Below are 288,358 nucleotides of genomic sequence, written 5' to 3'. Positions count from 1 at the left end.
GCGATATACAGTCACAAACTTTTACTCTCATCTGGCATCGTACAAAAAATAAATAATCGAAAAAAAAAAAGGTCGGGGATAGTACAATTAGGTATTTCACCTCTGAACCGATTCCCGAACAGGTAACCGTATCATTTTTTTTTTCGGTTCACTTCCGGTTCGGTTCAGGAGAAGCAAAAAAAATTGTTCGGGTTCGGTTCGGTTTGGGTTCGATGGAAAATAACGGTTTTTCCGGTTTTCGGTTCGGGTTCAGTTCCGGTTCCGATCCCTGCTAGAATGGCATGTCTAGACTGACCGAATATTTGCGAATCTATGTTGTACTCAGTGTCATTTTTATGTATGTACATGCACTTTGTCTTTTCAGGAGACACGTGGAAGATACCCCTTTGCATCAGGTACTGAAGAGGAGCTCCTCCTTGTTGCACTCAGTGGAGCCAAATGTAGTATAAATAAAAAGCTTGTTCCTCATATGCTTGTTTTATGTACTTGCATGAAACATTGATGGCGCCAAAAGCACACGACAAACCTCTAAAAGAATTCTGAAGAAAAGCGATAGAAGCTCTCTCATTAGGAGCTCGTTAGAGTTTCTATAGAATTACGGTGGCCAATATTTCATAAAGAACCGGTATGAACACATCAGGATCTCATAAGAATTTCTATAGACTCTCTATGGGACTATTTAATTTATTGATTTATTTTACCCCAAGAACCCTTACGGGCATTATATGGGGTTGAAAAAAAAACAGTTGCAATTGCAGTACAGTTACATGCATTAAACATACAGTTACAGTGGAACAGTGAACATACAGTGAAAAAACAGTAAATACAGTTTATACAACACAAAAAAATACAGTGACTATTTTGCAATGAGGAGAGAAAAAAAGAAAGAAAGAAAACAGGACATAATACAAAAGAGTTAGGATAACACGAACACACTTAATACACTTTGCAAGTAATCTAAAAGAGCAAAAACAAAAACCAACAAAAATCAGTTTAGCGGGCGTATGATGTTCAGAAATGATTGGTGGTCGTGACTAGTGACTATGTGTTCTGGGAGGTCATTCCAAATGACTATGGTGGAACAAAAGAATGACTTCGAGAATACGTTTGTGTTACAGTGAAGACGCGTGATTTTATTGGTATGGTCTAGGCGGGGGAATATGATATCGGCACGAACGATTGGCGATTGATCTGTGGAAATGGTATGGAAGAATCGGTGAAAGAGAGACAACTTTGAAATGGTACGACGATGTGCTAACGTTGAGAGGTTAAGCTCAGCTTTCAGTGCAGTTACTGACGTTGTGGCGCAGTAATTGTTGAATATGAAATGTGTTGCCCTGTTTTGGATGTGTTCAAGATTATCAATGGGGGTTGTTTGAGAGAGATCCCATATTGCGGAGGCGCATTCCAGTTTTGGGCGAGTGAGAGTGAGATATGTTAAGTGTTTTAAGTGAGGAAGTGCCTGCTTCAATGTTCGACGTATAAAGCCAAGTGAACGATTAGCGTTAGAGATTATGTACTTAATGTGTGTATTCCATGTCATATTTGCTGAGAGATGAACGCCAAGGTACTTGTAAGAATCTGCTCGTGGCAGAATGACGTTGTCGATTGTGTAAGAAAATGTGGGAAGGGTGCAGAGTCGTTGTCATGAGAAAGAGACAATGTTACATTTGTTTATGTTCAATGGCATTTACCATACTGTGCACCATTCCTGTATTAGTGTTAAGTCATTTTGTAATGTTGAGTGGTCCAGAGGGGAAGCGATTGTACGATAAATGACGCAATCGTCTGCGAACAGTCGGACTGTTGATGTCAGGCCACTAAGTCAGTCATTGATATAGTAGATGAGGAACAGCAGAGGTCCGAGAACAGAGCGCTGCGGTATGCCAGATGTTACTGGCAGGGGCGGTGGAACGGGGGGAGGGGCAAGGGTACATTGTCCCCCCTGATATTCCTAGGAGGACGCAAAGTCGTCATTACCACCAGGTGGAAAAGGGCTCAAGTGGGCTAATTCAAAATATCTCAGGGGCAAACAATCCTGTGGTCATGCACCTTGTGAAATCCGTAGTCAAACTGAAAAAGTATTCGTGTGCAATAGCCGCACTTTTCTTTGCGTTTCAGTTCCCTGAATCGAATGACGCTATACGCAGCTCGTAGCTGCACAGGGAGCTGCGCGTCCATATCCGCGCGTCGCATGAAGTGCGTGGCGCCGCGAAGTCTGCGCGTAGACGCAGCGTCTTGCATCAGAGAAACGGCGGTTCGTGCGTGCTGCTGTGGGAGAAATAGCATGTTGTAGTGTATACACTACAGCAATGGGCCCCAGAGCAATTCGCAGTGTTATTACAGCTGGGTGACCACAGCCAGGAAAAAAAGCGCAAGCTTTCTGGCTCAGAAAGCAGAAGGCTGAGGAAAAAGGCAGAGGAAGAGCGAGCGTTGCAGTCCAAAGCATTTACGCAGTTCTTCGAAAAGCAAACCAAAGAGAACACCTTCGCCGGCGCGTCTACAAAGCTGCATTGAATATGGAGTTTTTGGGCACTTTGAGTCAACATTGATATTTTTTTGCAGACAAACAAAAACCGGCACAGCACTGCCAACGAAGGATCCTATTGTGCCCTAAGTGGTCTAAAGCCAGATCAAGAAATTACTATAATGCGACAAGAAATGGCCTTGTAGCGAACGCTCAAACCCGCTCGCGACGACGTCCTCTTATGAGAGACAGTTTTTTCCTCCTCTCCTATTTCCCGAACCGCGCAGCGCAGAGAATTCGGAAAGCATTTATTTCTCCTAACTCACCGGTGGCTTCAACATATATTTTTTCCCGTTTATTCGAGACATCAAGTGTGCCGGATTGTTCGATTTGAGATGGAACTAGCCGTATGTCAGCTGCAGTGTCTCTAACAAATCTACCGGATTGAGCCCCGATCCAGCTAGTTTTGCGCTCGGCATAGCTTTGAAAGTTTCTACAAATTGCGACTTTTGAGTCTACTTGTCTCATTGCCACGATTAGGATTTAGCATGTGTGTTCCTCTCGTTCTATAGGGCAGGTCAGTAGTACTGCCTCGACTAGTGGGTGCCCTCAGGGAGAAATCAGAAGCGCCTGTCATTCCGTAGAAAGCGGAGGGGCCACGAAGTCCAGCGCCGAAAGTGAAGACATACAGCATGATCTGCTTGGGCAACATGCTGAAGACCTGCAAGGAAAGGTAGTTGCTATGGAGACCGTAGCAAATCAGCCAGCTCAAGTAGCTGCCTACAACAACGCGCGCAGGAATTGCAACTTCAACGTGGCATGGTACACAGCTCATCCATGGCTACATTTCGTTGAGAGCTGTCAAGGTTTTGTATGCCTCACTTGTTCCCGTGCAATAGAAAGACGCTTATTACCGAGCGAGTTTCGTTTGGAATCGAACCTGGTGAATGGAGAAGGTCTCAAGAAGTGAAAAAAAGCTGCAGAAAAATTAAAGGCACACAGCTTTCCGCTTTGCATAGCACGTCTCTAAGCAGACTCGCTGCACAAGAAGGTATCCATGTTACAAACCAGCTATGTGAACAGTCCGAGCAACAAAAGGAACAGAATAGCACTGAGGGCACTCATCACCTCCCTAAAGCTCCTCTCTCGCCAGGGCATACCTTTACGCGGCCACGGTGACCACGAGGGGAATTTGTACCATGAACAAGCTGAGAAGTGGTGATACCCCTGAGCTCGCACAATTTCTGGAAAGGAAAAATCACTTTTCTAGCTAGGACATCCAGAATGAAATTCTTGAAAATATGGCCCTGAGCCTGCTGCGTGATATCAGCCTAGAAGTGCGGCAGTGCCCGGTGTTCAGCTTGATGGTTGACGAAACTTTCGACATAATCAATAAGGGGCAAGTGTCAATATGCCTTAGAGACCTTCTCCCTGTGGAGTACTTCCTGGGATTCTATCAGACCTCCGACACCACTGGGGAGGCGCTGTTTCATTTAATTATTGATGCGTTGAAGAGGTTCAACATTTCTCTTGAATGTCTTCGAGGACAGTGCTACGGCGGGGCGAGCAACATGAGAGGCATAAAGAAAGGAGTCGCTGCACGGATCTTGGAAGTGCAGCCGCTCACGCTGTTTGTTCACTACACCGCTCACGCTCAGCTTACAAGACGCTATCCGTGGTATGTCTTTACTGACAGACTGCCTTGCACTTGTAAATGACCTCGGTGTCTTCCTAAAGGACTCTCCTAAAAGGGAGGCTGCCTTTCTACAGCTCTCCCAGGAACTGACTGTCCCGGATCCAGTGTCTTCACCTCGTCCCCTTTGTCCAACAAGGTGGGCAGTCCTAATGCGAGCTGTGTCCACCATGTTATCAAGCTACCGTACTTTGCTGCTGTTTCTCGAAGATGTCGAAGAATCCCGAAGTTCAGCCGCATCAAAAGCTAGTGGGCTCCGGCGTCAGCTAGAACGTGCATCAGTGTATTTTGGACTCCTAGTCTGTAGAGAATTATTCAGTCTCACTGATAAGCTTAGTATCGTGCTTCAGAAAGAGTGCCAGACCGTGACCGGCGCCCAGGGTGCAGTAAGCACTGTCCTCAATGACCTCACACACCGTCGCTGTGATACCTTCTTTTCGAGCTTGAGGACAGAAATGGAAGGAGGCATCAGATCATACGACCTCTTACCAATAGAGGTTGAAATCACAAGGCGGCGTAGAAGGGACGCAGAATAGGGAAGTCAGCAATCTACTGAGGAATTCTATCGGTGCTTATATTACGAGGCTGTCGACCACGTTACGACGTACATCAAAGAAAGGTTTGAACAGCCTGGTTTCCGGACAGTTGCAACGCTCGAAAGCGTGCTTTTGACGCCGTCTGAGAAGTGGACGGACCGTTTCTGCATACGGACTGAGCTTGGACGTCCTAAAGTCCGCGCGCTCCAAAATATGCAGTCAGTTCTCTCTGCTGCACAAGTTGTGGAACGGTTGCAAAATATGTCTCACGAAAACAGGTGCATACTTAAAGAAGTCGAGAAGCTTCTCAGTGTTTTGTCGGTCATACCAGCTACTTCAGCGACACTCGAGCGATCGTTTTCACTGTTGCGCAGAGTGAAGACATTTCTGAGATCCTCCATGGGACAGAAACGTCTTAATCACCTCAGCGTCTTGCACGCCTACCCAGTTTGGACGATAATTCTGTCATCAAGGAATTCATCCTGGCAAAGAGCTTCAGGGTAGCAGTGTCCGGGGAGCCGTGAAGTATCTACATTGAGTGCCGGATCGTTGACTTGTGTGTTTTTTCTCAGTGTGTGTGCGTGTGTGCTCACATGTATGCCAACGCCAGCAAGAGACTAAAACGATGCTGCTCCCCTTGTAACGCCAAGAATTTCTAACCACAGATACCGCAGTACATCTGGGTTAGGACATTGGAGGGGGGGGGGGGCGTCAACACACCTACACGACACACCTACAAAAACGACCTACAAGCACTACGCATGCAATTTGCCAGGTTGTTCATGAGGGTAGTATTCACGGGTTAGGAAATGTTAAACAAGTCCTTGTTTGGGAAACAAGCGAACAGTCACAAAGAGAGAGCCCGCTCTGGACAGCAGCCGTGTGAACGCAATCCTCGGTATGTTCGCTTTCTTTTTGGGCTTGTGACGGCGAACAATTATATTGTTGTACTGCTGCTGTCCTACTTGATCCTGATTAATACACGACAGGTTTTTCATTAGAGTTTGCTGTTTCATTACTTAGAAAGTGTGTATGAACATATCACATGGTTTGGACATGTTCTTGAAAATTCAGTAGGTTGCTCATGAAGACATTTGGGTGGGTGTGGGGGAAAAGACTGTGTGTCCAGCTTTGTCCCATGACCAAGTCGTACCTCTCAGTTACACGTTTAAGCATTGACACATTCAACCCTTTTCATGATCTTTTACCGAACGCACATGCACTACTTTTAAGTGCTCCGATGCACCAATCAAACGAAGCCTGTGCTCCATGCTCAGAAGAATGTAAGAACAGCTGAATGAACATCTTTTTTTAACTATCCATGCTTGTGTTGTCATATTGAAGCTGGATTCACACATGCGATTTTTTTAACGCGTTTAGCGTTCGCGGCGACGCGAAACGCGAGCCGCGGAACGTTTCCCGCCACTTTTCGGGAACCGCTCCGTGCTGCACCTTCGGAGGCCAGAAACGCGAACGGTTTTCATCCGACCAATCGGAGCGCTCGCGGAGGGGCTCGTTTGGTGCCGGAGGGCCTCCCAGCACAACAGCTATGCCACGCGGGGAACTGGGGCCGTTTGCATAAAGCGGTTTGAGATCGATCTCACACCTAAGTTCGATCTCAAGCGCGTACGCAGCGTCTGAGCCGGTTGCATATGAGGTATGCAAGATGAGATCGCGCCTGAGCACGTTCTCGTGTAGAGTTCTCAGATTTTGAGACAGGTAACTACCACGCTCAAATGGGTTCTCAATTTGAGAATGGCTGCTCTGCTTTCAATACAGGCTGTACAGCTTCTTGATCTCCCACTCGCATGGTGCTATAGTTGCTTTGTAATGGACTGGTACGTTGTGTTTCGCTGCGTTTGTTGTCAAATTGAAAATTATTGACCTAATGACATCCATTCGTTTTTCGACTTCACGTACCAGTTGTAACCTTCCGTCTATCTAATTTGGGTTCCGTTTCACCGCCGTTCAACCACTGAGACACAGCGACGAGGTACAGACGACATGTATTCGTCTCCATAATGCAAAACAACAGAGCACACGAAACTTGATGTCCATTTTATTGAACAGAAGTGCTATATAATCTGTGAAGTTACTGAAATATCTGTGTGCAAACCTTCACGCAGTTCTATCAACTTGCGCAGTGAATAAAACGCAGACGATAGAATATGTCACCACTTTGAAAGCCGTATGCTTGCATGGCTTCCGCAGATCAAATGATGCTACGCAAACATATTGCACTGCACAGATTCGCGACACAGTAATATTTGGCACTACCTCCTCTAGTGTGACGGGACTGACAAGAGGCAAAAGACGACGACCACGAGAAGTAAACAATCTCCGAGTGTCGTAGAAGTAGCATGCTCCGACATCCGAGTTGTACGGAGCACCTCTATCCTTCATGATATTGGACGGTTTGAGCGCATGACGTAGTTTCCGCTCGTCAGTTGCCGTGCTGCCCATCTCAAGTTCGGTCTCACTTGAGTATGAGACGAGAACGGTCTCAAAATGGTTTATACAATCGTTTCTGACTCAAGTTGGAGACTTTACTCATCTGAGCACGAAGTCACCGTGAGATCGTTCCCATCTCCGTTTTGTTTTATGCAAACGGCCCCTGTTGTCGTTTTGTGTATGTGTTTGATGCGACCGTGTAAGTGAATTCATTCTCACGAAAAAATTTTTGTTGTCAACGACGAGCTGGGCATTTACACAAACCACAGGATCAACGAAAATAAATGTGATTTTGAGTGTGACCATGTTTGTTCGTCGCCGGCAGGTAAACATTTGTCTCACTACTGCTGCAGCTCCTTTTCTCCATCTGTATATCCACTTTAGTATATGGAGTTCCGAAAACATAAGTAGCCAATCGCCGTGTTTCGTTGAAGCGGGTGACATCTTATTGTCAAGCTTGGATTTGCTACCTTTCTTTATCGTATTGTTATCGTACAGTTCTGCTGACGTACTAAATGTCGCTGTTATATTGTGTCATATCTGTCGTTCCGACGATTAATGATGCAAGCAGAAATGGTTCAAATTGTAAATTTGAACGGAGAGCGCAAGAAGTGCAGTTACAATCTTGGCATAGCAACAACAGGGAAGCGCGTTTGCACGCTGGCGGCAAACGCATGTGTGACGTACCGGCTTAGCTCGGGGACGCTGAACGGCTTGGGGACCAGAAACGCTGAGGCAGCGCCGCTTTTTGAAACGCATATGTGAATAAGCCTTAAGTGCTCTGGCGATCCTGCACTAGGTACCGTTTAGTGCATATAGCTCAAGAATTGCTGCAGACTTTCTGCATACACTGATACTCCGGTCACCGCAAGGGTGACAGGCAGTTTGCACATTTTCTGCCTACTTTCTGTTCACGGGACGTCAGCAGAATTTCTGCAGGGGACATGTTGCCCTTTGCCCTTAGAGACGTGACATAGGTGACAGAAAATCTGTTGAACATCTGCAGACTTTCTGTGGTACAGGTTACTTAAGTTCTGCAGACTTTCTGTCAGAAAAACGTAATTTCTTTAATAAGGGTTGGTACAGCTCCTGTCAACCTTAATAATAACACTGAAAAAAAAAATACATGGTCTCGTTCCCGAGCGCGATTACAGCAACCTTTGGGGCCATGAGGATATCTTACTTAATTGAACAAAATTATTTTTGTTCACATAACGTTCCCCCCGTGCCTCCAGGGCGGCTGTTATCGCACCCGGAAATGAAAGCGATTTTTTTCCAACATTATTATTAAGGTCGACGGGAGCTGTACTTTTGGTAAGTCCTTGTTCAGCCATAAAACATTTCAGGAGTAACATGTACTCATTTTCTAATTGACACCTGTTCAAGGAATCAAGGAACGTTGACAGGCTAGTTCCTGCTTCGTTATTTCCAGATGGATGAAGAAAATTGTTTGGTGTGTTGTGAAGACATCGTTGACAGCTAAACACATGTGGCCACGTGTATTTGATGCGACACCTGAACTCTTTCTGCAAAAAGGTGCATTTTATCCAGTGAAACACAAAGCGTTAAGTAAAGGTAAGGAACAGTGTTTATGACGCGGGTAGTTCTTTTAGCCTGTGTAATCAGTACCTGAATTTACTCTTTCAAAGTATCTTGCACAATGCAAAAGTAGTTGGTGATTGCAAAACGATATCATGTCTACACAGTGCATGTAAATGCTACTTAACTACGATTACCCGTAGCGTTCTGGATCGCGTTGCTGGCATCGCCTGAAGATCGCTATATCGTAACGCCGCTCATTGCACGAATACGGACGGCGTTACAATGCTGAGTGTGCGTGTTACGTGTGCGTGCGTGTGTGCATGCCTCGTCTTTTTCATATATATTATTCCACATGCACTGAGGTATGGTTCCGCAATTGTTGAGGTGAAACACCTCATCTCATCGTCATTCATGTATAGTTGTTGTTGTTGGAGTCTCTACATTCTTAGCAGCTCTTCTTCGCGTCGTCGAAGTGGGTACCACATTGCGCTTCTTCGCGTGTCCTCTTTGTTGTTGGATGTCTGCTACTCAGAATGTATGCAATCATTTCCTATGCTTTCCGTTTTGCCACTTTTGTTATTCCGTTACAAAATCCGCACCTAATGACCTTCCTTTTCTGAATGAATGAATCCTTTCCTTTATCGACCTCTCGCATGCAACGTTTCTTCTTCAGACCAATTTTGACCGCGCATAGCCATAATGAACCTGTAGCAAACGCAGACGTAAGAGCAGAAGACATGCAGTATTGTGTAGAAAGAGGCACAACACAACACACGTAGCCTGTCGCTAATTTTATTAGAAAGATTTAGCTCACACACTGCGAAACAGTCAGCACCATTGTCCAGTTTCACAAACTAACAACAACAACTTTATTTTGAGATGATGAATGGGGAGTTTCATCGCCAGGGGCGATACACTACTCCATTGTTGGTGGTGATGCGGGGAATTAAATAATGAGCCCCTTGACAATAAGGATCTCGGTCATAGGGTGTCCAAAAATGTCATAACAGCTTTGAGAGCAGAGCGTTGGTGTGTTGGATTCGGCCAGGCACCAAGCAGTTTTGAGAGGGAGAATGGGCGAGAGTCCAGCTGACTAACAGACCCGGAGATTGCGATTCGGGAAGGCTGGTAGGTGGGCAATGAAGAAGAATGTGGTCCAGATGCTCTAGAGCACCGCAGTCAAAGCGTCGGGGAGAGTCAACCTATTTCAAGCGGTAACGCCACTGAGCTGTAAAAGCCACATCGAGTCGCATTCGATGAATTAATGCAGCATCTTGACTAAAACTCGCATGCAACAATTCACACTTGTTCTGCTTGTTCTCCTAGCTTTAAGCGAAGCAGACGATGGAAGTTATCCTCATTGAAAGCATGTTAGTTATCGGTGCAGGCGCTATCCACAGATGAGAGCTCTGTTACGTAAAGACACTGGACTGTACATATATCTATGAAGGGAATTGCCTCGGGATGAGAGGCGCCGATGTTTCGAACGGAGACTGTTTTTGTTCTGACTGACGGGTAGAAATCCAGTGAACCGGTAAGGAAGCATGAAGGGAATTGCCTTAAGACGAGAGCCGCCGATATTTCGAACACAGGCTGTTCAGAGAACAGAGAAGCACAGTCTCTGACATAACGACATATCGGCGACTCTCGTCCTGAGGCAATTCCCTTCGTACTTCCCTAGCAGATCGCTGTATTTCTACATCGTCTATGTACATATAGGTAGTTTTGCCTTACCTCCTGTACGTACAAGACGTACTGCAGAGACTACGCCGATTTGTCTGATGCGAGAATATCCGGTAAGGAGGATTTAAGGGTCATGGGCGGCCATGAGCTACTCAAAATATTTCGTGCATGAAACTTCCTACGGACAGTTTCATGCACGAGAGTTTTGTGAGCTAACAGGTAATCCTGAATACGCACTTTTTTTCGGACTCAATCCCAAGCAGCACACAATATTGGGCCCATATTGGCTGGTCATGGGCGATACGGGTCCAATATGGAGCCCGTTTCGCCAAGATTTCCCCATATTGGCTGAAACTGGGCAATATGGGCCCCTTATTGACTGAAAATACAGAAAATGGTACGTATCCGTGTTGCACAAATGCCCAAGTAGCACGGCAAGATTGGACGTTGAAGCATGTGAAATGCCCAATTCAGTACGTCGTTACATCCAACAACTTCCCGCAGATGATACACATTGTACGAAACGGTCAACATACGTGGCATTCCCATTGTAACGTTCACTAGTGCTCGACAACTCAACTTCCCACGTTCTGGAAGCAGCAGCCATCTTGCTTCGCGGTGCCAATGCCAATCAGTCGAGCCGACTGAGAGCGAGCGTGGTCGTTTGAGCGAAATCACGCGTCCTACAACTAATGCGCATGCGCGACAGTCGGATCGGACGTTTCATACGTGCTAAAATGTCGCTGGTTCCTGTAATGATAACGGAATTTCGGCAGGTCAAGTAAACAACACAATGTTTGATAGGAAGAGGTGGCTCTTATGTAAAGCTCTGGCGTATGTCCGTCACCGTCACGAAAGTGTTTCGCTCCTTTGTACTCTCCGAGCGGGTTGGAAATTTTTGGTTCATAGACTATTGCGATCCAAATGAAGGCTTGTGAAGGATATTGCTCTCTTGCTTGATGACAATACAGGGATGTTTGTCATTGGCAGTTCCGTGAGACCGTTTGTGTCCTGAAGGACAAGCAAGACGGGCGTAGCACCCGTTCTTCGTTTTTAAGGCGATGCAGCGGGTTTTTTTTTTATTGCATGCAACGTGGATCAATGAGATCTGCAGAAATGAAAAAGCAAAAAGAAGAGACAAGTAATATCAGCGGTGGATATTAAACCGGATAATGCTTTGTTATTACACGGACTCCCCGTTGGCGTTATCACAGAAATATTGGCAATATTGGCGCAAAATGGGCTTGCCGACATGGGCAGCCCATATTGGTCCAATATGGAGCCTGGTTGCATTCCCCATATTGGTCCAATATTGGCAATCTTGGCAGCAAATATGGGTCCAATATTGGACCAATATTGGCGTGCTTCTTGGGGTAGGTCTCTCGTAGTTATACACATACTGCGTACAACAGCAGCACTCGATCGTTAGACGTCACTCCCACTCGCTATGCGGTAAACCAACACGGGACGCTTGCTGGAGTGTAGAGGCAGCCTGCTCCGCCGTTTTGTTGTATGCAGGACCTCAATCATTCACCGCATTGGACGAGAGAGACTGCGAAGCAACCTCCGCTTGCCTGCTCACGCGCTGCCCATCTGAAGCTCGTTCTCAAGTGAGACTGGCCCGAGAACGATATCAAAGTGCTTTATGCAAACGCCTCGGTCTCAAACAAATTTGAGTTTTTACTCATTTGAGCGCTCTCTTAGAGCACTGCACGGGCCTGAATTTGCCAGCCCGACCTGGCCCGTATACCCGAAGCAACGGAGGCTTACCCGACCCGAGCCCGACCCGGGTGCCGAAAGCCCGGCCGTGGCCAGGCTCGCAGTTGCAATGTGGTGGACACCGTACACAGCAAACAGCGTAAACCGCACATGATTGGAACACGAAAGCGCAACTACCTTTTGATGCGGTTTGTTTTTGTATCAACACGTGGGCGTAGAGTCTAGCGCGCCTGTCCACGGTGCACGCCGCAGCGAGGGCGAGATACACAACATGGCCAAGTGGAGAGTAACTCGACGCCTATGTTTGTAGCGTTTTAGCAGAAAAATGCAGGAAGCACCCACGCACATGGTTGCTTTGTTTTCAGTCAACAACAACCTTATTTTGAGATGATTAATGGGGAGTTTCATCGCCAGGAGCGGTACTCTACGCCATTGCTGGTGACGGTTTGGGGAATTAAATAGAGATGTAGCAAACATCTCGTGAATCTTAAATTCGCAGTCGAAACCCGCTGGTTCGCGAGGTTCGACGACCTTTTGGAATTGAAGCCAGATTTTTCCAAGGTTCGCAAAGGTTCGCAGACATGGCCTTTTTCTTGAAAAGTTGAAAATGTTACCTCTATGGGTTAGGCGGTACAAGCTTATCCTTACTAGCATCTTATCTTGGAAATCGGTTGCAGTGTGTCGTGGTAGATAGCTTTGAATCATCTTTAAAACCGATCAGGTGCGGTGTACCTCAGGGAAGTATGTTGGGCCCCTTATTCTTCAATATCTATGTAAGCGATATCATTAATTTATGTCCAGATACGAATTTTGTTTTATACGCAGACGACACAAGCATCTTTATCAGTGGACGTCACACTTTCGAAGTTACTGAAAAGGCAAACATCGTGCTACGTAAACTTGTAGAATGGTCTAATGCGAATTGTATTAAGTTAAATCCTAATAAAACTAAAGCAGTAATGTTTAAACCCGAAAATCGCATGGTGACTATAACAAATATCATACAACTGCATGACGTTGTTATTGACGTCCTTGGCACAGTAAAACTATTGGGCGTCTAGTACTTTATTATGAGAGATCCATATTATCATGTTCGCGCAAAAGTATGCTCTGCCATCGGTGCGATTAATAGATGTAAACAAACGTTCTCTGCCGCCTGCCATTTTAAAAATGCTGTACCATACGTGTATTAGCACACACTTCACGTATTGCTTGCTGGTTTGGGGTACCTCTGCAAAATCATCTCTGTCAAGACTATTAGTACTTCAAAAGAAGTTTTTACGCATCTTGGAAAATACACATTATACGCATCCAACCAAAGTTTTTTTGAAAAGCATAATATAGTCAAAATTAATAATCTGCATAGTTATCGACTAGCTGCAGCTTATAAAGCAGCAGTTAGAAATAATGTAACAGGTTTCCTGAACATGATAGATTTACATTACAAAAACCACAGTTACAATTACCGTAACCCATTGCAATATGTAATTCCGCAGTGCAGGACATCTTATGGCCATCAGACATTGCAGTATAACGTAGTCAAACTGCTAAGTAGCGCCAGCGAACCTTTCTCTGCATCAAAGACTCAACTACTGAATTATTTCCTTCATCTTGAGTAACTCTACGTTTTTGGTTTGTTTTTTCTGCTTTTGGTACACGACCTATGCATGCAATGTGTGTTTCCGCATTGTACTACACCCACAATTTGCCTACATGTTGTAAAATTGCCGAAATCTCCTCTGTCAGGAGTCTCTATACTCACGACTTCCGGAGTGGATTTATATTTATTTTTGATGTCAAGGGCCTCTGTCAAGTCCTCTGGACATTTTGTCTCCCACTGACAAAAGTGAGAAATAAACTATTATTATTATTATAAAGCTGTGGCTGATATAGCTCTTAAAATTTATATGTCTGTTTGTCAAACATGACAAACATTGTATGAATAGAATTGCATCAAGACGAGATCTTTACCGGTTCGCTGGAATTCTACCCATCTATGACAAAACATTGCTTTGGCTAGTCAGTACAAGTTCACGATGAAACGAGCGCAGCATGGAGAGGGACCGTGAAAGAACGACACCACGCAGGCGCTCACTAGCAACTACGAAAAGTTTCTAACCGCTACCACAGCAAGCGCAATCGAGATTGCAATAATGCACCCACATCTGTCAAACTTACCCTTTATGTTGTCTGTCTGCGTCTGCGTCGGAATAGTTTGAAATCGCATGTTATCACGACAACCGATGCGCAAGAAAACACGGCTGTTGTACGGCCTCAGTCCAGCGACGCCTCAGTTCCACCAGCAGGTGGTTTTTCAGGTTTCCTTTTCAGGTTTCCGATCCACCTTGCTAATGTAATAAATATATAGCGCATTGAGCCCTTCGCAATAAGGATCGAAGTTCTATAGTGTTTAAAAAGGTCAAGTAATACTCAAAATCCTCAATATCAGTAATCCTCAAAACTATGTTAAGGATTAAATACTGCGAAAGAATGGGTCACAAAACGTCGGCAAGACTGAGGCCCGAGAACTCAGGGACTGAATCCGAGCCCGCCACGAGCAGGTAGTCAAAACAGCTTTGAAGCCCGATTTCGGCTCGAGCGCCGGGCTCGGAGTTTCGTGAAAACCTGGCGCTTTGCAGTGCTCTAATCTGTCTCGCACTGAGCACGACCTTAAGTTCGTTTTGTTTCATGGAAACGGCTCCTGATAAAGTTTCTTAAACATCCGTTTACGAGCCTTCTTACTACTTCGCGCACTGAATAAAATGCAGACGATGGAATCTGCCATCATTTGAAAAGCGGAGCTGTGCATGCTTTCAGCAGATGAAACGATGCTACACGAATACATGGCACAGCACAGATTCGGGATGCAGTGATACTGGACCTTACCTCCTATTCTTTGATGCCACTGACAGTGAAAGGCAAACGATAACGAATGCGACAAGTAAACTAAGTTCGACGGTTGTAGAAGCAGCCCGCTTCGACATCCGAGCTGTATGGAGCACTTCTATGCTCTATGGCGTTGGACGGTTGAGCGCATGACGCAATTTCCGCTCGCCAGTTGCCGTGCTGCCGATCTCAAGTTCAGTGAGCATGAGACGAGAACGGTCTCAGATTGGTTTATATAATGGTCTCTATCTCATGTCCGAGAGTTTACTCATTTGAGTACGAACTCACCGTAAGGTCGTTCTGATATCCTTTTGTTGTATGGACGGCACCTGGTTTTAAGCTTCTTCACTATAACTGCTTTGTTACCGACGCCTCCATGCAGGAGGTCCCCTACGCCGGCAACATTTAATTGTATCGGGCGCCAGTCTGGTTACAAACAAAGCCTTCGTGGCAGCAGAACCAGGAACAGATTTTAGTTTGCTGGTTTCGTTCTTGCCCACACCCGGCAGAGGGCATTCTGATACGCTTACCTAGCCCGATGGGCGCATGAAGTGGCTGCTCCTAGGTGCGAGTGTTTTGACCTCCTACCGTTAAGTGGTTACGCTCGTACTCCAGCAGTTTCATACGCGAGCGCGCTCTTCACGGCCCAGCTTTTGGAGGGTGCACGAAAAAAGGGTATCGTGCTCCGTCACGTGACCTCTCCCTTCCTCTCCACGAGAGCAAAGAAAGAGAACGCAGGATGTGGGGCGGCAGCAGAGCAGAAAGAGTATAACAAAGAGAAAGGGAGAATCGGCAGCATAGTCAACGCAACCTAGATGCAGAAGGGATGCTTATTGCCTCCCCTCCCTCCATCGCTACGTGGACGTATCAAGTCAGAATTCGTCCGCTACCGCGAATCGCCGTTCTGACAATTCACGAACTCGCAAATGATTGCAGGTAACTTGGAACCTGCAGACCTAAATCTGTAGACAAAAAGGGCAACACCCTTTCCAGAAAATCAGTCTTAAGGAAGATATATGACCAGTTTGCGCTTTAGTTAAAGTTTTCCCATTTAACACACGGGGACGTTCAGTCACTACACGCAGAGAACGGCAGTTCGTCTCCATGGCTACGTCCACTGAAAGCACGTTCGTGAATGCTACCGCCGCTCAAAATACGATCCTGGTTGGCTGACTAAATTGTTACGTCACGTCAACGAGTAAGCAGGCTTTCTCTATGAGGTGGTGTTGGCACAGCGAGCGTGTTCAAGCGTCCAAGCGCCATTTAATAGCTGCACCAGGAGCACGAAACTTGGAGCATCCGAAAAGGAGTAAGTGTGCACTACATAATGCGCCCATTGCTTCGGTATCACTGCTCATCCAAGGCAGGGGGGAGTGGCTACCGATACTTGATGATGCATGAACTTCCGACTTGTTTACTGCTCCTGTTTAGAGAATAATCATAGTTGTGTTGCTGCGAGTTACCGATTTGTTTGTCACACCGGAGCCACGTTGATAATAGCAAGTTGTTCCTTATTCAAATCATGTATTTTATCTCCCAGTTTCTTCTGTCCCAACAGCAGTTCGTAGACCTTTACCAGCAGTCTACCAAATACCGCATGAGGTATGACACATTTCACCTGTTATGGTTCCACGTGTATCAGTATCGAAAGGACTAATAGGCTTGGTTGCACCTTCAAAATCCGGTTTTGCTCTAGTCAGCAGCGGCAGCATATCACTCTTTCGGGGAACACACTGTGCATAGTTAAAATTTTTCATCATCAGTGGAACACCCGCAGCAGCAGCAAGTGATTTACGAAGTACAAATGAATAACGCCGGCCGCAGGAGTCAGAACATATGATTCACTTTCCTCGTGCGAAAGGCTGAGCGCAAACCGTACACGCCCGCCGTCATCGGCGCAATCGTAAATAAATAAATCAATACATCTGGGACGGCCTCAGTCGTGTCAGAGTCGTAGTGTTTTACATGAAAACATCACCATCTCCGATTCATTTGCTCCTTTGTGAGATTTTACCGAATGAAATACAAGTTTTTATTCGTTTATACATTCCATTCATTACTCACTTATTAATACCATGTTAATACCTTACAATACCATATTAATACTTATTAATAGTCATTTATTAATACCATGGTACGACGCAGCTAAGGCGGAGCGCGCGCCGCCTCCCATCGCCGCTGCGCCTGGGGATCTCTGGCGGGCTCTGGCTCCTCCACGGCGCTGAACCCCTCTCTGTATGCACTCCATCGTCTTTGTAAGTCACTTTCACTCTCGCACAAGTTGAAGTTGCCCCGCTGGTAGAGGGTGAAGTAGCTGGTAGAGGGTGAAGTTGCCTCGCTGTGCACGCCGGCAGTCCTATTTGCCTCCGCCGCTGATCTTCAGCGCTCCTGTAGCTCTCTCGATCGCTCGGTGCTGGTCCTTGGGGACTTTTTCGGTTCCCCTACCGGCCTCGGTGGCTCAGTCGGTAACGTGTTCGCCTTCTGATCCAGAGATCGCGGGTTTGAACTTGGCCGAGGACGTCAGCAACATGGTGGCAGGGTACAAGTTGCTTAGACACGCCGTCTTCCGCGAGGGACGTTAAATGCGGGGTGCCCTGTGATGAGCTTTCATCGCACGTTAAAGAACCCTCAGGTGGACAAAAGCAATTCACAGACCGACCGCTGTAGCGTCGCTCATGATCTCAGTTGTCTCGCGACGTAAACATCCAATTATTATTATTGGGTTCCCCTCGGGTCGCCCTTTTTTCTGATCATATTTTAGTTTCATACATGCTGACATTCTTGCAAAATTTTGGCATTTGAGCTTTGCGAATTTATAAAGATGTTGCTATTCTTGTTGAGTCCCATATCGCGTAAGGTCCATGTAGAACCTCTCAAGCACTTTCCAACAACACCTGAACGCGTTCGCTAGATAGACTTTCGCAAAGTACGCGTGCCCCTAAATTTCCATCCTTCTCGCACGGGCACGCCACATCCAGAGAATGCGTCAGTCGCCGCAATGACCTTGTTAGCTAGTGTTACACGAGTAAGCTATCTGGATTTAGCCGGTTGGGTGCTATACGTTTCTTACTCATCGAGTTATCGCGTCATGAAATTCGGCTTATTTTCGTTGGATCGTAAATTTTGACCTGAGTACCAAACCTAACTTACAGACATTTTCACGTAAAAAAACTATCAAAAACATATACATAACAAAATATAGTCGTGGTATACGCGACCAGAAGACAACGTATTAAGCCCAAGTTTTTAAAGTAAATGTTAATAGTAGCCTCCATTAAAATCACTTGTCACTCGTCCAAATCACTAGCTGTGGTTAAATAAAACTTATTTACCCGTATTCACCAACTTCCTTAAAGGGACTGTCGCATCCGGAACCGTGGTTACGAATCCAATACCAATGTGTTCGGTACACTACCACGAGCTATTTGCCAAATTTTCTCCTTCCAAAACGGACCGGGTGATGAGGAATCGAATTTAAAAGATCCGGTTTCGTTTTGATCCTCGAAAGCGCCAGCGCCAACAACATCGCGTGACGCAAGGTCGAATCTGGCTAATCCGCTGTGAAGGACGCTGTCGTCTGCCGCCAAGTCTGGGGCTGCTTTGTTTTTTTCCGGCACGTCGCCCGTATTCACATGTGACACTTTCTATATAGTGACTCGGATACTATCGCTACGCTTGCATCCTTCGCGTGGGATGTCGTTTGGAAACCGACGCAGCGTTCCCGACTCCAAGAAAACTTCCTTCGAAAACCTCGATGTTTGATTTCGCACGCCAAGGATACAGCTACAGCCAGACCCCAGACGAAGCGAAAGTTGGAAGCAGCTACATCACTAGCGGGTATCCAGATGAAGCAAGGAGTGTTCATGCTGTCCGAGTATGCTCCTCGCATTTCACCGATAATGTGTACCTGGATGAGAACATCATGGAAGTGCAACTTGGATTGACACAAAAAAGGAACGAATGGAAACTTGACGCCGTTCCGACAGTGTTCCACGAACAAAGCGAGCCAGCAACTTCGACAGTAAGTCACAATGTCTATGTAGTTTCCCAATCGGGTCTGTCACTCTTGCGCGTGAGTAACTTAGCAGCAAAAGACGAAATCGGTACAACGTAAGGTATCCCCTAACCTATATGATTAATAACTAGATAAATAAAATACAGTAAACAAGTTCAAGTGATGTTATTCATATGAACGTGATTGACTTTTCTCGTTGTCGGACGCGTTATCATGAAACTTTCACTGTTACTGAACCTGTGACTTTTGTGGAATGTGGTAGACATGATTGGTTTTCATGCGTATTACAGCTGTAGGCAGTTCGACAGGGTCAAGCGCAAGTGGTACGTATATTACTTAAATACATATAATGTGTTTACAATTTTTGGACACAGAACAATTCGCAAACTATGAACCCCGATCACTAAAAGGAAGAACTGACGCTGTTTGTGTGCTGGTGTTAGAAACAGGCAAACAATAACAAACAGTACCTCTGTCCGTAACATAAGCGCCATAACCCACTTCCCAGTTACCTTTTATCTCTCTGTTTGTGAACTGTTTGTGTGCTGTAGGGCGGCGGTTTTTGCGGTTGTCGTAGCCAACTTGCGGTGCACTTTTGACGTTCTGTGTTATAGAAGGACCAGGTGCTGCTGATCAAGTCCCATCCATCCATGAAACGGCATCAAACAATGTACGTGTGTGCACGGCAATTTTGCTGAGAGACATGGTTTTTACACTAATGCCTTTACGACGCCTCTGACAAATTAGGATCTTCCAGAACAGTGCTTTCTTCATCCAAGTTCAAGAAGTAAAGAGAATGACTTCATGGCTTCTACTGACATCTCACAGCTACATGCCAAGACAAAATAACTTGACAGCAGGAAATGAAAAGAAAAAAAAAAGGTCCGTTTCAGGTCCACCCAAATCTTTGTGCAGAGGCTGACAACAACAACGCTATTGTGAGATGATGAATGATGCTGATGCAGCGTTGAGATTAAGCCCTTGTTTCCTTTTTTGCAATGCTATACATTACTGCTGGTTAAATGTAAAATGATGCACCTACCTCCAGACATTAAAGGGGCTACCAGAGATGCAGTGTCAATTCAACAGAAAACCTGCATGTTCTACGAGGCACTGTCACATAAGCATTGGCCAAATTTGCTGTCCTGTGAGCTTTGATAGGATATGCCGTAGATAGTAAGAGGCCTCTTACTGTAAAGGGGAGGTGCATTAATCGAGTAGTGGGGTCTGAGGCATGAGGGCCATTTCAGGATGTACTAACCCTTCTAAAATTTTACACTTGGTTATGCCCAGAGATCGATCCAGATCCCCCCCCAACACCCGGGTTTTTTTCCTGTGTACCACTGTTATAATGAAACCGTCCAATTTACTGTCCAATCGTCCCGTTTTCATTGCAATTGAAGTACTTACAAAACTGTTTATTTTATTTTTTATTTTTGTGAGTCCCCGCTTCAGATCCAAAGGGACATTGCCAGTGTGGTGCACGCTGATAACTGTCTGTGCATAGCAAATAATAAATATCTGTGCGTGAAGAGTTGTATGTGGACTTGTGCAATGGCTCTTGAATGGACAACACTCAGTCAACACAAAGATTTATTCACATTTGCGTAACTTATTGCCTGTCATTATAATAATTATTATAATGCATAGACAAAAGGTAATGCTCTGCCAAGGATCTCTGAAGTTACAGTCTTGAAAGCTGTTTTCAAGACAGTGGTGCTAAAAAATTGGATCAATGGCAGGTATCAGAATTTGTTTTGCTGTATTAAGGTAGAACAATCTTCCGTGGGAATGACAAATTTTGGACATTCCCAGACAGATGTATCACTTACTATGATAATGATGTGTAACTGTACCATTAGTGAGTTATGAAACGTTACCTGAAATTATTTGACGTGTTATATCCCTCACATGCTATAATACTGCCAACGATAAGAAGCATTACACTATCATTAAAAGTATAACTGTCACTTATGGCCAGGTAGTTTATTGCTCCTGCCTATTCCTTTGCACTTCTCGGGATTACTGTGGTAACACGGATTCTGTTTCACACTTCTCAATTAAAAACTACGCAAGTCTATTATGGTGTAGGTGTGAACAGGAAATGAGGCACACTAAAGATGATAGTCCTGATAGGACCAGGATGGAAAAACGTTGGCGAATCATGCGGACGACACACCCAGGTATCTGTCGTCTGTTTTTCGGTCCAAGGAATCTCCAAACTCAGCTTGTAAACACAGAATAAGCAGTGAACCTGACGTAGCTGTAAAAAGAAAGGACACTTTCCGAAACACGTAGCATAGTAATTTCCTGACAATCATTCTAATTCTAACCCGGCCCTTGAGTTCCACAGTTGGTTAGAGCCTTCGTAACTTTCATGGGGCATTCGTCGTGTGTGCAAACAACGACGACAACTACGAAAATAAGGATTGCTCGACGTGCCTATCTATCGTGGGCACAGTAGGCGAAGACTGTGATCGTCGCTGCAATACTGCGGTAGATACACCACTAGAAGTTCTGGCCGATGACAGGGAGCTGGGAACAAAGTGTGATGCGTGCGTGTGGTGCGTGCCGTCATTGCACAACTCTACCACTTCACCAGCACTGCAGCATATAGGTACTCATCCAGTTCCTGAGGAACACAGACGCCGCACAAACACTTGGATTGTTTCCTGCGTCGTAGTGTGAATGTCACGGGATTAAGTATTGAGCACTCCGATCATGAACGCACCTAAAGCAGTGGTCCTGAGGCTCGTTCTGTTGCGCTATAACGCAGCTGCGGCACGTACATCACCAGCGACTTGCAGAATAAGCGGATCCGTCGAATATGGCCCGTCATCAAACATGTATATTCGTCACGGGAGCTATTACTAAAGGCATTTGAACAGCACGATTCGCCACTTCCGCGTTCCGAGTCCGCCATCTCCGTATGTGCCTTCGCCTTCGTCTCCCTGACCTTGCTCATGCAAGGTGCAAGCCGCGGGGACTCCTCTGGCTCGCCGCGTTCTTATTGGTCAGATTCCATGTGACGTTGCTAAAGATTCTCAGCAGGGAGTTCCGCTTGACGCCCGCTTCCGTCGTCTGCTGTAGCGCCGCTTACACACGAATTATGCAAAAAGTATTCCGTCGATCGGAACGGGACTTTCGGAGTCATGGTCAGTGAAGGACGGGGAATCTCATTTCACTGTGGTTTCGGAATCGATCTGTGGTCGATGCGACTGTCCCTTTAAAGGGACTCTGACCAGAAGTTCGACAAATCTTTCGTTTGCATCTATTACGAAGGTATAATATGCCTCCAAGTCACACGCGAAATATTTTGGCTGTGCGCTGCGGCAAAGTTTGCCAAACGGGGAACTGAAAACCCGGTTGGCTTTTCCTCGTCAACTCGCGCAATCGGCGCCGAAGTGTAGCCTCTTTGTAGTGGACATAAGCCAATTTCCGTGTGCGTGACGAAAGCACGAGGTCCATGTTTCATTGGGCGCCCGAACGGGAAGTTCTGTTAGTGAGTTTGTGAGAGCGGCGCGCGGTGCCATCCGGAAAGTGATCTTCAATATGCACGTCGAAGCAAGAAATGCGGAGACTCCGAGCCCGGAACTTTTTCAAACTTCATTGTTCTGCGATGGAGAAGGAAATTCTGCGTGCTGAACAGTTCGGTGGCCTTGCTTTCGAAACGTCGCCGATGCCGCGAATGCGAGACGAAGTTAGAGCTCTACGAACATCGCTCACAGATGAACCAAACAGCATCAGTCGCCTGTCATCGACAGACTGGTAAGCGATGAGCTTTTTAACGCACACTCTGTGATCGAATATTTCGTGTGAGGAACACGTTTACACGTTCTCTGAAATTTAGTGTCCTGATATTTAATGCGCACTTGCTGTTTGTGGTGCCGGTGCAGCTGGTGTGTCGTAATGCCGAAGCAGATCGAATGCTTGTGCTGCAAGGAGCTGGAAAACACTGCCGAATGACAGCAGTATGAGTGCATTACAACCCACGAAGTTTTCCAACTTCTATGCTTCAATACGACTGTCCTGATGGTGGCATATTTTGAACTCCGTGGGCGGCGCGAACCTATGAGCGACTATATTCACAAGTAAGTCACATGTGTCCTTGTCGAACGATGTTAAAATTTGGGCGCTCAAAATTGGTTTGGTCCTGCATTAAAGTCGCTAAAAGCTTCAGTACATGCGCAGCACATAAAAAGAATATGCAATACACAACTCTGAACTGGAGAAAAGCAATATAGGCAATTTTGCAATTGTCAGTGTGCTGTGTCTTGAGTCCCCTTTTTATGTATTGCCCTGTTCTTAGGTTTTTAGCGATATTGAGTGTTCTTAATTGTCGATTCAGTGAAAAGTAAAACAATGTTGGTTTTTAAAAGAATACAGCATGTGTAGTAATATACAGGGTGTGGGCAGGTAAGCTGCAGTTGCTCTCAGGTACATGTGGAAATGACACCGCACACACGCTGTACTGTAACCGGTTACCTATTTGCCTAAACTATTTGCCTAAACTATATTTTATTTACATCTGTGTAGACGATACATATACACTGCGTATTGCCAGTTTGCAAGGTGATTATGGCACAAGCTTGGGAAAAACAAGAGCATGGTCATCCCAGTCTGTGCAGTGAAGAGGGTCTGGCAAGCCTTCCCCACAGAAACTGCCACAGGCTTCAAGTGCCCAAGATCCTAACTGGAGGTAACTCTTCGCACAGCTCGTCTATCGCATTTAAAATAAATCAGCATCCGTATTTAGGATGATTTATAGCTCTCAGGATGATGCATGGGTCATGAGCTCAATATGTTGTGTTGAAACACAGCGCTAGTCCCTTTTAACGAGTCTTGTGGAACGATAGATGAGCACTCCTTTCGTGACATTGTGCACCGTTGTTACAATGAACAATTTCTTGAGCAAGACTGATGAACAAACGAAAAGCAGAGTCTGTCTTCCAAATACTCGTATGTATGTTCCTTGTAACTTCCGTATTTGTAACTGACCCATGTTGATGTCCCTCCTCATGTAATGCCCGCAAGGGCCTCTGAGGTATATTCATAAATAAATAATCAAAACCTGATAAAGATGTAACTTCTTTTGTAATACCTATCCTCTCTTTGTGTGAATGGTACATAAACATTCTCAGAAGATATGTAGTCACATTGCCTCATTGTGCCTAAAGCCTAGTTCCACCTCTTACATCACCTCCACACTTCAATCTCCAAAGCAGTACAAGGCTAAAGTAATCAGCTACTACATAAAAAAAAGGAGGGGAAGGAAAATAAAAGCTGGCACATCTAAAATTCGAAGAAACCCTGGTGTTTCCACAGGGCCACTCATGGCTCATTCCTGGATCAGATCCCGATGGAAAACAGCTTTTCTGAGCCTCAGTGATAGATTCCCTTGATTGCCCTGACTGTGAGCACAACTCATTGGCTTGGTGGCAAGTGGGCTTGCGTCTGATAGTGCAGTTTGGAATAAATGGAGCAAGGAACATCCCTCTACGGTCTTAAGAAGGATATCAACATTACCTGTCGAGGCACAGCATTTCATATTGCTTTCAGTAAGTACAACACTGCTCATAGAAGTTGCCACCATTCGTGTTGGGAAAGCATGCTGAAGTTAGCTCTGGCAGTGCATCCAGCACTGTGAGTAGGGTTCATAGAAAGCAGCTGGTGGGAGGGACAGCAACAGTGTCCAATGAAGACTCTCCAGGAATTTTGCGCAGGTTTGGGGGTCACACCTTTTAATAGTTTTGATGGAGAGCAGGGTGTGTGAAACACTGACCTCTGGTAGATGAATTCTTGTTATTTATAACCAGGTACCCATGTTCTAGTAACGTGGAAAAGCCTTAGCTCTCTTGCAGGAAATTGCTAATGAATCTGAGTGTCTTTTGTGGAAACAGGTTCTAACTGCCTTTCTATCCACACTTCTTAGTTGCCCTAGCAAAAGCAAATATGTAATGATGTATACCATATCTGATGCTAGCACACTAATTGCTTTGAGTGTTCTCAGGCTTCTGAAATGGTGCTACCTCGCGCATACGCTGTGCCATGTCGGCAAGAACATAAATCAGATTGCCTTTATTTTTTAAATTGGCCCTTCAGTGCTTCATGTGACTGCAACAGTGGTATCCCCTAAACAATAGGCAGACATGTACAAGATACTCAAAAATCTATTTAAGATAACATAGTAAATACTAACGTTAGAATGTAATTAAGATAGAGTACAAATATATGAAAATTAAAGTAATTAAGATAGAGAACAAAATACTTCAAAAAGTATTTGAAATACAATTAAGATATTATTTATCCTTGAACGCAAAAAGTCATCGGTCACTGGTCAATACGGCAAGTCGCCGATATGTCACATGAATCACCTAAACCCCGCGTACTCTCTGTGTGATAGGCGTCATCTAAACACAAGTCCTAAAAAGATGACAATGATATACCACATAACTCCACTAAGTACTAAGTAAGTAAGTAGGTAATGTGACCCAGAACAAAGCAAACTTCTAGCAGGTCCCTAGCAGCGAGGTCAGAATTCGGCGTCACCGCGTCAAGGCGCACATAACAGAACCCTTACTCGCCAAGAATTAGTGCACACGAGGCAAGATCTCTAAATGGAGACTTCCAAGAAGGGCCAATGTCCGGGTCTAGAGTCACTATCCGAGTCAAGTCCGAGGAACTCAGGAAATTTCCACAGAAAGTTTGAGAGGGAGATCCAAAATATGTGGTTAGAGTATATTGAGTAGAAAATACCATAAAATGTACTTGAAATAGAGTACAAATACACAAAACAAAAAGAATTGAGTAGAGCACCAAAATATCGCAAATTGTATTTAAAATACAGTATTTTAAGTACAGTACTCCAAATACGTACAAGTCTGATAATAGGCAATAAGAATGATTTCTGCAATGTATTGAGCTTTGTAAAACAACAACTTTATTTGAAAATATATTCCAAAAGCAGGGGGACGACCTCATAATGTAATGTCGTTTACTGCAAACACCGCTTAACACAACGATTAAAAACAGAGCGAAACTTTTTGCCGCCTATTCGAGTGTCGTCATCAGTACAACAGAGGCCAGAGACGAGCACATCAGCCTAGCTAAGAGGGCATCATACACATCCGATAGGGGGCCACGGTTTGTATTACAGGCTGAAGCATCACACTGAAAAGGTTAGCCAGCTGTATAGGACTGGAACCCACATCTTCTGGATTGCCGGTCCAGGGCTGTACCAATTGAGCTAAGCTAACACGCCTTCTCAGCGACTTCCAGGGTGCGTCATCTCAAGGGACAAACCACTCACTCTCACTCACACACCCTCCTTTCACTCTCACATTTTGCTCACTCACACACACATTCATACGATGGGATCGACGCAGGCGGCAACTGATGAACATGAAAGAACTGATGTTCTTTCAGGACTCTAATAACTTTCTGGGGCCCCATCGCTAGTCATGTGCAAAGGCTACTGCACCATCAAAATTAAATATATGTCCCTTAGGCCAACAACGGTAGACTAATTCGGTCCTGGTTCGAGTAGCATTCATAGCCCTGGCAACATCCCTTGTGTGTTCTTTTAGTCTTGTCCCACATCTTTTGTCTATCTCGCCAATGTTGCAAGAGCAGCATTCAGGGACACCCCCTCTGAAACCCGGCTTGACCTGATAGCAGAGGACTACGCAAGGAAGCTAAGTTTACAGGGTGGTGCGTGAGTACGTGAGGAGGAACAGATCTGGGCAGGGAGAGGAGGACATATCTGAGGCGAACAATTCCCGTTTCGCGCCCAGACCTGATAACAACACCGATAACACGCCCGGGAGCATTCGCGTAAGATAAAGAATAAGACGTGATGTATAACTCTGGGAACGAGCATGAGACTTTCCAGATATCGGGAGATTGCCGGATGAAATTGGCAGGTTGGCGCCTGTGATAGCCTTCTGGACAACAAATTCACTAAATGCGAGTTCTAAGAGTGCAGCAAGGACAGCAGCTACGGTCCGCAGACGATACACAGACTACGTAATTTTATGATACCGTCAGTATCAAATTGGTATCAAGAGTTATTACGAGCTAAAATAGAGGAAACTGACAAATTGGTGCCAGTGAGTGCCACTTGGGCGACGATTTGGCAAAATGTCTGAAGTATATAGATTGGGCTGGTTGGTGTAAATCCACAAGCGACCAAAGAACAAACACGAAACAACAACAGAGCGACTTGTGTCTGATCTTGTCTCCTGTTTGTTCTTTGGTCGCTTGAAAATGAATGATTTGACCAAACGCTACTTCGCCGGCTCTGGCATGGGAACCAGGTATGGGCCGCGGACTCATAGCTATTGAGCATGGATACACAGACTACGTAATTAAGTGATGACATCTTCGATATCACGTTTATATCCAGATTTATTACTAAATGAAATGGAAGATACGGACAGTTTGGCGTCTGCGAGTGCTGTGGCGATGTGAGTGGCAATAATTTGATCAAACGCGACTTCTTTGGACCAGATATTTTGGAGCAGAACTAAATACCAGATTTGGAGATAACGCTAAACAAGTGCTACGCGCCCTCGAGTACATTATTTATTTCTCACTTAAGATGAAGTAATGCTTAGATCAGGGCAATCAGGGCTCTCACACACGCGGGCCGCATGTGCATGGCTTGCAGTCAGCGATTCTGTGTCCCGAGGGCTCTTGACCACTAAATAGAATAAAGCTGCCCCCCCCCCCCACACACACACCACACGCGCACACCAATAATGAAGAATTCGGAATGAGACCAGGTTTTCAGGCATTGTTTTTACCCTTGCTCGATGTAGTGCTGCTCCTGTCGACGTTAGGAAGGACATTCACATTCGAGCAGTTGTTGTGACTCATGAATGTCAGCTAGTAGTCATAGCGATTAGCGATCTCTTCTGAACGTGCATTTTGATAAACTACACTGTAAGTAATATGATAATTGAGAAGTTATAGTGGAGACAAGTGCAGAGAATGACGTCATCTTAATTATTACACTAAGTTTATGGGCTTCCAGCATAGCAGCAGCCTCTCCGGATATCATGCACCAAAAACTATATACTGAGCACAGAGAGGCGCAGTGAAAAAAAAAAAAAGCAAAAAATACATGGAGTAGTTATGTTCGAGGGTCATTGTGTGAATATTTTTAATTATTTCTCTTTCCATGATTTCCTTTTTCTTTTTCACTTTGAAAATGCAAGCAAAATCAGCAATACAGTGTGTAAACCGACACTTTCAGTGCTCCTGAACGTTGGGATAATCGTTCGTGAAGAACTATGTACGAAGAACTTGCAACGCCTTTCAAATTTTCAATGTCTAATTTGGAAAAGAAGCTCATTTGTCTCTGCTGGTGTGTCAAGTGAAGTTTCTCATTGACGAATTGTATATGCGAATGCCTAATAACTATACCGCTCAGCTGTTTACGCTAAGGTACTTTGCTATAATTGCGGTCCTTTCCAGGGTGATTACCCCCACCCCCCAGGGAGGTGTACACTTCCCCTGAATTTTTCCAACCACTCCCCTGTAATTCATGAGATTTCCCGATACACCTTGGCCACCAATGCATATACGCATAGATATGTATCCATATAGATATACCACCCTATGGTTCTCTCCACTCGAAATCACGCAGACATCTTATCACGCCGGGTACCGCATCTTGGCTTCTATGCGCATTGATAATAGTGCCAGCCGCAACAACAATGACAAAGAAGAAATTGTCGTTCTTCTTCGCTGCTGATACGAGTTGCGCAACGGACCAAAGGCTGATACCTTCCGTTTGAATTCAGCGTGAGAGAGCCGCGACGGCAAGGAAAAAAACTTGCCAAGATACGGGGCACAAAAGTGAACTTGCACAGCAAATCGCCGGCAGTCCGAACATTTACACGGCAACAGACACCTACGAGCACTGGTGCTAAAGTCTGAGGAAAAGACATCATAGATGAAAATACATATCCGTTACAACAACAACAAATAGTTCATGACTATGGCCTGGGGTGGTTCACCGCTTGAGAGCATATCCGTTACGAAGCCGTTTGAATTTCACTGTTCATGGTAATCAACCAATTTTTCTCGAAGTGCAGCACGAATAAACAAGTCCATGGTTTGCTTACACCTCGACCTGCAAGAAATGACCCACAGTGACCCTAGAAGTCTGCCCAGGACGCACATTTCCCCAGGGCGTCAGTCGTGACGCTGCCCATATACGTGAGGCCGACAACGGCAAGCCCTTTCACCATCACCACCACCACCACAGTATCCTTCTGAAACATTGCATCACTTGCCAACTTCTTTGAGAAAAGTAACCTTTCTGCAACCCCGATGATGGCAGGGGCATCCAAAGAATACACAACAAAGAGTCACTGGTGTATTCTGCATAGCGAAGCCATTATCAACGACTTATACTAGGCCCTTGTACTGGGATTTTGACAGTGGTGACCGCAAAATTTGGAAGAGGCGCCGGCAGAGCCCTCTAAAACGGGCAAAACCCTTTGTATCATGCTGTCAAAGGCATATTCGAGACGGCTTATGCTATTGCCCTTCCCACTGGGATTGTAACGGAGGCGACCGCAAAATCCGTAAAAGACCGCAGCAGAGCCTTTTAGAACGGGCAAAACCTCTTTAATCATGGTTCCAAACAGATATTATCAACGGCTTATGATGCTCTTCTACAGGGATCGCAACAGAAGCGACCACCAAATGCGGAAAAGGCAGCAACAGAGTCCTTTAAAACATACGAAACCCCTTGTATCATGGTACCAAAGGCATATTAATGACGGCTTACCCTGTGCCTTTCTACCGGAATTGCGCAAGAGGAGACTGCATAATTTGGATACGGCGGCAGCAAGGCCTTATAAAACGGGCGAAACTCCCTGTACCATGGAGCGAAAAGAAAGTTACCAGTGTCTTGTGCAATCCTATTCTGCTGGAGTTATAACACAGGCGATCGCCAAATTCGGCAAACGTGGCAGCAGAGCCCTCTTAAACGAGCGAAACCCCTTGTGTCATGCTGTCACAGTCATATTATCAACAACTTATACTATGTCATTCTACCGAGATCATAACACAGGCGACCGCAAATATCGGGAAAAGGATGCAGCATAGCCCTTCAGAATGGGAGAGACCCCTTGTATCATGCTGCCGATGACATGTCATCAATGGCTTGTGCAATGCCGTTCTACTGGGATTATAACAGAGACTACCACAAAATACGGAAAATGCGGCAGCAGAGCCCTTTAAAACGGTCGATACCCCTTGTATCATAGTTCCAAAGTCATATAAGTATACGCAACGGGTTATGCATGCTATTGCCGTTCTACTGGAATTATAACGGATGCGGCCGCAAACTCCATAAAAGGCTACAGCAGAGCCCTTTAAAACGGACAAAAACCCCTTTAATCATGGTGGCAGACATTTTACACACCTATAAAGACGCGACGGCTCATGTTATGCCCCTCTCCTGTGATTGCATCGGAAACCACCGCAAAATTTGGAAAAGGCGGCAGCAGGGCCCTTTACAATGACTCAAATGACTTGTATCATTGTGCCAAAAAGATACTATGAACGGCTTGTACTGGGATTGTAACAGAGGATACCGCAACGTTCGCCAGCAGATCGAGCCCTTTAAAACGTGCGAAGCCCCTTTAATCCTGGTGCCAGGCCGTACATGAAGTGGTCGCGTTTGAAGAAACTGCTTCCGAAACGACACTCCCTAAGCAAAAAGCGTCCTAAGCTAATTTTGTAATATGTATATGTCAAAGAAAGATCACGGGGTTTGAACCCCGTACCTTGTTCCCCTGTTGCACCCTGAGAGGTCGGGTTTGACAAAATCGCTTCCAAAACGGCACTCGAAATGGCCAAGTGGCGAATTTCGTCAACTTCGGGGCTTAATATCATTTGATATAAAAATAATATTAAAGATGTCCTAAGCTAATTTCGTAATATGTATATGTGAAAGTAAGATCACGGGGTTTGAACCCCGTATCTTGTTCCCCTGTTGCACCCTGAGAGGTCGGGTTTGACAAAATCGCTTCCAAAACGGCACTCGAAATGGCCAAGTGGCGAATTTCGTCAAATTCGGGGTTTAATATCATTTGATATAAAAGTAATATTAAAGATGTCCTAAGCTAATTTTGTAATATGTATATGTGAAAGTAAGATCATGGGGTGTGAACCCCGTATCTTGTTCCCCTGTTGCACCCTGAGAGGTCGGGTTTGACAAAATCGCTTCCAAAACGGCACTCGAAATGGCCAAATGGCCAATTTCGTCAACTTCGGGGCTTAATATCATTTGACATAAAAATAATATTAAAGATGTCCCAAGCTAATTTCGTAATATGTATATGTGAAAGTAAGATCACGGGGTTTGAACCCCGTATCTTGTTCCCCTGTTGCACCCTGAGAGGTCGGGTTTGACAAAATCGCTTCCAAAACGGCACTCGAAATGGCCAAGTGGCGAATTTCGTCAACTTCGGGGCTTAATATCATTTGATATAAAAATAATATTAAAGATGTCCTAAGCTAATTTCGTAATATGTATATGTGAAAGTAAGATCACAGGGTTTGAACCCCGTATCTTGTTCCCCTGTTGCACCCTGAGAGGTCGGGTTTGACAAAATCGCTTCCAAAACGGCACTCGAAATGGCCAAGTGGCGAATTTCGTCAACTTCGGGGCTTAATATCATTTGATATAAAAATAATATTAAAGATGTCCTAAGCTAATTTTGTAATATGTATATGTGAAAGTAAGATCATGGGGTTTGAACCCCGTATCTTGTTCCCCTGTTGCACCCTGAGAGGTCGGGTTTGACAAAATCGCTTCCAAAACGGCACTCGAAATGGCCAAATGGCCAATTTCGTCAACTTCGGGGCTTAATATCATTTGACATAAAAATAATATTAAAGATGTCCCAAGCTAATTTCGTAATATGTATATGTGAAAGTAAGATCACGGGGTTTGAACCCCGTATCTTGTTCCCCTGTTGCACCCTGAGAGGTCGGGTTTGACAAAATCGCTTCCAAAACGGCACTCGAAATGGCCAAGTGGCGAATTTCGTCAACTTCGGGGCTTAATATCATTTGATATAAAAATAATATTAAAGATGTCCTAAGCTACTTTTGTAATATGTATATGTGAAAGTAAGATCATGGGGTTTGAACCCCGTATCTTGTTCCCCTGTTGCACCCTGAGAGGTCGGGTTTGACAAAATCGCTTCCAAAACGGCACTCGAAATGGCCAAATGGCCAATTTCGTCAACTTCAGGGCTTAATATCATTTGATATAAAAATAATATTAAAGATGTCCTAAGCTAATTTCGTAATATGTATATGTGAAAGTAAGATCACGGGGTTTGAACCCCGTATCTTGTTCCCCTGTTGCACCCTGAGAGGTCGGGTTTGACAAAATCGCTTCCAAAACGGCACTCGAAATGGCCAAGTGGCCAATTTCGTCAACTTTTGGGCTTAATCTCATTTGATATAAAAATAATATTAAAGATGTCCTAAGCTAATTTCGTAATATGTATATGTGAAAGTAAGATCACGGGGTTTGAACCCCGTATCTTGTTCCCCTGTTGCACCCTGAGAGGTCGGGTTTGACAAAATCGCTTCCAAAACGGCACTCGAAATGGCCAAGTGGCGAATTTCGTCAAATTCGGGGCTTAATATCATTTGATATAAAAATAATATTAAAGATGTCCTAAGCCACTTTTGTAATATGTATATGTGAAAGTAAGATCATGGGGTTTGAACCCCGTATCTTGTTCCCCTGTTGCACCCTGAGAGGTCGGGTTTGACAAAATCGCTTCCAAAACGGCACTCGAAATGGCCAAATGGCCAATTTCGTCAACTTCGGGGCTTAATATCATTTGATATAAAAATAATATTAAAGATGTCCTAAGCTAATTTCGTAATATGTATATGTGAAAGTAAGATCACGGGGTTTGAACCCCGTATCTTGTTCCCCTGTTGCACCCTGAGAGGTCGGGTTTGACAAAATCGCTTCCAAAACGGCACTCGAAATGGCCAAGTGGCCAATTTCGTCAACTTTTGGGCTTAATCTCATTTGATATAAAAATAATATTAAAGATGTCCTAAGCTAATTTCGTAATATGTATATGTGAAAGTAAGATCACGGGGTTTGAACCCCGTATCTTGTTCCCCTGTTGCACCCTGAGAGGTCGGGTTTGACAAAATCGCTTCCAAAACGGCACTCGAAATGGCCAAATGGCCATTTTCGTCAACTTCGGGGCTTAATATCATTTGACATAAAAATAATATTAAAGATGTCCCAAGCTAATTTCGTAATATGTATATGTGAAAGTAAGATCACGGGGTTTGAACCCCGTATCTTGTTCCCCTGTTGCACCCTGAGAGGTCGGGTTTGACAAAATCGCTTCCAAAACGGCACTCGAAATGGCCAAGTGGCGAATTTCGTCAAATTCGGGGCTTAATATCATTTGATATAAAAATAATATTAAAGATGTCCTAAGCTAATTTTGTAATATGTATATGTGAAAGCAAGATCATGGGGTGTGAACCCCGTATCTTGTTCCCCTGTTGCACCCTGAGAGGTCGGGTTTGACAAAATCGCTTCCAAAACGGCACTCGAAATGGCCAAGTGGCGAATTTCGTCAACTTCGGGGCTTAATATCATTTGATATAAAAATAATATTAAAGATGTCCTAAGCTAATTTCGTAATATGTATATGTGAAAGTAAGATCACAGGGTTTGAACCCCGTATCTTGTTCCCCTGTTGCACCCTGAGAGGTCGGGTTTGACAAAATCGCTTCCAAAACGGCACTCGAAATGGCCAAGTGGCGAATTTCGTCAACTTCGGGGCTTAATATCATTTGATATAAAAATAATATTAAAGATGTCCTAAGCTAATTTTGTAATATGTATATGTGAAAGTAAGATCATGGGGTTTGAACCCCGTATCTTGTTCCCCTGTTGCACCCTGAGAGGTCGGGTTTGACAAAATCGCTTCCAAAACGGCACTCGAAATGGCCAAATGGCCAATTTCGTCAACTTCGGGGCTTAATATCATTTGACATAAAAATAATATTAAAGATGTCCCAAGCTAATTTCGTAATATGTATATGTGAAAGTAAGATCACGGGGTTTGAACCCCGTATCTTGTTCCCCTGTTGCACCCTGAGAGGTCGGGTTTGACAAAATCGCTTCCAAAACGGCACTCGAAATGGCCAAGTGGCGAATTTCGTCAACTTCGGGGCTTAATATCATTTGATATAAAAATAATATTAAAGATGTCCTAAGCTACTTTTGTAATATGTATATGTGAAAGTAAGATCATGGGGTTTGAACCCCGTATCTTGTTCCCCTGTTGCACCCTGAGAGGTCGGGTTTGACAAAATCGCTTCCAAAACGGCACTCGAAATGGCCAAATGGCCAATTTCGTCAACTTCAGGGCTTAATATCATTTGATATAAAAATAATATTAAAGATGTCCTAAGCTAATTTCGTAATATGTATATGTGAAAGTAAGATCACGGGGTTTGAACCCCGTATCTTGTTCCCCTGTTGCACCCTGAGAGGTCGGGTTTGACAAAATCACTTCCAAAACGGCACTCGAAATGGCCAAGTGGCCAATTTCGTCAACTTTTGGGCTTAATCTCATTTGATATAAAAATAATATTAAAGATGTCCTAAGCTAATTTCGTAATATGTATATGTGAAAGTAAGATCACGGGGTTTGAACCCCGTATCTTGTTCCCCTGTTGCACCCTGAGAGGTCGGGTTTGACAAAATCGCTTCCAAAACGGCACTCGAAATGGCCAAGTGGCGAATTTCGTCAAATTCGGGGCTTAATATCATTTGATATAAAAATAATATTAAAGATGTCCTAAGCTACTTTTGTAATATGTATATGTGAAAGTAAGATCATGGGGTTTGAACCCCGTATCTTGTTCCCCTGTTGCACCCTGAGAGGTCGGGTTTGACAAAATCGCTTCCAAAACGGCACTCGAAATGGCCAAATGGCCAATTTCGTCAACTTCGGGGCTTAATATCATTTGATATAAAAATAATATTAAAGATGTCCTAAGCTAATTTCGTAATATGTATATGTGAAAGTAAGATCACGGGGTTTGAACCCCGTATCTTGTTCCCCTGTTGCACCCTGAGAGGTCGGGTTTGACAAAATCGCTTCCAAAACGGCACTCGAAATGGCCAAGTGGCCAATTTCGTCAACTTTTGGGCTTAATCTCATTTGATATAAAAATAATATTAAAGATGTCCTAAGCTAATTTCGTAATATGTATATGTGAAAGTAAGATCACGGGGTTTGAACCCCGTATCTTGTTCCCCTGTTGCACCCTGAGAGGTCGGGTTTGACAAAATCGCTTCCAAAACGGCACTCGAAATGGCCAAATGGCCATTTTCGTCAACTTCGGGGCTTAATATCATTTGACATAAAAATAATATTAAAGATGTCCCAAGCTAATTTCGTAATATGTATATGTGAAAGTAAGATCACGGGGTTTGAACCCCGTATCTTGTTCCCCTGTTGCACCCTGAGAGGTCGGGTTTGACAAAATCGCTTCCAAAACGGCACTCGAAATGGCCAAGTGGCGAATTTCGTCAAATTCGGGGCTTAATATCATTTGATATAAAAATAATATTAAAGATGTCCTAAGCTAATTTTGTAATATGTATATGTGAAAGCAAGATCATGGGGTGTGAACCCCGTATCTTGTTCCCCTGTTGCACCCTGAGAGGTCGGGTTTGACAAAATCGCTTCCAAAACGGCACTCGAAATGGCCAAGTGGCGAATTTCGTCAACTTCGGGGCTTAATATCATTTGATATAAAAATAATATTAAAGATGTCCTAAGCTAATTTCGTAATATGTATATGTGAAAGTAAGATCACAGGGTTTGAACCCCGTATCTTGTTCCCCTGTTGCACCCTGAGAGGTCGGGTTTGACAAAATCGCTTCCAAAACGGCACTCGAAATGGCCAAGTGGCGAATTTCGTCAACTTCGGGGCTTAATATCATTTGATATAAAAATAATATTAAAGATGTCCTAAGCTAATTTTGTAATATGTATATGTGAAAGTAAGATCATGGGGTTTGAACCCCGTATCTTGTTCCCCTGTTGCACCCTGAGAGGTCGGGTTTGACAAAATCGCTTCCAAAACGGCACTCGAAATGGCCAAATGGCCAATTTCGTCAACTTCGGGGCTTAATATCATTTGACATAAAAATAATATTAAAGATGTCCCAAGCTAATTTCGTAATATGTATATGTGAAAGTAAGATCACGGGGTTTGAACCCCGTATCTTGTTCCCCTGTTGCACCCTGAGAGGTCGGGTTTGACAAAATCGCTTCCAAAACGGCACTCGAAATGGCCAAGTGGCGAATTTCGTCAACTTCGGGGCTTAATATCATTTGATATAAAAATAATATTAAAGATGTCCTAAGCTACTTTTGTAATATGTATATGTGAAAGTAAGATCATGGGGTTTGAACCCCGTATCTTGTTCCCCTGTTGCACCCTGAGAGGTCGGGTTTGACAAAATCGCTTCCAAAACGGCACTCGAAATGGCCAAGTGGCGAATTTCGTCAACTTCGGGGCTTAATATCATTTGATATAAAAATAATATTAAAGATGTCCTAAGCTAATTTTGTAATATGTATATGTGAAAGTAAGATCATGGGGTTTGAACCCCGTATCTTGTTCCCCTGTTGCACCCTGAGAGGTCGGGTTTGACAAAATCGCTTCCAAAACGGCACTCGAAATGGCCAAATGGCCAATTTCGTCAACTTCGGGGCTTAATATCATTTGACATAAAAATAATATTAAAGATGTCCCAAGCTAATTTCGTAATATGTATATGTGAAAGTAAGATCACGGGGTTTGAACCCCGTATCTTGTTCCCCTGTTGCACCCTGAGAGGTCGGGTTTGACAAAATCGCTTCCAAAACGGCACTCGAAATGGCCAAGTGGCGAATTTCGTCAACTTCGGGGCTTAATATCATTTGATATAAAAATAATATTAAAGATGTCCTAAGCTACTTTTGTAATATGTATATGTGAAAGTAAGATCATGGGGTTTGAACCCCGTATCTTGTTCCCCTGTTGCACCCTGAGAGGTCGGGTTTGACAAAATCGCTTCCAAAACGGCACTCGAAATGGCCAAGTGGCGAATTTCGTCAAATTCGGGGCTTAATATCATTTGATATAAAAATAATATTAAAGATGTCCTAAGCTACTTTTGTAATATGTATATGTGAAAGTAAGATCATGGGGTTTGAACCCCGTATCTTGTTCCCCTGTTGCACCCTGAGAGGTCGGGTTTGACAAAATCGCTTCCAAAACGGCACTCGAAATGGCCAAATGGCCAATTTCGTCAACTTCGGGGCTTAATATCATTTGATATAAAAATAATATTAAAGATGTCCTAAGCTAATTTCGTAATATGTATATGTGAAAGTAAGATCACGGGGTTTGAACCCCGTATCTTGTTCCCCTGTTGCACCCTGAGAGGTCGGGTTTGACAAAATCGCTTCCAAAACGGCACTCGAAATGGCCAAGTGGCCAATTTCGTCAACTTTTGGGCTTAATCTCATTTGATATAAAAATAATATTAAAGATGTCCTAAGCTAATTTCGTAATATGTATATGTGAAAGTAAGATCACGGGGTTTGAACCCCGTATCTTGTTCCCCTGTTGCACCCTGAAAGGTCGCGTTTGACAAAATCACTTCCAAAACGGCACTCGAAATGGACAGTTTTATCAAGTTGTATAGTTTAATATAAAAGCGATATAAAATACAAAACGGTATCATTTGTATATTACTCACTGAAAATAAAGTTGTCTGTTCTGTCAGCCACTTCGAGTTCTGGAAAAGATGACCGTTCTCGTTTCGAACTCCTTCAGACCGGCCGTACAGTCTCAGCGCATCCGTATTACGATAATACTGGGACTTAGTCCGTCGAGCGCCTAGGAGGGGAACCCTGTCTGAGTCGCTACTTTGAAGGCCCTGGGTGCATCAGGATGAACACTCACACATCGTGCCGTGGTTGGTATGTGGCCTGGAGGACGTACTGAACCAAAATAGGCGATGACATTTGCAGAATTTGACTGCCTTTGTCGAAAAATCGTAGTCTAAACATGGGCGATGTGCAAAAATCGACGGAATCCCCATAGGCGCAATGCATTAAAATTCATTTGGCCAGGGTGCACTAGGCTTACATTCTGCTGGTGCCTTTCATGTCTCCAGGGGTTCCTTACATGGTGTTCTTCTCTACTAGGCGATGACATCTTTAAAAATTTATTCTGTTTTGCTGTTAATTGGCATAAACGCTGTCTCCCATTGAATTAACATCCTGTAAGGCAGCTTCCCGCATAGCGGCTGAGTATAGTGACGGAGTGCGCCGGCGGGGGGGGGGGGGGTGACCGCGAATTTTGGGATTGGTTGCGTCACATTCTATGCGCTCAGCTTGATATGCGCAGTCTTAATGCCTGATGGGCACAGTGCCGTCCAAATGGGGTATGAAACACCTTGGATGGAAGGAATGCACACCACAGATTTGACTCCTTTGATGTTGTTCTTGATTGTTCTCTGTTGCAGCGATGATGCCAGCTGGATAGGCAACGAAACGTTTACTCTCTTTGTTTTCAATTGTTGTGCTAAGCCGGTGTTCTCAGTAAAGAATTTTACATTATGAACTTTGTTTGAATGATGATTAGTGGCGAGCTTCATACCCTGGGCGACTACTCTAACAATTGCTTGTGGTAGTGTGGTGAAATGGAATAACGAGCCTTGTAAACAATTTGCTTGGCAATATATTTATTTATCTGTCAGGTTGAAGAACCCAGTGTGGTGTTACATAACGGAGGGGCACGTAATTATACAAGACGGATCACCAAAAGACCTTGCTTTTGACTAGATTAAAATGTGATGTGATTGTAACATGACAAATGCTGCATGGTGGCGATATGATAGGTTCTCCTCACGAATTGTTGCCACGGTTGCGGTTAGTTGAGAAACTGCATATCCAGTTAATGGTAGCAGGATCAAATTTTAATTAGGCTAGTTTGGCCAACACGTGAGCATAAAGCACAGTGTCAAAAGCCCCTACAAAATAAAAAAAAATACTACATCTACGTGGACCCAGAAATCAAGACAGTTTGAAATGCTGTGAACGAATTCCACTACGTTAGTTTTGTTTGCCTGAATACCCTTTTCTAAAGCCATGCTCGAACTTAAAAAAAGAAATTGATAGACTCAACTTGGTTGACAACGTGGTAGTACATGATGTGCTCCATTAGTTTACAGGGAACCCTAAAAAGTGCAGCTGGTTAGTAGATAGAAGGAGCATAGTTGTCACCTCTTCTGAAGACAGGAATTAGCTTGAGACCTATGTCAGACACATACAAAGCACCTTTCACACAGATTAACGCATCTTCGTTCCAGTTCTTTCATTTTCAGATGTTCATCGCCGTTGAGTTGTCTGTCATTCTTGTAATACAGACTGGAATTGAAATGCAGGTGCATAAGGGATGCTCTGAAAGAAAAGTGTTTGGTTTTAGTCCTCTTAATGTTTCCGAAAACGAAAACAAACTTCACGGTGACTATTCTTCTGAAATGAGCAATTTTAGGATGAAAGCAAAAAAATATATCTCGCCATATCATTGTATCCAGCTGAGACCTGGCACTTGAATTGAATAATGGCAGTTGAAGATGATGATGATGATGATGATTCAATTTGATGGCGCATAAGCAACTCGTGCTGTTGTGCGCCAAAACCATGGAAAAACTGACTAGTTAAAAGTCAGGCGATTATACTAAAATAATATACTTCGTTGGTTGGTAAATTGAGATATAGACAAAAACATATGATAAAAATAAGCAATTGAAGAAAAGGCAGAAACAATTGTTGGCATTGTGTGACTGATGCCGAGTTTGCCACACTAGGTGTTCAATAATAATGTACGCTGATATGCTGTAGCATATAAAGTACAATCATACACACACTCAATATGTGGTGGATATGTGAAACCAATATACACATACTTACATTTCAAACTTTCTTGAAAAAGGCAGTCCAAGTCTGCCGGATTTGCCAGACTCTATACAGAGCCAGCAAGCACAGAGTGGAAAGACTGTTTCATCTTACGAAAGCAGAGGTGCAGCAACCACGACGCTTCGTCATCTGAATGCTTCAGAGCGGCATAGCCTAGTAAGAAGCCATCAGAAGGATTACATAAAGATAACTGGGTTGAAAAAGCGGAGGGTTCTGTGGGATACGTAAGAAAGCATACGCGTTACATAACAGCTACGAGAATGATCGACTGCACTTGCATGGCTTTCAGTGCGTAGAATTGGAACTGAAAAATAAATGTGCTAACCTTGTTGAAATTACTTTTCCGTCAGGACTACACAAGAGCACACTTGGTTTCTTTTGTTGAAGGTTCAGGTGAAGGTATCATCAGGTCCCGATGCTGCTTTGAGATGCAGCAGACAGAATTTCGCTGAGGCGAGTGACTGCCGTTGCGGTTCGTTGCTTCGCAGCAGATCAAGAACAGTACACCGCAACGATAAGTGAAACGTTCAGAATATGGCGACCAACTCCAACACCAACTCAATGACCCGAACAAAGCAGGATGAGCCGGGAGTCACACAAGTTTGCAGTTCGCAAGCTCGGCATACGGCATCTATTACAGCTGGCCGGATACGGAAGCATATGGAACGCCGTGCACAGATTTAAAAGAAAATCCTAAAACTATATTGAAGGTGATAAATGCACGATATATTTTTCTTTTTGAGGCATGAAGGAAATTGACAGGTATTGCGCGACCACGTGACGCGTTTGAGCCAATTGGGGGTGTTGCCAGTGGCCCTCGTGTTGACGTCATCTTGATGGTGGGCCGGGGTGGATATTCTATATAAACGTATGTTTTCTCGGTTTGACGCTAGGCGTGCTGCACTCAGATGAAGTTGAATGTTTAAAATTCGAGTTTAATGAAATCGTGGGGTTTTAATGGATGAATTTTCGCACGTTTCGATGAATTTTCGCAGTCCTTGCTGGGTGCTTTATCGACTGCAAGTACGAAAGAGCTCCCACAGTTTCTGGTCAGAGTCCCTTTAAACCATTGGTTTAGTGAAGTCGGGTTTAAATCGATCACGTGAGATTTTCGTTCATCAATCCTGGATCACCACACCATGCTCCACCACCTGCTACTGTGAAGCCTATGGCACCGCACATAGCGAACTTCCTGCACGGCGCATGCGCATTTCGCCAGAGTCTGCCAGAAGCGGTGGTGACCGGTAGGCCTAATCCGGCTCACGAAGAGTTTCTGATGAAATATTGGGTAAGTTTTGATTGATATAGTTAATAATAATAATAATTGGGTGTTTACGTCGCGAGACAACTGAGATCATGAGCGACGCAACAGTGGTCGGTCTGTGGATTGCTTTTGCCCACCTGAAGGTTCTTTAACGTGCGATCAAAGCTCCCCACACGGAACCCCGCATTTAACGTCCCTCGCGGAAGACGGCGTGTCTAAGCAACTTGTACCCTGCCACCAAGTTGCTGGCGTCCTCGGCAGGGGTCGAACCCGCGATCTCGGGATCAGAAGGCGAACACGGTACCGACTGAGCCACCGAGGCCGGTCGATTGATATAGTTACTAGAAGCGCCCTGGAGACGGATTTTCTCGCAATAGGACGAATATTTGCTTCCAATATTCCATTTCGATCATCCACCCAAGCTCCTTAAACTGGTGGTTTAAGCCCCATGTATTTGAATGGGACGTATTTTCAACAAGGGGAGGGGCTGGTTTAAAGGGACACTAAACCGATATAAGAGCAATGAACACACCAGTAGGAATATGTCCATTTAACTCTGAAACATATTTTCTTAAATTGTGAAGGTCGACAACGACATAGAAGCGCAGTAATCACAGAACGCGTTGCGCACTATTTCTTGAACTTGCTCCGCCCTTCAAGTTCTCACAACAATAGGAGCCACATCATTCTGACGTTTCGTGCGGGCCACCAATTATGTTGCTGCATTTTTGAATAAGTGTTTTTTTGAGAGCCACTACACTACATTCACGAGGAATGTCCTTCCACAACGTAGTATTTGTACATCTTCTCCGGCCGCCTTCACTAATAGAAATGAGATTTCTTTATAAGCCGCACTTATTCTTTGAAGAGAAACCCCTCCGCACCAACGGAGCCGCAACAATGCGACAGCAAACAGGTTCGGCGGGTTCTCCCCCGCGGCTGACCTTGTGGGAGTCCAAGATTGGTTGACGACGCAAAATGTCATTCGGGGATGAGTCTGTCCCGTTTGCTGTAGCCGAGTGACGTTTGCTGACGCATTAGACGAAGGGGAGAGTTGCACTGAGTTCGCTCTTTGATCTGCCATTTTTCAATAGTTAAAGCGCATGAGCTACACAAAGTCTTCCGCATATTTAGGTAGAGTGAAACCTCTGCTTTCACTCTGTGTAGTTTTTTAGACAAAGTACGACCATCAGTTTAGTGCCCCTTCTTTAACGTCGGTATAACTACGTTGCAACTGTGAACGTGTGTGTTGAACAAACTATCGTAAAGTGGTCGCTCTAGGTGCACGGTTAGTAAAGAAAGGCGATGTAACGCTTGACCGGGGGGCACGAAATGCAGCAGTTGTTTTTAGAAGGCGTTATTGCGAACTCTTGCATGGTAAACGTGAAAAACACCGTCAAAGTGTGGTCAGAGAGAGTGACATCGACATATGCCACTGGACAAAATCCAGATACCAATACAATGGACCGAGAGAGCGTGCGGATGGCCGAACGTCAATGTGCATCTTAAAATATATATATATATATATATATAAGTAGTGCTGGCGCTTATTATGAGTGTCATCTCCTGTGATACACACTGTAAGCACTCCCGTCATTGTACAGTAAGAGCAATAACATGCTAAATGGTTATTGCGAGCCCCGATGGAGAAATCGAGGGGCGTTCTCCACTGGCATGTTTATCAACCATCCCAGTATTTATCATCTCTTCGCAGCGTGTCTAATCTCCAGCGACATTTAAAGGTGCAAATGGACTGATCATGAAGTGCATTAGCGTCTTGCGGCTGTTGTGTGGATACTATCGAGGCATAGAGATATTGCATGTTGTTGCACTACACTGGACACGAAATTTGAGGAGATTTTGCGTTCCCAGATTATGAAAATACCGGAGCAAAAGTGAACGAGGTCCCCATTTTCCCTGGCTTCACATGCAAGCAAAGATGAAACTGAAATACGTCCTTTACTTATTTCAGCATGCCACAGCAGAAGAGACCAATGAAAAACAGTTCTTCAGGTATCGTGTTATTACTGCTACATTAGAAAACATTCGAAAAGGCAGCAGCTTACTTCTGTTTTGATTTATTGTCTGGTAACAGTAGATCTGCTTTTGTAGGGCTGCTTCTGCAAAAGACACTACTACAGCAGTGTGCTAAAGGAGGCTGCAAACCTTTTAGATGCATCATTACTTTTCGAGGTTAACTATTGCATGTACATAACTATGACCAATCACTGAGCGCTTTTCTCCAATGTATAAGCACAGATATTCAGAGGATCCTTTTTAAAAATATATCTGTTATGGACTCATTCATCACAACAACTGTGTATTCGTGAGCGTTTTGTTTATATTCAGACAAGAAAGGCTATTACGTAGTTCCACAAGGATAACTTTTTTTTTTATAGAAGCGTGCACTCTCGACATCCTGCTCAGTTAGTTGCCGAGCTCACATGAGAACATAAGTGAGCAATGGCGCACAAGGAAAAATATCCCTGCTAAGTTCCACGTGCTGACTCCACTAATATATCTGAGGTGTCGTACTGCAATAGAGCTGAATTGCACAGGAATAAAGGACAATGTGTAAGAAACTTTGAAGCTCCCTTGCTCACATTGCACCGCACTTAAAGTTGAAAATTATATCAACTGTAATTACTGCATACAGCACCTTCCAGATGAAGACAACACATAGGCTATAGACTCATCAATCGATGGTATTGACAATTATAATAGTAGTCAGCTGGTACATGCAACATCAAAATGGAGATGTGGTTCTGCCATAACTGTAGCATGAGCGCATGGATAAAGTGTACATGGCCCCATGACTGTTGTCAGCTACTTAAAAGAAAGTTAGCTTCCGTTAACATGGGTACAGATTTGTCCTGCAGTGCAGCCATTTATATCTACATGGAGCACACGAGCACGTGGAAGGGCATGACCCATGTTAACAGTAGCTATCGTTCTTTTACGTTATTGACAGCTGCCGTATGGCGGCATAGTTTATTTCTGTACTCGTGTGTTCAGTGTGGATATAGACGACAGTAGAAAAGCAGGGTAAACATGAACCCATGTGACACTAGCTCTCCTTCTTTTACGTTGTTGATAGCTGTCATATGGCCAGCGAGTTTATCCATGTGCTCAGGTGTTGAGTGTGAATATAGCACTAACAAAGAAACAGTGTTCCTTTTCTGTCTCCTGAAGCTCAAGGCTTTTCTTTCAAGCAAAACTGTATGCATGCTGTTCTGCATCATTTTTGTGCGCAGGTCTGTTAAAAATTGCTCGACGACACTGCAGTTTTACACTGGTGTGATCTGTGCACTCTTGTTGTGTAGCCTCATATCCTGTACAGGTAAATCTTAAGAATGGAAAAACAAATCCCTATCGAATCATGCCACATGGTTTATAATATACTCTCGCCTCCACATTGCAATCGTGCTTCTCTTTGTCGCGAATGCCACAATGCCTTTCATGTGGTGTTGTGCCTGTCTTCAACATGTTCTGAATAGCTGAGTTCTAAAACAGTGAATCAAACCACTATCCACTTCTAATATGCATATGTGTAGTACCTCACTGTACTTTCAATTATGTTTACAACTTGTTCTCCTTACACCAGCTCAGGTGCGTGCTAGTGTCCACAAGTGTCCACGGTTTTTTCTATATGACATGTCCTGTACATTACCTACGCAGAACAGGTACTCTCATTTCACGCCAGCTCTCCTCTGCCTTGATGCCTTGATCACACTCCACCCCTAAAGCAGTGAGCGGAGGACGAACAAAATATGGGCATACTACGGTAAGAAAGCTCTGATGTAACTAAGAGTGCGTCATCAGCGTCATGACAAAGGATTCTAACATCTAGGGATCTGTCACTCGAAACAGTGGCTGAATGCTGTTGCAATACGGTGCAATACTGACACACGATGACATACATTTATTACTGGAAAGCTTCCTCCCTCCTCATCATCACCAGGAGAATATGTGGCATCTCGTGCACACTACTTTCACTGAATGACTGGCACCAAATGCCTGTGACGTATGATTGTATATGTGTCACACCTGGTTATTTATTTTGTTTCAGGTAAGCAGTTCGTCAACAGTATATGTGAAGAAAATTATTGCTATACAAATATGTGGCTGGAATTAGCTTAGGCTTATGGCATACCATGCCACCCCCCACAAAAAACTGTCTGTGTAAGAGCTAGCTTCACCATAGGTTCGCAAATCTTGTGGTCGTGTGCGTGGAATTTTTCATTTCTTTTTAATGGGAAGTTCACACTACTTATTTTTCTTTTTAGAACCCCCTCTCCTCCCACATTTTCTATTTCGCTTAGGGGTACATAAAGTTCAGTACTGTGGAACGAAATAATTACATGAGGTTCTTGTGTGCCAACGTAATGCATTTGCCGAAAATCTATAAACTGTTGCTTTGGGTGCTGGTACGTTGCAAACCATCTCCCCATACATCATGCATTAATTTCCAGAGGTTCCCTGAAGACAGTGCATGTTCATCACTCGTTACTGAAGTTATGTGGTTAGTCATGCAGAGGCATCTACTTTATTTTACTACATATTCAGCACTGTGTCCATTACATGTGCTCCCAGACTTTGTCCTTGATGATGCAGTAGCAGTACACCATGCTCACTACATTAAACTGTCCAGTTGCATAGATTTGTGCTGACACAACTGGATGAATATGTCGACTTCTGCAAAGTGACAACTACCAAGGTGACTCAAAAAATAACTGAAAATTCGGAAGAAAGATCATGTAAATTTTAATGAAAATACTACAGCACAATGTAGCTAACATGCAACTGACTTCAAGTTGCATTCTTTATCGGTATGAGTCTATTTGCGTTGCGTCCATTTGTCCATTGCGGACTTACTCTTACTGTCTGCTATAGATTAATACAGAAAGCGAGCAGACAATGATCAGTGCTGCTGCTTGCTGTGGCCTTGAGATTTCATGCTTGAATGAGCACCTCTATGTGTGCGTTGCTTTGATATTCCACTGTGTTTTTTCTCAAGAAATAGCACAATCTCTCAGTACCAAGCTGTACAGTCAAACAGCATCACCACACAGTGTAGAAATGCAGCCTGTGCAATAATTTTTCAGAGCTTGATCATCGGTGTAAACAACGAGAATTAGTCGAGGCAGGCCACAAATATGGACGATACAAACATGTAAGCCTCGAATGCCCAGTTGCTTAGTTGCTTGAACTATCGTCTGTATTTCAGGATGTTTGCAATCCAGTAAAGCATGGAAGACTGGTAAATAGTCCGAGAACCATTCCATGACTGGAAAACTGAAAAAAAATGCCAAGAAAGCGGTGAACAGCTGCTGAAGTAAAAATTCACACAATAAGTTTACACAAGTTAAATAGGCTTTAAGTACACTGGCAATTATCTTTCTCATGGCATCACACAGGCCTCTTATGTCATTTCACAGTCAAAGTTGAGTGATCTGTATCAGAGTGAAGTGATAACTGTAACTGCATCACTATGCAAGTTCTTTCTGAACAAGAAGCCTAAATTAAAAACCTGAATAAGGAGTGATTTCACAGAGCGTAGCGCATGATGCAGTCATCCGTGTCGTCGTTCTTCTGTCCGCGTCTTTTTGCTGTCTACACACCATAATTCATACCAACTACACCGCCTTCATACGCTTGTTTAGTGCACGATGTGCTGTTGGCAGCCGTATTATAGTACGGCATGAGGTGTGGGGAGTTTTTAGGCACAGGTGGTGGTGATGATTTGGCATGTAATGGTGCGATAATAATGCTAGTGAAATTGTTTACAATGCCAGTATGATGTCGAGAGAGAAGCTTGTAAAGAATGAGCATCGAAAAATAGATAAGTCCCCAACCAGGTGTGTCAAAGTGTTACTTCAGTAATATATGGCTTTGAACAAATAAGCACAATGCAATTATTGAACAAAACAGCAGCACAGGCTTGTTTGTAGCTGATATTGCAGCTGTTGTTGTGTGTGTTCTCTTTGGTCCATTCCTGTTTGCTCCATCCTTGAAACACCACTATTGAAACTGATATAAGACCTCGTTCTTTAGTAGGTATTTGGTTCATTTTACCATCTGTATTTTGTGTCCATCGTCTCAACAAACTACAAATTCTAACTGGCTCGGATGGAGTGCAGTGGCATTAAAGTGTGGCTGTTTATTTTATCAATTATGACGTCTGTGATGTCAAGTGCATAATATCAGATGAAAAGTACGCTCAATAACTGTAATGACAAATATTTACATTATGTATGTTCCCCTTTTGTGAAATTTCATCAGAGCTAGACACAATCATATCGTAATGATGAACCTTTGTTGGCTGAACAGAACCAATTTAGTGCTTAATGACTTGTACAATAATCTTACATGCTGAAATGCAAAAATAAAACAGGTCAGAGTTAAGCAGAGCAGCGCACTGACAGGGGTCATGACACTGGCAACTTCCACGCTGCCAAGCAGGGACGCCCTGGGTAACACTGCGAAAACAGCGCTAAACAAACACAGAAAAACATACACACGCATAGGACGAGGACGTAAACAAGGCAGCACACCGAGTAAGTTCTCCAAAGAAACACAGCCAGCAAAGAGATGCTCTAACGCGTTGCAGATTTGTGACACGTTGAAAGTACCACGTCGATTTCTTAAAACTATAACACCGTAAAAGGCATGCGTGTGCGCGTCCCATGCAGGACAATGTCACCCTTGCGTCACTTTTCTTTCTGTTGACATAGCCTATACAGTGATCAAGCACTTGCACACATGTTGCGAACATAACGCCAGGCTCGAAAGCCTATAAAAGACGCTGCTGGACTGCCCAACAATCGAGATGCTATCTTGATCGTCGCAGTTCACCACACAGGTCGCACAACTGACGATAAAAAAGCGTTGGTCGATGCGGATGAAGTCCTTATACGCAATCACAATCGACGAACGAACACCGACAAAAGCACAACGATCACCTGCGCGAGGATACGTACTGCTGTCTTTCAAATAACATGGCGAACGCTCTCTGTGTACATGTTTTTTGCGATCATATAAACCATGTCTCACAGAGCTTCGAATACAGAGGTAGGTCTGGCCATCGATTACCGGCACCCTGATGCGCAACCACAGGCAGTAGCGCCAGCGGCGCCTGCACTTTTCTTCTTCACAACTTCATAACAAAAAAAAAAAAAAAACAAACGGGAGCCTTCCTCTTCACAGTCGTGTCGTCTGCTACTTTATCCCTCCTCTCAACCATCTCGTGACAATGTAAAATAATGCGCATGCGTTGTGGTCAAGTCTTTGGACCGCTCTTCATAGCCGGAAAAGGTGACGTGATCGATTTAAACCCGACGTCACTAAACCATTGGTTTGAGTCGGCTGGTGAATACGGGTAATTATTGTTAAAAGCATCAATCAGGTTGCAACAGGTAGAAGCAAATTCCAAGTGAGGCATAAGTAGAGTGTTGTTCAAGAGACGAAAGCGCATGCGCAGTGGTCTGGCACGCGCTGGCTACCACGCAGCCTGGAAGACCACGTGATCAATTTCGAGCACGCGTCACTGAACAACCGGTTTAGTGGAGTTGGTGAATACGAGCGAAAAGTGAGAACCGTTGAAAACAGCATATCATGCAAGCGATGTGTCGTAGACGTTGCACAATCGTATTTATCAGTACCTAAAAGTAGCTCATTATCTGGGTGCCGTGAAATCACTAATGGTCGTAGAAGTACGTAGCAGCCAGTCTGTACCAGTGTGTCAAGAGCATTTTTCTCTACAATGCTACATATCTCTGTATGATACTGTCTCCCTTCATGCTTAGTACATTTTCTCTATTATAATACGCCCTCCCCCGTGGTATTACCCCTAGTCGCCTCATTAACAATTTTTAAAGGATTTGTAGAGTCTCGTTTCTCATAATCATTTCGCAAAAGCTCATGTACAGATATCATCCTTCGAGAGATCATTTGCTGCACGGCCGCACCCAACAGTTAAGCACTTTATTTGTCGGTTTCCACCCAAAGGTCGGAAACACAAACCACGAGTACTTCTCGTTCGTTAGGGTCGCAATTCCCATGCCTTTTTCTCTTTCTGCGTTCCGTTGTTTGAAAGCCTTCGAAAGCACTGATTGCGCGGTTCGCGGTGAGCGCGTTCGATTGGTTCTTCGCATGAACGAGCGCGAGCCAATGGGAGATGGGCAGCGGACCTTTCCGCGCGGCCGAATTGAAGGGCGACACAGTGTGCGCCCTGCCACCACCTGTCGCTACCTAGCAGCGGTAAGTGGACTTTGTTTCTTCCAACGGATTTCGCACAAACAGACGGTGATGCCGTCAACTGGATTCCCTATTTTGCTACTCTTCGTGGTCTGTGAAAACTCTCGCTTTATGATTTCCGTTGTGCAAATACCCGAATTTACGCAGTCTTGAATTCTGCGTAATTTCTTGAAACATGCAACTCAGGTAGATATCTCTTCTGACGATGTGTTCGCGCGATGTTGAAAATATTAAGAGCACACTATTATAACAGTGTGTGTTGGGGGGCGGATTAGGTAATGTTGCGATTTAATTGCCGATGTAGGCCACAAGCGACTGGGCATCATCACGCCTATAGCCAAAAAACAAATGGGTGAAGGATGGATGGTTAGAAGTAAGGTATGTACAAGATGAGTGCAACCAATATGACTGAAGTGCACTCTTTTTTGGGAGGTGCACTAGAGGGGTCTTTGCGCAAGGCCCGTTTCCTAGAGAACTGGCACGAGGTTACGAGTGTTTCTAGATCGTCCTCCATAGGACCTCCGGGTACAGTTCTGGAGTGTGCAAAGTATGTTGAACAGTGGGGTGGTGGTGGAGGTGAAAGGGCTCGCCGTTGTCGGCCTCACAGAGGTGGGCAACGTCACGACTGACGCCCTGTGGAAATGTGCGTCCTGGGCCGACTTCTAAGGGAACTGTGCCGACATATGTCTGAAAGCGTCTGAGAAAACCCAGGAAAAACCCCAGACAGCACAGCCGGCACCGACTGTGCTGTTGAACAGTACTTGACCAGGTAGCACGCTCCGAGCCAACCGTTGATCTCGAACGAAATGGTTCACTTCCCAGGTTCCTTGAAACCGGGAGGCGCACGGGTTTTTGTGACACTTATGCAGCTGCGTTAATCGTCCGAAAAGGTTGTTTCTTACTCGCCTCAGACCTCAGAAACCAAGTAGAACTTGCCATTATCTCTCCTTGTCTTCCTCCTTATTCTTCACCCACTTCTCCGTCTCATAATTTATTCATTGTAAAATACAAAAATAAAAATATAATACATAAAAATTATGGTACTGTGCAATGATTGGCTACGGCGTGCTGCGTGTTCCAGTTCTACTTTAAGAACACACTTTTTTTTATTCCGTGTAAGCGCTGCGAAGCAACAGTCTCTATGAGCGTCGTACAGACGTGGACAGCTGGAGAGAGGACAGCAGGAAGGAGTGTGGGACAAGGGGGTTAGTGTGCGTCCTGGGCCGACTTCGTGATGAGCTGTGCCTGGAAACTCTGTCGTGAACCCCAGGCAAAAGAAAAAAAGCCTGTGGCAGGATTCGAAAACTCTACCTCCCAGTCTTCAGCACGACCTTGACTACCACCCACGGGGGACGCATTTTGCCCACGGGATGATGCCGCTGGTCTTAAAGAGTACAAATCGATGCATTTAGAGCAAGTTGTAATCGTTTTTTTTTTAAATTTTGGCGATCCTCCTAGTTCGTGGTTACTCCGCGCATGTGTACAAAACACCACATTCGTTTGTCCTTTCTGGGGGATCAACAGTTACTGTCAGATTCGCGGACATTTAACCTTTTTCAGACACACTGGATTTTTAAATGCGTTGTAGTTCTACAACTTGCACATTGTGTCATGTCCTAGACTGTTTAACGCTGTCATTTTAATTGCATTTTTATATCCTTAGCAAACTAGTTTAGTGATTTCAACAGGATCATTTTGTTCTTAAATAGTTAGTACTTTTTACCACCATGTTTGCGCATTATGGACGCAATTGCCGCTGCTCCATGAAACTCGAATCATCATCATCGTTTGTTAATCCGTTAACTGTTAACCTAGTGGTATTCAAGAGTGTTCGTAGATCGTTGGTAACGTCACTGTGAATATATCGTATACTTACCGGAACCAATGGCAGCGTGTATGAGTCAGAATCTTACCGTTGATTGGGTGCGGTAAGTACGGTAATTAAGAAGCCACGTTTTCAGCGGTCCATTAACATTCTCTCGCATCGGAGACTCGAATCAATTTTCCGCTGAATTGATTGAAAATGAAGGGACATAGCAGGTGGGCACATATACGTCTGAAGACCAGTGTTGGGGATTTGAAATCAGGGATTTGATCAATGTATATCCGCAGAGAGACTGGAAGATTCGATTTGGGTTTAATTGGCGTCTTCACTATGAACATGATTTGGATTTGGATTGAAACCAGACTTGCACGTATCTTGAGTACGTACTCAAAATACAGTATTAATGTGTGTTACGGTATTTTAGTACTCTACTCAAAACTTTTTGCGACAAGTATTTTTAAAGTATTTGAAATACCTTTTTTAGTATCTGCTACTCAGTACTCAAAATACCATCTTCCTTCGTCAGCCATACAACAGCACAGATTCCATGTCACCTCATCCACCATGCCAACTCATCCACTGATGGATGAGATGGCAAGTTGGATTATATGAAACGGCTCGTTGAATGATATGGCACGGCATGGATCTTCCAGCTCTGTGGATGTCTTAACCTGGTGGATGGCCCAGCTCGGCAGATGAGGCAGCACGGTGTCCAGATTTTCAGCTCACTCACTCTTTTTATTATTTACTTTTTTTCCTTTTTTTGTACGTTGCGCATCTGTCATGTACCCTCCTGTACGATAGGCTGGCCTTGCTTGTCAATAGCCGGACACCTTCGTCAGAAAACGATTCCTAATTATATTGCCAGGTGAATCCCCGGGGGATTAGGTACAAGAGAATCCCGGCATTTATTTCCTTGGCTACCAAAGCAATAAATACGCGCCAGAGGTTGAAAGACCCGAACAGGAGGGATTACGAAGTTTTGGATCAGAACATACCAGCAAAATTTCCTTCACTAAAGTTCACCAAACATTACTTGACACCAAGGCCTTGCAAATAAATGATATGCTTAAGTATGGCGGATTAAGTTTATTTATTTCATTTGTACGGCCACATTCCAAATCGACGAGTTTCACTTACTGCTAATAGTAAAGTACTCTAAAACGTATCGTAAATACTCCTTAGAGTATTTAGTACTCTACTCAAAGTACTTTCAGTTTGAGTATTTTGTACTCTATTTTAAATACTTTTCACGAGGAGTATTTAGTATCTAATGGATTCGAAAAATCCGGATTTAAAAAAGTTTTGATTTGGCGCGGTGAAAATAAACCCGTATTTAAAGTGATTTGATTTACTCCAATACATTTAAATCCGGACTTGATTTGGATTTGATTTAGCGCCTTATGCAAACTGCGGATTTGATTTAAATCCCATTTGTTCCCTCAAATCCCCAACACTGCAGAAGGAAACACATTCTGACAAATGATGGAATTGCCTCTTTAAACCTGAGTATACGTGAAATCTAAAATGGTGCTAATTGTTTTCGGTCATTCGTGGACCTGTAGATAAATACCGAGTGTGAATCATATCCTGTGTTCACTAACGTATACTGTACAGTATACGTTGAACTTCATGAAGGAATTATGTGGCACAACACACAATTCCGACCACGCAAAAAAGTACGAAAAAAAAAGTACGTAAAATGATAACTATCCCGGCACTAAATATTAAAATCAATTGCGCCTGATAGAGGCAATAGGGGCATGCCGACAACCTGTCATGTCTACAGGGAGCGAACGACTTGCAAGCATTGTTCAGGTTACATCCATGTTGCAACAATGACACCTGTTCTTATCGGGAGGTTGCATGTTGGCAGTGACGAAGGAAGGATGAATATCTGGGAAGTGCACGATATACAAGAACTTCTGACAATAGCGCGCTTACCGGCGTATACAGCGTTAATAGGATACGCCAATCACCGTCACTCACTGGTCCTTCGGTATGTTTTTTTTTTGTGTGTGTGTGTGCTCAACACGCTGGCACGTTATCCCAGCGGTATTGTTGCGACAAAGCACTACTGAAGCCCCCAGACACGTTATGACGCGATTTTATATTCGTTTGTTAGGCAACAATTTTCTGTAGCCAATTAGTGCTTATCCTTCCAATATGGATAAATAAAGCTACCGTTCCTCACTGGGGTATCGAAACGTAAGAACAAAATTGTCGACTTCCAAGGGTGCGTGGAGGCGTGTTAGCTTAGCTCAATTGGTAAGGGCCCCGCATCGGTAATCCAGAAGATGTGGGTTCGTGTCCTACAGCTGGCTAACCTTTTCAGTGACTTCGTTCTTTCATCATTAATTTCTTAGGCACTTGAGGTTTTGTATGTATTTGTCCTTTCTATGTGTTTCAGCCTCAGAACATCAATTCCCTTCAAAACTGTCGTGTCAGGCAGGCATACTACAGTGAAGTTGCCTCAGACGCCCGTACGTCAATTTCGGGAATGTTATCCCCGTCCACATAACGTGCATAGTTAAAAATTTATGAAAGGCCCTGATCGATGAGTAAAATAAAGAACGCTACTCGGCATTTATAGCGTAATTGCTCGCCGGTCGTCCGCACCAAAGCGTCGGGTAAATGAGGGCAGGGCCGCGTCAGGCGGTGGGGACGCCGTTCACGCCTTTACCTATCCGTGAAAATAGAGGTTCCCAGGCAGGACGCGGTTACGGATAAACGCGCTTCGAGACCGCAACTATACGACCTCGTTCTCATGTTCCTGTGTTAGCATCGCAAAGCAACTGTAGCTATGGAGGCGTACCGAAGTCGATAGATGGAGAGTGGACAGCGGAAAGCAAATGTTTTAGTATGCGTGCTGGGCCGACTTGAGGGGAAACTATACCGATATCTGTCCGAACATGCTGGCGGAAAATTCAGGGAAGACATCATAAGTATTGCAGTCTACTACCTCAGCATGAGCTTAGAGCTACCACGAACGAGCGAATGCGGTACCGACCAGCCTTGGGTAGTAACTGGGCTAAAGGCACCTCTTAACTGAAGCGATATAGTCACATTAATTTGCCACTTTTCTGTAAAAGTAACTTGTAACTGTAACCCAGCAAAACTGGTTAAATTCCTTAAGCGTTATATGGTGGTGGTGGTGCTAATGCACGACTAACGCTCTGGGGGAATGTGCGTCCTAGGCCGACTTCTAAGGGAACTGTGCCGATAGACATATGTCCGACAGCGTATGAGGAAAGAGCCCTGGCAGCACAGCCGGCACCGGCATGCGAACCCGGGTACATCCCACTCACTTTAGGTTCGAATCACTTCGCCCGTGAATCGCCACAAGCTCTCGCGCGAGAGCCAATTGCGGCGCTAATTTGAAATAGATCTCGGATTACCAAAACGGTTTTCACGTGCTGCCGTGTAACGTTTGGCGCGCGCAAACTTTGAAAATAACGATACCGCTTGCTATGTGCGAGGTCAAGATTGGGGCCCTGCTCTCTGCCAATCTTTTCGGTATCGACCCGTGCTCGGAATTTGATCCTCGGCACTGGGATTGCCACCGAGATATCCAGACCAGGTTACCGCGTCTGACACTCATTGTAAAAAGCGGAGCCCTAAGCGGAGCGGTCATCGTCGGTCGGCCTTACCGGCACCTTATCCCGACAATCTATCCGCACAACGCTTTACTGTTCTGTTTCGAAAGCATGGCAAGCACTTCGAAGATCGGATATACTTCGAAGCTACTCCCCTACCTAAGTGAACTTGGTATTTCCAAGCGTCGTTGGGTAGCCCACAATGCGTTATCTACGGGGTACAAATATCAATGTGAATCTGAGAAAGCTCAAGTGACATCTTGCGACGAAACATTAAATAATTCTATACATTATTAACAATTCAACAATATCAATAATCCGCTACTTGTACGACATCTAGTTCGCTTGACCCTCTTCTACAGAGTTGATTCTGGCAGTATAGGTTCCTCGCGGTCGTGCTTCAACGGTCACGGGTTCCCTCTAATTAACGTAAGTTGAGATCCACTGCTTTGGGACCAGCGTTGCGGATTTAAATCCGGGGATTTGATTTAAATCCGAATTTAAATCCATCAAAGGGCTCGTGGATTTGATTTGGGATTTGATTTACGGGGAAAATATGGCGAGTATTTGGATTTGGATTGAATCACATTTTTGACAGATGATTTGGATTTGGATTGAATCACAGTTTTGGCAGATGATTTAGATTCGGATTGAATCACCTTTTTTTTCGACGGAACTGGATGTGTATTCGGTCAAGCTCCTTATGGGAAATGGTTGGATTTTGACTGCTGCGAAATTTGACGTTGCCGGGCAGGCAGATTCTCTGTCAGTCGTATCTGAGGCCGTCTCTATAATTACGTTTTTACAAGACGTTTGGCTGAATTGCATTTCACATATGTTTACACATGAGGCAATGCAACTCTTAATGAGGAGAAGGCTTAAAAAAGGTTTGGATTTGAGATGGCTTGGCTTGCATCCCGCCATCTCCGTTCTCTATGTCCCTCCGAAAGTTCCGTTTCGTTCAAAAAGAAGTCCTGTGACTTTTTGATTGCGTGAAACAGTCTACGGACACTGTCTGTAGACTGCTTTAAGCTTAAGAGGTGGTCTGTCTGTTAGACAGGCCACCTCTGAGGCCTGTAGACATCTTCCCTTGCGAGTACTAAGGGTATGTCATGCAATACTCTCACACATAATCACATGGGCAGTTCGACGTCTAATTCACAACGGTATCACAGCTTTCTATGATTTCTTAGAAATGGAACGCATTGGAGAGAGCACAGCACTGGTTCGCTGAGCTTATGCAATATACGTTCGAGAAAAGGACTACCATACACGTATTTTGTCTGTTTTGTTGGTTCTGGACTGCGACTGATGTCGCGTTCTGGTGCCTATCCTAGAGATTGCTAAAGTAAGTCCCGAAATGTGCACATGAGGACCAGTCGTATGAGGTCATTGTGTTCAGGAACAGGAATATGAATGTTGGTCGCCTTTCTGCATAGTGGCTTGCTTATGGTCAACTTGATGCCACCGCGGGACTCGTACTGCAAGAACGAACGACGAAATAGTCCTTTATTTAAGCGAGTGTACAGTAGATGATGATGTTTCCCCTCTCGGTTATTGGATATCCAGAATGGCCCGCTACCCGCTGCTTTCGGAAGTAACGAAACATGTATTTCCAGTACCTGCAAGTTCTGGAGCAGTTGAACGAGTGTTCTCTGCAGCCAGCCTGATCAAGACCGCGAAGAGAAACAGGCTGTATCTAGCTACATTGGAGCAGCTGATCTTTCTAAACAAGAACCTGAGAGGAGAAGATTGCTTACGCGTGTTCTGCGGATGTGATAATGAGTTTGTTATAACACAACCGCGGTGTGCAGCACGCAGCCACCACATTTAAAGTAACATAATTCCAGACGGGTGGCTTTATCATATGTGTGGAGTAGGCATATTTGACAAATGTTATAGTACGATATCCACGTGAAAATAAAATGTCAGCTTCAACCTTCGCATCGCTATGTTGGTGTTCATACTCTCCGCTGCAGGTGAGATTTATAGGTGTTTGTACGGGTCTTATCCAGCGAATGCATGCAGTAATTGTACCTTGTAGACATGGTCAGCTTCATGCTTAGGTTATTTCGGGAACTTTAGTCCTCGGATTCGTTGACGGATTTGATAAATCCGGATTGAAAACTGGATTTGATTTAGCACACCAAAAACAAATCCGATTTAAAATGATTTGATTTGTCGCCTCAAGCTTAAATCCGGACTTGATTTGGATTTGATTTACGGTGTTCCGAAAAACATGGATTTGATTTTAATCCGATTTGACTCGTTAAATCCGCAACACTGTTTGGGACATTATAGCAAGGAAGTATGGACATGAAATGAGCTTGATGTTGCACGCGGAGTAACCTGGATCCCTACTGGCACTTGATGCACGGGGCTTTAAACACCGTGCCGGTTCTCTTCGTTTTTCTTTCTTTTTTCCCAACAGGAATTCCACAAAGTTTGTCATCTGATACGCAGTCAGGACGGCTTAACACCCACAGTGCTGTTAGGGCCCGATCCCTTGTTTACAACACGCCGTCATCGAGGAGGCATTTCTACGTCATCGAGGAGACTCACCTGCACAGAGAGTCAATAGAAACCCCGACTTCCTTCATGGGCTATTCTGTCTGACTCACAATGTGGACTGAAACCACTGACGGGGGCGAAATCCCCTCTTGCAGTCGTGTCCACAGCGTCATTGCAGCTCACAACTGCACTGCAGTAAAAAAAAGGCCACAGCGTCAGATATTATGAAGTTGCGCCCTCTTTGTGGCTCGGGATCCACTATATTACGACTTATACTATACTACGACTATATATTATCCACTATATTGAGACTTATGCAGTGCATCCCGGGGCACCGCGGTACCAGTGGGAACGACCAGGTGGACTAGGCTGCTCGAATTGCACACCATAAAAGTCATCAAATTTAATTCACCAAATCTGACGCAGACTATTTGCTCACCTCATTATGAAATGTGATGTTTTAGCTAGCTTTATTGTTCGTCTGCTTGGAGAGGACAACACCCTAAAAACACTTTGATGGATCAAATATTGCGTAAAACACATCGTTCCCGTCGTTGAACACTTACCCGTTGCCTGAAATAAATACGGCCTAAATCCCCGTTCCAAAGGGACCAGTCACGTACCAAGCGATTTCTGCTTTTCGCCTTGAACGAATTGATTTGTTCGTTACGAAAGACATCGACGAAGACGATCGCATTACATTACATTGGGTTCGCTAAATGCTAGTTTATAGCTTACCTTTTGTGAATGCAAACGTTTGCGCAAGGAATGAATGATGTAATTGGAATTCGTAAGCTGCAGGCTAACCAGCATTTCGATGCATTTGTGCTACTCCGTCACGTCGCCAAACTCGTCTATAAGAAATAGACGTCCTGTTACCTAATCAAAGACGCGTGAAAATCTTCCACCGCAAATATGTGTAGACTGACCGAAAGAAGAGACAAGAAAAGGCTGCCGGAAGGCGTAAAATCTAATGCGCGTGTTGGGCGAAAAAGCGTGGAAAGTTCCAAGCTGGGTAACTTTCCGTGCAGTACACAGTTATGGACAGACTCCAAGTACGTAACGCCAATCCTTTCAAGTACAAATCCCTTTAAGTTTTCCTTTTTGCCTAGAGATATCGTTGATTGCAATGGGCTTCCAGAACATGTAATGAATTGTAATTCATTAGAGGGATTTGTTCGGGCTCTGATTGACCATCTGAATGAATGAGTCTCATCTAGGAGGGCAACTACCATGTGTGTGTGATTTGTACTCAAGTAGTGACCTAGTTCGGAGTTCGTTGTTCTTCTCCCTAGCTTATTTAGTTGTAGCTAGTATACTATTTGGATAGATGCTTCTCCGAAGCGTTGTTATAACGACCTGGGTTGCTGTTGCTGTGCAATGAATCTAGATGTATGTAATTAGAATGTGATTAGATTGGAGTATTAGATTAGATAAAAGCAAATTTTTGGATTTTGTCCTCTGTTCTTATAACTGCTGCAGTTATTTTTCTGTTATTATCTTATACCATGCTGCTTCGGCCTGTCAAGGGCTGGCAGTATTACATAAATAAAAACATTTTAAAAAATTAAAGAATCGTGCAAAGAATAGAAGACGGTGTTAGTAGACCGATGATAACGAGGTGGTGGTGGCGGGGCTGCTTGCCATAGTCGGCGACGCTCAGGCGCTCAACGTCACGACTATCGCAGGGAGGGGCCGTGCGTCCGGGGCCGACTTCACGGGGAAATGTACCGACATTTGTGCTAAGGCGTCTGAGGAAAACGCAGGGAAGAGACCCAGACAGCACCACCGACGCCCGGATTCGAACCCGGGTCACCTCCCAGTCTCAGCGCGGAAAGCCAGTCACGGGAGCTGGTGACTTTCCAAGTACTCCATTTATTGAACCTAGTCTACGTATAAGCTTCTGAGTCAAACAAGCTGCCATTGGACACGCTATAGACGACCCTCTGTTTACAAACATGTGACGTGACGAGAAGACCGGTTGGAGGTTATATTTTGCAGAGGTGGGCAAGCAGCCGGAAAATGTGTCGGCTGATTCGCTGATCAAGCTGATAATGCCCACCAGCATGCTTTGCGTGGCGGCGAAACGTAATCGGTGACGTTGTGACACAGGTCATCTATAGATACAATAACTTCGTGATGACGAGACGGTAGAGAGATAGCAAACGAGCTATCTGTGTTGCCGTTCTTCTCTTTTTTTTTTTCTTCCCCTAGTCTCAGATTTTTAAGTTATAGTTCATGGTGGCGTTATAAACTGCCTACTAGCACTCTCATTAGAGAGCGCTAGTATACAGATGATAACGTTGCCGTGAAATTATCGTACCCACCGGACTCAGTGGCAGTGTACGTGACTCAGAATCTTATTCCCTGATTGGGTGGCTGTAGACACAGTACTTGCAAGGCCACGATTATAAACGATCTACTAACAATCTATATTGCTTCCACCCTCTCCGTTGAGAGACAACATGATTGTACACAGTAATAACGCAGCGCCTTTGTGGCAAAAGGGAGCCATAATGCCCCACCAAAAGAAGGATAAACAGAATAAAAGTCATTCGAAGCTCCTTATCAAAAGACATGAAGTCGTTTTTATCATCTTTCTCGCGTGGGGTTTAAGGGAGGGATTCGTGAGCAGTGTTTTCTATATAGTGCGGCACGGAGCAGTGCCATTGTGGGATTGAGGCTAAGTGGTGGTTTTTCGCTTCTTCTCGTCGTCCATGAAAATGTAGTTCGCTACCTTGTTCAGAGAAGGAAGAATGAAACAAGGAAGTCGCCTAAAAGGTTAACCAGCCGCAAGACTCGAACCCACATCTGGATTGCCGGTCCAGTGTTCTACCAATTGACCTAAGCTAACACACCTCCCCAACGACTTCCAAGGGTGCGTCGCTTTAAGGGACAAACCACATCCACTCATTCACTCACTCGCTCGTTCCACTTTCACTCTTACATGTTTTCTCACTCACACACACATCCATACGACGGGGCGACGCCAGCGGCATCTGTTGAACACGATAATAGAATTCTCCTTTACAGTGAACTTCCACGATGAAATGTAGAGAGTTAAAATGACGCACTCATGTAGCGTAAATGTATTCGTCACTAACCACCCATTAATATGTCTGGCAGTTCTAACCAGGAAGCCATGGGACGTATAATGGCACGTACGTTCAGAGGGGCGTGAAGAAATGTCGAAATAGTTTGAGTTTTGGTGCCGAATGGTTCTTTAAGGACGAGTTTTATGTTACGCAAGTTTGGCCACGTTCATCCCGCGTGGGCCAGTTCACGTAAAAAAAGAAAACAGCCATCGGTCACTTGATACACCCTCTGCAAGCGCCCCCCCCCCCCCCCCCACACACACACTCGCATCATTCACATTACTTCAAGCGAGTCCGCATGTCATATCTTATTTTTCCGTCGCTCCGGCAGCAGTCCGACCGCAGCAGCCGCCTTTCCTTGCCAGTGTTTCTGAGTTAGTAACTCCAGTATTTTAATGTTCTATTCTCCACTGTTCGGTTCATACTTCGCATGGCGAATGCAATAGCGCCCAGCAATGAGTTGGGTTGAGAGAGAGAAGAAAAAAATGGAGAAAGAGGCACTCATCGCAAGAGCCGGCTTCAGATTACTTAGAAAAACAAAAATGGCTAACTACAATAAGAACAATGGATGACAGAGACAACCAGTCAGTCACTCACACACACTGTCAGTCATACGCTGCATGGTATGGAACCGATGGTCCGATGACCAAGGGCCCAGTTCCTTAACAACATCGAAGGGAGGGGGATATACTTGTATTTATTAGAACAAAGAAAAAGAGGGAGGAAAGGTCAGCCAAACGGGACGCCGGCTTACTATTCCGCAAAAAAATAAATAAATAAAAGCACAATAAAATAAAAAAAGGAAAGAATTAGGAAATAAAAGATGAAATAACAAACGTTAAAAGAAGGACGTGATAGATTAAAGACAAAGATGACTTTAAAAAGAAAGAAGTATGAGATGTATTACAGAAGAAGATATATTTTAAAAAAGACAAGGTTAATGCGTTCAGCACTGAAGAATGAGGTGGCACGACCGGAGTTCACAAACCGTTCATGAGACCTGTATCGCTCAGGAAAGCCAGCACTGCTTTGGTCAGAGACCGCTGTGTGGGATGTCGTACTGGGCCGAGCAGAGTGGCCGAGTGCGGCTTTGCGTTTTTTACGCGGGCCTGGGCCGGGCTCGGGTTTCAGCCGCCGGGCCCGGGCCGGGTACGGGCTCGACAACGCCGGCCATGGTCGGGCATGTACGTGAATATATTTCACGAGACTAGACAGCTGAATTTTCACGTCACGTTTTTTTCCTCATTGGGTATGCGATATCATGGTATTCTCACCTGAGAACTGTCACTTTTTTATATGTGATCATGCTTATTTCGTGTAATGGGCCTGGATTTCACACGTGCTCTCACACGCATTTGGGTACGACACCATTTGGGGACGACCTCATGTGGCGGGCGAGCTGAGAGTCCAGCACGAGGATCAGTCAGGTCAGATGTTCTGACATATTTCGTTTGCGTGAGAGTTCGAGATAGGGGAACTAACATCGGTGCATGCGCAATAGAGCGGAGATGAGTCTCTCTTGAACCGCATGGTACATACATATCGCCCACACGCCGCTGCGCGTTGGCTTCCCAAGCAAGCAAGCACAAAGCATAGAGCGGTTTGCCGGCAGAGAAACACAGCCGATTCATTCGAGTGTGCCTCCTCACTCTCCATCAATTGGCTGCGTTTTTTTCCCTCGCTGCGCTGTGCTCTTTAGTAAATCTAAATACTCCTCCGGGCCTCGAGAACATGTAGAGCACAGGCGGGCTGAGACCGGGCCTGAGCATACAAACAGTCGGATACGGGCTGGGCCCGGGCCGGTGGAGTCGGGCTCGGGCCGGGCCCGGGCTGTAAATCTATAGAAGATGTCCGGCCCGGGCCGTAGCTGCCGGGCCGGGCACGGGCCTGAAAATTAGGCCCGTGCAGTGCTCTAGTATGTGCACCGCAGTTCGAGAAGGCGTCGTCTGAGCGTGACAGAATGGGTGTGGAATGTGTGACAGCCGAGGAGAAGCTGTCGAATGTCAGCTTCAACAGCGCAAGTGGGGCATTGGAAATAGTGGAGAAGACCGATTTTACAGAGAAGCAGAGGTGTCCTGGTGACATTAAGTCGTAGTCGGCGTAAAATGGACGCTTCTCGACGCGAGCAGTGGTGTGTGGCAACGAAATCCACCGGCGGCTCGATGGACCGGAGATGATTGTTCAATCGGACAGCGTCCTCTTGAAACTACCGAGTGCCGCTCTGGCGGAGTCGGCGTATCTGTAACCGACATGCTGAGGCTGAAAGTGGTAATAAACAGTTATTGAAGGTGACGTCCCCATGTGCCCGACGTGCTAAGGCGTCTGCGCAGGTGTTTCTGTGCAGACGTTGTGGCTGGGTGCCCATCGAAGGGTTTACATTCCCGCCGAGCTAGAAAAGCTCGTAGATACAGTCGGTGCTGCTGATACCATGGACAGGATAATAGGATCTGTTCAGCGTCCTCAACACTGGCACTGGTGCCACAGTTAGGTGAATTTGCCTTGCCAAGCTTGTGAACACGTCGTCGGCTGCCGGGTACATTAAGGCGGAGCCGGTGGTAAAGTGACGCATACGGCCTAGGGAACGATGTCGAGAAAGTAGGCTAACGCAACAGGTACTTACACGATTGCGTTTTACCCAGGAATGAATTGGAGATGCTTACAGATGCGTTGAGGATCACTTCATGGTCCCTTTAAACATGTATCAGTTTCAGAATGCCGAAGCTCCACAAAGTGATTTTCAAGCTTGCGGTTTTCACAGCGCGAAAGTGTCAGCATTTGCAGGAAAATGCCAGGTACTTGCGTCGGAAGGAACCCAAATGGCCACTTCGGATAATTGATTGGCACAAAGTACTCTAGCAAACCCTATTGTGTATCTAACGCACCGCACTACTACAGCATTTGATGCAGTACATAATGGAATAAAAGCAAATAATAGTAAGATTATTGATACGTCCCCGTTGAACGATCACCTGTGATCAATAATTTTCCGAGTAGTCTTGGCGTAATAAAGGCCCGATATTATCTAGCAATTTTAACTGCCCATTAAATATATATCCCACAAAAATACTGTCTGAACTCCTTAATGCGTAACACACTTAACGACTTAACGCACATTGGAAATGTATCGCCCAGATTGGCAACACTACCTCGAGAATTCATAAAACGGCTACGCTAATTCCTTGCCGACAAACATTATCCGTACGAATTGGTGGCACAGTCACGTGACTATATGAAGTTTTCGCTTCAATATGTGAAAGTCAGATATCCATTTCATATCGTTTGTTTAGTGCGGCAGGAAGACACGGAGCATGTCCGTTATATCTTGAAGGTGATGCGATAAATAACATGGGGATGTGAGTAGCACGTCCTATGTACACAGTAAACTCGAAAACACCATTTTCTGGTAAAAAAAAGTGATTTGAAGGAAAAACACCCATTTTTATCTCAAAAGAATAATTGAAAGGTGTAAAAAAAGGCGTTCTAGAAACTGTAGACAAAAATACACCTATTATTAAACCGCAAGCCAGTGTTAAATAGGGTGTTATTACATCATTACACCCATTTATCACAGTTTTACACCTATCATGGTGTAAACGCAAAAAATGCAAAAGGGTAAGAAAGGGTGCTTTAAGGTCGCAGGATAAAAAAATGGCGTAATTCATCTGTGATGTCGTACTCTCTGCACTGGTACTCTCAATTCAATAGGAAATTCGAGTTGAGTTTATGTGCTTGCGTTAAATTTAACGCACTCACACACACATACACACAGAAAAAGAGCTCTGCTTTGACAATTTGGCCTGTCCGAGGACGCCAGCAACTTGGTGGCAGGGTACAAGTTGCTTAGACACACACGCCCTCTTACACGCTCTTACGCTTACACGCCCTCTTCCGCGAGCGACGTTAAATACGGGGTGCCGTGTCATGAGCTTTCATCGCACGTTAAAAAACCCTCAGGTGGGCAAAAGCAATCCACAGACCGACCGCTGTGGCGTCGCTCATGATCTCAGTTGTCTCGCGACGCAAACCCCTAATTATTATTATTATTTGACAATTTTGGTACCATCGCTTCGCTGTGGAGCACTATAAAGTGTTCCTTTTATGATGTCTCACAGGGGCTAATTGCATCCTTTTTTTTTTTAAGGCTGCGCTGAAACCCACAGTTTTGAAACTACGTTGCTATTTATATTCGCAATAATTGCAGGGGAAACTGTGTGCATGCCAGAAAAGTCACCGAAACACGCCGATTTCAGGAAAATAAATAAGCCCAGAAACACATACGCCGAATCCGCCCCTACAATAAAAACCGACAGCGGGGAACCCTAGTTATATGTTATCGTATTACAGTCTCCATGTTTTAAATCCTCTGTAATTTTACACAACTACGTTAGACGTTTTATCTCTGGATTGCCCGGGTAGTGCATCGCCTCCAGCATACTTTTTTCAATCAAGGCAATGTACGTTGTTCTGTTATGCCGCAGGGGCAGCACAGTACGCTCAGCCGTCATTTATGAACGTTTGGTAGCTGTCGAGTAGCAATCTCAATGGGCGTCACTCTAGGCGTTTGTACATGTCACTCAAAGGGGAAAAGCGAAGGAAAGGCAAAAGCGAAGAGCATTAGTGTCCAAATACTTTCCGGTCACGCTCTGAGCCGAAATGGCCGTTTATGAACGTCGCTCATCCACAGAGAGTGTTGCCTCAAATAACACAATTTCACCGCGTCGTTTTACTTCGCCAGGATATGAAAGGGAAGGCAATAATGAACTTGTCTTTTCTCGGAACCAGTCACTGCAAGGCGAGCCATTTTGGGGTTGTACATCAGGCTCTATGCCAACGATTACGTCGAACGATACAGTTATCTCTTCCGACTTGAGGATACAGCAAGGCCTACGCCTTTTTGTGGCCGTTAGCGTACGGCCAAATTCACACCAAAGGGGACGTACGGCCCCATTTTTAACCAATTGGGATTGGGAAAGATATCATTTTGTATGGCGGTTTGTTGGGAGTCGGTTATGTTGAGGAAGCCAGGGCTTCCTCAACGGGTATATAAATATACAGGTCAGCCATTACACCCCAAAAACAGGGCTGTTTTTGGAGTGTAATGGCTGACTTTCAAGGGTGTTGCAACCCGTCAAGAAACTTGCTGCTTGCTGGGGCACAAACCCATAACACTCACTAGATATCCTATCAGCAAGTATATAATACATGGAAGACTACTGTAACCTTCGATAATCAGGACATTTTGGGGTAATACATTCGGGGTAATACAATAACTGGGAGTGCACTGCGCGACATCTGGGGGTGTATCGTTGTTCTTCTCTGTGTGTGCCTCAGGGTTATGAACATGTTAGGGGTCGCAGTTTGGTGCGCTGATGTATGGTACCCGACGAGTTCATGACAGATATGGTCGCTGAGTCTACCATGAACGTTTTTGCCCGTTGGAATACCCGGAAGGATCACCTGGAATTAATGAATAGTCTGCCTCGCATGATGTGCGTGGAGGTAGGAAGCTAAGGAGGTGGCCCCTAGCTCCTTTATCAATGGGAGTCACCGTGCAAGGGTTGCTTTCTTGGATATGTGTGCTTGCCTACATGCGTTGAAATCAATAATCAGCTCAATATGGGCGGATCTAGGGGGGGGGGGGTCAGGATGTCTTGACCCCCTTCTGCGTTTCTGTCTTCACATAGTGTTTACTTGACCTAGATTGTGTATCTAGCATGCTGGCCAAGGCTGGACCCCCCCTGTCAGAAATATCTTGGATCCGCCCCTGTATACACACTTACCCATTGAAGCACGGCAGGATCAGGCTTGACTAGGAAAGCAATGATGCTAGCTGATCTTTTCTGTCTTGTTTTCTTTCTTCCTTTTTTTTGCGGTAGAGGGCGCGGGTGTCGGCGCTGTAGCTAATTCCACGCGATATGTGTATTTAGCGTAATTGTCATGCTTCAGCTCCGGGGAGCTTCAGCAGTCGCACAGCGTTGGCTAGTCGAAGGCACTTTATAACTTCTTTTGGTTCGTCCGTCCAAGCTGCGTGGTTTACGAACTTTGGAGCTCAAACGTCGCAATATCAGCAAATGACAGCTGTTCTGGCCTTATGGGCACCTCATCAGCAGTACGTCGGTACGCAACGTCCGAGAGGAGTAGCATTTAAATTAAATTAGTTTGCTGACGTTTAGCAAGGCACTAAACGGCACAACAGCATCTACTTATTAATCATAAAGCTACGACAGACAATTAGAGCAGTAGTGGTTTGGCCTACCAAGAAGAATGCTGACATTTTTCACATTGGTGATGAAATTGAGCATGGTTACATGAAAAGTAAGCTTGGGAAGTGATGTGGAAATGATATCATACTGGTGCAAACACTTCAGAAGGAACGTGAAACCCAACTTGCAGTCACATGATGCAAAAAAAAAAAAAAGCAACGGTGAACTTCAGATGAGTACTGCCTGAGAATCCCCACGGTACTCTTCGTTTACTGCCATCTCCTTAGTTCTATACCACTGTGAGACATTTTTGGATGGTGCGCTAACAGTGCCCTGATGCTGGTGACGCCGACTGTGCGTGCGAAAGGAGCAACGTCAGAAATAGTTGAATGAACGTGACCAGCTAAGCCATCTTCCCGCGTTTTTCCTGCGCCTCGTGAATACGGGATGACACACACATTTTTTTTTACACCTATGTTAGTGTAAGAGGGATGTATTTTGCAATATACACCCAGATCACACCCATGTTACACCTCTTCGAGGCTGAAAATCTCATACATGGGTGTGAATTGGGTGTACATCTACATTGGTGTGTTAAAGGTGTAGCAAGGGTGTAATAAGGCTGCAATGGTTTAAGGGTGTTTTGCCTTATTGTAAAATGTTTAACATCGTCGCGGAATATGAAGCGTGTGCACTGAGTCTTAATTTTCTCTTATACCAAAACCAGTAAGAAACACAAACGTTATCTTGATGGTGTGTTGATACACCAAACAATTCCTCACTTCAGTATTTTCTTGTGCATATAATCAAGTGAAACTTAGACACCCCACCCTTTGTTTTGACTGGATGGCGAGCAGGGCTATCGAATTTGCAGACGCTCGCAGGACAGGCAATGTATATTGCACATGTTTTCTCTTAGAAAGGAGATGCCTCTAAGCGAGCTTTTGGTTCGTCATCCATTTAAGTGATGCTTGAAATTTATCTCTAAATTTAAGCGCGTATATCCTTATGCGTATATCAGACCGTATATTCGCCCAATATGGCACCAGTTCGGAATTGCATTATCGGGAGAACACAATGCATTACATGTTCATGCTATGCATTTACTTTGGCTGATATGCATGACACACTCACTATGGAGACAAAGCTGCACCCGTTACGCCATTGCTCAAGGGCGTTGATTTACAACAAAAATTATACCAGTCAAAGTATCGTCGAATTACCAATGTAGACCAACAAGCCGCACACCCGCTAAGTAGATGTTACAACATTTCAGACGTAACATGGGTGTACCATAACTCACACACTTTTAAGTGTAAAAGTTTGAAGGTGTTGTGAAATACGCCCTGAGAGGAGGGTGTATTTCATTACACCCACCTTGTTGGGTGTAGCTGCTACACTCCAAAGGGTGTGCGATATGACGCACCCAACTGACACCAAAAAGGGTGTAAAAAGTTTAGTCTGTACTTAGTCTGACCACCACAAAATGTTTTGTCTTCCGCGGCACGTCTGCTCGAACCCTCTGATAGCGCATCTGCTTAAAACGGCCTCCTTCGCGTATTCCATGAAATGCTCCTTCGTTTCCTCCAAGTGTCGTTCAGACTAGATCTACGTGCCACGCCGTTTTCGCCTGGCGCACAACCCTATTCAACGCCGGCGCCGCCGCCGCCGCCAGTTGTGTTGGCACTGCAACCTGGCTGGTTTACATAGTGGGACATCGATTTCAAGCTCAGTGAAACCGATTATTTCCTTAAAAAATGAGAACATCAGCCAGGGGCTCTAAATGCTCTAAAGGGTAAGGGAAGGGTAATCTCTCACAGTGTTGCCATATGTTCTGGTCATCCGGATGCTCCAAGAATGGGATACGGAGCGTATATGCTCATAGCGAAGCCCCGAAAAAAACCCAGAAATTTTCGGGAAAAAAAAAACAGTTTCTTTGGGGTTTTTTTCTTCATCTCTGGAAAAATAGCCCAAACCTTTCTGCGACAAAATTGAAAAACGTGAATTTTCGTGCCTTTGATGCGTTCTAACCCGCCAACAGTGCTTTAGGTGCCGCTAATCCGCCAACAACCACCAACTTAGTGCTCCATCTGGCCGCTCCAAGCGATCGCCATCGCATTCACATATATGTCGGAGTTCTAGTTGGAGTGCACAGGTTGTTCTAATTACATATCGCTGAGTCGACAGCAGTCTCGTGGGATGCTCTGCATTTATGCCTAGAGGATGAACACTACTAAAGCTTCTAGCTCATTCTATGCTGGAGTTTGCTCGTCAATATTTGTTTCCATCTCTTCCAATTTTTCTGAAAAATAAAACTAAAAAAAATGGTTTTTCGAGCGATTCGACATTTCCGGAAATTTTGCATCTCTACGCGTAGCCCTATTGTCAGTGATAACATAAGTCATACACTTGACCCCGTTCCCGAACAAGAATCGCTCCGCGCACGCGAATGTAGTACGGTGCGGCCAAGTGAGGACTAGGAGGAGAGACAGCGACGAGAGGCCGGCACTACATCGCGAAGCGGGGGCGTCGGTCAGAGGTTTGTAGTCAATCTCAGGAGCCTTCCACGGATCAGTGGATCAGTGGGCGTCCCAATTGTAGGACTTACGTTGTCACTGACTACAGTTGGGACACGCTTGCAATTTCGTCCCCGACGTCTTATTGTACAGCATGTTCGCTTCCTCGCTGTCCTTTGTTGATATCTCACCAGACAACCTCATCGTGCAGAGGCACTGTAACAGCACGTCCCTGGAAAATTTTCTAATTTAAATGGCGGTGTTTTCGTTCCGAACAGGCTCCGCAAATATCTTCCTTCCCATCGTATGGAGACCCCTGTTGCTAACCAAGTGGACGAACGTCAGATGACACTTACACAGGCGACAACGACATTGTTACCGTGAATCATGGTACTTTTGGGCCTTCTAATCCTGAGATCGCGGGTTCGAACCCGGCCGAGGACGTCAGCAACTTGGTGGCAGGGTACAAGTTGCTTAGACACGCCGTCTTCCGCGAGGGACGTTAAATACAGGGTGCCGTGTGATGAGCTTTCGTCGCACGTTAAAGAACCCTCAGGTGGGCGAAAGCAATCCACAGACCGACCGCTGTGGCGTCGCTCATGATCTCAGTTGTCTCGCAACGTAAACACCAAATTATTATCATGGTACTTTTGGGGCGTGAATTTTCTTTCCTTCGTGAACGTTTATTCCCAGCCGGAAGATCAAGCAAGACAAAGAGAGAGACCCAAAAGGTGCGTCTAGCTAGGGTATCTATTTTTCGACATTATGCTTTATGACACTTCCCCGAACACGGCGCCGAACGAAGAATAAGCGCAAAACCCAATTCCAGTAATATAGAAATTTCAACTGACTCATAACACCACGAGATAGTTTCACCAATTCGCCTGTCGTCCGCTATAGACCTCGTAATGCTAAGGAACTGCCATCAGCGAAAACGAGGAACCGTACTGGCAACGAAAGATTTGCGAAATGCAATCGCGGGGGTCTGAAATTGAATGAGTTCTATACCTCACCAGAATGCGCCCATGTGATCGCACGGATAGAGGCCAGTAACTGCGCAACATTGTTGGAGTTTTCTTATACTTCCCGAATGACCAAAACGCTATCGCTTTGTGTTAGCCACATACGAAGCTATCATACGAAGCGATTGGCATTATTTTATTTTATTGCACTCTGTCACATTTTGTTCCACGCTACAGTACTTAAAAAAGATAGTTATATTTCTACGTGTTCTGTTTGGCGAGATATCCTGGGTGTCTCAGTTAAATCCCCGGGCTAAATAATTCGCGAACGGGTGCACCAATCGAAGAACGTTCTTTCTTACAAGTATCTGTCGGATACCACCTACAGGCTGCGCACCGTGTGAATGAGTGGGAGGCGCTCATTATTTGAATAAAAATTCAAATGACTTTCGTGAAAAACATAACTTCTAAAGCAGGGCGCCGTTGGCATTAAAATACGTACTACCCCTTTTGGGACCTTCAGTGGACACCTTTTAGAGAAACATCTGCCGCCGAAGCGGGTCATTGGTTGCGGTAATTAATTGGTTTAGGTTTGCATTTTTTTTCTCGCGGCTGGTCGCAGTGAAGCGCAAAAGGACGCTCTTCCACTATCTTTTCCATCAATGAATTACGTGTTCTAGAGCTTACTTCGCAATGGGGAGTGGTGAAGAAAAAATGGAAAGCATGTGACACCAAGATACTATGTGATTAACTGTGTTTCGTCCGTGCGATCATAACAGAGAAAGGGCGTATATCAGTCAGACAAGCGGGGCGGGGACTGGCGTAGCCTGTTTGACGCTGTTATTTTTTCTCCAACACTCTCCGTTGCGAAGTAAGCTCACGAACACGTAATTCATTGGTGGATAAGGGAGTGGAAGAACGTCCTTTTTCGCTTCACCTTTACCAGCCGCGACAAAAATATGTGAACCGAAACCAATTAATTACTGCAACAAATGACCCGCTTCGGTAGCAGAATTTTCTGTAAATGGTGTCCACTGAAGGTCCCAAAAGGCGCAGTACCGATTTTAATGCCGACCGCGCCCTGCTTTAGAAGTTATGTTTTTCAAGCAACTCATTTGAATTTTTATTTAAATAATGAGCGCCTCCCACTCATTCACGCGGTTCGCAGCTTGTAGGTGGTATCGGACAGATACTTGTAAAAAAGAAAGTTCTTCGATTGGTGCACCCGTTCGCGAATTATTTAGCCCGGGGATTTAACTGAGACACCCTGTATACCATTAAATGTAATTACTGGTCGAGCTTTGACATCAGAGCTCTGGCCAATCCCACTGGTAGTAAGCACGTGACCTGTCGCGCGGGCTTTCTCACCGGCGGACACGCTTGCCACGACGTCAAAGTCGCAAGGGGTTGGACATTTGCGGTTTTCTGCCTCTCTTTTACGTCCTTCGCTGTAATACAGACTCACATTGATGCAGATCATTGCATTTTACTTTTATCTGGAATAACTCGAGACGAAGTGTAGCAACCCATTTAGAGCGAGCGACACAACCGAATTCGACTGTCCTGTAATCTTGCACCGTAATTCGATGTTTTCTGGCCAGATGGAATCCACTCAAGTTCCTCCTATCGATAGTACTAAAAAAAAAAAAACAAGAAGAAAGAAACAACATCGGAACGAAATCTTCTCGTACGCAACAATGGAGAGGCTACAGTCCCCGAGGCTACCTACCCGCAGCAACTGATAGGAGTAGCTCTGTTACAGGAGCGCGAATGGGATAACTCGACAGCAAATATGTCAGGAGGCGTTGAAGTTGTGAATAGAAAACCCTGGGGTGCATATGCGGAGAAAAAGTACGAGCAAATCGTGCAACGCTGGTGTGCAAACGGGCTTTCAATCTGGCGGGTTAGGAAAACTGCTTCCACAGCCTGCATGACTGTGACGTCGTGTGTTTTGTACAATAGTGATGCCTCGCGGCTTCTCTTCCCTTTTGCATTTTTATCTTGCGCCGCCCGCCGTCCTTCGTCTTGACCGGTCGTTCTCGCTAGCAGACCATTCCCGCTAGCCAATAAAAAGCGCTGACTGACTTGACGTGACCACACGCGAGGAGTAGCCGCGCAATTTCGCCACCGCTGCGCGCATTCTTGTAAACTAATTTTCTCAGCGATTGTGCACTTTCCATGGGAAGCATTTCATTTTTCGAATAGTTCTTGAAGGCAGCGTGCTCATCTTGGTCACCGTTACGAGCATTTTGCGCCCAACTATACTTAATGAAGGTGCCCCAAAAAATGCGTATGTCACTATGTGAGGCAGCGAACAAGCGCCAATTCGTGGAACTCAGCCCTCCGGCCCCTTCCGATTTGTTTCCGCTTCAGCGTGTCTACCACCGTGACGTTTCTTGGGTAGAGGTTTATTGCTAGGGCTATTTCGCACTTCCTTTATTCTCTGTCTTTAAAGACTGGGAGTATTCCAGAGCATGCCCTGTGCTCAGTCCCGAGAAGAACAGCTCGGAAGTGGCCGTGCTGCATCAAAAGGGCCGAGAGGTCGACGCGCGTAAGTTTCGCAGCAGGCAAGATGCAGGCTCATGCATAATCTGACGACCACGCGATGATTAGTGCATATACACATGGCAGAGCAAACTTGTCAGTGGGGGAAGGCTACCTAGCATGGACCTTAAAATATAACTTCGCCTTGGCGTTGCTTTTGAAGCGGCACTCCTACGCTGTTAAAACAGAACTTCACCACATACTGTACTCCTAGCAAATCACCATTCCTAATAATATCGTTCTGTACCGTAATTTGTTCAAAACAGGAAGGGGGGACGCCTATGTGGGACATGCATAATGTCTCGTTCAGAGATTGATTCACCACCACGACCGAGACGAAATTCGGTACTACGGTAGACCGACCCCCGTCTATAATTTTCTTCTCGTCCTTCATCTGCTACAGAATTTCATTGGCGCTACAGTTAACAGTCAAAGAATAACGGTAAGAACGCGGCTCGAGGAGCCAGTGGGGACCACGGTGGATTTCCTTTGAGCACAACGAACTTAAGTGTACGAGTGTCGGGCACCTTACGCCTCTGCTCACTATGCCAAGCACGAAATTCTTTCTGCCAGTGCTGACGACCTACGCTCCCTCAGGGATCGAAAAAAGGAAAAGGAGAAAGAGATGCGGCAAAGGCCTCTGCGAAATACCTCTCGTAAAACCTGAATCGACCTTTATTGGCTACAAATATGTAAATTATGTCGACCCTGAGGCTTTGCACCAGGTTCAAGTGGGGTCCTGAATGTAACGAAGTGGAGTTGCAGCGGGGCTTCGGTTTGTATTGTTTGAATTCTCGCTAAATCCACGGCGCCTTTCTTGTTCGGGGCGGCCTGTACCTCTCCGTTTGCCCTTTAAACATATCACCATGATAGATCCCTCCAAATTTATTCTCTTCGCTGATTTAACGCTACGCGGATGGCACACGAACATTACAAAACGCTCCCCACCAGAGGTCACTTCGTTAGGGTCCGCGGGGGAGAGGGAGAAAGAATGGATCCAGCTTCTTATAGCGCTTCTCTCCGGCTGTGATCTCCACATAGCTTCCACTCAGGGGCGGATCCGGGGAGGGGGCGGTTGCCCCCAAAGCGTCCTTTTATACATGGGATTTCCCTCTCTCCCCAACACACTACGCGCTCCAACAAGGAAACCCCAAGAAACAAAGAAAAACGAGGACTCGGATCGACACCTGATTCCACTTGCTAACGGCATGATCACTATAGAGCTGTTGCGCTAAAGTTTGAGGAGGGTGACTGGAGCGCCACTCTAACCCCTACCGTCGGAATGCTACAACACGCGGCCGCTCACGCCTTGTATGCATAACTGATAGCAACGGGTAGGACCCGTCAAAGAGTACGCCGTTTTTCTTTTTTTTTTTTTCCGAAATCGAGCTCTACTCTACTTGAATCGAACTCTATCAAAAATTGCAAACTACTGTTGTGTCGTACGGTGCCATAGCAGCAAGAAGGTGGCTCTTGCCCGCCCAAGAAATGTCCCCGGAAAAGATGTCCCCGACTGCCAGCGCTATTCCGGCTGCTGGCGATATGCACGCGGCGGTATTTTTGTTCTACTCAAAGGCAAGCTAGTTCCTGAAATATGAAGCCCTGAAATAATTATTCCTCACTGCTGCCGTCGTTTACCATTTTCAGTCATAGACTTGCATTGCGGCTGTGTAATATCCAAGTATAATTATTGCAGTAGACAAACATCGGCATCTGTTCTAATGAAATAGAACACAAAAACTTTGATCATATATACATTTCGTTTTCTTGTATTTGCTTTGCATTTTTCTGCTTTTTATACTAAAAGTCGACTGTGCAGCCGATGCCTCGGATAATTGTCGCTGTGTGACAGTAACATCCCGAGTCTAGGGACGACGGAAACAGACACACACAGACAGAGTTTGGACACATCTGTATGTGTCTGTTTTCGTGGTCCCTAGTCTCCGGGTCTTACAGTCATGAATTATATTCACCAGCTCACTTGTTTTAAGCAATTATATCATTGGGTCACCGTCACCAGAAACCCCATATATATAACTTTTTGTTAAATATGCGTACGGAACCAAAGCTTGTGCACATATACACGAGGCTATATTGTATATGTATATATATAATAGCTGATTCCAAATTTAAATAGTCGAGAAGTTTGCTCAAGCTGCATGGCTGTGCCCGAAAACGCTTCGAAATCATTAGTACTGCGTTGCCCAATGGCTGTTTATTCTGTGTTATGGTAGAGTCGGGAACATTCCGCACGCGGAGAACATAACCAGAGGTCCCAGGAAAGAGCAACTATTTGGGTGTTGAACCATAAAACAGTTTGTGTTTCATTTAGATGTCGTGTTATTATTGTTCAGCTATCTTCAATTAATAACGGCTAACGTTTTGTTAAGTCCCCATTGAATTCGATAAGCGCCCTGCGAATTAATCTTTGCCTTGTTCTTGTTAAGCCTGATTTTTCTCAAAATGAAATTTATACTTTGGCACCCCCAATGCACCAGAGAAGCACACTAAACACTCTAACAAACAGTGTCATTCGCGACATACACGCGTTCTGCATATGTACATCGTGCTGCACATTGTACGCGTGTTTCAGCAACTTTCTTTTAAAGAATTTGTCGATCCTTTTGACTTTTTCTATCCGTAAAGCAGATGATAAACGATAATGCCACACCAACTTAGCCAGCGTAGACTGAGTGCCGTCTGCCAGGGAGCGGCCGTGTGTTGAAAAGGTAGCCACGAGCGGCGCTAACACACAAGGTCTGCAGCGCCACCTGGCCCAGCGCAACAGGTCTATGCGATTCAAGCGTGTTTGACGAGTGAGTGTTGAACGAGTGAGATTGACGCAATCAAGGTGCGCCACCTCGCACGCTCATCGGGGACAGGACGCATATCGGACATCATGGTATCGGTTTTGGGAGCAGCAACAATCAAAAGAAACGCAAAAACTCTGCCGTCGGAAGGAATCTGCATCGAGCATAGTGTCCAGCGGGACCGATGCCCCTTGCGTTTATATTTCACCTCTTCCCTCAAGACTGTTCTAGAAAATGCGGCGATTCGGTATATCGACGCAAAAGCTTCAGGTTGAGAGCCGCCGATGTTTGGGACAAATGTCGAAATATCAGTGACAGTAGAGATGAGGCGCAGGAAAAGCCCATATATTTTGTCATGGACAAAAATCGAGAGGGACAGACGAAAAGGACAAACACATCGTACACAGATCCTGAGACAAAACAAAGAACTTTCCTTCATGACGAGAAATAAGTGAATAAGAAATAATGAATAAGAATAAGAAATAATACCAGTTATAATAATACCATGAATAAGAAATAATAATACCAGTTTTTGAAGGTGACACTCAGGTCTCCTTAAGGCTATTTTTTGGAAAAACATTTTTAGAGATTTATTTTCCCGGGTATATTTTTCTCTTCCCATAAAGCAAATAAAGCAGAAAGCAAGCCTGCCACTAAAAAGCTCTACAGCTTTGTTAGGAAAAGAACTTAGCTTGCCCGGAATGAGATGTTAGTAAACATACCTTGATGTGCTTTTTCAAATTGGGCGGTAGCTAGCTCGACTCATAGCTAGGGGGGACGGCTCCGCAATGCAGTAGGAGCGGACAACTCCAACCATATATACACGGAATCTCCTAGAAGGCTAATCCCAAATAGGGAACACAGTCCCTTTGTAAGATAATGACATCTGCACCCTCCTTTTTGTGCTTTTTGCAGGGTCTTCGTAGAATGGGCTGTGATCTCGGGCAGCTTGTTCAAAGGTATGCAGAGTGGAGGCTTGACGATAGGTCGAAGTCGTATTGTCGCGAACCTGAGCTCGAAAAGTAGCAGTATAGCGCTTTAAGATTGCGCTACGCAAATTTGTAACAAATACTTCTTTCGTTACCAGTTTAAAAAAGTAGGGCGATCTCAACTCCGCTACCGGAAAAGTAATGAATACGGTAACGGCGCTACGCACTACACTGGTGTCTCTTGACATGGGGCTTTATTCGTTGTTCTTCAAATTCGAGTGCTCAGATTTCACAGGTTGGCGAATGCACGGACCGTCGTCATATTCATACTTATCTGGTGTAGTAAAAACCTCCAACTATTATTCCGTACACTTCATCATTCCTTTGAGTAAGCTGTAACGGCTGACATTCCTAGAAAATATAGTTCCCAGAAGACCAATTGATCTTTCTTGTAGGAAACAGTGCAACAGTATACGACAGCCACGTCGGTATCTGACCACGTCTTTAATGCGTATCATTAGTGTGATTAGAAAAAATAAACCTAAACTGCATACGTTTTTTCGGTGACGAAGACACCCTCAGCAGCGTAGTTTTGCTTCAATTGGTGATAAGCACAATTTACGACGCAACGTCAAACAGAAGGTTCGCGAAAATGCGTTCCTCAAACACGCGCGCTCAATCGATGAGCGAATCACATGTTCGTCCCTTTAATAGTTTCACGTATTCTGAGTTTGATATGTACCCTTTCCCAGCGTTTCCTTGCGGCCATATGGTTGGAAAATATTCCAAACGCAATACTTCGACTTTACGCAATAATTTAAAACAATAAAGCAGCAATCACATTTTGCGATCACAGAGCTCCATCACGTACAGGGTGTCCCAAAAAATGTGTCATTGAATTATAATTATAAAACTACCCGAACTAGAATCACGCGGTCAACGGCATTTGTTCTTACTAGGTATCTGCTACACCTTGATGTGAATGTCATATAAGTTAAGTTTTATTATGCTAATTATTACGAACTGAACTCGGAAATTTGGCAAGTAAAGGCCACTTTTTTACCCCACCAATGTGAAGCGCGCGCCGAATTTACCCAGGTTGACGACAACTGACACAGAGATTAAGGAGCGATCCAATCGAAAAAAAATAAAATAAATAGCCGAACAACAAGCGTTTCAGAGCACCCAGAGCATAGCGCTCGCAAACTTTTTCAGCAGTCTCGCAATGAGTCGGACGAAAGGAGGGAGCTAAACCCAGCCCACACAGGGATAGTAGAAACAGTGAGTTCTTGCACTTGGGAAGAAAGGGAAGGCATGATCCCAGCGAAAGCCGGATGCGATCTATAGAGCCGGCATCCTTCAGTAACCGCTAAAAATGATGAAGCCCAGTTCTTTATGTGTCACGAATCCTTCGACTGCTGTTTGCCTTGGACAGCCATTCTGTATCAGTTGTGCGGTGTACGAACGCTGCTCGAAAAGTATTCGAATGAATTTATACTTAACTAAATAATAATAATAAGTAAGGAAATAAACAGTTTTTGAGTCATAGGAACGACTCTCCTCTTTGTCTCGTTTCCTCTCCTAAATCGTCAAAATGAAATTGAAAGAAACAACATCTGTCGGGGCGCATCGCAAGAAGCGCGTAATTGTACTTCATCCTGCCTTGCAGTACGAGTATATTCGAAGTAATGAGAATTGAGTTTAGAATGCACCTACTTCCAGTAGCCTACGAGACCCACAAACACCAACCCTTTTAGTGCCCGTCTAAATGAAAGCTCCATTTCGGATTTACCATCCGATCTCGTATATGAGGATGCGCGCTTTCTCTCATTGCGAAAAGCATCTGATTTCTTTCCTGCCTCCGCCAACCAGAGAGACGTGGAAACCTAATGCACACATGCTCTGCACGGAGGGATTCAAATCCTACAAGTGGCAAACACTCCACTATACGTTCGTCTCTCAGCTTATACTCAGAAAGAAAAGAAAATGTCTTTTGAAGGCGCTCATAGCGAATGCCTTCCGGGTGGAAAGTGTTGAACTAGTGTTTGCGTGGCACTCGAAAATTTACGGAGTTGCGCCTCAAACAATACGTGGTCGAAGTTGTACACATCGCGCGTCACAGAAGGTATATCGCACGCGAGATGTTTTCGGAAAGCAACACATTTTCATTGGCGGCACTTCGTTATTCGAAGAGACTTCATGTCGAGTGCCAAAGGTATCTGAATGGAAGTTCCAAATTTTCTTCTTAAAGGAGCCGAGAAAGCCATCAGACTTTTTCTTTTTTGTTTCTTACGCATTATGAAAGGATGTGACTTGGCTCGACACATAACTAAAAAAAAAAATGTTTCTCTTAAAAACAGAGGCGTCCGAACATCGACGAGCGCGTTCTCCCGCAACCTTGCTCTGCAGGGCGAAACGAGGAGGAGGAAAAACGTCACCTGCGATGTCATGTTCTCTTTCTTTCGTTCCTCTCTGAGTTCTCATCGTGTAGCAGGCGTCGTATCTCTAATCCAATCAGCGGGCTGTACGGTAATGACGTCAAATCGACTCGGGCGGCTAGTTGCGTTCATCGCCATCGCGAGTTTTGTGCTGCCACTTACAAGGCACGGGTTTCGTTTCTTTGCTCTGTATTCTTAGCGTGTGAATTTCTTGTACTCAAACCAAATGATATCAGTCGAAGTATACACGGAGGGGCAGATTGGAGGGAACCATAACATGCCACCCATCTCGAGGCGAGATCCCCGGTGTTGATACAATTCGAAGAACCCCTGTCTGACTCCACAGGCCATAACCACAACAAGTGTCGGGTTTAACTCGGTTGCGTTACAGCGGTCTGGCTGGACGAGGTGGGTGGCTTCGGTGTGTTTGTGGTTCGCTCCGTTTTCTTTTCTTTCCGTTTGTGTACAACGCTTTGGATCTCTGTACCACGTGACCTTTCTTCTCTCCCTTGCGTCTTATGTAGAGCAACTGTTGAGCTCTCGCTCTCGTCTGTCTGAACATGTAACTCAAGGTGAAATACAGGAACGTTTTTTCACCTCTCCACGAGGTTTATCTATCTGACGAGTCAGTTTTCTTAATCATTCTGATGAGGTCAGAATAGTGAAAAAACGCCTTCCAAGGATTGTTGGATATACGCTTGCTGATGGACGTCTACCATGCGGACATATGCGTCAGCACCAGCCTCAAGCCACACCGTCCTTGGATGAGACTTCACGCTTGACACTGTCGCCGGAAGACCGTGCGCCGTCTCGAAGCAGCGTCGGATACACCGTATCTCGCCTACAAGCAACAACGGCAGATATAGGATACATCGAGAAGCTTCGACGTCTCCGGCACCTGTCCTTCCACTCGTTCGAGGCACTACGTGAACGACGGCCTACATCGCCATGGCCGGGAAGGACACAGGTGAGCACTTTGCAATCCAAGAGGGAGATAATTCGGACATAGCGGCTGCGGCGCCGTCCGTAGATGAACAGGGCGCTAAGCCGAAACGTAGAGTAGCCCTCTCGCAAAAGGCTCAGCAGAACTACGAGCTCGAAAGAGATGAGCATCGTACGAAACTAGATAAAGCTTGGGAAGAAACAGCGCTCGAGCTGGAGAAGATCTGTATACCAGAGGCGTCGTATCAAGAAGTCGGGAGACTGAGCACCTCCTACAAACGGTACAAGCTTCACGCTGAAAGGTTCTCCTCCTTCCTAACAAAGACGAATGTAGAACAGAGTTTAACGGAACGAGACGTTCAGAAAGCAATCGACATGGATCGGGACGATCTTGTGCGAGGTATAATCACCGAAATTGAACACCGTCTCGACGGCCAGCGAGAGACGGGCTCTCGGCGCTCCGATGGTTCTGTTCATTCATCCTTGTCGTCACGACGTTCCACCCATTCCAGTTTGGATTCATCAGTAAGCTCCGCAGCGACTAGAGCTAGAGCCGATGCCGAAGCAGCTCGCGCTCTCACGTCTTACAGTCAACAGGAGACTGCCATGAAACTGGAGAAAGCTCGTATAGAGGCCCACCTAGAAGCACTTCAAAGAGAGAAAGAAGCGGCTGTCGCGGAAGCGCAAGCCAAGGTTCTAGAGGTGGCACTTGAACAATACGACCCACGGCTTACAGAAGTCAAATTCGTCGACACGTCGGAAAGGACTAGGGAGTACGTTCTACGTCACGGAGTACCCCAGAGCACGCACGCGTTTACGGGAGACAGTCATCGATGCCACACTGTAAGCGGTGAACAGACGGCTGCTGCAGCACCTGGCGCGTCACAAGGTGACAACGTCTCTCGCGCTGCCGGTGGAAGACTTTCCGGAAGGCGTACAATTGGTCTGGGGGGAGAATCAGAACCAACTACACTCCAGAACCCCCTACCCATTATGGGTGACGTCGCCAGGTACTTACTTCGCCGGGAGCTGGTTACTACTGGCCTCTCGAAGTTCAGCGACCGTCCGGAAGACTATAGGTCGTGGAAATCGGCATTTCGTAACGCTACTAAAGACCTTGGAATATCAGCCACAGAAGAGATGGATCTCGTGGTGAGGTGGCTGGGAACCGAATCGTCCGTGTACGCTAGAAGGCTAAGAGCTGTACACATCGGAAACCCGGATATGGGACTTCAGGCGATCTGGGAACGGTTAGAAGAGGCCTACGGTAGCCCGGAGGCAATCGAAAACGCGCTAATAGACAGGCTTGAAAGGTTTCCGAGGATACTAGGTAGTGACCGCGAGAAACTGAGGGAGCTGGGAGATTTACTCCAAGAACTCGAGTCAGCAAAGGCAGATCCACACTTGCCTGGGCTCTCCTACCTGGACACGTCACGTGGGGTCAACCCCATTGCAGCGAAACTTCCTCTACATTTGGAAGAAAAATGGATCGCTCTAGGATCGAAATACAAGCGGGAACACCGTGTGTCTTTCCCACCATTCTCTGTCTTCTCAGACTTCGTCCGAACCACGGCGAAGACAAAGAATGATCCAAGTTTCATAATCGGGCCCTCAAGCGATAACACAGGCAAGAAGGACAAGACATCCTCGTCGACAACGCAATCCTCTAAGAAATCGTCTGTATCGGTGCACAGGACCACGATTACCTCTCAAGAAGACAGCTCAGCGAGTCAAGTGGAAAGAACTCCAAAGAACCCGGAAGGAATGTGCCCCTTGCACAAGAAGCCACATATACTTAGCAAGTGTAGGGCATTCCGTCAGAAACCTCTCGCCGAGCGAAAGCGCTTGCTGTCAGAGTTCGGCGCATGCTTCAAATCCTGTGCGATGACGCACAACGCGAAGAGCTGCGACTCAACGATACATTGCACTGAGTGCAATAGCGACCACCACATTACGGCACTTCATCCAGAGAACGTTACCTCGCAAGCTCGACGCACCGCGGGAGTCCCGTCGGCTGAGGAAGACGGTTTCAGCCGAGCGTCCGCAAAGGTTACATCAAGCTGCACGGAAGTGTGTGGAGATGCCAATTCGAGAGTATCCTGCTCAAAAATATGTCTCGTCAAAGTGTACCCAGAAGCTCAGCCAGAACAAGCAGTTCGGATGTATGCGGTCATTGACGACCAAAGCAATAAGTCATTGGCCAGACCCGAATTCTTCGAATGCTTCAACATTCACGGGTGCGAGTATCCATACACGCTAAGGACGTGCGCCGGGGTGGTTGAGACGTTGGGACGACGAGCTACCGGCTATGTTGTTGAGGGCATCGACAGTGGCATACGTGTGCCTCTACCAACGTTGACGGAGTGCGACCAGATTCCTAATGACAGGAATGAGATTCCAACACCGGACGCTGCTCGCAGACATCCTCATCTCAAGGCACTGGCAAATGTCATTCCGCGACTCGACCCCAATGCACAAATCCTACTGCTCTTAGGAAGGGATCTCGTTCAGGCGCACAAAGTGCGTCAGCAGCGCAACGGTCCCAACCACGCTCCTTTCGCCCAGAAGCTGGACCTCGGGTGGGTCATAGTTGGGGACGTCTGTATCGAACGATTGCGCACTCCACAGGTCTGTACCTTCGCCACAACCGTGTTGCAAAACGGCCGTCCTTCCTACTTCACGCCCTGCCCCAACCACATGATTGTGAAAGAAAAGCCCTGCTTTGAGCATTCTGCAAAAGAAGTCGTCCAGTCTACCCCGCCGCTAAGCAACGACCTTACGGATCCCCTATTCCAGATCACAAGAGGTGACGAGAAGCTTGCTCCGTCAATGGAAGATAAAGAATTCCTGAGCTTGATGGACGGAGATTTCCACAGGGACACGTTAAACAACTGGGTAGCCCCTTTGCCTTTTCGTGTGCCCCGACGTGAACTCCCTGACAACCGAGAACAGGTGTTTTCTCGGTTCGCTTCGTTACGTCGCACTCTGGAAAGGAATGCGGAAATGAAGAGGCACTTCGTTGCCTTCATGCAGGATATGCTCGAAAATGGCCACGCTGAGCAGGCACCGCCAAGAAAGGAAGCCAACGAATATTGGTACCTCCCCAGCTTCGGTATTTACCACCCGCAGAAACCGGGCCAAATCCGGGTAGTTTTCGATTCAAGTACCAAGGTGTTTCGCTCAACGACTTGCTCCTTTCGGGACCGGACATGACAAATAGCCTGATCGGTGTGCTTCTCCGTTTTAGAAAAGAGGCTGTGGCGGTAACGGCTGACATCCAGCGAATGTTTTATTCCTTCTTCGTACGTGAAGAAGACAGAGACTACCTGCGCTTCTTGTGGTTCCGAGACAACGACTCCAGCAAGGATGTCATTGAATACAGGATGTGTGTACATGCGTTTGGCAACACATGCTCTCCCGCTATTGCACCTACGGCTTAAGGCGCACCGCACAGGAGGGAGAGCAGGACTTTGGTGCGGACGTTCGACACTTTATCGAGAGAGACTTCTACGTCGACGACGGCCTCAAGTCCTTACCGACCGAAGAGGAGGCTATTGATCTACTCAAAAGGACACAACACATGCTGAGAGGAGCAAACCTGCGGCTTCACAAGATAGCCTCTAACTCTGTGGAGGTCATGGGCGCCTTCCCATCCGATGACTACGCCAGGGGCCTTAAAGACATGGACTTCGACAGAGGTCACGTACCGATGCAACGGAGCCTTGGACTAAACTGGGACCTAAAGGGAGATACGTTCACCTTCAAAGTGCCCGTAAAAGACACCCCGAATACACGACGCGGCGTACTATCCACTGTGAACAGCCTATACGACCCCCTAGGATTCACAGCCCCAGTGACAGTACAAGGTAGGCTGTTGCTGAGAGATATTTCTTGAGAAACGTCAGATTGGGATGCCCCTCTCGACCTGAATGACAACTGGCTAACGTGGCGATACTCCTTACATCATCTTGAACGGCTCAAGATACCACGCCAGTACACTGCAATCTCTCTCTCCGACGCCCGTCGACGGGAAATCTGTGTATTCTGCGATGCCTCAGAAAAGGCGATCGGCGCTGTGGCGTACATCAGAGTCACAGATGCTGATGGAATGCAACACGTGGGTTTTGTGTTTGGAAAAGCAAAGCTAGCGCCGCGCCCCGAACAGACCATTCCAAGACTTGAGCTATGTGCCGCAGTGCTCGCCGTCGATATCGCAGAGTTAGTCGTCAGCGAGATCGATGCTCACATCGATGACATTAAATTCTACACGGACAGCAAAGTTGTGCTCGGATACATCTTCAATCAATCGAGGCGTTTCTACGTCTATGTCAGCAACCGTGTGAACCGCATACGAAGATCTACGAAGCCCGAGCAATGGCATTACGTTCCCACCGGTCAGAACCCTGCAGATCACGCCACTAGACCTGTGGCTGCAGATGCTTTGGCTGGCACGACTTGGCTGACAGGACCGAAATTTCTCCGGGAATGTACGGACGCGCAGAGAGAGCGCACAGCCTTCCCGCTTTTTGAACCAGATCAGGACAAGGAAATCCGTCCTCAAGTGGCTGTCTCGGCAACTCGCGTAGGAAATCAACAACTGGGGGCTCATCGCTTCGAGCGCTTTTCGACATGGACATCCTTACTGCGGGCCGTGGCATGCCTGGTGCATATCGCTCGTTCCTTTCATAACCCTTTGGCTGATTGTCACGGATGGCATTACTGCAGCAAACCTCGAAGCGCGGATGAGCTGAACGAGGCGAAGAAAGTAATCCTTCGTTGCGTCCAACACGAAGAATTTCCAGAAGCCGTCACATGTCCCCGTACGGACGCAGCTCAACAAAGTCGCATTTCGTCCAGCAACCCTTTGTGTGAGCTCGACCCGTTCGTCGACAATCAGGGCCTGTTGAGAGTTGGTGGACGCCTACGGAACTCCGACCTCGACGAAGCGGAAAAGCATCCAGTCATCGTTCCGGGTCGCCATCATGTAGGCTTATTGCTGATACGGCACTATCATGGAAAAGTTAAACATCAAGGGCGACACTTCACCGAAGGAGCTGTTAGAGCTGCCGGGTTTTGGATTATCGGCGGAAAAAGATGCATCGGCGCCATGATTCATCATTGTATCACATGCCGCAAACTTCGAAGAAAATTGGAGCATCAGAAGATGGCCAACTTGCCTGAAGATAGGCTAAGCGCGGACCCTCCGTTCACCTACGTGGGACTGGACGTTTTCGGCCCTTGGATGGTTGCCTCACGTCGCACAAGGGGCGGTCTCGTCCACAACAAAAGGTGGGCAGTCTTATTCACGTGCATGGCCATTCGTGCAGTGCACATAGAGGTCATTGAGTCAATGGATACGTCAAGCTTCATTAACGCCCTGCGAAGATTCCTTGCGCTCAGAGGCCCAGTGAAACAGCTCCGTTCAGACAGGGGCACGAACTTCGTTGGTGCCTGCTCTGAGCTCAAGATGTCGGCTGTTGGCTTCGAACTTCGTAAAGTTCAACGCTTCTTGAGCGAGCAAGGCTGCACCTGGATTTTCAATACACCTCATTCCTCCCACATGGGTGGCGTGTGGGAACGCATGATAGGCATGGCTCGCCGGATCCTGGATTCAATGCTTCTGAACGACGGCTCTCCTCGCTTCTTCCATGAGGTCTTGACCACATTCCTCGCAGAAGTGACCGCCATTATAAACGGAAGACCATTGGTTCCAGTCTCCTCGGATCCCGAATGTCCCTCAGTGCTCTCCCCTGCAATGATCCTGACGCAGAAACCTACGTCGTCAACAGCACCTCCAGGAGATTTTAAAAGTCTTCATGTGAAGCAGTGGAAACAAGTTCAAGCTCTTGCCAACAGCTTCTGGCATCGCTGGAGAACACAGTTCCTGCCCACCCTTCAACGCCGTCGCAAGTGGAAAACCGATCGACCTAACCTTCAAGTTGGCGATCTTGTGCTGCTGAAAGACGTGGGCGCTAGACGCAAGGAGTGGCCAATGGGACGAATCACCGCTGTGCGGCGAGGGAATGACGGTAAGGTGCGCAAGGTGCAACTCCAGACAGTTAAAGACGGCAAGAAGAAAACCTTTGAACGACCAGTCTCCGAGATGGTTCTTCTGTTCTCGCCGGATCAAAGTGACTGAACTCGTTTGTGTGCATGATAGTGCATGATAGTATCTGGTATCCTACGGGACACCAGCCGGGGGAGTGTGCTGCCACTTACAAGGCACGGGTTTCGTTTCTTTGCTCTGTATTCTTAGCGTGTGAATTTCTTGTACTCAAACCAAATGATATCAGTCGAAGTATACACGGAGGGGCAGATTGGAGGGAACCATAACATGCCACCCATCTCGAGGCGAGATCCCCGGTGTTGATACAATTCGAAGAACCCCTGTCTGACTCCACAGGCCATAACCACAACAAGTGTCGGGTTTAACTCGGTTGCGTTACAGCGGTCTGGCTGGACGAGGTGGGTGGCTTCGGTGTGTTTGTGGTTCGCTCCGTTTTCTTTTCTTTCCGTTTGTGTACAACGCTTTGGATCTCTGTACCACGTGACCTTTCTTCTCTCCCTTGCGTCTTATGTAGAGCAACTGTTGAGCTCTCGCTCTCGTCTGTCTGAACATGTAACTCAAGGTGAAATACAGGAACGTTTTTTCACCTCTCCACGAGGTTTATCTATCTGACGAGTCAGTTTTCTTAATCATTCTGATGAGGTCAGAATAAGTTTTGATATTCAATTCTGCGTTATTTATGCATATGTCGAATGAATCACTTCGCATAGTGCATTTTAATAGGCACGTTAACGGATTGGTTAAAAAAAGTGTGGCGATTGAAGTTCTTTCTGTGTTTCTTTAGGAGGGCACTCAAGCCCAAAAATTTATCCTCGTGGAATGAACAATGGCGTTACCTCAACAGGAACATAGAGGAACGAGCTCCATCCGTTGTGTCGTTCGTGAATAATGAGCGGGATACGCGTATAGAAACGCTTATTTACGATATACGCTTACTCCCTTCCTCTCCTTTTGACTAAGGCCGACTTTGAGGAGCGGGCTCTCATTAGTCTCGTCATACAATTTGTCCAATCACCGTGTGAGGTTGTTTAAGGCGGTCATGGGTAACGTACTTCAAATAAGTAAGAGTTACGATTATAGTTAGTTTGTTGTATTCAATTCACTGGAATCCCCAGCTCTCGTACGGGGTGACTTGAATGCTCATCATACGGCCTGAGGAATCCGTCGAACGGACGGACGGACGGGGAAGGAGGTTGTTGGAAGCAATGGAGGATGTGCCTACTTAACAACCGACAGCCAACCTATATGCGATCACCAACGTCACTCGGTGTCCTGGATTTTTCGTGGTGCTCAAGAGACATAATTCGCCACTTGTCGTGCGCTACCAATGTCGACACCCGAGGTAGTAATCACTTTCCCCTCTATATTTCGCACGCTAGACTGACTCTGTCACCCACTACTGGACTGATTAATTTCACGAACTTGAGACTCTGTCGTGTCGGCCTCCGTACATCTGTGCACACCGGTATGTCCCCAGAGGCCCTCTCGCAAGGCATTCCTTGCGCCATGCAGGATGCGGTGGTCCTGTCTAAGAGGGCAACTGGTCATGCTGGTCATTCTTCAGCAATTAACCACCTTAGAGCATTACGTCGCCGAGCAGAGAGCACGGCTCGCCGAACTGGACAACTTCCTGACATTGTATACGGCTGGATGAAATCTAAGGTCACACGAGAACTTAAGTGGGAATTACTTTTTCGCAAGACAACAGAGAACGTTTGTTCGCACAGCGCTCAGAAACGGCGTAAAATATCGTCAAAACAGAAGTACTGGTGTGTTCTCCTTGCTCTGCCCTTGTCAGTGACACATTTTGGAGAATTCCAGAAATATTTTAGTGTGCGATACTCTATCGAGATGGCAGCACATGTTCGAGACGCACCAAACTTTAATTTATTAAAAATCAACGGCTCAACCTTGTCCTCTAAAAAATACGTCATGGACTAGAGAAAAATGAAGAGAACACGCCAGTACCAATCTTATGATGATAGTTTAGAGCGTTCACGTGTCTTGTGCGAACGAAAATCACCCATAGATTTCTGAAGAAGTGATTCCCCCTTAAGAAAGAACACCGGAAGCGTTGGCGTAAGTTTTGTCGACACCTTTTACCGATTGACCCGGCCACAAAGATCGGGGGGACAATTCGAGCTGTGAAGGATGCGCCCCCACAAAAGAATCCTCTGGCGGCATTGGCTATCGTTGAAGCTCAGGTACGCCGATTTTCGAGTATTACAGAATGGAATGGTACTCACACGATGTGTTCATAAGGGAACACTGAATTATGTGTGCAAAATAGTTATCCCAAATTCCTCGCGGTTTTTCGAAAAAGTGAATTTTTAGTTTCACTGACATACCGTCTTGTGGCCCGCAAACCCTGTGTCGATGACACATTCGTGGTCTGCCCGTGCTCCGGCTTGGCATGACATTTGGCTTGGTTTCTTCCGCCAAGCCGGCCGGTTTCTTCTTGACGAGCCGTCTGCTGCGCCGATTGACATTGGGGAAGTGATAAACAGTTCGGTATTAGGGAGCCAGTATATTTCTGGACTTCACTGAACCCACGAGTAACGTGAGTTTTGCTTCCTTCGGCTGCAAAGCATTTGCTAGGCCAGTACAGACTTCCTGGTGTGTTTCGTGTTCTGTGCTGTGTGCCGAGAATGCGTGAACGTTTTGCTCCCGTCTGCAAGAACACTTCAGCATGCAGTTCCAATGTTTCAAACCACAACTTTACGGAAGGCGAAAGAAAAAGCTATTGACTGCAACAATCGGTTACAACTCCGACTCGGTGCCACCTTCGAAAGCAGCGACTTGATCTGTTCATTTCGCTCATACGAATGTTATGGAAGCAATGCGCAACTTGTTTCACACGAAGCCGAAGATGTCTCGTCCGGGATGCTGTGCCAACCTTATCTGCAGCAGGAGATTGCAAGGGCAGGACTAGGCAGCAGATAAAGGTAAGACGCGTAATGTTAGACAAGTCTGTCATGCGGTGCAAATGCCATCATATAGAAAAGAAAAATACGCTATCCGTCAGTTATTGCTTCATCCTTTACAGATAAGGCCCCAGCACGTGTATTCTCAGTACAGACTTTGAATTGCCTTATTTATTAAATGATTTCGCAGGCATTCCGGCACCACCGAAAAGCTTGCACTCCACGTCTCAACTATCTGGGTTTCAAGCTGAAGGCTGTCACCAGTGCCAACCAGACGCCCCTTCAAAGTTCATCTGTTTTTGTTGACGGAACGGCTGGTGCTGAGACTTTTCATTTTCGGATGAATCAAGTGCATTGTATCACTTGTGCTCGACTTCTTGTGTTCGTATACCCTTGCTGTTGCTCGCTAGCTTAGAGCAACCATGCCTGAGCTGTTTGTTTTCTTACTACAGCGCTTTCAGAGTACATTTAAGCAGTATCATCGTATCATATGCACGGCAGCACATCTTGTGTATTTTGAGTAATGTATAAATTAAAATTTTGGTCACAAATAAGGTGTTCTTCCAGAGCCCTCAAGTGCAGTTCAAGCAGTTTCATGTGTGCAAAAGCATAACCTTTTCTCAGTTTTGAGTAAGGTAAATCGAAATCTTCCAGTTGATGTGTTTCGGTCATAAATTATGTTTTTCGACACGTTTCAGGATTACATTCAAAGAGCATCATGTGTGTAACAGTACATTTTTTTCCTCAGGTGAAGTAAGGTAAATATGTCCGCTGTTGTGTACTGGCAATGCAGCAGAAGCTTGTGTTGCATTCAAGTGGTATCATGTATACAAAAACTTGTTTTATGCCTTTCTGCAGCTGCTGTACTAATATTGTGAGTACAGACTACAGAGACATTCCTGCAGAACATATCGGAGCATCTTGTGTGCTATTGTTGGTATGATCTGCAGCATTATATTGATAATGTTAATTATTCAATGACTTCAGCTAACATTTACATTCTTACTTCCAGGTAAACCTGTCACGCAGATGCCCTACCCCTTGGTATGCTTAGTTCAAGATTGTACCGAAACAATCCACCTGGAGCATTATGTTTCAATTGGCACTGGCATTACTATCACAACACACCACACACTGCATGTCTAAGGTGCGTGTACAATGCATCAAACCTATTCTCAGGTACAGGCGAGCTGGGCCGCAATTACAACATGAAACAACTGACACAGAGATCGCAAAGTCATGCCTTTTCCTCCGCGCCTCGGGTTTCATGTTGTTATCCTCACATGCAGCTCATTTCGCCTGTGCTGTGCAGCATGAGCAAAAGCACATATTGTTTTTGGTCACATGACACGGGACATAACTACTACTGTACAGCATTCTACATCATGTAATCTAACAGTTATTCACGTTTGGATATTTTAACCATGGAATTTACCCTGCATGCACCATGTCATGTCCATACACGAACAACTGCTAGACAGCAGCATGTGCTATTGCCGTATAGCACTTATGGCTTGCGTCCTGCGATCGGAAACAATGGTATCTTTTTCTGCTACAACCGGTAAACTACAGCAAAGATTTAGAAATGCACGTACTGTGTCATACCATAAAGCACTATTGGAAATGGCAGTTTGAAAAACTGGAGAAGACTGTCATTAAAACCGGGGACATGTTCTACAGTGAAATTTTTTACAGTGTGTGCTGTACCACGTAATGCACTGCAACCCCACCACAGTATGGTGACGCTCTGAATACTGATTTGCTCAGAAAAGGAACGTGTGCGTTTCCTGTACTAACTTCCCCTTATGCAGAGTAGTAGAAACATGTTTTCAGCCAATGTGGAGGGAGAGGACATCATTCTGGAGTTTCGTTGACCTACAATGTGTCGTGTGTGAAGGTCATTTTGAAAAGTGTAGGTGGTACAAGACTGTGTTCCCACATTCTTGGCAGTGTTGACTAATAACCATAACAAAGTAAAGAGTACATATGTTGCTTCATATATTTGTGTCATGGCAAAGTATGTAGAGATACATCTGTCTCAACATACAGGTGCCAAAACTGCTTTTTGTGCCTAAAATATGACAAATAGTTGTCTGTTCAACACCACTAATCATGTACCGGCCTCCATTACATGTCTGTAACATTCCAAAGTGATTAACATGTCCCATAGATGTGTGCAGTGCTGAAGATGACTGTGTACCTTCTATGTATTATTGTTTGAAGAAAAAGTACGGTGTGATTTGCTAACAGCGCACGGCTGTACCTTCACAATTCTACATAAAAATATGTAAAGTTTCTGGAAAGAAACATCATGAAGGTCCATAGCGAAAAACCCTGAGACGAGGGATAGCAAGGGACATACAGAATGTCTTAACATAGTGTGTGTATGTCCCTTCTTGTATCTCCTCTTCAGGTCTCGCCATCATGGACACTATCACCGGCACGCTTACTGTTGAACCGTTCTTTCAACGATAAAGGTCACTTTCATGAACTGGATGGCAGCCAACGTGCTGTCAATAAAAATAATAATGGAAGGAGCTAAATATGATCCTGAGGCTGTGCATGGTCATTGCTTTCTGACAAATGGTGACTTAGAATTTCAGGACAGTGCCTGCAGTGGTAGTATTCTTGTGTTCTCGCCCTTGACGCCCATTGTGTGTCATCGGTCACCTGTAATCTGCTAACATGCACATAGCTAAAACAAAGTATATTTGTATTTCTTTGAATACAGTTGGTACAGCACATTGTGTTCTTTGGAAAATATAAATTTAAAAAGTCTCTACTGTACAAGTCTCCTGTCAGCTCTACAGAGCCGCTTCGAATTTCACTAGAAGCCACGTGTGAAACCTAGACCAAACTAGTATTGAAGGTCCACATAGGTCATAGATAGATACTATTAGTATTATATCATAGGTCAGGCTTAGGTCCTGGTTGGTAGCAACGCAACTGAACCTTATTAAAAATTGGTGCAGGAGGTGACCAACATAACTAAATACACCAACTGACTCTCAGAAATTTTGTGGTTATACTTTTGGAGCAACATTAATACACTGCAGTGGTCTTTTCTCCTTTGTTCCCTTTAACCTAGAAATACTAGGTCTTTGGCATCATCAGCCTTAGTTGCTGAGCATGCAGTTATTTACGTTGAGTGCTGCAGTTTCATATTTGTTTCTCTGGACAAGCAAGCCCGGGCGTCTCCATTTTGATAAGGCTCTTTCAGCTTTGACACGACATTTGTGGACAAGGAAAACATTTGGACTCTGTGTATTTTGCTACAAAGTGCCCGTACATGGCAGAGGACGGCATCAACCATTTCCACCCAGGTTATTAAATTTGTGATAAAGTACATATACCTTTTGTCACTGACTAATTTGGTGGCAAAGTTACTTGAGTGGCAGTTGTGCAATTTTAAGCACATGTCCAAAAAAAGTTAGGGTATGGGAAATGCTGCTTGGTTGAACATGTGGAGTGCACAATATAATAATTGGGGGTTTATGTCACGAGACGACTGAGTGTGGAATACACAGCACAGTGTAATGTTCCTTACTCTGGCGATGTTAGCATGGTTCAAGAAGTGGGAAATGTTGCACTACCCTTAATAACATCTGTTGGGCCCAGCAAACAGGATACATATACCCTGATCTGAAACACTATGCCTAACTCAAAAGCAGTATGAGATCGACCGTGTTTATTTGCGAAACTATTATGAATGAAATATCGCCTGTGTGGTATAGAACAATGCGCACACTCAAGTAAACATGCAAAAAATACGTATAAGGGCTCTCGATATACATGCCGCGATGCGCTCTAAGAGATAAACAACACACTACAAAACTATATCCAACACTTTTTTGTGCGGGACAACTCTAATGATCATCTCATATAACCGACGTATGGTTGAACGAATGCAGTTCGAATGGTCACGATACATTCCTACGTCGTTCATTGCGGTCACGCTATGATGCTGCACAATATATGTATCTCGTGTAGCAAGCCTGGCAATCACACGATGTGCATGGGCAGAAATACGGTGTTCTTTCTTTGAAGACCAGTCCTCTGCAGGTATATGCTCAAACGACCACCAAGTCTCACGTTGTTGCTCAATCGCTCCCATTGCTGCACTTGCAGTAAAAGCAGCAAACGGGTCGACGTGAATGGCAGCTGAACGGTTGAACTGTGAAGTTCTCGAGCACATAATCACAATTTCACGCCGAAAATGTTGTTGAGGTGAGTTCGCAGTTGTTGTTTCCATCGTTCAATAGTTCTCGGGATTACCTCGGACGAAACGCTCATCGTAGCCGGCGGCCATAACTGGATTTCCTCGCAAACGGGAGAAGACGCCAGGGAAGATGGAAAAAGCCTCAGCTTTCATCCAATCAGAAGCACGATTCTCTATCTACGTAGATGGAGCAGGTTTTTCCCATCTACGTCACAAAAATGGCTGCGCCCATGGCTTGTTTTGGTTTCTTTGATTAATTAATTTTCGTAACAGGAAGGCAAAATTGAGAAACAAAGGTGCGTTTCGGGGGCAGTTGGACGTGCTCGTTCTGAATATCACAACCACATTTAAGGGTGTAGACGAAATCACGCTAGCGAGAGATTTCTCCGTCGTCCTAACGACACCAGCGGATGCCTCGACGACTGCGCTACACAGCAGTTTTGTCCATAGCTTGACGATAGAAATTCACGGAGACTGGCACCGTCGACCGGAGGTTATGGACCGCGGGTTTACTCTAATCGAGCTGAAGACTGCGTTGAAACTTGTGAATGTGCGCTCGCCCCCAGGACCAGATAAAATCACCTATGCCGCACTACGAAACTTTGACGAGCGGTCACTCCAAGCTCTCCTTCATGTTTATAATACGTCTTGGCGACAGGGATCCATACCGTCTACCTGGAAGGAGGCATTAGTTCTTCCACGGTCTCTCAATACTCTCTCTCGTCAGGAAACTGAAGGGAAAAACTCCTTAGGGCGCGCCGCGGTCGCGCGATGGCGCTCTGGTAGATCGGGGGGCGCTCCCCGGCACTGTTCACATTGCCGCTGCCTTAGCGGGCCCGCTTTTGTGAAGGTGCCTCGCGGTATTTGAGCGTTTGCTTGGCCATGTATGCGGTGTGTCATGGTGCATTACAACACGCCTCATGTCTGTTGAACAGAGGACATTGCACAATCGTGGACACTGTCTGTGCTTTTAATTTATTTAACCATGCATGCCAACAGCCAAGGCCTAAAATAGCGGCACATAATATGTACATGCAAACACAAGAAAGTTTCTAAGCTTTTTTCGGCTTGGCGCATTATGATCGTAGCTACTGCTGCGCCAATAAAACGCGAATCATCATAATTTCAGTCTTTTTCTTTACATAACATATATGTCAGACACTGCGTCACCGTCTCCGCAAATTACACACGGAAAAAATGCCATCATGTTTGGCGTGCACATTATTCTTACCTTGTAAACGAGAAATAGGAGAAAGGGCAAATTCGAGAGACCTGTTCGCGTGTGTGTCAAAATGAAGGGTGAGGCGTGTCTAAGTTTAATTTGGCGCGTACACAAACGACACTGAAATGATGAATTGCTTGTCGTATTAACTCGCCATGAAGGTAATGCTTCTGTTTCTTACTGCTTTAGTTTTGAGAAATTCCCTTGGTCCATCGAAAGTCGAGCTTATGCAGCGCTAGACCATTCTGTGTTTCCCTCTCCCCCAGGCGAGATTGATCAATGCTTGTGCAAGTGCTTGGCCAACGAGCTCGTTTCTTGATACGGATCTGTACCCTGGCCGACGGCTTTCTAATCCTCTCTCTGCCTATCACTATGCAACGCTGCGCCAACGTTGGATGGCCGAAAGAGTCGTTGGGCAACTGTCACCCGACCTTTTGCCAATTGTCGGCCATCAGCCATTGCTTGCTTGGATTACCAATCAAGGAAGAGGCAAAGGAACTGTCGATGCTGTCCGATTCACATTCCAGTTGCCGACTGAACACGTGTAGCCCTATGGCTCTGTCGTCTGCTAACAGAGGACGGCGCCCCCCGATCCACACTAGCGCCCCCGCGCGACACCTCCGGACCCTAAGCAAGTCGCTCCATTGTATTCCGCCGGAGTTCCCTGACCAGAGAGAGTATTGAGAGACCGTGGTTGTTCCCATCCTGAAACCGCAGGCAAACCCCCAAATGCCCTGTATGGGAAAACTGATGTAGAGAATGGTTTTGAAACGCCTCGACTGGTGGCTCGAAAAACAAGGCGTGTTCCCTCAAGAAATGGCTGGATTTTGTCGCCACCGAAGCTCCATGGATCCAGTTCTCGATCTAGTCTCTACAGTCCAATATGCTCGTGCTCATCGGCGGATCGTTCTATCGGTTCTCCTGGACATCAAGCGCGCATATTTGTCTCGCACATTTGTGTGCTCCATGGTTTTTTGGAGTATCTGGTCGACTCTTCAGTTGGCTCCATGATTTCCTTACGGACCGAACTGTCGCTATCCGTACATCCCACGCATCCCAAAGCCCTAAGCACCCTGTTCATCAAAGAGTACCCCAAGGAAGCATTCTGAGTCCTACACTCTTTAATGTGGTAATGGCAGGACTAAAATCGATAATTCCTCGCAAAGTAGCATTCGCTATGTATGCCGATGACGTTGCTTTTTGGATAGTAGGCAAGTCACGACCAGCCATTCAGCGCCGTTTGCAGCTAACCTTAAATAATGTCCATCGGTACACCTCACGCCCGAAAAGTGCGTCGAGCACCCTTTCACTAACAAGGCTATGAGAAATTCCCCTCTTTGGGTTGGTGCAACGATCCTTGAGCCTGTACGTTCCCACGGCTTCCTTGGTGTAACCGAACCTGCGCTGGGCTCGCCACATTACGCACCTTGAAACCAAACTGCAGCGATGGCTTCCTGCAACTCCACATCTTTCTGGCTTAGGACGAGGCTGTGATCAACGCTCCATTCTAGCCGTTAACGCGGCTTCGGTGGGCGCGACTGTGTTTTAGAGCCTTCCAATTTTGCACAGGGTTTCTACAACGTAGTTTATAACCTTTGGACCTTGTTTGCCCGAAGCCTTCGTGCAACGTGTCACGTGTGTCCAGTGTCACGTGTGTCCTTTCGTGCTCGCGGCAGTTCACTACGAATATAGAGGTAGTGCCACGTATGAAGCAGCACATACGAGAGGGTCATGAGGTCAGATGTCCTTATGAACGCTGCGAGAAGAAGCTCCGTGCTGTATCCCCGTTTTGTGTGCACCTTCTTATGGTGGGCTCCTCTGGCTGCCTGCCAATGGACCACTGACAATCTCCCTCTCGCCATGCTGAGTAGAGTTCATCCAGCGCTCGGTTTCCGCATGCCTCGACATATCTCTCGTCAAGATGCCGCATTAGCCCATCGAATGCGCCACGTCAGTGGCGTTAGCGCTTGAGGGAAGTTGACTCTCCCCACTGTAGTCACTGCGGTGCTGTTGAAGATCTAGAGCACATTCTTCACGCAACCTTCTCGAAACCGCACTTTCCGGATCCCTTAACGAGCTAGACTATCGTCCAGCTTCGTCGCTTCGTCGCCACATCCGGCCCACCAACGCTCTGCCCTCAAGGCTCTCTTCAACAATCTGGACACCATAGGACTTGGATTCTTAGTGTGAAGGGGCTCGTTATTTAATTCCCCGTATCGCCCCTGACGATAAAACTCCCCAGTCATCATCTCGTAATAAAGTTGTTGTTTTTACAGTTTTACTGTTTTTTACAGTTTGTAAAAATAGTAATTGAGTCTCAGTTATTCTCTTCGAAATGCAATTAGTTAATTACTTCACAGTTTACTTTTTACTAAAGAAATTCTGGTGAAACGCAACCCTCAAATTGTATATTCAATATTACAGAGTGTCTACGGGGGGGGGGGGTACTCCGTTTCTCTTCATTATGTACGTTTCATTCGTTATATACCTCTCTGATGCTTCAGTAGGTCGATGCTAGATGCTATACGTTGTCAGATATTGTTCTTTAGTTTTCTAATTGTTTTAGTTTTCATAGTTGTTAGACTTATGTTTAGCTACGCAGGTTTACAATTTTGTAGCTTTCTTTAGTTGTTAAACATGCTTCATTGGCTCCTACTACGGGTTTCAAATTCAAAAAAGCAGCACTTCAAAACGACCATCTGTGAACCATCGCAACTCTCGACTATCCTAAAAAAGAAAAAAAGACGAAATGGGAAAGATGGTTAAGTTGAAAATCGGAACGTAGTATCACAAGACACGTAAGAACGCTCACGCACGCTACCACACGCACACGGAAATTACGACAAATAATAGAAACGTGAGTCCCAACGAACGCCTTCCAAGAACGCGCATTTACCCTTCAACTAAACATCTGTATGTCACATCCGTTTTGGCGCAGCTACGCGGACTACGCGATCAGCGGTGGGTCTGCGCATAACAGCCGACGCTGTAATATAGTTTCTAAACCTACCCTTTTTCGGTGCCATTTCCTCACGCTGTGTTGACTCCATCTATTTCTTTTTCTTCTGAAGACCGCAATGACATCAGCGCTCTAAAGGGAGCAGACGTTGTCATTGGGCCGAACTTCTATCTTTCATAACTAAAAAGACAATTTGTGAGAGTTAATAAAGGTAACGGTCCACTTAACCAAAATTTGCCGTCAATCATCGCAATTAAAAACACATTTATCTATATGTTTAAATTCTTACCGCACTTAGCGCGGACACCTTGTATGTGTTTATGTCGTAAATGAGGTCCTACACATGTAGTTTAACACTTCTGTATGTGCTAGATTAGTCCCCATTCAACGCCTACGCCAAAAAGGTAGTGGTTATATCCATAAATCAATTATTAAAAAATTGCTCGAGACGATGTGATAAAAAGTTGAGAAGGGATGGCCTTCACCAGATTGCCGACATGATTACGCTCACTGGCGTACACGACAGCAGTATTCTGCTTGATCATAATTGATCCTGATCTTGAGCTTTCGAGACGATGGCTGAGACTTGTTTGAGGCTTTGGGTGTGTTGTATGGTTTCGTGTACCTCGTCTCGGGTTTAGCATACGTATTGAAATTTTACACTGTCACGTAAGTGGACACGAGTTCCCACATGTGTTTAATCACGAGTTTTTTAAATGTACCCACGAGAGTTCTGGAGTAGCTGGACGAACCAGCTGACAGATCAAAGTGTGATCTATCTAACATCGTATACTACCTTCTGTCTACATCGGACCGTATTACATACATACATTAGATACATACATTACATTACATATTACTTACATAGAGATGGGACGAATCCAGGATTTTCTGAATCCGACGAAGGTTCTGCGAATCCACGTAACTTAAGAAGCTCGAACCTTTCGAATCCTAAAAAAATAAATAAAAAGAAGTTTAAAACGCCAAAACCGGAACACTTCTAATGAAAACTGTTTTGAACAAGTTGATCGCTTTGTTTAGAGAAAAACAAAGTACGTAAATCACTTTCAGGAGGAAACATACCCAGTGCTTCTTAAATGTAAGTTATTTAACATGTTGTTCATCGACTACAGGAAGTTTATAGTCTCTTTCAGTTCAGAGCAATGTAAACAAGCAAACAACCAAACACAGCTGAACGTTTTAAATTAACGCAGATTTTTGTTCAAAAACAGCAGCATTCTCACACGCTCAGCGTCTAGCCTACTGCGTTTTTTCTCAGCTATATGACATCCGATGTGCTGAAGAGTCTTTATGACATTACTGTCCATGGGGTGAGGTGCATATTCCAGAACCTCGGAATCCGTGACCAGGGTTCTATGATTCGGTTGGCCCATACCTACACTCTAAAAACAGAACTTCACCGCATACCACGCTGTCCGCCAACCATTGCAAAGAATGATAGGGTTATCGCTTCTGATTCGAAGAGAGAGGGGGGCGTACGCCTTTTTGTGGCAATTTGGGTATATGAATATTGCCACAAAAGGCGTACATACGCTCCAATCTCTCTTCGAATCAGAAGCGATAACCCTATCATTCGTGGCAATGGTTGGCACGCAGCGTGCTATGCGGTGAAGTTCTGTTTTTAGAGTGCAGTATTAGTTATGTCATACTGGAAGTAAACGGTCACATGAATGAGAGTACGACCTTGTGCACAAATATTTGCGCATTTTCATGGCAGCTTCAATTACTGGAGGGAAGTATACACACTGAATGTTTCCTCATTGTTGCAACAACTATGAAAATGTGCTATTTATATCAAATATTTCCATACAAAGGATCACAAGAACCCCCGTTATACCCCAAACGCACTGTCGCACACAATCTGGATCGGTCCGAAATCCTTGTAGGCGCAATCCCGCTGGACAAGCGGCGTCGTCCGCACTTCACGTTCGTGATCCAGGTTTTCATTTTATGCCGTTTGGCGGAAGATTTGTACAACACCCACTGAAGTTTCAAATTAGACGAAAACACTGCTCCAGGATTCCTATTTAAAAAAATCACATTTACACAAATGCGATGTCATCTATTTCGGCGTTTGTCCAAGTTGTTTTCTTCGTGCGGGCCGCTGTCATTGCTGTCATCGTGCCAGCCCGGAACCGGCAGTGCGAGTAGCGAGAAGGCGAGGGTGAAAAGAAGCCACTGCGCCTGCGCCAACCCTCATTGAAGTGTGTAATCATGTTCACGAACGGGGACAAGTGTCTGCCTTGTTGATCTCTGTCGCCGAGACTCGCTTTGCCCGAACCAGAGAGCGATCCCAATTGCTGCCTAACCACGTGTGCGCGCTATGTGGATTCTGCATAAGTGCGTTTTGGGTGTTAGAGACGCTGCTAAGGAGTGCTAAGCAAACGCAGTATCGTGAGCACCTCTTCTGCTCGAGGCGATAGAGGAACAAAAAAAAAAATGTAGGAGGGGAGTTAATCTCACGATGAATAAACGCAACGAGGGAAAAGGTTATTAGCCGATAGGTTTACCAGCACCCACAAGAGGTGCCACTCTCTGCTCGACTGGGGCCCACGCTGTGTTTATGAGCCTCTCCTGAAGCGAAGCATCGGTAAATGATCCCTAGTGGCAGTAGTTCGGGAAAGACACTGGGGGAACCAGCGCATGGGATTACGAAGGAAAGTAGACTTGCTGCACCAGTTGTTTAATGCACAGTCCGACAGACGGAGCACCACAAATGCAGAACAGACATTGATGAATTTGCTTAGTTAGTTACCTGAATACGTGAAGCGTGATTCCAGAATATTTCAGCTGTTGTCTCAGTCACTGGAAAGCTGCAGCACCCGGTACGGCCACGGTTGCTCCTGGCTAAAATGAACTGGAAAACAAACATGCCCACGGGGTTCGAATTGCCTTTGCTAAGCTTACTTTGAGGGGAATAAAAAGGAAACAGTATTTTCACGGACATAAACTGTGTTGTGATGCATATTAATCCTTAAATGATAGGCTAGTTAAAGTTAGATAGAATAGTTAACCCAGGTAACAACTCTTTTCTACTGTGCTCCTAAACAGGATAAGCTGGGGTTATGACGTCGCACACATGCGCGTACAGCTTTGTCCTCTGCTACACAGGACGTTGGCCCTCTTCTGCTTGGTCTTAACCCAGTTTTGAATCCTTTACGTTTAGAGTTACCCTACTGAAGAGAACGTCAGACGGGTCTGGTGGAACATCGGGATTTTTTATGGAACGCCACTGTTTCTGATGGTCCATCAAAGATCCTGACGGACACTACAAATCATTCTTACGTACCATCACTGAGTTCTGACGGAATTCCAAGCCTGTCCATCAAACCATCAAGATTCCGTGCTCTTCCATTAATATTTCGCTTCGCTCTGAGAGATCTGGCAACATTGTGCTCTTTCGTTTGTTTTCTTCTGCTATGGCGGTTGGAGTCGGTTGTAGTGTTGTGCGGCTTGCGGCTTCTTTCAACAGCAAACATTGTACCGGGGCTGGTCGTTTGTAGAACTGCAATTCCTTGGTCGTCTGTGTTTAATGTAATACTGCCAGAACACAATTTCATAATTGTTATATTTCTGCTTCCGTACCCCCTTCACTCGCATATATAATATTTACGTTCCGAACGAACAACCTTCTCTGACTATAATTCTCGAGGAATGCAGGTACATGCAACAGTTACCAAGGACGACCACTCATCCTGAAGTGCCATCCTGAACAACGTTTTATTGACGACGTGCTTCCTTTTATAAGTGACATGAATGTTGACGCTCGATGGCGTAGGTCCAGTGATAGTTGCATGTGAAGCGAAATACCCCAAACCTGGCAAAACATTACAGTAACCTCCTCGTTTACCGCCCTGATGGCGTCACCCTCGGGTTTCACGCCGCGTGTTAACTCCTCGAGTGCAGCGCGCCCTCTCGCCTCGCAACGTCTGGGTGGCAAGTCCTCAATGGGCGCTGCCCTTGTGGTGGTAACGTTACACCCAGCCAACAGGGTTTAGGATTGCCACCCATTCAAGGAGTTTAACCTTAATACCTTTTTGGACTACTATACGTGACGGCCCGTTACCACCGCAACGGAATAAGTACTAAACCTCTTTTTTTTCGAAGAGTGTAGTGCTCGCTCCATTCATTTTATTAATCGCTACTACACCGGATCCCACAACCTCCCGGTGAAACTGTCTACTAACCGGAGATATCCAGCCCCATTCACCCAGCCTTCATTCTTCAGTTTACGCAGAGCTAACAGATCTACTGCACCTGCGCGACATCTTACTTGGATCACGAGTCTGTCCAAGAATATCTGCACGGTAGAGTGCCGTCGTAGTTGGCTTCCCTTCCAGTACACACAGTACACGCGATGCATACTGTACTTGGTGTTCATGTCGGAAACACAAGCCACCGACTTAGAACGTCGCTGAACTTCACGTGAACGGCATTGAGATTCGACTGCAGAAAGACTCAAAATATATTGCTACGACGGGATTTGCGGTAGGTCTGCATCCTAGGCTCTGTCATTCAAGGCCGGACACGTCGGCAATAGCACACGCCACTAATCCTGTTAACTCTCTGGCGTGGGCCTCGCGGTCGAGATGTACATCGTGTGCTCCGCACTCCAAGTTTGTTGCGCGCTATCTCGAGTTGTGCTGACAGCGAACCTTCCGTTTTGCGGACACATGTAGGTCATAGCCTGGGCTATAGGCACCGTGCGACACCTAAAAGGGGGGGGGGGAGGGGGCGCTGCTCCGTCGCAACAGCGCCGCCAGTGGCGGTCTTGGAAGTATCCGACGTGATACCACGCCGCCTGTTCTATATATGCATTCTCAAGTGGAACCGTAGTATGCGTGGGGACCGCCGTAAGTAGAAGGGCTGCTTTTCGAAGTGCCAATAATGTGGAACCTTTCAGGGGCGCGAACGAGAGAATGGAGACAAACTGCACAGAAGCAACCACCGTATTTATAATGTATCTAACAGTGCAGAATGAGCTACAGCTACTGGCGTCTGTTTGTGTCAAAACACTTGTAAGTGGTCGTCCATACGTAAGTGGTCGAAAGGATGGTTATTCGACGTCTCAAAAATTCTGGTTTGCTAGCGAAGACTATATATGTACATTTCTCTGACAGTAGCCACTTGTAACATCATGTTTTTGACTGACTCTCGTATTCTTTTGGCACATCACTGCGCACACTGCTACGTCACTGAAATCTACATCGTGCGTCCGTTTTATCCGTGCAAATAAACACGTCTGGTCACACTACATTGTCTGAACTTGTGCTGCAGTTTTTCTAATATCTTCAGATACAATAACGCTAAAGAGATCCGCAAAAAAAAAAAAAAAAGTAGTTTTTATGTCGGCTACCGCGTGGGCTTGGGCACGACGGTTGTGAATTGGCCGGTGCGTAAATACTGAACCTTTTGGACGACGTAGAACTTCCGTTTTCACTGTGAGGCTCGTCAACCAAACTATCGGGAACAATATCGGCTCTTGGCACTGGCGATGATTCACCTCTATCATTATCGCGAAACAAGTTGCCGTTTGGTCGGTGCATTCATTTGTCGATATTGGTACAGTTTCCAGCGGCGTTTCACCGTCACGAAAGTGGCAACTGTAAATCATAGATCATTCTACAGATCATTCAGTTTCATCGAAAGTAGAACAAAAGAAATAGAATATATTCGCTCATGTTGGTGTACCGAACGCGCGTCACGAACGCTATTTGATGCGAGTCTCTCGGTGGCATTGGAAGCATAGAAATCGCGAGAAATGAAACATCTGGTCCCCAGTGAAGAGTTCTTTTATGTGCTTGCGTGGCTAGCGATGCAACAGTTCCAGTGTGGCAAAGAAAATCGCTCACACTTCACGGGTAAACATAGCTAGCTACCCGGCGGCTATCACGACAGGTACTTTCTCCTTAAGCCGCATGGGAGTGCCACCAGTTTGTCGCACAGTCCCGACAAAAACGAAGTAGCGTGAGCCATTTGTACACTCAGGAGACGGAAAGTCCCGGTTTGACTTGAACACCCCTCGGACTTCATATATCTCGATGGCGTGTATAGGAGGAGTACAGCGTAACGACAAATATGAGCAAAATCTGAATTTTGTAGCAACTTTGGCGATTTTTAATTGAAGATCAAAATATCATTTATCCGTGCTGTTTACGCACGCTGATAAAGCCATTGTACCTGACAGATTGCGCAAAAAAAAAAAAAAATCAATAGTTTGGGACCGTGCGACGGCGAGGTATAAAATGGCAAAGTCGCTGCGTCAGAAAGCTCCGCTTGCCGAGTCAATTTCTTTCGGATTTTGCTTGTTTTCTTTCTTTTTTTTCTGACGGACCAAAACGCATAGAGCAAAAATATTTATTGCTGCTGTGCGTATGCGTGTCGCGGTTCATCATATATTTTTTCAAAGGAAATCGGTGGTGGTGTCTGGACTACCCTGCCTGAGTTGAGATGGAATCACCCACCTGTATTTACTATTATGTACTATTTTTCACTTGTGTTTTTGTTGTAACTGAACACCATCCGCCAGCTTAGCGTACAACAGATCGCAAACGTCGTGCTCCTGTACACGGAGTTGAGAAGCGTCTCGCTCGTCCAACGTAAATTTCGACAACCGTCCTCCTCTTTCCGAAGCGGCTATTAAAAATGGGTTAAACGCTTCACACAAGAAGGTTCCGTGGCCAACAAAAATCACGAGTACCCAAACAGCGCTGTGCTCGGCGCATTTGAGGAAGATCCAGGAATGTCTACGACCCGAACAGCCCGACTGTTTGAAGTCGGAGGAACGTCCGCACGACGAATTCTCAAAGGTCACTCGTTTTTTTTTTTTTTTTTTTTCATATAAGGGTCAAGCTATACACGAACTGGAACAGGATGATTTTGACCGCCGTGTGCAATTCTGCAGAAGCGAATTGCAAAGCAATCGCCGATAACTCGAGACATTGAGTTTATTTTAGTCAGTGATGAGGCGAGCTTCCACCTGAACGGATATGGCGGCCGCAGAATCCAGAATGGACGTTCCAGCGCCCAGTGCAGTCCCCAAAGGTTGTTGTGTGGGGTGGGCTCTGGAAGCAAGGTGTGGTAGGACCCTTCGTCTTCAGTGGCAATGTAACGGGTGAAAGTTATCATTCAATGCTGCGAGAAGACTTTTTGCGGGAACAAGAGTCCCTGCATATGCAGAAAGAGTAGTGCATATTTATGCCGGATGGAGCGGCACCTCACTGGAGCAGACAAGTTCGCAAGAGGCTTAACAGAACATTTCTGCAGCGGTGGACGTGCAGGCCGGGGCTCTCCTAACATGGAGTGGCCAGGTATGTTCACTCGACGTGACCCCGAGTGACTTTTTCCTGTGGGGATATGTCAAAGAGAGTATACCGCCGAAGTATCAGCACCAAGGGGATGAAATTCGCGAGTTCCTTTGCGAACTAAAGTGAGGCGCTGCGAGCCTTTCGCGTCATCAAACGTCATGAAACGTCAAAATTTTTACGTCGAAGCGCGAGTTCTCTACCGAGAGCATCCCATTGGCTCCTGCGGCCGCTCCCCTGTTATGCGGGCGCTCATTGGTCGGTTTGAAATTATAACCCTTTCGTGGCGCGGGAAAGCCGGCACCGCCGTGTCTGGGGCGTCTGGGGTGCCGGAGGAGCTCGCCGTAAAGTTTCGAAATGTGGTGCACCAGGGAGCAGGGACGCACGCAAAGCATCTTTGCCGGTACCGCTTTGGATGGTTTTTAGTGCCCGTCGATACCGACTCTGCAAAACTTGAATCCTCTTGGATACTTCTGCAAGTGAATTCAGTGATAGATAAGTGGAAGGCAGGTCTGCTTCGCTTGCTTGGCGCGACAACGATTCAAGAAGGATCAATACTGTGTTTTTCCACTCGATGGCAGGTAAGTCAGTTCCTATTTCATTCTGCCACTTAGCGTAGCATAGCATAGCACCGCACCTGTGGCATATACGCAACATTTCGGCCGGTAGAATTTTTAGTTTTCACGTTTTCTGATCCCTGTTCTGGTCTTTCTTGCTCAGGTATCAACTAGGTACTGCTCAACTCATATCTGCTTCAGAAAAGCATCTGCATGGACGCAATAGAATGGATATGCCACTCTGAGTGGTTGGAACATCATCTTTTGGCTTAGCAGCTGCACAGGTTCCTTTGTGACGGGTCAGCCTTGACATGTGACACTACACAAGCAGCAAAGGGATATGGACATGTTTTCTCTCATGCTGGATTTGTGAATGTGTGTGCCTGCGCAGTGAATTTACTGATCTACTGTGAAATCTTCTACGTGAGACATATCAGCTAACAGTGAATGCGAAGTTGCTTCGGCATATTACTCGAACTTCAGAAACAATGTTCATGTGAAGTTTGTGTCTGGCGCAGATACAGAAGACTGCATATGTGTGATTTGGAAATACCAATCCCGAAAAATAAAGCACCTTGTTCAACAGAAAGAGCCAACGCTTCCGCGTTTTATTTATGTCACTGGATGCGAACGAAAATCCAGAACCGCCAAAGCGGGAGAGAGAACTGAGGGAGAGGGAAAAAGAACGCTCGGCAGCGTCGCTTTACGTCACCCGTCACCCACGGAGACAAAATAAAACAAAGCAAAAATCTACTCTACCGAGGCCCAACGATTGGCCCGTCGTCAGAGGTCACGTGAGTTTTTCCCAACAATAGAAATATACTACACGTTCATTCCCCTGTCAGCACCATGCAGGAACTGACCAATAGAACAAGCCTTCCGTTCTATTGATGACGGCACGCGGGAACGTGTCCAGAGCGTGTTCCAGCGCAGGCAGAGGATGCATCATGATTCGAGGAGCACACATCGAAGTCGAAGGATCTTCTTATTCCCTCATTGACAAGAGACAGGCGGAAAATACCCCTTTCAGGGCCGACGAATTGAAGCTACAGAGACAAAGCGTCTCGAAACCCAAACGAGTTGAAATTTCGATATTTGAGTTCTCTTCTAATATCACGCTAATATGGTTTCGATATCGTCTGCAACGCCGAGTTCGATCGTGTCGCCATCTGAAGGAAGGAGCTGAAGGCACAGGTATAGGCGATTGGGAACACAGGTATTCCTTTTTTTTTTTTTTTCATTTTCTACGATTTATTTGCAAGGTAGTAGTAGAAGTGGCGGGAGGTATCGATATAAAGTGTTGGTGCATAATACGCCCTTAACATCAACTTAACTTCCCGACATTGTTTCTACATCTTTTATTTACGTTACAAATCCCGAAGTTTACCTTGGCGAAACCTGTATTTCATCGAGGAACGGCGCTTCTTCTCAGTCGTGCTTCTGGGTGGTCATCTGAGGACGAAGAAGTGAAGTTGCCACGCTGCGATCGCTATTAAGGCATCTACAGACACCCAGCGTCCACGTACGAAGGCACATCTCGGAGAGGCATTGACAATTTCCCAGTAGCTCATGTCTGTAGGATTCTCAAATAAGTAAATACGGAAAAACAAATGGTATCAATGTCGCGGGACGCCCATATGGGGGACGGGAAAGCTTCTACGTATCCCGTATCCCATCAGCACCGTGGAATCATCGAGAGGAAGAAGACGGATGCGAAAACGATCATAGGAAGAGCGAAAACCTGGCAATTACTGGCAAATGAATTCAACGGTATGCCAGGGGTCCCTCCACGAATAGTGAAACAAGTATAAAAAAAAAACTTTGCGAATATATGAAATCCTTGCTGAACAAAGAAAAAGGCTATGGATGCGCGGGAGGGCGGGAAGGCGCGTAAAGGCGGGTACGGAAAAGAAATGCCTCGTCGTCTTCTATGTTTCACTATCACCAGACGCAAGACCGCTCGGAAACAGCACGCCACAACCACCAGGACGATTGTCTGCTGTATCCAAGCTACCTTTTCTGCGGGTGAAGGAAGACAAAGAAGATACACGTCCACAATATGCCAACTTGCGGAGGGATCTGCTCCAAACGTCAACACGAGGGTTGGGTTGGCAATAGAAACACAAGGGTCTTACGTACGATACATTCGATGGTGATGGCCGCAACGCATGCAATTCAGCTTCCGAGGTGGTCGCTTTACTCCGGTTGGTAGTTGCAACGTCTATTGATAGTTTCCTCGAACAGCTATCAAGAACGACGACTACTAGGGGTATTTGCACGGTGCCTCCTGACATGAGTATCATCTTTTGGTCGCATAATAGGTCACTTGAGTTTGTTGGTTGATTGCCAGTTTGGCTATTAGTCTTTGCACTGTTATGAACGCTTAGGCTTTCATAATACGTATTTACAGTTGGTAGTGCGGATGCAACGCACACCAATGGTGAATAGAGTGGCACCATCTCCAAACACTCCCAGCGCGTCGCAACTACCAGTTTACACAGAAATGGCTGTCAGACGAACAGATTGAGAAGACCAGCGCCGCAAGTCTACTTAGCACGAACAAGCAGTGAAGCTTTTGGAACTAGAGTGGCGACAGAAAGTCAACGAACACCGCCAAATGATGGAGCAGCATCAAAAGAAGCACCTCCTATAGAAATGTAGTATCTTCGTATTTCGTTCGTGGACTACGTTTGCAAATAGTCGTGGCTAAATTGTAGGAGGGAAAGCTGAAAATGAAGTTGCGAAACAAATAAAAATTCTGATCGGAATACAAAGAGCCGTTTTGCATCCGTTGTCTTTCCTGCACAGAACGTTGTGTTGAAGAGCCTGTTTGAAGCGTTATAATGCAAAAGTGGCTGGATTGCAAGACGCACATTGTCCTACATTCCTCAGCGTACTCTCCACCATCTTCTGTTATTATAAGCCTTGGGGGGGGTCACTTCCCATTTGAACTGTTTACTTTAATTGTCTTCCGGCCCGCTATCCGCGCCGTTCAATACCTCGCGACGATGCTTGAATGCCGCGATACTTCAAGCATCTCGAGGAACTGTATATGGGCGAACCCGGGAAAGCCTTGATGCTCAAGAGACAAAAAAAAAAGAAAAAGAAAGAATGAACAAGATATAATAATGAAGACGAAGTTTGTTGAAATGTGTGTGCCGATACAGAATTAAAAAGAAAAAACATGGAGGGTGCCTTGACGCACAAGGATACCTCCGTCCAGGAATCCTTGAAGCAGTCCTTCAGGTCCGTATCTGAACTCGGCCGTGGGTGACTCACGCCCATTAATCCTGTAGTTGATCGACAGACCAAGCAGGAAGGACTAGACTACCCGTATTCACCAGCCAACTTAAACCATTGGTTTAGTCGCACGTCGGGTTTAAATCGATTACGTGATCTCTTCGGCTCTGAAGCTCTTTCCAAAGTGTTGACCATGACGCACACGCATTATTCACATTGTCACGAGATGGTTGAGGGAAGGGAGAAAGTAGCAGACGACAGGACTGCGAAGGGGAGGACTCCCGTTTTTATGTTCGGGCGGCGCTGGCGCTGCTGCAGGTGGTTGCGGATCAGGGTGTTTGTAATCTGCGGTTGGGCCTGCCTCTGTATTTGTTAATGAAAAGCTCTGCGACTTGTGGTTGATATGGCCGCTAAAAAAGTGTCCATAGTGAGCGTTTGTCATGTTATTTGAAAGGCAGCAGTACGTGTCCTCGCACAGGTGCGAGGTCAGTGCGGTCGCAAAGTGTCAATGTCTGAGGCTTGTTTCTCACTGGCGTCATCGGCACCGTCTTGCTGCACATGATCGGAGACAACAGCAGCAATCACACCGTCGTCAGTCATAGCTGCACACGCGTCATCATCGTTATCAACGTCAACGTAGTCAGAAACCGCAGCATCATCTACGGCAGTCGCAGTGAATTTCTGCATCAGGAATCGCAGCTCAACGTGCCGTAAGCAGCAGGTCCTCGGGTTGGAGTTTTCCCCTCTAGAACCGGACAGTTGCTCAAGATATTTCCAAATGACTCGACTGGTCAACGTGACGCACACAAATAGAAAAGGGGGTCATCGTGCACGGTTGTCTCCCCTACGGAGGAATGTAGGTCCCTGACGTGTGACGGGAATAACCCAAAACAGCGAAAAGGGTGACGAAGTGGGGTCAGCGTCTCCTCTTACTCACGGTAGTCCGGATAACTGAAGCTGGGTTACAAGGATTTTCGACTTTCGTTCCCTGGAATTCTTGTCCGAGTCCGGAAGTTGAAGTCCGGATAAACGAGAACAAAATACATGGAGGAAAATCTGTTCCCGTGCCTTTTGTCCGGATACCGCGGGATCCGGATAAATGAAGTCCGGATAAACCGGGGTCGACTGTAATAACTTCATCCGCTCCGACCATCGCTTGTTTATCGTCTGTTGTGCCACCTGTCTGCAACGATTAAGATAGCCTCTCGATTACTGGGGCATTCCAGCAAAGTCTTTTATACGCTTTCGAGCTGATGTCATGTCCGCAACGTGTGTGCAAGTGCTTGACCACTGTAGGCTATATCAACAGAAAGAACATTGATGCTAGGGTGGCCTTATCCTCCACTGCCGAAAAACGCATAATTAAACAATCTAAACAAGATACAGCACCTTACAATGTACCCTTCAACGCACATGAACTTCAGAGAGCCTTACAGGCAAGAAAGAACACTGCACCTGGCCCTGACGGCATACACTATGATATGTTGCGGCATTTAACACCCCAGTCGCAACAAATTTTGCTCGACTTTTTTAATGGTGTGTGGAGAGAAGGAACTCTTCCGTTGTCCTGGAAGCTAGCCGAAGTGGTGCCGGTTCTCAAGCCAGGGAAAGACCCGTCTGCTGCTATTAGTTATCGCCCCATCGCATTAACCAGCTGCCTTGGGAAGACTTTTGAGCGCATGGTAAATGCAAGGCTCGTATATGTTTTAGAAGAGGCAGGCGTCTTTGACAAACAGCAAAGTGGTTTTCGATCCGGCCGAAGCACCCAGGACAACCTACTCCACCTCGAATCACAAATCAGAGAGGCTTTTGTTCGAGGGCAGTTCTGCGTATCCGCGTTTTTTGATCTCGAAAAGGCGTACGATACCACATGGCGTTCGGGATTCTGCAAGATCGCATGTGGTATCACAGGGTGCATGTACAGGTGCATTGAGAATTTCCTCAGGGACAGAAAGTTTCGTGTCCGTCTGGTCTCAACTTAATCTGACATCTTTGTACAAGAGAACGGGGTTCCACAGGGGTCTGTGCTGAGCGTTAAGCTATTCGTTGTGAAAATGAACACGATAGCGAGAACCATCCCACCTTGCGTCCAGTACTCCCTTTACGTAGACGATGTCCAGGTTTCCTACACAGCATCAAGTCTTTCGACAGCTGAGAGACAGGTGCAGCTCACGATCAACCGCCTGTCTAAGTGGGCTGATGAAAACGGCTTCAGGTTTTCCGCGCAAAAGACAGCGTGTGTTGTTTTTACGAGGAAGCGAGGCACATTTGCTGAGCCCTCGCTGCTCCTCGGTGGCAACACAGTAGCAGTTTGTGATGGTCAAAAATTTCTGAGGGTGGCGTTTGACAAGAAGCTGTCTTTTGTGCCACACATAAACTATATAAAACAGAAGTGCCTGAAATCCTCCAACATACTCAGTTTTATCCCATCGATCGTGGGGAGCCGACAAAGTCACACTGTTACGGGTCTACGGCTCGGTTCTGCGATCGGTAATTGAGTACGGGAGTGTTGTGTATGGCTCGGCGCACGAGCTCAATACCTCCCCCCCCCGGGTATTGAGCACACATGGCTCACGCATCACCGCCTACTCAGAGGTCAGGATCCGCCAGCTTGCGTGCACTGCGGTGACAGCATGACTGTCTTGCACGTACTGGCATCTTGCCCTCACTTCGAACACCAACACCAACAGTATTTCACCGCACTCTACCGATACCAGGTATCCACCCAGCCCTTCTACTGGGTGACACTCCTCTTGTGCCGTTGGTCCAGTTTTTGACCATGTGTGGGCTACTTAGTCAGATGTACAGGGTGTGTGCAGAAAAACGTGACCCGCATTTTTACATGTAATTCGTTGTCTACTTACCCGCGGAACTTCCGGTGGCGTACGATGGCGTATTTATGCGTGTGCAAGCTACAAAAAATCCTGGAAGCCATACTCAGCGTAAAAAAATAAACGGAGCGCGAAAACATCGGCTTCCATGCATTAGCGGCGGTCATCACAGTGCATGGTAGCGCATTTCGGTCTCAGGAGAGTTATGTGCGGGACCGCTAGGGGTACTGTCGATGAACATCCATGTGGGACATCGTTTCGATTTATGCACCGATAGCTCCCCTAGTGGTACTTGAACGCAACTCTCCTACGTCCACCATGTTGCCCTATTCTGATTCACGGAGGCCAAAGTTTCGGTTGCTTTGTCTATTTTTTAAGCGGAGTATGGCTTCCACAATTTTTCTGCAGATATCGTACGCATTAATGCACCATCGTGCGCCTCCGGAAGTTCGTTAGTCAGCTAGACAACAAGCTATGTGCCTAAATGCGGGTCATGTTTTTCTGCACACACCCTGTAGATGTTCAGCATTGCTCCGCTTTTAGCCTTTATCACCCAACTCCTCATGTAAATCTCTCATCCTAGATCATCTCATCGCTCACACTTGTAGATAGCTTTTAACTGCCACACTCACTTGTTATCGTCATCGTCCTCTCTCTCTTATCCTGGACCATCTCATCGCTCATACCTGTAGATTGCTTTTAACTACCACACTCACTTGTTATCGTCATCGTCCTCTCTCTCTTATCCTGGACCATCTCATCGCTCATACCTGTAGATTGCTTTTAACTACCACACTCACTTTTTATCGTCATCCTACTCTCTCTCTTATCCTGGACCATCTCATCACTCATACCTGTAGATTGCTTTTAACTACCACACTCACTTGTTATTGTCACTTGTTGTTGTTATCGTCCTCTCTCTCTCACTCCCACATCATCTCTCCCATAATCATCTCCCACACACTCACCATAGTTTGGCGCTCTTTGGCCTTTGTGCCATTAAACGCATAATCTCTCTCTCCCCCCTTATCCTCCCACACTTCAACAGGCATAACCTTTATGGTGTTATACCTTTAAGAAACTGATGTGGTACTCTCAACGTGTCACAAATGCGTTAGAGCAGCTGGATGTGTTCCTTTGGAGCGCGACTCATACGGAAAACGTACTCAGGGTGCTGCCTTGTTTACGTTCTCGTACTGTGTGAGTGCGTGCGCGCGTGTGCGACTTTTGTTTGTTTGTTTAACACAGTTTTCGTCATATTGCCCAGGGCGTCCCTGCGTGTGAGCGTGGAAGTTGCCAGTGTCGTAAACCCCTGTCAGTGCGGTGCTGTGCTTAACTCTGACTTCTTTGATTTCTGTGTTTCAGCGTATAAGATTAGTGTACGAAATCATTACGCACTAAATTGATTGTTCTGTTCTTCCAACAAATATTCATCATTACGATGTGATTGTGTCTCGCTCTGATGAAATCTCGAAAAATGGGAACATACCTAATGTAAATATTTGTCATTAGTTATTAAGCGTACTTGGCATGCTTGTCATCTGATATTATGCACTTGACATCACAGACGTCATAATTGCTAAAATAAACGCCACACTTTAATGCCATTACACTACATCCGAGCCATTCAGAATTTGTCGTTTATTGAGACCATGTACACAAAATATAGATGTTAAAATGAACCAAATACCTATAATAAAGAACGAGGTCTTATATCAGTTTCAATAGTGGTGTTTCAATGATGGAGCAGACAGGAATGGACCAAAGAAAACACACACAACAACAGCTGCAACATCAGGTACAAACAAGCCTTTGCTGCTTATTTGTTCAATAATTGCATTGTGCTTATTTGTTCAAAGCAGTATTTTATTGACAAAACACTTTTACACACTTGGTTGGGGACTTACCTACTTTTCCATGCTCATTCTTTATAAGCTTCTCTCTTGACTTCATACTGGCATTGTAAACAATTGTAAACAATTTCACTAGCATTATCATCGCACCATTACATGCCAAACCCACCACCACTTAAAACTCCCCACAGCTCATGCCGTGCTCTAATATGGCTGCCAACAGCACATCATGCACTAAACAGGCGTAGTCAAGAAAAATAATAGTAACCATTTTTTTCTTCTTCTATTTAATTTCTTGACCACGTTTCAACAAGCTGGACTGTGTATTATTTTACCCTCTTGATCTAAACAAGCGTACTATGAAGGCGGTGTAGTTGGTACGAATTATGGTGTGTAGACAGCAAAAAGACGTGGACAGAAGAATGACAACACGGATGACTGCATCATGCACTACGCTCTGTGAAATCACTCCTTATTCAAGTTTAGGCTTCTTGCTCAGAAAGAATTTGCATAGTGATGCAGTTACAGTTATCACTCCACTCTGACACAGATGACTCAACTTTGACTGTAAACTGGCATAAAAGGCCTGTGTGATGCCATGAGAAAGATAATTGCCACTGTACAATTGTGTAAAATTATTTAGTGAATTTTTACTTCAGTAGCTCTTCACCGCTCTCTTGACACTTTTTTTTTAGTTTTGCAGTCATGCAATAGTTCTCGGACCATTTCCAGTTTTCCGTGCTTTACTGAATTGCAGACATCCTGAAATACAGACGATAATTCAAGTAACTAAGCAACTGGGCATTCGAGGCTTACATGTTTGTATCATCCATGTTTGTGGCCTGCCTCGACTAATTCTCATTGTTTACACCAATGATAAAGCTCTGAAAAATTATTGTACAGGCGGCATTTCTGCACTGTGTGGTGGTGCAGTTTGACTGTGCAGCTTTGTACTGAGAGATTGTGCTATTTTTGGGAAACAACGCAGTGGAACATCAAAGCAAAGCACAGAGGTGCTCATTCAAGATGAAATCTCAGTATCACACTAAGCAGCAGTGCTGATCATTGTCTGCTCGCTTTCTGTATTGATCTATAGCAGACACTAAGAGGAAGTCCGCAATCAACAAATGGATGCAACTCAAATAAGCTCATACAAAGGAAAGAATGCAACTTGAAATCAGGTGCATCTTAGCTACAATGTGCTGTATTATTTTTATTAAAATTTAAATTATTATATACCGTTCTTTTTATCAGTTATTTTTTGCGCCACTTTGGTAGTTGTCACTTTGCAGAAGCCGACATATATTCATCCAGTTGTGTCAGCACAAATCTATGCAACTGGACAGTTTAATCGAGTGAGCATGGTGTATGGGACACAGTGCTGAATATGTGGTAAAATAAAATAGATGCCTCTGCATGACTAACCACCTTACTTCAGTAACGAGTGATGAACATGCACTGTCTTCAGGCAACCTCTGGAATTAATACCTGATGTATGGGGAGATGGTTTGCAACATACGAGCACCCAAAGCAACAGTTTCACAGATTCTGGGCAAATGTATTACGTTGGGACACAAGAACCGCATGTAATTATTCGTTCCACTTTAGTGAACTTTATGCACCCGTAAGGGTGCAATAGAAAATGTGGGAGGAGAGGGGGGGGGTCTAAAATGAAACAGAAGTATTGTCAATCTCCCGTTAAAAGAAATAAAAAATTCCACACACACACACAACCACAAGATTCCTGAACCTATAGTGAAGCTAACTCTTACACAGAAATGTTTTTCATGTGTTTCATCAGGGTTAGTTTTGTTGGGAATGGCATGGTATGCCATAAGCCTAAGCTAATTCCGGCTACATATTTGTAGAGCAATAAATTTTCTTCACATATGGCGTTGAAGAACTGCTTACCTGAAAGAAAATAAATAACCAGGTCCGATACATACAATACAACCATTGACAATACAATCATACGTCACAGGCATTTGGTGCCAGTGATTCAGTGAAACTAGCGTGCACGAGATGCCACATATTCTCCTGGTGGTGGTGGGAGGAAGGAGCTTCCCAGCAATAAATGTATGTCATGGTGTCTGGTATTGCAACAACATTCAGGCACTCTTTCGAATGACAGATCCATAGATGTTAGAATCATTTGTCATGACGCTGATGACACACTCTTAGTTAGATCAGAACCTTATTACCGTAGTATGCCCATATTCTGTATACCGTACACTCACTCCTTTAGGGGTGGAGTGCGAGTCAAGGCAGAGGAGAGCTAGTGTCAAATGAGAGTACCCGTTCTGCGTAGGTGATGTACAGGACATGTCGTATAGGAAAAACCGTGGACACTTACCATGCACCTGAGCTTGTGTAAGGAGAACAAGTTGTAAACATAATTGAAAGTACAGTGCAGTACTATCATGCATCATATGCATATTAGACGTGGATATTGGTTTGGTTCACTACTTTGGCACTTGACTATTCAGAACATGCCGAAAACAGGCACAACAACAAATTAAAGGCATTGTGGCATTCGCGATAAATAGGAGCATGATGGCATATGGATATGGCACCAAATAGGCATGTGGATGCGGGAGTGTATTATAAATCATATGGCATGGCATTTCCATTCTTAAGATTTACCTGTACAGGACATGAGGCTACACAACAAGAGTGCACAGATCACACCAGTGTAAAGCTGCAGTGTCGTCGAGCAATTTTTAGCAGTCCTGTTCACAGAAATGATGTAGAACAGCATGCATACATTTTTGCTTGAATGAAAAGCCTTGAGCTTCAGGAGACACAAAACGGACACAGTTTTTTTGTTTAGTACTCTATTCACACTTAACGCCTGAGCACATGGTTAAATTATGTGTCCATATGACAGCTATCAACAACATACAAGGAGAGCTAGTGCAATATGGGTTCATTTTTACCCTGCTTTACTGCTGTCGTCTATATCCACATTGAACACATGCGCACAGAAATTAACTATGCGGTCATATGGCAGCTGTCAATAACCTAAAAGAACGATAGCTACTGTTAACATGGGTTCATGTTCTTCCTCGTGCTTGTGTGCTCAGTGTAGATATAAATGGCTGCACTTGCAGGACAAATCTACCCATGTTAACGCAAGCTAACTTTCTCTTAAGTAGTTGACAACAGTCACGTGGCCATGTAGGTACAATTTATCCATGCGCTCATGCTACAGTTATGGCAGAACCACATTTCCATTATTCTACTGTTATACTACCATTATCATTATACCAATATACCATTATACAACTATGATAATTGTCAATACCATCTATTGATGAGTTGACATTGAGCCTACGTTTTGTTATATTCATCTGGAATGTGCTATATGCAGTAATTGCATTTGATCTAATTTTCAACCTTAAGTGCCGCGCAATGGGAGCTTCGAAGTTTCTGTACACATTGCCCTTTATTCCTGTGCGATTCAGCTCTATTGCAGAAACCTCACCTCACCTCACCTATATATTGACACCTCAGATATATTAGTGGAGTCAGCATGTGGAATGTAGCAAGGATTTTTTTCCTTGTGCACCATTGCTCACTTATGTTGACCTTGGTAACTAATCGAGCAGGGTATCGAGATTGCATGCCTCTATGAAAAAACTCATCCTTGTGGAACTACGTAATCACCTTTATTGTCTGAACATCAAGAAAAAGCTCACAAATACACGGTTGTTGTTTTGAATGTGTCCATAACAGATAATTTTTGAGAAATGATCTCAAGATTATATGTGCTTATACAATGCACAAAAGCTGTCAGTGATTGGTCATGGTTACGTACCTGCAATTGTTAACCACCAAAAGTAATTATGCTTCCAAAAGGTTTGCAGCCTCCTTTGGCACATTGCTGTGTAGTATCTTTTTCAGAAGCAGCCCTACAGAAGCAGATCTACTGTTACCAGACGATATATTAAAGTAGAAGTAAGCAGCTGCCTTTTTGGATGTTTTCTAATGTAGCAGTAATAACACGATAACTGAAGGACTGTTTTTCATTGGTCTCTTCTGCTGTGGTATGCTGAAATACATAAAACACACATCTGAGTTTCATCTATGCTTGCATGTGAATACAGGGAAATTGGGGACCTCGTTCGCTTGTGCTCCGGTGTTTTCATAACCTGGGAACGCAAAACCTGCTCAAATTTCGTGTTCAGTGTAGTGCAACAATATGCAATATATCCATGCCTCGATAGTATCCACTCAACAGCCGCAACACGCTAATGCACTTTATGACCAGTCCTATTGCACGGTTAAATGTCTCAGGAGATCAGATACGCTGCGAAGAGATGATAGATACTGGGATGGTTGATAAACATGCCAGTGGATAACGCCCCTCAAATTTTCCATCGGGGCTCGCAACAACCATCTTCTATGTTATTGCTCTTACTGTACAATGACCGACACTCATAATAAGCGCCAGCTATACTTATACTTTGCTTTTGAAGATGCACATTGACGTTCGGCCATCCGCACGCTCTCTCGGTCCATTGGATTGGTATCTGGATTTTGTCCAGTGACACATGTCGATCGTCGATGTCACTCTCTTTGACCAGATTTTGACGGTGTTTTTTACGTTTACCATGCAAGAGTTCGCAATAGCGCCTTCTAAAAACCACTGCAGCATTCCGTGCCCCCGGTCAATTTTCTTTACTAGCTGTGCATTTAAAACGATTCTGTTTAATGTTTACACCAGTCAGACTTCGAACTAGTGCAACATCACCTACCGCAACCACACATGTACACAGTTTTTTCAGCACACACGTTCACAGTTGTAACGTAGTTAGACCGACGTTAAACTAGCCCTTCCCCTAGTTTAAAATACGCCCATTCAAATGCATTGGTCTTAAACCACCGGTTTAAACAGTTTGGGCGGATGATCGAAATGGAATATTTGAAGCAAATATTCGTCCTATTGCGATAAAATCCGTCTCCTGTGCGCTTCTAGTAACTATATAAATCAAAACTTACCCAAGATTTGATGAAAAATTCTTCGTGAACCGGGGATTATGCCTATCAATCACCACCGCTTCTGGCAGACTTTGTCGAAATGCGCATGCGCCGTGCAGGAAGCTCGCTATGTGCGATGCCATAGGCTTCATCGCAGCAGGTGGTAGAGCATGGGGTGGTGATCCAGGATTGGCGAACGAAAGTTTCACGTGATCGATTTAAACCCGACGTCACTAAACCAATGGTTTAAGGAAGTTGGTGAATATGGGTAGGTCGCTGTAATATTGTGGCCGTTTGCTACCAACTACGAGGAAAGAATGAAAGGTAAAAGATGAAAGCCACCGAAAAGGTTAGCCAGCTGTAGGACTCGAACCCACATCTTCTGGATTGCCGGTCCAGGGCTCTACAAATTGAGCTAAGTTAACACGCCTTCTCAGCGACTTCCAAGGGTGCGTCATCTGAAGGGACAAACCAGCCACTCTCTCTCATTCATCCTCCTTTCACTCTTAATTTTTTGTTTGTTTTTTTTCGCACTCATACACACATTCATGCGACGGGATCGACGCAGGCGGCAACTGTTGAACATGAAAGAACTGAAGTTCTGAGGCTGGAACAACATAGAAGGGACAAATACATACAAAGCCTCAATTTGCCTAAGAAATTAACGATGAAAGATGAAAGTCACTGAAAAGGTTAGCCAGCTGTAGGACTCGAACCCACATCTTCTGGATTGCCGGTCCAGGGCTCTACCAATTGAGCTAAGTTAACACCGTAGAGCCCTGGACCGGCAATCCAGAAGATGTGGGTTCGAGTCCTACAGCTGGCTAACCTTTTCAGTGACTTTCATCTTGCATCGTTAATTTCTTAGGCAAATTGAGGCTTTGTATGTATGTTGTTCCAGCCTCAGAACTTCAGTTCTTTCATGTTCAACAGTTGCCGCCTGCGTCGATCCTGTCGCATGAATGTGTGTATGAGTGCGCAAAAATTTAAGAGTGAAAGGAGGATGAATGAGAGAGAGTGGCTGGTTTGTCCCTTCAGATGACGCACCCTTGGAAGTCGCTGAGAAGGCGTGTTAACTTAGCTCAATTGGTAGAGCCCTGGACCGGCAATCCAGAAGATGTGGGTTCGAGTCCTACAGCTGGCTAACCTTTTCAGTGACTTTCATCTTTCATCGTTAATTTCTTAGGCAAATTGAGGCTTTGTATGTATGTTGTTCCAGCCTCAGAACTTCAGTTCTTTCATGTTCAACAGTTGCCGCCTGCGTCGATCCCGTCGCATGAATGTGTGTATGAGTGCGCAAAAATTTAAGAGTGAAAGGAGGATGAATGAGAGAGAGTGGCTGGTTTGTCCCTTCAGATGACGCACCCTTGGAAGTCGCTGAGAAGGCGTGTTAACTTAGCTCAATTGGTAGAGCCCTGGACCGGCAATCCAGAAGATGTGGGTTCGAGTCCTACAGCTGGCTAACCTTTTCAGTGACTTTCATCTTTCATCGTTAATTTCTTAGGCAAATTGAGGCTTTGTATGTATGTTGTTCCAGCCTCAGAACTTCAGTTCTTTCATGTTCAACAGTTGCCGCCTGCGTCGATCCCGTCGCACGAATGTGTGTATGAGTGCGCAAAAATTTAAGAGTGAAAGGAGGATGAATGAGAGAGAGTGGCTGGTTTGTCCCTTCAGATGACGCACCCTTGGAAGTCGCTGAGAAGGCGTGTTAACTTAGCTCAATTGGTAGAGCCCTGGACCGGCAATCCAGAAGATGTGGGTTCGAGTCCTACAGCTGGCTAACCATTTCAGTGACTTTCATCTTTCATCGTTAATTTCTTAGGCAAATTGAGGCTTTGTATGTATGTTGTTCCAGCCTCAGAACTTCAGTTCTTTCATGTTCAACAGTTGCCGCCTGCGTCGATCCCGTCGCATGAATGTGTGTATGAGTGCGCAAAAATTTAAGAGTGAAAGGAGGATGAATGAGAGAGAGTGGCTGGTTTGTCCCTTCAGATGACGCACCCTTGGAAGTCGCTGAGAAGGCGTGTTAACTTAGCTCAATTGGTAGAGCCCTGGACCGGCAATCCAGAAGATGTGGGTTCGAGTCCTACAGCTGGCTAACCATTTCAGTGACTTTCATCTTTCATCGTTAATTTCTTAGGCAAATTGAGGCTTTGTATGTATGTTGTTCCAGCCTCAGAACTTCAGTTCTTTCATGTTCAACAGTTGCCGCCTGCGTCGATCCCGTCGCATGAATGTGTGTATGAGTGCGCAAAAATTTAAGAGTGAAAGGAGGATGAATGAGAGAGAGTGGCTGGTTTGTCCCTTCAGATGACGCACCCTTGGAAGTCGCTGAGAAGGCGTGTTAACTTAGCTCAATTGGTAGAGCCCTGGACCGGCAATCCAGAAGATGTGGGTTCGAGTCCTACAGCTGGCTAACCATTTCAGTGACTTTCATCTTTCATCGTTAATTTCTTAGGCAAATTGAGGCTTTGTATGTATGTTGTTCCAGCCTCAGAACTTCAGTTCTTTCATGTTCAACAGTTGCCGCCTGCGTCGATCCCGTCGCATGAATGTGTGTATGAGTGCGCAAAAATTTAAGAGTGAAAGGAGGATGAATGAGAGAGAGTGGCTGGTTTGTCCCTTCAGATGACGCACCCTTGGAAGTCGCTGAGAAGGCGTGTTAACTTAGCTCAATTGGTAGAGCCCTGGACCGGCAATCCAGAAGATGTGGGTTCGAGTCCTACAGCTGGCTAACCATTTCAGTGACTTTCATCTTTCATCGTTAATTTCTTAGGCAAATTGAGGCTTTGTATGTATGTTGTTCCAGCCTCAGAACTTCAGTTCTTTCATGTTCAACAGTTGCCGCCTGCGTCGATCCCGTCGCATGAATGTGTGTATGAGTGCGCAAAAATTTAAGAGTGAAAGGAGGATGAATGAGAGAGAGTGGCTGGTTTGTCCCTTCAGATGACGCACCCTTGGAAGTCGCTGAGAAGGCGTGTTAACTTAGCTCAATTGGTAGAGCCCTGGACCGGCAATCCAGAAGATGTGGGTTCGAGTCCTACAGCTGGCTAACCATTTCAGTGACTTTCATCTTTCATCGTTAATTTCTTAGGCAAATTGAGGCTTTGTATGTATGTTGTTCCAGCCTCAGAACTTCAGTTCTTTCATGTTCAACAGTTGCCGCCTGCGTCGATCCCGTCGCATGAATGTGTGTATGAGTGCGCAAAAATTTAAGAGTGAAAGGAGGATGAATGAGAGAGAGTGGCTGGTTTGTCCCTTCAGATGACGCACCCTTGGAAGTCGCTGAGAAGGCGTGTTAACTTAGCTCAATTGGTAGAGCCCTGGACCGGCAATCCAGAAGATGTGGGTTCGAGTCCTACAGCTGGCTAACCATTTCAGTGACTTTCATCTTTCATCGTTAATTTCTTAGGCAAATTGAGGCTTTGTATGTATGTTGTTCCAGCCTCAGAACTTCAGTTCTTTCATGTTCAACAGTTGCCGCCTGCGTCGATCCCGTCGCATGAATGTGTGTATGAGTGCGCAAAAATTTAAGAGTGAAAGGAGGATGAATGAGAGAGAGTGGCTGGTTTGTCCCTTCAGATGACGCACCCTTGGAAGTCGCTGAGAAGGCGTGTTAACTTAGCTCAATTGGTAGAGCCCTGGACCGGCAATCCAGAAGATGTGGGTTCGAGTCCTACAGCTGGCTAACCATTTCAGTGACTTTCATCTTTCATCGTTAATTTCTTAGGCAAATTGAGGCTTTGTATGTATGTTGTTCCAGCCTCAGAACTTCAGTTCTTTCATGTTCAACAGTTGCCGCCTGCGTCGATCCCGTCGCATGAATGTGTGTATGAGTGCGCAAAAATTTAAGAGTGAAAGGAGGATGAATGAGAGAGAGTGGCTGGTTTGTCCCTTCAGATGACGCACCCTTGGAAGTCGCTGAGAAGGCGTGTTAACTTAGCTCAATTGGTAGAGCCCTGGACCGGCAATCCAGAAGATGTGGGTTCGAGTCCTACAGCTGGCTAACCTTTTCAGTGACTTTCATCTTTCATCGTTAATTTCTTAGGCAAATTGAGGCTTTGTATGTATGTTGTTCCAGCCTCAGAACTTCAGTTCTTTCATGTTCAACAGTTGCCGCCTGCGTCGATCCCGTCGCATGAATGTGTGTATGAGTGCGCAAAAATTTAAGAGTGAAAGGAGGATGAATGAGAGAGAGTGGCTGGTTTGTCCCTTCAGATGACGCACCCTTGGAAGTCGCTGAGAAGGCGTGTTAACTTAGCTCAATTGGTAGAGCCCTGGACCGGCAATCCAGAAGATGTGGGTTCGAGTCCTACAGCTGGCTAACCATTTCAGTGACTTTCATCTTTCATCGTTAATTTCTTAGGCAAATTGAGGCTTTGTATGTATGTTGTTCCAGCCTCAGAACTTCAGTTCTTTCATGTTCAACAGTTGCCGCCTGCGTCGATCCCGTCGCATGAATGTGTGTATGAGTGCGCAAAAATTTAAGAGTGAAAGGAGGATGAATGAGAGAGAGTGGCTGGTTTGTCCCTTCAGATGACGCACCCTTGGAAGTCGCTGAGAAGGCGTGTTAACTTAGCTCAATTGGTAGAGCCCTGGACCGGCAATCCAGAAGATGTGGGTTCGAGTCCTACAGCTGGCTAACCATTTCAGTGACTTTCATCTTTCATCGTTAATTTCTTAGGCAAATTGAGGCTTTGTATGTATGTTGTTCCAGCCTCAGAACTTCAGTTCTTTCATGTTCAACAGTTGCCGCCTGCGTCGATCCCGTCGCATGAATGTGTGTATGAGTGCGCAAAAATTTAAGAGTGAAAGGAGGATGAATGAGAGAGAGTGGCTGGTTTGTCCCTTCAGATGACGCACCCTTGGAAGTCGCTGAGAAGGCGTGTTAACTTAGCTCAATTGGTAGAGCCCTGGACCGGCAATCCAGAAGATGTGGGTTCGAGTCCTACAGCTGGCTAACCTTTTCAGTGACTTTCATCTTTCATCGTTAATTTCTTAGGCAAATTGAGGCTTTGTATGTATGTTGTTCCAGCCTCAGAACTTCAGTTCTTTCATGTTCAACAGTTGCCGCCTGCGTCGATCCCGTCGCATGAATGTGTGTATGAGTGCGCAAAAATTTAAGAGTGAAAGGAGGATGAATGAGAGAGAGTGGCTGGTTTGTCCCTTCAGATGACGCACCCTTGGAAGTCGCTGAGAAGGCGTGTTAACTTAGCTCAATTGGTAGAGCCCTGGACCGGCAATCCAGAAGATGTGGGTTCGAGTCCTACAGCTGGCTAACCTTTTCAGTGACTTTCATCTTTCATCGTTAATTTCTTAGGCAAATTGAGGCTTTGTATGTATGTTGTTCCAGCCTCAGAACTTCAGTTCTTTCATGTTCAACAGTTGCCGCCTGCGTCGATCCCGTCGCATGAATGTGTGTATGAGTGCGCAAAAATTTAAGAGTGAAAGGAGGATGAATGAGAGAGAGTGGCTGGTTTGTCCCTTCAGATGACGCACCCTTGGAAGTCGCTGAGAAGGCGTGTTAACTTAGCTCAATTGGTAGAGCCCTGGACCGGCAATCCAGAAGATGTGGGTTCGAGTCCTACAGCTGGCTAACCTTTTCAGTGACTTTCATCTTTCATCGTTAATTTCTTAGGCAAATTGAGGCTTTGTATGTATGTTGTTCCAGCCTCAGAACTTCAGTTTTTTCATGTTCAACAGTTGCCGCCTGCGTCGATCCCGTCGCATGAATGTGTGTATGAGTGCGCAAAAATTTAAGAGTGAAAGGAGGATGAATGAGAGAGAGTGGCTGGTTTGTCCCTTCAGATGACGCACCCTTGGAAGTCGCTGAGAAGGCGTGTTAACTTAGCTCAATTGGTAGAGCCCTGGACCGGCAATCCAGAAGATGTGGGTTCGAGTCCTACAGCTGGCTAACCATTTCAGTGACTTTCATCTTTCATCGTTAATTTCTTAGGCAAATTGAGGCTTTGTATGTATGTTGTTCCAGCCTCAGAACTTCAGTTCTTTCATGTTCAACAGTTGCCGCCTGCGTCGATCCCGTCGCATGAATGTGTGTATGAGTGCGCAAAAATTTAAGAGTGAAAGGAGGATGAATGAGAGAGAGTGGCTGGTTTGTCCCTTCAGATGACGCACCCTTGGAAGTCGCTGAGAAGGCGTGTTAACTTAGCTCAATTGGTAGAGCCCTGGACCGGCAATCCAGAAGATGTGGGTTCGAGTCCTACAGCTGGCTAACCATTTCAGTGACTTTCATCTTTCCTCGTTAATTTCTTAGGCAAATTGAGGCTTTGTATGTATGTTGTTCCAGCCTCAGAACTTCAGTTCTTTCATGTTCAACAGTTGCCGCCTGCGTCGATCCCGTCGCATGAATGTGTGTATGAGTGCGCAAAAATTTAAGAGTGAAAGGAGGATGAATGAGAGAGAGTGGCTGGTTTGTCCCTTCAGATGACGCACCCTTGGAAGTCGCTGAGAAGGCGTGTTAACTTAGCTCAATTGGTAGAGCCCTGGACCGGCAATCCAGAAGATGTGGGTTCGAGTCCTACAGCTGGCTAACCATTTCAGTGACTTTCATCTTTCATCGTTAATTTCTTAGGCAAATTGAGGCTTTGTATGTATGTTGTTCCAGCCTCAGAACTTCAGTTCTTTCATGTTCAACAGTTGCCGCCTGCGTCGATCCCGTCGCATGAATGTGTGTATGAGTGCGCAAAAATTTAAGAGTGAAAGGAGGATGAATGAGAGAGAGTGGCTGGTTTGTCCCTTCAGATGACGCACCCTTGGAAGTCGCTGAGAAGGCGTGTTAACTTAGCTCAATTGGTAGAGCCCTGGACCGGCAATCCAGAAGATGTGGGTTCGAGTCCTACAGCTGGCTAACCATTTCAGTGACTTTCATCTTTCATCGTTAATTTCTTAGGCAAATTGAGGCTTTGTATGTATGTTGTTCCAGCCTCAGAACTTCAGTTCTTTCATGTTCAACAGTTGCCGCCTGCGTCGATCCCGTCGCATGAATGTGTGTATGAGTGCGCAAAAATTTAAGAGTGAAAGGAGGATGAATGAGAGAGAGTGGCTGGTTTGTCCCTTCAGATGACGCACCCTTGGAAGTCGCTGAGAAGGCGTGTTAACTTAGCTCAATTGGTAGAGCCCTGGACCGGCAATCCAGAAGATGTGGGTTCGAGTCCTACAGCTGGCTAACCTTTTCAGTGACTTTCATCTTTCATCGTTAATTTCTTAGGCAAATTGAGGCTTTGTATGTATGTTGTTCCAGCCTCAGAACTTCAGTTCTTTCATGTTCAACAGTTGCCGCCTGCGTCGATCCCGTCGCATGAATGTGTGTATGAGTGCGCAAAAATTTAAGAGTGAAAGGAGGATGAATGAGAGAGAGTGGCTGGTTTGTCCCTTCAGATGACGCACCCTTGGAAGTCGCTGAGAAGGCGTGTTAACTTAGCTCAATTGGTAGAGCCCTGGACCGGCAATCCAGAAGATGTGGGTTCGAGTCCTACAGCTGGCTAACCATTTCAGTGACTTTCATCTTTCATCGTTATTTCCTTAGGCAAATTGAGGCCTTGTTTGTATTTGTCCTTTCTATGCTGTTCCAGCCTCAGAACATCAGTTCTTTCATGTTCAACAGAATGAAAGGGCCTCGCAGGCACCAGGGCGCGAGAGGCACCAGGCCTCGCAGGCACCAGGGCGTGACGCAGGTGTTGGATTCGTCTGCGTCACGGAGCGGCGCGTCGTCTGCTACAGTCCCATAGTTCGAATCTTACTAGAATGCGACACCTCTTCTCTGATGAAGTTGCTTGTCATGCAGCCTGTCATGCACCACGGTTGGATTCGAATTCAACCGATGGTGTCATTTCTTTAGCTGCTGGTTCTCAAATCTTAGTCAGTTTACTACGCCAAAAAATTATCATATCTTAAAAAAATGCTGTGGATATGTTTGTGTGGCGTTAGTAAAAAAAGTATTTCTCAGCTGCACCTGCAGGATATGAAGCCATGAACCCAAGAACGAAATCACATCACTCCATCGGGAGTCACCTGACAATGCTCCCCTCACTGATTGGCCGGGGCACGAGCAACTTCTCAAGATTTCCATCGGGGAGCGATTCTGAGTCACTTACCAGGTCGTATCGCTCAGTGGTTAGTGCGCTGGCTCGGGAGGAGAGAGGGTTCCAATCCCGGTACTGGCTGTGCTGCCTGGAGTTTTTTCTGAATTTTCCTCAGACACTTTCAGGCATATGTCGGCAAAGTTCCCTGAGAAGTCGACCCAGGGCGCACATTCTTCCGGCGTTAGTCGTGAAGTTGCCCAGCTCTGTGAGGCCGACAACGGCGCGCCCTTTCACCACCACCACCACCATTCAGAGCAACTCGAGTTGCTGGAGGTTGCCGATGTCAGACGACTGCTAGCAACTCCAAAATTGCTCATAGTTGCCCAGCTAGATAGCTCATACATTTCCCCAGCTACACCGATCATTCAGGTTGAAATGACATCCTAAACACTATTATGTCGGGCATCGTGTTACGGCGAGTTAAATTTCTTGCTCCAAAAGAAGAAAAAGTAGCGTCTGACTGCGAGTTTGGGAAGGCTCCGTTTTGCCCAACATGCCTGAACCAATACTGAGCGTAGACGCTATGTAATGTTAGATGACACAATTGAATATACGTATGAATATATGTGGTCAGAAAGGACAAGAGGCGCCATTGGTCGCGTTTATTTTTCTCCTTCCTTTTGACAGTTGTAGGCTTGCTTATTCGCGATTTTTGTCGTCCAGCAACCACAAGTTTTCATTTATATGAAAACAACGGCCAGTCTAACAGCGTGTGTATAGGATGAGTGAACACAGAGGGTACAGTATGCTACCGTAACGCTGCACATTAAATACAAATCTGTGACACGTCGAGTTACTGTGAAGAACGGCTGTATGGGCAACAACAACAGCAAAAGTATATTTGTGCTATATGGGAATAGTAAGGATCTGCTTGCTTTTAAGACCCATGGTAATCAGCTCAAAATTCACTTTGCCGAATCGGTTCGAACCGATATTTTGCACTGCCAAAGAGTGAACCCGAACCGAACCAACATGCCTGAACCTGAACCCGAACCTAACCGAAAAACATAAGGTTTCCGGCCCCTGGTGACAAGTAAGAGAAACAACAAGGGGCTGTTTTCTTTTTCTCGTTTGTTTGTCTTCCATTGTTGACAACAACCTTAGGCAGATTCTGTTTCCATCCACTCATCAATATTTACCTTCCCTATACGTATATTGCCGTGGCTTTTCTAAAAAATATGACGCAGGTCATGAATTATAAGCGCTGTTGAAATCAAATACGTCTTTTCTGCTACCCGTGGGAGTTCCCATCCAAATCCCACGGCGATTCACCACCCGACCTGCACAATACGTTCCTGCCGCATCCAGAGAACGCAATTACAGCAAGCTGAACAGAAAACATTCTTACGTTCTTAGATCTTGGCTCTCGGCCACTGTTTACAGCTTTACTCGGTCTCTCTCAAACCGTATGTCGTGCCGGGACTCGGCTTGCAACCCTGCTGAGAGAGGGTTTTCTCACATGTGGTTATAGCTTTGGCGCACCTTCCAATGCCACCTGAAAAAAGCTCCCAGCACACAACGCCGTTAGGTACACGTCGCCATCACTAATCCGCACTTGGAATATGTTTTTCTTTCATACATTCGTCTCGCCTCCCAAAGGCTTAAGGTAGATTATTTGCGCCCTCCTATTAAATGTAAATGTGTCCGTGAACTGCTATTATTCAAAAGTTACGTCGCTGCCAGGGAGGCACGAAAGCAGTAATGAGGCGAACTGCGAAACGGTGTATAGTTTTTCTGACGTGAATTGTGAATAGTCCTGGCCCGTGTCATGTTTATCGAGAATTTACTGTTACCTTTTACGTTTGAGTAAATGATTGCATCGCACTGCACTTTTGTGTTGCCACACGGAGGCAAAGAACATTCTATACATTTGCTAGTTCCACTTAAACATTTTATGGACTCGAATTTTATATCATTCTTGTTGTAGTGTAGCTAATTTGTTCAACAGTCATGCGTCTGATGCAGATCACGTACCTCGACGACTAATTTGACGTTGCCAAGTTTTATACCCCAAAGGCCTTCAAAGCTAATGTGTGAACTTTGACCAAGGTACGCTCACCGGATATCAAGGAAATAGTGGGATATGTGCGTCCAAGCAACCGAATAATGTTCTTGAGGGAGTGCGACACTACTGTCCCACTGCCCGCTTGGTATTTCACACTTGCGAGATACATTTTTTAAATCAATAATTGACCTCAAAACGTGTTCACAAACAAAAACAGGTCCTCTAGCTCGTTCACTACTTTTTAGTATGGAATGAAGCGAAGCATGTAGAACAAAGCGGAACTTCCCATAACTAGCAGATAAGTGATGTCCTCATTCGTTTATCTTTTGTAAAGCACCACCTACACCTTATCCAGCCTCCAACCATTAGAGGGTGATGGTCTTTTCCTTGAAGCCTGACCTGTTCGGGGACACCTAGATTTTTTTTTTACACCTTTTTGAAGGAAGTGGTTAGCGTCTTCCACTTCACTGTAGGCGAAGGGGTAGTTGTCCATTAGTCGGATGCTGCCGCATCATCCACAGATGTAGCTGGTTCCGCGCCCTCATCTGACGAGGGGTAAACGACATGGAGTATACGTCGTTTCGGTTTCATTTCTTACGGAGGACCTTGTTCTCTTTCTACCCGGTACTTTTTCCAGCCACAGAAAGTCATTGTCAGACTCGGAGTCGTCACCCCCGGCAGATGCCAACTGTGGCACGAAGTCTTTGTCACTATATCTGACGTATTTTCGCAAACATCGCTGTCGGCAGGGTGAGCTGGGAGGCTCCCCACCCAGCCTGCTCAGCCGGTGCTTGGATTCTGACACGGGTCTATCTGGCCAACACATCAGCGCCTACCCCAATCAGCTCTATCGCAGCAAAGCACGTGGCCCTCTCACGTGAAATGTCTCTCTTTCTTTTTGCCCTCGAGTAGTTGCGGTTTCGGCTCATTTGCATAGCAGAATTCGGAAGCTTATATCTCAAGGTATGCGCACTTCCTCAGAGTATTTAATATGGCGATGGATTTGAATAATAACTGGCTCCGATTCTGCCATCTCGCATTCCCAGGAAAACGTCTAAGTAATAAGTTAATTACCGTATGTTTCGGTGTATAACGCGCACCCCTACGGGACAAATTTGAAAAATGTACGTTGTATAACGCGAACCGGTGCATAACGCTCACCCCAATGGCGCAACAAGCTTCTGCACTGCCACAATAAACCAGAGCGGTGTATAAGCTATATTTAAAACACGTTTAGTCAAATAAGTTAGACTCCGCTGCAACAGCGTCGCTGTCATAGTATACTTCAGTCTCCTCTCTGCTTTTTCGTTTCACGTCCCTTCTCAATCACGCCATTCTTCTGAAATGAATTCAAGATTATTGACTGCTGAATAGCATCCATGATGAATGAGCAGCATCATTAGCCTTTTATGAAGTTCATTGCCCTTTCGCCGGTTTTGTCAACTGACCCTAAGGCGGCAACCGCATGGAGCAACTTTTGCCAACTGAATCGGGCCAACGGAGCGCCAACTCAGCGGGAACGGAACGGTATCGAAGCTTGCAACCGCATGGAGCAGAATGTCCACGTTGAGGTTGTCATGGTGAAGCGTCGTCCTAGCGTTTACCACCGCTTGTTGCACGCGATGTAGCAATGCTTATTGTAGTAAACTGATGTACGTATTGTTTAGTAACATAAATGATATTTTAGCGGTTTTTGAAAAAGTACGGTGCTAATAACATCTAGAAATCAGGTGTTTACAAGAAATTTTGAGATACGAAGAGAATGTTGGCTTATGAGTGTTTCTAGCAATGCTCACTAAAGAAATATCAGACTGCATTTTTCTTACCGTTACCTCCTCACACATTTCCGATTTGGCATGTGCCACAAATAACATTTTGATGTTTCATTTAGTCACCTTCGTCTTGCACACACCTTGCCACCTCCTGCCAAAGGTTATATCTTAAGTTGATGTCCTTATATACTGAACAAGTTTAACGTTCCAAAGGGGTGGCCTCTTTGAAACCTGCGATATCCACGTCGAAGTCCGCGCGTGTCTTTCTAGGAGGCAGGGCGAAGAAAGCAAAGTCCGAAAAAAAAAAAAGAAAAGAAGCGGTCACAGGCATGATTACAGGTGACTTTGTCACGTGCTTGTGGCATTTCCTGTGAAGCGTGTTTTCATTGGCGCACACGGTTCCGTCGGGTGGTGTCACTTCCTCTCCTCAGACTAAATATCTACCCTTGGCAGAAACCGGCTCATCGGTCCGTCGTCTATTGTTCGCTTAGTAGGTCACCGTTCCTTTCAAGTTCTGCTGCCATTCAGTTGGCAAAAGTGCTCCATGCGGTTGCCGCCTAAGAGATATGGGAGAAAGCCACATCACACTCTGGAAGACGCTCGAATTTGTACGTCACCGACCTGACGTACCTGCGACCTGACGTCACCTCTCCACGAAACTATTTCCGTGTATAACTCGCACCGTTAGATAACGCGCAGGACCTCTTCAGAGCACTTTTCTACTGTATAACGCGCGCGTTATATACCGAGAAATACGGTAATGAATTTTAGCTAATAAGCCGTCCAGTAGAGTTGCAGACGCTGTGCCGCAGTATGTCCGCGTGACCGTATAAGTTCTAGGCCTCCGCGTTTTCGGGATTTATTCCCGCGAAGATTCGTTGGGCATTTTTTCGTCATTTATACGTTTTGTCAAATTCGGAAATGTTTTGGATTTTAAAGCGTTTGTTCCAACAATAGGTGCCGAAAAATCGGCAGCTATAATTACCCGACAGAGTTACACAGCGAATAGCTATTTCGTAAAAACCGTGTGAAATACAGTTATGAAATTATGACACGAAACACATCTACACATGAAACCGTCAATCCCTGCTACAGACGATACTTAAAGGAGGCCAGAAAGCCGTCCAAAAGATGTTCTGTTTCTGTCGAATTACGAAATAACGTAACTCGACCTGACAACTAACGCAGAAAGGTTCTTTGTACGCAGTATTTTTCTAGGAATAAAACGCTCCCGAACATCGACGCGTCCGCTCCCGCTCGACTCGCTTTGCATGCCAAAACGAGGATGAGAAGGAGGATTGCGGTTACAAGAGAGAGAGCGCTCCAATCGGGGTCGGCGCTTTTCGCACTTTTTTATCTTTTTCGTTTTCTTTCGCAGTTCTCTCTCTGTGTATCAGACGACGCTTCTCCAAACAAACAAACTAGTTAGCGGGTTGCACCGTGATGACATCAAAGCGACTCTAGCGGCTAGGTGCAGAGATTGCCACCGTTGCGCGCGGTCGCGATTTTCAACATCGAATTCCGCGATATATATGCATCTGTGAGTGAATCACTTCGCGTGATGCGTTTTAGCAGTCAGGTTGACGGCTTGGCTTGAAAAAATGGTCTTGGCTGAAGCGCTCTCTGTACTCCTTTAAAAATCAGGATTTTCTTTCACGTAGACATCAGGAGCTTCCCCCCTGCGTCCAATTTCGCAGCCGCTGGTGGGACTGCCTTAGGGTTTCGCGCCTACCAACTCAAAAGGACGACTGCTGACCTAAGCCTGGAGCGTGATCGCTACTCCTTGATCAGTGACAGGTACAGGCATGATTCATAGAAGGAGAGCAGCTTAGTAGGGAGACATTGGGGAAGCAAAGAGTCCCCTTTCCTTTGTGGAGGGGCTCCAGGTGTATGTGAACCCCGCTGACCCCCTGATAAGTGTTACAAGGGAGGGTCTTCCCATAAACTACTGGTTTGCGGCCCCGCAGGGAGAAGGAAAAAACATAATCGGGTACCGGCATTTTCAGCATGTAGCACCATACCCAAGAGTATAATTTTGATTTTTTCCCAACATGCTGAATTTTGAAAACAATATTCGTCAGGTATTTATATTTTATTTGTATTTTTATATAAATTTATTTATATTTATATTTTTTGTCAAATGCCGAATACACGAAACCCTACCGGAATAACCCGCCTCCGAAAGCGAAATTCATTCAACTCAAAAAAATTTCAAATAAAATATATGTGTCGAAAAAAAAAAAAAAAAGCAGATATTCGGTGTTTCAAGAAGGTCCCTCGGCTGAGTAATTCGCAAAGAGGTGGTAGTGCTCATAACAGAGGCATCGGCCAAGGACCCAGGACTAAGCGGCTCATTTGCATACGCTCGCTAATTAAATAGAGCTCCTAAATTTTACTTCGGATGCTTTCGGAACCTCTGTTATGTCAATCGAGACCTTCAGCGAAAAAAAATATATATATATATATATATATAAAAGAAAGAAAAAAAAAACGCTTCCACACTGCTCAAATACTTTTCGTTTCGACCCGACCAGTGCCGTATATTACAAGGGAGCCAGGTCATCAGGACGAGCCTAAAAAATAGGTTTGGCCTGCAATCAAACTTGAGCGTTTTTCATTGGATGCTGTTTTCTATGGTGGACGCCATGAGACCAAAATTTTCCCAAGAATGGTGGTGTAGCTAGGAACGGTGAAGCGAGAATTTCATGACCAAATTTTCATTGCGAAGCGGTCTGGCGTCGTTGTCCGAAGGACTTGAAGATAAATGTTACCAGTGGAACATTCGCGACAACTTTTGTGGGCTACAGTTCTGTGAATCGGCATTGAAAAATGTAGCAGTGCGCATCATGTCGCGCATATACGGAACACTACGATCGGACCCGTTCCAAATCCACACGTCCACGACAGGTATGCGCGCGCTTCTCCTGCTGTCTCATTGGATGCTGCCAATCTTCGCCGCTTGGAGATACCATAAATTGCCGCCAAAACGGCTCTGTTTTCATCGAGGTTTTCTTCTGAACGGTAGCATAGCGTGAACTAATTACGTTTGAATTGCGCAAATTAAAACACGGGCTTTCATATGAGAACAAGTTGCTCTTGCATTTCAGTGCTCCTTTCAGATGTGTGGGCAGAGTTGACTTGCCCCGCAGTATATATATTGAGGTGGAAACGCGGAGCAGACGAGATCGGTGACAATCGCGTCCACTGCTCTCCCATTCGTGTGTCTGGATTACGTCATCATGACGTTACTATCGCTAGGGCTTCCTTAGCTACAGAGGCAGTGCGAATCTTTAATACTCCTCTATTTAATATGTACGCTGTTTTCGGAAAAGGAACTTGGGCAAGCAGACTGCGAAGCGGTGCGAAGATCATACAGGTGGACTTGGACATTTCTGGATAGTCCGTTTAAAGAAGACAGAGCGACAGCCCTTTTTGTTCTGCGGTAATGGCCTTCCTCTCACCTTCGAGTGCTTCAGGTGCGTCCAGCTGGGCTCAGCTATCAAAACGATGTTGACACCCTCGCCATTAACGGATGTCGCTTCTTTCATCTCTTTGGGAGAGCTTCAATGGGAGTGGATGTACGATGACAGTCGAGAGACGCCAATTGTCAGAGATTTCTATACTACCACTCGTCGACAGCTCGGAAGTAAATGCATTCATTTTGAGTGATGGCTATTAAAGCGTCGCTCTTTTGCTGTGTTCTCATCGAAAGATGTTAACTGGAATCGCAGCAATGCGGCAGTGTCACGCAAAGAGGACAAAATATAAAAATTACACTTCGTGCAATGTAATTGTATAACGAAAGAGAGCACTTTTGAGTACAGATGTACAAAATACTATAACGGGGCAGGTAGCTGGATGACAATAGCATCGTACCTGGTGTCCAGCTGTGTAGTTTTTATGCAACTTGAGGCACAATGCACCGTGTATAATCGTTGCAAAAATATTTCATGCGGTTGTGGTACATGAATTGTATAACTGATGTACTATCGAATTGGTTGGTTACGTTTAGCCTGTATACATACTGATGTTGATGCAAAGCATCGCATTACCCTGAACATACGTTTCAATTCAGTAGGAGACTCAAAGGCGAACCAACGACTCCGTTATCATTACAAAACTAAACTTTTTGCTCCTCGTGTTATCCAGGTTGCAAAGGACAAGCACGCAAATACACCCCGCGGTCTTGTTCGAGCTTTAGAGCATGAATTTGAAATGAAGGTATGCATGAATGAGACATCTAGAAGTGCTGCCGTGGACATGAGCTATATGCCGATATTGTTGAGATTCGAAGAAGGGCGCGTGTATTGAGATGACAATGAGGATCGGGATGACGGGCATGAAATCTGTCTCACAGCCCCCCACCCACCCACCGAGGCAGAGCCATCATGGCGAGACACAGCAGAGGTGGAGGAAGTGGCCTCCGTCTCACGTTCGACGTATGGTTTGAGGCGGGCAACGTGAGCGGATTCTGTGGAGCGGCGCCTGCGGTCAGCTGGGACGTCCAGAGGTTGAATGACGTAACTCACTTCAGAGAGGGCCCGGACGATTTTGTAGGGGCCGACGTAATGGAACAGGAGCTTGGATGATAGGCCAGGTTTCCGTAACGGAATCCAGAGCCAGACAAGTTGGCATGGTGTGTAAACGACGTTCGCACGGGTCTCGTCGAAGCGAGCTTTGGCGGAAGCTTGGACATCGAAGGTTCGGCATCGAGCTATTGGACGGCACTCTTCATCGCGACAAGTGGCGTCCGCAAGCACATGGTTGGCAATATCTGGGACGTAGGGGAAGAGAGCATTGATGGTGTGCACGGGCTCACATCCGTATAGCAAGTAGAAGGGGCTGAATCGCGTCGTCGATTGTGTGGCGGTGTTGTACGCGTAGACGAGGAAGGGAAGGAGGTCATCCCAGTTGTCTTGCTGGGGTGAAACATAGAACGATAACATGTCCGCGAGGGTATGGTTAAACCGTTCCGTCAGACCATTCGTTTGCGGGTGGTAAGCTGATGTCAGATGGTGAGAGACAGAGCAACTGGTAAGCACTTCCTTAACGATCTGCGCGACAAATTGGCAGCCCCCTTGTGAAAATAAATTTGGCCTGTCTATTGACACTGTTTAGACACTTTTTGGCCCCTTTGGCTTTTCTTTTTACCTTGCCTTTTTATAGACAATTGTACAAATAACGTCCAAAGACGTGCTTTGGACACCTTTTTTCCCACATGTCCAAACCACTCTGCCAAAGGAAGTCTATAGACGTTCTTTGAAAATTCTTTTTCTCCACATTTAATAGACAATAGGAAATAGAAATACAAAAGACAATCCGAAAACTTAGTGAAAGCAAAGACAGCATCGTGCTGTCATGCTATTTCAGTCTCTTCTGTTTCTGCATATACAGCACATTTTCAGAAGCTTGATCATAATTTTTAATTTGTGTTTATATGTACATGGATGTGTGACTCCCACATGTATAAAGGGATGAGTGCAGATCACATCACGAAAAATGTGTTGTGTTCTCGCAATGATGAAAACTATGACAATCCATTACAAAACAATTTAATGCACTTGTGTCACTGCACAAAAAAAAAAAAAGAAATAAAAGGTCAAACGAACACTGAGGTCATTACATACACAATTACATGCGAAAGCGGTTGACACGCAGAATTGGCCAAGAGATTAAAAAATCTAGATTTCAGAAAAGTTCTGTAGGTCAGTACAACCCACTGGAAAACTGCAGGTATTCATACAACACTGCTTGGCACCTCAGGCGAGGGCCACGTGTATCAGTCGTGGGTATCCTCAATGTGGGTCAACGGGGTCATCCAATGAGTGGACGGGACTGGCCGCAGTCGCTAAGAAGGATCCTGGGAGCTCCGTGGTGAAGCAGTATATAATGTATGAAGAATTTGGCAATATCGTTCGCAGTAGCTGTAGCCGAAGCAACAACATATGTGCTAGAATAGTCGATTGCTGTCACAATCCAGCGGTTGCCGGAAGCTGAGAGAGGTATAGGGGGCCGAACAGATCAAATCCAACCCGTTCGAACGGGTGGTGCCTGTGAGGTAGTAGGTGGACCGGAGCTCACCGAGGCCGTGCCATTACCAGCAGCAGCTGGAGGAGCGTTAGCCATTGACAAAATTCGTCGACTCTGAAGCTCCAGGTTTAGAAAGAGGCTGAGAAGAGTGAATCGTTCGCACCTCCACCAAGTTGTTAAGGTTCGAAGAAGAGCGCGTTTATTGAGATGACAATGAGGATGGGGATGACGGGCATGAAATCTGTCTCACAATATAAAGTTATATACATATATACATCTTATTCACATCACGTGATACAGAGAAGAGCCGGTCATTGCCTAAATAACTGGGCGCAGTAAGGTGCATACCCCTCATTGTGTGTATAACCTGTCACGTTGCCACGTTTTGTTTGGTTGTTTCTACTTTTATTTCATTCCATTTTTTAATTATTTAGTTTTTGCAAACAGAACATTTTTAATGTACCAATCCCTCGGACTTCAGCTTGCCACCGCCCCCTCTTCGACGAAGGACTCCGAGGCCTCTGCACATTTTATATAATGGGGAAAGCCATGAGGGCACCTTGTTACAAACATTTACCGTTTTACGACCCTGCTGACGAGCTGTATAAATGGCCTATTCCTGCCTACGCGGTAGCATAGAAACACGGTAAGGCACGACGTTAGGAGAGTGTCATTCAATGGCAGCTTTGACGGCAACGCGTTGGACTATCGTGTAAAACGTGCGGTATTATAGAGGATATAGAGCTAAGCGTGGCCAAGCCATAAAGAGCGATAGAGCCATTTGGAATGGGTAGTGAAAACCAAAGTGAAAGACACAATAAAGCTAACGATCAAAATATTAGGCTCCGGCACGTCATGTGCAAAGAGCGGAGACTCACGTGGAAGAAGCGTTGGCAACGATAGAGCAAGAACCAAATGCGAAAGAGAGCACGACAGCATAGTGAATTTTAGTAGGTCGTAACGCTATCGCCTTTCATTGTTAGAATAAGGTATAATAATGCGCTATTTTACACCTTCTACTTCAGATGTATACCTTTAGATGGTATAAAAGAGGTTCAAATTTCCTATTTATACCTCCAACCCTTCTCAATGGTATTAAAGAGGTATACAGTTAGGCTAACGTAACATATCTATATCTCATCACCACGCGGTTATACCCGGTACCAGTTATAGATCACCGAGGCTATACCTCTCACGGTATAGGTGAGACTGCTTATACCTTTATGCTTTTTTACACCTTTACTTCCGCAACGTCCTCGATCACATCATTATTACTTTTTCTTGGGACGGTATCATCTAAGTTAAACGGATATTTAATTAAGAATCATATACATCAGATACAGCAGTATCTGAATCTACATGGTGAGTTTATGGCAGCGGCATATCTGTATGCTCGCGATCATTAAGTCTAGACGTCCTCACCCCTAGACGGTCGTTTACCAGGCGAAGACTGCTCCAGAACGCGTCAAGTCGCCAGCGGTATATCAGTACTTGTTACCTTGTAAACGTCTATCTCGCGATCCACACTGCGATGACTTTACGAAAATACACAGGCACTACGATGACTACGCACTTCCAAACTCGCGAAGTGGTCTTGCTCCTTAAAAGTTTTCTTTTGATTTTGATACCATATTTCATTTTTACATGGGAAATAACGTGCACGAGCCTTGCTTTCCACTCCACATCCACATATGCGTTTGTGCGTGTTTTTAGTACGTGCGTATATGTGTGTCAACATTTTTTCTTTTTTTTTTTGCTTTTCTTCCCTCCAAATGTGGTTTTGCTTGTACCCTCCTTTACAAATTTGTTGCAAACTGAATTAGAATATACCTTTGAAGCGGTATAGTTCGTGTACCCAAGGGATATAAATTATAGACCCCCACTATGGTATAAACTATTTATACGTTTTTGGGAATGTATATATTTATACCCTAAAAAGTACGAGTTATTGCACGGGCGATTTATACCCCAAAAGATATAAACTTTTCTAACACTGACGCAAGGGATAGAGTTGATGGTTCGGCGGACGTGCAAAACCTAGAGAACTTCGCCCAGTGCGTAGAACCACCAACGCTATCCAGCATATACGCAATGGCGAGAGCGTACGATGCCCTCAATCTCATTTGTACACTCGTAGCGCAGCGAAGCTACAGGCGTTGCCACGCTTAACCGTAGCACGAGAGCGCGTGGCCTGCTTGCGCGCCAGCGCTGCCTTATGTCGATGCTGGGGTGAAGACTCTAGGGACATGGCACACGAGCGCCCCCTCTCGATGGAATGAACTCGGGGGAATCGGGGTAGTAGGATGGATCACCTGCTGTGTAGTATCACCACGACCTACCGTCGCGAGTATCACCTAACGGTCTCGCCCAACAGCGAACACAAACCGCTGCTGTGCCTTACCTGCCCTGCTTTATCTAAATGCGGGTCTGCAGAAGGGGGAGCTTGAGGGGCACAATATTATCAACAATTTTGAGGCGTATGCAAACACTGTAGGCTCACCGATGTTTGCTCTGAGCGTTCTGTTCGCTATGTGATGTCTTAGAGTAGGTAACTTCTAGTAACTTCCGCAGAGTAGGTAACTAACTAGTTCATCCGTGCGTGCTTGCCGAGTCCCCGTCGTGAGGGGGCGATCTTGAACCAGGGCCCTAGAGTCTCCACACCAGTTCGCCCCAGTATCAACGCAAGGCGGCGCTGGCATGCAAGCAGGCCACGCGCTACGGTCAAGTGTGGCGACGCCTGTACAGATGAAAGACCAGAGGCACGCTGATTTCAAAGAAAACATAACGAATAACGAATTACGTACCCACTGGAACAACTCATCAAATCGTTTGAGACACATACTATGACTCTCTTTCAGATATCTATATTTTGAATGACATACCGCTGTGCGCGCGAAACGTCTCATCTGGAAGCTTATTTCGTATTTCTATTCCATGATAGGGAGGAGGAATTGAAACTCGTGGTTCAAAAGAACAAACGATGAATTCTCTTTTCAATTTATGCAATTCAGGAGGAGCATCAGTCACGCATTCAAGAAAATGTTGGTGAAAAGGTACTGGTGCCATGATAACGTTTCCGCAATGTCTCTTTTTCTCTCCTCCCATTGCCTTCCTCCCGTGATGGGAAAGCTCGAAGTCTAGTGCACGGCTAAGTACACTAGAGAATAAGGAAATCCCGCAAGTGATGAACGTTTCCCACCGAATTCAATCCAACCGAGTTGGGGAAGTAGCAACAAGTTAACAAAGTCGCCGCCTAATGCGACAGCCCCTGTGTATTTACCAGATCACCATGTACACCTCCACTTCCATAGGACATCAAGGAAATAGGGAAAGCAAATGAATAAGTAACGCATTTGCGAGGTAAGAGGGCGTGAAATAGTTCCCCACCATCATCATCACTTCTGTACTTGTACGTATGAGACGAGGGTGCACTTTACGATTTCAAATTAGCAGACCTGAGTGTAAACTGCATGTGTTGAGTGCAGTCAAATGATTTTTTTTTATTTCACTGGATGATCACTGCTAAATTAGCGAGATAAATCAAACAGTCGACGTCATCAGCCATTGCAATGCAGCCGTCATGTTATCAGCCGTCACGCTACACGTGCACGCGCCACGGTCATATGTGTTCTCAAAAACAATAATCTTGTGCTTGGTTCGACACCCGTCGCCGTTTTTCGGCGTGGCTTTTTTCGGCAACTGCCATATTTCAGTTGTGCGTGCTCTTAGGCACTTCGAGCCTTGTGTTGTATTCATCTGTGTGTTTGTTTCCAAAACAAACACAAACACGAAGGCTCGAGCCTTTGGGCCTTCGTGTTTGTGTTCGTTTACGTGTCTTGTCCATCACTCAGGCTTGCCTATCATGGCACGTCTGGCCACCTCGCCAGGGCCTCTGCTGGTGTCACTGATCACAGGCTATTGCGTTGTAAGGGTTTGATCGCCGGGTTTGTGTTATTCACGTTGCTGGACATCAGTGGTGTGCCAGTGTTGGTGATGTGTAGCGCGCGGAGTTTCACGCAAATGTATTGTCCTTTTTTTTTCTCTCGATATGGTTTCGTATCTGGACGATGAAAAAACTTTTTTTTGTCTTGCTTTGGGACCGATCAGGAGGGTTCTATGTTGCATATGAGAGCTTACTTGTTTTTGCATGGATGATTTTGCTGCTTTCGGGACGACGTTGAGTCGTGTTTCATAGTGATGTGACATCATTCACACACGCACACATTATAAATAACGCACTTTCTTTGCAAACACTTTAAGAGGGCATGGGAGTAATTGTTCTGGGGCTCCTTCTCTCTCTCTCCCCTGACGCGTTCTAATTTCCAATTTTGAAATGTTGCAATCCGATGGAGGTGTCATTTCCTTGAACCCGAGGCAGAACACACGCACACATAAAAACAGATAGGACGACACTACACGACACACAGTTTCTCTAACTTCCGCTCCTGTGTAGACGGATGTCGTGGATCCCCCCTTTCGCCTCACCTCATTGTCGTCCGGTCTAAAGCCTTGCGCCAATGAGCTTCTTGACATCCGCATCCGACCCGCATCCGCATTAGCGGCAAACTTCTACATCCACATCTGACCCGCAAAGGTGAGTATGTCATGTATCCGCATCCGACTCGCAAAACCTGCGTCTCCGACGGGACGCAGAGATGGTTCAGTTCCTGGGCTCGATATATCGAGCCAATTTTCCCGGAAATAAACTTTATTTCCCGTCGGCACAAAATTGCACAGAAAAAAGAAATAAAGATAACAAAAACTGCTGTCACCGAACTTCCTGCACACGGGCAACTTCCTATCTCTTGTTCTGAGAGCGAAAACACCGAAGTGGCAGAGGTTTGGTAGCGAGGGCAGGTGCAGAGCGTCCATTATGCCACCAAAAGATACACGACAGCAAGCACAGATTTAGCTGCCACAAAAGAATACACGGCACCTAGCACAGATTTTGCAAATAACGGACGAAGTACGGTTTATTGAAAGCGCACCTCGACTCGAGACGCCAGAGGTCGCCCCTCCTATAGTCGCGCGGCCGGCTTACGTTCACCTTATAGTTGGTATTCGTTGCCCACTGCGAATAGGAACGGCCCTTCCCCTAGGAGCGGCCCTTCCAACTTTTTACCATTGGAACGGGCGTGCCAGCCACAGGGGTGACGCAAACCCGCCATTGTTGTAACTACCCTCAAGCGGGTGCTTTTGGCCAAACTGCCATCTTGTCCTGGTCGCACGTCATAGAAAACGTCATTTTGAGGTCATATGACATTCCTTACATATCGTTTTGCCGCTTACCGACACATTTTCGCCGTCATGACACCAAGAAATTACCGTATTCTGCCAGCGTAAACTATGCGGTGCTTCTTCCGCAACATGGTAGCCCATTTCTCCTTAGTTTAAGTACATCGCGGCGGCTCGACGTGCAGTCGTCATCACATCTTTGGAAATTGTCAACAATACGAGGCTGTGTGTGTAAAACTCCACGTTTTACTGCGAGATCATGGGATAAAAATAATTACCGTGATCGAAAAACATCCAAAACGTCGTCCAGAAACAACAGCCGCATTGTTTACAAACGACCTGGCCGCCGCCATCTTTAAGGTCACGTGTGCCTTGACGTAAGCGTCTATATTCATCAGAACCCACAAATTTCCTGCCGGTATCCGAGGCTATCGGCTTCCATCCGCAGATGGTGCACGGCGTAAGCCCGGTCTGTATAGGGCTTATTCATGTGACACCACTTCCTGCATGGAAAATCGGCGCGCGTCATATTGTGGTGCATCCTAGCAGACGACGGACGCGCGCGTTCCTGTCTGCTGTAGTGACCATTTTCGTGACTTTGATGGCAGTTGTAAAAAGAATACCGGGTAATGACGATTATGTGTCATACTTATGCGGTGATGCTCTGTGTCGTTATCAAGCTAAAGTCGCAATGTGTGGCTGCGACCCACTACAACTTACAACAGCGGACATCACCAAAGGGGTTTCTCACTGGCCGAACGTTGACTCGCTGACATCTACGGCTTCCTTGTTACAAGGTCGTGTTTCCTTACGCGAGAACAAATCAAGAGCAAGAAGGCCTTGGGCGCCTACAACTTTGTCGTCAGCGGGTGGGTTAAGGAACCAAACCTGAAGCCCATTGAAAACAACGAAATGATAATTGTAGGTGAAGTCAACCACTCTTAGAGCCTGTTAGTTGCACCACTTGCACGATGGCTTCTGATGAAGGCTGATGGCTGTGTTATGTGCGCACACTGCACACGTATGGCTGACCTCGGCGAAGCATGTTCGCATATAGCAGTGCTATTATTCTACATGGAGATGGGGTTGCAAATTGAGAAGTCAAAGTCATGTACTGATGGCAACAACCTGTGGTTACCTGCCTACAAGCGCAAGGTGACTCCAGGACGAATCTCTGCCATGAACTTCTCATCAGCACAAATGAGACGCCGTCAGTTAGACCCAGGAACAATCAAGTGCTGTCCAACATCCACCAAGAAAGAAAGCACCCATCCCAACAAAAGAGGAATGGAACACGCTCTTTGACAATCTAATTGCTCGTGGTCTTCGCCTTTCTGCTGCTGCAACAAATCAAAGGTACAGCGACCTGTACGTTTCACAGACTGCCCAATATAGTGGATCACATTTGCAGAATTTGTACAGCCCAAGTGCATACGTGCTGGACAAGGAGAGTCTTGTGCAAAAGTGCAGCACTATAAAATTAGAAATAAATGACGCAGCAGTGTCGAGCGGCGTACCCGAAGACAGGCAAACACCCATAGGTGGTTCGTGTACCGAGCTGGTCGTATCACTGCATCGACACTAAAATCTGCATGCACGACAGATCCCAAAAATCCATCCCTTAGTTTGATTAAGAAAATTTGCTATCCAGGCAACAAACTCAATGTCCCAGCTGTAAAATATGGCCGAGAGAACGAAGCAACGGCACTGGAAAATTACAAGATTCTTCCAAGTGAAACGCACACCAATCCAAAGTTCAGTGAGGTTGGTTTGGTTATTTCCAAGGAGGACTTTGGAGCAACAGCTGACCATATTGTTGAATATGACTGTTGTGGAAAGGGCACTGTTGAAATGAAGTGTCCCTACACAGGCGGGACACCCACCTTTTTGATCTCCCAGAGCAAAACGGCAGCCATGTAAGAAAGCAAGATGGATGTCTTGTCTTCAAAGTTGTGGATCAGTATTATTATCAAGTTCAGGGCCAAATGTTCACATGTTGTGTACAATATGCCGACTTTGTGCTCTGGAAGCAAGGTGAAATATTCACGTGGAGAGAATTTCCTGCAACGATGATTTTCTCATGAATGCAATAGAAAAATCAAGAACATTCTTCCGTGATGTCATCTTACTGGAACTTGTGGGACACTACTTCACATGAGTAGAGGCAGACCATCAAGTCTCAGAACAGTAAGACTCAGTAACACATATCTGAGGTACAAGCACTGTAAATGTTGTAACTGTAAAAGGTTGGCTATTTATGTATATACACATATTTATTTTTTACATCGAAAGTGCAAACCACTTATTGATACTATATATAACAGTATGGCATGATGAACATTAATTTGGCTGTAGAAAAATATATTTAAAACTCATGAGACAAATATAAATAAATGCAAATTATACGACACATTAGAGAACAGCACTGATTACTTGCAGCACAATCAGATTCTTCGATTCCTATATGCAAAATTTATCTCAAGAGATGTAGGAAGTGACAGTTCAGCACCACAGTTTTAGAAATGCACTGTCATACAAATCGCGAGGAAGAAACATAAAAACTGCTCCGGTACAACTTTGTCCAAGCCATACATATGCGTACTGCATGCAGTCATAGAGTTCAAACCACTTTTCGTTTTTATTAAATAAACAATTCACACTTCGGCCTGAGCACATCCTGAAAGCGCAAAACCTCTTTTTCCTCCGACATGCACATTAGTGGCACACAGCTAGTGACAAGACCACACACAATGATACACAGTTTTGAGTGTAGTGGGGAGAGCCAGAGCTCTCGCTAATTACATCAGTGAATGGCAAAAAGCTTGTTTCTAGTGATTTGAACCTTGCAAAGTACAGCATGTTGGAAAAACAAATGAAGTGTTCTGGCATGATACAATGGCACTGACTCAATGCGTCTGTCTACAGGCGCTACTTCACCGCACACTCACTGTCTTAATCAGCTTATAACTGAGCGCAGTACGAGATGTAGATAATAAATAATGGGACAGCTGGGAAAAAAGGAAAGATATGAAGAAAAAAAAAACGTTTTTCCCCACTCTTTGGAACCAGCTAAGGTTATCGATCCATATCGTGCTTGAGTTAAACCTGAATGTTAGCTGCCAGCTACCTATTTCCCAACCAGCCACCCTATTTTCACATGTTCTGTTTGACCGTCACTACTGAATGATGACATGGTCAGCTGTCGGTGATGTCTAAATGTCTAAAAAAGAAGGTAACTGTGCAATTTAAACAGTTGCTGTAGATATTATGTCTACATTCGTTCCTCATCGTGCCCAAACGGCTGACACACCGTTTCGTTTAATTTCATAAAAAAATTATGTGACAATGCTCTGCTCCATTCTTGCAGTCTTGATACCGGCAAGCTGAGATCCCACTTGTATCACCTGCTTCCTAAGGTGATGAGTAACTCAGTAAGCACATACTTTTCCTATAGACCGTTTACAGCAGCCAGTTGCTTCGGGCGCTAATAGATGGCGCCACAGTAGCCACGCCATTGCTTGCCTTCTGCGGGTGCCTGTGTACCTTTGCCTATGTGAGTCTTCCTACCTTTTTTATCGCTGTGCTACAGTTCTGTGCAAAATCTGGAAAAGCAGAGGGAAGACTTGTTCCGTGATTGAGTGTAGAAACTGTGACAGATATCTGATCGTGTGGGACGAAGTTGTTTGTTAAATTCACGAGCCGTCGCTATACAAAGACTGCCCGCGTTCGAGGCCTTTTGCAATGCACGAGTTTCCATAAAAAGAGAAAAACAAGCTGATTCGACAACGGTAGGTATCGAATCTTTAGAGGAAGGATTTTAAACCGGGAAAGTCAGCGAGGGTAAGTAATGCAGCCCGCAAAGCGGCGCAGCATTTCTGTGTGAGCCCCAAACTCTGCTGTAGGCGTTGGCTGCTGCTTGTGAGAACAAACTTCCCCCATAGTAGCAGGGGTCACGTTCCTAGCAGTTGAATGTTTCTATGTATACATGCCTTGTCAGTGCACGAAGCACTCGTGAGTCCCTTGTTTGTCGCCTCTACAACCTTGGTGAGCAGTGTACCAATATGACTGCACCTGCTGCTCAAACCCGCTTTACATGTGCATGTTGCCGCTAAAGTGGGCCCGAAGCGAGTCTCTGTACTACACGTTCTGCTCACTGTTTGTGTCGACCTGATGTCGGCCTCTAAAATTCATACGCCATCGTTGCACTGGCACAGTACTACACCGACATGGCCGCTGTCAAACAGCTTCGTTCCCTTTGCAAATTCTCTGTAGTTCAGCACAGGCTTTCAGTCTCCCTCTATCTCGTTGATCATGTGGTTCTATACATCTGAAATCAACAATAAAAGTATGCTACTTCATAACGACAACATAACAGCCCTTACATGCATATCTTTCTCAGGTAGTTGTACCACAACTCTTGCGATAACAAGCAAGAAATCACGATCTTACGATATTACATTATGAACGTACCCACAACGTAACGTATGTGCAACAAAAGAAGAAGAAGAAAAAAAAAACGCCGAAATATGTAGTAACTCGAGCATAGTGGGGCCGATCATGTATACGCACGAGGACTGAAATATCACTCCAAATCAAGCAAATGCACTCACCTGACCGTTGAAGCTTCTGCCAAAGCCTCGTGTCATCCTTCCATCCGGAATTCATTGCAAAAAGTTTAAAATCGGGGAAAGCGTCTCTGGGTTGCACCGCCGTACTACGTGCGCCGTGCCAACAGGCAAGAGAGGCGCCGAAAGAGAGAGGCAAGCAGTGGCGCGCAAGGGCACGTGCGCTAAGATGGCGGCGCCCAGATAACTCTGCTGTAAACGATCTATTCATAGGAATATAGGGAGTTTTTACCTACGACACACTGTGACGTGGCATGCTCGTAAGCTCCTCCCATTGGTGGTCACTTTTCGCACTAGCCGTATTGAAAGATGACAAGCTATTTCTCAATACAACAACCCTAGTTTGCATAAAAGAAAATGTGAGAACGGCAATGACGAAGTGTCTTCAGGATAAAAGAATGGAATCCCGTCATCGTAGATAATCTCATTTCGTTCGTTGCCGGCTCCAACCGGTTCTCTCCGGACCGCCCTCGCCGCACCGCCGACAGAGAAGAGCCCATTCCCCAGTCACCTATAGCTTTTAAGGATCTCTACCACGCCCCCTCGAGCGTACCGAGTGCAAAACCGTTATTGAGCGCTTGCGATAACATGTGCGTGCGGCACAACGCGTGCTCAAAACAGTGCGAAGCCATATCACCCCACATTCCCCCATCCCAAAACTGCTAAACAAAACAAAGGGGGGCCAAAGTTCATGAAAGTTTTTTAGAACTCATCGGGCATATCCAGGACGACGTCATCCATCTGGCGGGGGAGAACGTCTTGCTCTCTTAACAGGTCAGGCCGGAGTCTTCGCAATACGTCGCACTGCAGTTGCCACATCGGAGGCTGTAGACCTGAGAGTTCTTTCTGCTTCAGTCTTCTCTCGATGAAGTGAACCCCTCCGGTGTGCGCTACAGCTACGATGTATCTCTGGTACACCACAAGCCGGGCAAAGAATCCGGCGCTCTTCCTCCGTCAGAGGGAGGGGTGGATCTACTGGATGGCGTTCCTCGAGGGTTAATGTTCGAAAGGGCAGCGGGACTTCTTCGGACCGGGCACCTCTCAGCGGCCGAGGTTGAGCGGCCCATTTCGACCGAGAAAGCCATGAGACGGGTCGGTGGTCAGTTACTACCGTCCAAGTGGCGATGGAATTAGTGCGGACACTCTTGCGGGCAGATCTGGAATCACACGATGTACTGGGGCGCTGCTGCCCCCCTCGTCGGGTCCTCATCTTGCGGCGTTCAGACTGTTCTAAAAGAATTGAAAAATGCATACACAGTCAGGAGAACACTCCCATCCGACGAGGTCGTATGGCCTTGTGCAATACACAATGTGGGTTGCCGTGAATACAAAACTCCCACGTGAAGAGGATATACTATGCCAAATTAGGAGCACCAGGGGCTAGTGACCGGAAAAGTGACAGCTACACGCGTCGCCTACGAGAGCGCAGACTGTAGCGGGTAGAAGCTGGTCCGGAATCGGAATCCTGGTCTAGATCCTCGAGGGGAGGCTGAAATTACCGCCTGCACTCTACTCATGGTGACAGTCAGTTCTGCCTGTCTCGTCCTTGCAAGGGCAACTGACAGGTGTTGGAAGTGTTCCTGAAAAATTAAGGAAAACACTACGACATCATCCATGTACGCCACTGCGAAATTATACTTCGCATCTTCCCATACGGTATGCATTAGCCGTTGGAAACTGGCGGGAGAGTTATTCCCCTGTCAGACGACATGCTGGAAGGACTTCGGGGAATTTTCATTTGCAAAAAATGACCTCTGACGGCCGTGTCAGACGGCAGCTCAAAGGACCTGTGAGCGCGGCTAAGAGAGATAGGCCAGGAGCGTAGCGGAATGCAGATGTTTATTGGCCGGTGGCCGCGGATGGAATGAACTCCGGGTGGAGAGCGTGGGCGGGAGCACGCGCTTCTTCATCGTCGGCGGAGGCCGCTACAGACCTTTCTAAGAAATGACCATCAACGCGAAAGGAGGCCCCCAACGACATTTGAGGAGCAGAAAGGAGCAATCTCGACAACCATGTTATGCCATTGTACCCTCGCTACCTTCGCAGCTGAATGTAGGAAAACTTATAAAATGCGGATAATGGAGTGAAACTGTGTAAACGTATTTAGATCCTATTTAGAGAAGTGCATATGGCTTCTGCATCTTGATTTGTGGCGCACAGACCAACTTCAAATTTCCACAGTAGAAGTCGGCCCAGGACGCACATTGCCCCAGGGCATGACTCGTGACGTTGCCCACATACGTGAGGCCGACAACGGCAAGCCCTATCACCACCACCACCACCACCACCACAGCAGACAGGGAAAACGAAACCGAAAAAGGGAGCCGGTGAGGGCAGTCAGTTGAGGAGCACTCCTTTCCCGCCTGTCTGGCATGCGCCCCCGAACAAAGGTCATTTGAGAGGCCGAAGGCCATTTCTCGCAGTTGACATTTGAAATGCTGTCTGACTAGGGTATTAGACAGACCGAACGGCATCCGTACAAACTCAAACCCCTATGACAGGTAAAGGCTGTCTTCGGGACATCCTCCGGGGCAACTTGGATTCGCAAAAACCCTCTACTACGATCAAGCGTTGAAAACACAGTAGCATTGCCCAGGGAATATAAGACCTTTGAACTGCACCAGTTTGGAGCATTTCGTCTAGAGCATCTGATAAAGCACGCTTATGAACACTCAATGGTCTCGGATTACAACGCCAGGGTCTAGCGTTACCGGTGTCTATGCTATGCTGTAACACAGACGACTTACCCGGCTTCTCCGTAAAAACAGTCGCCGATAAGCGAGAGCATAACCCCCGCGTTGATAAGGGCGATGTAATCTCTACCCAAAATTCGAATGGCGATGTTTGGTTCCCTGTCCTCGATGTTATCTCGGACGGAAAAAGCAAAATGAGCTAACCCAAGCAGCACAATGTACTGAAAGTCGAGTGCAATAGGGGTGCACGGGTAGGTGGAAGGCCTTGAACACACTCGGGACACTGAAGAACATTGATAAGACACATACCGTCTAGAGCCCTGCACCATCCGCGGATGGAAGCGGATATCCGCGGATATCCGCAATATACTTGCGGATTCGGATGAAAATTTAGCACTTCCTGCGGTGTGCGGTCGGATTCGGATGGCTCGAGGTCGGATGCGGATCGGATGCGGATACGAAGGCAGCGGATCGGATGCGGACATACCGCGTGCTGTCATTTTTCCACCCGCAATTTATTTGTATTGCGCGCCGACAGCCGACAGCGAGCGCATGCTCTGGTTCATCTTTGACCATGCACGGCGCCAAGACGGGAGAGGTGGCATTCAGGCGTCTCGAACCGCGCGAGCGCCGACGAGGTAGCGTTCCACGCGTTCCAGAAGTCTCTCCATATCGCGTTTGTTGAAAGGTTTACCTTTGCTTGTCGTCATGACTGAGTCCTTCCGTGACAGCATGGAGGCATCCGAAATTATACCAACATGCTTCCGGCGGTCTTTACGCGTCTTTCGAAACGTGCGGATTTTTGCGGATCGGATGCGGATGGTGCGTTTTGCTCAGCGGATCGGATGCGGATGTAAACTGTTGTGTATGGTGCGGATGCGGGTCGGATGCGGATGCCAAAAACCTCATCCGCGCAGGGCTCTACCGTCCACCCCTATTGCACTCGACTTTCAGTACATTTTGCTGCTTGGGAAAGCGTCTCCTATTATCTTGCTGCTTGCAAAGCCAGCTTCCGAATTATCAGGGTCACGGATTGTAACCGTTCGTTCGCTCTTTCGGCAGACAGCCGATGATAGTTGAACATTACGGACTGGGGGAAATGTTCCTACGCCGTCGTGTCGCGCAGCTTATAAAGCCGCCGCTATAAGGGAGTCCCGATCGCGTATAGCGCTCGTTCTCAAGGTCCTGCAGGCACCTTTACTAAGTATGCCACTGATCCCGGCCCTGCGGGCACCGAGTTACTTCTAGCTGGCTCCTCGTCGGACCAAGGTCAGGGATCTGCCAGATCCCGGGGCTTGCTACGTGTAGCGTACCCGCGTAGCGGCGTACGGTCCATAGGGTGGCTCTCTCCATGGCCGAAGTACGGATTGGACGGATGCAACTTCTGCAATTAGACGAAACATCACAAAACCAAAACTTATACAATGACCGAATAGGGGATACGGCAAAGGACAAAACCACGGTGCCCCCTAGGCTAATGCTACCCTAAGCAATACCAGCGCCAGGGCCGCACATCCTGCACCCCGCCGGTCGAACGAGCGGTCCCAAACGTTGGGCGCCACTTGTGGGCCTCTCTCATTCCCACTCTCGGGGTGTCAGCCCGTCCGCTCCAGGCGAGGAAAGCAGCACAACCAAATGCAATAACAAACAAAGAACAAAGGTTTATTTCCTACCAGACATGCATACCGTCCCTCACCGCACCGCCGACAGAGAAGAGCCCATTCCCCAGTCAGCTCTGGCTTTTAAGGATGTCTACCACGCCCCCTCGAGCGTACCGAGTGCAAACCGTTATCGAGCGCTTGCGATAACATGTGCCTGCGGCACAACACGTGCTCAAAACAGTGCGGAGCCATATCACCCCACAACTGGTAGACGACTTTTCAAAATCATGTACTTGTTCCTAACCAGTCCGATCACTCTCTCAACATGGACCCAGACATTTGCCAGCTCTCTTGTGTGCTCAACTTCACTGGTACTCAACTGACGCCTTCCCCTGGTGAATGGTGGGATGTAAAGTCTTGCACAGCACAAGTCGACAATCACAGCTATCAAGAATCCTCTATCTGCTAGCACAACATCCTCATATTCTAAATTTTGCAGCACACCACAGTCTTCTGTAACAAACTTGTCGCTGACACCTGTGTGGCACCGTCCACTTGTCGCTGGCACCGATTGGCACCGTGTGGTGCCAGGCGGTCGAAGCATACATCAAGCCACCTGTCACATATGCGGGACAGGGTTGCCTGCGATACTTTGAATCTGTATGCGGGGTCTTGCGTACAGAGCCCTAGCCTTAGGCGCATGAGGAACACCATCATTTCTTCAAAACTTGTTAGGGCGTTGATGCAGGTTCGTGGCACATGCTGTTCCAAAATATTGAACACTTGCATGAGGGCCAGAAATGACGGGAGTCAAGTGTGAAAGGACACTTTGTTGTCATCATCTTGCAGTGCCTTCTCTGTGAATTTTGTTGCCTTAACTGCGTCTGTAAGCTGATTAGTTTCTGCACTGCGGTGTTAAAGCTCTTCTTATATCCTTGTAATATCAGCACATGTCAATTCAGTCTGGCATCCTGCACAAAGAAAAAAAAAAACATGAGATGGGAGTCCATCAGTAGTTATTAAAGGGACGGTCTCGTACAGCTTAGTCAACAGAAACTTAGCCAACACTATCTTCACAAGTACTGTGCACATACAACCGTTAATGTTACATTCAGAATAACAAAGACATTTTCGAGGGATTTGTCTAAACGTGCAGTAATAGCAGACAACTAAACCTGGGCCTCATTCTCATGCAACGCCATGGATGATGTCCGTCTGCGCGTACGTCACCATCGTCATGGCGATTGGAATCTGCAGAAGGACCTTGGGTTCAGTGGGGACACTCGGACATATATCTCCACGAGCGGAGAATGTAGTCCGTGCACCGACTGTGGGGTCTCCGATAATGTGGCGCATAATAGGATCCGTGGAAGCTCAGTCATGTGTTTTCTTTACGCGAATATTTAATGTGCATGATTTGGAAAAAAAAATCGAAATGTCAGCAAATGGCAGACGTCAAAATTATGAAAGTATTATTCCCAACACACATTCATACACTGTGGTCATTTCAAGGATCCTGGAAATATGGTCATTTCAGTCAATGTCACATGTGAGTGAGATATAACAACCGCAATGCATGTGCTCAGGGCCACATACCTTTGTGTGTACTTGGCATGTCATCAGAAAGGGCATCAGCATCAAAAGGCTCAGAAATTCATTGGTTAAAGGTACTGTAAAGCAGCAGGCATACAATTTTATAGCAGCTGGCTCATTTGACAGCTTGAGTACTGAGTATACAAACGCCACCAATTTCGTTCAAATCCATCTCGTAGTTTATTAAAAAATTCAGATGTAATATTACGGGCAACTCTGAGTCTAAGACCCGATATGAATTCCGCAGTTCTCCCTCGTAGGGCGGCGAACATAAACATGCCAATAACAATGAGAGTGTACAGCGGCATCTGTGGACCGCGACCATCACCACGTCGGCTTTCCTGACGTGGTGCATTTTTGCGTGGGTAACTCTCATGGTGTTTCTGCTGACAGTTTGTTACTCATTTCCACGATGTACCAATGTTCTGGCATTTTGAGACAATACATGTCAGGAACTATCTCGTTTGAACTAACTTTTCAGAGAAAGTTCATGAAGCCGGCTACTTAGCGCATGACTTAGCCGATACAAGGTTGGGGACATGTAACACTGTTGCTCGACGAATAGGCGATTGTTTCCCACCAGGCGTCGCCCCTCGTCTTTTCACCGCAATTTCAGTCGTGATTAAAAAATATTTAGTGTTTTGACTGTTTTCTATCGCACATAAAATTTGCAGTGTCGATTTCTTTCGGAATAAGCTTTCAAATGCCGCTGCCAATATTAACAGCTTGCCTGCTGCTTTGCAGTACCTTTAATGTCATCAACTTAGTCCGAAATTACATAAATATCATAGCATAATTCCTGAAAGAAGTCAGTACCTGGTGAGGCTGGAACTGGTGACACCGAACTCGTTGATGCATCTGTGGCAGTTGTGCCTACAGTCAACTGACAATGCTTGAGTCTTTTGTAGCGGCTTCCAGCAGTGGTAGCACCTCTGCTGTCACAGCCTAAGTGCAGTGAAGGTGCCCAATCAGGACTGCATTTGTCGAAGAGTTGCGACGGAGATCCTGCAAATTGTTCCGCTACTTATTTTGGGAAGCGGAGGAACAGCCAGTACAAACGTGCAAGAGACGCTGAAACTGCTCGAGACACAAACTGTGAAAGATTATTCTTACATGGGACAAAGGAGCGTTTACAATAACGCAGACGGAGTGTTCAACGAAACAGCATGGGGCACCATTATGTTGGTGATGGTTAACTTGAATCACTGAATCCAGGGATTTTCCAGGTATCCACAATACGCTCCTTATAACACGGCCCCAAAAATGCATACAAAAGGGTCCCCAACAGTAAAATGAATAAATGTCCGACTGTTCTTCGTTTTGTAAGTCATCCTTGTAGAGCGGGGACAGAAAAAGAGCTACGTATGCTAACAACGCAAATATAACGCTTTAACTACGCTGCAGCATCCGCTTGAGCTTCACTGTTTCATTTTGTGCTCATTCAGTTTTACCCTTACCTGAGATGAAGTGCCGTGAACAAGTCTTGTACTTGTCCAAGTCTGGACCGAGGACTTGTCTGTTTACACATTCACTGCGCCCATTCACTGCGGCGCTCTTCCGACAACTCCCGTGTCTTCTCACGCTCGTTTAGTCGTACCTTCGGTATTTCGAAGATGTGAGGGTCTGGTTGATTGCTCCTAGCCTTCTGCTTCTTCTTCTTCTGAGTGCGACTACTGCACCCGATGATGGTACAAAACCCCATATTGAAAGAATCAGCTGTTAAAAATCACAGCGCAAGCCTTGAGAAAATACGCAGCAGAGCGGCGATGGTACACAAGATGGCGACCGGTCCCAGCATGCATCATTTGCGTGACGTAGGTGCATAGCTCCTATTCATGTATGTGTGTGTTCTCCCTGAGGCTCATGGAATTGCTACGTACGTCGAATATTTACCAGCTCACTCGTACTCTACTTCTCTGTTCAATGTTGCAATCCATTTCTACTCAGCGTGCTGTATAGTTCGCTTACTTAACGACATTTGCGCTGTGCACCTATCGACCTTTAAAACAAATCCGATTTCGAACGAGAACATGGCCGCAACAACAACATGAGAGACGCTATATTGTGGCTTCCACATTCATTTAAAACGAGCACCTGCTATTTCTGATTTACAGGTTCCACTGTCGTGGCGAAAAACCAATCAGCGCGTGTAGCACCCGCTTCGCCAACCCGCACGGTCGCGCCAAAGTTTCGCTCCTGACGATGTAATCGATACACTGTTTTGTGGTTTGGTGGTGGTGGAAGTCGGTCCGGGTGTGGCTGTGTTGACATGCACGTGTAGTACCACATCAAAGGAAATTGTGCTCGATTCGCCGGCTATCCCTGCGAACTGGGAATTGTGCCATTTTCTCTTTAGAAAAAAGAAAAGAAAAACAGAGCTGTTTTACTTCTCTTAATTGCAATGGTATTCATTCTTTTTTATTTTGTTGATATGGTCGCTCTTTGTGTTACGCTTTTTAGTTCTATTTGTTGGTAGACGTTGTTTCACATTTTAATGCGGGAAGTTTGACAGCTGCATCACCCCACGCAGTGTGAAATCGGCAAAAAAATACGCACGCTTCGCACTAAGCGGAAATCGCAAACGGTATGTAAATACGAACAAAAACAATCGACATGTTGTTCTTTCTCCTATTTTATTGTGCATCACGCACGCGTTGCACATTGTAAGAAATGTGACGAAGAGGCAGTGCGCGTTATCTACCGATGCGCTTTATATACAACATGGTTTTTCCGTGAAGAGGTGTTCATAAAATAATGCGCCATGCAACCTTTATGCTTCAGCCTAAGGCCACAGACTAGCCGCTTGACATAGGCGTAAATTGTTCGTTGAAGTCATGTATTCGGGAAATAAATTATCATCACGTATTCGGGGGAAAATATCAATAACTAAAATAAAACGAGTTACAGACGTTGGCAAACATGTCAAGAAGCTTAATCGACGTCGATCGCGGGGATTTTCGCTCTGGCTTGTGGCGTCACACTTCAGATACCCGGATCTGGAAAACTGGGCGTGGGCTTGCCAACAGCATCCATTTCGTGCATTATCGTTCGCGACAGTTCGTGCAGAGGTTGACGGACAGAGATATTATCTATTTATTTATGACAAAACCTGAAATGCCCTCCTGGTGCGATAGATGAGGGGAGGGGGGATGCATAAATACACATACAAACTTAATGCAGGCGTACTCTAACATTCAAGAAATTCAGCAAGATTACGACGAAATGAGGCAGAACTAGTGATAGATACGAGTGAGTGCGGCAGGTCGTTCCAGTCGGATATAGTTTTGCGAAAAAACGCGTGCATGAAGTAGGAATTGTGACAACAGATGGGCTCTACTTTAAGGAATGATCTAGCCTCGATGAGGTGTAGTTAGCAGGACGTATGCAATGAGGGCGAATGGAAGAAGCATAGTAGAGTTTGTGAAAGAGACATAACAGTGAAGTTCAGCTTGAAGTTAATGTAGCGAAAGTGAGCGACCTCGTTTGACAATAGGAACTTCGGCAGTGTCTCTCTCTTCTCTCTCTTTTTTCTTTTTTTTCAACGGCGGAGCTTCGAAGCATGTTAGAAACCTCCCCAGTGAACACTTCTCCAGGTTCGGATAGTACGTCCTACAACATCGAAGGATGCTGTTATTGTGCCACTGCGTAAGCCTAGGGGGGGGGGGATAAATTTATTAGACGAAAAGGAAAAAAAAAACGGGAAAACCTAGGAAATCTCTGCTTTCTATACTCTTTCCGCCCGGTCGCCTTAACGGGTTTGATTTGGGAAGCTCATGGAGGTGAATGGTCGACGTGCTTGGATTGGTACTTGGGATAGCGTTTCTTCCTTTTTCTTCTTCGGACGTTATGACGGGTTTTCACAAAAGACGATCAGCAGCTGATAGCCTTGCGGTTCTCATGACGTCAGGGCCGGGTGAAGACCACCTTCTGAAGATTACTGTTCAGTTATCCCTCCACACCCTGAGAGAGAGAGAGAAAAAAAAAGGTGTTAAACTGAACCCTTTTGCGGTGTACGGCATAAACTCCCTTCACCGATTTTTTACCTCCGACAGAGGAGTTTTAACTTACTCCCTCTATGTTAACACCCTCTAAACTCCCCAGTTACTCCACCTGAGAGGGTGCTTCTCCTCAGGGTGTATGATTAATGCCTAAATGGAGTTCATTTTATTCCCCAATAAGGAATTTTCTGTTACTCCATTCGAAGCATAAAAATTACGGCATCGTAGATAGGTCGCCCGCCTCTGGGTTCCTGACGCCCGCTCCCGAGTTATCATGCGGCTACAGATAAGGCGTGATCGAGCGTGAGGAAGTGACGAGTCAGCTCACCATGTGAACGCAGACTGTGAACACACAGAACGCAATGCAACAAATCAGTAAGAGGCAAGCATTTTATTTCAATACAACAGAAGGGTGCCATTGCAAGCATTGTGTGCACATCTTCACAAATTCAACAAATCAGTGTTCTCGGGTCTTCAAGAACAAATGAATAAATAGTTTTTGTTTGACTAGGTGCTAACATAGCAACACAAAGTTCAACTGCTGATACAGCTTTGACAAATATCCCTTCAGAATTCCAGGGACGTACGGTAAGAATCTGACTGGCTGGCTGTCCCTGCAACTCCTGCCCACAAAGCAACAGATGGACAGTCATGTAACAATCCTCTATAACAGGGCAAATAGGCTTGCAGCCTCCAAGCATCAATGACTAGCATAGCTCTTGCATTATAAAGAAGGCATCCAAAAAGGTTCCAAATATTGCATCAGGAACATATTCTGTAATCCTTTATGACAGAACATGCAAGGTGGCACGCATAGTGCACACAAAAAGAAAAAGAAGCGCAAAGGACCTTGCCGGAACGTGTACTGTAGTCATTACCTGGCCTCAGAGAATGAGCTAAAGCTGTTCTAAAACGAAACATTGTTAGTTGGGATACTCGGCAGTGTAGGTCTTAAGATAGATGTTAACACATAACGTGGGTTGTCCTCTACACAGGAAATTAAAGAAACTAGCCGCCTTTTTTTTTTTTTTTTTGCAAGCACCTTTTTTTTTCGGCTATGGCAGGACAATGGAAGAAGGCTGTTTCGATGTAGAAGAAGACATGTGAATGAATTTTATGCAGTTTGAGTATCGAACTTCCGAAGTAAGCAATTGCCGATAGAACAGACTCGTGCAGGTGCAGCCAGCTAGTTCCTTTGTTACCACTAGTTATGATAGTGTGGTTATTCTGCTCAACTTCTCATTCAGACTGTGTACCTAAGTTACAAATAAGCCTCAAAACAAGAATGCTGTTCTTGCTGTTGTCACCAATGCAAAACAAGTACTGGACAACAACAAGAGTCCTCGTGAGCTGGGGTGAATATCCAAGGTTGAAAACCAGTACAGCTCAAATACCAGAGCAATGGCAGCAAGGACGTCGTTCATGGGATATGAGGCCCCCTCCAGTGTAACGGTGCATGGCTGGGTGCTGAAAGGATCCGCTGCGACGATAGTAGGATACACCGCATTTTCCTCCTAACTGACTTAGACCACAAGAAATAGATGATGAAATATATCCTGCGTAACTACAAACGTTGTAAACAATAGTGATGATCCTATACGCCTTTACAGTTGTGAAGAGGTCACTTGCACTCTCCCTCAACAGCTGGGAAAGCGCATGCACAACACCGACACAGTAACAGTCTGCAATAAATAAAAGTAGAGAGCAGTTGTTACAGTTAATTGTGCAGAAACGCCAGAGAGGGCACACAGGGACGACGTTTACCAATCGTTTCTCCTTACTATTACATATGTTCCCCAAGTGCTTCCCTAAAAGTGTTTTTCATGATCCAGCTGGGGCCTACGTACACTTCTGTTCATCAATACATCTAGCCCTGTCATTTATCAGTGCCATAACCCGCGATGCGCTGTTTTTCTTTCGTGCCATTTCTATGATGTCCGTGTCTTTCACATTGAGAAAGAGGAGCAGCTCTCGTTCCGCATTACTTCTTGTGTGGTGCCTGGACTCGATCGGCATGGACTTAATTAAAGCAAACGGTAACAGCAATAAACAAGAATTCACATCAGCAGCGTATCCCCACCCAACACATGCCCCTTCGGAACTCGCCAGAGCAGAATATTTAGCCCTAACCTCCAGCACCAGTCGGCCTTTCATTTTTAATCCACTCCATCCTCCCAGCAAACGTTTCTCTTTCATCGCCAGCCTGTTCCATCAGAAGGGGACAACTCTGCTGTGAAACAAACATTTACAAATGAATAGGAGGTGCAGCATAAGGTATTGCTCAATTCTCCTCTCCCTGAGTTATATGCTTTCAGCACAAGTAGTCAACGGGCACAATAAACTACCAAAGCTACTGAATGTCAGGACGATTTCAAAGCTTTATGCAACAGACGTAGGCATTATGCATTCATCTACCCCATCAAGTGCCAGTAAACCGCTTAGTCAAGTAAAGGCATCACCTTTTTTTCTACCAATAAATATTTTGAAAAATTCCTACAGCAGCTGGCGTACCATATAGGCCGCAGGGATCTGGGGAAGTGTCCGGTATTTCTCCCGTTATTTTCCGGTGCGGTATTTCTTCCGCTGTTCTTCGACTTCGGGTATGCTCTTCAACTTCTTCCGTTGATTCTTTGTGCGAAATTTCAGGGCTCGCTGCCAGGAGTCGTGCAAGAATTCATGGCAGGCAAGCACTGTTTTACATTAGCCCCCAAACAGGTATAAGTACATGCATGTCAACGTATGTGCTGCGCTCCCCAATTGCAAGTAATGGACCGTAGAGTTAGTGGTCGGAACTTCCGTCAGGCACCAAGGGCGCCGGAGTCAGAAGAGCGATGTGATCAAAGTAGATGACAGCCTAGAACTTACTAAACCAGTCCCTGCGGGATCCCTGAGCACTGGGTAGGCGTTATTCAACTGCCGAGCTGCCTCATAATAGAGGTTTTGACAACTCGGATATCTGGAAATATCGTAGAACTTTAGCCAAGTAATGATAATAGCAGTGCTGCGGCCCAGGCCGTATCGTAGAAGGTCCCCATGTAGCCATTTGATTATGATGCTGTCGAGACCAGGGGAGCACCTCCTAAATTGCGCAAATTCTTAAGGCATTCTACCTCATATGGTAGCTCCGGAAGCCTGTAGAGCTGTGAAGGACTTATGATCTTTCATGCTAGCACTCGATATCGTGGCTAGCGTTGTATCAACGTAACGCACAAAAAGCGCATACTTACAGCACTATGTGGTCCAGGACCGCTGACTGACGATGAGGACTGCTCCACTGTAATGCTAAGTTTGTTAAGGTGCTCCACGTAGTCACCATGCTCCATGCGAACTCATCGAATCTCTTGTCGTATAGCTATGAAGAAAACATAGTAATAATATATATAGTGAGTTCCTGTACTTCAATATCACTGACAGTCGTAGCCCTTGTTTGCAAAGCGCATCCTAATATCATATCGTCAAGCCGTTTGCCGTCAGTGCAATGTGGGTACGCCGGGTACACGCGAGACGTGTGAAACTTCGCGCTGTCGACGTCTACAGACAGGTGCTAACTGGCTCAATCTTGTAACTCCAGGTAGCAAACGTTACAAATTCTTCAGAGCCGATCAGTGGCCTTCGCCCTGATAACACGTCACTTAGTCACAAAGATTTCGAGGAGTTCAAGGTTACGCGTCTGACACACTGCTATTTGTGAGCGTCGTTACTCATAGGCTAGCGGTCATAGCAAGATATATATAGACAGGTAGGGAAACTCCCATAGGGCCCTGCGTCTTCATAATGACGCCATTTTAGAGACCGTTAGCGCCATCCATCCGTTGCGCTGACTACTACGATTGTAAGTAAATGGCGTCAGATATGACGTCAGCAGTATGAATAATAAGTACTGCATAATTAGCCATGGCGCGTTTGCATTCACGTACTTAGTTTGCGTTGTATTCCCTTCCCGTTCTCCTGACCGAACCATGCCAATCGCCCACGCCAGCAATACCAGACGAGAACAGAGAAAAATAAATCATATCAGGTTTAATGACACACATCAGTTTGAACTACATACTGTTATCACAAGTTTTGACGAAGGGTACATGATAACCACAAATAAACAGGAAGTTTCAGTTAATGTACATTTCTCACTTATAGCTAAACGTACACGTAGAGATTAGCGTTTGTGTTTCTTCAATGAGTGGTCATAATGAGTCCCTTGTAAAAATAAAACATGGCATCGTTGGTGCAGAGCTGATACGCTAACACTCACGCCTATCTGACAGTGTTGCCAAATTTCATCCACAGAAAGTCGCTATTGGCATCCCGAAAAGTCCCTAATAGTCGTTAAAAGTGGAACTGAAAGTCGCTGAAAAACTCGCTGCCACCACTGTGCCCTTTTTGTTCGTCGCACGTTATGCAACAATGTGTTGATAGACGTACCGGACACTTGGACCGGACGCTTAGGGGCCTGAGCCCCCCCCCCCCCGCTCATTACGTCATAACACGGAATTCCCGACACACTGCCGTTGTGCGAGAGGGAGGGGTGTGTGCCCTTATGAAAAAAAAATTCTATTTTCTACAGAATTTCTATAGGAAACCCTAGATAGAGCGCATAAGAAATAGATTAAAACTTGTATCTACTCCGAATGGAGTTTCTATGAATAAATGGGAATACTATTGGATAGAAAATAGATAAAGCATTTATATACATTGAAAACAAAGTAATTAGACATAGGATAGAAAGTTGCCCCATTTTTCTATACTGATTGTATTCATGTAGGATATAAAGTTGCCCCATTTTTCTACACAGATTGTGTTCATGTAGGACACAAAGTTGCCTCATTTTTCTATACTGACTGTATTTATGTACTATTTGAAGTGGACTTTACTGTCAATAGATGGTGCGTTACGAAACGGGTTACGAAAGAATTTTGAAGAGGGAGCCGATGGCAGTAGCTCGATAATCTTCTTATGTATTTCAAAAACCAGGAACTTTCCATTTATTTTTGTATTGCCAACTGTAGGATGGGACAAGCCATAGCCTCCTATATTTGAGAATGCCTGCTCATTCGCCTTGAAGCGCCCGTTCAACCTCCTCCCCTATCCTCCTCGGCACCGCGCCGCTTGGGGCGCTCGCATCCTAGGGTTCTCCTCAATGCAAATGCTATGGAGCGCTCGCGCAATTAGTAGTAATATGCGTTGACGACTGCCACTACTGGGATGGATGACTGGGAAATCTATTAATATTAAATCAGGTATTTTTTTAAGAACTCGACTGCTCGGGATATTGATTCTGAGGCGCGCAAAAAGCTCACTGAAAAGTGGAGAACCAACGCTGCCGGCGCTCTTGGTGTCATATGTGTATTTTTCATCACATTATGTAAAATTGCAGTTGCGTCTTGCTTTGAACTCTATGCGCAAATACGTGGCCTACAGTTTTGACAGCAGCTGTTGCATGCGTACATGTGTACACATTATTGTAACGAACTACTCCAGGAATTACGAAATGGTGTTAACTCCGCGCTTTGATTGCTTTATTTATTTATTTCAAGAAATGTAATAAAGCTGATCGTTTCAAAGAAGCAGGCCGCTTGCTGTCGTGCCTTACAGCATCTTCCGCTACATATCAAGGTGCAGCTATTGTACGCCGGACAAGAAAAAAAAAAAAAAAAAACAGGAGAAGCGGGTGATCTAAATATACCGTGGTTGGTCATCCCCAGGGACTATTTGGCTACATCATTTTCAATCTCCTAAAGCAACTACTTCTTTTCACAAGACTTAACTTCATGAAAACAGCTTCAACATCCAAACGCGCTTCTCTGCCAGAGGATGTGCGATACGATATAGCGCACCTGTTCGTGGCCAAGCTTTCTCGGCTACGCGTTCCTGACCACGAGGCACACATAAAGCACACATACGTGAGCATGCATTGGCAGCATTGCAAACGGCTTTATTTCATTCTTGTACTTTTTGCTTTCCACCACCATGAGATTATTTATTCATTTTTATTTAAAATGCTTCCGGCATAGAAAGCATTACGAGGAAGGTAATACATTGGAAAACAAATACATTGCTTGAAAATCTACATTCAAGTGATTCTAGCGAAGAGGAGGAGCCTGAAACATCCCCAGCTAGCTGTGGATGCTAAATGCTCTGTTCCTTGACATAACCGGCAGCTTCTGGAAGCGTTGCTTACCAAGTTTTTCCGCACACTGTTCACAAATTTTGCTCTAGGAGTAACTGACAAGAATGACATGGCAAAATTTTTCGCCTCCAAGCCGCTTTCACGGAAGGCACTAAAACTATGAAGAAATGCGATAACAAGCGGGGCGGAGTATAACCCGAATATATATATAACCGAATAAATAATTTGTCTGTATTTTGTTTGCTTGTATTTTTACTGTCATTTTTGCGTCGCACATTCTGTGCGTATAATCTACACCGCTGCACTATGATGGTTCATTCGTGAAGCCCACTCAGATCTCGGGGCATCCATACTAAAATCCGTCATCATCAGCCCTTTTCACTCCCAAGTCACAATACAACAGGTTCACATAACCTCCCTGCTTCATAACGTCAGCTACAATTCGACGCGAAACATCTTACTGCCGGAAAATGCATATTTTTTGCGGCTCCGCCGTTTGCGCCTTTCATCACTAAACACCCTCGAAAATAACCTAGCGCCTATTTTTTTTCTATTATCAACTTCTCAACTAATTATCGTAAGCCCTAGTTCGGGTTGCAGAATTAAAATGTCGAAAATATGTCACATAAAATTAGTTTCGCGATGCAACATCGCTCATAGAAAAGCATGGGAACCGCAGCGCAGTATCCTAGGGAGGCAGCGCCCCTTGCGGTGGGCGCCGGAAACGGATTGGACGGGCGGTGCTCTTTGATCTCGGCGCCGTTGAACAGGCATTCGCTATGGACAAGCATAAGCTTGCCCACATCACGGTTCAAAAATAGTACTGCTCTCGCCGCAAAAACGAAGAGCAGGCGAAGACGGCCGTTTCGAGCTTTCCATTTATTTCACCGCCACTCCAAACCGAAAGAAAGAAAGAAAAAAAAAAAAAAAAAGAAACCGAAGAAATACGTAAAATAAACAAAAGCAAGAGGGAAACGCTTGCACACGCACACGCCTGCGACGTGTTTGCAGAGGAACAGATACTTGTAAAACACGCAACAAAATGACTTGACCACATGTGGAGCCGTCTTAGCTCGAGATGCAACCACACGGGTGAGGAGAGCACGCATAGACTGTTATTTCGGTAGCGAATAACAACCACTAAAAATATTTCCTCCAACTGGTAAGTATATTACTGCATTAAGGACTGTGTTTCTTACTCAAATTACTCGAACTAACCCAGCACAATCTCCACACCAAATTAATGTGGTGCTGCACGTTGCGCATGCATGGAGCCAGCCCCGTACTATACGATTAGCTACATGCTATCAGTGAGTTACACTTGGTTTAAACGATAGTATAGACAGTTGAAATAGGTACAAAAATGGCACTTCCGCCCTGGTTTACACATACACTTTTTATACCTTTTCTTCTGACAGTGTAGAAGCAGCAGTTCGTCAAGTGCAACATTAAAAAGTAATAAACGGTAAATGTTGCCTGAAGTGATAAGTCACAATATTGCTATTAGCATTTGTATCTATGCCCATACATGCACAAATCACGTGTATTAGTTGTTCTTCAAATGTACAGCAAAAACAAGTAACACATGTCCGTAAATAAGACCTTTCGGCGCCTAGTATTAGCTCTATAGAGACTGTATAGAAAATGTATACATGCTAGTTCCTGAATCCTGTATAGAATGTGTATAGAGTTTAGCAGTTAAAAACCCTATACAGCTTTTATCTATTTCCTATGCACAAAATTGACACTAGATACGATAAACAGATTATGTATAGGTCCTGTATAGAAACTAGAAAATCATTCTTATTGCCTGCGTGCCGGCTGCTTTTTCCGTCGGCACAGGGTGCGGGCCATCACCGCTCCTGTGGCTATGGGCGACCGGCACTCGGTGTCGGGATAGGTGGCGGTGGTTTTCTCGCCGGTAGCGGGATTTTGAACACCGTGGGAGTATAACTAGGATTTATATTGACACGGTTTATTTCGGCACGATTTATTTGGGAACGATTTATTTTGGACGGTTTATTTCGGTCACCACCCGAGGGGAGCACGCATAGATTGTTATTTCAGTAGCGAATAACAGTCACTAAAAACATTTCCTCCAACTGTTAATATATTACTGCATTAAGGACTGTGTTTATTATTCAAATTACTCGAACTAGACCAGCACAATCTCCACACCAAACTAATGAGCCAGCCCCGTACTATACGATTAGCTACTGCGATCAGTGAGTTACACTTGGTTTAAACGATGGTATAGACAGTTGAAATAGGTACAAAAATGGTACTTCCGCCCTCGTTTACCTTTTTTTATACATACGCTTTTTATACCTTTTCCCCTGACAGTGTAGAAGCAGCAGTTCTTCAAGTGCAACATTAAAAAGTACTAAACGGCAAATGTTCACGTTGTCTGAAGTGATAAGTCACAATATTGCTATTAGCACTTGTATCCATGTTCATACATGCACACATCACATGTATTAGTTGTTCTTCAAATGTACATAAAAAAAAAAGTAGCACATGTTCGTAAATAAGATCTTTCGGGACAGCTATAGTATTAGCTCTATAGAGACTGTATAGAAAATGTATACATTCTAGAGTCTGAATCCTGTATAGAAACTGTATAGAGTTTACCAGTTAAAAACCCTATACAGCTTCTATCTATTTCCTATGCACAAGATTGACACTAGACACGATAGATAGATTCTCTATAGGTCTTGTATAGAAACTAGAAAATCATTTTCATAAGGGTGCGTTGTGCCCCGGCTTCCTCCGGCAGACTGAAAACTCTCCGCCTATGGTATCGGATGTTCCAACGAATGACTGTGCTAGACGGCTAAGAGAGGACATAACAAAACGAGTTTGAGTAGCTAAAAATAAGATAAAGTAAATGAAACTTGGAACATTGAACATTTTCTGCTGAACTTTCGCTTGCTTTGTCATCGGAGGCACGTAATAGCGGTTTGTTTATTGCTTGCAAAAGGTTCCGATGCTTTCTCGTGTTTCTCCGACATGCTATGTCTGACAGCCTCGCATAAATATCACACTAGCAGTAGACGCACTGGGCCACAAATCCGTGATTCTGGCGCACTTCGGGAACTTTTCCGAACATGCATTATGTAGCCAAAAGTACGGTAGCCCAGAGCTGCAGTTGCCTTTTACATCATGTACTTTGTCTAGACGTCGAAACAGCCTTTTTCCTGCGGAAAGCAGTTAGTGTTTATGTCTGGGGACCGAACATTGGGAAGGGCAGCGAACCCCTGACCCTGTGGTCGCGGGTGTCAAGTAACACCACCGAGTGTGTGTGCGTCTGGAATTCCTTCTTCCCGGGACTTGAGAAAAAGTACAGAACAAGCCAAAGAAACAGTGAACCAGACCAGGAACGAGACCAAGAAACGCCAGTCGTGGTTTGGAAACAAGCGTGTGCGGCATCGTCAGTCCTCAAAGGGAGACGTCGGCGGGTTCCTTTGTTTGGGTCCGTCGTGCAAGAAACCGCAGAGACCACAGACCGAGCATCTCACAGCTCTTTACTTCTGGTCGTATTTAGGAGCCATTTTGAAAAACGCATGCGTCTGCAGCCCAGTCTAAAAACGATAAAACTCTCAGCTCAAGGGAAAACGACGACATGTCCACGCGGCGCGTCAGAAAAGGGACCAACTGGAAACAGCTCAAAGAAACTAGCGCTGCGAAGAGCAGAAACGAAACTGGACGCCGCACGGAGCACGCTGGAGCTCTCCATGACACATGTGATTGACCCTGAGCACTGGGGCGGATTTGAGGAGGGGAAGGTCCGGATGTCCTGACCCACCCCCAATTTCAGTTCAACGAACACTGACATAGCTATGAAGTATCACGTTCAGGTGTCCACAGTCGGCTGCGCCCAGGGCAACACTCAGACCACAGTGCACTGGACTTGTACGAGCACGGAAACATGTACGAGGTGATTCCACACTTCGATTTATATGAGGAAGATACTGCTACTGCTGTCAGATAAGGGTGGAGTGTCTGTTCACAAGGGTTCCCCAGTCTGATATGGATAAGAACGCTATAGTGACCCAATTTTCATTGCGTGTATACTGAATACATAGGCTTCACCCACTTGTAATTTCACTGCTCACGTTACTCCGTCGGGATCTGTTATTGACATTTCTAGAAAGAGTCAATATATATAATGTATGTCATATTATTGCCTGCACTAACGGTGGGTACTTACTTTGCGTGCCTAATATTTAAAAATGTCTATCGTTGTAATGGTACAAATAAATAGTTTGACTAGCACTTTTAAAATATCGGTCACATACCTACATCCAGGGCAGCCAGGTACGGTTGTCATCAAGAAAAATATACAGTCGACCCCCGTTTATCCGGACTTCATTTATCCGGATCCCGCGGTATCCGGACAAAAGGCACGGGAACGGATTTTCCTCCATGTATTTTGTTCTCGTTTATCCGGACTTCAGCTTCCGGACTCGGACAAGAATTCTAGGGAACGAAAGTCGAAAACTCTTGTAATCTAGCTTCAGTTATCCGGACTACCGTGTGTAAGATGAGACGCTGACCCCGCTTCGTCACCCTTTTTGCTTTGTTGGGTTTATTCCCGTCACGCGTCAGGGACCCACATTCCTCCGTAGGGGAGGCAACCTTGCACGATGAGCCGCTTTTCTATTTGTGTGCGTTGGGTCACGTTGATCAGTCGAGTCATTTGGAAATATCTCGAGCAACTGTCCGGTTCTGGAAGGGAAAACTCCAACCCGAGGGCCTGCTGCTTACGGCCCGTTGGCCGATGAAGACATTCCCCTAGCTGAGCTGCGATCCCTGATGCAGAGGCTCACTGCGACTGCCGTAGATGATGCGGCGGTTTGTGACTACTTTGACGTTGATAAGGATGATAACGCGTGTGCAGCTATGACTGATGACGGTGTGATTGCTGCTGTTGCCTCCGATGATATGCAGCATGACGGTGCCGATGACGCCAGTGAGAAACAAGGCTCCGACATTGACACTTTGCGTCCGCACTGACATTCTTCGGGCAGCGCAACAGCGTGGCTCAATTCTATGCAATTAGCAAAAGTTTGCAGGAATCGGGTGCCTACACTACTATGCAACAGCTGTCATTGACGAGATTTCTGTGTTTTAATTAAACCTTGCTGTGTAGGACGTTTCTATTCGGCCGTTTCATTTATCCGGATGCCCCGGTATCCGGACGATTTCGCCGGGAACGGCACCGTCCGGATAAACGGGGGTCGACTGTAATATGATACAATATACAGGGTGTGTGCAGAAAAACGTGACCGGCATTTTTACATGTAACTCGTTGTCTACTTAGCCGAGGAGCTTCCGGTGGCGCACGACGGTGTATTTATGCGTGCGAAAGCTACAAAAAATCCTGGAAGCCATACTCAGTGTAAAGAAATAAACAGAGCGCGAAAACATGAGCTTCCATGCATTAGAATAGAGCGGTCATGACAGTGCATGGTAGTGCATTTCGGTCTCACGAGAGTTATGTGCAGGCACCGCTAGGGGTACTGCCGATGAGCATCCATGTGGGACATCGTTTCGATTTAGGCAACGATAGCTCCCCTAGCGGGACTTGAACACAACTCTCCTACGTCAACCATGTTGCCCTTTCACATACACACTGTTGTCCACCATGTTGCCCTATTCTGATGCACGGAAGCCGACGTTTTGGTTGTTCCGTTCATTTTTTAAGCTGAGTATGGCTTCCACAATTTTTCTGCAGATTTCGCACGCATAAATGTGCCATCGTGTGCCACCGGAAGTTCGTTAGTTAGGTAGGCAACAAGCTATTTGCATAAATGCGGGTCACGTTTTTCTGCACACACCCAGTAGTATAATACATATACTGCACAACTAGTATGGTACAGGAACAGCGGAAATCCGCAACCCTTCTCCTGGAGAACGTGCCCCAATAGTGTAATAGCCCCATGTCCTCCTCTTCTTTTCCTCTTCAACCTCTACATCCTCCCCCGTTTTGTTGACCGTCCCCCCGTGGATGGTATGGGACGACGTTGCCTATGGAGGTCGTTTCCCGCGTACCTCGAGACCCCCTGTAGCCAATAGCCTTCAATGCACCGTTCTGACGCAGAGCCTCGAGAAGGACGTATGACCCTTCATATTGGGCCCGCGTACGAGGTAGGCCTAGTCGAACTAGGACGGGTTTGCCAACTCGAATGTCCGGTATGGAATTGTTGTATCGTTTATCGAAGTTCCGCTTCATAGTTAGGCGATATTTTTCACGCTGGTGTGTACTCTTGAGATGCTCTTCCAAACGGATCCATTGTGTGATACCGAGCGCATGATCGGCAGGGAGAAACGGAACCACTTTGGACGCAGCGTAGTGAGGGCTGCAACCGAGTACGGTTGTGTCTGTGTGACCTGCTGTGGTGATGGACCGCTCCTTCCATAAAACATTTCCACTTCTCTGTACTCTGGATAAACTGAGATGTAGTGCTTAATGTCCCTGGTAGCTCGTTCTGCAAACCCATTGGCTGCTGCGTGGTATGGTGTCTTGCGCCGAAGCGTAATTCCTCTCTGCTGTGCCCACACCCTGAGCTTCCGGCTTCGGAACGCTGGACCGTTGTCCGAGATTTCGAGTCAGCTGTGTGAGGCACTTGGTTATAGTCGCGTAGTCCCTGATGAACGCCCGAAAGTGTCCGGCCAGGACGAGGAAGACCCTCAAGAAATGGATGTCACGGGGTTTCTGGAGCTCTTTGATGCGAGAAACGGACTCCTGCTTCGTGCTTCTCGTCGTTCCGTCCAGTACCCTGCCCAGAAATGTCACCCTCTCCTGGAAGGAAACACTCTTCCGGAAGTTCACTTTCATCCCCGCCTTACTCAGAGCAGTGAGTACATGTGCGAGGTGGGTCGCGTGGTCAGCCTCTGATCTTGAATAAACAACTATGTCGTCTATGTAGACCGCACAAAATGTCCCCTTGTAAGGCCGCAGGATATCATCCATGATTTTCTGGAACCAGGCCCCAGAGTTTTTCCACCCGAACGGCAGCCGATTATGTTCGTAGACATCAAAGGGTGCGACGAATGCTGTGTACTCTTTGTATTCCCTTGCAGAGGAATCTGCCAATATCCTTTGGTGAGGTCAATACACGAGAGCACCTTGGATCCACCTGTATCGGTGATGACCTCGTCAATGCGATGCATTGGGTAGGGAAATATGTCTGTCTGTTGATTTATCAGGCGATAGTCTGTACAGAGGCAGAATGTCCCATCCTCCTTAGGTGCAATTGTTATAGGTGACGCGAAGGATGAAGTCAACGGTCGTATAACATGGTCCTCTAGCATCGCTTGTAGTTCTTTCTGAAGCCATGCTTTTTTTCTCTCGACATGGTTTTTCCGCATAGGGGTCCAGGTCCATCGCACGCATCGCAGGTTCGCACCCCAACATCGGTCACGTCGCTGTTAAGCCCACGTCGTTCTGGCATGCAAATCTCAATGTGTGGATCTCCGAAGTCGAATGCTAGTTCCAGCTAACGAGAATCACTTCGCAAGTCACCCGAATTTACCACATCGTCTCTAGCTCTTTCGCAACAGGAGCTTCCAGCGGAACATGAAAACATATGCAAAACCCTTTTCTCTTGAAAAAACTCCTGCTTTAGCGTCTCCCCCCCCACGCTACAGGTGCTGTTAGCCACTATTACCAACCTGTCCATCACTGAACTGGCTCTCCATCCGCACAAAATTATAAAATTCTTGACGTTATATTATTATAACGTTATAAAATTATAAAATTCTATAAACGTTCTTGAAGAATTAACGGGCATGCCATCTATTTTGGCTTTCGCCCAACAGGCAGAGTTGGCCGTAAACAGGACTTCCCGCCCACAAGACTGTCGTCACCGGTCGATGTCTCCGTGGCGCCCTCTTCGCCTTTCCCGAACTCGGAAACACACTCCAACAGGTTTCGGTCGGTCTCAATGATCATTTCGCTCTCGCAAGTGCCGATCACCACGTGCATGGCCTGGAAGCCGCCGCGGGTGTCATTGAGGGCGGCTGGCGAGCGCTCGTCGACTGTCACCAGTGCCAGTCGCATCCTTTTTTATTTCCGACACTGTATCCAGGCGCAGTTTTCTTTACCGTCGCCAAAGTTAGTTTAATTCCGGACACCATGAGATAAGGGCTGGCCCGTCCCACGTACTATTTCGCAGCCGCAGACAATTCGGACATTGTGGTTTATGGTGAGCACCCTGTAACTTGCCTTACGCCGCTCCTTTTTGTAGATCTTCCGAGCCACAGCTATTCCACATCATCATCGGGCTGGCAGTCGACCTCAACCGCAAGACGCTTGCCGATCGTACAACGGATTTGTTCAGATCAGACGCAGAACCGCGCAACGGAATCCTCCCGGAAGGACCGGGCGTAGCTCTGAGTAGGAAGTATCGCAATGGACTGCCGAAGGTTGGGCACGAAGGCACGCACAATGGGCTTGTGATCACGCAGGATGACAAAAGGACGTTCTTACAAGAAACAACGAAATGCCTGAAATGGCGAACACAAACATAGGTCCTAGGAGTTCTTTTCCAATGGCACTGTAACGTGATTCTGCTCCGGGAAGCTTCCGTGAAAACAAAGCCAGTGGAGTTTCTATCTCTTGGTTGCTGAGCAGCTGCCCCAGGAGTGTTATTGGAGGTGTCGACACAGTGCTGTGCTTGCCATGACTTCGGAACATAAGAGAAATGCAACCAGAGCACTACGTGGTGAGAATATATTGTACGGTTAGGCTACCAGTTGAGCCAACCAATGATCACGACAGCTCCTGGCTCTTCACTTTACAACGAGCGTCTACCACCGCGGCCTGGTCCGACGATCGCAAGGCCAATACCGATGAAAATGTAAGATGTCGGGCAAGGTCGGATAGAAAGGCTCGCCGAGTGCCGCCATAAACTTTCGCTCGCAAGAGATCGACAACATTGCGCATATATTCGCCACAGGGGTGGCGAAATGTTCCGATTTTGTAACCGCCCCATGCGGTCGCTTGGTGCAAAATCGCTGTCCTAGCCTTGCACCACGTCAAGCGAAACATAATTTTGAGGTCATGTCACCTTGTTTCTGCTTCGTTTTTGCGCTGGCCGACATTTATTTTTGTGTATAAAATTATTAGATGAACGTATTTTGCTGGTGTAAGTTTCGCGGTGTTTGTTAATCTAGGTACTTGTTTGTTCTTGTGATTTATCAGTGCATCACATCGGCTGAGTGAGCCCTACCAACACCGCCGTTATAACATCGTTGTCAATCGTGGGCAGTACTGGGTCACATGCAAGGCGACCTGTCTAACGGTTAGCATACTGAATACAACTTACTGGTATTGATCGAAAGGCGTTACGAAACGATGCACATACGCCAGTTGCCTGTTTACAAACGGTACGGCTGCTCGTCACGGGCGCAGCCATGTTTATGGTCGCGTGCATGACGACGTTCGCTTTGACGTCAGGCCAGGACCTGTCCAGAATGCATTGCGCTTCTCTTGCACGCTATCGTCCATGGAGCAGTATGTGGAGGGAACCCCTGTGATGTTCGCGGGCCCTCAAGACAAGGCTGGCGGGATCCCAGGGTTCAGTAGAACAGCGGTTGAGAACCAGCGATCTACACGATCGCGCAGTCTTCATGAGGACCACTAGATGCTCAAACGACCGCTTCATGGCGAGTCGTGGAGTATCCCAAGGTGATGTTTCGACCTCCTTCTTTTCATCGCCGTCGTGACATGTATTCAGGAGGTACTTCCTACAAGTCTACAACCCACAGGATAGATCACAACATCTGCGTCCGGACATCAGCGCTGCACCAACGGCCCACAGAGGTTCGTCACCAACGAGCTATTACACGTTTGAAGTAACACCTAATGCGCTGTGGACTATATGTGGGCTTTGTTGCCGAATTCCCTACAAAGTCAGTTGGACTCTCATTTACGCGGCGCACTTTCTGCACCTACCCGATATATATATGACATCCTTCTCAAGTTTAAAAATACCATCTCCACAAGACCCAACAACGCCTTGTTGGTTCAAAGTCTTGTTGACGTGAAGCGATGCTTAAACGGGGCGGCATGGGGTCCTGCACTATGTGAACGACGTAGCGCACACAACTCTCATATACTAGGGTCACTAAGATATTCCTATGCGTCATGGAGTCAGCTAGGCGAGCGAGAGAGACAGAGAGTGGGGGACTGACACAGAGCTTACCAGCATCCTAGCGCACAGCCTCAGGACCTGGGCAGGCGTCCCGAGGACAACGGAGACTAGTAGAGTTATTCCACAAGCTAATGCGTTAACGACGCCTCTCCTTCGTACCATCGAAACTTTCCTTGTCCATCTTCGTCGTATGCGTCGCAGTTAGGGACAAAGTTATGACGTATGAGTAGTACCTGTCCCGGATACCTCCTCGCCCATCACTGTGGTCTAACGCAGTGTTTCCCAAAGTGTGGTCCGCGGACCCCTGGGGGTCCGCGAGAGTGTCCGTGGGGGTCCGCGACCGTCTCTCACATTTCAGTGTGGATTTTCGTCCCCACAAACACTCGCTCGTATACATGCTGCCCGATTTTTAAACACCCAGAACTTCCAAAATTGCTATACGCATGCTTCAACGGCTAGCTTCTAATTTCTCATAGAAAAGTTCTGCAATGCACGTTTATCCGCGTCATACACATACAAACAAGAAGAAGAAACCAGTCCGGAATCGTTTCTGAAGCTGTATCGAAAGCACGCAGCAGCTGACGAGGTTGCTGGTTATGCACTGGCTAGCATGGGAAATACAGTGCGTCATGTCGTTTTGCTGCGAGTTCGAACTGACTGAGAGTGTTCCTGTGTTTAGCACATTTTATATTTGGCAGCCAGCGGACCTCTTGCAGCGATGGTGGCACTACAGATGATACCTCTATTTGGTATTATCAATCTTGAGAGTTGACAAGCAGTGCACCATCAAAGAAAAAGTACGGAATGGCATAGTAGTGTGTTGCAACTGCAATGCAGTGTACACAGCGCGTATCCCGGTATATTTGTGTGTGTGTGTGTGTGGGGGGGGGGGGGGGTCCGTGAATTAGTTCTCATCGCTTCCGGGGGTCCGTCACCGCCAAAAGTTTGGGAAACGCTGGTCTAACGTCACGCGCGGTTGTCATGTGTCATCTTCCAGTTGGTCTTCCTCAAGTGGTATGGCGGAATCGTTTAGGGCAAACGGGCTGATTTCTGTATGCCTACATATCTCCGGCTTCAGAAGCAAAACTATAACAAGCAGTATCGCAGTGATATGACCGTTAACGCTGCAGCACCTTGATGCGATCTGAGCTTCACGGAAGATGTTATTCATGAGTCCTCTCAGTCGATGATCATTCTTCTTCGTCCCACAGGATGGATCGACGAATGCGTTTTAGCTCCTTCATGGTACTGCGTCCACAGCAGCCGATGCACGAGGCACTGTCAAGGCATTAGAACACGCGGAGTGTTGCCCCCACAGAAGCGGATTTTTGTCTAACTAGAAGGCTGTAATTGAAAGCATTTCCGCACTTGATATGCAATCTACAAATTATGCGCTTCTCCAAGCTGCTTGAAGCATTCATTGGCGTGTAGTGTCGGTTGAACACGAAGTCAAGTCAGTGAATTATGGATATAGTGGCATCACAGGCAACGAAGTAGCAGATTCTGGTGCTCTTGCTGGACAGAACAGCGACGTACGTTACGTCATACCGTTAACGTGCACAGATGCCGACCTTCTCCTGTGACAGCGTGCTGCGACGAGGTTCTTTACATACCGGCAGTTTGTGGCAGCGCCACATGGCTACCTGAGAGCGGTTGAACCTAATATAGATTTCCCTACCCTCGTGGCTCAAGTAGACGACATCCCACTCCATTATTTAATGCTTCATCCTGATTGTTGCCTACAAGAGGTTGTACTGTGTAAGGAAACGTTGCTCCACGAACTGCTTCACATGTGACGCACTAGCATACACTAAGCACATCTCCCTACGCTGTGCTGCGTATATGAACGAACAAGATCCTGTTTACGCTTAGCTTTACGGAGTATCATCACTGGCCCATTAGATCTGCAAGTTCTTCCGAGGTCCTGGAACAATCCAGCATCTCAACGTTTTGCCAAGACGAAGAAGCTTTAAAGTAGCACAGAAGTTATTTTTAACACCTTGTTTTCTTCCTATAAAACTGTTAAGTAGGCCAGTAAGATGCACCATACGAAGTAATTCACACCACAGAGTCGTAATTATCGCAGAAATTGAATTTAAGTACGCTGCAAAAAGCGACTGTGCGCAACGGCGGTGGAGAGCAGTATACCAGCCTGTGATCTGCCTGGAACCTCGCGCTGACGCTACAAGGAGAACGCTCGCTGATTGGTCCAGAGAAATGCTGTCTGCTACTCCGCTGTCGTCTGCTGCTCGGCTGTTCGGGGTTCTGAAAAAGCCTCGCTCCTGGCTCGGACATGATTCGGCCGCTCCTTCTATCCCTAGTTCTCCGGGAGAACTGGCAAGACTGGTTTACAGCGGCAAAGGGACAAATCTCTGACGCCCACTGACCGGCGGACCAGAACGAGTTCTCCTTGTAACGTCATCGGTGACGTGGCATCATACATTCTCCTCCTCGTTATATCCGGAGTGGCGAGCTAAGGGTGAACGCGCGGAGCCATGTTTTTGTGAGATTTTTTCCCAAATTGCACACATCAAAACCTTTCCCATTATTCGGTAAAATGACACACATACTGTCATCAGACGTCTTCTGAATTTTATCTGAATTTTTTTAATTTCTTAATTCTTTTTCTTGTTAATCTGAATTTTTTTTTTGGATGGCCCTCTGTACTCCTTTAGTGCGATTTCAGACGGACACGGGATTGGTTCCTCGTCTTTGATGCGTTAACACATGTGTTTCAAAAGCTATTGCCTCAGACACTTTCAGGCATATTTGGGAGTTTTAGTTGGCCACTTTTCCGATAACTTTCCGACTCAGCTTTCCGCAAAGTGCGCATGCGTATACTGAGTCGGAGATCTCTATCGTCTACGAAAAATATCGGAATACCACTCGTTCCGAATTTGTCGGACTTCTTTCGTGCGAGCTTTCGTTGCTTTCGTGCTCCCACTCAGCTGGAGCATGCGCAGAGCGTTCCCTTACAAACAAGATGGCTGACAACAACAGAAACAATATCGTTCGCTTGCGGTGTGCACTGCGGACGATTTTGATCTGCAACTTCCCGAAATGATGGCTGGGCGACAACTACGGGTACAGTAGGGGATGTTCTGAAGAAAGGACAGTGGACTGTTGACGAGGCGTAGTGTGCGTACTTCACACCTTGTGTGACTTCTCCCGTCTTTTTATTTTCTTTCTTTTCTTTCTTTCTTTATTGTGAATGTCGAACAGCATACATAGGTTGAAGGAATATGCCATAAAGCAGCGGATGGCTGCTTGACTGGGGCATTATCCCGGGAATAACCTTTGTTGTGACAGCAACGGCATACATAGAAAAGAGAGAAAAAAAAAAGAAATGTAGATACCTATCTGTACACATACGACGGTGGTTCCATAAGTTTCCGGCCCGACCAACTTTTAATAGTCATAGAGACGAAACAAGTGTATCACTTTTCGACATAGTCGCCCTTAACTTCGATGCACTTTTGACACCTTTCAACCAGCATTCTTATACCCTTGAAAAAATAGTCCGAAGTTTTGTCCGCAAAATGCTGAAAAACTGCCTCTTGCACCTCACTATCGTTTTGAAATCTCCGTCCTCTGAGATCCCTCTTCAAGTTTGAGAACAGGAAGTAGTCGCTCGGTGCCAAGTCTGGACTGTCGGGTGGGTGGTGGATTTCTTCGAAGCCGCACTCCTTCAGTGCAGCCTTGGCAACAGAAGCCGTGTGGACAGGGGCATTGTCCTGGAGCAACCCGACACCTCGACTCAACCTGCCGCGCCTCTTTTCCTTGATGGCGTCTCGCAGTCGGTGCAGGAGTGAAGCATAATAAGTCGCATTCACTGTGGTGTTCCTCTCTTTGAAGTCGATGAGGAGGATCCCGTGACAATCCCAAAATATTGTTGCCATGATCTTCTTTGTGGATTGTGCGACCTTAGCTTTTCTTGGGGGGCGCTTCCCCTGGTTTGCGCCATTCCATCGACTCCTTTTTCGAAAGGGGATCATAGTAGAGCACCATAGTCTTATCCTCTATGACAATTGACTTCAATATTTGTTCTTCGTTCTCTTGACAGAGCTCCAAAATCTCTTTGGCACAGACGACGCGCTGTTGCTTTTGAACTGACGAGAGAAGTCGTGGCACCCATCTCGCACTGACCTTTTTCATGTGAAGGCCCTCGCCGATGATGCGAAAAACGGTTGTTTTGGAAAGCCCCAGCCTTTCTGAGATTTCCTTCACCCTGAGACGCCTGTCACTCAGCACTTCCTCCACGACAAGAGACAAATGTTCTTGTGTCACCACTACCACTGGACGACCATCGCGTGGATCATCTTCAATGGACTCTCGCCCCAGTCGAAACTGCATATAGCCCAGTCTTTTACCGTTGTGTACGACGGAGAGACTTCCATGTACACGTTCTCCAGTCGCGCTTTAATTACTTTAGGAGAAAGTCCCTCTTTTGTCAAGAATTTTATCACAGCGCGGTACTCGATTTTTTTTTTTCATTTTAACTGAAGAGTGCACCCTGGCTGTTTGAAATGCCGCTCTCCAACCGACAAAAGCATGGGGAGGGTTGAGGGTGGTGCTCCGGCCCTCCAGCAGATGGCGCCACGCGTCCTTAATCGCATTTTGAAATTCGCGCGCGTTTTCTACTTCGGGCCGGAAACTTATGGAACCACCTTCGTATACACATACATATCGTAGAACGTGAAGAAAAACAATGTGCAAGTTTCCGGCGATGCAGAATCAAAAATAACAAAGACGGTTAAGAGCATCAGCTGTTTACTATATACATTAAAAACAAGACTTTCGTGCAGTAGGCTGCACTTCTTCAGGTTTGAGGACCTGTTACAAGTGGTGAAGCATATATCAAAAACCAGTCACATGGTACAAGAGAAAAGGGTAAGGGTGAAGAGAAATACAAACGCAATACAAATATCAACAAAAAAAATGAAAATGAAAAACAAAACGCAATCAGTAGGAGGTGGCTCGACAAGGTCAGACAGACATACAGACGAGTCGGAGTTGTACGTGGAGGAAACCAGTGAACAGCACATGAATAGGCACAGCAGCCAGTTGGCACAAAAAGCTTTAGAATGCGTACGGGGAATTAGGGCTCAAGGGCGAAGGATTGAGGACACACAGCACCTTGATGGCTAAGAGCTTCCAGACTCTGGGAAAGTAACGCGGAGTTGGTGTCTTACTGATTGTGTATCATCGTGTATGATGTGAAAAATGGCAGACAAGTGATAATACAATAAATAGACTCATAGTGTAAAGGACTGTAATGGACCGCCGTACACGTTGATGCCGTGCGGCTGTAACGTTGCAAATTTCGAAATGAAAAAGGATTCTCGATTTTTGCGTTTGATGTCATTAGCGTACCCGGATTCTAAAATGGTGATAAGTATATGCGTATGCAGATCATGTCCCGGAAGATTAAAATGTAGCGATACAGGTGACTGGCGTTTATTAACAATATCTGATTTATGGCCATAAAATCTTTCACGGATGGTGTTACGTGTTTCGCCTATGTATTGTTTATTGCACAATTTGCATGTAATGAGATAGCAAACATTGAATGAGTTACAATGAAGAGACTGCCGAATAGAGAAAACGAAACCATTAACAGTGCTACAGGTGGAGGTACATGTTGCAATAAATAAGCAAGTTTGGCAGCGGTTGCTGTTGCAAGGAGCGCAACCGGGACTCTGTTGATTATTGTGAGAGGAAGTGCGTAAGTCGCGTATGTTACGTGATCTCCGAAATGTAATAGTCGGAGCATTAGGGAAAATGTCTTTGAGATATTCATCGGCGTGGAGTATGTTTAAGTGGCGTTTGAACACAGATCCTACATTACGGAGTGCGCGGTTGTAAGGTGTAATGAAAGTACATTTATTATGACTTGATGCCTTATTGGATTCACGAGAAAGCAACCTTTCCCTGTCTAGGGAGGTGGCTCTGGCTAGGGCATTGTCGATGAGATCGTCGGGATATCTGCGCTCCTTGAAGTCATTGCACATGTCCTTTGCATGCTTCAAAAAATCTTGTGTATTGGAACATATGCGTTTTACACGTGTGAGTTGTCCAAATGGAATGTTTCGCTTTTGGATATTAGGGTGATGGCTGTTGAAATGAAGCTGAAATCTGGACAGCTGACGAAACCTCCCCACTCTCATTTTTTGATCATTTTAACTCACGACACAATTCCATCAAGTTCACGTGCAACTACTCTCGTACTTCAATCAACTTTCTAGACGTCACTGTTTCTCTCGAGTCGGGTAAACTCGTCACAGATCTCTATAAGAAGCCGACTGACAAACGGCAGTACCTTCATTTCAACAGCCATCACCCTAATATCCAAAAGCGAAACATTCCATTTGGACAACTCACACGTTTAAAACGCATATTGTCCAATACACAAGATTTTTTGAAGCATGCAAAGGACATGTGCAATGACTTCAAGGAGCGCAGATATCCCGACGATCTCATCGACAATGCCCTAGCCAGAGCCACCTCCCTAGACAGGGAAAGGTTGCTTTCTCGTGAATCCAATAAGGCATCAAGTCATAATAAATGTACTTTCATTACACCTTACAACCGCGCACTCCGTAATGTAGGATCTGTGTTCAAACGCCACTTAAACATACTCCACGCCGATGAATATCTCAAAGACATTTTCCCTAATGCTCCGACTATTACATTTCGGAGATCACGTAACATACGCGACTTACTCACTTCCTCTCGCAATAATCAACAGAGTCCCGGTTGCGCTCCTTGCAACAGCAACCGCTGCCAAACTTGCTTATTTATTGCAACATGTACCTCCACCTGTAGCACTGTTAATGGTTTCGTTTTCTCTATTCGGCAGTCTCTTCATTGTAACTCATTCAATGTTTGCTATCTCATTACATGCAAATTGTGCAATAAACAATACATAGGCGAAACACGTAACACCATCCGTGAAAGATTTTATGGCCATAAATCAGATATTGTTAATAAACGCCAGTCACCTGTATGGCTACATTTTAATCTTCCGGGACATGATCTGCATACGCATATACTTATCACCATTTTAGAATCCGGGTACGCTAATGACATCAAACGCAAAAATCGAGAATCCTTTTTCATTTCGAAATTTGCAACGTTACAGCCGCACGGCATCAACGTGTACGGCGGTCCATTACAGTCCTTTACACTATGAGTCTATTTATTGTATTATCACTTGTCTGCCATTTTTCACATCATACACGATGATACACAATCAGTAAGACACCAACTCCGCGTTACTTTCCCAGAGTCTGGAAGCTCTTAGCCATCAAGGTGCTGTGTGTCCTCAATTCTTCGCCCTTGAGCCCTAATTCCCCGTACGCATTCTAAAGCCTTTTGTGCCAACTGGCTGCTGTGCCTATTCATGTGCTGTTCAATGGTTTCCTCCACGTACAACTCCGACTCGTCTGTATGTCTGTCTGACCTTGTCGAGCCACCTCCTACTGATTGCGTTTTGTTTTTCATTTTCATTTTTTTTTATATTTGTATCGCGTTTGTATTTCTCTTCACCCTTACCCTTTTCTCTTGTACCATGTGACTGGTTTTTGATATATGCTTCACCACTTGTAACAGGTCCTCAAACCTGAAGAAGTGCAGCCTACTGCACGAAAGTCTTGTTTTTAATGTATATAGTAAACAGCTGATGCTCTTAACCGTCTTTGTTATACACATACATACATATATATATACAAACATAGACACATGCACACCGGGAAATGAAGTGGTCATTATATCATGTCAGGCCTCGTTAAGTTACATATACACAGATATATGAATAAGTACAATTCTGGCTTTAATGCTAAATAAATACCGCGCGCAATGAAGACAGTGACTGGTTATTAATATCGATGTTTTGTCTCAGATAATGGTTTAATGTGCATGGAAGCGTATAAGAAAGTGACTGATGATTATAGTTAGTTCTGAGCTTTGGAATTTTTAGCCTGTCGCGATGACGCGATCGGGGTGGGAATCATTCATGCGGGAGTAATGAACGGAAACATTTATTGTTATGTTTGACAGCTAATACGTACGTTTTCAGAAGAAAATACTTGTATAAATCGGTTGCCTTGATGAGGCTCAAGGTCTTGAATAGCGAATAAGTGTGATGATCAGGGGGGAGATTTGCAATAATCCGTATGTTCGCAGTGCCCCAGACTAGCACACCGTGACGCATGACGGAAAAGACCAACGAATTATAAAGGAGCATTTTTACATTTTTTGGCAGGGTGTATCGAAGACGGCTCATTATCCCAATGGGTCTGGAAATTCTAGACTTTAAATGGGATAGGTGAGTGTCCCAGGATAGGTTTTCAGAAAAATAAACTCCAAGAACTTTAATTGATTTTACAACATCAATGTGGTTATCACCCAACACTGTACTAAGGGGATGATCGATTTTTTTTTTTTGGGCCTGTAATGCACGGCTTTGGTCTTCTTGGTATTAACGGCCAGATGATTTCTTACCGCCCACTGATGAATATTTTCAAGAGCTGTGTTGGCTTTGGCCATTACTTCTGTTAAGTCAGCATCAGAAACAAACACCGTCGTATCCTCGGCGTAAATATAGAATGATGCCTCACCTGTTGTGTTTACTAAATCATTAATATACATGTTAAATAATAACGGGCCCAGATTGCTGCCCTGTGGGACGCCTGTACAATACGCCTCAATACAATCACTTTGGCAGACACTTGGGGAAGACACCAGTGGCAAGCGAAAGGTTATAAATATGCACCAAAAAGGGGGCCAGAAGGTCAATAACATACTTGATAGGACCTATCTGGATATCTTCGCAGTCTCTAGCTCTACTGTTCTTGGTCGCCTTGGTCTGTTGTTCTGGACGCCTAAGTGAAGATGTGCATTGTTTCTCAGACTATTTTTGACCAAAAGCTGTTGCCCGCGCACAAATACGCAGAGAAACATTTAGCAACATTACGTCTTGCACAACCACTGATACAAATGCTTGTAACACGCGTTTCATGCGCATAATATGTAATTGCATGCTAGTAAACGAAGTTAAGATTTGTGCGGACAGATGGCGTCCCGCTTGATTTTCCGTATCGGTGGGGTAGTCCTCGGTGACATTTCGTCTGCAAACTAAAACCGCGGATAAGCGCTATACGAATCATTCCCACCGACTCGTGAGTCGTATCTGTTTTTCGGAGATCGAATCGATCGGCATGTTATCGTGGTGGGAACTAAAACTCCCTATTGTGACGACGATAACGACGACTCATGTCACGCAACTCATGTCACGCGCATTCTCATTCGTGTCGTGTCAGCTCGTGCTGTGCTTGGCTGTTCCTCTGTTGCTCTGGTGCGGCAATCTCTTTTGTTGTTGGAGCTTGCTTGCTCTCTCTGCAAGCTCAGGCCTGTCTTGCCTCCTCTGCTTCTCCCTCGGTTGCGGCGCCGCTTACCTCTCCGGTTGGTGAGACGCGCGGCGATGGCGACCGCGGCTCGCAGCGGGCCCGACCCTTACTGGTCGGCGTCTGTGGATATTCGCTCAGTCCCCCTGAGCCTCTTCCAGACCAACGGCCTCACGACCATCCCAGTCGCAATCAAGCCTACCGATGGCTCTGTCATCCGGTCCAAGAACCCGGAATCTCTGCTTCAAGGCCTGGAAGCCATTACTTCTGAGTTCCGTGACATCGCCGAAGTTCGCCAATATGGAAGAGATGGCATCATCTGCAAGTCTGACAACGTCAACGTCATCCGCTCGCTCCTGTCAACTTCCACCTTTGGCAGGCAGCTGGTGGAGGAATTCATCCCGCACCATCTCGCCTGTGTCAGAGGGGTGGTGAGGGGCGTCGACGTCTCTCTTCCCGCTACTGAAGTCCTCGAGCTCTTCTCTGATGCTGGTGCCCTCGACGCGTACCGCTGCAGCAGGCTTGACAACGATCGTCGTATCCCAACCCAGTCCGTAGTTGTGTCCTTTGCGGGACTCGTCTGCCCATCTGAAATCAAGTCCTGGCCACTCATCTTCTGCGTAGACACCTACAAGCGAAGACCACTACAGTGCAAGCGATGCTTCCGATTCGGTCATACCACCAAAAACCGCAGATCCGATCCCCGCTGCCGCCACTGCGGCGAAGGCCATGACGAGCCCACGTGCCCTGCTAGTGTCTCCCCGAAATGTTGCCTCTGCGGCGGGAAGCACTCTGCCGACAACCAATCATGCCCTTGCCGTGAGCAAGAGTCTTCCTTGCTAGAGGTCATGGACGCTCGCCACTGTTCACGGGCGGAAGCGGCTGCTGCCTTGAAGAGGCGCGGTTCGGATTTCGCAAGCAGAACCCAGCAAGCTGTCCAGTCCCCATTCCCTGGCGATAGGCTTCAGAAGATGATTGATGCCGCCGTCGAGGCTGCAGTCTCGAAGGTTAGAGCGGAACTTGACTCACTCTGCGCCATGGTTGCGTCCCTCTCTTCATCCCTTTCTGAGCCTGTCAACGCCATCTCTGGCAACAAACAAGTGGCTGTAGCCGCTGTGCCCTCTGCTGATCCTTCTCATCAGCCCTGTGAACCCAGCTTTCCCTCCTGCTCATCGGCCTCCGCCCAGCCTGGCCGCGTGTGTCCGGCCTCATCCCACGAGGCCAGGATGCGTCCTCCTCCAACTCCAAGCGTGACGCCTCGTCTGCGCTAATGTGGTGCAGCCCCTGCGAAAAGCCCCATGGCAAGCGGTCAAAGAAGGGTGGCCGTCCGAACAGTGGTGACGATGTCCTTGCTGCCGCAGTCGCTCAATCCATACTGGGTGATGAGTAGCTTGCGCGTCTTGCAGTGGAACTGTCTTGCGATTTCTTCAGCTCTACCCGACCTCCACACGCTTGTCTCGAACTGCTCTCCTGACCTGATTCTCCTTCAAGAAACGTGTCTATCCCCCCGACGATCCTTTTCTTTTCCGGGCTTCCAGGTATTTCGCCTGGACCGGCCCGTGGGACGGGGAGGAGGTCTGTTAACGCTCATCTCCCTTCGCCTAGTGCATTCTGCCCGCGTTGTGTGGCAAACCCAGTCCCCTCTTTGCGAAGCCCTCGCGGTGCGGGTCACTCCCACGCTTCGACCCCCTGGATGTCTTCAATGTGTACTGTCCGGCTGGCTTCCAGTCACCCTCGGCGTTCAGTGGTGCACTCCCTCATGTGTCTCAGCGGTACATCGTTGCCGGTGATTTCAACTCCCATCATGTGTCGTGGGGTTCCAAGACTGACTCTAGCGGCAGGGAGCTGTGGGACTGGATATGTCGTCATAACCTCAGTGTTGCAAATGATGGATCCCCGACGTTCCTGCGTGGCACCGCAAGGTCGGTGCTCGCTCTCACGTTGCATTCGCCTGCAGCCCGCCTATCTTCGTGGCGCACGCTGACCTCGGGCTCTACCAGTGATCACCTTCCCGTCTTCTTTGAAGTGGTCATACCGTCTAGACTCGCTGCTACCTCGCGCTCCCTCTGTAATTACTCCCTGCAAGACAAGAACCTGGCCCGCCTCCTGGAGGGCAGCTCTGAGCTCCCGCCCGTCAACCGTGCTATAAGTGCTGCCTCCTCGCTGACCCGCTCGATAGCGTCATCCACCTTCCGCATCGACAAGCGATCGCCGTCAGGCTGTGCGCCATGGTGGAATGCTGATTGCTCAAGGGCCTACCGGCGCCGCAAGGCCGCTTGGAAACAGGTGCTCGCAAATACATGCTACGTGAATTGGAAAAATTACCAATTCCATAAAACCGTGTTCAGGCAGACCATCTCTGCGGCAAAGCGGGCCTTTTTCACTGAACGAAACTCATTCCTCTCCGGCCCGAAGAACAGGAAAGCCCTACACAGGCACGTTTCCAATATCAGCAGGTCTCTCTCCTCAGGGTTCCCCCCTGACTCTCTCGTCATGTCCGATGACGCGGCGAGGGCCCAGCTGGAAGATACCGCCAGGGGCCAGGCTCTCCGCTTCCAACGCTCTACTTCCTGCGCGCGGCAGCCTCCCGTGACGTCGTCGTCCGGCTTCGTTGCTGTTTCTGCAGAGGAACTTGACTCATTGGTGCGCGCTCTCCCAAGCTCGGCTCCCGGCCCGGACGGTGTCTCAGGCAGAATGGTGAGGTGCCTGTGGGCTGCCCATCTAGAGGAGCTCCTCAACATTGCGAACGTCTCCATCGAACACTCGTGGATACCGGATGACTGGAAGGTGTCTAAGGTGGTTATAGTCAAGAAGACCGCCTCGAGGGGCCTGGCCATGGATAACATTCGCCCGATTGCCCTGACATCCGTCCTCTGCAAGACTATTGAGCGGATTCTGCACCGCCGGCTCTCTTCCTTCTTGGAAGCCTCTTCAGCGCTTAATGATAGCCAGATCGGCTTTCGCCCCCGCTGCTCAATCTGGATGGCGCACGCCAACCTGGAAAGTCAGATTTGCCTTGCGCGCGAGTGTGGGAAGATGTCTGCCCTGGTTACCTTGGATGTTGCGAAGGCCTACGATAGCGCGGAACACAACGTCCTCCTCCATTGTATGGCAGCTCTCAACACTCCCCCGTACATCGTTTCATGGGTTTGCAGCTTCCTCACTGGACGATCATTCTTTTGCTCGGATGGCCCCTTTGTCTCCTCTTCGCATCCGCAGCAGAGGGGCGTCCCCCAGGGGTCCGTCCTTTCGCCACTGCTGTTTAACATTTTGATGAGTTCCGTACCTCTCGACCCGGGCATCCTCACTTTGACCTATGCGGACGATATTGCCTTCTTCTCCTGCTCTCTATCGCTGCATACGCTACGTGAGAAACTGCAAGAATATCTCCTCGCGCTGTCGTCCTGGATGCGTTCCGTCCACCTCACGTTGAACGTCCAGAAATCTGCAGTCCTGGTGTTTCCCCAGACCAACTGGGCTGGAGGAGCTGTGACCATCATTCTGGATGTTGCCGGCCAGACCATTCGCCAGACCAACCTGCTGCGCTACTTAGGCGTCTGGTATGATCACATGCTTCACTGGGACCATCATGTGGAAGTCATAAGCCAGAAGGCTTCGAAAGCAATTGGCACAATCCTCGGCAGCGCAGGCGCCCGTTGTGGTATGCGCAGGAGCACCCTGCTCTTCCTGTACAAGTGCTACGTACGGCCAATTCTTGAGTTTGGGTGTGTCGTTTCCTCGCACTTCCCCGACTACCGTCTGAGCAGGCTATTCGCCGTAGAAAGAAGAGCCCGCCGCCTGTGCATGGGCCTCCCCAAGTACACAGCCAACCAGGCACTGTATGCGGAAGCCCGCATTCCCCCTTTGAAGACTCGGTTCCGCCTGCTCACTGTGAACACCTTCCTTTCGCTTTGCCAGAGCCCTTTAGCCACCAGACAGAACCAGTCTCTCAGGGATCGGACCCAGTGGATCGCCCGGAGGTGGCGAAAATCCAACACCCCGCAGCTCGTCTTTGTCGAATCCCTTCTAGCCTCCCTGAATACTTCTCTAACTGCCCTTCCTGCGCCCATCTGTCCGGTCTCGTCCATGGCCCTGCGAGTTGTCGACGCGTTCAGCCCGGCCTTGCCTACGCTACGTCTCCCCGGCTTGAAGCCCTCCTCTCGGCGCACATCACCCAGTTCCCGTCTCACGTTGTTGTCGCGACAGATGCCTCTGTCTCGGCTCAGCTAGCGGGTGCCGGCGTCGTCTTCCCTCAGCTCGACTGTCATTGCCCCATCCGCCTCCCTGACAACACTCCCGTGTTCGAAAGCGAACTCCTCGCCATGATACTGGCTCTCAGAATGATGCCCCTTACATTTCGCAGGATCCTGCTTTTGTCCGACTCCCGATCGGTCATCACCGCCCTAGCCACCCCCCCCCCCCCAGCGAGTGGCTCGAGCTCCTGCAGGCCCTGAGTCCTAGCCACATCACGGAAGTGGTCTTGACATGGATTCCTGGTCACTGTGGCCTATTTCCCAACGAGTTGGCGGACAGCCTTGCAAAAATTTCCCTCTCTGGCCCTATCATTGACGTCCTTCCGCCCCTGCCCTCTATCACGCGGGCCAGGTATAGAAGGCTGCTGGAGCTGACCGCTCTCCGCTCACTGCCAGCCCGGTACGCCCATCTTTCCCACGCTTGGCAGGCTGACCGCTGCGTCTCCCGTCATGTAGAAGTTTTGCTGACACGACTGCGCTGTCTAGCCCTTCCACTGAACTTTTATCTGCACCGCGCGGGTGTCAGCCGCTCTCCTGCGTGCGTCCACTGCGGTCAAGAGGAAACTGTGGAGCACTTGGAGAAAACTGTGGAGAAACTGCACGTGGAGAAACTGCACTGCCCCCTCTACGACCGCTCCCGCCTCAGCTACCTTGCCCAGCCGCTGTCTAGACAAGGGGTTCCCTTCTCCCTGGGCGCCATCCTGTCATTTGGAGCCTCCCACACCGAAAAATGGCGGTTTGAAATAGCGTCGAGAGCCGCCGTCTTTCTGACCATCTGCAGCCGCTTCTGAAACATCTTGCACCTTCCGCCTCCTTCCTCCCCTCTGCTATGGCTTCCTTCTACTATCATGCGATCCTACCATCCTCCTTGTCCCGCGTGTGAAGCCGTGGGCCTCATGAGTCTTTATGAGTCTTTATGCGTCGCCTCATCTTTCGCCCACTGCCATCCACATCCACCTCCACGACCTAACATCTTCGCGTAACAACATTGACCATCGTGCCCAGGAGGTCACGATTTCGGGGGTGGGGGGGGGGGGGTATTGTAACGACGATAACGACGGCTCATGTCACGCGCGTTCTTATTCTGCCCATTAAAGGGACCGAAAAGTCAATATAAACCTATCGAAACTTTATGTTCAGCGAAAAGCTTGAACCTTCACAAGTTCAAATATCAAAGAACTCCGCTGAAATCGCTGCAGTTTTTCTGTAATCGAATTTTCCATAAATGCATGTCCAAGGACCTAGTAGGAAACCGAGCAGTCTGTCAACAATTCCATGACCCCGCGCCATCTGTCGAGGACGCATGTAATACGCGCACTTCCGGGCGCTAATCCGGCGAAAACGAAAATGGCAGTGGGCATTTGTGACCGCTTTCTACGTCGAGAATGTCGAGCCTCTTGAACATGAGTGCGCTGGAATTCCGCATTCTAGAACTGTCGCTCACACAGAACTGTTGTTCGTGCGTTGGCGTGCTGGAAAGTCTGTTCTTCGCAGCAGAAGATTCCTCGTCCAGAGATTAATCGGAGTCACATTCGTCCTCAGCAGTAGCTCACCGTGCCGTGAACATGAAATGCTTTGTGAAATTTCCATGTATCAGGGAGAAGCACTTGTGTAAGCCGAAACAAGCGCTGTTTTTTCGTCGTGCAGGTGTTCATGTGTGAAATGCAAACCGACGGATACTACGGTTTTTGCTGCCGAGAGGTAGAGAATGCGTGTGAAAAGCAGACAGACGATTGCATCAGAGCTAACGAATATTTCGAAATACTATGCCTTGACACCGAAGTACTGCAAGTGTCTTTTACATACATCCAAGAAACCGAAGAGCATGGCAACATACAGGGCAGCGCCGTGTGGTCTTTACGCGCTACTTGAACGGCAAACTGGACGGAAAACCCTTATTTGTGCAGGAAATTCCGTTATACCACCTGTCGGCCATTCACAAGAAGGATATGGGGTGCTCCGAGAAAATGCAATAGAAAGTACTCCACTGGATCTCGATCTGCGTCATGCATGCTATTAGGGATGCTTTCCCACCAGTGCGCTAACCTGTAGAAATGTCAGCATATTTCCATTTCTTGTTTGCTGCAAGTTTTTCTCATTGCTTATTCTTTGCTGTCACAGTATATTATAATTACTAGTTTGTTCCTGGAGGGTTAAGTAACCTGTCGGCATAGATGTATTTGTAGGTTATACTCATGTCTCAATTGAGTCTCATGTGAGGAGTAAGTCAGATAATTTTCATCAGTGTCATTCACCTGAACTGTGTTCATAACCTTTTAGTATACTTCTTAGTGACCACGTTTCCAAATGTCAGCTAATAATTGAACCAAGATTGGGATTTAACACTAATTAACTTTGGTTTGCTAAACGGAGTAGTACGTGTAACTGATTCATTATCACATCACCAACTAACATTTGTAAAGAAGGACTTGAGGGCTGACTTCAAGTATTATTAACCCTTGACCTGGGTTCAAAGTTAACCATGCACCATTGGTGTGCATAGTACTCCAAAATGGCTAAATAATTTATTGCATAAGTTCTCTGTTACTGTAATTGAGATTTACTTGTGTAAAGTACTTTTGACAGCCCTACAAATTGAAACTGGCTTCAGTGTACACTACAAATGCATCGTAACATTTAATTGAAATATAATATAAGAGCAGAAGCAACATTCTGTCACAACTCAAACTATATATTTCCTTTTTATTGTCCAGGGATTTAGGAAACAGAGTAGGACTTCCTGCCCTCTGATGTTTTGACGTACTTGATAGAGTTGTAAAACCTGCAACACAATAAACAAGAGAAGTATAAACAGTTTCGTATTTCCCTTTTGAATTTAACAAGCTAGTTATATTTTACCATTTGTTCACTTTTGTATTCTCTGTTGGTGAAAAGATTACAGGAACAATAATGCTGCAGATCGAACAATGACCTGTCATCTTGATGAAGATCAGAACATTTCTTCAGGCATGCTAAGTGTGACAAAAGAAATGCACAATGAAGGTTTTACAAAAACAGCAAATCTTCGTCGACTAAAACTTTTTTTGTGGATGTTACCACATCGTGTAATTTCCATCCAAAAGTAGGACTAGGCAAGGTTGTTTGGTAGGTTGTTGGCATGTTGATGTGCTATACCGTTACAGCACATCAATATAGATGAGGGGCAAACACAGTAGACAGCGTGATGGCTCTCAAACTCAAGTGAAGATTTATTCAACAGAACAAGAAACCGAAAGCATGAGTATAGAGAAAGGCAGTGCCCATGCAGTGTATGGTGAACCACATTCATCTCTGAGAAGGTAAGATCGAAAAGCAATAAAGAGAAATGACAGTTGCGTCCTAGATAGGGGAACTCTGCAAATTTAGGACCAATATGATGTGGTAACCTTGCATGGCTCACTGCAGCTCTGACACACATTGAACAATTCCAGTAGTGGGGCTTCAAAGACAACGAACGTCTGCTGTTTCACTGGGCATTCAAGTGTAGAGGATGCATCTCTAGAAAATTAATTAGCGTTCCTTAGTCATAAAGTCATAACTACATCTCAACAGGAAGTATTCTTATACCCTTCAAACAAGCTAGTAGTTCTGATCGGTTTCTTCTCCCCTTGTTGACGTCATAATGTTCTGCACCTGTCCAAAGACTCCAAGAAATGTCACAAAGTCTGCAACACGTAACAAATCTAGTGCTTCCATCTGTGGACTTTGCATACCTGCTTTCAGCTATTTCTGTCATGTCAACTTGAGTGCCTGGATCACACACACACGAAACAGTTTTGCGCCATTTCAACACTGGAAGGCCCCTAAAATTAATGTTTTTTTTATGTTGACAATGTTGAGTACGGGACAAGTAGGATAACATAAGTTAAATGGAATACGTCGTCGCTATATTATAATTTATACATGTGTGACGCCTGTACATACCTGAGACGTTGTGTTGAGCTCGTCACCTCGGTGAAGCAAAATCAGTGGTTACTGAACTGCAGTTTCCTTCGGACGTCTTCGCAATTCGCCTTCTACGGCATCTTCTTAGTCATCGGCAGCAAAATTAGCTCAGCAGACACGACACGACTGCTGCATCTAATAACCGAGTGTTTCGAACCACATTCGTTTTCGCGCACTCTCCTGTTGAATCTTGTGGTAGAAAACGCCCGCCGCCGATGGTGAACGAACATGATTTTTGCATCCCCGAACACCAAAACTACAAAAAGGCATATGTAGGTCTCTCGAATAATTGACACAACAACCACGAACATGTCGTTCACTTCTCTACGCGCGACCAACACGACCACCCACGACGTAAACAATAAACGCGATAACACAGACGGCCTTGCAGATGGCGCGGCGGATCGTAGCTCGTAGCGGCGAAGTAGCTGAATGCTTTATTAACGTAAAAGCTATGGAAGTGAGCGTCATTTTTAAAATGGCGTTTAGCTGTAAGATAATGTGCGTCAGCTTTGTTCTCTACAAAATTAACTCTCACGTAGGGTTGACCAATCCCTGGGAGCCCTGGACCTGAAACCCAAGTTGCTCTTTTTCACCGTTCTCTGGCTGCACCGTCCATGTTCCGGCAATCTTCAAAATATTTATACGTAAAAAATATGCGGAATTGAGAAGTAATGCTTTCTGTATCTTATCAAACAACGATGTTGTGCACGACAGTGGGCAAAAATATAGGGGTTATTTTTCACTTTTCGGTCCCTTTAAATCATTGCCATCGCCACGCTGTGCTGTCCGTATCATATATGTCGGCCCAGGACGCACATTCTCCCAGGGCGTCAGTCGTGACGTTGCCCACCTCTGTGAAGCCGACAACGGCGAGCGCTTTCACCAGCACCTCTACCACAACAACAACGTGGAGTAGCGTGACCAACATCTCCGCGTTGATTTTACCTACACATATCCCTCCCCCTTTACTGCGGCTCACCATATAAGCCCATCATTATACCAATGGTGATGTATAGACAACTTGCCGTGGTCAGCCTCACATCAGCTTCAGCTATTAGCCTCAGCATCGTCACGACTATAGCTGGAAATGAGGTGATGATGAAAAGATGAGGGCGTGAAGTATAGGGTCTGTGGCAGCGGTTTAACCGGACTCTCCTACACCACCCTAACAGCCCCCCCCCCCTCAATGTTGGGCGACATTCCCCTAACATTTTCTCCCTGTGGACCTCTTACAGGAGTGCCAGTGTTATTTCAGCTTTAGAATGATGAAACCAATGATGCATCAAGCTGTTACTAAGTAACTGTAATAACGACCCCCTCCCCTGTGTTTGCAATTCTGGATAAACCATTGGTCTGTTGTAATGACACAGGTCCTACTAAGTTGCCATCACTATATCAATTACCAAAGGCGCACATTTTCACGAAATTATGTCGAACAATGAGATAGAGCATCGCCTGCTGCGATAATACACATCAAATATTATCATCAAAGTAAAGTTTTCGTTCAATTCATCTCGGCTCATAATATCGAGACTGCTCACAGTCGGAGCTATCAGCACCGCCCGACCGATGCTTCCGTACCGCTAAAATACCGAGGGTGTGGTCCCATATCGACGACATGCGCCCGTCACGCTTTAATAATTAAATCTTTCCACGATACTAGGGCAGGTAGAAAATTTTGAAGGCTAACGAGTCACAATGGGGAGCGGGCGCTACATTCGCGGACTTTGTGCTTAGGTTGTCCGAAACTGGAAAGGTTAAGAGAGTTCATAGTCACGACCGTTTACTTTGCGTCCTTTTTATACCTCCACTTTTTTTTTCAACACATTTATTTACTTATCACAGTCTCAGTTGTCATGTGCAAACAACAACAACAACAACAACTAAATCATGACTATGGCCTGGGGTGATTCATGTGCAAGCTGATTCCTCTCCGGTGGAATTTCTATATCCAGTTTTTTTTCTTCACTTCCCTTCGTCAATCGTAGAATTCGTGTCTCATTCAACGCCGGACTTCGGAAGCACATCCATGACTCAAAGAAATCCTGTAGACTCAACAATCTGTGTACGCTACTAAAGAAGTATGATGACCGACCATATTACAACTACATCGACATTAAACATCATAAATGAGATGCAGAGAGAACAATTGAAACTGTGTGTAAAATGAATGGTCCATACGATATATCTTTCCTCCTCCCACTTTTCTGTATTATTGCTGCGACTGAATAAAAATACGTGTACATGAGTGAAAAAATACGAAAGCCCGTCCTGGTCAGTAGAGGCGGCTGTTACATAAAACGCCTCCACTTACAAAACATATGTAAAATTTTCACTAGTTGGTGTTACGATTAATTACCCCTTTAATTGCAGAAACATCCTTTCGCCACATTATGTGGCCGACAACGCAGTAATCGAAAACAATATTGCGATCATGTTAACTTTTCTCATTGTACAATGGCGGTCATTAGGATGTCACATTTGCAAAAGTTCCCGTAGGACATCAAAATGAGCACGGTCGAGGTCGGCCTTGCACACAACTGTGTCAACCCGACGTGAATAGACCTCTACCCGAGAAACGTCATCATGACGTTGGTAGACAGACCGAAGCAAATCGGAAGGGGAGGGGAGGGCTGGGCTTCTCGAATGGGCACTTTTTCGCTGTCTCCTATTGAAAGAAAAGTAGGACCGAAAGTCGTGTTCCTTTCAGGGACCATCGTAATACCCTCAAGACTGTGGCTTTCGGGCGCGACCTCGTTCGCCGCTAGCTGTGAGCGCAGTCCAACTTTACCAAATTGGAGGCGCTGTCGAATACTATGACGTCATTTGTTTACAAACAGGGAGAGATCTCTTGACCAAAGAAACGTCAGCGTGACATAGTCACGGCGCCGGTAGGCATACCTAACCCGATACAACCTCCGTGAGCAGCACCACGTAACCGGTTCTACCTCTGGGTCGCTTCTGCATACTAATGGTACACACACGCCAGGAAGACCTCTCCTGTTGAATGTCATCTCTCCCCTCCCTCCTTCCCAGTTCCCGTTTCTGAACACGCTCATCTGTGTAGGTGCACACATTTCTGAACATGGATTCACATGTCAAAAAGATGGATATCAGAAAGTACTGCAATTTTTCTTTTCATTTTTTTATGTGTACTTTTCTTGCAATCGTCAAGCATGGTACAAAATCTCTTTTCAACTCCGGCAAGTTTAACTTCTGAGCTATGGGCATTTTTTGGGGAGTCCTGCCGGAAAATTGCTCGTCCTGGCGTTGCCTACTGCACTGCTGCTGGCTTGCGACTAGACGCTAGAGTTCAATGATTGTACTTCATTACGGCCGAAGACTCACTACGGAAGATGCCTCAATACAGCCGAAGGTAGTCTCATCGCGGCCGAAGTTGTCTCATCACGCCAAAAGTCAAAATGGGTATTGTAACGTGCATTCATATGCAATGTTGCAGCCAGGTATGGATACACCTGCAGTAGGGTATAAGTCGTGCAGTGAGCCCTTATTATATATATATATATATATATATATATAAGCAGGAAAAATCAGAAGACGACAAAGAGCTTACAGGAAAACACAAAGGGGAGTTTATTAACACATATAGGGATAGGGGTCGACGTTTCGGCAGTCAGCGCTGCCTTCGACGGGACTGGGGTTTGGTGACAAGAACAAGCTTTATATATGGAAGAGGGTTATGTACAAGGGAAAGAGAGCAGCGCATGCGCTTTTGTCATGACTAACATAGGTTGGTGACTAACTGAAAGGGGAATGACCGGGTCTGTGCAGCAGGACCTTGAGGAAATACCCGTGAGCCTGAAAAAGAGACAAAAGAGTGTATGTATTGTGCTGGATTAGGAATGCAGGTTGCGAATAGTAGGTTGCGATTCCTGGATCTTCGTTTATCTGACACTGGAATTTATGAATGAGATAAATTCATAAATTCCACTGTCCACTAAATTCCACTCATTCATAAATTCCAGTGTCTAATCCAATGCTGCTGATCCATGATGCTAATCCAATGGTGGCAGCCACCACCTGCAGGGGTCTCGCAATGGGCACATTTTACGTTTTTCGAAACTTTCGGTTTTCGTTCTTTTACCAATGAAAAGGATGTGCCTTTCACACTGCCTGAGGGAGTGGCCGCAACCTGAAACAAAAGCTAAGATGTTACCAGTGGATAAAGATCTCTACGAAGTGCTTCGTTTCTTCTCACTGCTTTGTCGGTATGTTCGTCGAACTGGGGCTTCTCGTCAAGGGCGAACAGGCAACTCATGTACTCTCCCACGGTTTGAATGAGCCTGACGGAACTGAGAGACCATTGGGTAAACGTAAAGTGATGCTCCGGGGACACTACAACAAGCTCACGCAGTGTGGTCATTGATTTCTCCGTCAACGAGACACATATAGCAAAGAAGAGGTTGAAGGTCGCGTGCTCGTGGGTGGGGCGCGCAAGGCCGCAGCCTCGTGCACCCTGCCTGACAAAAAAAATCGCTCCGCGTCTCTCAGGCAAAAATAAAAGGTTGTCTCACTTGACGTCTAAAGTACAGACATGACGCCACCTTTTGAAAAATAATCAAAGAAATCGAAGATGGCATTTTTGAGAAAATTGAGATGCAACATTGGCAATTTTCGCCTACCATGTGTGATTCTCAAGTTAATAACACAGAAACAACTGGGATGAAAAAAATGAATTCTATACAGCACGACAGCTCTTTCAACGTCCTATCGAATGGCACTAAGCTCGATGTTTTCAGACGTTCCGTCATGACGAAAATTGGTAGCAAAGTTTGGCCTTTTTGAACGTTTACGCCAAGTTTGGCATTTTTTAACAGAAAATCTGTGGCTCTCAGAGTTCTGTGGTTGGCTGTGGACAGTGTCTATGGTGCAGCCTATAATCCCAAAAATCCTCCAGTTCCTAGACATAAAGTCAGCGGTGCTAGATCCCGTCAAAGTCGGTCCAGAAGAAAGCGCGCCCAAGCAGCCTCCGACTTTCCCCCTCTCCTACGCGGAAACTACTCCACGCACGAGCGTCGCACGTGGCGCGATTAGCGTCGTTTGAACTGTCCTCTAACATATATTTTTTCTGGTCGAATTAAAAAATACGACTTTCACACGTTGTTCGATTTAAAATGAAACTACCCCTTTGTGTTTTCCTGTAAGCTCTTTGTCGTCTTCTGATTTTTCCTGCTTATTTCATTCTCGTGGTCAACCGCCCTCCTAAGCTTCTAATCTATATATATATATATATATACATATATATTTGTCCTGACCCTTTTGTCCTGACGAAGACAGTGCCACTGTCGAAACGTCGACCCCTTGCCCATTTTACTTTTTAACGTCTCCCTATGTAATAAACTAGTGTTTGTAACTTCCCTAAAATCTGTTTCCGCGTCTTTTTTTGAACTTCTATACAAAAAATTAACTACAAAAATTAACTAGAGCTCTTTGGCTGCACGTGTACCAGTATGTGTACCAGTACCAGTTGACTGCATACCAGTACTGGACAGCTGTTTCGGCCTTATTGGGCCATCATCAGCGGTACGCAAGCTGGCAACGTTCGAGCGGATGGCGTCAGAAGGTCACGTAGCACGTCATTCTTCCCCTCAGGGTGAGTTAACGACGAAAATGCCGAATGTGTAAATGCCGAAAGTCCAACAATCATCCGGCGAGTACGTCGCCAGTTAGAATTTTTTATCACGTTAGGTGAAACACCCTCTATACTGGCTTTATCACACGGCGATGTAAGTAAGCAAAGTAAGCGAAAGCGAAAAGTAAGTATAGCAGCGCGGTACTCGGGGGGCTTCGGAAACTAAAGCGGAATACCGGAAGGAAATAGCGCTACACTCAGAAGTAGTGCAGCGTCGCTGCAAATTTGAAACGGTAACGTGTACGGCAACCAAATAAAAGCAAATAAACCAAATACAAATTTTCTTTTATCTTTTTTTGCTACTGTACCACCGTTGTTCAGCCATCTCGTTGTACAACTTGTTAGTGTTAGGAGCTGCGATAACCCCAAATTCTGGATGGTTCCTTGGATCTTCCCGAATCTCGTGATTTTTTTCGTAAGATCCTGGGATTTCGGGACTGGTGGGGAACACTGGAATCGTACTGTTGGCACAGTCACAGAAATGTGAAATAATTACGGTCTGTTTAATTTCTAGCACTGATCTGAATGATGTAAAATCAGTTGTCCTTACCTGCATCCCAAGCACTCTAATGTATTTGTATCTCAGACTCAGAGAACAAGGAGCAGTCAAAAACAGGGACAACGACACAAGAAGACACACAAACAGAGGCTCCACTATCAACAAGTTTTTACTGAACTACACAAGCACATTTATACCCAATGGTATAGAGGGGGGAAAAGGGGGGGGGGAAACGGAACACACGTGGGGGCCATAAAAACACGAGGAACAACCGGATCTAACTACTCAACTCCAGCTTTTAGTCTGCATTCCAAGAACCCAAACTCTTCCCTTGTTAGCGATATCGACGGCTCACTAACACATTTATCAGACCCATACTTCATTATCAAAAAGGCCTCGAAAATTTCTCTTTCATTCTTGGATTTGAATCGTCCTCAAATCTTTGTTCTCGGAAACTCTGGAACGCAACCGCAGACCTTTACGTGTTCATGCAAGGTACCCCCACCCGTTTTATTTACACAATTCTTATGTTCCATTAAACGTTCATTTAGGCACCGGCCAGATTGGCCGACATAAACCTTATCACACGAAAGTGGGATTTCATAAACAATAGACCTTTTACATTCCACAAGAGGACACCTATGCTTCTTCTCGCACTCTAGTGATACCTGTTCTTGATTCGTTAACCTAACGAGAGAAGATAGCCTAGAAAAAGACTTAAAAACTACAGGTACACCGAACCTTCCTGCCAATTTTTTTAAATGATGCGACGTTTTATGAATATATGGAATCACCCCCGGTCTACCTTCCAATCTTACATGGGAACTCTTTAGACCCTTAACCTCTGTAAGCAACCTACGGAGGATCATCAGCAGTACCTGCCGAGGAAAACCAGCTTCTTCAAGGCGGTTCAACTGTAGCACAACGCTTTCAGACATGGTATGCACACAAGATTTCTGGAGGGCCTTCCTAACACAGGTCAATCCTATCCCATTTTTTACTACTTTTGAATGGTTCGACCCAAAGGGTAACACAGGTTTCCTGGACCTTTGTTTGTACTGCCAACAAATATGTTCTGAACCTTCAGAAATACATAGGTCAAGAAACTGGAGTTTGCCACCCACAGGTTTCTCATGTGTAAATTCCAAACCCTGTCCAAAAGAGTAAAACACATTCAGAACTGCATTCTCTTCCAACTCACTATCAAAAAACAGAAGAAAATCATCTACAAATCTAAAAACCTTCTTTACACCTAAATTCTGCAAAGATTCATTAATGGTAACATCAAATTGCCCCAAGAAAATATCTGACAGAAGCGGAGCAATGCTGGAACCAATACACACCCCTGATTTCTGAGTATAAATCTGCTCGCCAAAAGAGACCCTTAACGACTTTAAATACAGCATGAGTAACTCTACAAAGTCATCAACACTAACGCCGCACTCATTTTGAAAGCCGACAACACCACTCTGTTCAATGCAAAGCTTTACACAGTGCTTCAAACCTTCAGTAGGAAGGGAGTAATATAAGTCCTTTACATCAACCGACATAAATTTGAAAGCCGACCCCTTCATTTTCCTTCAAAAATTTTACAACTTCCATGGAGTCACGTACTCTAAATGGATCCACAATCTGTAAACTACGTAGCCCCTTCTGAATGTAAGCACCTAGCTCCTTCTGCCAGGTCCCTCTTTCAGAGACTATAGGTCTGAACGGAACGAGAGGCTTATGAATCTTAGCAGTGAAAAACACCTCCAAAACATCCTTCTTTACATTAGCAATTCTTTTTGCTAGAAAAAACAACGTTAGGTCCTTGCATCTTTGTATAACGGTTTTTCTAGCCCCTTCTTCCTTAGATACTTTAAAGTTCGCTTCTAAAGACTGACCTGCTTTTTCCTGATACATCCCTGTAGTCAATAAGACAAAGCAACCATCCTTATCCGCTTCCAACAATCTCAGGTCGTCTTGCCTCAGCTTTTCCGAAATACTTCTTAAGTCCACTTTCATTCCAGTCCTCCTTTTGTCCTCAGTCTTCACTAGGCACGCAACACCCTCTTTTACGAACCTGTTCCTCTCAAGGTCTGGTACCGAGAGGCATAACTCCCTGATCATAGACACTTTCTTAACAGCTGGCACACTCCGCTGGGGACAAAACTTAGGCCCTAAGCCCAACTGTTCCACGATGTCATCTGAAACAGACGCTCCTTCCATACATCTAACACCTACATGCGTAGTCTCCCGCTTCCTTCCGCCTTTTGGAAGATATGGGACCACTTGACCCCGCATGATCTCAGTGACACATTTAGTCAACTTGCTTAACTGGGACAGTCTTTTCCGCTTACCATCCTCTGATTCGGTGCTGAGCTGAACCGAAGCCTTTTGCCAGTCCTTGAATAGGTTTATTTGGCACCACATGTCACTCCTTAAAATACATGTGATCCTGCTAACGTGGCTGGGGGTGGCCCCCGCGAGGCCCAGGGTAAAAGAAACTTCTGGAGGAGTGGAGTGTTTCCGAAGATGAAACGATAAAAGCCTCGCCCGACATGTAAGGTAGGCAATCCTCAGAACGAAGACGGCGAAGAGTTGGTCTCGTCCAGACGAAGATGATGATGGTAAATTAACGATGCCCAAGTAACTAGAAATAATATTGACTAGAGTAGCTCGATGGGCTTGTTGGTACATGACTCAGAGAACAAGGAGCAGTCAAAAACAGGGACAACGACACAAGAAGACACACAAACAGAGGCTCCACTATCAACAAGTTTTTACTGAACTACACAAGCACATTTATACCCAATGGTATAGAGGGGGAAAAAGGGGGGGAAACGGAACACACGTGGGGGCCATAAAAACACGAGGAACAACCGGATCTAACTACTCAACTCCAGCTTTTAGTCTGCATTGCAAGAACCCAAACTCTTCCCTTGTTAGCGATATCGACGGCTCACTAACACATTTATCAGACCCATACTCCATTATCAAAAAGGCCTCGAAAATTTCTCTTACATTCTTGGATTTGAATCGTCCTCTAATCTTTGTTCTCGGAAACTCTGGAACGCAACCGCAGACCCTTACGTGTTCATGCAAGGTACCCCCACCCGTTTTATTTACACAATTCTTATGTTCCATTAAACGTTCATTTAGGCACCGGCCAGATTGGCCGACATAAACCTTATCACACGAAAGTGGGATTTCATAAACAATAGACCTTTTACATTCCGCAAGAGGACACCTATGCTTCTTCTCGCACTCTAGTGATACTGACACTACTTTCTAGTGATACCTGTTCTTGATTCGTTAACCTAACGAGAGAAGATAGCCTAGAAAAGCCTAGAAAAGAAGAAAGCCTCTAGTATCACTAGAGTGCGAGAAGAAGCATAGGTGTCCTCTTGCGGAATGTAAAAGGTCTATTGTTTATGAAATCCCACTTTCGTGTGATAAGGTTTATGTCGGCCAATCTGGCCGGTGCCTAAATGAACGTTTAATGGAACATAAGAATTGTGTAAATAAAACGGGTGGGGGTACCTTGCATGAACACGTAAGGGTCTGCGGTTGCGTTCCAGAGTTTCCGAGAACAAAGATTAGAGGACGATTCAAATCCAAGAATGAAAGAGAAATTTTCGAGGCCTTTTTGATAATGAAGTATGGGTCTGATAAATGTGTTAGTGAGCCGTCGATATCGCTAACAAGGGAAGAGTTTGGGTTCTTGCAATGCAGACTAAAAGCTGGAGTTGAGTAGTTAGATCCGGTTGTTCCTCGTGTTTTTATGGCCCCCACGTGTGTTCCGTTTCCCCCCCTTTTTCCTCCTCTATACCATTGGGTATAAATGTGCTTGTGTAGTTCAGTAAAAACTTGTTGATAGTGGAGCCTCTGTTTGTGTGTCTTCTTGTGTCGTTGTCCCTGTTTTTGACTGCTCCTTGTTCTCTGAGTCATGTACCAACAAGCCCATCGAGCTACTCTAGTCAATATTATTTCTAGTTACTTGGGCATCGTTAATTTACCATCATCATCTTCGTCTGGACGAGACCAACTCTTCGCCGTCTTCGTTCTGAGGATTGCCTACCTTACATGTCGTGCGAGGCTTTTATCGTTTCATCTTCGGAAACACTCCACTCCTCCAGAAGTTTCTTTTACCCTGGGCCTCGCGGGGGCCACCCCCAGCCACGTTAGCAGGATCACATGGATTTTAAGGAGTGAGATGTGGTGCCAAATAAACCTATTCAAGGACTGGCAAAAGGCTTCGGTTCAGCTCAGCACCGAATCAGAGGATGGTAAGCGGAAAAGACTGTCCCAGTTAAGCAAGTTGACTAAATGTGTCACTGAGATCATGTGGGGTCAAGTGGTCCCATATCTTCCAAAAGGCGGAAGGAAGCGGGAGACTACGCATGTAGGTGTTAGATGTATGGAAGGAGCGTCTGTTTCAGATGACATCGTGGAACAGTTGGGCTTAGGGCCTAAGTTTTGTCCCCAGCGGAGTGTGCCGGCTGTTAAGAAAGTGTCTATGATCAGGGAGTTATGCCTCTCGGTACCAGACCTTGAGAGGAACAGGTTCGTAAAAGAGGGTGTTGCGTGCCTAGTGAAGACTGAGGACAAAAGGAGGACTGGAATGAAAGTGGACTTAAGAAGTATTTCGGAAAAGCTGAGGCAAGACGACCTGAGATTGTTGGAAGCGGATAAGGATGGTTGCTTTGTCTTATTGACTACAGGGATGTATCAGGAAAAAGCAGGTCAGTCTTTAGAAGCGAACTTTAAAGTATCTAAGGAAGAAGGGGCTAGAAAAACCGTTATACAAAGATGCAAGGACCTAACGTTGTTTTTTCTAGCAAAAAGAATTGCTAATGTAAAGAAGGATGTTTTGGAGGTGTTTTTCACTGCTAAGATTCATAAGCCTCTCGTTCCGTTCAGACCTATAGTCTCTGAAAGAGGGACCTGGCAGAAGGAGCTAGGTGCTTACATTCAGAAGGGGCTACGTAGTTTACAGATTGTGGATCCATTTAGAGTACGTGACTCCATGGAAGTTGTAAAATTTTTGAAGGAAAATGAAGGGGTCGGCTTTCAAATTTATGTCGGTTGATGTAAAGGACTTATATTACTCCCTTCCTACTGAAGGTTTGAAGCACTGTGTAAAGCTTTGCATTGAACAGAGTGGTGTTGTCGGCTTTCAAAATGAGTGCGGCGTTAGTGTTGATGACTTTGTAGAGTTACTCATGCTGTATTTAAAGTCGTTAAGGGTCTCTTTTGGCGAGCAGATTTATACTCAGAAATCAGGGGTGTGTATTGGTTCCAGCATTGCTCCGCTTCTGTCAGATATTTTCTTGGGGCAATTTGATGTTACCATTAATGAATCTTTGCAGAATTTAGGTGTAAAGAAGGTTTTTAGATTTGTAGATGATTTTCTTCTGTTTTTTGATAGTGAGTTGGAAGAGAATGCAGTTCTGAATGTGTTTTACTCTTTTGGACAGGGTTTGGAATTTACACATGAGAAACCTGTGGGTGGCAAACTCCAGTTTCTTGACCTATGTATTTCTGAAGGTTCAGAACATATTTGTTGGCAGTACAAACAAAGGTCCAGGAAACCTGTGTTACCCTTTGGGTCGAACCATTCAAAAGTAGTAAAAAATGGGATAGGATTGACCTGTGTTAGGAAGGCCCTCCAGAAATCTTGTGTGCATACCATGTCTGAAAGCGTTGTGCTACAGTTGAACCGCCTTGAAGAAGCTGGTTTTCCTCGGCAGGTACTGCTGATGATCCTCCGTAGGTTGCTTACAGAGGTTAAGGGTCTAAAGAGTTCCCATGTAAGATTGGAAGGTAGACCGGGGGTGATTCCATATATTCATAAAACGTCGCATCATTTAAAAAAATTGGCAGGAAGGTTCGGTGTACCTGTAGTTTTTAAGTCTTTTTCTAGGCTATCTTCTCTCGTTAGGTTAACGAATCAAGAACAGGTATCACTAGAGTGCGAGAAGAAGCATAGGTGTCCTCTTGTGGAATGTAAAAGGTCTATTGTTTATGAAATCCCACTTTCGTGTGATAAGGTTTATGTCGGCCAATCTGGCCGGTGCCTAAATGAACATTTAATGGAACATAAGAATTGTGTAAATAAAACGGGTGGGGGTACCTTGCATGAACACGTAAGGGTCTGCGGTTGCGTTCCAGAGTTTCCGAGAACAAAGATTAGAGGACGATTCAAATCCAAGAATGAAAGAGAAATTTTCGAGGCCTTTTTGATAATGAAGTATGGGTCTGATAAATGTGTTAGTGAGCCGTCGATATCGCTAACAAGGGAAGAGTTTGGGTTCTTGCAATGCAGACTAAAAGCTGGAGTTGAGTAGTTAGATCCGGTTGTTCCTCGTGTTTTTATGGCCCCCACGTGTGTTCCGTTTCCCCCCCCCTTTTTCCCCCTCTATACCATTGGGTATAAATGTGCTTGTGTAGTTCAGTAAAAACTTGTTGATAGTGGAGCCTGTGTTTGTGTGTCTTCTTGTGTCGTTGTCCCTGTTTTTGACTGATCCTTGTTCTCTGAGTCATGTACCAACAAGCCCATCAAGCTACTCTAGTCAGTATTTGTATCGCCGTGCTGGCTAGCGTGCCGGGTTTTTCATTGTTGAAGACTGTAATACACGAGCCGGAGCTCCCTGTGTTGATTTGCTCTTTCCAGGGGTACCGTCGGCGTCGCACCGAATGGTACTGGAAGGTACCCGGGTTGGAATCCCAGTGCCGGCTGTGATCTCTGGGGTTTTTCCTGGGTTGTCCTCAGACACTGTCGGAAATATGCCAGCACAGTTCCCTTAGAAGTCGGCTCAGGACGCACATTCCCCCAGAGCGTGGATGGGTAGAATTCCAGGGAACAGGTAGAGAAGTACGAAGGGAGAGCGTCAGCCGTGACGTTGCCCACCTCTGTGATGCCGACAACGGCGAACTCTTTCATCAGTACCTCCACCACCGCACCGATTATTAGTATTATTGGGTATAGCCGTGACGATGGCCAACAACGGCCAGCCGATTAAGACAATCCCCCCCCCCCCCTCCCACCCGAACCGAATGAGCACTAGGTAATATAGGTAAAGCTATATGTTGAACCTGCTGGTAACGATTAAAACCAAACCGCCATACGAGGCAAGGACGAACGTGAAAGAGGCACACAACACTCGACGGTGCCATCGTGTGTTGTGTGTCTCTGTTACGTTCGTCCTTGTCTCATGTGGAGCTTTTACTTATGAAACTACTTGGTAATTTGGTAATAGGTAATTGGAGTAGCTTTACGCGTAACTCATTGGGCGTAGAACCGAATGAGTTACATGTAAATCTACTCCAATTCCCTATTACCGAACCGTATGAGCATCCCCGTGCTGGCGTACAACAGAAAAAAAGAAGAAGAAAAAAAGTTCAACCGGGACGATCGACTGGACGCGAAGTACAGGAAGTGTGGCAACATAATGAATACTCTTGAGGTCACTGAATACCAGAGGTCACAGACACTTCCTTCAACAGAACATGAACCATTTGCTTGCCAAGTAAATCCTTTGTAACTTCGGAAGCCGGTTATTTCTTCAATGTTAAGGAGCCTGGAGCTTTGATACTTCCAGCTATGCAAATTCTGTTGCTTTCCAGGTTTTCATACTTGAGCGATTCAGTTTCGATAGTCGAAGCTTGTTTTCGTACTTGATTCTTATACGAAGTGAACTCACAGTCGGTGACAACTATAGCACAGCCTCTTATTTGAGGAGAATATAAAGGTTCGCCAAGATAAGCTTCGGCGTTTGTAATGGAGATAAAACAAAATAGAAACAGTTTGGAGAAGCTAAAGTAGATGATAGAGGACGTGTTATGCCCCAGAATTCTATGTCGATACTGCCACATAGTCCGTTTCTCCGTGAATAAATCGTGAACAACAACAAAAAAAAAAAAAAAGAACTACCATTCCCAATCGGTTATACATACTGCATGTTTCAGCTCCTTCCCTCAGACGACGACACGGTTGAACGCGTTACGGCTTCGCGCCGTCGACACTCTGCATTCAGTTGCAGTTTCGATGTCGTCTGCAACGCCGCGTTCGACCGTTTCGCCACCTAATGGAAGGAGATGAAACGCAGGTATAGCCGATTGGAAATATTACGCAGCAGCGTCTTTTTTTTTTTTTTTTTTTTTTTTGTCACGATTTATCCGCAGAAAAACGGACTAAGTGGCAGTACCGATATCGAATTTTGGGGTATAACACGTCCTCTATCATCATCTACTTTAGCTTCTCCAAACTGTTTTTATTTGCTTTATTTCCGTTACAAACCCCGAAGTTTATATTGGAGAACCCTGTACTAGGAAAGGCCTGGTCAGGTTCTCAGTAAGAAATGTCGACATAACGACATCTAGAATTCTAAATAGTAGATAGGTAGACATAACGAAAGCCATTGAAAAGCGTTTTGATTGAGATGTGAAGGCACAGTGTTGTGGAGACATACAGAGGACACATACAGCAAAGGTCAGATATTATAAGAGGTCCAGTATATCGTACACAAAGATAGCGTTGGTGATTCAGCTAACTGCGCGAAGCTCTCTTTCTGTCATGGGCGTGCGCAAAACCATCAACGCTATCCCTTACGTACGCAAAGGCGATGACGTACGATGTACTAGAGCTCTCTAATATTCAAGGGTTCTGCATGCGCGCTGTCTGTTTCATCTCAATCATGGAATTCGATCGGCTTCGTCGGCAAAAGCGCCTAACTAGTGGGACTGAGGAAAATGACCCGGTATTCCCAACACTAAACGTGTCTAAGTTGTACGTTGTGTCCCCTCAATTAGCTAACCTCGAGCCAAGATATCCGAGGTCTTCCTAAACATTGTGGGCATGTGCGTCATATTCTGCAACGCAATAATCTTTTGAGACTCGTTCTGTGATAACAGATTTGTGTTCTTTGCACTTTCCCAACCTCGAGTTTTTCCCTTTTACCACATAGAGTGACCCGATAACCACGTCATTCTCGCGTATGCTGCCCACTGGTATGCAAAACAAACACACGTGGTCATACACGCCAGAACGCGCGAATAGTTCCAAGGGCGGCCGACACCCACCACTATGACGCTTCACTCGCCACAATGTTTACGTAACACGGGGAAGTGTAATGAGTTGCCCTGCATTTACCTCTATTCCTCTACTTCACTGGATGGTTGAATTTACTTTCATTGTGTCTGCCTACGTTAGATATATGTTATATAATTAGGTTTCCCGGTTTTCGGTGCTTAATTTTTCGGAGATTCGGTTGGAGAAATCGGTGGCTATTTCACTCAGCAGGAATCGGTGTCTTTTGGTGGTCATATTTTGAAACGTGAAGACACCCGTCGGAAACCGGCGAGGAACGTGACGGGAGTTTTCCACGCGCAAGTGAACCAGCACTTCACGTCCTTGTGTTATTTTCCTTTTACATTACAATGCGAACTGTTAAAATCAGGGGTTGATAAGTCTGTGAGGTACATGTTAGCGATGCAGGTGACATCGCACACCGCTCTTTTCAGTGTAAGGTAGGTAAGACGTAATGTAAGCTCGCTTGTGGAAGGCAAATCTTTCACTCGGTCCGTGTCCTAGTTTTCAGTGTTGTGGAACAAGCAAATAGTTCGCCATGGTACACTCCATGGTCTCTAGGCTGTTGCTTGGGCACTTCCTGACCGAACGGACCTATTCTCATTGTGCAGATCTATTTTGTAACTGGCCTGGGTCCTGACAATCGGCAACATTAAGACTCCGAGAAATATATAAATAAAGACGAAACATCCGTTCTTTCAAGAACGACCTCATGTCCACTGTCCGCTGCAAAACCAGCTCAGAGCCAAGGGACAGGAAATCAAATCAAAGCATTTGAAGTCGACATTTCGACGACAGTCGGTGAATAATTATTTCCACCGAACTTGTAAAAAATTTACTGGCATACGGCGTACGTTTATCGCTGCTTTTCGGTAAATACCGAAGACCGGGAACCTTAGACTATATTCGACAAACTTGTAACATATTGATTGGAAGGCAGGCTGCTATCCCTTTTACGAGGTATTTACGAACTGTCGGGACGTACGCATCGCTACCTTTTGCCAGGCAGAACTTGACACACACAAGCGGACCAACACGACATTTACAGCCCCATGTCGTAGATGAGTAAGTCAATCATGAAATAGGCAAAGCTCAGTGCCCGTTAGGTTGGATATCTCCCTTGAGAGAATAACTTAATCACATTCGACAATCCTTATCAGGTAAAAACACTTAATCTCGACAGGAGCAGCTTACTAAAAAGAAAAGAGATAAACCCGAGTTTTGGTTGTTTGTGTGTGTTTGCGGGGACAGAGTTTATTATGGTTCCCATATTTCACAGTATTCCTGTACCGCACGATACAACATACTGGTCACGTGCTATGAACAGTAAAATTACACTAAATAATCTTAATTATGAATTCAACTAGCGTACAGTACAATTTCGGTTACAACTAAAAACCGTTGTTCGTACACCGTGTCCTACAACCATTCTCCCTATTACTCATGATCACATACTAATGCCCTCAACGCTTTAATGCATGACTTCTTAAACTGTGGGTCGCGAACCCGGGGAGCTTGACATATGCAGCGGGTGCTCGTGAAGCGGCTCGAGAACTCGAAAGAAAAACGGGGGGGGGGGGACAACAAATGATGATGCTTGCCCATGTTCTGCACAGTATTCTGCGTCCCAAAAGCTCGTGGTGGCGGACCAGAGGACTAACAAAAAGCTTCATTTCATGCGAATTTCAAGTCATTCCTGGTGGCATGCGTATTTTTTTTATTATTGTTATTATTATAGTGGGTTGAAACCCAGCTGATTGACTCTCACTATATTAACTGTCAAATCAAATGTTGAGCGGCAATTCGTTGTATCGCTGTTCGCGCACTGAATTCTCTTAGGTTGTGGCATCGCGAAAAAGCTCGGGTGGGGGCGGTGGAATATCTTATAATTTTCATTGGTCGCAGAGTTTCGTAAACACTCAAAAGTATGTGATACGCGCTAAAAATACAGGAAGGGAGTTGCCTCAGGACAGAAGCCGCCAATATTTCGAACAGAGGTTGTTCTTCTTCTGGGCACCGTCCTCATCATTGGCATGGTATTTAAAGGGTTAGGTGTGACGTGTTTAAAGGTTCATGCGAATTGTGGGTCAACAGCCCGGAGGGAAGAAAGGTTCCGTACGGGCTTTTACGGCCGCAGTGAATGGCTGCTTTGTTAGAGTGTGGAGGGGATTATGTGAACGTAGTGATCTAGGCTACAGACCGGTTACAGAAAAATGGAAGGTTCACGAACACGTGGACGAAACGGGACAACAGGCAAGAATTGGCAAGCATAGCGAAAGATAAGGAGGTTAGTGGTTACGTGGGGAAAATTCCAGAACCATTAAATATTTTTTTATTTTTTTTAATATTTGTAATGCAAAGTTGTGGCATGCAATAAAGAAAGTAGAAAGCAGTGGCCATGCAGAACATAACAGATGATAATGGAGGTAGAAGGGAAAAGCATATTTTATTTGTGAAGTGTTTCTAGGGTGCCTTGTGATTTGTTGATACCGGACGGGTGAAGAGCGTTGAACTTGTATATGAGATAAGACTCCCTATCACGTCTGTCACGTGTGGATCTAAACCCGGTTTCTAGAATATATAGTTTAATGTTGTCAAAATTGTGACCAGGAACGTTAAAGTGTTCGGTGACTGCTTTGGGGAGTTTGTTGGACGTGTCGGTTCTGTGTCCGGTAAGGCGGTTGTTCATTTGTTGGCCGGTTTCACCAATGTATTGCATAGAGCAGTCGCCGCATTCAATGCAGTATATGACATTGGAGCTTGTGCATGCGAATGCGTGGTTAACGGGGTGGGTGTAATTGCTCGCAGTGCTTTTGATGGAGTTAGCGTGTTGAACGTGCTTGCATGTTTTGCAGCGCGGGAGGTTGCAGGGTCGTGTTCCCGTGTACGGGGTGCTTGTTTTGCTGATTTTGGCATTGACCAAGGAGTCTGCCAGGTTCTGATAGGACAGTAGGATAGATTCTGAAATACTAGAAGATAACCGCATTATTTTATTTTCAATATGTTCGGCATGTCTTAACATAGGCGAGTAGTTGAAATCGAAAAAAGGGGATATGTTTAATGCTGGAAAAAAAGAGAAGAAAAAAAACAGAAGGCAAAGGTTAGCTATAATGTAGACTTGCTATTCCCAAAAGCAAACAAACAATCAAAAGGAAGGGGACAAAACGAACAAATGCAGGGGGATCGCTACACATGTCTGCCGGAATAGCAAGGGACGAAGGAAAACGAAACAAGTGCTTGCTGCTTGTTCGTTGTTGTCTTCCCTCAACCTCAAGGATTGTCATCGCAAAGAAAAAAAATGTTTCGTGCGACGTCTCCTTGCTCCTCGCTGCGTAATGCGTTATCGATTTTACGGGGCGTAGCGGTAGGAAAGAGTTCGCCAGTGCTCGAATTTGTAGCGGAAATACTTGATCCGCTACTAATTTAAAATGTACGGGGTCGTTGTTCTACTAGTGAAAACAGCAGCGAATACGGTGGGAGCGCTACTGGCAGCGCCGCTATGTATAACTACCTGCAAGCGAGTGAAAATAATTGCGAGGATTTACTGTGAACGCAGTGTGTGCGCGTTTAAATTGTGTGTGCGCGAATTCTATTCTGGGTTTCTATTTTCGCTTTGCTGGAACCAGTTGCGTCACTAGAGCACGTGTCACACGCTGAGTGAGCTTTTTGCGTCTTGCAACGTGCCACCAGTCTAGGCAGGCAGACAGTTCGAAGTCTTAACGTTAGTCCCCCCCCCCCGTTACAGACACAGGTAATCCTGCTGCATCTTTAAAGGAGCAATGAAGTGACATTTAACGCCGTTCGAAATCCTGCATCGTCTGTCAAGCTGTCGACGTCACGTGTAAACTATTTTCACTCTGCCATACGTTATAGCCGTGCAATCGAATTTACAAAAAAAAAAAAGAAAAAAACAGTCGGTGAAAGCAGCCGCGGACGGCCGACGCGATCCTCGCGTGACGTATTGGAGGCTCCGTGCCTTGTGTCTTTGTTTTTTTCTTCGCAGCACACGCGCCGCTTATACATGCCTTAGCCGTGCCGCTGTTCGTCACTGGTCACGACGTCCTCTCATTCTGCGACGCGCTCTTTTCACGAGGAGAAGGATTTTTCAAAGGTGTGCGGAACGGGGCCCTCGCGCTGTAGGTCACTTGCGCTCATCCTTCATTCGCAGGAACTCATATTATTCGTTGGGGAACATTCTGCACCGAAGAAAAATATAAGGGGGGGGGGGGGGAGGTCACCTCAGTGCTTCTTTAACGAGCCTTCACCATAACACCATCTGCCTGGCCATACACAGTTTCTAACGCATTGCATTGTGTTCTCCTTTGCACCACCACAGTTGCCTCCAACCACTGGAGGGAAAGGGTAGCATCGAGCGCGGGGAGAATGGTACGTCGCCCAAACGCCTTCTGGTTGTTCGCCGTCTTCCTTGGCCAAGCCGTAGCGCAGGTAAGATTAAAATAATGAAGTTCTAACTATCACAGTGGGAGTAAATTACGAAATTTAGGTACACCATGTGTATACCATATACGCATATATGCCAGTGTTGTGGATCTGAAATTGTTGATTTGATTTAAATCCGGAATTAAATTCCCATCACGAACATGGGATTTGTCCCACCTGCTGGGCCATGCTAACTAATAAGTTAGTTGTTCAAATAAAAAACAAAACAAAAATAGAAATAAACGGAGCAGGCTGGGCCTTTGTTTTTCGTTTTACTCGGTGTATAACATCTTTCAGTGGGAATGTTTAAATCCTACCTTCAATCGTAAACGAAGCAATTGTTCACTCGCATTCGAAGATCCCCCTCCCTTTTTGGACGAAACAAGCGTTTGGACGGTACGGGTATTTGGACGGGTTGGCCAAGTTTTTCCTCCTTTGGTTCAGGTCGTCCAATGCCCACTACGTCCAATTTGTTTCGGACGTACTGAGTACTTGGACGAAATAAACATTCGGACGAATCGGGGTGCTATTGGAGTTTCAAACAGGCCTTATTTAAAGCTAGCCAAACTTGTAGCATTGTGCAACATCCTTGCTTTTGGTGGGAAGCTGAGTAACCCTAGCTGTTGTATATAACAGCAGTTTACTGACTGCACCCAAGCCGTGCCCGAGGAACGTACAATGGGATTATCTCAACACCGTACAGCAGTGGCTTATCCAGAACCGCAAGTACGAGGGATGTTGCATGAAGTTGAGGGCATTATGACAGTTACCTTTTAACAGCCATTATTGCCGATGCCGACATGCGTCTAACTGCAGCCCCACTCCTCCCCATAATAACAAATGGGTGTCGCCAAGGATTTGGCGGTGTTGGGGGTCTGGATCAATCACTGCCGCACAGAGCTCCTTTTATCAAACTCAGCGTAACACCCGACCGCTAAAGAGTGCATTGTACCTTTGCGCAATGCACGCGCACGTCCTTGCACAGGGAGTGTGACAGGGAGAAGGAAATTGCGACAGAGCTAGAGTTTGCTTCTGACCTGGCCGTCCTGGTGCATCGCTCGTTTCTTGCGAAGGTTGCAGGATTGAGTCTTCGAAGTCTTGGAAGTCGAATTATATGCCAGTCTCTAGAAGTCAGCTGTACGAAGTTCGAAGGCACATATAAGCACTGCGGGAAACTTCGCTCCTTTGTGCGATTCGACATTTGTATCACAGAGGCCCAACTTCTGCAACCATTGCACAGATCCTCTTCCGGATTTCCAAAGGATATGACAAATCCGAATATAAATAGGGATTTGATTCAGTATGCAAAAAAAAATAAAATTAAATTAAACAGGACTGAAATGATTTTATTTACTCAGCTAAACTTAAATCGAGGCATAATTTGGATTTGATTTGGTGCCCTCATGGTGAGGTTTTGATTTAAATCCGATTTGCTTGGCCAAGAGAGAAAGAGAAAGAGAGATACATGATGACGATGATATGGGGATGACTTCCGCTTGTTTGGCCAAATCCCCAACACTGATATGTGCCTTATATATGGAGGCACTGCTGCGTTTCCTCCTACACTCTTAAAAATGAACTTCACCGCATAGCACGCTCCTAGCCAACCATAATCTCGAGTGATATCGTTATCTGCCCTGATCTGTTTAAAACGGGAGGCGGACGCCTTTTTTGTGACAATTATGAACAGCATAAGTGTCACAAAAAAGGCGTACGCCTCCCATTTTCAACAAATCACGCCAGATAACGATATCATTCCAGGTTATGGTTGGCTAGGAGCGTGCTATGCGGTGAAGCTCATTTTTAAGAGTGTACTTGCGCGACAGGCATTATTTGAGGGTAAGTTCTCGGAGCCCATCCTGTCCAAGCTATACAAGGACTCAAGTATAAACAATCGTTGATTACTCACTTCGACACATTGCGAGGTACAGTAACTTCGTCAATTTTGTACGAGGCTATTTTAACGTAGACCCTTTGCCAGCCCCCTGGGAATATCCTCATCCACACTCTTAGAAATGAACTTCACCGCATAGCACGCTCCTAGCCAACCATAATCTCGAATGATGTCGTTATCTGCCCTGATTCGTTGAAAACGGGAGGCGTACGCCTTTTTTGTGACAACTATGAACAGCATAAGTGTCACAAAAAGGCGTACGTCTCCCGTTTTCAGCAAATCAGGGCAGATAATGATATCACTCGAGATGATGGTTGGCCAGGAGCGTGCTATGCCGTAAAGTTCATTTCTAAGAGTGCAGTTCTGATTAATTCCCATCTCATATTAGTTGCCGCATCTTGTACGACTTCGATCACGAAAATTACCTCAAAGGTAAACCTTTTAATATCACCCCAAGGTCATTCGATCTTTCCCCGTCGTCACGTTCAACTCAACTCTACCCGGCGAAGCGTGCGCTGGTTATTTTATTATATCATAGTGACGCGATAAGGTTGCACCAGCTGCTAGCATGTCAGTCATTTCCCAGATACTGTACTTAAGGAACTTTGCGCCGCCGTTGGATACTCGGCCGGAAAAGCAACTCCTCTGATACTTTAAGAACTTGCGAGCTTGTTTCATGAAAATGCAGACATTATAGCGGAAATTATGATGATGATAATTAGGAGTTTCATGGTGCAACGACAACGAGGATCATAATGCGCCAAGACTCTGTTATAGCGGAAATGAGGATAAGCAGGTCCGCGCTACTGGAATGCAGGTGCGATTTTACTTACACCCCCCGTACTGTACATGCGTAAGCGCAAATACCTTGTCAACGCCTTGTGATTGTGTGACCGTGCATCCGATTTTTCAGTTTTAATTTGGTGTTCTTCGTTTTTGTTTTCCTTTTCTTTCCTTCTCTTCTTTTTCGTTTCCTTTTCTTTTCTTTCCCTTTTTTGGAACAGCAAGCCGACCTCCGTCTGACTGACATTTCCTTTCTTTTTTCTTAATAAACATTTCCCTCCACCCCCCGCAAATACCTACTACTTGCCGTTTAAATGAGCTTGAATGATGTAATATACTATGCCAATTATACACAAATAGTAATTGTGAACGAGTACAATTCTCCAACCGTTCATGGGCACCTTTTCTTCACCAAAAGGTTAAAACGTTAAAACGCTGTGGTGCCCTTACGCGTTATCTGCGCTGCAATATCCGTTCCACGAAACTAACTGCATATTTGTCTCTACTCCGACGCATCCTCAAATACACCCTGGGGACCCTAATACCGTATCTAACACTGCGAAATAAAAAATAAAATAAAGAAATGGTGGCATCACAACTCCTTTAGTGGAGTAAGTAGCTTGTACCTAAGAACACTCCCTTTGGGTGTAAAATTTACACCCTCCAAATGGAGTTCCAGCTTACTCCATTCTCAAGGAGTATCTATGACACCACTTACAGGTGCCACGCTGACATCATTAAACGGGTTCATGCCAACACTTCTGCACATGCTCTGGAATCCGTGGTATTTCTTGTGCTTTTCTTTTTGCTTTTTTCTGTGCGCGCATATGCACAAATAAGTAGCGCCATCCGCTGCCCCGTATTTCGCAGGATGCACCGTGAAAGGGAAGCGTTATCGTGGTACAGAAGAGGGAGGTGTGAAGTCATGCACTGCCACCTGGAGGATGGGAATTCTTGTAGTCCCAAAGAGCTACTTGTCAAATGAAACATGCGAGTTGCCCTTTTGTATTGTTGACTCTATGAGAGGAGCCACAGAAAATTGCGTACTCCCTGTGTGCTGCCCTTAGTGGCCTTCATTTTGCAGCACCCTCAACCGCAGTAAGCGGCGGAATTAATAATTAAAGAAACTGGCTTGTCAGAAGGTCATATGCCACGCGATATCCAGCCAAAAGGTGAAATGCTCTCCAACCGCGAATTTAGTGCAAAACTAATCATTAAATAACCACGACGATACACCACCTGAATAGCTGGACTATGGTACACGTGTTTATAAGTCGAAAATCTCCATACGAGAAGGAGGGCATTGTCATTCGCAACTTGTTCATTAAAATTTGGACAGGAAGGGAGAGTAACTTGGCAAATGCGTACAGCAAGAGGGAGTAACTCACTGACAGCGGAGTGAAAATTGAGTAAAAATGGGAAGTCACTCCTTCGTTACTCCCTTTATTCTGAGAGCGAACATTGTGAAGCTGGAGCATGTCCAGAGAATTGGGCCCCGATCTTGAACTCTGACACAGGAAGCATTACCCTTGTAGAGAAGGTGGAGTTCCTCTACATGAGTCCCGACCGACGGTGATGGTATGCCACGGAGAGGCGATGACGGTGGCCTATCTCCATGGACGCGCTGGTGGAACTGAGAAGCAGGTGCTCAAGGCGCGTGTCCATTCTCGTCGTTGTCCACCGGCCGCTACAGCACTCCCCCCTTCAGACGCGAAGCGGCGATAAAGCAGATGATATCCACGACTTCACTAGAGGAGGGCAGCGAGGGCGACCGTGGTTAACATGCACGGTTGAACAGGATGACGGCATGGCACACGGTGGCGAAGCATCAGAGCTGATGAGGCATCACGATCCGTTTGTCCGAGAAGAGCGGTGACGAGAGTGAGGCGCTGGCGCGGTGGTGGTGCTGGGGTGCCGCTACCGGTACGGGAGCCAAAGCTCAGAGTCGCAGGCGAGGAGAGGGTGAGGCTGTGCGAGCCGTTGAGAGACGCCGGCTGAAGCGTGCCGTGGCGTCGGCTGCCACGACCGGCAGGTGAGCGCGAGGCTCGAGTGTCGCGGCCGGCAGTGAAGGAGCGCCGAGGTGCGGTGAACATCGGACAGAAGTGATGGTTGATGAAGCTGTGAGGCGAGTGTGTGCCGGTTGGTGCTCGACTTGCGGGAAGGTTGCCTAATCTGGGATGGTACAAGGGCCGAATTACGCCGAACGTGGTGTTCATAGTTCAGGTCACCAAATGTAGAGGAGGTGGAGTTCCTCTACATGAGTCCCGACCGGCGATGATGGTATGCCACGGAGAGGCGTTGACCGTGGCCTAACTCTATGGCCGCGCCGATGGAACTGAGAAGCGGGTGCTCAAGGCGCGTGTCCATCCTCGTCGTTGTCCACCGGCCGCTACACCCTTATATTTAATGTTGACGCGTTCTAAAACCATTTTAATAGGCTCCCGCAAGAGCTTGTGGCGAATCACGGGCAATGTGGTGGGATATGCTCCTGTGGCTCAGTGCTTAGCGTGCTGGCCATGCCACGTCGACACTGAGAGGTACCCGGGTTCGAATTCCGGTGCCGGCAGTGTGCTATCTGTGGTTTTTCCTGGGTTTTTCTCACACGCTTTCAGACATATGTCGGCACAGTTCCCTTAGAAGTCGGCCCAGGACGCACATTTTCCCAGGGCGTTAGTCGTGACGTTGCCCTCCTCTGTGAGGCCGACAACGGCGAGCCCTTTCACCACCACCACGGGCAAACGCATTTGGTGCACGCACCATGGTGCATCTAACGCGCGTTATGGGGATAACGACACGTTGAGGATGGGGCTCTTCATGTGCGCTTTATATGTAACGGTAACGGTGAAATTATTTTTTGAATTGACCGAAGTTACAGTTAGCGTGCAAAAATAGTAACTGACTTACAGTTGCAGTTACTGTTTTTGAAATGTAACTATATAGTTACAGCTACAGTTACCACGTGAAAGTAGCTTAGTCGCCTTGAAGTTACCTTATCAGAAAAAAAAAAAAGCCCACATAAATGCAACTGTCAAAACTCTGTAACTTTGTTTCTGCACTTGTACTGTGTGAGCATAGCTATACCGTGCCATAAACAGATTATTTCCGATAGGCCTTAATAGCACGATGGGAGTTATTAGTCGATAGGTCGTCCTGGCTGCGCATGACACGACAAAATTCGTAGAATTCGTGACTTAAAAAAATGACAGTGTACTTGAAGCTACGACAAAACGACGCCAGAGAACTGATGCGTGGAAAACATTGCAATACCTCAGTAACTTAGCTACTGCTACTTTAAACAAAAGTCGTGACTAGTTCCAGTTGGTTACTTTTTGTAGGAAAGTGACTAGTTCAGTGACAAGTTAGTTGTAACTCATTTGCTACCCAAAGCCGATGTGTAGTTTCTACAGCCTCATACGATCCTCTGCATGCGCCCTACATAGTCAGGTTGGCACCGAACCGAATCAATCGATGAAGCACTTTCTCGAAAGATTCACCGCTTAAAACAAATTTTTCAGGTGCTAAAGGGTGACCTAAAATATCCGCCGTAATCTTTCTAACATTCTCTGATGTGCGTGTAGAATTCATCGTAGTCGACTCGTTTGTATTCCAATCAGCATTCTTTTGTTTACCGCACATCTGTCGAATGGAATGCGACTCCAAACCCTGCGATTTGCGCCAAAAACAGCTCCTGTTTCGTTGATTGCATAACCGCGATGCTCACTGCTTAGATATTCGTTTCAATAATGAGCATTCCACTATGCGTGCTCTTTCTCGTGTTCTTGTTTGTTGTTTTTTACCTTTAATTGCTCGCTGACTGGCTTTGTTTATGTTCCACCGTTCTAATCGTGCGATGTGCTGTCGCGAGCAGCTGAGGTCATGATGGGAATTGATGTTCTGAGGCTGGAACACATAGAAAGCACAAATACATATAAGCCTAAGAAATTAATGTTGAAAGAGGGAAGTCACTGAAAACGTTAGCTTGCTGTAGGACTCGAACCCACATCTTCGGCATTACCGGTTCAGGGCTCTTACCAATTGAGCTAGCTTAACACACCTCTCCGGTGACTTCCCTCGGTGCGTCATTTGAAGGGACAAAAGGGGGGGTCTGCTGAGTCGCAAATCTTCTCCTTGTTCGTTCTTGCTATGCGACGACAGATATCATCGGCGTATATGGTCAGTTGTGCCGCATATGATGTAGGACGCATTCGTTTGTGGATCCCAGCCATCATAAAGTTGAACAGCGTGGGGGACAGTACACTGTCCTGCGGGACCCCTGACTGGAAAGGTTTTGTGGAACTAATGTACACGCTAACAGACACGTCGAACTTACTGTCGGACAAAGAGTCTACAGTGAACCTCAGGAGACGCCCAGTGATCCTGGTTTCAGTTAGCGCCGATAAACAGGCTGGTTGTTTTACAGAATCGTACGCGTTCTTCACATCTAAGAACAGGGAAAGGCCGAATGCATTTGACTGTCTCGCCTGCCTTAGTCCAGTGGGCACTTCAGCAATTGCGTTCGATATACCTCTGCCTTTCCTGAAGTCTGCAATATGTTCAGGGAAACTTGTTCAGTGTTATGTTCAGTGACCTTGCTCTAAAGCCCATGACAGCCTCTCTTGAACAATTCTACAAAAAGGCGTACACTCCCTTCTCTCTTCGAAGCGACAACCCTATCTTTCGCGGCCATGCCTGGCAGAATCGCACCCTGATCATAGGGAGGAATGAAGGACTACGATTGTGCAGTCCAGTCGCATAATTTCACCTGGCTTCGATACTAAGCCTGTCAAAATCGTATCAAAATACTGCCCACCGAAACTTTAAGGAAGATTACACGTAACTTCATTCGAGCAGTCTACTCTGTGCTGCTCCTGGACCAACAGGACGCCCTATCTTTGGGCAATTTGAAGTACACTCTAAAAACTGCACTTCGCCGCATAGCAGGCTCTGTGCCAACCATTGCCACAAATGATAGAGTTATCGCTCGTGGTTCGAAGAGAAAGAGAGGGGCGTAGTCTTTTCGTGTGAATTTGTATACATGATAATTGACACAAAAAGGCGTACGCCTCCTTGTATCCTCGAATCAGAAGCGATAACCCTACCATTTGTGGCAATGGTTGGCACAGAGCGTGCTATGCGGTGAAGTTCAGTTTTTAGCCTATGCCTCACTTTTCTTTTCTTTTTTCTATAGTCGTGACGATGCCCACTTGAGTGCGGCCAACAACGGCGAGCTACTTCGGCACCCCTCTCCCCCCCCCCCCCCTCAGTTTTTAGAGTGCAGCTCTCCGCGAGCAACGTACAGTAGATCCGGAAATTCATCTTGAATACTGCGAGAGCATGGATTCCGGAAACGACAATGACATTTCAAGTACCGAAACGGTAAGCAAGCCATATTATGGCGATAGTGACAGCAGAATTAAACAAGTAAGTGTGACTAAGGGCAGCGTGAAGAGGTCAGCTACGTTTGAACAGCTGCGCAACCGTTTCAACACACCCCTGAAGAGAAACACGCGCTCACTGGAGTGAATAAGCGCCCACGCCGAACGCAAACGGAAAATGACTTTCACACACATCGGGGGAACTCGGGAACTTCGAGCTACCCGAGAAACAGTGCTTAATTCTTTGAGGATCGTACCCTACTTTCACTGAGTCCCAACTGTGTGCGCAAAAGAAAGATTGAAGTGTTGGACTGGCGCAGTGAAGACTTCTGGAGAAGCGGAGCGGAATGAACTGGAGGCCAAACACAGGTGTAACCTTCATAACACAACACTATTTCGGTAGGAGTGAAATCAGAACAGTACGTAGAAGGGAAGTTAGACTATGGTCACCGCACTCTTAAACATATCGAATTATGGGTTGAGGACAGATTAGATACGTCAGTACAGTATTGAAATTAGATAGCTTAGCTGTGTCGGTGGTGGAGTCCAGAGTCCGAAGTAATGCGTCCTGGGCGGAGACAGCAGAACAGGTGATGCTTGGTGTCGGGGATCAGCGGTGACCGCACACACAACACTTGGCGCACTCGGTCCTTGGTGATTGTTCCCCCGCACTTCGTCGACCCGATCTAGACACACAACCGTTCGCTTGCACTGTTGCTTTCCAACTCCCGTTGTGTCTCATGGCTGCATGCTTATCTGATGCATCCCATTTTGTCCTAAACTGGGCTTGTGGGGTTTACGCGGCTTCCCCCAGACGTCATCCCTGAAGAACCGCGCGCCAAGCAGGGCGAACATCTGTACCCATTTTACCGGTGGGTGACCGGCGGTGGGTTTCGAACCAACTACCTCACGCACGCCGGGCGGACGCTCTACCATTGGGCCACGGCTGCCGTAAGGACAACCTTGCACACTTTCAAAAAGACACTCGAGAGGATTCTCAACGCGAGCAGGCCAGAGACAATGCGGCAGGTGCAGCGTTTAGCCGGCTGTCATCTCCAGTTCATTCCGCTCCCGCTGCTCCAGAAGTCCACACTGCACCAGTCGACCGTCCAAAACCTCAACCTTTCTTTTGCGCACACAGTTGGGACTCAGTGAGAGTAGAGTACGACCCTCGAAGAATTAAGTACTGTTTCTCGGGTCGCCCGAAGGTCCTGAGTTCCCCCGCTGTGTTTAACAGTGACAGCAAAAAGTATAAATTCGTTAGAAGGCCTTCTAACGAATTTACTCTTTTGTATGTGTGTGCGCGTCATTTTCCGTAATCGGCACTGCGGTTATTTTTGCCTCTGTCCATCAGGATGCACAGCTTGTAAAGATAAACAACTTGAAGCTGTCGGAGTAGCTCACTTCGGAACCCCCTGGAAGGACATAAGATATCCACAGCAATCCCGCAAGAAACGTTATCGCTGTTGATGTCACCCCTCTCCCTGCAGCAAAGATTACCTTAATGAAACTGACGAATATATGTGCAATACCGGTACATGCCTATGAACCTCGTCCTTCAAACTTTGGTGTCGGTGTCCTAAAAAACATCTAGACCCCTCCCTCAATGAAGCTCAAACCCTAGAAGCAATCATAAGCGATTCGCCACTATTAGCAGCGTGCCGCATAAGGTAAAATGCAGGGCCCATCAGGATTATGTTTCTATGGGCAAAAAGTGACGACAGCAAACTACCTTCAAGAGGTAAGCATGCATGTATATCTGTTTCAGCAAAGGGCACTGCAGTGTGAAAAGTGCTATAGGTAAGGCCACGTATCCATCTGCTGCAATAGAAAACAAATTTGTGCAAACTGTGGCAGTGGCCACGAGAGTGACGAGTGCCAAACAAAAGAACCGCTATGCGTCAACTGTGGAGGGACCCCCCCCCCCCCCCCATGCTGCTGCTAAAGACTTTCCCAAACTTAAAGATCAGAGAGGCATTGCTATATCAAGGTCCGGTTTCAATAGTTTATACAGTCGACCCGCGTTTATCCGGACTTCATTTATCCGGATCCTGCGCTATCCGGACAAAAAAGCATGGGGACGGATTTCTCCCCACGTATTTCGCCCTCGTTTATCCAGACTTCAGCTTCCGGACTCGGACGAAGATTCCAGGGAACAGAAGTGACTAATACCCAACAATCGGCTTCAGTTATCCGGTCATTGTCCAGGAATGACACTTGGCCCGCACCTAGTTAAGCGAGGTCGAGAACCCTGGTCGTGGCCTCCTTTTTACTCACACAAAGACGGTGTTCCTAGGAAGAATTTTCTCCCTTTCCGACTTTGCAGGTTATACAAAAGTAATCCAATGAGCAGTCTGGTCATTTCAGACTGAGAAGGTCCGCAACGAGGACCCCTGCGCTGCAATCACACATGACGACATCGTCAGTATCGTCGCTTCCGATAGTGTTCAAGAAGAATCTGATGATGAAAGCGTGGATGCACCGGCTGTGACGGTAGAAAATGCGCGGGCGGCACTGAAAACAGCACTATTATTTTTCGAGCATCACAACAATATTTCGCAAATCAATGCCATTAGCAAAGGTTTGCAAGACTTGGATGCGTGTATTAGAATGAAACAGATGACAATGTATAGTTTTCCGTGTAATGGTCAATAAAGATGTCCTTTTACGATCACTCTGGATTTTCGAGTTTCACTTATCCGGTTCCCCCACTATCCGGACATTTTTACAGGAAACGAAATCGTCCGGATAAACGCGGGTCGACTGTACAAAGAGGCGAACAGTGTGAGCTGTCTTTTGGAACACGAATGCGAAAGTATATCGCGAACTCAACGAGATATTGCAAAAGTCATTGCCTTCCAAATGTAGCGCCGCCTTGGTTTGGATATGTCTGTGCCTCAGGTGAAGCATTTAGCTGCAGTGATTTGTCCAGACCCCCGTTACACGCCCCAAATGTTTGGCGACAAGTCCTAACCTTTTTACCTGTGCACCCCCTACAGGGGGCACCTTGCTATTCTACTACTTCAGCTGTGTTAACGTGTCGGTAATGGCAGAAGGGCAAGGGCGCAAGCGAGCTAGTACATAATTAATACAGTGAAACTTTTTCCGTGTAGTATTTTTCTTCAGTGTCGCTGGTTTCACTGTTGTAATTGTGTCGGTAACGATACGCAAACGAGCCGAGGCGAGCTCCATCTAGGAACAAACACAACACATGGAGCCTCCAAGAACCTAAGGGCCAAAGTCAACAAGTCATTCACGAAAAAGCCGATGAGCTCTGGTGCTCATTGGCTTTTTCGTGAATTACTTGTTGGTAATGATACGTTGAGCTGTTATGACGTAACTGTAATAATGATCCCCCCCCCCCCCAGATTTGTTCGCAACAACCTCCCGCGCTTGGGATTCTGGGCAAACCACTCCTTAGATGACACAGGTTGACGAACGCGACCTAGCTATTTTTTTTTTTCATATTAAATACGTTAACTGTAGGTAGGTATGTGAGTCACACAGAATAAAGGCATAATAATATTATTCGGGAGTCAGTGTACGCCAACATACTTATTATTGCTCTTTGCACATTTGCTTGGTGGCGGTACACAGGCTATTTACTTCAAAGCAATTCGTTGCTTAACAGCGTTTGACACGTTTGGGAGTTGTACGATTTTTTTTTCTGCATTACAGAGGTGATCTCACACGGGTAGACTTTTCCTGATGAACGCATACTCCTCGAAAGAGCGCACTAAACGTAGTTTTTCGTATAGTCAAACGCTTCGTAAGAGAGGCCGTTGTGGGGTTGGAAGGATGGACACTGGGCCACAGCAGTAACTCCTAATTCCCGTGAGACCTAAACTTTGGTGCAGTGTGGAAACAGCGCTCAGATGGCGGCCAATTGTTCTTGGAGCCGTTGGCTCTAGCGAAAGCATGAGGAAACATTATGCCATTCGTTCGATCTTTTTACCACCTGCTAGCTACTAATTGATGCCTCGATGAGTGGTCGCTTATGATGGCAATTGCGCCACTTGACCACAGGGAAAGTTGATCAATACGTCGACAGTAAGCAGATGGAAAAGTTTGCGGATGGGATTCGCGTGTATCTCGAACAAAATGCTGTTACTGCAGAAAAACAGCCTTGTGTTCGAAATATTGTGCCGGGAAAATTATTAATGCACATATGCGCTATGTGCGTTACGTTCTCTCTTAAATGCGCGTCATCTCAAGGTCAAGATCAATGCGAAATAATGTATCTTGGCTGTACATAGTGGTGTGTGAGGGAACATAAATACTGCACCGTCTTTAGACACATTCGGCAACGCGATGCCTACGATAAGGTGCTGCTTAGAGAAGGGTACGGTAGCGGGAAAGTATTTGCGCTAGTTTTATTTGGTAGTGGTATCGCGTTACTTTTACAGATTTGTAGCATTGCGCTACTTTGCGCAGAAGCAGTGCATGGGATGCCATCGACCAGAGACGCTGAAATGACCGCCATCCAAGCGACATTAATGAAGACAATGGTAATGAATGGACAATCTAAGCCAGTGGTAATTATACCCGACACAAAAGCCACGAAAAGAACTACGAAAGTCATCCTGCTGCATTTCAAATACTTGAAATTATAAAAGAAGTAACGGTTAAGAGTAATACAATAGCAGTGGGTACTACCGCACAGGGGCCTACCTGCAAATGACAGAGCCGACTTATAGGGTTTATTCACATGACGTCATCCGTAGGAGACCGCCACTGTCGCTAGCAAGCAGATGTGCTGCCATCGGCTGCCATATTGCAGGCCCCATCAAAGTCATTACCCATATCGCAGTCACCGTATATTTGACGTTTCAAAATTATTGTGCTCTGTGATTTGTAGCATATCCAAGTAATTTCTCTGTTTTCGATGTTAATAGTCATCTAAAAAGCATATGGCAGCGAACGAATGCGGGAACATAACTTCGAGGGACCTACAGTATGGCGGCGAGGTGACGTTAGTGAATAAAATCTATTGGCCACGGAGGCCGCAAAACTTCCACCTACATTGCTTGCTATTCCAAGTAGCCCTGGAGGGCAAAATGCTACCTACGAACATATGTGGCGCTTTCAATCCAATGCAAGGATATCGATGCGGGGTATTTCTATATGTTGCGTGTGTTCACTTTTCTTTCTTTTCATTGTTTTTTAGCAACTTGCCGCCCTTTCAGGCAGACAAGCCGCCTTTTCCGTAAACGTTACGCCACGCCTACTGTGTGCGCACAGCGTGCTATGCGGTGAAGTTATGTTTTTAGGTGCCGGACTGTATCAAGGCACAAGCACATACAGCACAATAGGGACGTATGGCTGGGCCAGGTGGTGCGTCGGTGCTGCGCCACCTACGGCTGGTTTCAAAAATTTTCTCAAGTCAACGTGCCCATTCGCCGCATGCTTGCCAGCGGGAGTGGTGTACGGTTGACCGCGATTCGCGATGCTGCGCCTGTTTTGTTCTTTCAGTAGAGTGCACGGAGTTGAGGACTTTTTCTCCCCTACCAATGTGAAGAAGGGCAATCTCTTCGTTAGGCACGTTTATGCGACTGAAGAAAGAATTGACGACGGTTCTGTTAGCATACATGCAAAGTGCGTTTCACAAGTGAAACAGCGTCGTCTACGATATCACCATACAGGTAAATGCGGTTCTGCTTGCTCACATGTATTCTCAATTTGCACTGGCTGTGCTGCATCACAGCATCAACGATACTATTGGTACTCAACACTTGCATTGGTATTCATTACGAAGATGTTTACACGGCTAGTCGTAGCTACTGATCAACCTTTGGTTCATGTGGTGTCTTATGTTTCAGCTGGACAGTCGACGCGCTCTCTTACCCAAGGCAGGTGCACATGCAAGGCAGCAATTAGTGGAAAATGCAAACACGCGGCGGCAGTTTGCATGCATATCAACACTGCGGACAAGTAGGCCAGGACAAGTAGGCCGCAAGAGTGGGGAAAACCGAGTAAGAAGCCGCAGCGGGATCAAGGGGAAAAAACTTCTGCTTTGTTCCCAGGTATCAATAAGCCTTCCCTGTTGGTGTCTTTTTGCATATTACACCCTGCCATAATAGAATTATGCTAAATGATAATTGTGATAAATTAATTCCTAACTTCGCATTCACACATTTACCTTTTCACAAATTTGAGCTTTTCATATGGTTTCCTGAATCTTTCCTCTCTGTCACTGAAAAAGTACTGTCTCTCCTTGTCCTCAGCTGGGCCCCTAAAGTGTATCCGGCACCTGTCATGCAAGCATTTCCTTCCGTGCACTCCTCCCTTGCCCAAGTTTTGAGCTCAATGAGGAAGACTGAAGTGGAAAGTGACTGTGAGGCTGTCCTCAGGGATCTTGTGTCTGAAGTTCCTGAAAAGGTGGAAAGGGCACGGCTAGCTCCGTTCCTGGCAGATATGGATCGACGTGACAGGGTGTGGCACTTCATGGAATGAACGAGAACATGCGAAAGTCGACTCATGCTTGTACCAAAAGATTTTCTAGCAAGGTTAGATGACCAAGCACAGCAGTTTTATTGCAACAATGTGATCTTGCAAGATGACACAACACACCTGGCAGCATGCACGATGGGGCAGTCAGAAAATGAGCGGTAGGTTATTGCATACTTCATCGATTACACAGATAATAGGTGAGTGGACAATATTACAAGCTACTATTTACTGTGTACAAGAGATAAACTGATGTTCTGAGGCTGGAACAACATAGAAGGGACAGATACAAACAAAGCCTCAAATTGCCTAAGAAATCAACGATGAAAGATGAAAGTCACTGAAAAGGTTAGCCAGCTGTAGGGATCGAACCCACATCTTCTGGATTGCCGGTCCAGGGCTCTACCAATTGAGCTAAGCTAACACGCCTCTCCAGTGACTTTCGGGGTGCGTCGCACCCCGACGCGTGACGCACCCCGTGCGTGACGCACCCCGAAAGTCACTGGAGAGGCGTGTTAGCTTAGCTCAATTGGTAGAGCCCTGGACCGGCAATCCAGAAGATGTGGGTTCGATCCCTACAGCTGGCTAACCTTTTCAGTGACTTTCATCTTTCATCGTTATTTACTGTGTAGTCGTTCTCGTTTACCATTTTGGTCCGATACCCTCAGGTGGTTCAAGGAACGAAAATGTAGAATAACAAGTTCTACTGCCCACCAAATCAAGACCCGGCAAACAAAATTTAAAGAACTGGCTGTTCGCATGATGTCAAGAAAAATGTTTAGCAATGCTTCAACCCAGTACGGTATGTGAGATGATACTGCCTCACTTGCAGAACTTTTTCTGAACGTGTCTGAATAGTGCAATGTAATTCTTTCTTTCACAGGCATTGCAACTGAAGGTTGTGCTCGGGACATGCTTCAGAATCAGCTGGGTACTCCAATCATACAGGTAGATCACGAAGCATCTCAATGTGTGAAAGCATGTCTTGCTGATTACATCCAATATTTACTGGCATGCGTTTTTGTCTTTAGGATACTGCAGCACCATTACTGTGCATCTTCAGTTGCTTCTCATCTATACAGAAACATTACGATTGGTTGTGTGATAACACTGCCACACGTAAGCATGCACATATAGATATATATATATATATACATCTGTGAAGCCTCAGTACAAGAGTTGCAGGACTTAGTTGAACTATGCAGTGCATTGAGCTGTTCTGCATCCTAGCCATAGTGCAGCGAAATCTCCACAAGTCAAACATCTGACACAAGGAACCCCTGTTCAACTCACACACTGTGGTGAACAACACTAACTATCGTAACGTGCACTGAATAAGTCACGCCATTCCTTAATCCAGACGAACCTGTCTGGACACTGAATGTTTGATTTATCGAGGGTTTGCTCTATATTCCGTAGTAAAATTTCACAGTCCACTCATTAAGATCAAACATGTGTTTCAGACTGGCGTGGTTGTTATATACGAGCAGCCATGGCTGTGTTGCAGCCCTGACGGAATTGTGCAGGCAGGAGGCATGAATGCTGTGATAGAGATCAAGTGCCCTCATCGCTGTAAGGATACAGTCATTGTCGACTAGGAAGCAAGATCCTCAAATATGGATTACCTAAAGTTTCTAGACGATCATTTAGTTCTAAACAGGAAGCACAAATATTTCACACAGCTGCAGCTTCAGATGTATGTGCTAAATGTGTGCAAGGGTTTCTTTTGTGTGTTCTCCCCAAAGCAGTCAGTCATCCTGGAGATGACACGGGATGATAGTTTTCTTGCTGAGCTCGTGCCCAAGCTGGAATTCTTTTATTTTACACACCTGTTGCCTGAACTAAACAAATAAAGGTTGTCTGACAGCTTCCTTTTATTGTGTTTTTATAATTGGGCTTTGCGGATTAACAAGGGCTGCACAGACTTTCATGACCTTGTCCATGTGCGGTATGAGGGAAAGGGGTATGCAGTTACTTTACACCTGGTAGATCTTCAGCCTTTGTATCACACGCTCAACATGTATCCGCACTTGAGCAATAACCAATGTTGACTCCATGTCTTCCACTGACAGCTGTCCTCCTCCTGTGTTAAATGGTGGCATCACAAGAATAGCACCAAGCTCTTTCATCGTTGTAGCAATTGATGGAAATCCCTTGTCACTAAGGACTAGGTCGCCAGGCAGCACATGCATGAGAAATCCGGAGTTCCTGGTGATATAAGAGTCTGACTGCCTTCCGCCATAGGGGTCCGAAATAAAGGCAATCATTCCATTGGGAATAATTCCCACCAGCCACTTCAGGGTGTAGCAACCTTTATAGTTAGAGTATAAGTAATGTTGCTGCTCAGGGTTGGATGGAGTTTGTGTCTTCACTTCCGTGCAATCTATAACAAAGGTACACTCGGGATAGTTCCTTGTAAAGCATGGGGGCATGGTGTCCTTGATGGTAGCTCTGGGAGGAACGAAGACCCACTGTTCCAGCTTAATACTCAGGTGATCCAAGGTGATGCGCAAAACGTGTGCTGCAGTTGATTTGTTGATCCCAAAGAGTGCAGCAAGCGCCGGTAATCTTATACCTAGCTTCAGCTTCATTAGCATAATGACCAATCTGTCTTCCTTTGTAACATCTGAAGCACGATGACGCTGGTCCGGGAGCAGGCTCAGCAGCAATGCAAACACAGCCATTGATACACGACAGAGGTCGCGCAGTGCCTGCTCACATTTCTATAATGTATCAAAACCCTTGAAGCCGCACTTTCTTCTCCACCTTTTGACCTTGCGTGGTACCTAAGGTTATAAGGAAACAAAGCAGATTACAATGTGGTACGGATCACACGTCGCATGAAAATAAATTGAACTTATTTGGTTACATACCTCTTCCTCTAGCTTGTCGACATGGGTAACTTGAGTCATTCCAATCGAGCCGTCTGTAGCAGATAGCAGTATCTTCAGCTGCCCACTTGGCAGTGGCCCATCTGTCTGTGTTTCCTGGCATAAAAGGATGAATACATTTAACACCACCACCCAATAGTAACAACAATGCTGACACTGGTAAATGATAAATCAAATGGGTTTAATGTTGTAGGGTTTGGTACCAACCACGTCCACATGTTGCGTCATAGAATGGGCTTCTGCTGCTACATTTGCAAGCAGGTCCAGCCCATTTTCTATATCCTTTACACAGTAGCGGCATGGCCGAGTGGGCTAAGGCGTCCGCTCGTTGGTGGTAACCAAGGTCGTGCTGAAGACTGGGAGGTGGTGGGTTCGAATCCTACCGCCGGCTGTGCTGTCTGAGGTTTTCCCTGGGTTTTCCGAAGACTTTCCAGACGAATGTCGGCACAGTTCCCCCTGAAGTCGGCCCAGGACGCATACTAACCCCCCTGTCCCCCACTCCTTCCTGCTATCCTCTCTCCGTCTGTCCACATCTGTACGTCGCTCATAGCCACAGTTGCTTCGCGGCGCTAACACCCAATCAAAAAAGAATATCCATTACTGCACTACCGTCTTGCTCTCGAGCATGGGGAGTCTGGCACACTGCATCGCTCATATTTAACGCTGTCTCAGCTAAATATAATAAGGAGGCCTATTGTCATAGTCGGCGACTTTAATATAGATCTGTTACGGAATACAATTTGTGAGTATACCCTCCTCTTGGAATGCTATGGTTTATGTAATAGAATCAGCACCCCCACAAGGATCTCCAGTAACTCTAGGACATTGATTGACCATGTTATAACGCCAATATCTGCTGTGTCAACATGTGGTGTCTTGGACTTGGATATCAGCGATCACTGCCCTGTATATTGTCACCGTAGTGATGGTATTGGCCGTGTTCGTAATGGTCAGCTTACAAGGGTCGTCCCGCGAACTGACTATGGAAAGCTGCATTCCCTCTTGTCGTCTTTTGACTGGAACCAAGTATATAACGAGGATGTGAACCGCGAATGTGATGGGTTCCTCACCGTTCTTCGAACTTGTATCAGTTCCTCAACTACTTTTGATTGTAGCCGGCGGTATGCCAGTCCTATCTGTCCATGGATGAACTCTCACCTTTTGCTTATTTTGTCTCAGAAAGCATTCTGGTATAGGAAGTTCAAGCGTCATCCAGACAATGTCACGTTTAGAAACAAGTTTAAGCATTTACGTAATCGGGCTGCAAAGTTGACCCGCAATCTGAAGCAAAAATACTATTCTGAGAGGCTGTTGAATTGTCACGGTGACTCACGGAAAGTGTGGTCCGTAATCAATGCAATCACGAAATCCCGTGAACAGAAAAAGATCCTGCCTAACGTAGGAGAATCAACAAAAAATTTGTGTGAAACATTCAATAGATACTTTGTTTCGATAGGGCAAGGACTCGCCTCTGGCGCGTCGATCCATGTTCTTGATTCTCCAACGTCTTTTATTAGGGAATCCGTTCCCAATTCCTTTTTTATAATGCCTTTCACTGTTCCGGACATTATCGCAACGATACGCGGCATGAAAAAGAACGTTGCTATTGGTCATGACAATATTTCAATACGTGCCCTCAAGACGTGTGCTGATGTTTTGGCTGCTCCACTGTGCCATATTTTTAATCATGCATGCGGCACAGGACTGTATCCGGACACTCTAAAAATTGCGCGGGTTGTACCTATTTACAAGTCAGGCGACAAGAATTTGGTCGAAAATTACAGGCCTATTTCAGTTCTTAGTACTATCAATACTCTTTTTGAAAAACTACTGTGCAAACAGATTTCCTCATTTTTGAAAAAATATAATGTACTGAGTTGCTCTCAACATGGATTTCGAACTGGAACGTCCACCGCTACAGCTGTACATGCCGTCACCGATGGAATCAATCAGGCTTTAAATGAATCTCATGTTGCTGTTGGCCTGTTTGCCGATTTGCGCAAAGCTTTTGATACCGTCGATCATCACATTTTGCTACAAAAGCTCTATTGTTATGGTTTTCGTGGAGATATCTGGAATCTGCTGAAGAATTACTTGTCGTCTCGTAGAATGTTTACTCGGATCGATGGGGAATCGTCTGTGCCTTTGCCTGTATGTACGGGTATACCCCAAGGTTCTGTTTTGGGTCCTGTGTTATTTTCGATTTATGTGAACGATCTTCCATCGGTTTCCGACAGGCTTTCGACTTTCATGTATGCGGACGACACGTGTTTCCTCTTCAGCTCTCCAGATATTTCCGAAATTGCGCCGACCGTGTCCCATGAGGCAAACAAGATTGCTCATTGGTTTGCTATTAACCGTCTGACGTTGAATCTGTCTAAGACAAAGTTTCTTGTCTTCTGCAAGCCTTCTGACAAATATGTCAAAATGAGCATCTCAATTCATAACAATGTTATAGAACAAGTACATGTTATTAATTACCTAGGCGTGACCTTAGATTCTCATCTCACGTGGAAACCACACATTGATAAAGTTGCTAAGAATATTTCCAAGTCCTGTCACATTTTATTCCTTGCCCGTCAATATTTTCCACTACATGTTTTACGTCAATTGTACCTCTCATTTGTGCAGTGTCATCTAATTTATTGTGCCGCTTCTTGGGGTACTGCATTCCCAACATATCTGGATCGTCTGTTCAGGCTTCAGAAGAGAGCTATAAGATTAATTACTTGTTCTGGCAGTAGAACTTCCTGTATTGAGTTTTTTAATTCTTTGAATATTCTCCCACTGCCTGATCTTATTCGAGAGCGTCGTGCCTTACTTGTAGAGTCAATTGTAAAGAATAACGTTCCTTTTAATAACAACATATTTCAAAAATGTCCAAGAGGTAACCGAAGCGTCATGTCGAATGACTTTATGTTATATCGGCCAAAAAATATGTATGGTACGAGATTGACAGTGTGTTTTGGGCCGCGACTCTGGAACTCTATGCCTCTTGAGGTTAAAAACAGCCAGTCATTCCGCAACATGCTACGACGATACCTTATGGACACTTCAGCCTATTTGAACCCAGGAATGTAACTGTTTGTTGCATTATTTATCTGACCTGTTTTTCTGTTCCATTTACCTCGCGGGGCATGAGCCTGTACTAGCGAAAGCTATTGGACACGCCCCACGGTTTTTCTTGTTCCTTGTTTCCTAGTGATGACAAATAAACTCAAATAACATTGTCCACTCCAGGGCTATCGTCGTCGCTTTGCATCTCTACACATCTGTCCGGAACACAGCTGTTTTCTTCCTGCTTCTGGCGCCTCACACACCTAGATAAATTCTGTTAAGACCTACAAAGCACTCTAGCAAACCATGCAGTCCCTCTGGTGAAAATTGTTACAGGTGCAGGTCACTTTTCTGAGTGAGGTTACTGTAACTAACCATTCAAGAAAATTAATTACAGTTACTAATTGCTTGTAACCAAGTTATTACACACTATTGACTGACGCTTGGGATTTCACCAATTATGCACTGGTTTCACAAGGTTAACGAACCGTCTATGCCTCTCGCCGTCTGTGGCTTTCTTGTGGCTTCTCTGTACACCGCCGGGAAGATGGTAGGTATGTAGGCGGGATCATCCTCCACGTTGCTGACTGCATCACCGACAAAGTGCCGACTGCAGATCACCGCCCACTTCTCTGGCTTCCATGGGGACCCATCCGGACTCAGGGCTGGGCAGGAATACTCAAAATTTGTATTATAATACAAATACATAATACTTGCTAAAAATGGTATTATAATACTAATACATAATACATTTTATTTTCAAGTATTATAATGCATAATACTATTACTTCCCTGTATTACTCAAGTAATACTAGTAATACTTTTGTGCCGTGGCAGGCAGTTATTAGAAAAGCAATCCCAGACATATTTCTGAAGCCACCGGTCCGGTCAACGCATGTTTATTTCAGTTGATTGTACTTCAGAAGAAACATCTTTTCAAATACGCCATCTTCTAACGATCGTCTGTTTGGTCTGAGTAGCAGGTTCGCAAACGAAAACAATCGTTCAATCAGCGCGGACGAGCATAAATTAGTGTTGAACTTTAAGAAAACACTCTTAACTGATGGGTAGTCGTCCAACATGGACAAGTCCACGCGCTTGTCATCGAGGTACATGAGGACTTCCAACTTCGCACGGCACAGTGCACAGCTCTCAGGGCATTCTCTCGCGGGACACAGGTGTGTGTGTCTATCATCCCCTTTTTTCTGCCTTACTTTCTGACACACCGACCCTGGCTCCATTCTATGATATGACCCCCTAAGGGCTCCGGGTTGTTCACCCAGAATGGAGAAGTTTCTCAGAAATTTGAGTCAGCCAGCTCCTGTAATCGTCCCTTTGTTGCACGTTGAAGTGTGATCCTCTGTTGGCAGAACTAGGTCGTGTTCGTAGCACTGGAATGGTACCGAAAGCATACACGTGTAAGACCCATCACCTCAGGCAGGACATGTCATAAGTATTACGAGTTTTGCAGTAATACAATGCAAGTAATACTCGAATTTTTTGTATTATAATACGTAATACAAATAATCTAAAGTATTACAGTAACGGTATTATAATACAATGTATTTGTAATACTGCCCAGCCCTGTCCAGACTAAAAGTATCAGAAGCGTAACAGCAAAATGCGTAACAGCGTTTGTTGGCTTACTTCTTACGGCGAACGGCGGTTATCCAGGCTTCCCGTCGTTTCTTTTCATACCACTTCTCTGGGAATGCGTAGAAAGCTAAAGAGGGAGTAGCGTTTGCGCCTGTTCGGGTGTTGTTGCTACATCCCACAACGTAACAGTAGGAGGGTTAGTCTTAGGTTAGTCTTCTTTGTAGGGGAAACGTTTTCTGCCATTTCGCTGCGACTCTACTCGTACAGCGCGGGACGCGGGCTTCTCGCCGTAGGGCCGTACTTGAGATAAGTTTGGGGAGCTGGCGCCGGGGGGAAATTTGGCGCTGCGGTAGCTCGGAAAACTCCAGCCAAACGTCCCTATACCTGTGAGAATCCTTTCTCCACCGCCTACGACTCAATGTTGCCCGTACACCCTCACTTTTCTTCAAGGAGGGTCGGCTAAATTCACCAAACTGCAATGGCTGTGTCGTGGAAGCTGACATCCCACTCCAGCTCCTGCATTGTCAGCAGCACCTTCACCATAGGAACACCCTGCGTTGCCGTCTGCTCCAGATTGGGTGTAACGACTTTTCGTTGGCAGCTCTCCTTGACCCCGTTCTGCACGACAACTAGTGGGCTGCCACTGCCGCTCTCCTCAGTTTTCTGCGAGTCTCAGGACTCGTGAAGTGCATGTGACGTCGTTCTAAAGTGTCCCTTTTCTACTTTCTTTCTTTTCCGTCCTTTCCTTCTTTTTCTTTTCCGTTTTTTTTTTTGCCTGTCCCTTCTGCCTTTTCCTGGAATAGCAAGCCGGCTCTCTGCTTGGCTAACTTTTCCAGTTTTCTGTTAATAAACATAGACCCCCCCCCCCTCCCACCCGTGTATCAAAAGTTTCGAGCTGCGAAACGTCCGCACCGAAATGTCCTCCTCACCTGCTCGTCTCCCGAAGCATTCTGTATTTTCTGCATTCTGTCGTCTGCGAAACTGCGACAATATCTGGCGAGGGACTTCAGGGTCGAGGTTACTTAAACTTCTTTGAAATTTAAAATTTTCTTGACACTGATTATGAGAGACAGAGTTCTACAACCCGACCACAATTATAGTCGTTACGCCACATAAAGTGACTAATTACAAATTTTCATTCCGTCTTCGTTTTTGCTGACCTTCCTCGGACTACATAAAACAATACCCAGTTTACATTTATACCAGTTTGCTTGCTTCCTTTGAATAAATATATCCCCCCCCCCCCCAGTTTGCTTGTCTCCACTCACGTTTGCGACGTATAGGTGGAATAAGGAACATATTTTCGATAAAGGTGCGCGCTAAGGGGTACAGAGTAGTTACATCTAATGCAGTCATTGTTGCTTGCGACGAATCTTCTAAGAGCTCCATAAAGACTAATGCCTAGATCAGTACTAATAAAGAAGGTTACTGGTGGATAAGCGCGACCTACAAATCACCTGCGTGCAATGATTACATTCCTTTCTTGAACTTTATATGTGTTCAGCGATGGAGTAGCCTGTTGCAGAGAACGAGATTGTGTTACGAAACCTCGTCCCTCCCATTCGGTGCAGGCAGGAAATTTGCCCACGAGGCTTGGGGAGATGTAAGCGAACGCGGCGCCTTGCTTGTTTTCCATTACGCTGTGGCACCGCTGTTGTGTGAGAGGCAATTACGGGAAAACATTGATTTTTGCCATTCCGCGCATAAGGTAGGTAATTCAGAATAAACACGAGGAAAACGCGTATGAGGTATACAAGAACTTATTTCTTCTTTAAATTATTTTTCGCGGGGACAAGTTGCACGGCACCACGTGGGAAATGAAAAAGAATGTTTTGCAGAAGTGCACTTAAAGGAGCAGTATAGACTCCCTCCAGAAATTCTTTGATTTTGGCTACGGGTATTGCGCAACAGATAACGTGTGTTCTTGCGCGAGAATGGCGGTCACAGCTGACCTGTAGCGCATGCGTGAGATTTTGATGTGTTTTTTCCACTATAAACTCCTCAAGTCCTTCAAAGATGTCCTGCTGTGGTGACGTCAGTAGTGACGTAAAGGGTTTCCAGCCAGTGACACCGCCCCTCGTCTGTAACGGACGAATTTTCAGTGAGAGGTGAGGCCGCGCGGCTTCTCTCCCCGCTGATGCTTGGTCACACGGACATGCTTACGTCACACCATGAGATATAGGGCCGGACGTCCAATGTGGCGGCGCGCTGCTAATGGCGGATTTTTTTTTCTTCCTTGTTAGCGCCGCGTAAGCGCCACAGTATGTCGCCACAGCCGCCGCGACCACACACCGCCGCGCTGCCACAGTTGCCGCGAAGCAACTGTGGCAGCGGCGTATAGAGACATGGACAGATGGAGAGATGACAGCAGGAAGGATTGAGGGACAGGGGGGCTAGTATGCGTCTTGGACCGACTTCAGGGGCAATTGTGCTAACATTCGTCTGGAAAATCTTCGGAAAGCAGAGGAAAAAACTCAGACAGCTCAGCCAGTGGTAGGATTCAAACCCACACAGTATTCAGCACGACCTTGGCTGAATTATTATTTTAATTATGCATGACCAACCTACCCAGCTTTTGACTCTTTTCAATGGCTCATGTCTGCTTTGTCAGGATGTTATAAATTTAACTGCGCAGTGAAAGATCGCCTGAATATCATACAGCGATAATAATAGACGTGGCTACTGCTGCTATCTGGCCATATCAATAAACGATTCTCGATTTGGTACCACGGCGCCAGCTACTCCAGTGAACAGAGAAAAGAAGAGTTACTCCTTACCTGAGCAGCCATTGGGGGTCAGATGACTTCGAAAAGACACTGGCGCTATCATGGCTCAGTGGTTAGCGTGCTGACCATCTCACGTCGAGGCTGGGAGGTACTCGGGTTCGAATCCCGGTGCCGGCTGTGTTGCCTGTGGTCTTCCCTGGATTTTCCTGACACGCTGTCAGACATATGTCGGCACAGTTCCCTCAGAAGTCGGTAATTGGCATTGTCCAAGTATTGCCAAGATGTGCCAATTGTCCAAGTCCAATGTCCTCGTCTCTTCAAACTTGTAAATGCTTCAGACATTTAGCTTGTGCTTGGACCCAGCCAATTGGAAACAAGTTTCGATGTATTTCGTGTGTTGCGTCTGCTGTGCGCAGTGATATCAAAGTGAAGCAGAGACACACACAAACGCGAAAAAAAATCACGGCTTTCGAGTGAGATAGGCCGTTCAAATGCATTGGACGAAAGTTGGCTCCATGTTTAGTTTTGTTTCTAGAGCCGTTCTAATGATGTCTCACTGACACCTATTTAGCATTGTCCATCACCTCATCGTCAGGACACATCTCATCTTTCCCATTGTGGTTAGGGGCAGTGGGCCGCACCTTATGTGGCGAATTTCCGCATTCATTATCATTAATTTATTTGTTGTTTCCAGAGCACGATACTGTAATAAAAATATAACTTACACAAATTTACAACGGTCCGCAAAGCTTGATAGTGGGCTTGACCTGTATTTTTACGGCCCGATATGAATGTGTTACGACTGCAAAAAACAAGACAAGACAATGGAGAAAGAGAAAGGCAGCGATAAGTGCATAAACAAGAATGAGTGAAAATAACAACAACAAGAACAAAGAGGGGAGGGAGGATGTCTAGCGACGGCAGAATGCCCCCGTTGCAGCCGATTTGCCCCAATCGACTTTCGATAAAGATAACCATAATTAAAATTAAATAAAACAATAGCATGGCTAGGCAAAAGCGTATCGCTATTTTTTCTATAATCAAACTCAAACTCAGCGTATCGCTAATTAAGGAGCTCGGATGACTAACGCTCCTGCCTGAAAATGCCTGTCCTCACATACTGCTTTGCATCAGAGCGCTGGAAACCATGCACTGTTTTCTACCTTAGCGCATAGCTGAAGTCTCGTGAAACCCGATTGGCGACGTGACGTAGCGCTGTTTCATCTTGTGTTGATTCTTGATTCCCCGTAGGCTATGCGCACGCTCAAGTCAGTTCACTGCGCAAACTGCAGATTCGACAACATGTTCAATTCGCCGTGACATCAACACAACACCGCATGAGTAAAACAGTCTCTTGATTGGCCATCCCTTCAGAAACCAGCGGTAGAAACGAGCGCTGGAAACGTTAAGAGGAGCCCAATTCTGACAAGCGCTGTTTTCCAGCGCTGTGGAGCAGCAGAGCGCTATATGCGAGAGCACTCCCAGAGTCTTAAATAGTACAGCTCCATGGGGAGGCGAGTAGACGTGAGCTCTGCAATTAGTGAAACAGTCGTTAGCGGGTAGAGCACCAAAATAACGAGTCTCGATACTGCAACCTGTATTCGTGGTATGAGTGCCACAATTTCTTTGCTGCTCGAGGATCGGAAACAAAAACAAGGATCTACGTTCTTGAGGTTCACTGTGTTCTGTTTCACGTGCATCCCGTGAAGATTTTCTTAACAACCAAATGCCCTCTCGTGGTCTTTTAGAGAGCTAATATTGCGCGGGAAGCGGGCTCCCCAGGATCGTTATCTGGTATCTGTACATGTACGTGGTACCTTGAAGACTAGCGGTGAGGAAAAGGTGCGTCCTGTGTGGAGACTATCGATCATCCCTGCTGAAATATTCTCAGTTTCTTATTGTTTCCGACATTTTTAGTTGGTACGCGAACGTGGTACGTGAGCAACAGAAGGGGGCGTCTGCTAGCCTGGCGTTCTATGGTGCGCTCAGGCTTGTCAAGAACCGTCGGTGGGATGGCATTTCATGCACTCCTGCTGTGGTAGACCGTGATAACGGAGTTCTAGGGCCGTGTGGATGATAGCGCGCGTTGAGAAAACGAATGGAGTTTTGATAACGCAGAAAGATATGCTTCTCCACCCGTACGATCGCAGGCAGTATATTATGTGAAGTGAAGACCACATTTGAGCGTTTCCAGCTGTCTGCGTTTTTTCGTGAGATGAGCCGGAAAAAAATTGTGCGCTGGTTGGAGCGAGGGGAACCGGTCCACTCGTCACCGGAAGACTCGTCACAGGATAACTGGTCACACCGGCCCTCTGGTACGGGATCCTTTTGTCACCGGAACACTTGTCAAGGGGGGCGGTTCGTCACCGGAACACTGGTTGCAAGGTTGACCCCGTTCCAAAGGGAATGCGTTTCACCCTGATTTACCAAACGGATTAGTCCAGTGCCCGATCCGCACTTCCGCGAACCCTGATTCCGAAGACCGCTGACAGCACAAATTTCACGTCTTTGCTAAGGGCACGGAGAGCATGGAAGTGACGAAAACTCAGCGTGGGGCTCCGTTGCTGGGGCGCGGACAAAAGTTGAGAGACTGACGAAGGTTAGGTCAGGAGAGCCTTTTACGTATTTCACACGTTGGGGAGTGGGTCAGTTCGTGTAGAATATGCACCCGTTGAGACTGACCAAGGTTAGGTCAAAAGAGCCTTTTACTATTTCACACGTTGGAGAGTGGGTCAGTTCATGTAGAATATGCACTCGTCGGCAGGTTCACCCGTGGCAGGTTCACTGTGACGATTATTCCGGCGTGACGGCAGTTCCTCGTACGAGATGCCCTGTGACGAGTTGGCCTCCTTTACGAGTTCACCTATGACCAGTTGGCCTGTGACGACCGGGCTTGTGACGAGTTCTCCTAAACCCGATGATGATGATGGCGTGATTTTCTCTTTCTTTCTTTCTTCTTCTTTTTTTTCCCAAATGCGACTCAAGCCATAATGTGCAAAAGCTATGTAGTGAATTGACGCCCCCCCTCCTTCATGCTGTCCTCTTTCCATCTGTCCACGTCTGTACGCTGCTCATAGCCACAGTTGCTTCGCGGCGCTAACACGGATTTTAAAAAAAGTGAATGACGGACAATTAAAATCAGATTGGAACCGCTAAAGCCAATCGCACTTCGTCCAGATGAACGGATGTACTTAGATAGCAAGTACGGTGAAAGATGGAAATATGCAATCTGTTCATTGTTGTTCCCTTATGAGTTTATATGTTCTCCTCTGGGCACATGACAAACCTGTATAAAAGCAGAGGCTTTGACAAATAAATATCTTATTGTAGTGGAGCAGCCGATCCCGTGTACTCGTGTTCTCTCTGTCCGTTGCCCTTACAGCTCCAGTTTCTTCGTATAGCTATGTACCAACAGGCCAACTCAGCCATTCTAGTCAGTATGACCGTAGGTCGCTGAACCGGCAGTTGTCCTGGCTGCCAAACCGCTGGCCAGCATTCGGGGTGACTAATGATGGTCTGACATGCTCAAGTTAAAACAGCAGTGTCCTTGGTCATATGGCCATACCTAGAGTCGCTAAATAGGAGTACAGCGTATCGCATTCATTTCCTTGCCCCGGCGTCGGGAACTTGGCGCCCCCATCGCCCGGCAGCCGCAGTAGCCCCCTCCTGCACTCACGGTTGGGTCGCCGCAGGAGAGAGACCCTCACGTATAGCTGTGCGTGGCTTTCCCGTGCCTGGGGAAAGGGGGACCCTGGCGGTTGAGTGGACCTGGAGGTTGTTTAGGACCCTTCTGGGCCCCTCCTGAAAAGCAACACACCGCTTTGGCCCCTGCTTCCCATAGACGGGAGGTCCTGGAGGGCCCGGCCAGGACTATTCAGCTAGTCGCCATCTCCACTTTCATTGCTTTCTCTTTCTCTATTTCCCCAGCCTCTACCTTTCCTTTTTCACCTTCTTTGGCGGCAAGGGTCAACCTTGGGCAGTCTTTCACTCTCCAGAAGCTGCACTTGGGTATAGTGCACAGGCAAGTGTTAGCGTGTGGGACACGTTCCCTTTGTTGGGGTCGGTGGTGGCCGACACACCCTTTGCACCGAATTCAGCATACACTCTTTATGGACAAACCAAACCCAAAAAACACTGATCGGCGCCCAAAGCGGCACCGCACCGACGACATCACAATGAGTTTGTTTGAAAGCAGTCACGAGTCGTGGTTCCCTAAATACCTAGTTATCCATGCAGAGAATGAAACAAAGTCGTTTGCAGGGCTGTCCCCATTTCTTGTGGCTAAGACACTTGAACAAGTGGTTGGGAAGTCTTACAACGCAAGGAAACTGAACACCGGAGACTTACAAGTCGAAGTGCAAACTAGGCAACAAAGTACATCACTCTGTTCACTAAAGACCATTGGAGAAACCCCAGTTTCTGTCACAGTACATCGCAGCTTAAACACAGTGAAAGGGGTCATATCTGCCAATGAGTTGCTACCATGTTCTGACTCTGAGATGACGGAGGGCTTAAAGGACCATGGGGTAATCAACGCAAAGAGGATCATCATACGCAGAGAAGGAAAAGAAATACCCATACCACATGTCGTTCTCACCTTTGAGCTCCATAAGTTACCTTCCAGTATCAAAGCAGGTTATGTCAGCTGCCCAGTACGCCCGTACGTCCCCAACCCGAGACGCTGCTTTAAGTGTCAACGGTTTGGGCATGGTTCGCAGGTCTGTCGTGGTCAGGCTGTCTGCCCAAAACGTGCAGAGACAAATCACACGTCTGACTCGTGCCAAAATGCCTTAAAGTGTGCAAACCGTCAGGGTGGGCATGCAGTCTACTCCAGGTCGTGCCCACGTTGGCAAGAGGAGAAGCAAATATTGAAAGTAAAGGCAGAACAAAATATAACATACAGGGCGGCAAAGGCACAGGTTGAATTTCAAAGAAAAGGTACTTTCTCTGAAGTGGTGCGCAGGGGGTAGCATCACTCAGAGTTTCAGTGGAGACTCAGACGTCTGAGCCTCCACCCCACACCCCCCAACACGGAACGCAGGACACGGAAGTGTCCCTTAAAAGTTCCCTGGCTTGCCAGATGAGCAGCCAGGAGACGGCCTCAGCTTCCTGTGAAGCTGACGGCAAGCAGTCTATTTGAGACGGGGCCACACAGGCCTCGTTTCAAGGTACACAACAAAACATGGAGGTGGAGGACGATGACTCTCTGTCACAGAAGTCGTCGTCCAGCCAGTCAGGTGTTTCCTCTCTTGGAAAAGAACAAAGAGAGAAAACGGCTAGCAGAGGTAGGAGAAAGAAAGTAAAAGAGACACCGAAAATGCCTCCACCGAGAATTACTCCTCCCTAAACTAAACTTTCATGCCCACACACTCCAAGTTACACATCCAAGTTATGACAAAGTTATTGCTCCTTTTTTCCTCCCTTACCTTCCTAATGGGTGCTGGCACCATACTTGAGTGGAATTGCCGAGGTACTTTTTCTAACTTGGATGACGTTAACGACTTGTTTAAGGAACACAATTCAACTTGTTTCTATCTGCAGGACACCTACTTAAATCCAGAAAATTCCAACCCCTTTCGTAGGTGCAATATATTTCGAAGAGATCGTGTAGGCAGAACACGTTCGTCGGGTGGTGTAGCCATTGCCCTTCCTCGCTCTGTACCTGCAATGAATATTCCGCTAACAACAGACCTAGAAGCTGTTGCTGTCCGTGTGTGTCTTGCAAAGACTATCACTGTCTGTTCATTATATCTTCCTCCTTCAACTTCCGTCGGTCAGAGAGAGTTTGAAAAGTTAATTGACCAGCTCCCTCAGCCCATGATGATTTTAGGCGACCTGAATGCGCATAATCCCTTGTGGGGCAGCGCAAAGGTTGATAGCCGTGGAAAAATGGTTGAGAGAGTTCTCTTTTCAAGGTCACTTTGCCTCCTAAACACAGGGTCAACAACCTACCTAAACTCTGCAACACAATCCTTCTCTGCCATTGACATCTCTCTTTGTAGTCCTTCCCTTTTTTCCTCATTAGATTGGAGAGTGGATCACGACCCGCGTGGTAGCGACCACTTCCCAATTGTTGTCACATTTCGTGGCCCCACCAACAACATTGCAACACGCCCGCCTCGGTGGAAACTACAAGAGGCAGACTGGGACCTCTTCACCAAAGAGGCCAATATCTTGACCCAATCTTTTCAACATTTTCATGTTGACGAGGCAAACACTGTAATTACAAATACTATTATAAATGCTGCTCAGCAGTCAATTCCACAAACAAAAGGTAACCTTCCAAGACGTCCAAAGCCATGGTGGACGAGTGACTGCGAGAAGACTCGCAAGCAACAAAATCGGGCGTGGGGTATTTTCAGGAGATACCCCACAAGCACAAACTTACTTCTTTTCAAGAAAGCTCGTGCAAAGGCACGTTGGAGAAGGCGTCAAGCCAAGAAAGATTCTTGGAATAATTTTGTGTCATCCCTGAACTCAAGCACCCCTTCTAAAATAATATGGGACCGGTTGAGAAAAATTAAGGGTGACTATATCAGTTTTTCTGTACCTTGACTGGAGGTAAAGGGTAGTGTTTGTCAGAACATGGAGGAGCAAGCCAATGTTCTCGGTGAACAATTCGCAAATGTGTCAAGCTCTTCACATTATGCTGATAACTTCTTGAGAGTTAAACATCATGCCGAAAACAGTACATTTCAAGTGGTACAGGTGATAGGTGTGCTTATAACCAGCCCTTCACAATGCAAGAATTGCTAAGAGCCTTGTGCTGCCGTAAAGTCACAGCACCTGGCCCTGATCGTATCACCTATTCTATGCTCAGTCATTTATCAACTACCTCTTTAGAAAGCCTTCTTGATTATTTCAATCTCGTCTGGCGAGAAGGACCCTTGCCTGCCAGCTGGAAAATGGCGACCATCATCCCTCTCCTCAAACCTGGCAAAGAACCTTCGGATCCAGCGAGTTATAGGCCTATGGCCCTGACCAGCTGCCTTGGAAAAACCTTCGAGCGCATGGTCAATGCCCGGCTTATATACTACCTGGAGGAAAATCAATGCCCTGACCAGTACCAGTGTGGGTTCAGATCCTCCCGTTCTACCTCAGATCACCTCCTGCGCTTAGAGACTACCATAAGAGAAGCATTTATTAGGAGGCAACACTGTGTTTCCATATTTTTCGATCTCGAAAAAGCCTACGATACAACCTGGCGATACGGCATTCTAAGAGACCTGCACTCCTTGGGAATACGAGGCCGGTTGTTCCGTTGTATCTCCAACTTCCTTCAAGGACGTATGTTCAGGGTCCAACTGGGAGCTACACTGTCTCGCCCATTCGTGCAGGAGAACGGGGTCCCACAAGGCTCCGTTCTCAGCGTTACACTGTTTATAGTGAAAGTGAATTCCGTTGCAAGCGTTATGCCGCCATCAGTCAAGTATTCCTTGTACGTTGATGATTTGCAAATGTCCTGCTCAGCTTCAAGTCTGGCTTCAACTGACTCTTAACAAGTTAGACAAGTGGTCGTGTGAAAACGGCTTTAAGTTTTCACCGAGCAAGACGGTCTGAATTCATTTTACAATAATTAGGGGTCCATTCCCAGAACCCATACTCAAAATGAGCGGCCAGGATATTGCCGTTCGGGATGAACAGAAGTTCCTGGGAGTAACTTTTGATAGAAAGCTCACCTTCTCAGCGCATATCAAAAACTTAATCCCCTCAAGACAGTGGCTTTTGGGCGCGACCTTGTTCGCCACACGCTTTGAACGTAGTTCAACTCTATCAAATCCGTAGCGCTGTCGAACACTATGACGTCATTTGTTTACAAACAGGTAGAGGTCTATTTTGTAGAGAACAGAGTTGACGCACACTATCTCACAGCTAAACGCCATTTTAAAAATGACGCTCACTTCCATAGTTTCTACATTAATAAAGCGTTAATAAAGCATTCAGCTACTCCGCCGCTCCCGCCGCTACGAGCTACGATCCGTAACGCAATCTGCAAGGCGTTTATTGTGGTTTATTGTGTACGTCGTGGGTGGTCATGCTGGTCGCGCGAAGCAGAAAATGGAAGTGAATGATATGTCTGTGGCTGCTGTGTCATGTATTCGAGAGACCGACTGGCGTAGTTTTGGTGTTCGGGGATGCAAAAATCATCTTCGTTCATCTCCGACGACGGGCGTTTCCTACCACAAGATTCCACAGGAGAGTTCTCGAAAAGGAATGTGGTTCCAAGCACTCTGCTATTAGATACAGCAGTCGTGTCGTGTGTGCTGAGCTCATTTTGCTGCCGATGACTACGAAGATGACGTAGAAGGCAAATTGCGAAGACGTCCGAAGCAAGCTGCCATTCAGTAACCAGTGATTTTGCTTCATCGAGGTGACGAGTTCAACACAACCTCTTAGGTATGTGCATTTGTCACGCATGTATAAATTATAATATAGCAATTCCATTTAACTTATGTTATCCTACTTGTCCCGTACTGAGCATTGTCAACATCAACAAATTTGATTTTAGGGGACTTTCAGTGTTGATGTGGCGCCACACTGCTTCGTGTGTGTGATCCAGGTACTCAAGTTGACATGACAGAAATAGCTGAAAGCAGGTATGCAAAGTCCACAGATAGAATCACTAGATCTGTTACGTGTTGCAGACTTCGTGACATTTTTGGCGTCTTTGGGCAGGTGCAGAACATTAGTATGACACCAACAGCAGGAGAAGAAACCGATGAGAACTACTAGCTTCTTTGAAGGGTAGAGGACTACTTCCTGTTGAGGTACAGTTATGACTAGCGAACGTTAATTAATTTTCTAGAGATGCATCCTCTGCACTTGAATGCCCACTAAAACAGCGAAAGTTCTTTGTATTTGAAGCCCCCGTACTGGAATTGTTCAAAGCGTGTCACAGCTGCAGTGAGCCACAAAAGACTACATCATATTGGTCCTAAATTTGCAGAGTTCCCCTATCTCGGACACAACGGTCATTTCCCTTTATTGCTCTCTCAATCCTACCTTCTCCTAGATTAAGGGGGTCCTGCGTTGCATGGGCACTGCTTATGCTTTTCTAGTTATGCTTTCAGTTTCTTGTTCTGTTTAATAAATCTTCAATTGAGAGTTTGCAGCCATCACGCTGTCCACTGTGTTTGCCCCTCATCTATATTGATGTGCTATAATGGTATACCACATCAACATGCCGACAACTTACCAACAACAACCAAACAACCTTGCCTTGTCCTACTTTTGGACGGAAACTACACGATGTGGTAGCATCCACATTTATAAAATTTTAGTCGACGGAGATTTTCTGTTTTTGTACAGCCTTTATTGTACATTTCTTTTGTTGTGCTTAGCACGCGTGAAGAAAAGTTCTCATCTTCATGAAGAGGACAGGTCATTGTTGGATCTATCTGCAGCATTATTGTTCCTGTAATTTTCTCATCAACAAGAGAATACAAAAGTGCACACATGGTGAAATATAACTTGCTTGTTAAATTCAAAAGGGAAAGACAAAACTGTTTATACCTCTCTTGTTTATTTTGTTGCAGGTTTTACAACTCTATCAAGTATGTCAATACATAAGAGGGCAAGAAGTCCTACTCTGTTTCCTAAATCTCTCGACAATAAAAAAGAAGGATATAGTTTGAGGTGTGACAAAATGTTGCTTCTGCTCTTATATTATATTTCAATTAAATGTTACGATGCATTTGTCGTGTACACTGAAGCCAATTGCAGTTTGCGGGGCTGTCAAAAGTACTTTACAAAAGTACATCTCAATTACAGTAACAGAGAACTTATGCACTAAATTATTTGACCATTTTTGACTATTATGCACACCAATGCTGCATGGTTGAGTTTGTACCCAGATCTGAAGGGTTGATAATACTTGAAGTCAGCCCTCAAGTCCTCCTTTACAAATGTTAGTTGGTGACGTGATAATGAATCAGTTACAAGTACTCCTTTTAGTAAAACAGAGTTAATCAAGTGTTAAATCCCAACCTTGGTTCAAATATTAATTGGCATTTGGAAACATGGCCAATAAGAAGTATATTAAAAGGCTATGAACACAGTTCAGCTGAATGACACTGGTGAAAATTATCTTATTTACTGCTCATATATACAAGACATTAGTATAACCTACAAATACAGATTACTTAACTCTCAGGATCGCTTAGCCCCCAGGTTACTTAACCCTCCGAACAAACTAATAATTATGCTGTGACAGCTATGCCATGACCCCTATGTGACATGCTATGACAGCAAAGAAAAAGCAACGAGAGATACTTGCAGCAAGCAAGAAATGAAAATTTGCTGACCTCAACATTTGTACAACTCTGCGCACTGATGGGAAAGCATCCCAAATAGCATGCACTACGCAGATCGAGATCCAGTGGAGTACTTTCTATTGAATTTTCTCGGAACACCCCATATCCTTCTTGTGAATGGCCGACAGGTGATATAACGGAATTTGCTGCAGAAATAAGGGTTTTCCGTCCAGTTTGTCGTTCAAGTAGCGCGTAAAGACCACACGGCTCTGCCGGGTATGTAGCAATGCTCTTCAGTTTCTCGGATGTATGTAAAAGACACTTGCAGTACTTCGGTGCCAAGGCACAGTATTTCGAAATATTGGTTAGTTGTGATGCAATTGGCTGTCCGCTTTCCACACGCATTCTCTACCTCTTGGCAGCAAAAACCGTGGTATCCGTCGGTTTGCATTTCACACATGAACACCTGCACGACGAAAAAAACAGCGCTTGTTTCGGCTTACACAAGTGCTTCTCTCTGATACATGGAAATTTCACAAAATAGTCGATGTTCACGGAACGATGAGCTACTGGTGAAGACGAATGTGACTCCGGTTAATCTCTGGACGAGGAATCTTCTACTGCGAAGCACACACCAGTGGCACACACTTTCCAGCACGCTACGCACGAACAGAATTTCTGTGAGCGACAGTTCTCGAATGCGGAATTCCAGCGCACTCATGTTCAAGAGGCACGACATTCTCGGCGTAAAAGGTGGTCACAAATGCCCACTGACATTTCCGTTTTCGCCGGATTAGCGACCGGAAGTACCCGTATTACATGCGTCTTCGACAGATGGCGCAGGGTCATGCAATTGTTGACAGACTCGGTTTCCCTGGACATGCAATTATGGAAAATTCGATTACAGAAAAACTACAGCGATTTCAGCGGAGTTCTATGATATTTGAACTTTTGGAGGTTCAAGCTTTTCGCTGAACATAAAGTTTCGATAGGTTTATATTCACTTTTGGGTCCCTTGAATACAGAGTTTTAAGAAATCGCAAGGACCCTCCGATTCCGACTCCGTATGGCTGTCAGTCAATGAGGTATCGACAACATGATGTCAGCCAATTCAACAGAACCACGTGATTGGCTTATCGTTTTTTCGAAAACGTTATCGTGAAATCTCTACGTTTTCATAAAACTCCCTAATGTGACAGTTCGCTTTATGACGAAAATCCGCGGGTACGGCCGTCATCACATTAACGAGTTTCGACTGTAATCTGGTTCCCGAAATTCGTTTATCAACCGCAACGACGTGACGTGCTTGACGAAAGCCGACAGCTCATACCAAAGCTCATTGCTGACACAGTGCTCGTTAAGGACAGCGATTTTCTTAAGGCGGAATCACTTCTTAAGAAATCTATGGGCGATTTTCGTTCGCACAAGACACGTGAACGCTCTAAACAATGATAATAACATTGGTACTGCGTGTTCTCATAGCTTTTCTGTAGTCAATGACTATTTTTTAGAGGACAAGGTTGAGCCGTAGATTCTTAATAAATTAAAGTTTGGTGCGTCTCGAACACTAGCTACCATCTCGATAGAGTGTTGCACACTAAAATATTTGCGATTTCGGGCTCAATACAAATCAACGGATAGTCCTGAAATTCTATAAAATGTGTCATTGACAAGGGTAAAGCAAGGAGAACACGCCAGTACTTCTCCTTTGACGACATTTTACGCCGTTTCTGAGCGCTGTGCGAACAAACTTTCTCTATTGTCTTGCGAAGAAATGATTCCCTCTTAACAAGAGCACATTTCCCTCATTTACAGTTCAAATAGAATGTGAGCCAGCGCCGCTGTATATTGGCAGAACGTTCAGGCTAACGTTCGGTCCGCCGTCAGAGTAAGTGATCTGATGTAAATCGTTGTTTCAACGCAAACGAACACGTCATTAAACGGGCACCAAAGTACAAGAAAAAAGCTTTGAAGGCATTACCAAGGTTTGCCTTCCCTTCTTCCCAGTTTCAAGACAAATGTAGCCTCTCGAAGTCAGCTGCATCGCAGAGTAGACATCCTTTTTCAATATGTTTGCCCTTCCAGTGGAACTACCAACGAAAAATGTCTTGTTCCCTAAAAAGAAAAAAAAAATCCCAGAGGATCCAATGCCAAGCATCTTTTAAAATGTTCGCTAGGTGAGTTCTGCAAGATGTAAATGGCTGGCCATCCCAATCTGGTTGCGCGTGCATGAGGAGGAACAAAGTTAACATCCGACACAATAACCATGCATCTTTTTGGCAGACGCTCACATCCATCCTGGGCAAATAATTGGGACTCCCTTGGGCGCTGGGCGTTTGATCGTGAAGTGTATTACTCCGAAAAAGCCAGGCAGCGGTGACTGCCATCTTTGAACTGTTCATGTTCCCAGGCAACTTGAGGCTTGTGTGGTGTCTGTCTGTTCCAACCTCCGAACAATTACTTTCCGTCATGTGCTACTTCATCTGCCAATGGTCGATTACCGCTCTGGCCAGCGGCATGGCGAAGTGTTACAACTTGGGCCTAACTGGTATTCTTGTTCTGATTGCAACGACGTGACATTTCTTACAGAGGTATGATGATCCGTCCTGGTAGCATATCGAGTACACGACGCACTGACCCGTTGCACATTTCCGTGTTTGGCGGAATGACGTTGTTTCCCGCCAATTTAACATTCACACACACACATGCACATTCGTGAACTAGGGAATGGTCCGTGCTGGACACTTCTTAGAATTCTTGTACTGTTGCCTGTAATTGAGAAACACAGAGCCGTAGCGATGGGGAGGGAGCGAAGCGGGCAACCGCCCCTCGCTAGAGAGGTTGAACAGTATAAAGCGAAGAGAATTTGAAATTACGATCTCGGCAGTGCACACAAGCGTTTTCTTCTTTTTGTTTACAGAGCTTGTTTACAGAGACAGAGCTTCGGAGCTACAGAGCAGTGTGGGATGGGCAGGGGGAGGGGCACTTCACGCTTACCCCCGCCCTGGGTGCAAACCCGCCTTGCGACGGCTCTGGAGAAGCCTACGGATTCTCCTGTATAGTGTCGGTAGCCTTGTTCCCCAAGGCAAAAATTGGGGGAGAAGGCGCTCTCTATTGTTGGAGAGTACCACGTGCTCTTGGGCGCACAATTTAATTTGGTGACGTGTATTCTAAGTTAAATAATTCAATTTGACTGTTTAACTTCTGGACGAAAATTAATTCATCCTTGAAATTGCAATTAACTGAACCCTACACCAGACCATAACATCGAACCGCTACATCGAATTGCAGCACTTACTACAGATCGGTGTAAAGTGCAAATATATGCATCCATACGAACCTGCATTCCAAGTTTTAGAGCGAAGGAGGCAATAGACTGAGGAGAGCGCGGTTAACATCTCCGCATCCGCAAAATTATTCGTGCCTGTGAGAACACAATCAGAGGATTGCATAGGGAGATTTGATACAGGCTGGTAATAATACTAGCAGCAAGAGACAACTTCATGTACCCAAGTGGTTTAACCTTTATGAGCTTGTAAGAACTGCATCCGCGCTAACTAAAGCAGGTATATCCACACCCGCGTGGACATGGGGTATGTTCACCTATCCGTGATTATTGCACTCGTAGGAGAAGACTTTACGAGACGGAAATGTTGAGATGAGAAACGTTTTAATTTGATTGCATTGGGGTTCGTTTCCTTCTCAACGTAACTGGTTCCGCGTTCAAGCTTAACTTCCGTGTCTTCAAGAAAGACTTGTTCGTAACGGGTAATTGCGTTACTACTAAGCAATTACTTTTTTGAGTAATTTGCAACGTAATCGATTGCATTTCGGGCCGAGTAATGTTTTGAGTATTCAATTACAATTTTCAGTAACCAATTACCAAGTAGTCTATTACGTTGTGACCAAAGAACCCATATTGTTGGGGAAGACAAAACTAACTGCCCTGTGCAAATTCCAAGACAGCCGTCTTATCTCTAGGATTTTTTCCGCAAGAAATGTAGTGTATTTTCCAGTCCACTGTACTCCCCCATTCATGTGGACTATCTTTCACAGATCCGACCTGCATATACAGTGGGTTGAACCGTAGGTATAATCATAGATGACCGTAGTACCACGGTCCCTTGATAGCTTCCTGGTCACGCGGCTTCTTCGTAACTCTATGGGGAAGCTTTGCCAAGGAACCGGAGCGCCCGCGTGGTGGCCCTGCCATCGGAGCACGGAAGAGAAACGCCTGGGTCTCCCATTGTAGTACACGTGTTTGTGCCGTTGTTGCGTGATAACTGTGTGCTATCAGCATGCCAGAAACATTCTGTGTTACGAAATGTCGCTCTGGGTATTTGGGAGGTGAGGAGGTGGCAAGGTATCCATGTTCGCGTTTCCTGCGGATCCTGACAACCGTGAGAAGTGCCATTCCTCGCATTGAAGGTGGGCGGTTCAGTTTTGACTCTCCTCAGAGTTCTACCCAACATTTCCCCACCACCACCACACACACACACACACACACACGCGCGTGTCTGCGAGAAGCACTTTGACCACAGCGACGAATTGTGCAATAACTGTAACAGTACAGTAACAGTAATAAAAGTAACATCAACGGCGAGAAAGTGTTGCACAAGCGTAGAAAGCCAAAGCTTCGACGGCTGCCCGTCGTATCTGAGCGCGCCAGTAGTATAGATAGGTGGTCAGACTCGACCCTAGGTGCCTGGTTCGAACCCTCACAGCGTCTGGGCCGACTTCACTCGCGTATGTTTTCTCGCGTCTGGCGGGCGGCGCGAGGGTGGAGGGTTGTCCGTGCGTTTACCGGTGGGCGGCGCGTGGCCGGAGGACTGCGTGCGCGCTTACCCTCGCACATTTTTCAGCCTCGGCCGACTTCACTTGGAAGTGTTTTCCCGCTACAACAGGTGTGCAGTAGGTGGTTCGCATGCAAATATAGACATGCAAAGGATAGCCATACACAAAAGTACAAGTGAAAATATATTTATTAAAGTCAATAGTGCAGGGAATTATGTTATGACTCTGTGTGAAGGAGAAAAACCCAGCCAAAAACCTGAAGCAGAAGAAACACAATACGATACACGTAATGCCATTTTAGACAGGAGGTCCTCTGTTACCTCAAGCTGTGACTTGCTGTAGGTGACTTGGTGCACTGCTGCATAGGCACTGCTGTTTGCAGGCACCTTATTCAATAAAGTAACAAAAATGATACTTATTACAGGTATGATGCTATAGCATTGAAGGGGTATCACACATCATACACAATATGTTTTATTAATAGTAATCATACAAGTTTTCAGTTAATCAAAACTAAAATGGGGTAGCACATTTTATCAAAGAAGATATTTTAATCAATACGACTACAATCAAAATTACAAGTTTTATTATAAAAAGTCTAACATTATTATATGTGAGCACCATAGTGGAGTTTTAATTACAAAGTTCTGATAAACGTACGTAACTTCGAGCACGATATCGAAGCTAAGTTGAATATTCGAATATGGCACAAATTTGGGATTAATCAGATACATATGAAGTGATCGGTGGTCGGCACGTAGGCGGAGGGCAGTGCATTCGTTTACCGTCGCGCATTTTTCGACCTGGGCCGAATTCTCGCGATTTTTTTTTCCAAGTGAGTGGTGTGCAGGTGAGGGGCTGTCCGGGTGCTTACCAACAGGCCGAAGGGCTGAGTGTGCACTTGTCATTGTGCATTTTTCACTCTGGCCCGACTTCTTTGGCGATTTTTTTTCAGGTGGTGCGTGGGCACTTTACATGCAAGCAGCAACATGCACACCGGCAACCACACCAAGCGATGGTGCTGTCACACCTCGGCCGACTTCATTCATAATTTTTTTCCCTGTACAACAGCCGTGTGGTAGGCAGTTTACACGCAAGTAGGGACATGCACACTGACAACACCTTGGCCGACTTCATTCACATTTTTCACCCTGGGCCGACTTCATTCGTATTTTTTCCAGCTACAACAGCTGCACGGTTTACACGCAAGTAGGGACATGCACACTGACAACACCTGGGCCGACTTCATTCACATTTTTCACCCTGGGCCGATTTCATTAGTATTTTTCCCGCTACAACAGCTGCGCTGTGTGCAGTTTACATGCAAGTATAGACATGCACACTGCCAACACACCCAGGCGATGCTACCATCACACCTGGGCCAGCTTCGCAGGCATTTTTTCCTTACAACAGCCGTGTGGTGGCTGGTTTACATGCAAGTATAGATATGCAAAGGATAGCCATACACAAAAGTACAAGATGAAGTATATTTATTAAAGCCAATAATGGCAGGAACTATGTTGTGACTCAGTGTGAAGCAGAAAAACTCAACAAAAAAGATGAAACAGAAGAAACACAATACACATAATAAAGAATATGGGAAGCTAAGCTGAATATTCCAACACGACACAATCAGTTTCTTATGACGTGAATAGCACATATGCAAGGAAATAACGAGAAACACGGTCAACAACTAGCACTAATAGAGAGCGAAACCCATGCATCATCCAAAAAAGAGATACGAGACATACATGTAAATAATTGAAAAACAATATATCAAAACGAGAAATATTACAAATTTAATACTGTGACCAGCACAGAGTTAATACTGAAGAGCAGAGAAACACTCTAAACGGCGTCTCATTCAACACGCAAACAAAAGATACATGCAGCAAAATAATTGAAAAACAATCTATCAAAACGAGAAACTTACAAATTTAATACTGTGACTGGCACAGAGCTAACGCTGAATAGCAGAGAAACACTCTAAACGGCGCATCTGCCAACGTGTAAACAACAGACACATGAAGGAAAATAATAGCGAAACAAACTATCAAAACAAGAAACATTACAAATTTAATAACTTGAAATGGAAATAATCTATCTTTTGAACTATCATAAAATCATCCTTGCGACCTAATTTAGTCGAACAATATACAATTTTCATCCTACTCAGGCACTATAAACATTACCTTGACGGAGGCATCCAACACACAGTGCAGCCAAGCCAGCTATCTTTGCTACTTGAGCCTGGTGGGGGTCACGCTCTCTATCTCCCCCTCTATACAGGCCAAAGAGAAGAAACCGCACGTCCTTTGTCAATCTATGGAGTGGGGGACTCTCTCTCTCTCTTTCACATTCTTTCCTCCAAAGGGGAGTATTCTTAAGACTGGTCAACTTTGCACAGAGGTGAAATTTTTATTGATCAACTATCGCAAATAGACGTTAGCATTATTCGAGAACTCAAGAACACAATAAGAATTATATCAAAATAAACAGTAGCAAGCAAAATCTACAAACATACATCAATATCACTGCAAACTGGTTTTATACAAACATTATCTAAGCAAGCGAGAAATATTATGCTACCATCGGCGGAAACAATACTTAATCAAAACGAGAAACATTGCGAATTTAATGTATCTCAGATTATTGTTAATCAATCAAGAAATCAACAGACACAACTAATAGATCATACATACATAATTCCCAACTCCCAAAGTATCAATCGAGTGAACATCTGAAGCAATGAGAGAAAGGCAAGTTTATTCAATGGTAGAAACATTACCCGTTCAAAAAGAGAATCAAATTACATCATTTTTTATGATAACTGTGCAACAATAATTTCTACACGCAGAAGCCACGAACAAACAACACATCCGAAATGCAAATTAATGTAAAAGTTTTCTACAGAGGAAATCAACAGACACAAATCAGAAATACCTTCCCAACTCGTTGAATATTTCGAGTTATCAATCGAGTGATCATCTGAAACAAAGGCAAAGCAGTAGTTAATTCAGGCAAACATTTCTAAACAAGCAGCGCGAATACGCAAAAGAAACCTGTATTTTTCATTCCGGACCCACTAGTGGATTCGAAAAACTGAAGTGAGAGAGGGAAGCCGCTGACAGGGAAATTCTCCAGTGGTCTTGGTACATAATGTAGTTGAAGGCCATAAACTCGCCCACAGCCAAGTCAAGATAGGGAAGGACGGACTGAAGTGTGACATTTGTGCACAGCAGAGAAAATGGAAGCACACGTTTTTCGTTGCACATCGCATCTTCTGTAAATCGTTTTCCATAATTCTCACAGCGGGATATTAATAACATTCTAAACCTGAATAAAATGAGCACAGATATGATTTAATTAAGTGTAGAAGCACACTAGAAACAGAACAAACAAGGAAGTTTCAGCGAAGAGATGGACGGATTTGGTACTCGCTATCATAGGTCATGGGAGGACATGATAAAAAGCTGCTTCGAAAAAGAAGCGAGCAACGAAATGATTCTATTATCACAGCATTTCAACACGTCCTAGACATGGTCGTATTCGGAGATATGGTACAAATTACGGAATTGAAGGTGCAAGAACTTGTATGCCGAATCTACAATAGTTATAAAAATATTTGCACGTCAACATTTACTTATTTATTTTATTTATTTATTTCATGATACTGCGGGCACTGCCCAAGCAGGAGGGGAATAACAAGAATATACAAAACTACTGTTGTTAATCAGACAACACGGAAACACCGTCCTCAAATTGCTTAATCGACGAGTTCAGAAAACCCCAGAGTGCTTAGCGTCGCTTTGAACTGTGGGAGTTTACTAATACGAAAGAAACGGGTGGCCTCCAAACTGTTCCGATTTCTCCCCTACCGGTCCATTGTCGACGACGTGTCAAGGTCAGCGAAACCGAAATGTGAAGGATTATTCTTCGTTCTCCCGCTCAGCAAGCGCCCAGGGTGCAATGCGTGCGCAAAGAGCACTGGGATTTTCTGAACTCGTCTATTGTACAGTTCGCAACACCAAAAGACAACGAGTTCCATTCAGGTACCGTTTTCACAAAAAACGAGTTTTTAAAAATATTCGTACCAGCAAATAACGGCTTAAAGGAGTAAGGAAGATGATGACGTGAGGAACGCGCTTGCAAGGAAGAAATCTGATATTGCCCTTAAATATCCGAAACAAAAATTTTAAACCAGGAATTTTTCTCCTTTTCAGTAAGGTTGGAATATTTGCGTTCGACATAAGGACGGAAGGAGAGTCCTGCCTTGATTACTTCCCGAAAATAAATCGCACTGCCTTACGTTGAACCATTTCCAATTTTGCAATATCGGATTTCGTGTGCGGATCCCACACAATGCTGGCGTATTCAAGTTTTTATCTAATTAAGGAGCTATAAGACAATATCTTCACTTCAGAAGGAGCCTGTCGTAATTTTCGCTTCAAATGGCCAACTTTTCGCATAGCTGCAGAACACGTTAAAGATATATGTTTGGACCATTTTAAATCTGACGTAAAAGTGACGCCTAAGTATTTATATTCTGAGGAAGGGCACATTGAAGGGCTGAAGGAACATTGGAAGGGCCATTGGGATTGATGGTGGAGTTTTTGATGTTTGCTAACGAAGAATTGAAATACACTAGACCAGATGTAATTGTAATCATTGCAATTGGCATTGCATTAATCAAGAAAGCAATCGGATCAAATTATCATATACAAGCATTCTATATCGCACGATTCATTACCGATTTGTTGAAATTACACCTAACAGTTGAAATGGAAACTACATAAAAACATTTTATCACGTGATGTGTTCCCCTACAGCCTCTGCACAATTATTTTCTTCTACCAATTCTTGCAATGATATCGAATGAACAGACGTTCAATATTGTCGTACAAGGTCTGATGTATCATCACTTGTTGAAACTCAACGAACATATCAATTGCGGTGGACCACCGGACGATTTTCATTTAATATTCTCTTGTACGCCATTCAAGGATTCCTGTGAGCTCATGCAATTTCTCGGTGACTTGCAGATTGCAGTACGCTCACGGTTAAGCACGAGGACGTTAAATACACTTCTGTTCGTACTTTTCCTCTCAGATATCGAAAGTAATTAACAAAGTAACGCGTTACATTTCTAGACGTTGCTGCATTACTTTTTCCGGCAACGGCAATTTGTAACGGTACAAATTACTTTTTCGTGCAGGGTAACGGTAATCAATTACTTTTTCGTAGTAACGTGTACAAGTCTGCTTCAAGCTCTGTTTTGTGTGAAATGTGAATTGCTATCGACCGATGGAGTTCGGTAGGAGCAGTTAAGTAAAGTGGAACGCTGCGCGTGACGCGCTCCAGCATGTGATTCTCGATTCACACGGAACCGCGACGCCACCTAGGGGACGCCAGCAGAGACGATTACGGATAGAATACGGTTATCCGCGCGATTCCAACCACATTTTATCCACGCGGGTTTCATACCATACAATTTTCATCCGCAAATCAGGATGTAGCGCGGATACGCAGATAGAACCGCACCAGCGCATAACTCTAGATAGAGGCGTACAAAACCGTCACCGTGCGCATAAAATCTCATGCGCCGGTGACGAAGCGCGAGTGAGGTCACGTCCTTACGACTACCAACGGGAATGACCGGAGCTCTGATGTCAGAGCTTAACGAGCATATGTGTGTTCACGTGTTTACATATCGTACAGTGCGGCACGTAAAAAAGTTATTATTTTTTTCCTGGATATGATTGCGTACAACACACTGTGTAGACGATGTAGTCAGTACGTCCGTCAAAGTGTCACAACCCCTTCAAATGAGTACAGAGGGGCATCAAAAAAAAAAAAAATTCAGATGAAGACATCTGATGAAAGTGTGGGCGTCATTTCACCGGATACCGCGAAAGGTTTCGATGTGGGCAATTTGTTTCCCAGAAACAAACGCACACAAGCATGGCTACCCGCGTTCACCCTTAACTCACCACTCCGGGTATAACGAGGAGGCCAAGGTATGATGCCACTTCATCGATGACATTACAGGGAGAACTCGTTCTGTTTCGCCGGTCAGTGGAGGTCAGCGCCTTGTCCCTTTGCCGCCGTAAGCCATTTTTGCCCGTTCTCCCCGAGAATTGGGGATATGAGGAGCGGCCGAATCATGACCGAGCCAGGAGCAATGCGTTTTCATAACCCCGAAGAGCCGAGTAGCAAAGGACAGTGGAGTAGCAGGCAACATTTCTCTGGACCAATCAACAAGCGTGATCCTTGTGGTGTCACTGCGAGGTTCGAGGCAGATCACAGGCTGGTACTGCTCTCCACCGCCGTTACGCATGTCGGTTTTTCGCGGTATACTTTAAATTAAATTTCTGCGATGATTACGACTCTGTGGTGTGAATTACTTCGCGTGGTGCATCTTACTGGCCCACTTAACAGCCTTATAGGAAGAAAGCAGGGTGTTAAAAATGACGTCTGTGCTACTCTAAGTGTCAGCCAGAGAATCCATAGGAAGGACGGAATTTTCATGTCAAGAGACAGAACAAGGAAGGCACCCTTCCAAATATCCGTGCTGAAGTGCATCTTTCAGTTTCCGCATTGTGTGTCGCTTTTTGGAATAACAATGAGGTAAATGTTTGCAGGAATTGCCCGAGTGCTTACCCCGCAGCGTGTGTGGCTACGTGCAACTCAACTTGGCAGGAGTGAATGCGGAGCCCCTGTGTCGGTGTCGTGCTGGCAATGAATGTCCCCTCGTCTGGGATCCGCTGGATGGCAGGACGGTCTCACACGGCAACGACCAGTATAAGGTAACATATCGCTTATGGAAGACTGGGTCGCGTTGTTGGCTGCTCGGTGGAACAAGATTTACACCCGTGTCATACGGGCAGTCTTCAATTATCATTCGAACCAATAGTCCCTGAACATGCGTGTAGCGCCAGCCAGTGCGTAAAGCGTCAACTTCTCAAAAGGCATTAGACCCAATGCTCCCTGACAGGTTAACACGTTACATGCCTTGTGGCGCTATACGCACGTTCAATGACAATTGAGTTCCATGATAATTAAAGACTGACCCTGTGACAGGAGAATTACATTTCGTAGTATGCAAGAGTAGAATTCAGTAGTATGTTGTTAAGCTCGCCTCGGTAACGTTGTTCTGCAAAGCATTACTAATCTTTCTGAACAATGTATGACATCGATCCTCGTTTGAGGCTCATCATTATGTTTTCACCGAACTGCCGCGGGGAACGGGGCAGAGACGACGAAGCCCTTCATCACGAACAAATTTTGTAGGAAAATTTATCAACACTCTAGAACATCAACTGTCTAGTTCTTACTGTTGTTTGGTCACTTGGACTACATCATGCACAACTGCAATGAAAGCGGACTGTGATTGCCACAGGAGAGCTACAAATAAAAATATTAAAAGCGCGACGCGCAGGACTGTAGGAATAAAAGTTGCAGCGGTGCAGATGCGAACAGGTGCGTCGATTCACACACACGCGACAGTACACCTACAGGAGCAGTGACAGTGAAAGTGAGCATCAAGTTTTTGTTTTTTGCTGTGTATCGCGGGTAAACACGAGTGTTGTTGTACAAAAGCAATATTCGTAGTTGGCACACGTGACCTACAGGTGACCAGAAGAGCGTGGAAGAGGAATGATCATGACGGCTGTTTGAAACCTCTCCCTTATTAGAGAGCCTGTAAGAGAATGAGACGTAGACGTCATTTCGTGACGTGGAGGGAACACGATAGCCGCGGTTACATTCAGATAGTTCAACGTGTTGCGATAGGAAATTAATCAGAGTGGTCTACGTCGTCGTGGCAAAAGTGAATGTCGCTGGTCCCATAACTGTCCGATAAGTAGATTTTTTACTACATTTTTTTTAACTCGTTTGGTGAAACATTCACTATATGGAAGTGTGACAACCCCTTTTAATGAATATCTGTCGTTTCATTGCTGTCGGAGCGCGACGAGAAATCGCAGTCGTCACAGTTCGCTGCAGTTCTCGGAAGCCTGAACACGATGACAGAAATAGAAGTAAAACTATACGCACTGGAGCAAACTGCTGAAAATTACTTGTCATGCTTACGTGTACTGTTTCTTGTACATGCATGTCCTACTTTCGATTGATTCAATCGTGGGTATACACCTTTCATTCGCTTCAGTTAATTACTCTAAGTTTTAATAGGCGGATATAGCGTGTAATGGTTCAACCGCCTCGCAACCGACACACCTCCTCACTTTATCCTCATCACAAGCATTTAGGGCAATACTCTTCAGAATTCGACAGCACTCGCCTGCCGTGAGGCCAGGTGCAGTTGCGGTTATAAGATCAGCATTTGTAGATGGCAGGGGACTTGCTGGAAAAGAAACTTTATCAATGCTCCCGTATGACATGAGTCATTCATGGAAGTTGAAAGGAAAAACAAAGTTACTGGTACAAATATCGGAGTGCCGTGGCTGGAGGCATTGTTCAGGAGGATCAAACATTTCCTCTTTTCCGAAAACTCTTTGTTGAACAAATCTTTTCATAACGTCAAAGCAGCAATAATTAATGAAATGATGACAATTGAAGCTTTTTTATGACGCGCAAGTGATAAGGCTCCGGTGAGTCAAATAGTGGTAAGTAAATTAACTGAAAATGAAAGCGATAAATATGGCATGTGTGGGATAAAAATTCACCAACCTTACATAAACAATAAATAACTGTAAATACTCTAAATAGTGGATATGCCTATAAATATAAGAAGCTGGTCGCCGAACAACTGAGCTGGATCGAGAAGCAAGACGTAGTTACAAAATCGAGTGAGGTTCGTTTGAGACTAATGAAAGGAATGAAAATCAATGTGATCAAAAGTAAAAAAAAAAAAGCTGAGAGAAGATGACTGGTAATTGGTAATCATTGAAAATAAACGTTTATAAAAGATTAAACATGAGTCGTGTAATCAATGGAAATGCATCCTTTCAGTACTGTGAGCGTGCACCCCGCCTGAGCACCTGCACAACAGAGGAAGTGGTGTACAGCAGCAGGTCTTTCATCACCACAAGTGGCAGCATGGCGAACGTTGTGCGCATCCACTGCCTGTGCCCGCCAACGCACATCTTCGCCAGAAACCACACAAAGTTCCACCAGTCCGACGACGGCATCACCTCTATGGTCGTTACGTCGCTCTGTAAACCGGTAACCTATTTCTCTATTCTTACGTCGGAAACCTCAAATAATAATACGCGTAGTGTACGTTGATTGTCACCATTGAAGTTCGCCGTTGTTCATGAAGCATTTTTCGTGCGCGCGTTCTACGCTACGTGCACCAATGCTGCAAGGTGAGCCATGTAGCGTGGTGCTTATAACAATTATAATATATGATTTATCGTATTTACATAGATATTGTATGTAAGTATTATCTCAAAAAGAAAGGAAAACAGTCTTGAATAACTATTATGTTTAGAATATTTAATTCACATCCAGCCTTCCAACCTTCTGGACAAGATAACCTGAATATATGTACTCGCATTTGTTGTTACGTGAGTACCAAAGAAGAAGACAACATGCTTGAGCGGATGACGTATTTACCTACTGACTGGTTATGAGCTTGAACGCGCCGTCCGTTCCACTGATTTGGTGGCGCGATACAAGTTGCTCAGACCTCTCGTCCTCCTCGAGAGACGTTGAATACGGTGGACCATTGACTGCGATTTCAGATGATGATTGGAGATTTTATGCCGCACATATATATTGATAACTGTGAATAATCGCGGCTGGGCAAAAGTAAAACGGGTGAGATTTCTGCCTTCACGTGGTCAAAATCCACGAATCAACCAGGCGAGGCACAGGGAGCGGGTTTCGCCGCTGCGAAAATAGTGTCGTCACTGGCATTTTACGCCAAATTCCGGCTCTATGCTTTTGATTGGCTTCGGTCCCCAACGTGATATTCATCGATCATGATTGGCTGAGGCTCATTTAACCGGGGGCTTCACTCGGTTAAATGATCTTAGATCTTAAATCTTGACCCTGCGAAGGGTCAAGATTTTTCTCGTCGCCAGCGTTATGTTCAGGGAGGGCGTGCGACAGAGTAGTCGAATTAAAAAAGGATTACGTTCAGTTATGTGGTTACACTTTAATACAGCCGTGTTCTTGTCGACACGTTGCTGCCGGACGCAGGCAGCCCCTGCGTGCCAATGGTTTGACGAGCACATCAACTATTACGATAGCATGCGGAACAGTTACACCGTATCCAACAGGCTGTGGCTGGTTCAAGCTGCGACCGGCCACAGTTCTACGGCGAAGCTAACAACAGCACAAGTGAAGAAAAGAAGAGGGCGCTACTCCTATTCTTTTGTAGGCAGCAGACGTACGACATATACTTTCCAGGTTGATTATTCCAAGATATGTGCGGCCGGTGAGTTACACTAAAACAGTGTTGGAGACCACGCCATCAGAGTTGGTGGGCCGTTGGCAGGCCTACAGGAGACACAACAACCGGCGTAGAACACTATCGACTACAGGTCTGTTCTGAAAATTGTAGCTAAAGAATGCAATTGTGGTGACATGCCTGAAAGAGCCACGGGTAAGGGAGCGGCTCCAGCACATTTGTAGCCTGGGGCATGTATGCGGAAACTGAGTCTGTGCTGCAGGTGCCCTGTGATGACGAAGCAGGACAAAGGACACACATGAACAGTGCACGTCCGTCTCGCTGTAGGGAACCATCTGTATGGCTGATGTACTACAGTCAGCATTGGGAGGTGGGAGGCAGGTGTTACATGTGCACTCAAAGAAACCAGAGGTTTCGTTTTTTTTTTTTTAAGCTTTCCTAGATTCTCCTCTAGGGGCCGCTTGGCCTCTCGCAACATGGCGGAGTACAGTGTAACCTGCTAACTGGCAGTAATATCTTATAATGCTACACGTCCTCACCGAACATAACGCTGCCTATGACCCATCAGTGACATGTGGGAATTTAAGTTCATGTAAAACATGAACCGTGAAGATGGTGATTGCTGGGCACTTATTGTGTGAATATGATGCGCCAAACAGTAGCTAGCGCATGAGTAAAGTCGTGAAGAATCAAAATAATAAAGTCCAACCATAAATCATGTATAAGTTCCAAACAACCGACGTCGATCACACACATCTTACCAGGTCCGAACGAATGCCTTTGTACTTCTCGAATATACAGATTTCAATGATTCCTACTCGCCTGAGACCACACGTGCTTCTGATGTACTTAGACATCCAAGCTATACATGTTCTTGAACGTAAACCGTACAGGTACAGATATGAGCTCAGGTCGGATATGAGCTCAACCTTTTAATAACAAGATTTGTGCACTTCGCGTCAAATTTCACCCCGGTGTGTCGCTACAGAAACCATCAACACCACACAAGCTAATGAGGTAGCAATGTCACTTTGAAGGTCACGGTGTGATTTCGTCGTGTTTGTAAGTGGACGTACAAAGAGAACAAAAAAAAATCTACTGCTGTTTTGCTGGTGCAGCGATAGCTATGCTTTGAGTTGTGTTACGGGGGAAACTGCTTTGAGGGCACTTTTAAGAAGAGTCAAATTTGAGTTTAAAAGCACCTCTGAGCAGGAAGTTTTCTTGCCTTGGTGCTCGCCGGAGCACAACGTTTTTGAGCAACTTGGAGCATGACGATGAAGGAACGAACAACCGAGAGACACGGGACACGCAGACAAACACGAAAAGTTCTAAGAAAGAAAGCTTAAAGTTTTGTGAGAACTTTTCTTGTTCGTCTGCGTGTCCCGCGTCTCACGGTTATTCGTTCCTTCATCATCATGCACAAGATAGTCTGCGCTTACTCCCTTTTTCTGGAGCACGGCATTTCACATTGTAATGGCGCTAAAGTACAAGGGAATAAACACACTGAAGTATAGTATGAAAGAAGTGCAAAGTCACATATGAATGTCATGATAATAAAAAAGATAGATAGGTGGATAATTAGGGTTTATTGGTGCAAAAGCTACCAAGGCTATAGAGCGCCAAGCAATGGTATGTACGATGGCAAAAGTAAAATCAGAGATGATTATTTAAGAACTACCGGAGACAGTTACCACATATGATAAAATGACAGTAACAGTATGAGATCACAAGAGACCAATTAGCTGGATGTCCTTGAAATATTCATACACGGTAATAAAAAGCTCGTATGCTAATACACGTCACACTCGACCAGCCCCCGCATCATTCCTGCCCCCACAGGTTCTGCCCCATCGTAGGTTAGATCAAAGTGAAAAACCGGGCATGGGTGTTTATCTTGCATGACGAACTAGCACTGGGAACGGGACAGAGAGAAGAGACGACAGGACAGCCCAGGTTCGCCGCAATAACCCAGGTTCGTATCCTGGTCACGGCACCAATTTCTGTTGATACCAAGTCGAGAAGAGACGTGACTAGTTACGACGATGTTTATTTCCAGAATGAATAACGCTCGCGACGGATGATAGTCAGGATGTGATGTGCGAGACATGCGCTCAGTCGTGTTGTACTCATGATGATCATGATATGTCCGTTGCATTAGCAACAGGTGCTTAGTGAAAAATTAGGGAAATTGAGCAGTATGGTCTGCCATAGAAAGAACGTCCTTCAATGTGACATAAAACATCTGAAGAAGTTTGTTCCATGTAAGTCAAATGTGCTCTATGAAATACCGCTGACCTGTAGTAAATCATACATTGGCCAGACAGGGAGGTGTTTAAACATTAGGCTAAGGGAGCATGTTGGTGGAGCCTGAGGGGTACCCCGTCTGGTCACTTGTGGCTGTTCTTCAAGATTCCCGGAGACGAGGATAAAAGGTCGTTCTTGTGATCAGCGTACAGAGAAATAATATAGGCATTCGAAATAAGGAAAAACGAGCAATAGTGTGTGAGCCATGCTTCTATCACTTTGTCTGATAACGAAGTAAAATTCCTAAAAATGTGGAACAAGGAAAATGATGACAAGTGTGCGGATGACGTATTAGCCATCCGAGTGTCATATTTAAAGACAGTACTATGCTGCCAATCAATTCTTTCGTTGGAAGTCTAGCACCTGTCCTGTCGTCTATTCGCTCTGTCCCGTTTCCAGTGCTAGTTCATCATGCAAGTAGGTTGGATCTAGATCTCGTCGTGCCTCTGCCGGGACCCATATGGGCCGCCAAGATTGCCAATATCGCTCCAGTATGGGCTGCCAATATTGGACCAATATGGGGAGTGCAACCAGGCTCCATATTGGACCAATATGGGCTGTCCACATTGCCAATATTTCTGTGATAACGCCAACGGGAAGTCCGTGTAATAATAAAGCATTATCCGGTTTAATATCCACCACTGATATTATTTGTCTTCTTTTTGCTTTTTAATTTCTGCAGATCTCATTGATCCACGTTGCATAGAATTACAAAAACAACACTGCATCGCCCCAAAAACGAAGAACGGGTGCTACGCCCGTCTTACTGAAGGGCACGGGCACTCCCACAGAACTGCCAATGCCAAACATCCCCCAGAAGCCTTCGTTGGGATGGCAACAGTCTATGAGACACAAATTTCCAACGCGCTCCGAGAGTACAAAGGAGCGAAGCACTTCCGTGACGGTGGCGGACATACGCCAGGGCAACTCACACTGCTTGCAGTAACGTGAAAGCATCTAACTTTACAGAAGAGCCATCCCTTTCTATCAAACATTGTGTTTTTTACTTGACCTGCCACAATTCCGTTATCATTAGGAAGGAGGAGCCATATTTAGCCCGTATGAAACATCCGATCCGACTGTCGCACATGCGCATTAGTTATAGGACGCGTGATTGCGCTCAAACGACCACACTCGCTCTCAGTCGGTTCGAGCGAGTGACATTGGCATCGCGAAGCAAGATGGCGGCTGCTTCCAGAAAGTGGAAAGTTGAGTTGTCGAGTTCTAGTGAATGTTACAGTGGGATTGCCACGTATGTTGACTGTTTCGAACATTGATTATCATCTGCGGGGAGTTGTTGGATGTAACGACGTATTGAATTGGGCATTTCACACGCTTGAACGTCCAATCTTGCCGTGCTGCTTGGGCGTTTGGGCAACACGGGTACGTACCATTTTCAGTCAATATGGTGTGTACACGGACAATTTGGGGCCCACATTGCCAGGATTTTCCCAATATTGGCTCAAACTAGGCAATACGGAGCCCATATTGCCAGGGTTTTCCCAATATTGGCGGAACGGGCCCCATATTGCACCCGTATCGCCAATGACCAGCCAATATGGGCCCATTATTGTGTGCTGCTTGCGATTGTGCCAGGGTTACATATACATATTCACGATCATCAACCGCTTCACCCGTTGGCCTGAAGCCGTTCTACCCCCGACTCGACAGATCCCACGGTCGTCTCCGCCCTTGTTAGCGCCTGGATCTCGCGCTTAGGCGTGCCGTCACTGGTAACGACCGATCGTGGGCGCCAATTCGAGTCTGCACTATTTGCCGCCCTGACCAACGCTCTGGGCACCCGATGGATTCACAACACGGCGTACCATCCTGCCTCCAACGATCTGGTGGAACGGTTGCACCGTCAGCTGAAGGTCGCCTTGCGGGCCTATAACACCATTGGCCCGAGATACTGCCCCTCGCGCCCCTTGGCATCCGGGCTGCCTTTCGGCCTCACCTTGGGTGCACGGTTCCCGAGATGGTTTATGGGCCCACCTTGCGCTTTCCCGGCGATTTTCTCGCTCCCTGACACCATTCTCGACTATGTCCCCTGCCTCTGTCGTGTCATGGCAGTTCTTCGACCCGCCCCGACCCGAGCAGCACTTACTCAGCCAGCACCAGCACCCTGATATGAGCACGTTCACTCACGTTTTTGTCCGCTGCGATGCCCCCAAGAGACCACTGCAGCCTTCTTACTCTGGGCCATTTCCTGTAATCCGGAAGCACCCTCAGCGCACTTCACCGTCTTGCCTAACGGCCGGCAAGACACCATCTCGCTTCACCAGTTCAAGCCCGCCTACCTAGAGAATCCTGATCCTGCTGCACCGATCACACTTCCTAAGCTGCACGAGTCTTTCCTATGGCCACTTGTGCATCCCGAAGGCCCGCCCTCGACGGCCGCTTCCCGTCATGTCCCGCTATCCGCATCCCGCTATTGCCCTCTGCCTGTAGCAGATCGCTTGCCTTGTAGCGGCCGTATGACCTGTGTCATCACCAGCGCCGGTAGCGCTCTTGGCCCGAGCATTAAAACCGCGCGACCAGTTTAGTTCTGGTCGCCGGCCGGATTGCGTGTCCCTCTCTGACTCGTATTGCCTATAGTCGCGACACTATAAAAGAGGTGAGGGTAACTTTTGATACGACGCATTCCATTACACCCTAAAAAAGGTGTAATTTTCTACCTTTTCGAGAACAAATGTTTTGTTACAGATTCTCAATCCTTTTTGGGTGGAAGAAAACGCGAGATCCTTCACTTCGATTATTTGCTGAGGGATACTAGAATTTCACAGATACATTCGATATGACACCTGGGCGTGCACACCTTTCAGGCCCATATACTATTGCAACGTGCAATGCTGATTTGTGTTCTTTAGGTTTTGTGTGTCGAATTTTGTTGTCGTTGTTTGTCGAAGACTTTTGTAATCGAATGTGCTTGGCGAATCTGCATAAATGTATTGTACGAAGTAGGCTAGTGTTCGCTACTACTGCTCGGAATACTTCATCTATGACACTGTCAGCAGCTATTGAGAGGGTTCAATGAAAATTTGTTGGATACGACATGTGCTTCCACCGGCAAGTTTATTATACATCGATCTTAACTGAGTTGGGTTTGGAGTCCCTTTAGTGCAGAAAAGGAGTCCCTATTGCAACATGCCAGCAAAGGGAGCCAATGCACCTCCCGGAGAAAGAGAAAGGCACCGGCCATCACTGAAACAGACTCGCTCACACGGCTCCATCAAAACCAAAATGTCCGAATAAGGCATTTGTTTATTCAGTGGCGCAGGTACTGTACCGATGCGACACCTTAACAAGTGCTCGTTTCAAACCACAAGTTATGTAGATGGTGGTCAGGCCAGGTACGAAGAGGAGAGTACGACTACGACAACTTCAACTAACCTGCAGAAAATTTCGATTTATATTTTTACAGTACATACAAACTGTTATACATATGAAATGGTGAGCCGTCTGATAGTTGGTCCCTCACAGCCATGGCTGATGAGCAACTGTAGCTTGCCCAAAAAGCTTGGTAGTATCAACTTCTGCAATATCCTAACTCCACCCTCCGTGTCAGAACACCTAGGGGCATAGACCTTGTCGTCCATTAGGAAGTTATGGAGGCAGACAGCACCTTTGATCATGTTTTCAGAGTGATCCAGAGTTTCATGCATAGGGTCCAGAAATGTGCACCACTGGAACACGAAAATACCGAACGCATTTTCTGCAGTGCGCCTTCCTCGAGAAAACTTGTAATTGTGAATTATTTTGCTCTTATCCAGGCTTCTCGAAAGGTAGAGTTGAAATAAGTACGGTCCCAAGAGAAATGCTTCAACACCGTGAAAACGAAGGAGTAGTTCTGGTGGTGATGATGATGATGGTTCGATTTTAATGGCGCACAAGCAACTAAGGCTGTGGAGTTATAGTGGTGGAATATGTATTTGGAGTACAGCCGAAGCTAGCGCCTTCCCTAAACACTCCTCCGTCCGACTGATGCCCTGCATCCCCTATGTCCACTAGGGGAAACCTGTAGTTAGCTTCTACAGCTGCCATGAGGATTGTAGTGGAAAAAATAATTGTGGTATTCAGACACGGACTCGAAAGTGCTTGCCGTCAATATAGAACGGATTTCACTTGGAAAGTGCAATTTTTCCCTGCACTCGTTACGGATCTGTTCCCATTTAAGCACCCAGGGCAATGAGCATCCAAAGTCTCCCCCTTTTTACTGGCACCCATAACGAGTGTGTGCATTCAAGGGTCTTTCAAAAGTAGAACATGATCCGCAGACTGTCGCATCGCTTTCTTCTGGTACACCAGTACAATGATTCATTGGATTTATATCTCCTCCAGTTATTCATTGCATTATAGCGTTTGGGGGGCACGAACGGCGGTTATCCCGCACATTTTATTTCCCTCGCCTTTCCTCCCATCATCATCCCCTCACCCGTTCACAAAGAGCAAGGGGACAATGTACCACCACAGCGTTGGTGAATTGCCCACCTTATCATCATCTAATGTATGTGTGTGTCGCATTTCCTTCTTTCCCTTTCCTCTGAACCGCTCTCGCTTGCAGAATGTGGCTCCCCTACCCCGGACCGTGTCTTATGATCTTTATAGACGAAGCGTACAAGTGACATAAAACGGGACGCGTAACACGGTATAACACGCTGCACCGTACTGAACAAAGGTGTCAACAGCTGGACATTGTCCTCAGATATTTACCACGCATTCAAACAGGAGTCGTTGAACATCTCAGATATTTCTTCAAGGGGTCCGCAACTTCTGAAGTTCTAAGTGTACGCGCGGAGGGACTAAATATTTTCCTGAAGACAGCATGCCGTCCTGCTGTATCGACGGACCAAACGTTATGAAATGCGTGAAGCGAAAGGACGTTATGCTGGGGCGCACTGACAGTCACGTCGCAGATTCCCAACTTCCTATACCCATAAGCGTAGCAACAGGGTCGCGGGATGGGTGCTAAACAGACGTTCCCTGCAAGCCCGTCTGCGTATGACCGTCGCCGTTGGGGGAGGATACTGAACAACTAAAATGTGTTTGGTGTGCGACGTTCGCGTTGGATATAAATTTGTATGTGCTCTTATGCAAGGGAGACATCTCTGATGACGATCAAGCACACCAACACCGCACTCACGATGATGCGAGAGGAAAAAGGAACAAAGAAAATAATTATTTGGGCTGTATACAGAGTCTACCTATAGGGAATAACTGCATTGTGAAAAATGTAAAACAATATTTAGAAACCACGTTGTCATGTTTACAATACTCACAGAATCAGACTGTGGTTCACACATGACCTTACTATTTTTGCTTTTCTGTTTCTTTTTTTGGCTGTAGCCGCTGAACTGCAGGAGCTTTCTTGAGAAGTTTGATTACAAGTTGACATTGCTTACAAGACTTGTGGGCGACAACAGCTCATGTCACTGTTCAGAATCGCAGATGAGAACTCACTATGTTGTGTAACAGGAATAGAGAAACATGTCTTCTGTAATCTCATGGAATTCTGCATAGAGACACGCCGGCTCTAGATCGGCAGGAGCTTCTGCACAAGTAGTGATGATTTTCATGAAATAGTATCACAATATATCTTGCTCACTGTTTAGTGAACTCTTTCGCGTGTACACAACTACAGCTTCTAACATCTTTTCTAAAGATTCAGTGCATATGCTAGCAGCAATCTTACAGCATGTGGCGTCTCTGTCAACAAAATAAGCTGTACGTGGCTGCTAGACAGAGTACTTTAACGGGGCACTAAAATGCAAAAACAACTTGTTCTCAAACGAAAGTCAGTTTAGTATAATTCACGCAAAATTGGTTAGAAGAAAAACGCAATAAAAACAGAGCCGTCTTTGGCGGCAACGAATGGATCCTCAGGAAGCAAAGATTGGCGGCATCCAATCAGACAGCAGGAGATGGAAGCGCATGTATTTGCGTGTGGATTTGGAACAGGTCCTGTCGTATTATTGTGTAGTGCGCGACAGGATGCGCAATGCGACATTTTTCAATACCGATTTCCTGAATTGTAGCCCACAACAGTAATCCCAAATGTTATAGTGATAACAATTATCTGCATGTCCTTCGGACAGAGACATCAGCATGCTTCGTAAAGCGCCAACCGCATGAGGCGTTTGTCCAGCGTCACGACGCTGCGCTTTTTCTCGGCGACAACTGACGCTGGCGAAAAACGCGGGGCACACCGCATACGACGCTTCCAAAGCAGTGGATGGGCGGCACCCTAGCGGCCATTTGTGCTATATTTCAGGGAAACCAATTTCACATAATCTCGTGAACAATGTTATTCCAAATAAAAAAGTAATACACGTACAAAACTGCTATATGTTTGAAGCGAACTACACATTTTAGTAACGAGCCAGCCATCAGTGATTCTACAGCACCGCCGTGAGACGGTAGAATTCGATTTGAATGTTTTGCCTGTCTTCACTGCATGCGGTTTTATTATGGAGCATATGGCCGAAAAGGAACTTCTTTTGCTGAAAAAGAAACTGCTTCTGCTGAAAAAGAAACAGAGAATGAACAAAGCCAAACCAAAGCGATGGTGGGTTCGACCTGTTTGGCAGGACAGAAAGCAAGAAAGCGAATTCTACACAGCAGTAAGTTACTTTCGGTTTTTGCAACGTAGCACAACATCGGTATTGTGGTCGTCTGCTGCCTTGCCAGGAATGATATTCATAATTGCTAAAACTTATGACAAATACTTCTACAGATGAGACGACTGAAGGACTCGGGGGACACGACGTACTATACGAAGTACTTTCGAATGAGCCCGGAGAACTTCGACAGGCTGCATGGCTTTGTCGAAGTACTTTTGACAAAGCAGCACCTAGGCAGAGAACCAATCACATCCCGTGAACGTCAAGCGATCACTCTGAGGTGAGAGCATGTTCTATTTCTCAATTTCTGCGACAATCGTATTCAGGGATTTGCGCAGCATTTTCGTTCTGAGCTGATTGGGTGGCGGGGGTGGGTACCTCGCGACGGAAGCAGGAGCGATTCCATGATCCTATCTGTGCAAGACAAGACACAAGCAAAATTACAAGGACTACTTTTATAACATATTAGACCAAACATTTATATGTACTTGAAAAATAATGCTGTTAATTACGCATCATATAAGCTTTCCGTACACTCATCCCAGGTACCTACCATCAGGCATGGAGTTGAAGGATGTTGCCATGGCATACCGCGTTGGATTGGAGAGCGCTCGCGAAGCAATGACAAGCAGCTGCTGACTTGCACGGCCTTGTGGGATACATTGAAATACATGTACATGGAGTTAACATTAATTCCTTCGTCTGTGTTTATAACAAGCTAGAAACTAGCTTGGACGGGTGCACATGACCATATTTTGGCATGAGACACATATCTACAGTGGTGCGTACAGCTGCTGCAACTCCGACTGTGATAATGACCCTTCCCCCAAGCTTGTGATCCTCAATAAGCTGTTGGTATAGCCTGAGTAACATTCAGTGTGCTTACAGATGTTATAAATAACTGGTATATTTTACACATACCAGTCAAATTCATGTGATGTGAATACAAATAATTTGTTAACAATCTTACACTGTAATTAATGCCTTCATGCATTGCAGCCACCGTCTACGGCAGAATGGCAAGATATTGAACATTGCTTCAAAGGGCTGTGGCACTTTCCCAACTGCTTAGGAGCAGCAGATGGAAAACACATTAAGGTAACAGCACCAAAGCGCTCTGGAACGGCATATTTCAACTACAAGGTACAACGTTATTGCACAAAAGTTTTATACAAAGAGTTTTTACACAAAATTCTGAATTTTCAGATAACGTTCTTCATCGTGCACATGGCAGTTGTGGACGCACAATATAGGTTTCGCCTGATTGACTTGGGGGATAAAGGACGTCTCAGTGATTCCGGTGTCTTTAACAGCTCACCCATTGGATGCCACCTTGAGGCTGGAACCCTTGGGATCCCTGGTCTTTCTCAACTACCAGGCACAGAGTTAGTGGCCCCCAATATCTTCATCGGAGATGAAGCTTTTCAACTCCGCACTGACTTCCTGCGTCCTTATCCAGGCAATAATTTGCCTTTGCACAAGGCGGTCTTCAACTACAGACTTAGTCGTGCAAGGTACGATTATTTCCTTAGTCACAAATATTGCTCCACACCATTTTTGGCTAATTCTCCTCTTTTCTGGAATTTTAATACAGGAATTGTGTGGAAAATGCCTTTGGCATTTTGGCAGCACGTCAGAGGACCCTCCTTCAGACCCTCAACCTTGCATCTAAAAATGTGGATATCGTCGTTAAGACAGCCTGTCTTCTACACAACTTTCTTGCAGTTCATGGAAAAGACATGAGCGAATATGGCGATAAGGAAAGTGCATTTGGAAATGTTACTGAAGGAAGATGGCACGATGAAGTAGGCGGCAACATGCTGCACTCTATCCAGGGCACACACGCTCGTAATCACAGCAGGAATGCAGCTGCGAGTCGAGAGGTTTTTGCCCAGTATTTCAGCAGTACTGCAGGTGCAATCCTATGGCAGTGGGTGAAAGCAAAGGCTCCAAGGCCTGAATGAAGCTCTGTTGGAAGTGCTGTAGATATGTAGATTTGGGTATGTAATATATATATATTGTGAACATAAAAAATTGGATGGGGACAGTTAGCTGAAGCTTCTGAACTTTCTTATTTTGATGCAACGCAAATTTTTGATTTAAAAAACTATGACACCAACACAGATGGTGTTTTCTACACGTGTATTGCCGTGCTAATAGGTGACCAATTACCTAAAATCTACTAATTATCTTTCTAATCACAAGTCTGTGTTAAAACTTTGTATTGCACCAAAATAAACACCCTGGCAATACATACAAAGAAAATGTTTCATTAAATTATAAACAGTACGCCATGCACAGACATGCGGGGGATGGTACTTGGTCTTACTACATTACTGTGACACTAGGACGAGAAACACGAATCTTTATATTTCCGCTCGGAACTGGGGCAGTGAATGACCGCAGTATTCAAACACTTGCCGAGCTCCACAAAAGCAGGTCTTTGAGTCCTGCTGGAGGAGATCATAAAAGGCGGACAAATAGGTTGTCACAAATAGCTCTCTTTGCTGACGTTATGATTCATTTTCCGATGGTTAACGACAACGACAAGTTGAAGTACCACAATGATTTCGGGTAGATATCGGGTTTTACCCGAATTCTTGAAAACTTGTTCGGGAGGGAACTATTGTAAAAAAATCAGGTTAAACCCGAAAACGAAGAGCCCTATCAGTACACTTCATGTATTTCACCTGAAACCCATCAACTGCAGGAGCATGTTATTTCCTTATAAGGAACTATATACTGTTGAAGCATATTTACGCACTTCTCTTTTGCTCTGTATTAGTGAGCACAGCTATGTAACCATGTAACGCTGGTGTAGAAGAGCTGTGATAATTCATAAAGTAAATATCTACAATATCTAGACTGTGTAGGAGCTGTGCTGTTTATTTTTCTCTGTTAAACGTTTTCAGTATAGACGCTCAGCAAAAACACTAATGCAATCTGCACAGTATGCAGCAAGTTGCTATTGGCACAAAAGTGAAATCGACTGAAGATAAAATTCAATTGAGAACTGGTGTGAAGACGGATAGATCGACGTACAAAAGATAACAAAGATACAAATAGTGGACGGCATTATTAATGGGATAAAGAGGTAAGCTTAGTGTAGCGTATCACCCGTTCGCATAAAAGTAGAGTGCCAGACTATTATCGATATCCTTGTTGCTGTGTTTGGCATGAACTGGTCTTTTACAATGAAAATATGGCTAGGAAGCAAGCGAGCTGGTGAAGATGATGCATAATGTAAAACCCCGATACTAGGGAACACGAAAAGACAGACGCAACACGAAGTCTCAAACACAGCTGCAAAGTTTTAACTTCGCATACAAGAATTATATACAACCAGAGGGAAGGGAACAACCAGTTAACGACAAAAAGGGTCAGTTTAAGGGAACAAGAAGTCTGCTCAAGGCCGGACCGAGGATTACGGATGGGTTGCTGACACAGTTCCCACGAGAGGTTATGCGTAGGGTCTCTCTCAAAAGTATTTTGTGGAGGTCTAGTTCAGAAGCCTTTACAATTGTTTCATCCCATAGAGGAAAGCAATCTGAGCATTCTTCCAAATGCTTGGCAATTTCGGAGTTTGAGGGTTTATTTTTCACTTTTAATGAATGCTCTCTCAGACGATCATGTAGGCAACGTTTTGTCTGGCCAATATAACAGAAACCACAAGCTAGGGGGATCCGATAAACAACATTTGAACAACAGGGGACGACTTCTTGTTCCCCCGAACATACCCTTTTTGTCCTCAACTGGTTGTTCCCTTCACTCTGGTTGTATATAATTATTGTATGTGAAGTAAAATTTTTCAGCTGTGTTTGAGACTTCGTGTTGTGTCTGTCCTTTCGTGCTCCCTAGCCTGGGGGTTTTACATTATGCTGGTCTTTTACGTTTATCACAGATTAATTGCAATTATATGTCAGAGCCCTCTTTAACTTAAGCAAAGTAGTCCTATTCATTAATGTGGCCTACATCTCCAGATACTTCTGCACGACTTGCAATAACTCAACTCGCATAAAATTTGCATGTTCTGGTTTGCAGAGGCGCATCTGATCAGCCAGAACATCAGCAAAATTTTCATGCACATCTTTTTGTTTCGGCTGATTAAGCCGTATACATCGATGGCCTTGATCTGGTTGTCGATATCTTCACTGTGATTGTGTGTAGCCCTATTTCGTTTCCTCTTTGCTTGGGGGGTGCGACCTAGCAACGGAAAGGTTGGTGGTGACTGTGATTGAGGTGACGGCTGAGAGAGTGAAGTCTGCAGATCACTGCAAAGATGGCAAAGGCTGTGGAAACGTGGTCGTGTCATCTCCAGCCAGGCTTCCACTGCAAGTCAGGTCACACAGTGGGTCTGAGGCGGGGTAGTCAGTCAGTGAAGTGTATAGAGATTCCAGTATGGACTGCACTGTCTCAGGTGATCTCTCTGCTCTGTTGTCGGGGTCAGGCAGATTCCCAGATGTTCTGTGTAGGAATTGCATTACACTACTGGTTAGAATAAAAGATCCCTGTAGTCTTACACATTCTAGTACTCAAAAACACTCCAAGAGCCAGCTGTGTGCAGTGAACTAAGAATAGCAATAAAACACCACCAGAAACACAACTGATTGATTGATTAGGTAAAGAAAAATATGGAGATAGACAACAATTAAAAGAAAGCAGTACACTAGTAGCACTCAATGAAGTGTAGCAGTGCTGGTGCATTACTCTATGAATAAGAATATGGCATGCTATTTGAAGCAAACAATTTGAATGATTCCAGAACATCGAGGAGCAGCTATTAGGGCATTCTCATCTCTTGAGCGCCTTTCAAGTGAGATAATGTTGATATTAACATTGCCTTGAGTTTGAGGGGAAAACACAGGATGAGATGAACAGATAGACTCGTATTCATGAGATTCGTAGACAGATATTCGTGAGCCTATCTGTTCATCTCGTCCTGCGTTTTTCCTTCAAACTCAAGGCAGTATTAATATCAATTCAACACCAGCTAGCTTGCCTGCTCCTGCTATGTTCATCGAGATGTTGTTGTTCCATCACCGCAACCTCAATTAGCATGACATGTTGTGCATATGCTAATCGATCGTGTGTGTGGAGGTTATGTATTTTGTTATATCCGACATTACCTCAAAGATCCAAGTGGACATTACATTAGGGTACATGAGTCAGTAAAAAATAAAAAGGAACGGAAAGAAAAACAACAGAAGAATCAGGATATACACATAGAACACACAATGTACAACTTACATAATTCAGTGGAAAAGAAGAGAATACAAGTTAGCGCGAAAAATGATGGGATCACAGATGAGAACGAAGGCTTTGGGAAGTCCATATCCAGTCTCTGGCGCTTAGCGGGAAGAATGATTCTGAACAACATGAAGCATGAGTAGTGGGACGGCCGACTTTCACATATTTCATTTCACATATATATTGCTTTTTATGTTGCTTGAGGCAATATTTGTAACACGTAACAGGAGAAAATAGACAAAAGCATACCTCCTCGTCTGATACACATCCTTCAGGAAAAGCATTTGCTGAAAGTATGGCCAGTCGATGCTTCCTTCAGATACATCTTCAACAGCGTCTGCCCCAGCACCGTTCTTACGTGCCTTTTGGAGGGTTTTAAAGCGCCTGCTAAACCCGTCTCCTAGGTTTTTTCACCGGCTTTGCACTTCATCAACTACAGTGAAGAAGCAACGAACGACACTGTAGTTCACGATGTTCTGCAACCTCACGCTAACTTACCAGTCCAGTTCAAGTCTTCCGCAATTTGCTGCCACAACTGCGCCTTCATTTTCGCGTTTTTGTAGCTACGTAACTGTAACCAGATGCTGCTCTTCCAACTGCTTTCCGATTGGCCAGTTCGTGGGCGCTGCTTCCGCCGCCGATCGTTCATATCTACTCAGCTCGGACTTCGCGGGGAGCGTCGCGCGCCTACTGTTCCACGACGCCTTGGCTTTACGCTCGTCAAACGCCGTGGCAGGACGCTCGATAAACGCTGGAGAAACGCCTCATGCGGTTGGAGCTTAAATCGCGCTTTGTCTGACGCCGGAACTGCTCCATGGCGTGGCACGTGCGTTCACGCGCTGCATGGACTAAAAGCACCCGATGCATTCCCGATGCTCGGGCTCAAGCGACGTTCGCTGCGTAGTGCCGAGACAAGAAAGAGTCCGGTATAATTCTAATTGTACCTTCGTAACGGAATCGAAGTTTTGAATTACGACAACAAGTGCGGAATTTGAAGTGAACTTGTGGTGGCATTTTAGTGTCCCTTTAAGCACTACGGCAGCACATGCACATAGAGAGTACTAGTACAACACATAGAGGTTCCCGTACAGAAAGCTAAAAATTTCACCGGGGCACTAGATAAACCTAAACTAGACTAACCTACCGGAACAAAGCTAATATACGAGGGGTGTTCAAGTCTAACCGGGACTTTTCATTTTTCGCAAAATTTAAATGAACTTACAGGCGAGAAATTAGTTTTATTTTTCAACGTAATCTCCAGCTGCGCTAATGCACTTGTCCCAGCGTTTCACGATGGCTTCGATGCCAGCAGTGTAGAAATCCTTACCGGCGCGTAGCAGCCATGATCGGACCGCATTCTTGACCTCGTCGTCGCAGCTGAAGTGGCGGCCCCCAAGGAACGCCTTCAGTGGCCCGAAGAGATGGAAATAGCTGGGGGCTAGGTCTGGACTGTGAGGGGGATGTGGCAGCAACTCCCAGCCAAGTTCTTGTAAGGTGCGTGTCGTGAGATGCGTATGCGGGCGCGCATTGTCCCGTAGGAGGAGGACTCCTTTGGTGATGAGCCGTCCGCTTTTGCTTCAGCGCCTTATGCACATCCCTGAGAACCTGGCAGTAATATGCACTATTGATGGTGGTACAACTGGGCAGAAAATCAACATGAACAACGCCAGCCTTGTCCCAGAAAACCGTGGCCATGACCTCACCCGCAGACGGGGTGCTTCGGAACTTCTTGGGAGCTGGCGAGCCCGGATGCTTCCACTGTTTTGATGCGCGTTTAGACTCAGGAGTGAAATGGTGCACCGACGTTTCATCGCACGTGATGATCCGATCAAGGAACGATTCTCCTTTAGTGTCGGTACCTTAGCTCTTGGGAGATTTCCAGTCTTCTCTGCCGGTCAAACACGGAGAGCTTCCTCGGGACCCAACGGGCACTAACTTTCCGAAACTGGAGGTGTTCATGAATGATAGTGTTCAACGTTCCCACAGAAAGGTCCGTCTTTCGAGCCAGTTCGAGACATGTTATCCGTCGGTCTTTGAGGATCAGGCACTCTACAAGTTGGATGTTCTCAGGAACTCTGACACTGGGCTCTGAGCCGCCCCGGCCGGGATCGTCCTGCACTGATGTACGGCCGTCTCGGAACCGTTTGCACCACTCAAACGCTTTGCTGCGGCTAAGTGTATCGTGACTATACGGAGCCTGAAGTCTTCTGTGAATTTCACATGACTTTACGCCTTCATTCACGAGAAACTTCATGACAATTCGCTGTTCGATGTGCGCGCTCACCTTGTTGTTGACCATCTTGTCCAGCACATGTCTTCTATTTTGCGCAAACTTTGGACCACCACGTGGTGAACGCGGAGGCCTGTCGGGTGTCAAAATGACGAAAAGCAAGCAGCGCGAGCCATTTGTACACTCAGAAGACAGAAAGTCCCGATTTGACTTGAACACCCCTCGTATTATTTACCAAGCAAAAGCAAGCCGTCCTTTCTGATTCCCTACATCCATCCCCGCCCTGACCTAACATGACCTTCACCGCTTCGTTGCATTTCACAAGGTGGCAGCTTCTGGCTTATCAAGGCCGTTTGTATTGTTCTCCTTTTTTTTTCTGTTGTTTTTGTTATCCGTTGTTATCCGTAACTTTTTTTTTAAAGTTGCGCTACGAAATTAGCGTTTTCCCACAAAAGGGTGTTGCGGTCGTGTCTGCTCCAGAACCATCCAGACCTCCGCCGCAACCACTACAACGAACACGAAAACTGACACAAATACAATTTACCGAACAATTTTGTACCCTGTGTTCGTAAACAAAAAGTACAGTCGACCCGCGTTTCTCCGGACTTCGTTTATCCGGATCCTGCGCGATCCGCGCAAAAAAGCATGGGGACGGATTTCTCTCCATGTATTTCGCCCTCGTTTATCCGGACTTCAGCTTCCGGACTCGGTCGAGAATTCCAGGGAACAGAAGTGACTAATATCCAACAATGGGCCTCAGTTACCCGGTCATTGTCCAGGATACTTGGCCCACACCTAGTCAAGCGAGGTCGAGGAGTCGTAGCCTCTTTTTTGCTGACACAAAGAGGGTGTTTCTCCCTTTCCGACTTTGCACGTTATACAAAAGTAATCCACTGAGCAGTCTGGTCCTTTCAGACTGAGAAGGTTCCCAACGAGGACCCTGCGCTGCAATAACTGATGACGACATCGCCAGTGTCGTCGCTTCCGATAGTGTTAGCGCGGGCGGCACTGTGAACAGCGCTAGTATTTTCCGAGCAACAAAACAATATTTCGCAAGTTAATGCCATTAGCAAATGTTTGCAAGAACTGGATGCGTGTATTAGAATGAAACAGATGACAATGGATAGTTTTCTGTGTAACGGTCAATAAAGATGTCCTTTTAGGATCACGCTGGATTTTCGTGTTTCACTTATCCGGTTCCCCCGCTATCTGGACATTTTCACAGGAAACGAGGCTGTCCGGATAAACCCGGGTCGACTGTAACAGCCGTAGCCCCCCTTATATTTCATAGGGAATCCCAAGAAGAAGTCCCTATAGGAGAGTCACACTTCCTGCATATCACCTATCTAGAGCAGCATTGCTTGCATCAAAAGCTGATGGTAGCGGTGGGATTCGAACCCACTACCTTTCGGACCACCACAATTAACACGAAATTTCGCATAAATACAAAAAAGTACCAACCACTACCCTTATACTTTAAAGCGTTATTTTTTTTGAAAATTTCGACCGTAAAAGGCAAATTATTACACACAACACACACATTTGAGACAAAACTAAACGAAGAACAACCCAACACATGTGAAACGACGGATGTTTTCAAACCCGCAGTTTCGAACACGGGTGTTGCGCAAAATGAATCTGTTCACGCCCGCCCGCGTGCTTGCATATACCCACGCAATGGTATCATGAATTCATTAGAAAGGAATGGTACCCGAGAAGCGAATGTTTTCAAACACGCTGTTCCCGACACGGGTGGTGAACACGTGCGCGAAATGAGCCTGTTCACGCTGGGTCGTGTGCTCAGCGGTCCCACGTAACAGTATTATGAATTCATTGGAAAGGGATGGTGATGATAAATAGAGGTTTTCTTTTTTTCGACGCTAGAGCGACTCAAGGAAACGAATGGTACCGGGATCTCTTGAAAGACGCAGTTTCAGACACGGGTGTTGAATCTGTGCGCAAAATGAATCTGTTCGGCCGCGTGCACGCCCATACCAACGCAACGCTACATCACGGATTCTTTGGAAAGGGAAGGTACTCGAGAAGCGGATTTTTTCAAACGCGCAGTTTCGAACACGGCTCTTGAATCTGTGTCTAAAATTAATCTGTTCACGCTCGGCCACGTGCTCGCCGATACCCACGCAAGGGTATCAAGGTTTCATTGGAAAGGACGGGTGCCCGACAACGCCAATTGCCCTTGCTGTTGCTGTGACCTAAACCCTAAATATATCACACCGCGCGTTCGGACAGTTTCGCTGTCGGAACAGCCACTGTCAGGTCACAGTCTATGACATGGTTCGAGAACGTAAGACTGGCACCGGAGCATGCTGTCATAATTACGAAGTGTTTCTAAAGAAATCTAACTTTCGGGCAGGCCCTCGACGATGCCTCGATATTTCCTGTCGCGACCTACCGTTGAGGACTGGTATTCCTGCTGCAGGCAAGTCTTTAAGGATACGCTCGCTACACCCACACACCAGGAAAAAAATCAGTAACCCCGGCCACGGCGTCGTAATCAACGACTGCCGCAAGTAGCACCGCGGCCGTATCGTCGTAAGTAAACGGACACGGGGCCTCATTGACGTTAAAGGGACTATGAAATTTCCCGAACCCCCATACTTTTTTTCGATGGAAATCGTTCTTCCCGCAGAGAAACTAATAAGCCACAAATTTTTCCGGACGAAATCGCTCCACTCTGCGAGGAGCGCGCGCTGGAAATGTCTCTTCCGCGTTCCTCCTCCCCCGCGCATATTTCCCTGCCGATGGTGTAACTGTACGGACCGCTCTTCGGTTCCCCGTTACGTCAACGGTGTTGCACAATGGCAAGTAATGCCGCGAGCTCGCGCTGTGGCTGCCGCCACGATGAACGCATACACGGGATCCTGCGGCGCATGCTCCTGGCGGGATTCCTCGGCTCGGCAACACGTCACGATGACGTGTTGCTGAGCCGGCCGTGGTCGCGTCAAGTTACCCGTTGTGTCTCCGCTCGGCAGCTCATCACGGCGCGGCGCCAGCTGTCCTCCCTTCGCCGCTCTGTTTAAATTCGCTCCCGAGAAATCCGCTCGCGCGACGAAAGTAAAATTTCGGTTCTAGACTCAGAAAGATGTCTTCTTTCGAATGAAACGAAGAAAAAAATCGTTTCATAGTCCCTTTAAGTCCAAACAACTTTGCTTCAAAATCTGCCCAGCGAAGAAGAGGGAGAAGGACACATTCCCTGCTCATACTGTCACCTACGTCCACAAGCGCACAACCAATACACTGACTCCTGGAAGTGGTACGCCGGACTGTCAGCGGAAGGATATTTCATCACATGACGGTAAACAACAAAATATAAATACAAAAGTTGTTGACCAGCACCACTACCAACCATATGGAATCGCAGTGGAGGCCACTCCGAGAGAAGCTCGCCGGGATGTATATATGTATGTTGTTGAAGGGTTTTTGGCGCAAGGGCTACTTAGGCCAAAGAGCGCCGAGCTCGCCAGGAGGTGTGTCCAATGAAAACGTGGTACGCCACCTCAGCAATACATTTGAATAATCGACTGCCCAAACAAAAGTGAAGAACCTCTCGAACGGCTCCTCAAGGAGATTAAGTGGCTGTAAAGTCCTCAACAGGAGTCGTAAATATTTCAATGACAGTGTAGTAATGTGTAATAGGTGTAAATAATAGGGTGTAATAGTCCATTACAGTACACTTTCGCTCCGCCTCCATGTATCGGCCGTATGGCGTAGTAGTGATACCATCTGGGCTCTGGCAACTGGCAGCATCGCGTCAACGCGAGATCTACATCCATACTCCGCAACGTCATCTGTAACGGCATCGTTACTAATCTTCAACACATAAATCTTTTCCCATGGCACAGTTTCGCGTCGACACGGCTATATATATTTATAAATATGTATAGCTATATATCATTTTGTGCTATAAATAGCACAGCCATGGAATCTGTTCTTTTGACACCCATCGTGTGATTAATATTTTTTGCGCGTCGAATGACATTCTTGACATCCGGGTCATCAGTTGTGGGGCCGGTCGTGGCGGTTGAACGAGGGACCAGCCATACAAAGAGACCAGGTGAGAATGAACGTTTATTCTCGCCACGTAGCGCAGGAGCGAGACATGACGATGACGATGACGATGAGGCGCTACAGGGTCAAGTTCTACGGGGATCAGTATGAGATCGGTTTCCCGGGTAAGGCTACGAGGGATGGGTTTAAACCAGCAGAGGAAAAAAAGTTGCAGCTGTGAAGGAGTTCCCCATTCCTCGAACCAAGCGGTATATTCTAGCTTCTCTTGGACTTACTGGCTATTACCAGCCCTACACATTAGAATATACCAGTGTAGCTAGCCCTGTAATTGACGACCGCAGTAACGCCCTAGAGATAGTGGTATGGGACGAGAAGAAAATCGCTGAGCTTGAACGCCTGAAGGATGCTCTATCCCTATTTTCAGACTCCTCTACGAAATTCACTAGTTCAGTGTGACGCAAGCCATCCGAGGCTTGGGGATGTCCCATCGCAGGTTAATGAGGAGGGGGAGGAGCACACCGTGCTTTACTTAAGCAGAAAGCTCACGACTCGTGGAGAAAAGTACAGCACAACAAAAAAGGAGTGCCTATGCATCGTGTGGGCGATCCACAAATTATCTTCTTATTTGCAATGAGATAATTCTCTTCTGTCATGCTTAACACAAACGTCATACAAAAACAGACGGCTACTATGATGGAGTTTTACAAGAGCGTAATTTCGACATCAGATATTTTCAAGCCACGTCGCACAGTAACGCTGACGGCACTATAGCCGATTCTTGTGAGTCGGGCGCTTGGGGAGGCATGAATTCTGCTTAAATTCGTCAGACAAACTGTTCAGCTGGCGTGTGTACTTTGTCTCTCTTTGGAGAAGCCATCTCGGTTTCTTTATTGTGTGTGCGTTGTTCGTTAACCTAGGTACTTTATCTAAAAGAGGGAAAACAAAGGTTCGGCGGGGGGTGGGAATATATTTATTAGAACAAAGGACGTTTGCCCACATCTACGAGGCCGACAACAGCGAGCTCTTTGAGCACTACCTGCATGTGTGCATGGCTGATGATGATGATGATGATTTAGGTTTTATGCCGCGGAAGCAACTAAGGCATGTCTGAGCCGGATGAGTTTCGGTAATCACCGTGCTGGTTTTTTACATGCCTATCACCCGCCTTAAAGGGAGACTGCGGAAGGATCTTTTAAAAAAAATGTTGCACTACTCTTTAATCACATACTGGCCCCCAAATACCGGCTGTGGGCATGGTTTCCCTCTTACGCGAGGTATTATGCATAAATATCAGTTAATCCAAACCGACACCACAGTCGGGGGAGGATGGGGGCCAAAAGTTACCTTTCCTTGAGCGCCCGCACGAAGCCGACGCATGGCGTCACACGGTACACAGTAAGCTTTTTTACACTTTTTTTGTGCGTAAATGGCTTGTCCCATGGCGTACACCTTTTTGATGTTGCCTTTGCATCCAAATCAAGGGTGTTGTCTAAAACACACTTTAATTAGGTGTATTCCTCATAAAACACTCTTATAATGGGCGTTTAAAAACAAAAACACTGTTAAAAGGACAGTATTCTATTGAAAATACCTTTCAGGATGGAGCAAATAGTCCATCTCATATTTTTAGTGTAATAAAAGCTCCCGCGGCAGCATACCGAGACATACAGTTCGACATTCCTGCGTAAGCACCATCCTGCACGGCAGACGTCCAGCCGTGGTTCCATCGTACAACCTAAACCGGAGCGCAATGCGTGAATTTACTGTGCGAATGCGAAAATTTACTGTGTATGCAGAAGCAGCAGAAGCACGTGTGTGTCGCCGTCGGTCGTAGCGGTTTGGCACCAGTGTTCCGTCATGGGTTCAGGGCATTACGACCCTATTTCATTTTCGTCTGACTCTGAGGGGTGGGACGAAGTTTCTTCTGAGCCACAGGTGAACGCGGACAGCAACCTCCGTGTTGAACGGGTGTTCGTCGCGTATGGCGAGTCTTCCTTCCTTCAGAGCCTCATCTACAATATATATATTTTTAGTTCTATCAGGCTTGTGTCGATTACCAAAGGAGGTAATATCAGCACTATCTTGTATATTGCATACCTCTTTGAACCTTCTTGTCCCGTACGGTGCCCCGCTGAGATGTCATAGGAGCAGCCGGGAAGAGCGTAAGTGGATGATAATGATTCGAGATCTTTTTTGTTTTTGCGTATCGACAGCAAAGATCATAATGCGCCACAACAGTGATTGTGATGTGACTAGTTAAAATAAAACATAAATACTGAGAAAAAGTATGAAGATGTAGAACATCAATCTAGAACTACAGAACTTTAAACTTTAAAAAACTGGAAGAGCGTAAGAACAGCGTACCTCCGGCAACACTTTTCGATGTTGGAAGACTCCCAGCTCGTGCATCAGTCGTACTCTGATGTCGAGTATTTCAGATTCGAAATGGTTGGAACATATTCTACTCTGTATCGAATCATTCCACTCATTCAAGCCTTTAGAAGCGCTCTCCACTCACGGCGACGCTTTCCATCTTTCGGGAAGCGAAGATAAGAAACACCCGACGTAGAAGTCGGTGTGTTGCCGCAAGTTTTGATGCACCACCTCTTAGAAACGCTGTCGCAAAATGGCTGTCAGAGTACTCTACCCCGACAGATGTCAGTTATCTTTTCGAATATTCGAAGTATTCTTAATAAACAAGACGTTTTATCAAGCCTTATCCATGACTGCTCTTCTGATCGTATCGTTCTAACAGAAACGTGGTTAACACCAGATATAAACAATCGCGAAATATCTTCACTGTATCCAGCTTTTAATACAGTCAAACTCCTTTACAACGAAACTCAGGGGACAGCAAAAAAAATTCGCAGTAAAGGTATTTTCGTTAAAAAGGATGTCTATTATTGGACCTATAGGCTCCAGCGGGACCGCAAAAAAAATTTGCTGTAGTGGTATTTTCGTTAAAAATGTGTTCGCTATAAAGGAGTTTGACTGTATATATATCGCTGCGACAGAGCTGAACGTCGTAGTGGAGGCGTTCTCATTGGTATCAAAAGCGATGTACAGTGTACACCGGTTGACATTTTGTCTCCCTTGGAAACGTGCTGTGTCATGTTATCATTTGCGTATATCAAACTCCTTGTTGTCGTTTTCTACAGGCCACCTGACTATGTTGGTTTTCTGCCATTATTTAATAATTTACTCTCCTTGCTAATAACTCGTTTTCCTAATGCTAAAACCTGTATTTTTGGTGACTTTAACTATCCAGGTATGGATTGGTCAGTCCCGTCTGGTAAATCTGTAGAGGAATCTGGCTTTGTGGATATTTGTCTCAACTTCGATCTTTCGCAGTTAATACGGGAACCAACTCGTGTTGCTTGTTCATCGTCATCTACCCTCGATTTAATACTTGTTAATGATCCATCTATTTTTGGTTCTGTTTCATTTCCAACCTCACTTAGCGACCACAAAACTATACATGTCCCGCTGCGACTACCCCGTCCAGTTAAAGAGCCGGTGTGTAAGACAATTAAACTATATGACCGTGCCGATTTTTTGACAATTAACAATGAACTGTACTCCTACTTCCCATTTTTCATGCGTTCTTTCGATGAACGTTCCGCAGAGGAAAATTGGCAGCTCTTTCGCAACAAGTTTACCGATTTGATTGATGCACACGTCCCATCCATTACGATACGCCTCGCCTCCAGGAAACAACGTATATTTCGTCGGGAAAAACGCACTGGTTCTAGTCTCTCATACTTAAAGTATAGGTAATGCTCGTGTCAATATATTAGGGCTCTCCGCAAGGCTAGGCATGATTTTTACAACTCTGAACTCCCAGCTATGCTTTCAGCAAACCCTCGCAAATTTTGGCGAGTTATTAATCCCCCTCGTGTTGAACCCATTAGCCTAACTGATGCCGATGGCTCAAGGATAAATGACGCCGATTGCGCTTGCATCTTCAATGAAGCTTTTGCTACTGTTTTTACGAAGGATTGTTTACCCATCGTCACAAATGTAGCCCCTTCTAATAGTAGTTTCACAGCTATGGAAAAAACTGTGATGTCACAGGCCGGGATAATCAGGATAATCGACGGCCTAAAGTTTTCCTCGTCAGCTGGACCCGATTCCATCAACACTAAAATGCTTAAGAATACCAGGGTAGCCACATCGTTATACTTGTGTGCCATTTTTACGCAATCACTTCATCACGCATATCTTCCTCATGACTGGCGACAGGGGAAGGTTATTCCCATTTTTAAACAGGGCGACAAGTCGTCTCCCTTGAATTACCGTCCTATCTCCTTAACAAACACCAGCACGGTTTCCGCAAGGGTCTATCGTGTGAAACACAGCTGTCTTTATTCAGCTCGGACATACATTCTAATATGGACCATGGTATACAAACAGACGCCATCTTCCTAGATTTTAAGAAAGTTTTTGACTCTGGCTGCGTTCCAATACCTCGCGCCCGCGAAGCCGCCTGACTAGGCAGCTGACTAGACCCCTTTGCTTGTCACTATTGGAACAGGCTTGCCTAGCCGAGGCGCCTCTGGCGCCATCTGGCTGCTCACGCAAGAAATGCGTACGGCGCAAGCGCAGCAGGTACTAGCGTTTCCCGCGTTGTTGTCATTATTATCTCTTGGTGTTTTAAAAAACATATCACTATGTGCAACTTGCATTTAAAGCCAGCAGAAACAGCGGGAACGCTGGTACCGTCAACGCGCGTCTCCATCCCGGCTGTCAGATGGTCAGGCGTATAACTAGACTGCATCGATGCGCACTAGGCGGTAGCCGACTGAATAGCGGACTTGGCGAGATTTGGAACGAGACTTAACATGGCGGCACTTCCGGTTAGACCGCTAGGCAGTCAACTAACCACGGTATTGGAACGCAGCCTCTGTTTCACACTGTGGCCTTATCCATAAACTGTCATTACTTAATCTTCACCCCGATGTTGTCCTGTGGATCCAGTGCTATCTTTCCGATCGAACACAGGCCACACTTGTAAACAACTCCCTTTCTTCCTTTGTCCCTGTTTCTTCTGGTGTTCCGCAGGGCTCTGTTCTTGGAGCCTTTCTGTTTCTTAACTTCATTAATGATCTTCCAGATTCTTTAACGTCCTCTGTCAGACTATTTGCAGATGATTGTGTTGTTTACAAACCCATCCACACTCATTCCGACCATTTGACCCTTCAGCAAGACCTTGACTCAGTATTTGCATGGTGTTCATCATGGCTTCTTCCCCTGAACTCTGCAAAGTGCCATCATCTTCCCTTTTCTCGGTCTAAAAAACCCTTAACGTTCCAATACCACATTGGACACACTCCCGTTCCCTCTTCTTCCTGTTACCAATATCTGGGTCTTAATTTTTCAACTAACCTCTCCTGGACTGACCACGTACACAATGTCGTGAATGATGCTAACCGCAAGCTCGGTTATCTTCGACGCAATCTAAAACAAGCACCGACCGATGTCCGATTACTTGCATACAAAACATTAGTCAGACCCAAACTAGAATATGCCTCGGCCATCTGGGACCCCCACCAAACTAGCCAAACCGGCTAGTCCTTGAATCTGTCCAAAACCGTGCAACTCGTTTTATTCTCTCTGACTACTCCTATCCTTCAAGCATTACATCTCTCAAGTCGTCAATTCATTTGCCTCCGCTCTCGCTTCGTAGAACTTTCTTTTGTCTCTGTCTTTTTCATAAATTCACAACTCTTCTATCCGTCCCTCCTTTGTTGCTCCAGCTCATTACATCTCAGCAAGGTCTGATCATTCATGTAAAGTAATGTCCATATCGTGTCGCACTGCTTATTTTTTGTATTCTTATTTTCCCCATACTATAGCTACTTGGAATGACCTTCCCCAGTCTATCGTCTCAGTCTCTGAGGCTGCTGTATTTCGTAGCAGTTTGTCTACATACTTTGGTTTTTGATCTGGTTGTTCTGTTTGGTTTTTCACCTTGCCGCCACTAGTTCAAGTTCTTTATGTGCATTTAGCATGTTCGTGTACGTTTATGTGCGAGTTTGTTCCCCCCTCATGTAACGCCCCGCAAAGGCACTTGAGGTACAATCATAAATAAATAAATAAATAAATATCACTCATTGTTGCACAAAGAACGAGAAATCTACAAGGCGTTGAATGCACACAAGCACAGATCAAGCGGACGCATACCAAGTGACGCGGGACGGCCGCCCAGTGTTGCTTCCAACACATCCTTCCTGCTGCGGCTCAGCGTGACCGCTCCTCACATTTCACAAATTATTTTTGTGACATCTGCGCCGTTTCCAGCCGAAATATTCCGTCACAGCGTTCAAAGCTTGTCAATAATCGTAAAAGTAACAGAAGCTTGCAACCGATTTTCTTCCCAAGTTTCTTGAATGTAAAGCCCGTGTCCTCCCAATCTGCCGAATCCCAACTCGCCGAATGCTTTGAAGGCCGGGAGACAGTCGTAACCCCTTGACCTCCAAATGGGCTGGTTCGACTGGCCGAATGACCGACATGTCCCTTCGGCAGATTGGGCTGTGACGGTCACAGCCCAATCGGCCGAATCCCAGTTCGCCGAATGCAGTTAAGCAGATTATCTTTGAGGGGAAAGGTCAACCCCTTTCGGCAAGCTGGGAAATGATATAGGAGCTTTTCGGCGAGTTGGGTATGGTGGCAAATGACCTGTAGATAGGAAACGTGCGAGAATCATTGAATCCCTTAGTGAACAGTTTAGCAGAGCTCGGGGCCCTAAGACTCGCAGCTCCTTTGTTTGATGTCTGTACAAACCGGAATATCGGTCGATATTTTCCTTTTTCAAAGACCGCAGAAAGTCTATCATCGTCTCACATACCGGTCATTTGCAGAAGCCTCGCAACGACAAGTTCTTATTCTCCACCCTGTCAGCAGGATTTGTGCTCATCCCTTGTGTGTGATACTTCTTAATTGGTTATGTCGCTTTCTCGGTTCGATTAATTAGGAGGTAACGTTGCTTCGTCTATATCGAAAACATTTCCTTTTGTTTAGTATTGTGTATTTAAACAAGCAACCTATATTCCGGTAAACTTGAATTTTGCATGTGTAATCAGTAAAGCGCAAACTTGCAATAAAGCATTAACACTAATTCTCTGCTAAATATGTTATGCGCAGCCACCCATGTGCAACCCCGTTGGAACTGACGCCTGCATGGCCATATCGGAGTCATACGTCACTGGAACCAAGTTGCTGAAGCGTGACTGCGCATGCCCAGTTGGGTACTACTGCCCAGGCGACATTCGACTGGCAGCTGAACGAGTCGAGATGCCCAAGGGGGCGTATTATCTTATCAACTGCGCCTAACAGTCCATCTCTATTCGGGCAGAAATTTCGCTCGTCAGTTGTGCCAGCCACATGTATTTCTAATTGACCTCAAAGTCTGTATTTCTATACAGTTAATTTGCTTTCCGCAAACCGTTAAATCTTGGATATATGAAGATGCTCCTCATACGGATCTCTTCCCCCATTTTCGACATTCACCGTTTAGTGGTCTGTCACGAGCAAATAACATCCAGAAAGCAGAAGAAAGCACACCCGCAATAAATTTATTGTGAAATCCTTGGGCCATGTTTTCATTTTCCTGTAGCCGGGCCTTAACACTGATTTAAACTGCCATTTGAGAAATCCATCACCCACTGAATGGGTATTATTGCACATTATTATATTGTGCTATAAAGCCTGGGGTGGCGTTCTGTAATTGCAAACCTAACAAGCAAGAATGGCAAGAACCCACTCCCCATGCATGTTATCATCTACGAGCCTTAGTGGGCAGCACCTCCTCCAGCTGAGCATCACCATGTAACCGGTGTTCTCGTAGATGCTTCTTCAAATGGCGAAGAAACAAACGGTCATTGGAGGTAAGTACTGGTGAATCGACAACTCCAAAACCATATTCCCAAATAACCACTAGAGGATGACGCGGGCTGTAACCAGCGTTTTACGCCTAATTTTACCCTGTCTACGGAAATGCTGATATGCGGCTGATATTTTAGTCTTAAAAGGGATAGTTCACTCTCCAAGCATAAAGTCGCAGATTTTTGCTTCCACAAGCACATTCCCGAATGGAAGAACAAGTTAGGAAGCGTTGTTACATGCAGATTTCTTGGGTTGTGCTGCTGTGTGGACTCCGTGGCACGAGCTCCTATGCATGGAGCCGTGTTGGATTCCACGGGCACTATGGGTGTAGCTGCTGCTACCAGAAATGAAGGTACTTTGCCTCAATCTGAAGTTCTCTAGAGAAGGGGTTAAACCACTGTTGTAAAGGAAATGCAGCAACCATTGAAGAAGGAGCAACATCCAGCACCCCGACATAACGGGCTCACAGCACTAATTACCATGCCACACTATGGAATTGTGTTCAAGGCTACAT

General features: G+C 45.8%; 2 protein-coding genes and 1 pseudogene across 2 annotated transcripts; 2 read left to right on the top strand and 1 right to left on the bottom strand.

Moving 5' to 3' along the window:
• The first annotated feature begins 49,566 nt into the window (after positions 1–49,566).
• Positions 49,567–287,515, top strand: LOC135367143 (U-scoloptoxin(11)-Ssd3a-like). Its single transcript, XM_064600265.1, has 5 exons — positions 49,567–49,586; positions 209,236–209,345; positions 255,797–255,961; positions 258,126–258,338; positions 287,104–287,515. The coding sequence occupies exons 2-5, from the start codon at positions 209,283–209,285 to the stop codon at positions 287,290–287,292; spliced, it is 630 nt and encodes a 209-aa protein (XP_064456335.1). The 5' UTR covers positions 49,567–49,586; positions 209,236–209,282; the 3' UTR covers positions 287,293–287,515.
• LOC135380445 (uncharacterized) lies at positions 83,164–86,093 on the top strand. The gene is made up of 3 exons (XM_064612506.1): positions 83,164–83,339; positions 83,396–83,820; positions 84,013–86,093. Exons 1-3 carry the CDS (start codon positions 83,164–83,166, stop codon positions 86,091–86,093), a joined length of 2,682 nt encoding a protein of 893 aa, XP_064468576.1.
• Positions 225,713–234,171, bottom strand: LOC135378669 (uncharacterized; annotated as a pseudogene).
• Positions 287,516–288,358: the final 843 nt, after the last annotated feature.

The sequence above is a fragment of the Ornithodoros turicata genome, chromosome 1 (assembly GCF_037126465.1).
Source record: "Ornithodoros turicata isolate Travis chromosome 1, ASM3712646v1, whole genome shotgun sequence".
Taxonomy (NCBI): domain Eukaryota; kingdom Metazoa; phylum Arthropoda; class Arachnida; order Ixodida; family Argasidae; genus Ornithodoros; species Ornithodoros turicata.
This window is presented reverse-complemented; position numbering and strand designations above follow the sequence as displayed.

Bases quoted from the DNA above. Each gene is read 5' to 3' on its own strand.
- LOC135380445 (XM_064612506.1), top strand. From the start codon at position 83,164: ATGACAAATAGCCTGATCGGTGTGCTTCTCCGTTTTAGAAAAGAGGCT. The intron at 83,340-83,395 runs GTGTGTACATGC...CTACGGCTTAAG, and splicing joins GATGTCATTGAATACAGGAT to GCGCACCGCACAGGAGGGAG. The intron at 83,821-84,012 runs GTAGGCTGTTGC...GCGATGCCTCAG, and splicing joins AGCCCCAGTGACAGTACAAG to AAAAGGCGATCGGCGCTGTG.
- LOC135367143 (XM_064600265.1), top strand. From the start codon at position 209,283: ATGGTACGTCGCCCAAACGCCTTCTGGTTGTTCGCCGTCTTCCTTGGC. The intron at 209,346-255,796 runs GTAAGATTAAAA...AAATGTTTGCAG, and splicing joins TTGGCCAAGCCGTAGCGCAG to GAATTGCCCGAGTGCTTACC. The intron at 255,962-258,125 runs GTAACATATCGC...GCATCCTTTCAG, and splicing joins ACGGCAACGACCAGTATAAG to TACTGTGAGCGTGCACCCCG.